This window comes from Pipistrellus hanaki (genome assembly GCF_964339955.1).
Source record: "Pipistrellus hanaki genome assembly, chromosome: 17".
Lineage (NCBI taxonomy): Eukaryota > Metazoa > Chordata > Mammalia > Chiroptera > Vespertilionidae > Pipistrellus > Pipistrellus hanaki.
In genome coordinates this window covers 2,790,521-3,078,234 of record NC_140519.1, presented here as the reverse complement: position 1 = coordinate 3,078,234, position 287,714 = coordinate 2,790,521, and the positions used below count along the sequence as shown (strand labels likewise).

Here is a 287,714-nt window from a genome sequence, read left to right as displayed (position 1 = left end):
AAGGTGTGACTTTTCAAATAGAGATTAAGGAAATGGACTTGAATTTGTGCTTAAAAACACAGTTCCTGCCCCTTTCCACAGGCCCTCTCACAGGATGAAAGGGCAAAAGGATCGTCTGGCATCAGGTCCAGGAGGGGGCACTCTGTGGCCCCAGGAAGCCGGAGTTTCTGAAGGCGCACCTGGCCCAGCCCTGGAAGCTCACAGAATCCGGTCCGAGGAAGGGGGGCCTCCTCCAGCAGCGATGGCACCGCAGATGCTGGACTTCCTCCCGCGCCCAGACAGGTGCCAGGATGGAGGGGAAGCCCCGCTCAGGAAGCTCTCCTCAGCCCAGGCCTGTGCCCCGGGGAAGCCGGGCGCCAGGAGCGAAGGTCTCCGTGGACAGTGCCTCCAGCAGAGCCAGTTCCCACCCCACGTCACAGGGACCCTGGGTGCCACCACGTCTGAAGCAGAGCCAGGCCTCTGGCTGTCCGGCTGGCTTACTGCGTCCTCCTCCTGAGAGCCTGTGCCCCAACAGGTGGCCTCGCCCCTCAGGAGCCCCGGCAGCAGCCCGGCCCACGCTGTGTCAGCCCCCAGCACCGGGGGACGGAGTGCCTTTACATAAGCCAGTGCGGTGGGACGGTTCCAGGTGCCGGGCGGGAGGTCATGGGGGAGGAATGGAGGCTGTGCCATGGCCACAGTCACCTGGACATTGTCCTCCCTGCACAAAGCCACGGCCACACCTACACGCCCTGCCCAGCACTCACAGTCCCTGGACAGGGGGATATTTATTCCCACGCAGACTGGTTCTTTAAAATGATAAGTTAGAGGACTTGGCAAAACTGTATTTTTATGGTTCAAACTCTTTATGGAGCCTGAGCCTTCATATAAATGTGTAATAGAAATGAAAAAACAGCGACTTCCGGACAAGTGTGGGAAGTCACATAAAACACAGGGCACTCCACCTTGATTTGCCTTTTACATTCTGCTGCAGGTCACAGTGCATCCTTACATAACCATCTGGTCTCCAAGACTAAAGACCAGTCTTCCTACTTCACCATGTGGGTGCCGTTAGCATGTAGGTCTAGGACATGGTGGCCCTTTATTTCTCTTAAGCCTCCACTCACTTTCTGGCTCCAATGTCATTAACTTCCTCCGGAGGACACCGGCAAAGCCAGGTCATTCCACTTTTGTCTCCTGCACTGGAGCAAACCCAGTCCCCGGTGCGTCTCACGCCCTCAACAGGTGCCTGTTGGACAACAGGCTCTCCGCACGCTGTTCTCTGCATGCTGCTCTCTGCACACTCGCCCCGGCTGGTCACTCTCTCCTTCTGCCTCACCCCACATTCCCAGCTCCTTCCTCGGTGTAGCCACAAGCATCCTGTGACACCTGGGCTGTCCAGGCCAGCAGGTCCCTCCTGCAAGAAGCACCCTGTCTTTTCTGTGTGTTGTCTGCTGAGGCTCCAGGCGCTCGGTGTCAGGTTCAGACACTGGCTTTCACCTCTTCGGTGGAGGCCCAACTCCCAAAGCCACACATTAGGGATTCAGATTCAACGCACAGGTCTGAAGGGACAGAGAGCTTCAGCTCAGGGCACGCACAGGCGGGCACACACAGGCACGCACACCCATACCGATCGGTGCTGTGAGGGTGCTCTGTGCTGGTGCTGACACTGCCTGTGGTTGTGTGAGACGTTGCCTCCGAGGCCAGCAGGAAAGGGAGAGGCCTCCTGTGCAGACGGCAGGTCCCAGGCGCCATAATCATTTCCAGGTGGAAGGTTAAAGCTGCACTTGAGGGAATCCAAGGGTTTCCAGGACAGACACTGTCTGCTGCCGAAATGCCAGACTGGGCCTGGGACGCGTGCTGGCACCTTCTCATGCCTCCTAGCATCATGTGCCTAACATGCTAAGGCCGTATCCACACTACTGTCCATTTCTAACTCGCACTTCGTGCGGTCAGTGCCACCCAAGCCACGGGTGAGGCGCCCTCCTTGGAGCCGCCGTGCACAGGGTGCAGGGTGCTCTGACGCGCAGAGCGGGTGCCAGGAGGGCGTTCTGTGAGGAGCACGGCCCCTCGGACCCCTGGCTCCAGGTCTCAGGCTCACATGTGATTGAGTTCTGTACCTTGTTAAGCTGAAACTCGCTGTCAGAGACCGTTTTTATTTTGGGAGGCCTTTCCTGGTAAGAAATTGGCTTCATTTAGCTCAGTCCTCCTGAGAGCAGCTTCCTCACCCTCTCCTTCACGCCTCACCCCGCGTTCCTGCTAACGGGCGAGCATCAGCTGGAAACTGGCGCCAGCCAGACGCGTGGACAGCTCTGGTTTTGGAGGGATCTTTGTTCCTTAAGCCCTAGCTCTTCACACTCATCTTACCATAAGTGACAGTGTGGCTACACTTTCTTAGGGGCCGCCGCAGATACAGAAGTGGCCCGAGCCCCACACATAAAACCCGGGTGCACGTGTGAGTGGCCTCTTCTCAGGCAGAAGCAGCTCAGCAGGCTGAGCGCCCAGGGTTCTGAGAAGCAACGGGAGGGGCGGCCCGCGCTCGGAAGCCGTGGGCGCCGTGCTGACTCCTCGGACTGAGAGGCTGCGGAGGCCCAGCTGCATCCCGGAAGCAGGTCGGAGAGAGTTGTAGGGACCTCGGAGTCTTATGCAGACATTTTACGTTTTGATGACAATTATTAGTCCATTAGCTAAGGCAGCAGAAGCTGGAAGTGCTTCCTTCTCTAAGGGAGGCAAAAAGTGTCATTTTCTGAATTTCAGATAAGAAAATACGGAGCGGCTCTTGGGAGGCAGTGAATGTCCCTGCGCAGGTGCATCTGAATTCCTCAGGGACAGGGAACATGCTGAATAGCAAGTAAAATACATTACAGATCTGCTGTGTGCTTATTATCAAATGTTGGAGCACCTACAAATGTGGAGAAATCACTTTCAAACCAAATATTGAATAAGGGACTTGTATCCAAACTGTATAAAGAACTATTGTATTACCACTCAACAATAAATAGACAAATAACCCAACTGAAAATCAGGCAAATAATATGAATAGACATCTCTCCAGAGAAGTGTGTACGTGGCGGACAAGCACATGAGATGCTTCACAGCGTGAACCACCAGAGAGATGGAAATTGAAGCCACAGTGGTCCCACTTCATGCGCCCAGAGTCGCTGCAGGTAAAAGGCAGCTGCAGAGGTGGTGGGAGGTGGTGCAGCCGCTCAGAGGCCAGCCTGGCCGCTGCTCAGGAGGCTCCCGTTCCTGAGCGCCTCCGCAGTGCAGCGGGCTGTGCCCCGGGAGACTTGCACCCATCTCCATGTGAGCACCCCTCATGGCCACCCAGGGCTGGTACATGGACTTCCTTACCATGGCCGTGAGAGAGGGAAATGCTGCCGAGTGCTGCAGCGTGGGTGAGCCTCAGACACACCGTGTGAGTGGGAGAATCTCGTCACAAAACCATATGTGTCATTCTACTTGTGGGAAGGGCCAGGATGCCGTCCGCAGGGTGGAGCAGGGGGCCCAGGAAACAGGCAGTGGCTGCTAACGAGCGGGGTTTCCTTCGGAGGTGATGTCCATCTCCAGTTACACCGGGACTGCACCACTTGGGCACACACTCACTCACAGTGTGGGCTCCAGCTTCCTAGCGCTGGTATGAAATAACTGCTCAGGGCAAAACCGGGCACTAAGACAAGCCACCGTTCCCCTCCACGTGGACAGGGGGGAAAGCATGCAAATAGTCAAGTTCTTGCTCCAAAACCTAAGGTCCGGCTGAGACACCTCACCAGGGCGGGATCAGCTAAGGCTTCACCTGGGTCAGGGATATGAGATCCTACTCCAAAATATGTTATAGTCCTTTCCGTTTTGTTTGTTTTTCCTTTGGTTCTTCTGTTTAATTCCGTGGCCTGTACTAAGAACGTTGTCAGAGGTTTGATCCTGTGATTAGCTCTGATTGCATGTCACCTCCTAACCGTTTGTACAGGCCAGTCACGGCCCCTGCCCTGCGCTGGCGGCCACTCGGGCAGTACTGGGCGGTTCTGGCAGGTGGCGTGGCGAGCATCTGGGTGCTCGCTCTTCACAGCTGCGGTTATGCTTCAGTCCTGGCGGCGAATAAGTGAAGGAAACGTCTGAGTGGGAGGAAGCGATAGATTTAAAAATTACAATAAACAGAGGAATTGCTCCAGGTGATTAGTTTTAGAATCAACAACACTTTGGTTGAGGCATTATCTTCTTACTCTTAAATCTTGTTTGACTTAATAAATGATGTATTATAAAAAGCAAGCAGCCATTTTCCTGAATATTCGTTGATAGTCAGAACCAAGAGAGAATGTCCTGGAGAGCGAGGAGAGGGATGCCGGCTCTCGGGGAGGGTAAAGGGTTATGTCATCTCTGCCAGCTTATCTCACTCAGCATGGCATCCTCAAGATCCAACCAATTGGCAATTTTTCATCTTTTAAAAATTTTTTTCCTTACCCAAGGATATTTTTCCCATTGATTTTTTAGAGAGTAAAAAGCCACACTGGCCAGGATCACTTTTTGTGACTGATATGTGGGATATAAAACAGAAAGCAGCAACAAATGGACAAATAAGAAAGCAGACTCATAGATACATACCACAGAATGGTGGTTACCAGGGGAGGGGCTGGGAGGGTGAAGGGGTAACACACACACAGTGAGAGGAGGAGGCCAGCCTGCAGGAAGTGTGCACACAGTGCCACTCAGAGCTGACGCATTATGGAACTGCACGGCTGAAACATGAATTGTTTATTAACTGATGTCACCCCAAAATACCTGATTACTTTAAGAGAGGGTAACACCCCTAAGTGTGGAGTCCATCAGAGATGTCTCCCTGAGCTCACTGTCCGGTTCCGCCACGGCCTTTCGAAAGGACGCCTCTCAGCTCAGACTGGCAGGAGCGAGAGGTGCTTGGCCTGCCCCTCGTGGACCTGCCCCTCCTGGGCCTGCCCCTCCTGGGCCTGCCCCTCCTGGACCTGCTCCTCCTGCATCTGCTCCTTGTGGGCCTGCCCTCCTGGGCCTGCCCCTCCTGGGCCTACCCCTCCTGGGCCTGCCTCTCCTGGACCTGCTCCTCCTGCATCTGCTCCTTGTGGGCCTGCCCCTCCTGGGCCTGTCCCTCCTGGGCCTGCCCCTCGTGGGCCTGCCCCTCCTAGGCCTGCCTAAGAAGTGGACCAGTGGGTGGAGGGGTGTGTGTGAGAGGCTTGGATGACGCTGTGGGGAGTGACAGGAAGTGAGCCCAAATCTCAGACCCATGTGGTTGCCCAGGTGTTACTCTCAGGGCTCCCTCAGACAATGAGCATTTGAGAGATCTGCCAGAGATCTCTATTTCTATTTTCATCTTAGGGATTAAGAGTGCCTCTACGTCTAATGTGTGTGGTGGACCAGGTGGGTGCTGAGTGGCGTGTGGACACAGTTTCCGCCATGACGGGCCAGAGACCCTCATGTCAGAGGTTTGATCCTGTGATTAGCTCTGATTGCATGTCACCTCCTAACCGTTTGTACAGGCCAGTCACGGCCCCTGCCCTGCACTGGCGGCCACTCGGGCAGTACTGGGTGGAGTCCATCAGAGATGTCTCCCTGAGCTCACTGTCCGGTTCCGCCATGCGACCCTCCCTTGGTGTTCACTCCATCCTCACCCAGCCTGATGCTCACACTAATCCCATCGCCTCTGACCACTTACTCTGCTGCCGTTGTGATTGGGTTTGTCCACAGCTGGTATAACACCCGCTGTGAACATTTCCACATTCAAGGCTTCCAAATGCTAATGGTCTCACTGGAAACCCCAGGACTGAGCTGGCACATTGGAGTGAGAATGTGATGGTTTGGGAAAGTACCTGTGTGCCCTCCTCCGCACTGCTGTGTTTGTGGGCTGTGTCTGCTGGACAGGGATTCACTGGTGTGCCCCTGCATTCTCCTTGTGGATCGCCATCGCTGACTGCTCTTCAGGCAGCTCCCTGAACTGGATGCAGAGAACTAGGAACACCGCGGCAGGAGGACAGAGGGGACCCTGACAGGAACGTGTTGCCAGGTGAGTGACTGTGGAGCCTCCCCTCCCAGCGGCTCTGGCGCCAGGAGGCAGAGGGGAGGGGCCGGTGGCGGCCTAGCTGGTCTCTGGCCCAAAGAGGAGCGTTTTCTTCTGGCTGCGCCCGCAGGCCTCTGCTTCAGCCTTTCCAGCGAGGGGATGGCGTTTACTTCATTCCTTCTAAGATGCATACTTACGTAAGTCTATAGAGTGAAAGCATTGGTAATACCCCTCATTGTACCTTAAGATTTTACCAGCTTAAGGCCATCATTTAACATGGCTGCTATTTTCTTAGCTGTGAGCAAAGCACCATTGGATAAACATGCCTCTTCCTGTGCCCAGCCTGCCCCCAGGGAGTCTGTGTGGCCAGCCCCTCTGGCACCAAGGCAAACCCAGCGCCACATACTCCTCACGTGATCAACTAAGCCCACACCTGCCCAGATAACAGCTCTTAGGAACCATCACCTGAGGAGAGAATACAACAGTATTCAAATCTATCGAATGATGTCAGGTAGCTATGGTGGCAGATCGGGCACTAAACCCAAGCAGGTTCGATAGTCCACTCCAGGCAGGCGCCCAAAAGCGGGAGCACCAGCCAGCAATGGGGAGCGCTCAGCCATCCCAGCAATCCCCTACACCAGCAGCCTGCCTGACTGGGAAGCAGCACTGATACCTGACTTCCGGGGAAAGACTGGGAGCCGGGGCCCGGGGAGGAGGCGCAGTCAGGAGGCCTGGCCCGGAGAAGTGGTGGCGCTCGGGGTGGGATCGGCGCCAGTCAGCAGGCAGGCTCGCCGTAATCTGACTGCGTGAAGCAGCAAACACGGAGCACAGTAGCTGCATGGAGTGTAAGCCCAGAAACCAAGCAGGAATGGAGTGTGCTTGTGTCCAGCTGTGCTGCCGAATGTGCTGGGCTGTGCTCACTCCTTTGTAAGAAATGACACTGAGTCCACGGCCTGGGCCAGCCTGTCCGGACCTGGGGTTTGGGCTAAACTTGATGGAAAAGGACTCAGACAGGTCATTGCACGGATTTGCTGGGCTGAGAGGTATCAGCTACATCTCTGGCCTTCGGAAGGGTTTGTTGACAGAGGAGCTTCTTCTGGTTGCCCCTGAGCTGACCAGCCCCCAGCCCAGCCGGGAACCGGTGCTATGTGCACTGGACAGAGGAGCCCGGAGCCCACGCCAGCTCCAACACGCTGTGTTCTGTGTCTACAGTAGTACCGGCCCAGCAGTCCCCCAAATGCCCCCTGATTACACTTCACATTTAAACCTCTCCGCTCTGCATTTAGTTCTGTGAGCTCCAAATACTGTTTTAAAATCTGAGTTTGCCAAGAAGTAGGTGGCAGACAGAATTCACGCCAGTGTCTGAGTCTCGGTTACCACTGAAGGCAGCCCGCTGCCAGTGCTCCTAACGCCGGAAGAACCCTGGATGGCACGCTTGGGCACAAACCTCGCAGGACGTGCAGAGACCTCGCAGCCCCTCCCCACCGGAACGTCGTGACTGAGTCCGGCTCCGGAGGCGAGGAATCTGACTGTAATCGCTGCCGGAGCCGCCAGCTCAGACAGCCCGCAGCCATCCCGGGCTGCTTTCTATCTCCCCTGAGCCCCAGGGAGCTGTGAGCTCTCAGTGAGCGGACAGACTCCCCAGGAATCAGCTGCTGCTCCCTGCAGGCCTGTTTCACCCAGGATGGAGGGCATGGACAACGACGCTGACAGTGATGCCTCTCACCCATTAAACACCGGGACAGAACAGATTCCTTATGAACTTGTTTTCTACAACGCTGTGCCTGAGGCAGTCCAATCACCGTAGTTTTAAAAAGAAGCTACTGAGCCGAAACCGGTTTGGCTCAGTGGATAGAGCTTCGGACTGCGGACTGGAAGGTCCTGGGTTCGATTCCGGTCAAGGGCATGTACCTTGGTTGCGGGCACATCCCCAGTGGTGTGCAAGAGGCAGCTGGTTGATATTTCTCTCTCATCGAGGTTTCTAACTCTCTATCCCTCTCAATTCCTCTCTGTGTAAAATCAATAAAAAAATATTAAAAAAAGAAGCTACTGAAGTTCAAGGTCAAGCAGGATATTTAAAGTGAAAGACTGGGAACCAGGTTCTGACCAGCATGTCCTTTGCATCACTGGCACGGTGTGGGGGCTGCGGGGACGGAGGGAGAAGGGGAGTAGCAGAGGGGGGAGGGGAGAAGGGTGTGTTTCTGTCAACATCAGATGCCACAGGGACCCCCAGAGCTAAGGGGGAGGGAGAGGAGTTTTCTGGCCGAATCCCTCCTCCCGACGCAGCACTCGCAACGTGGCTGAGTCTCCCTTCTGCACCAAAGGCCGCCCTCACCCCAGAGGCCGTCCCCTCCCCAGAGGCCACCTTCCCCAGAGGCCACCTCTCCCCAGAGGCCTTCCCCTCCCCGGAGGCTGTCCCCTCCCCGGAGGCCGTCCCCCCCTCCCCCCGGAGGCCTTCCCCCCCTCCCCCCGGAAGCCGTCCCCCCTCCCCCCGGAGGCCTTCCCCCCCTCCCCCCGGAGGCCGTCCCCCCTCCCCCCGGAGGCCGTCCCCCCTCCCCCCGGAGGCCTTCCCCCCCTCCCCCCGGAGGCCGTCCCCCGCCTCCCCGGAGGCCGTCACCCCTCTCCCCGGAGGCCGTCCCCCCCCCCGGAGGCCGTCACCCCTCTCCCCGAGGCCATTGTGGTTGGCAGACAGATGTGATGGCGAGTGGCCTCGTGCGGCCTCCCAGGAGCCTGAGCGTTCAGAGGAGGCATCACTGTCTTTCCGAGGAGGAGATGTGAGGAAGCACTTCTGGGCCTCCAGGAGCAAGCTCCCCACCCCTCACTGCACAGCCCTGTGCTCTGCCCTGGGCGGGCTCTTCACTAACCAGCCCCGCTCGCCCTCTCGCCGCTCGCTGCCCGCAGCCCGCCCCAGGACAGCCTCACCTCTCAGCTTCGCCCCTGCTCCCCCAGCTCAGTCCACGCCACCCACTCTGCCCGCAGCAGGTTTGGGTTTGGTGGACACTTACATTTGTGCCTACATATTTATCAAGAAGTATTTGTAAACTCGGGGGGGGGGGGGGGAGTGGCAAATATAGAGACTCATCAGAATGAGAAGAGCTCTAGTTTAAAAACGGGACAGCTGACACAGCGGGACAAAAGCACGACTAGATTTGCTTTCAGGAACCTCTTAGCCTGGGCCCCGCGGCATCGCTGAGAGCAAGCTTCAGGGTCCTTTAGACCACATGTGTCAAACACAAGGCCCGCGGGCCAAATCCAGCCCGCCAGGCCTTGCAATGTGGCCCGCACCGCGCTGTCATCACTGCACTCCGCTGTCAGTTTATGACATTGTCAGTTTATGACTGTTCAGTAAACCATTCGGCCCGCGATTTAGGCTGGATTTTAGATTTTGGCCCCTTCTCTGATTGAGTTCGACACCCCTACTTTAGACAGACAGGGCCACACAGACAGATGGGGACATCCGATCTGGTGGGGGAGCACCAATGAGTCCCAGCACACCCGACTGGGCTGTGACACCTGGTGAGCCGGCGTAAGCTCAGAGCTGGGGCCCCGGGCGGAGAGCGGTCTGGAGGCGCCCCGGAGGCGAGGCCTCTGAGCTGGGGAAGGTGCAGTCAGCTGAGGAGCCTCCGGGCAGGCCAGCAGCAGCTACACGGTGACCGGGGTGCAGTCCTGGTGCCGAGGGGTAACAGCCAGTGCGTGTGTGTGTGTGTGTGTGTGCGTGGACTCTGTGCTGACCGTGTCCGTTATGAGCTAGAGAAGAAGTGTGAGTGGGGCCCAGAGTCTAATGTACGCCTCAGACATTTACATTTTCCAACCAAACAATGCGATTCCAACAGAATACCTAATTCTAGGATCCAGAAACACGTGAGAAAAGCAGCCTGGGTGTCCCTGACTCTGAAGAGCCCCTCGCCCCCGTGGAGCATGGCAGGCCCTGCCTGCGGCCCTCAGGAGTCTGGACAATGCAAAGCGGTGCTGAGGCAGCGACCCCTGTGCTTCTACCCCCACCCCCCTCCCGCCCCCCAGAACTGAGAGGTGGGAAAGCCCAGCACCCATCTGGCCCACAGCCCTGCCCCGCACAGCTCCAGGCCTGCTCACACTCCAGCCTTGCCTTGTGCTGCTCAGAGGACAAGGAGAAATTTCCCATTAAACCTGACCCCAGCAGCTGCCTGCAAAGGTGCCTCCTGAGCTGGGGGCACCCCTCCCCACACCCCCACAAATGAGCAGCTGAGCAGCAGGGCCATCAGGGCTGAAGAGAGGGACGCCCCCCGAGGGGAGCAGGCGGAAGCTGGGATGGGCCTGCGGGGACCAGCACAGCCGCAGGAAAGGCGCTCTGCTCTCTGTGGACTCGCTGGGGAATTCTCCACATTTACCTGCTTCTGGAAAAGGTTACAGCCTTCTCCCTCCATCATTATTTCCTTTGTTAGTTTCATTTCTTTATTCAGTTTGTGGGATTCAGATCATATTTCAGCCACTTAAATTAATGATCACCATCATTAACCTAGTTGATTTACAAAAAGATTATAATATTAAAAAGCATTCAATATATTGTACACTAAACAAACTGAATGAGGCTATTTTCTGAGTCTTTCAGAAATAATCTGAAAACTGTTTTATTTAAAATATATTTTATATATCTATTTATCTAAATCTGAAATATCTAAAATGACATTAATTTATGAGAACATATATATTATTTCAAATAAATATACTCATAGTAGTAAATATAAAATTATAATCCCGGATTGTGCATGAAATTAATGTTTTTCAAAGATATTGCTTTACTGAAAATAAAACCTGTAATAATTTTCTCAGTTCCACTTTGAGGAAAAGAGAATTTATCTGAAAGGAAGCTGTCCCATTGCTCCATCGCCGACGTCTCAGGAGCTGTTAGTGTTGTTAAGTCACGTGGTTCCTCTATCCAGTTATTTCGGTGGCTGAAAGAATTTTGAAATGCATTCATTTATGATTTTGTCCCTTAACACTCAAGTAAATAAATCTCAACATTGGTCAGTTTCTGAACAATTAAGACTTTTATGTATGAGGGTTTTACATGTATGACATATTTATGTTCAGTGCCAGTTTTTTAAAAGATACATCATTAAGAATAGCACAATTTCCTTTAACAAGATGTCCTCATTTTACATCTAATACAGAAACTGTCATCTGAAAGATGAGAGGGTCTCAGGAATTATTAAAAATAAAGTTTTTGTAGTGAATGAAAAGATAATTTAACTGAAAAGGCTCAGTTGTGGAATTTTTCTCTTCTATTTTGAATATTGAAATCCTTTTTAAAAGGTTTAAGAAAAAGATAAATAAATCTTTTCAAAAACCCAGCCCTTACTGTGGAGGGGACACAGGTGCTATAAAGTGAGGCGGAGCATTTTCAGGTAATTCCGATTTTCAGACATAGTTATATTGGTTGAATGAAACAATCATACAGACTGTTTTGATTATAACTTCAATTTGGCATATTTATAATTAACTCTCAAATTAGAGAGAGCTTCCTTAATACTGCCCTTGGTTCAATTACTTGCCTTTTGTACAGTGAATGGGAGGGAGGGAGTGGAGAAGGGTGGGGAATGGAGGGTGGGAGGGTGGGAGTGGAGAAGGGCGGGGAATAGTGACTTGTGTTCAGTCCATAGTGTCTAACAAGCAAGGCAATGCTAAGAGCTTGTTGAGATGTGACATTTGCCAGAGCTGCAGTGACGTCATCGCCTGTCCACAGAGAGCACAGCCCGCTGGGAGCTGTGGATGCCCTGAAACGACATGAAATAGATCAAATGCTGGGAGGAGAAACTTTTCCAGTGAAGACAGAAGATGCACTCTGGTCTCTTCTTGCTGCTTAAAATAAAATAAAAGTGAAAGAAGAAAAATAAATAGAGGAAATAACTATGAAACAAACAAGCAAAAGAAAATAAGATTTGATTATCTTGAAAATTTTCAGCCTAAAAGACTCTACAATTAAGAGGTTTGCTGGCCAGAAGCATGCCTTTGGGAGATAGGCGAGAAGCCTCGGTCAGAGCCTCAGAAGGATCAGAACACCACAGTGTTCAGTAACACAGACTGCTCTTGGAAGATTCTGAGGGTGTGAATGCCATCTTCTCAATGAAATGAAGGAGGATCAGCGGCTTACAGGCATCGTCTCTCAGCAGTCTCAGGAAAAACCAAGCAGAGAGGGTTGTCTGGGAAAGATCTGCAGGCCAGCCTCTCGGCGAGCTGAGGGAATGCCTGTCCTGTGCACAGAGGCCCACAGCATCCTTGATGAACACTGGTTTTTACAGAGAGAGGGGCATCTGAACACTGGTTTTTACAGAGAGAGGGGCATCTGAACACTGGTTTTTACAGAGAGAGGGGCATCTGAACCAGAGTTCTACAAAGAGGAGACAAGATGATGGATAATTAACTCAAAATGCATGGCATCTTTCATGATAAGCGACGGTGTATCAGCAGGTGGAACTGTGAACCCAAAAGGCAGAGCCACAGACAAATAAAATCATCCCAGGCCTTGGTGCCAGTGAAAGTTGTATAATGTATTTTGGAATTGCTTGGGAGTGTAACTCCTCTTTTCTTTCCGTTTCTCCTGATTAGAACGAGGGTGCCTGTAAATGTTACCGTCTGCAGGCATCATTGCTGAGCTACATATAACATGTCTTTTTCGTTTCACAGGCCCACAGATGAAGAGTAATTGTGCCCTGATTATAACCAGAGCCTCATTTAGGACTCTGGAGCACATAAGATTAGGTGAGATTTGGGACCTTGAGTTGAGGATGCAATGGGTTGGGAGTTTAGGTGATGTGGGGGTGAGGTAAGTGTATTTGGGGTGGGTGGGCAGAATAATGGCACCCCCACATATGCCCTTGCCATAACCCTGGTTTCTGGGGATGTTTTCCACGTGGGAAAGGAGATCTTGTGAATCTGGTGAAGGTCAGGACCATGAGGATCAGGAGGTTTTCCTGGGTTGCAGTGTGGGCCAGCCTATCACATGGGTTCTTAAAGATGAAGAACTTTGCCAAAGTGAGAGTAAAGAGTGTGTATTTTCTGAGATTAGGGCTTTGGTCATGGAGTGGAGGGAGGTCTCTGTGAGCGATGGGCAGTCCTCAATACAGTCAACAGGACATAGAGCTTCCTCCCTGCCCCCAGCTGCTGGAAATGAGTCCTACCAGCACCCGACTGATCAAGAACACAGCCCCCCGGAGCCTCCACGAAGAAGGGCAGCCACAGTCCCTCAGGCTGAGCCCCCCTTCCTCCCCCAACAGCAGCCTCAGATCTCCTCTCTGGAGCTATTAGAGGACAGTTTGTGCTCCTCACGCACTGCCATGTGGTCATTTGATGCACAAATGAATACGGACCCATGAAACAGGCAGTTAGCATCGTCTCCCGAGCCGAGCCTGGCTCCCCAGGTGGAACTGGGGTGCCGAGAAATGGGGCAGAAACTGGGAGACGGCTGCTGCTGCTGCTGTGACATGCAGAGTGTAACACGCTCCTGCAGCGCGTCGTGCAGGGGTGTTGTCATGCAGAAGGTGGAAGAGTATAATATTTAAGAAATGTGGTAAACACTTCAAGTGCGTTGGTCTATCTGGCTCAGACACCTAAAGCATGTGTCTGTAGTGATGGCATGGTGTAGGTGAACTTCACCAAGACTCCGAGTCAGCAGAGCACTCCGGAGGAACCAGGGGCCAGTGTGGCCTGGGAGGAGGCGGTGGGGCAGAGCTGCAGGCAAGCTCTGAGGAGGCTCTGCTCCCTCTGACCAGGAAATGGAAGAGAGGGGTTTCAGGACACAATTCTCAATAATCAAATTCCCCGGAGATGCAAAGCGGACAGAAAGCAAACAGCAGCCAGTGGCTTTAGCAATCAGAAGGTCAGGTCAGCCTTAGCAAGAGCAGCTCCCTGGAGGGGGACCCCAGAGCCGCGCCTGGCCAGCTGAAAGCTGAGGCGCCGAGGCAGCGGTCCCCACGACGCGTGCGGCTGAGGCGGACACAGCGCCGGCGGTGTGGGCGGAGGGCAGCCTCCTTCTTACTGAACACGGGCTGGCAGGAAGGCACCTGCCCGGAAGGGAGAGTCTGACTATGCGAGAGAGGGAAACGGGAAAAACGAGATCACGAGGCAGGGCCGTGACCCAGGGGACACGCTGAGCAGAGGAGGGCTCCTTCCCACCAGATCAGAGAGAAACACGAGGAGGAGTCAGCTGCATTGCTGGGGCTAGGGGCGGAGGGCAGAGGGCGGAGGTCAAGGCCATCCCCACCTGAGAGCCTCTACACCTGCTGTGAGGGCGTGCTCGCCCGGAGGAGGGGGAGCAGGGGGTCAGGGCCACAGGAAGCTGGGCCCAGTGCGTGTGGCAGCAATGACAGCGGCTCCTGCCTGCAAGGAATGAAACACCCACGGTCATGTGGGTGCTGGGCATGTGAGTGAGCAGGGAGGTGGTTTCAGCCGTTCCACCTACAACATCGAGCTGGGAGCCAGCTGGGAGCTAATACAGACCAGCAGGGGGAGGGGCCAAGATGGCGGGTCCAGGAGTGTCCCCTTGTTATAAAACGAACGGCTCCAGAGTCCATGGGCTCTCGCAGGGTCGCACGGCAATCGCCCACCTCGTGTGGCTCCTGCTCGCACTGAGGAGTGCAGAGTGCGGGGTGCAGGGCCGAGAGCTTGCCGTCCTGGAGCCCAGACCTGTGTGTCACCGTTAAAGAGGTGACATATTTAACAGTAGCAACAGCATCATTATCCCGCTTCCATTCCCTCGTCTGTAAAACAGCTATGAAAAGTGTATGTAGTAATCCATACGTCACAATTAGTATTTTTGAGGATGAGCTGGTGAAATAGGATCCAGAGGTGCTCAGCACCCCTCAGAGCGGAATCAGTCTCACAGGTGAGGGATGCTGGCAGCCGTGCTGGGCTCTCAGCCCTGACAGGGGCTGGAAGGAGGAGAGGACGAGGACCTCACCACCAGAGGGCGCTGGCCTGGGGATGCTCTCTGTGAAGAATGGATGGCACTCCCCTCAGCTGGGGCCAGTGCCCTGGGCGGTGGTGCTGACCTGCGTGGTGTGAAGCATGAGTGGTCAGAGAAGAAGCAATGGGAGCAGACGGTCCTGGACAAGCCTCTCTTGGCTAACTGGACTCCTTCCTGCCCCTGGGTTTTGGTCAGTGTCCAAGTCACAATAGAAGTCACAGTGTTAGCATTAGCATTTTACGAGTCTTCTCTTAGCTCTCTAAATGGTTGTTACACTTTTATATTCATAATTTGTACATATTTGTAGAGAAAGGTAACTATTAATGATCATCCCACTATTGTCTCGCTTCTGTGATGTTACATGTCAAAGCTACTAATGTTGGTTATCCCCCTTTCCCACATAGAAAAAGGCTTAAGAAGGAAAGAAAACGGGTCTCCTCCAGAACATTTGTTTCTCCCTGATAAAAGTTTGGCCAACATGTTAATCTTAAGCAGCAGAGATAGTTTGCCAAATGTAAGGTTCAAGATGTACTGTTACATAAAGAGGCAAGGAACGGATTCAGATTTGGCCTGTCCATAATGCACTTAGTCCTCTTTTGCAGAACTCAGTTCTCTAAGCCTGCTCCTACACAAAAGCCCGCGCGGGGGATGACCAGCCGGCTCACGGAGCCCAGCACTGAGGCCCGCCACCGGCGGCGGCTCACAGTCCAGTGCTTTCTGCTAATGGACCGTCAGGACAGACCCGGAAACCTGAACGCTCACAGCTTAGTCATCACTGCTGTTTCCCAGAACCAGCTCCACCGAAGTCCACAGCAGTGGCTTCCGGTCTTTACTCTCCTCCTAACCCATCTCACTGCTGTACAGGAGATGCGGGGAGCCGACGGGATGGGCCAAGCTTACCTGCTACTCTAACACAGCATCAGCCTGTTCCCGACATCTGAATCTCAGAACTGAGTTTGTGAAAAAATATAGCTTCCAACAAAAAGTAGAAATTTCAGCTTTCACCTCTGGCTAGTTTCATGGCTTTCTGTGTGGAGAAATAGAACAAACAGCCTGTGTGCTATTTCAGTAACCAAATTTTAAAAATAATCATGCTTTCTCCCCAAATTACTACATCCTCATAAAACCACTTACTAGAAAGTACTCTGCTGACTCCCCACCTCTGTCATAGAGCTTTTCTTTAAAAAAAAAAAAAAAAAAAAAAAAAAAAAAATATATATATATATATATATATATATATATATATATATATATATATATATATTGTTGATTTTGTACAGAGAGGAAGAGAGAGAGATAGTGTAAGACTTAAGAAAATACTGCCTGCCTTGTTGTTTGCTTCCCGCCAGCTGAGTTTGAATTTCCCGCCAGCTGAGTTTGAGTTTCCCGCCCAGCTGAGTTTGAGTTTCCCGCCCAGCTGAGTTTGAGTTTCCCGCCCAGCTGAGTTTGAATTTCCCGCCAGCTGAGTTTGAATTTCCCGCCAGCTGAGTTTGAGTTTCCCGCCCAGCTGAGTTTGAGTTTCCCGCCCAGCTGAGTTTGAGTTTCCCGCCCAGCTGAGTTTGAATTTCCCGCCAGCTGAGTTTGAATTTCCCGCCAGCTGAGTTTGAATTTCCCGCCAGCTGAGTTTGAGTTTCCCGCCCAGCTGAGTTTGAGTTTCCCGCCCAGCTGAGTTTGAGTTTCCCACCCAGCTGAGTTTGAGTTTCCCGCCCAGCTGAGTTTCCCGCTTAGCTGAGTACTGCTGATAGAGCCACCCCCGCCCTGGGCTTGACCCTGAGGGCCACTGCTGTCCCAAGAGAGTTCCAGAGGTCCTAATCAGAGAAAAACATCTGTTTCCCTCCAAACCAACTGACCTTGACAAGCTGCTTGTGGTTTTTGCCTTTATAAGCCCACTGTAAACCCTCAACGGGGCCCTTCCATCAGCCTCTGGGCAGGAGGTTGGGTCCCGGCGCCGGTCAATAAACCTTTTGCGTGTTGCATCGAGACAAGTGTTTGTGTGGTCCCTGAGGTCGTCTCCGCCATGCAGGACATAAGGCCAGTTCGGGTCTTACAATAGAGAGTTAGAAATATTGATGAGAGAGAATCATCGATCAACTGCCTTCTGCACACTCCCTACTGGAGATGTGCCCGCAACCAAGGTACATGCCCTTGACCGGAATCGAACCTGGGACCTTCCAGTCTGCAGGCCGACACTCTATCCACTGAGCCAAACCAGTTTCGGCAAGAGCTTTGCTTTTCTAAACATCATGTCCGAAGCCACGTGACTGAGGAGGAACGTGAGGCCTCCATGGGTCTCACCTTCCCAGGAACGCGTGCTGAGCAGGCAGCTCGCACCGGGTCCGCACAGGGACTGGAGGAAACGGGAGAAAACCGGGGCATGCACTGACTTTGAATTGGAAATATCATATGTATCCCCTTGTTTTGAACTCAAGTCTTAAAACTGGAGAAATAACAACAGAAACCTTCTGTGTTCTCTGAGACTCTGCCAGACTGTGACGGGTTAATACTTTACAGGCAGCAGTTCCTCATCGCCCTGTTCTCCTCACGGGCTCCTGAGAGGTCAGCGAGGTCTCTGCCTCATGTAACTAATTCTTGTTTAAAAAATGACACTCCTGACATGGCTGGTTTGGCTCAGTGGATAGAGCATCATCCTGGGGATTGAAGGATCCCGGGTTTGATTGCAGCCAAGGGCACAGGCTCAGGTCGTGGGCACGATCCCCAGTGGGGAATGTACAGGAAGCAGCCGATCAATGATTCTCTCTCATCATTGATGTTTCTATCTCTCTCTCCCTCTCCCTTCCTCTCTGAAATCAATAAAAATATATTTAGAAAAATAAAAATAAAAATGACACTCCTCTTCTTATAGCACTTGCATTTTTGCAAAGCCACGATATTTTTCTATTATTATCATGAGTTATTGTGAGCTGACAAACTAATCATGGTAAAATGTCAGCTTTTGGATGAAAACCTATGCAAATCTCGGTGATAAGACCTCAGTGTCTTGCACTAATAGTGTGCCATATGGTACCATCTTGCCATTCAGAAACCATGGATCCAGTGTTATATCTCAAATCAGAACGGGTTCATTTTATCATAGACTGCGAAATAGCAATAAAGTTTAGAGATGCTAATGCAATTTCACTCACTTGTGATATATTTAAAAAATGAAAAGAGATAGATGCCTTAGAAAACTTCCGAGCTGAAGTGAGTTACTTCAGGACCTCCGCAGAGTGAGGAAGTAATCCAGACCCAGCTAGGACAGGAAGGTGGAGCTAAGTCTGCACCACGCCTATGACAACCTGAGCACAGAAGTCTCAGAAACAATCAAGGAAAGTAGAGCCTGAACAGTTGGGTGGCAAGTCCTTAAATATTCTTCAGGTCTGGGAATAGTGAATGAATAAACAGCAAAAAAAAAAAAAAAAATGTGTATAGCGGGTTTTATTCAGGCTCCTTCAAGTATCATGGACAGTAGAAAATAAGAAGTTTTATGTACACAAAAATGTATGTACAGAGAAGGTCCTCAAAATAAAAAGAGGAAAAAAAATCACACTATTACAACAACAAAAAAGAAACAACACAAATGTAAACAGCAAGGGAGAAAAATCTTAGCAAATGAACTAGAAAACAGACAGAAAACAGTGAAAAAATCACAACAGCACTTCCCTATAATAATTACTTTAAGTGTAAACGGGTTAAAACCCCAATAAGAACCACTGAGCAGAATGGTTACTGCAAGAGGGACCGCTATGTGCTGTGTCCACAGAGACTCCCTGTGGAGTCAGTGACACATGCAGGGGCCAGTGGCTTTACTCAGACCAAAGGACTGAGTAAAACTGTGACATAAAACTGGATAAAGACTAAAAGATCAATTCATAAGGAATAAATAACAATTATAAACATATAGACCCAACATCAGAGCACCTAGACATATACAGCAATTACTGACAGAACTGGAAGTAGGAAAAAAACAGCAATACAATAATGATAGGAAACTTCAATGACCCACTTTCAAACATGGATGGAACATATAGAGTGAAAATCAATAAGGAACCAGGACCTAAATAATACAATAGATAAAATGAATATAACAAACATATATAAATTATTTCACCCAACAACAAAATATATATTTTTCACAACCACACATAGAACATTCTTAAGAATAGATCAAAAGTTAGGTCACAAAACAAGTCTTAAGAAATTTAAGAGGATTGGGATCACACCAAGTACTTTTTTTTTTTTTTTTTTTTCACAATATATGTTGCACTTTATTTTTATTTTTTTTTAAATAAATTTTTATTGTTCATATTATTACAAGTGTTCCTTTCCCTCCCCTTCCCACCCCACCCTCTGCCCTTTCCCCACCCCCCATTGTCCTCATCCATAGGTGCACAGTTTATGTTCAGTCTCTTCCCACATCCCCCTCTCCCCTTTTCCCCAAGAATCATTAGTTCACTCCCCTTCCATACCTCTGATTCTATTATATTCAACAGTTACTATTGTTCATCAGATTTTTTTTTAATTCCCTTGGTTTTTAGATTCACTTGTTGATAGTTACGTATTTGTTGTTCATAATTTTTATCTTTATTTACTTTCTCTTCTAAAAGAACCCCCTTCAGCAATTCATATAATTCTGGTTTGGTGGTGATGAACTCCTTTAGCTTTTTTTTTATTAGTGAAGCTCTTTATCTGACCTTCGATTCTGAGTGATAGCTTTGCTGGGTAGAGTATTTTTGGCTGTAGGTTCTTGCTATTCATCACCTTGAATATTTCTTGCCATTCCCGTCTGGCCTGCATGGTTCTGTTGAGAAATCAGCTGACAATCGTATAGGTGCTCCTTTATAGGTAACCACCTGCTTAGCTCTTGCTGCTTTTAATATTCTCTCTTTGTCCTTTGCTCTTGGAATCTTAATTATGATTTGTCTTGGTGTGGTCCTCTTTGGATTCCTCTTATTTGGAGTTCTGTGTGCTTCCTGGACTTGTAAGTCCAATTCTTTCCCCAGGTGGGGGAAGTTTTCTGTCACTATTTCTTTCAGTATGTTTTCGATATCTTGCTCTCTCTCATCTTTTGGGACCCCCATGATTCTGATGTTGGATCGTTTGAAGTTGTCCCAGAGGTTTCTTACATTATCTTCAATTTTTTGGATTCTCTTGCCTTCTAGCTTCTGCAGAGGAGTGTCTTCTGGCTCTTTATGTTCCAAATATTTGACTTGATTCTTGCAATCCTCCATTCTGTTTTTAGGACTCTGTATAATATTTTTTATTTCAGACAATGTATTCTTTATTTCTTGTTGATCCCTTTTCATATCCTCATAGGTCTCATTTATTTTATCGGCCTTTTCTAGGAGACTCTTGAAAAACCTTATAAGTGTGGTTTTGAACTCTATATCCAGTCGCTTTTTGTCCTCCATTTCTTTCGTTTGTGATCTATTTGGTTTAGGCATTTTCGCAGGCAGCTTTCCTGATGGGGCGGGGTTTCAGGGTGCAGCCTACAGCCTCGGCTTCCGTCAGCCCCGCCCTATGCGACTCCTGAGACTCAGGGTCCTTCAGTACTTGTTGCAAGCGCCTCTGAGAGAAAGGTGCCCTCGATTTTCGCCTGCTGCCAAACTGTCTATGCTCTCCCCCAATGAGTCCGGTATTGGGGTTCAGTTCAGTTGGAAGTGGAGTTGGAGATGGCGTTCAGAGCAGTCTGGAGCCCCTGTCTCCTTCCCGTCAGGGCAATCCCGCGGCACAGCCGGCCGTCCCTTCTCTGGGCGCTGTGTGCGCCTCCGGGACCTCCTTTCTCCGCTACCCCGGGATTCCGCCTTACAGCCCGGCTCCCTATGGGCTATGGGTGAGCCTGGGTCCCCGGGGTCTGGCCTAGAACGGGGGTTCAGAGCAGTTGGGGGCCCAGCACAGTCGGAGTGTTTATCTCCTTCCCGGAGGGAACGCCAGCCAGGCACTCGGCCTCCCTCCTCTCCGGCTCCGTCCTCTCCGCGTGCCGCATGTCTTTGTACCTTGGGCTTTTCCAGCTCCTCCGCGCCTCCTTCTGGTTTTCTCCTTGCTTCTCGTTGTAGAATTTCCAGTCAGTCGACTTTCCTGTAGTTCTGGGTAATGTCCATTTTATATTTTCGTTGTATTTTATTGAAATTGTTGCGTGCGGCTGCAGCTAGGTGCCTACCCGAGCAGCCATCTTGGATTCTCATCCCAAGTACTTTTTTCTAACACAATGCTCTGAGACTAGAAATCTAGAACAGAGTGAAAATTAGAAAATACACAAAGATGTGAAAATTGAACTTCTAGACAAAAGATGGGTCAAATGAAAATGAATACACAACATACCAAAAATTATGGGATGCAGCAAAAACAGTACCAAGAGGGGAATTTATAGTAATAAATGTCAATATTAAAATAAAGAGAGATCCCAAATAAATAATATAATTTTACTAATACATATTAAAGAACTGAAAAAAGCACACCCACATATTCAAAATAAGTTGAAAGTTATCGGAAGAAAGGAATAATAAAAATTAGAGCAGGAATAAATGAAATGGTGGGGGGGAGGTAAGGGCAGAGGGTGGGACAGGAACTGGGTGGAAGGGAGCTATGGGGGAAAAAGGAGACACAATTGTAATAATCTGAGCAATAAAGATTTATTTTTTTAAAAAAAGGAATAAATGAAATAGAGACCAGGAAAAGATTAAGGAGAAAACCACCAATAAAACCAAGATTTGCTTGTTTTGAAAAGGTCAGTAAATTGACAAACATTTAGCTGGACTAAGAAAAAGAGGGAGACAACTAAATAATATCAGAAATAAAAGACCCGGCATTGCAGCTGTTGCCACGGGAGTAAGCAGCATTACACCAGGCCGTCAGGAAAAGTGCACACCGACAACGTGCGGCCAACACCCAACCCAGGACACACCCGCTTTCGGCTCACAGACGCCGTTCGGAGCTCATTCCTCCGCCTGGTGCAGGTCACCATGAGACAGAAGTTAGGCAGATGGAGTGGGACCAGGGCGGGAGTGAGACCAGGAACCCAGCTGGGCGGAGCTGGGACACCCCGACTGGGAGGGAAGGGGGTGCCAGAGGCCTGACCTTTGAAATATACGGTATTGCTAAGACAGCAGGGTGCAGATAACACCCTAAGGCTCCCGGAGCAATCGCGAGGAAGTTGCTAAGGCAGAATTCTTTGAAGAGACCAATCAGCAGCTGGTAAGGCTGCCTCCACTCCTAAATTAAAAGGTGTACACTTCCTTTCTCTCTCTCCTCCCCGGGATGCAATGGGCAGCCGGTCCCTGCACCGTGGCTTACGGCCGTGCGGCCCACACGGACTAACAGGCTCCGCTGAGCTGGACAGGAGCTGCTCGGCTGTCACAGGAAGGGGCTCTGGCCTGCTGCTCCCCCCAGCCGCCTTCCCCAGGACTGGCTTCTCCCGAAAACGCTGGTTCCTCAATCCTTTTTGTCCGGGACCTCATCCCGTCGTTTCACCAGGCAGGCACTCAGGCACCAACACCTCAGTTTGGTCCCAAGCTCCCTCGTCACCTCCCCTGGAGAAGGTCCCACAATATCCTACTTAGTGCCACATCTTCCCAGGCCACTGACCGAGGAGCCCACCCACCCCACTGCCCCACCCCTGCACCCCACCCCACTGCCCCACCCCTGCACCCCACCCCACTGCCCCACCCCTGCACCCCTCCCACCCCACCCCTGCACCCCACCCCACTGCCCCACCCCTCCACCCCACCCCACTGCCCCACCCCTCCACCCCACCCCACTGCCCCACCCCACCATCCCACCCCTGCACCCCACCCCACTGCCCCACCCCTGCACCCCACCCCACTGCCCCACCCCTGCACCCCACCCCACCCCACCCCTGCACCCCACCCCTGCACCCCACCCCACTGCCCCACCCCTCCACCCCTCCCACCCCACCCCTGCACCCCACCCCACTGCCCCACCCCTGCACCCCACCCCACTGCCCCACCCCTCCACCCCACCCCACTGCCCCACCCCTGCACCCCACCCCACTGCCCCACCCCTGCACCCCACCCCACTGCCCCACCCCTGCACCCCACCCCACTGCCCCACCCCCGCACCCCACCCCACTGCCCCACCCCTGCACCCCTCCCACCCCACCCCTGCACCCCACCCCACTGCCCCACCCCTGCACCCCACCCCACTGCCCCACCCCTGCACCCCACCCCACTGCCCCACCCCACCCCACTACTCCACCACCCCACCACCCCACTGCCCCACCCCACCATCCCACCCCTCCACACCACCCCACTGCCCCACCCCACCCCACCCCACCCCACTACTCCACCACCCCACCACCCCACTGCCCCACCCCACCATCCCACCCCTCCACACCACCCCACTGCCCCACCCCTGCACCTCACCCCACTGCCCCACCCCTGCACCCCACCCCACTGCCCCACCCCTGCACCCCACCCCACCCCACCACCCCACCCCACCCCACCCCACCCCACTACTCCACCACCCCACCACCCCACTGCCCCACCCCTGCACCCCACCCCACTGCCCCACCCCTGCACCCCACCCCACTGCCCCACCCATCCACCCCACCCCACTGCCCCACCCCACTACTCCACCACCCCACCACCCCACTGCCCCACCCCACCATCCCACCCCACCCCACCCCACTGCCCCACCCCTCCACCCCACCCCACCCCACCCCACTGCCCCACCCCTGCACCCCACCCCACTGCCCCACCCCTCCACCCCACCCCACTGCCCCACCCCACTACTCCACCACCCCACCACCCCACTGCCCCACCCCACCATCCCACCCCTCCACACCACCCCACTGCCCCACCCCACCCCACCCCACCCCACTACTCCACCACCCCACCACCCCACTGCCCCACCCCACCATCCCACCCCTCCACACCACCCCACTGCCCCACCCCACCCCACCCCACCCCACTACTCCACCACCCCACCACCCCACTGCCCCACCCCACCATCCCACCCCTCCACACCACCCCACTGCCCCACCCCTCCACCCCACCCCACTGCCCCACCCCTCCACCCCTCCCACCCCACCCCTGCACCCCACCCCACTGCCCCACCCCTCCACCCCACCCCACTGCCCCACCCCTGCACCCCACCCCACTGCCCCACCCCACCACCCCACCCCACTGCCCCACCCCACCACCCCACCCCACCCCACCCCACCCCACTGCCCCACCCCTCCACCACCCCACTGCCCCACCCCACCACCCCACCCCACCCCACCCCACCCCACTACTCCACCACCCCACCACCCCACTGCCCCACCCCACCATCCCACCCCTCCACACCACCCCACTGCCCCACCCCTCCACCCCACCCCACTGCCCCACCCCTCCACCCCTCCCACCCCACTGCCCCACCCCTCCACCCCACCCCACTGCCCCACCCCTGCACCCCACCCCACTGCCCCACCCCTCCACCCCACCCCACTGCCCCACCCCTCCACCCCTCCCACCCCACCCCTCCACACCACCCCACTGCCCCACCCCTCCACCCCTCCCACCCCACCCCTCCACACCACCCCACTGCCCCACCCCACCACCCCACCCCACTACTCCACCACCCCACCACCCCACTGCCCCACCCCACCATCCCACCCCTCCACACCACCCCACTACTCCACCACCCCACCACCCCACTGCCCCACCCCACCATCCCACCCCTCCACACCACCCCACTGCCCCACCCCTCCACACCACCCCTCCCACCCCACCCCTCCACACCACCCCACCGCCCCACCCCACCCCACCGCCCCACCCCACCCCACCACCCCACCCCACCCCACCACCCCACCCCACCACCCCACCACCCCACATCACCCCACCCCACTCCACCACTCCACCATCCCACCCCTCCACACCACCCCACTGCCCCACCCCTCCCACCCACCCCACCACCCCACCACGTGTGGTTTTCCTGCCCAGCACTGATTGTCATGGGACGTATTATACTTTCATTTTTGTCTTTATTCACAGAAATAGAAGTTCTATGGGGCAGGGATTATTACCTGCTGTTCAACATTTCATTCTAGCACCTAGAAAACGGACTAGACTGCACGTAGATGGTTTGATAATTAATTGTTGTGAATTAGGAAATAGGAGCATTGGAAACCTGTTGTCGGATCAAGATGCTGACCTTCACGGAACCGGGTTTTTCCCGCAGTTGGCGGGAAGTGACGAGCGGCTGCGGGATGGCTCGGTTATAACGAATGTGCTGGATTTGTAAGGTGCATAGCCCGGAAAGCGTGACTCAGTGAAAGCCAGAATCCCAGGAAAATCATCCTACGAGGGCTGAGTCACTCCTGCTGAATCAGAAATCAGTGACGGGAGGAGAGAGATGCGTCTGTGCTGGGAGCTGAGACCGGGCACAGCCTGGATGAGAGGTGGAGCCGTGCCAAGGGCGGGCGCGGCTGGTGAGCGGGACGCCAGGCCGTGCCTGTGGGCAGCCTGCAGGGCCCGCAGCCCGAGGCCAGGCAGGAGGCTGGAGCCCCGTGTGGCAGGGAGGAGACAGGCCAGTGCTCTGAGGTGCAGCGGGAGGTGACGGTCAGAAGCAGACACAAACCTCTCACCAGCGCCCAAGCCCGGGACGCGCCTGCTGCCCGCCCCCCCAGCCCCCGCGGCGGCCCCCGGGCGGGGCTCAGTGGAAGCTGCCCCTGTCGAGGCCTCGCCGCTCGCAGGGTCAGGACGCTGAGCCTCGGAGCCCAGGCCTCGCGGGCCAGGGCTGAGCTCGGGGCCGGACAGCCTCATCCCACCACTTAGCAGGCGGTCCCGCCTTGGGCTCCTGGCAGGGACGTGACCGTGGACCTGGTGCCCACGGGACAGGGACTGCTCCGGTGACTCCCGGGGCCTGTGCAGGAGGGAGGGTCCAGATCCCGCTTGGAGGCCGCAGGCCCTTGCCTTAGCTCCTTCAGGGCGCCCCTGGGGGCGGTGAGGGGCACAGAGCTGCTGTCGGCGGTTCTCAGTGGGGCCTCAGGAAGGACAGGCAGCTGGCGCTGTGTTCCCGAACACTGTTCACGTGATCATGCATCTCTCACACGCACAGGCACATGCGCACACACTGAAATGCACACGCACACCGAGTGCAGGCCCACACTTGAACATTAGAGCAAAGACAGTCTGCGGCTCACCTGTCAGAGCAGAGACGAAGGGCTGGATTGGAGGGCACACAGTCCGCATCACTGTGCCTGAGACAGCCAGCGGGGACAGAGGGGACCAGACCCCAGTTGGGGTTTCCTCCCGAAGGTGCAGGAACCAGAGGTTCAATGAACTTCCTGCAGAGCAGCGCCAATTCCATGTAGAGCAGCGCCGTGCTTCTGAAAGGCATTAAATCCTAATAATGCAATCAGGATAATTAACAGAAATTGTAAGTGACATAAAACCTCGTTGTGACAAATAGTGTCATCATGTCTCTTTCAAACGATAAGGTCTTTTTTAACTGAAAGCCAGAGCGCCTCAGCTCGTGCCAAGCGCTCTGTCCGAGAGGCTCGCGCGGCGGGTGACGGCGTGGCGGTGCCCGCTCCAGCTGCCCGTGGACCACACTGGTCGGAACCGCACAGCCGCCGTATTGGCACTTTCTCAACCAACTCTGTGAGCGGACTCCTCTTGCTCAAAGGTGATCCCCCGTGCTCCTCCAGTGCTCCGGAGACTGTGAGGGGCGATCTTATTTTACCCTCCTCCTCTGGGTGCTCGGACTGTCGGGCCCAGCGTCTCAGGAACCGGTGCTGGCCCGGCGGCGGCAGGTCCCAGGCGGGTCCGCAGTGGCCATAGTGGCCGGGCTGGTGCTGAGGCTGTGCCTGAGCCAGCGGAGGTTCGGGTCTTCCCAGGACAGTGCTCACCTGTGGCTTTGAGCATCGTTTATGACTAAGATTCCAGGTCCCTGCAGATTGGACCACTCAGCACCGTGGTCCCTTCCCGCGCTGCTTAGACCACCAGAGTCTGTGCCCAGGGTCTGCCACCAGGAACCCAACGATGCAAACACCAGTTGGCACACGTTGTGATTGTCCTCCGTTCTGCTCCAGGCGTGGAAAAGGCTGCTTTGTCCTTGGGCTGAGGAGTAGGAACAGAAAACACCAGAACGGCGGTCAGAGAGGAGGATGTGAGGGAGGTGGAGAGAGGGAGGGCCCAGCAGGAGTGGAGCAAGTTCCGAGGGAGCTGAGGTGTGCTGTTCCCTGAGATGAGGAACCCTGAGAGGCAGAGCTGAGGCAATGCTGATGGCATCAGGACCAAAAGGGAAGGGCAGGCCCTGGCCAGCAGCGCTAACACAGTGGCCAGGGAACCGGGAGGGTGCGGCGCCGGGCCCAGCAGGGGGGCCAGGAGCAGTGTCAGGCCTGGAGGGGTCAGTAGGAGGAGTCAGGAGCGGTGTCAGGCCTGGAGGAGCCAGTAGGGGGTCGGGAGCAGTGTCAGGCCTGGAAGGCCCCTGGAGGACGGGCCAGGAGCAGTGTCAGGCCTGGAGGGGCCAGTAGGAGGAGTCAGGAGCGGTGTCAGGCCTGGAGGGGCCAGTAGGGGGGCCGGGAGCGGTGTCAGGCCTGGAGGGGTCAGTAGGGGGGCCGGGAGCGGTGTCAGGCCTGGAGGGGTCAGTAGGGGGGCCGGGAGCGGTGTCAGGCCTGGAAGGCCCCAGGAGGACGGGCCAGGAGTGGTGTCAGGCCTGGAGGGGCCAGTAGGAGGAGTCAGGAGAGGTGTCAGGCCCAGAAGGGGCCTTTATTTTCTTCATTTATGCAACTTGGTAAGTGATAGTAGCATTGTTTCCCTGTAATGCTTTCTGTTTTTAAAATTTTTATTGTGTTATTTCATAGGCTTTGTCTACTCTGAGATCAAACATTGGTATTCTTGTTGTCTTAAGGTTTGATTTGTTACAAGTATTTCAAATTCTAGAAATGAAGCTGGTACATGACGTGAGGTCCTGTTTAAACTTATTTATGTGCTTATTTCATCGCTTCCAAGCACCTGCAGGACAGGCTCCGGGCCTCCCTGCGCTGAGAGGACGGGCCTGCGGCTGCTTCCACCGCCTGTCCTGTCCTCCCGCATCAGCGCCCAGTGCTTCCTTCGCTCGGCTCGATGTTAATTTGATATTTGGAGGAGCATGTTTAGGGCTTCGTTATTCTCATTTTTATTTTATTCTAGAAAAACATTTAAAAATCACTTTGCTAATTAAAATATAGTTTTGTTTTTATTGAAATTTCATTAGAAATTAAAACTAAATAGAAGATGAATTCTTAGAGTTATTAAATCTTCTCTTTGAGAAATGTAAATAAATGCAGAAATATGCCAAATCCCCACTAATTCCAGTCAACTCAAGTTTTAGATCTATGTAGACCCTCGACATTCTTTATTTGATATCACATGCAATCTTGCTTATCCGTCAGATCATCTGAATTGTTCTGGTAGCGTCAGGAGGAAGCTGTGGGTGTCCCTTTCCCAATACTTGTAGCAGTCCTCTTATTTTCCAGTGATTCTCTGCTTAAACACATCAAACTCACATAATTTTAATTTTTTTCTTTTCTTAATATATTTTATTGATTTTTTACAGAGAGGAAGGGAGAAGGATAGAGCATTAGAAACATCAATGAGAGAGAAACATTGGTCAGCTGCCTCCTGCACCCCCCCGGGCGCCCCCTCCCCCCACGGGGGATGTGCCCGCAAAATTCAGTCCGCTGGCCAACGCTCTATCCACTGAGCCAAACCGGTTTTGGCCATAATGTCAATTTTGTTGATAACCCCCCACCCCCTGTGTCTGTTACATCAGGTGACTCAGTGCCGTGCAGAAGGCTCCCCCGGACGGGCTTCCTCAGTGCACCCTCCTGGCGGAGGCCCAGCTGGTGGGAGAGAAACACTTTCTCCTCCGCCGCCTTAGGTCTCCCCCCGCCTGCGCGTCAGACAGCCAAGGAGATTAACCAGAGACACACTAACCCGAGCCCAGGGCATGGCCCCCGCACACGGGAGCTCCAGGATGAGGAATGCCGTGGTGAGAACTTGGGCTGCGAGAGCGTCTCAGGTAAAAGAAAAAGGGTTTGGGTGCCTCTGGGTGGGCGGGAGCTGTGGGGCGGGGACCTGAGACCTGGGAAGGTGGGGTGGAGGGGCTGGTCATAGGTTCGCAGTAAGCCTGGCCCCCCACTGGGAGCAGTGGCCCCTTCCTCGTCCCGGACAGAGAGACCCCTGTGCTGACCGAAAGGGTTAACAAGTTTCCTTCACAAAAGGGAACGGGGTCCTTTTCAGACCCTTTCCTCTGGTCCTCACTGCCTTTTGCTCAAAATACTCCACAAGCCAAAGAGGCATGTTTTGGGCTGTCATTTTCTAGTACCCCTCACTAGCTATTGTTTTGAAATAAATATTTCTAGTTGAATTGACTTTTCAATTTTACTAGAGCCTTTTTTTTATTTTGCTCGGGAGTTTTGCTTTAGTTTAGAGAAGTGTTGAGTTGGTCACCTGTCTTCTTGGCGTCCGGTGAGGCCTCTGGCGTTCTATCCCATCTCTGACATCGTCACCTTCTGCCTGCTCACACTCACAGCGCATGTAGGAACCACACGGCTAAATCAGCCCCTCTGGATGGCTTCCACGTATTTAGATCAAAACCTACACGAAGGCCTGTGTTCCCATTAGGATTTCCCTGGTCCCTGTCTAATTGTCACCAGGTAGCTCAAGGGTTCCTCCCAGCAATGTAGCCACCAGCTTGAATTCTGAAAGGCACACTCCAAGCTAGGAGTGTTCCCGCCCAGAGCTGCCTCAGACCAGAGAGGAGCTCAAGTGGCAGGAAGCAGTGGCTTTTGAAAGGGCGTGTTTTCTACCGTCAGACACCAGAGTACGTCTGCCAGCTGCGTGTATATCTCAATTCAGAACAATGCTGACATCCAGTTAAAAATGTTCTCTTTGTTCTGTATTGCAGGTAACAAAGCACAGCTAAGGAAAATGTATGTTACTCAAATGCTATAAAACACATTGATATTTCTTCTTAAAAAGTCCCTCTACATTTATCAGGGTGTGTTTTTTTTTTCTGAAATAATATTACTATGAAATATCATAGATCATTTATCCTTAAAATTCTAACCACACTGGTGTTCTCACTCTTCCTTTTTAATTGGAGACCCAAGCCTACTTTAAACATTATTCACTGCTGGTGACAGTTAAAATGGTAAAAGGATTCTGGGATGCACTGATAAAGCATACTACAAAAGCCATACAAATCCTGCATTCTTTTAAATCCCATAATTCCAGTCTAAGAAAACTATCTTAATATAATATTGTAAGATTATATAAAATAGATGTGTATCAAAGTAGTATTTATAATAGTAAAGCAATGGGAGCAATCTGAACTTCAAATGAGATTAAATAAATAAATAAAGATAGCCATACAATGGAAGTAAATGTCGTCAGTAAAAATTATGTACTAAATAAAAATTGATTAACACAGATATACTATAAGTATGCCTTAAAGAGACATGCTGACATTTTTATTTAGTGGTGATGGCATTTTTATTTTAAATAAACTATCTTCACTGCCCTGACATTGTCTTTGCAAAAGTCATGGCTGGAATTCTCCTTCCTCTGCTCTCTGAAGTCTGTGTCTACAGCACGGACCACTGCTGCGATTCTGCCCCTCACAGCCTGTTTCCAGCACAAAGTTTATGGTTTTCATAAAGACAGATCTCCTCTGACTCTGGTGCGCCAAGCTGATTAAGAAATAAAACTCCCAGAATGCCTCGGAATTGCCCAACCTGCCTCACACGTGGGACAAGCACCCTCTGGGCGCTCGGCAGGCCCTTCTCAGCCCTGCCCACCACCCCAACGCCCAAACTCTGCCCCCGGGAGCCTGGGAGGGCTTTCCTCACAACCAAACAGGTGACAGGACTGACTTGCCAAATACAGGCCCGATTACTGATTGTTTGGAAATGTCCACAAGCACTGACACCTGCCGGCGGCCAGCTGCCAGGGCCTGAGAATCTGGGTGACCCTGTGGTCTCGGCCTCACAGCGTCTGTGGCGCCAGAGCTGAGCAGAGCACTCAGAGCGGCTCTCACAGGACACAGCTCACTGCTGAGACAGGTGCTGCTGAAAACAAACGCATGTGTGTTCCTAAACCAATACCATCATCTATCAGACACTCAGTCCAATAATGTGAAATGTAAGTGTGCCGTGGGTGTAAGTGGAAGAATAAAGGCTGTTTACAGAGTATTTCTTTCTTTCCCATCCTCAGACTTCTGTTTGCTCAGCCGAGACGATGCTGCGTGCATGGGTCCCGGGGGCGGGGAGGGAGGGGGGGGAGACACTGGCTGAGGGTGCCGGTGGCGGGCGACGCCGTGGCCCCCCTCACTGCCATCCTGCACCAGGTCCTGCTCTGTGTTCACATAGGGCCCGTGGCTCCTTCACGTGGTCATTTCCCTGGTTTCTCCGTCCCCCAGCCCCTCAGCCCCCGCCCTGAGCCCTTCCTGGTAAGACAGGGAGGAGGCCCATTGCCACATGTAGCCCGGGTCCATGCACCCACGTCGGGGGTCTCACCGCGCTTCACCATTGAACTGCCTCCCTGGTCTCCTCCCGGTCCCAGGCCCTTCATCTCAGTGGCGATGAGAACACCCCTCCATTAGCTAGTGCCCCTCCCCCCCGGGATTCTTTCTCTGCTTTCTTTCCTCCCTCACGTCACCCTGGGAAATGCCACCTGCTATGCCAACCACAGACCAGTGAGTTCAAAGTCCATGTCTGTCCTCTCACCCCCAGAATCCTAAAGCTGACTGGATTTGCGCATGTTGTTAATGCTCACAGCAAAGACACAAAGGCGGCTTTTCAATATTAACTTTGACCATTAGGATATATTGTCTATGTTTGAGAAATTAGCAGTCAGAAGAAGTTAAAAGTAGACACGAAAAGAAGACGTGAAGCACCATGAGTTACCAGGTGACACCCACGAGGCTGCATCCAGTTCTTAGACTCTCCTAAGCTCCCTGCAGCTCTCGGAAGTTTCTGTAAGGACATGGCTATTTCAAAGGCTGGTTTAATATCAGTTTGTTTATTGAATAACATGCAACATTAGCATAAGAGCAGGACATTTATAAAGAAGGGGTTTAAGAATGATGAGTAAGCTTAAGAACCCCCCTGATAGCCAAGAAGAGAGATTCGTTGGGGGTCTGATATTCTCCATCCATTCTGACAGCCTGTTCTGTCTCGGATTTGTTTGTTTGTTTGTTAATCCTCACAAGAAGGCATTTTTTTCCATTGCTTTTTAGGAAGGAAGGGAGGGAAACAGAAACACATCCACTGGTTGCCTCCAGCACACGCCCAACTGGGGGTGGGAAGCAACCCAAGACTCTTCAGAGCATGGGACCACGCTCTAACCACTGAGGCACCGGCCAGGGCTCAGTTTCTTTTGTCAGCATATGTCAGCATTTTAAAGCATTTTTTTTTTTTTACAATATTTACATATTCTATCTCTCTACCACTTCCCAGAGATATGACCTTGATCTATCTCTCAGCCTTTTTCTGCCTGTTATCTCATTGGTAAAGTGAGGATAATAATGTCACCTGTGTCATATGGTTATGCTGAATAGCAAATGAATTATTTGCTACACAAATTATTTCCAGCCTAATTATTACCATTATTATATCTTAGCAGATGCACCAACTACACTTTGTAATCTGTTATTGGCCATAGAAACATGGGTTTATTTCATAGAGACATGGTGAACACAAAGGGCTGAAATAAATGAGTAACGATTAACATAAAATAACAGAACATTTTAATAAAAATTAATATTTTGTCTTGAATAGTAACTCACCAGACACTGAATAACTGCACAAATTAATAAGCATAACACAAATAAACCTATTTTTCTTGTTCTCCAAAAGCAAAATATTTCCCATTGTGCACATCAAACCATCAGCTGCTGACATATTTGCTGCTGGTGTTAGTGGAGAGAAATAGTGCACCTTTGTGTAAGGCGTGTAAGGGAGATGAATGCAACACAATTACAGTAATCAGTCATCAGCGAACGTTGTAGTTCCTTGTTACTAGAGGCCGGTGCACGGGTTAGTGCACGGGCTGGATCCATTGGCCTGGCCTGTGATCAAGGCCTATGTTGGGGGGGAGGGGGGCGGAGGCTGGCCAGCTAGGAGGTTGGCCAGGGGAGGGGCCTCGGGAGGTTGACTGTGGAGTGCACCTACCACCAGGGGGCAGCTTCTGCATTGTCTGCCCCTGGTGGTCAGTGCGCATCATAGTAACTGGTCAACCGGTTGTTCGGGTTGTTCAGTCTTAACAGTCACTTAGACTTTTATATATACAGATTATATATAATAGGATATTGTAAAAATTAAGTTACAAAAATGTTATTAAAACATTTCTTGCATACCGTTATATTAGCTGGGCTGCAAAGACAGTCATCGTGGGCTGCATGCGGCCTGTGGGCAGTGAGTGTGAATGCTTGATCTTCGCTGCCCCCTGCATCCCGCTGCTTCCAGGCTCAGTGATTAAGGATAAGGCTACTAAAAACATGCAGGTGCAGTTTTTGGACGTAAGCTGTCCACTCAGGTATGTAAATGCCTGAGCTCTGGGGTAAAACTTGCTGGAAAACAAATCAGTTTCACAAAAACAGAGATGTTGACAGAAGCTAGGAAGGCTGGTCAACAACCTTAATTGCTCTAACCACTCACCCTTTAGTTGAGACATTGTTAGCTGAAGTAGTCTCCACCTTGTTTGTCCCCTGTAAGTGTCTGTTATTTCCTGCCTAAGGGCTACATGTAAATTTCTGTTTATATTGCTTAAGATGTCTTCCCCAAAGCCTCAGTAAAAGGGATGGCAGGGCCAGAGCAGTGAGTAGTTCTCCCACTGGAGTTGGACTACCTACCGCCTGGCCCCCCGAATCGCCAAGTTGAATTTCTTCAAGACTCAAGTCTCTTCATTTGTGTGCAGCCCGTCTCCAGAACCCAAACCCTGAATTGGAACTCTTTACACGCAGGGTGTGAAAGAGATTCCTACAAAAAACTGTATCTTCTTTATGAGAAATGGCCAGGCTGCCTCCAGAGCGAGTCGGCCCGTGAGGTCCTGGCCGAGCCTCTGGGCCCGCCTGGGGCAGCTGAGCCTGAGTGCAGCGTCCAGACAGGTCAGCTCACACCTGTGACTGCCTGTGACGGAGACGCTGAGTTTGCGCCGTGCTCTTGGCCACCTGCACGGCCTGAGGGTAAGGTTTCTCCTCCATCTCTTGCCCATTTTTTAGTCAGGCTGTTTGCTCAGTTTGGGGGTGAGGAATAAATGAGGGTACAAAGGAAAAAACAGAAGGAAAGCTGCATTTAAATTGGGATTTGAATGCAACAAGAAGAACTAAAAATGAATTTTACTATTTGAGAAATTGTGCCTTTTGGCTTTATACTTGAATATGCATAATCCTGGGAGGGAAAGATGAAATGAGGCGTGGGAGATAAGGAAGCCAGACTCCAGGCGGAAGGTGACAACAATTAATTGTTCAGCATTAAGCCCATTAATTTTATCCCCCCGTAAATCAAATTAAATCTGGAGTTCAGGGAAATTTTTGGGGTGGGGTTCTTATTCCACCTCTATGTGATCTTGTGGCTTGAATAGAGTTTGTGATGGCTGGGAGTTCACAAATAATTCCGAGGCCTCTGCACACTGCGTTTGGGTCCAGCCAATGGAATTGCATAACTTTATGAACAGGATGTGATGAAACGTACTGGCTCATTATAATGAACAACAGTTTCTCTTAACATGCCAACAAGGAACGAAACACATGCTGTGAGAGGTAGTCCATTCCAGTCGCCCTAACTTGTGACTAGGAACTCTTTCACTGAGCACCACACTCCTAATTCCTCAGCCCAAAAAGGGAAAAAGTCTTCAGAGTGAGACCACATTTCAGCAGTTCAAAGGTAACCACGCAGCCCTGGGCAATGGTTAGAGCATCGACTCCCGGAACAAGGGGTCTCGGGTTCAAATCTCGGGCACGTACCTGGGTTGCAGGTTCAATCCCAGGCCCTGGTCTGGATGCATGTGGGAGGCAACCAATTGATGTGTCTCTCTCACATCAATGCTTCTCTCTCCTTCCCTTGCTTCATCTCCCTCTCCCTCCTTCCACTCTTTTAAAGAAGTGAAAAATTCCCCTCCTGTGAGGATACAACAGAAAAGTAACCACGCGGGCGGGCCGTGCACCGTGTGCACTCTGACTGGCCTGCAGACCAAATGCTGACATTCAGGTGCCTCCAGTCAGCGCGGGCAGGGCGGGCAGGCACGCCTGTGGGGCCACAGGAGCAAATCAAGGTAACCCCCCCCCCCCCTCCCTAGGGCTCCCTCAGAACTCTGCCCTGAAGGGAGGGCCTCCAAAGAGCTTCCCTGAGCAGGCACCAGCAGCCCACAGGCACTGGCCAGGCCAGAAATAAAGGGGACCGAGTGGGGGGGGAGGGGCATCAGAAAGGAAGACCAAAGGGAACGAACGTGCTATCGCCTGCTGCGGACAAACATTTTCGAAATGTGATTCCATAATGATGATTTTACTTTACAATAGCCAGCTCTCCGTTTTTCTACTGATAATTATGCTAATTTTATAAGTAAGACAGCCCCTAAGGTTTTCATAGCAAGAAACCTAAATTAAATATTTTATATAAGCATTGCCAAATCCAGTTGGAGAATTGTGGCAACATGCCAGGTCCCTGGCTAGTCAGGGCCGGTGGGAGCACGGAGAGCTTGTTGTCAGAACACCAAAAGGACCAAGGCCGCGCTGGGCATTCTGAGCCTGGAGTTCAAGGCCTGACGGGACGTTCTGAGCCTGGAGTCCTCATCAGGCCAAGGTACCAGGTGCAGGGCACACGGTTCACTGTGCCCTCTGGAGCCCGGGTGATGAGCGTGCCTGTGGCATGAGCCTTCTTCATCTACCTGGTGTGAACATAGGTACTGGCCAGCAATGGGCTGGGGTCGGCTGGAGTGAGGAGAAGCCTGCTGGAGAGAGCAGTGGGCATGAGAGAGGAGAAGGTACTGGGCGGCGGTCTGGGGCAGCAAAGGGCTGAACACCGCACTGGAACACCGCACTGGAACACCGCACTGGAACACTGCACTGGAAGAGAGAGCCAAAGACAGGAGGTATCGCCACAGAATTCATTCAACGTCTAGCAATGATCCCAACAGCAGCAATGATAACTTAGCCATGACGCGGCGCTCCGTGCATGCCAGCAGCTATTTATTCCAAGAGCCTCATAAATGCTTACTTCATCGCAGCAATGTCTGGCGGCAGCTGCTCTGTCTGCTGCGGATGGAGACCCTGGCCCAGGGGGTGAGGCAGGGTGCTCCCCAAGGCCACAGGGCTCACAGGAGGGTTGGCTGACTCTGCCGGCCAACCCTCCTGGGCCTATATCACCGACATTGCCCTCTCCTCTCAGCGCCCGCACTAGGCGGCCAGTGAGGGCACAGTGCCATCCACACACCACCTCAGCCCCCACACCAGGGAAGTAACCAAAAGTAAGAATGAGGACCAAACCACAAACCACGACTAGGGTCCTTCATGCTCCATGCACTTTGAGACAGACAGGACAATAGACACTACGGACGTGGACTTTCTAAGGAAAATCTAATGACAAAACTGGTAACATTTATATCATCCCTCCACCCTCTGTCCCTCCTACTTGTGACAAGCATGGCTTTGGATTCTGTGTTCATAGTTCTATCTATGTATTCCTGGAGAGTATGTAATGTAAACATTTTTAAACGTATTATTTTAATCACTTCTAAATTTAGAAATGTAAATGTGTACATCACTTTAGCAGTTTTCAGCGTTTAAAAGGGATATTTTTAGGTAACCTTTTGTTGTTATTTGGGGCCATGTTGTCAATTTCTCTTGAACAGATACCTCAGGTGGACTTATTGGGTCACAGAGTCTACATGTCTAACTGTATGAGAGATTGCCAGAGGGTGGCAATATTTAGAATGAGATTGTAAATTTTTACAAATAAGCCAACAAAGACTTTGACTGGGATTACGTTGAAATTAACAAAGTGAAGAGATTTGACATCTTAATACTATTGACTCATCTAATCGATGAATATGGTATAGCTTTCTATTTATAAGAGATCTTGAATACCTCCAATAATGTTTCATGTTTTCCAGGGTAAGGTTTTGCACAAGTCTTTAAAATTTATTTATAAATATTTGGTTTTAAATATTGATGTAAATAGTATTTTTTGAAACTTGTTTCCTAATTACTTGTTACTACTATAGAAAAATATACTTATTTTTGTATGCTGATCTGGTATACTAATATTACGATATTATTACTTATCAGTTGTAGTGATATTACTTATCAGTTATAGTGATTTTTGCAGGGTAGATTCATGGAGATTTTCTCTTTACACAACCATATAATGTGTAAGTAAAGTTTTAATTTTTTCTTTCCAAATTTCATGATGCCTCTGGCTTGCCTTTGTGCGGTAGCTAAACCCTCCAGAACAATGTAGAATAGAAATACAGATGTTTTTCACCTTGTTTCCAATCATAGAGGGAAAACATGCAATATTTCACCATTAATTATAAAATCACACTCAGATTTGGATATCATAGCTGTGCTGGCCATATAAAATGAATCGAGAAGTCTTTTTTCCATATTTTCTGAAAATGTAAGGTCAGTATAATTTCTTAAATGTTTAATAGAGTTTCTGTAAAGTTATGTAGGCTCAGGTATTTCTTTGTGAAAATATTTAAGTTGCATTCCATTTTTTTAAATCAGGGAGGTTTACTACTATTTTCACAAGTACCAATCCTACCTAATAAAAGAGTAATAAGCAAATTAACCAACACACTGCTACAAGCCACACCGATAAATAGCATGGGAAGACAGAAAGGCAACTCCAGGCTGGAGCAAAGGCAGAAAGGTAACTTGGGCCTGGAGCAAAGGCGTAAAGACGATTAAGGCCAGAGCAAAGGTGAAGCCAGCAGCAAGGAAAAGGAAGGCCTATTCTTACATGAATCTTCATGCATCGGGCATCTAGTTGTTTAATAGCATGCTATTTTTCCTCCAAGTATTTGATATTTTTTATCATTGTTTTTATTGTAGTTAAAATTTCTAATTTTATTCCATTGTGATCTGAGACTTCTATCTTCTTGAATTTGAAGAGACTTTGTCTGTGTCCTAATATGTGATCTATCTTTAAACATGCCTCATGTGCACTTGAGAAGAATGTATATTTTGTAGCTTTGGGGTGAAATGTTCTGAAGATGTCAATTAAGTCCATCTAATCTAGTGAGTCATTTAGGATTGCTGTTTCTTTGCTCATTTTTATTTTTTTGTCTAGAGGATTTCTCCAGTGGTTTCAATAGGGTATTAAGTCCTCTAAATTTCTCCCTTGATATCTTTCCAAAGTTTTTTGTGTATTTGGGTGCTCCTATATCATGTGCATTTTTTTTTTTCACCAGTTATATCCTCCTGTTGAATTGCTCTCTTTAGTATTATGAATTGTCCCTTTTTATCTCTTGTTATGGCATTCACTTTGAGGCCTATTTTTCAGATATAAGTATTGCTACCCCAGCTTTTTTCTCATTTCCTTTTCCCTAAAAAATATATATATTTTTTTCTAGTCCTTCACTATCAGTCTATGTGAGTTGATTGTTCTGAGGTGGGTCTCTTGTAGACAGCAAATATATGGGTCATATTTTTTATCCATTCAGCTACTCTAGGTCTTTTGATTGGAGTATTTAATCCATTTACATTTAAAGTTATTATTGACTAGAGGCCCGGTGCATGAAATTCGTGCATAGGGTGGGGGGTGTCCCTCAGCCTGCACCCTCTCCAATCTGGAACCACTCTCACAATCCAGGACTCCTGACTCCCAACTGCTTGCCCGCCTGCCTTCCTGATTGCCCCTAACTGCTTCTATATGCCAGCCTGACCACCCCCTAACCACTCCCCTGCCAGCCCGATTGATGTCTAACTGCTCCCCTGCCAGCCTGTTTGTCCCCAACTTCCCTCCTCTGCAGGGTTGATCACTTCCAACTGCCCTCCCTTGCAGACCTGGTCCCTCTCAACTGCCCTCCCTTGCAGACATGGTCCCTCTCAACTGCTCTCCCTTGCAGGCCAGGTGCCTCCCAACTGCCCTCCCCTGCTGGCCATCTTGTGGTGGTGCATGGGTGGGAACTGGCTGGTTTTCCCTGAAGGGTGTCCTGGATCAGGGTGGGGGTTCCTTTGGGGCATGGGGTGGCCTGGGCAAGGGGCCTGTGGTGGTTTTTCAGGCCAGCCATGCCTCCTACCTACCCACGCAGAAGTCCTGGTATCTGGAATTTATTTACCTTATGCAACTGAAACTTTGTAGCCTGGAGTGGAGCCAAACCTCCTGCTTTCTCCATGGATGCAGCCATTTCTGTTTGGATTTGTTTATTTTCTATAATTGAAACTTTGTATCATTGAGTGGAGGTCTAGGCCAGCATGGGCAGGTGGAAAGCTAGGCTTCCTCCATTGCTTGGAGCAATCCTAGCCTGTTCTCTCCAGCTCCGTGGCTGCTGCCATTTTTCTTGGGATTTATCTTCTATAATTGAAATTTTGTATCCTTGAGTAGAGGCCTAGGCTGGCCAGGGTGTGTGGAAAGCTTAGCTTCCTCTATTGCAGGGGTAACCCAAGCCTCTTAATTATTCTCTGTGGCTGCAGCCTTCTTGGATGGGATTAATTTTCATACTTGCTCTGATTGGCTGGCAGGCGTGGCTTATCGGTGTGGCTTGTAGCAGTGTGTTGGTTAATTTGCTTATTACTCTTTTATTAAGTAGGATTGGTACTTGTTTGTTGCCATTTTTATTCTTTTTGCATTCATTCCTTCTTCCCTTTCTATTTTTCTTTTTACAGCAGTCCCTTTAGCATTTCTTGCATTGCCGACTTGGTGTTAACCCTTAACCCATTTTTTGTCTTTGAAGATCCTGATTTCACCTTCAATTTTGAATGACAGCTTTCATGGTGTAGTATTCTTGTATTCAGCCCCTTGCTTTAATTTGTATATTTTTTCCATTCTCTTCTGGCCCAATGTGTTTCTGTTGAGAAATCAGTTGATATTCTAATGGGAGATCCCTTGTAGATCACTTTCTGTCTCTCTTTGGCATCCTTTGAGATTCCTTGTCATTAATGTTTGCCAATTTAATTATGATGTGTCTTGGTGTTGTTCTTTTTGGGTTTATCTTGTTGGGGACTCCATGTGCTTCTTAGACTTGTGTGGCTCTTTTCTTCCCAACATCAGGAAGTTTTTCTGTGATTCTTTCTTCAAACATGTTTTCTATTCCTTGCTCCACTTCCTTTCCTCTGGCATCCTTATTATGTGGATATTCATTTCATGTTGTCCCGAAGCTCCCTAGGCTCTCCTCCTGCTTTTTAAGTTTTCTTTCCAGTTGCTGCTATGCTTGGGTGGTTTTTTCTTCTAACTCACTGATGTGGTCCTCAGCTTCTTCTAATCTACTGTTGAAATTTCCCATTGTGTTCTTTATTGTGGCTATGTCATTCATCATTTCCTCTTGATTCTTCATTTCCCCTTGATTTTACATATGTTGTTGAATTTGCTTTCTATCCTTTTCAGTGTCCTTATACCCATTGTTCTGAATCTTTTCTCTGACAAATTGCTTGTCTCCATTTCATTTATTTTCTTTTCTGGTGATCCCTTAATTTCTTTCAAATAAGGGGTTGTTTCTTTGTCTCCCCATTTTTTGCTGTTCCTTTGTGATTATTTTTACATATTAGGTCAAACTGCTATGCCACCCAGGTTTTTTGAGATTGTCTTATGTAGTAGATGTTTTGTGGGACCTAGTGGTGCAATCTCTCTAGTCTTCTGGGCTAGGTAATCTAGGTATGCCCCATACTTGGGATATTTGGGTTCTTTTGGTGTAGTTGTATCTTGAGTGTTATTGTCCCTTTCATGGATGGAGTCTCCTCTCAGGGTGTCTGGTTATGTGGCTTGCTCTTTACCACATTGAACAAACAGGACAAAATATAATTTGATAAGACATGACACAAAGTGGAACAAAAAACAAATATATTCATGATACTGATAACCCCAGTATAAGTGATCACTAGAGAAATAAGAATTAGGGGAGAAAAAAGAGGTTAAAAATGATATTAAGAAAAAATGGTAAGAAAGAAAAGAAAAAGAACAGAAAGGAAGAAAAAGAGAATAAACAGATGAACCAAAAAATGCAAACAACAAACACCCAGAAAATAGGGTGGGGGCAGAATCTGTAAAGTCAGAGCTGTTGTACAGAAAATAATGTAGAACTTTAATGAATATGGGGAGGACCTCAGTTCAGTACAGGGGAGGTAGAAAGTGGATAAGTTGATAAGAAGAAAAGAAAAAGGGAAAAAATAAAAGATAAAATAAAATAAGATAAAAAACATTTAAAAATAGAAAGAGAAAATAATGCAAACAACAACAACAACAACAACAACAGAAACACACAAAAAATAAAGAGAAAAATTTTTAATAAAAAATAAAAATTATAATAAAGTGAAGTGTCATTGGTTTCAGCTGAGTTTTAATGCCATATAGGGGCTGGTTTAAGATACCACTCTTCTGTACTGTCTATAGCTTCTCAGTTTCCTGTTAGGTAGTCAGCGCTGTGCTGAAATTCCAAGCTGTCCACCACTCCTCTGTTTGTGTCTTTCTCCACCTCTTCGACTGCTAACAGGCAGGACCAATCTGCTCACTAAGCCTGTCTGCCTGCTGTCAGTCTTAATCTCTCAAGCTGCTGTTTCTGACAGAGCTATAGTTAGGGAGGTTGTTGTATCACTTTCCAGGACTGAAAGGCTCTCTTCAGCCCAGTCATTGAGGGCTCATAGGGGCTATTTAGATTTTTTGTGTCCTTTGTACCACTCAGGGTGTAGTCTGGGTGTGGTTGTTTTGGTTGTCTGGAAACTGTTGGGAGGGCCTAACTCTTTTGGAGAAAATAGCTGCTTAGGTCTGGAGTGTCAGGAATGTCCCAGTGCCAGACTCCTGGTCACATCTCCCTGACCTGTTCTTCTCCAGTCTCTCCCCAGACAGCCACAGGCAAGTGTTTTGTATTTGAAAAGTCCTATGAACTGGGTTTAGTGAATAAAATCAAATACCAAAAAGGGAAACAACTGTGCCACTGCTAGTTACTCTCTCCCTGCTACCCCTCTGGGCTCAACCTCTCATGTCTGTGGACTTAGATCTGGAATCCCCTGCCGCCAGCAGCCCTGTGGACTTCCTTTCAGTTGGGTGTCACACCTGTCCCCAGGGCACATGGACTTGGTGCTGTGTGGCTTCCTTCTGACCCTCTCAGTTCGGACGTCTCACATTCTCTCCAGCCCAGAACCCTGATCCTACCATTCTCCAGGAGTCCTTTGCCCTTCCCCCTGGCAAATGTCTCAGCAGCTGTTCTACTTCGACCATTCTGGATGGATCTTGTTAGACTTAGATGCTCCTTCTATCTGCTCTGAGATAAGGCTTGGGACATGTCTATTTGGCCACCATTTTGTGTCTTCTCTGTACTTTTTATTTTAAAGTTTATTTTGTTTGTACAAGATTTAATCTGTATTCTAAATCTGACAGCAACATCTTTATTAGAATCATATTTACCCCATTTCCCTATAGCTCTTTCCAGCAAGTGGAGAGCTCAAGTGTTAACATTTAGATCAGTAAATTAAAATAAATTAAAATGTAAGATTTTAATTAATTCCCTAAGTCACTCTTTACAACCTATTATTATGTGTGTGTGTGTGTGTGTGTGTGTGTGTGTGTGTTTGTTGTTTTCTGGGCTTTGTTGTTGGTGGTGGTGGTAGTTTTTTGGGTTTTGTTTGTTTGTTTTGCATCTACTACTTATATTATAAAATAGAGAACTGGTTTCATGAGACCAGAAAACATTGCCTATTTATCATTGTTTAAAAGACTTGGAGGTACTCTAATAAGTGTGTGTTGAACTTATTGATCTTACAATTTATTTCTGTTAAAAATGGTGGGAAATCACATGCCTTAAATTTACGTAAGTCAAGAGTTATTTTACTATTTAATCAGGACTGTTATATATGGTCATTGTTTAGGTTTAATGTTCAGAAAAAATAAATGCTTTCTTTTTAAATTAGATTTTTCTACTGTTTATTTGTGTGTGTGTTTGTCTAAATAGATAATCGCTGTGTATTTCTTTCTTTATAAAAATCCTCATTCTTTGCATACTGATTGTAGTCAATAAGGTAAAAAGCCCTAATTTTAGTCATTGTGTTTTTAATTTGTTAAAATCCATGATTTATTCTTAGCATAAGTATCACAGTATACTTCTAAACTAATGCTGACTCTGCTTATCCCACAACATATTACATGGGTTTCCCAAACTTTCTTAAAATTAGTCTAATAAAAATGATTAAGTTACAATGCTACAATCTATTGGAACACCTTGCTGAAACATAATTCTTACATTAATTTCACATTGTTACATTAACTTTGATTAGCTGATAGCTGAGGGACAGAGTATAGCACATAAGCCAGGAAAAACACATACACTGATTTTAATTTGTTGTTACAATTTGTTCTTAGAGTATAGTCTACTTCCTGGTTTTAGACAATACTTTTAAATGAACTTTAAATAACCCATGTCTTTATTTCTTAGTGTTTTGAATACTTTTCTTCCTTATATGTCATCAACCATACTATAGGATAATGGTAAAATTGTAGAGGATAGGATAATTAAACTGAGTGCCCATTGACACCCAGCTGTGTTTTAGAAACGCATTATTACTGATAGAGACAATTGTCTTCTCTGAAGGTGAGCCCCTCAGCACAGTCTCATCATCACACAGATGGTGAACTGTAGTGAAGTCAGACTTACAGATGCAGCAGCTGAAGGGGTGGGTCTCAGGCCATCCATGGTCCATGGTCTGGCCACAGGGCAGGAAGGAGGCAGAGTGATTACACCAAAGCTGGATAGCCGGAGGCCTTCCGGAGGAGCTGGCACCACTGCCTGGTCTGTTCTGAGAAGGGATGGGCATGCCTCCTTGTTACTAGGACCCCCCGCCCCCAGGGCAGGAGGCGCTGCCCAGTGATCTGACCTCCAGCCCTGCGGGGTGCAGAGACAGTGACCTGCAGGCCCATCTGGATGCCCAGGCCCTTCCTCGTGAAGTCTCTCACGTCTGCATTGCTTTGACAATGGCCCCACTTGTTTGCTGAGGTCAGGCTTGTTCCCAGACTTCGCTGAGGGTGCTGGGGGCCAGCTTTGCCCTGTGAGCAAATGTGCGATATAACCCCCTGCACACAGAGTGGCCCTGTGCATGCCTGACCACAAACTCATGAGGAAGGCGTGTAGGGCTGGCGGTGGGCACTGCGGACTAACCTGAGACGCCCAACCAGTGTCCCCATGTGGAGGAAGCCGTCCTGTGGGACTGGACACACTGCAGCCCTCACAGAGCCCTGCCTCCGGGTGGGCTCCGGCTGCGCCGCTGACCCCGCTGGACCAGGCGGCCGGGCACACTCACCGCCTGGGCCGCCGTCCCCGCTGGACCAGGGGGCCGGGCACACTCAGCGCCTGGGCCGCCGTCCCCGCTGGACCAGGGGGCCGGGCACACTCACCGCCTGGGCCGCTGCTCCCGCTGGACCAGGGGCTCAGACACACTCACCGCCTGGGCCGCCGTCCCAGCTGGACCAGGGGGCCGGGCACACTCACCGCCTGGGCCGCCGTCCCCGCTGGACCAGGGGCTCAGGGCACACTCACCGCCTGGGCCGCCGTCCCCGCTGGACCAGGGGGCCGGGCACACTCACCGCCTGGGCCGCTGCTCCCGCCCACGCCTGGGACTCACCAAGGAGGGGCCGGGACCCCCGCCCACGCGCCTAAGGAGTACCAGGCCATGTCCACTTCCCGGCCCACTCCCGCCCATCAGTCAGGCCTGTTTTCCCTTCGCTGTTTCCTAGTAGCGGTGGCCAAGTCCTCCCCCATACCAGTCCTTTCCATTCTAGCCCTTCCCCATATCAGCCCCTCCCCCACATCAGCGGTCCCCACACCAGCCCCTCCCCCATACCAGCCCCTCCCCCACACCAGCCCTTCCCCACACCAGCCCTCCCCCATACCAGTCCCTCCCCCACACAGCCCCTCCCCCATATGGCTGAGTGGGTGGCCCCGAGGGCAGCTCAGACAGCAGGGCAAGTGACTGGCTGCCCACATGCACTCACTGGAAGGCGGTACACAGGGGCGGCCCGCCCATCTCTGCTTCAGGGGTGGGGGCCGCCCATGTTCCCAGCAGCTTCCAGGAATGCCCGGACCATCGCTTAGTGTTTGTCAATGGTGTCAATATGTTTAAGGAGATGTTTTAAATTTTATGGTGTTGCTACTTTAAATTAGTTCTTATTGGAGTAGGGCTACAGTTACAAACTTGTACACATTATGAATGATCTACACAAGCCTATTCTTCCCTGAGCTCAGATATGTTTTAGTGCCTGTGTTTTCAAAAAGTAAGGATTTTTTCAAGAATGCATATATTTTATTATAGTATTACTATTTGTATCAGGAGAATGATGCATTAAAGTATGTTTAGAAAAAATCTGTCTTGTGAATGATGAGTAGGCATTTGGCAATGAGAGACCGTAATTTTATTTCTCGCTCTGTGAGAGGAAAGTGATTAATTCAGGGAATGTCGGCACCAGCTACAAGGATTCTAGCAGTGCCTTTCGCTTGCCATTCAAAAACAGAAAACAAAAACTGCAACCCAGCATGCTCTCATCAAACAGAAGTAGGGTTGTGATCACTTTGAAAAACAAGGAGACTGAACAATTTTAAGGATTTCCCCCTTATTTTTACCGTGTTTTATGTACAATGTATTTATAGTCATTGCACCATACAATCTTTGAAACTATGCTCTTAGAATCTGACATTGGCGGACAGTGTGAGGTTAGAAGACAGCAATTTCAGTTCCGTGTGTGCACGTCCTCACCTCTCTGACCTTGGCTTTGCGGACGGTGGCCTTCCACGGAAGCTGAGTCCCTGGCATGGGAGCGCACACTGCATTCCTGTCTCAGCTCGCTTTCCTTCTTAACTTGCTGTGCGGCCCTCTTTCCGTCTGCTCGGGCTGCCGTACTGAAATGCCACGGGCTGGGTGGCATAGAAACAACGACATTAACTTCTCAAAGCCCCGGGGCTGAACTCCACGGCCTGGGTGTCCACACAGTGGGGTGAGGGCCTCCCTCCAGGGGGGAGACATCTCATTGAGACCTCGCTGTGAAAGTGGAGAGGGAAATCCGGTGACTTTCTTAAAGGGCACTAATCCCACTCAGGAAGGCTCCACCCTCTAAATTATGGAATTCACCAAGAAGTTGTATTTTGTGAAATGAATAAAATAGTTCCTTTTGTCTTGTTATCTCACTAGCCTACATCAGGCATGGGCACGTTGATCATGCAGGATTTTGTTTTCTTGTTGTGAAGGTAGTTGTACTGGACAGTTACAAAGGGGCTAGATGAGATCTTCCTTTTATCCTACTAAGGGCGCAGTGCACAAATCCATGCACCTTGAAAGAAACTGTGGGCGAGAGGCTGCGGTGGACATAGGGGTGAGTCTGGCCCATCCTCCATGCCCCACCCAGCCCTTCCCACCATGGCCCCCTCTCTTCCTGCAGCCCCGCTCCTGCCACCCCCACCCCCACGGCTGATGGCACCTGCCCAGCTCGCACCCGCTGAGGGCGCTGAGTGATTGGGGCCAGGGCCAGCAGTGGGTGTGAGTGGGGCTGACACTGCCAGTGGGTTTGAGAGGCAGCTGCTGCCCTCAATACTCCTCAGGAGCAGGGGGGCATAGAGAAGCCCTCAGGGGTGATCCAGGCTGATGGCAGCTGCTCGCACCGCTGACCTGCGCCAGGCACTGGCAGCGGGTGTGAGTGCAGTCAGGACCACAGCACATCGGAGCAAAGAAATTTCAGTAACCACCAGAGACGCACTCTGATGACAGCAACCAGCACCCGCCTTGGTCTGGCACCCTGCTCACCTGCTCCACCATCCTGCCACTGCTAAGACCCACCACATTCCCCACACACCCCTGGTGGTCAGTGCACATCAGTGACTGGTCTTTGGGTGTTTCGCCATTCAATTTAATTGCATATTAGGGTTTTATATATATAGATTGTGATCTTATGTGTTTTTCTCTTGTGAGGATGAGCTAGAAAAGTATGAAATTTCTCTTTATGTAATATTAAATAACTTAGTTTTCTGAGAATTATTAGAATGAAAAATTTAGAGCTTATTTATGTGGTGCTCAGGAGGGTCAAATGCAGGATCATCCATACTAGTAAAAGGGTGATATGCTAATTAGAATGGGTCAACCAGACATCATCTGGAAGTCTTCTGAGGCAGAGGCAGTTAGGGGCAATCAGGCTGGCCGGGGGGCAAGCAGTTAGGGGCATGATCAGGCCAGTGTGGGGGAGCAAGCAGTTGGGGGGGGGGTTGTGATCAGGCCAGCAGAGGAGGGCAGTTGGGGGCAATCAGGATGACAGAGAAGGGCAGTGGGGGCGATCAGGCTATCAGGGAAGAGCAGTGGGGGTAATCAGGCTGGCAAGGGAATGGTTAGGCAGCGTCAGACTGGCAAGCAGAGGCAGTTAGGGGCAATCAGGCAGGCAGGCAGAGGCAGTTAGGGATGATCAGGCAGAAAGGCAGATGAGTGGTTAGGAGCCATCGGTCCAAGATTGTGAGAGGGATGGGCCTAAACCAGCAGTCAGACATCCCCCAAAGGATCCCAGATTGGAGAGGGTTCAGGCCAGGCTTAGGGACACCCTCCTCCATTGCATGAATTTTGTGCACTGGGCCTCTAGTTCTAAAATAATTAAAAATTTCAGAAACTTATTGCATAAGAATATAAATGTGACTCTTTGTGTGCACCAAATTAAAAGCTATCAATATATTTCTCAGTTTTCTTTGTTGGAGTTGCTGGACTTAGTTTTGTAATGCAGAGCAAGAATCATTTGCATGTACAACAAAAGGGAAAAATAACCCTCCAAACTTAAATGTCATTACTGTCGGCACGAAGAGATGAATCGGACAGTGTGCATCTGACAAAGCCCAAGCCTGGGACTTGTGAGCTGTATGTGTGCCACCATTCAGTCAGGTCCTAGCAATGCACCTGGGATCCACGTGCCCTCAGCCCACTGCTGTGCAGTCTCCTTGGGGCTGAAGGGGAAGTCATTGCAGAACCTGAGGCCAATCTTGAGTGTCAGATGAGATCAAAGGTACTTCAGAGTTAAGTGGAAGATGAACATACTCCGAGGGTCACATCCTCTTCAGTTACTTGGCTAGGTTTCCTTTATGAAGAAATTAGTAATGACGTCAGTTTATGGAAACAGAAAAATTAATTTGTGTTTGAACAAATTAGGGATTCTCTAAAATTGAGTATCTTCTTTCTGTGTCATAAGAAACCCAGGTGTCTTAGGACTGGGATCACAGTGAGAAGGTTTTCTGTCAATGTTCTAGATCGAGCATTATGTTTAAAATTGTGCCTTCTCTGAGCAGATGTCAGATATATTAGACCTTGGAATTTCACCTTATAGAGAAGTGATAAAGTTGTGCCATATTTTCCTTGTAACCTTGAAACAAAAACGAATCATAACTGTTTTCCATTTTTGACAGAGGTCACGTGGACTGAGACAAATTGCTTAGGATTGATGGTTTCATGTGACCCTAGAACACATTTGAGTGCTTGAAGATGATCAAAGTAATGTCAATCCTCACTGTACAAATTGATTTTCACATGTTGGGTCATAAACTAGTTACTCTATGATTACTCTGTTTTTATTTTACTACTAGAGGCTCAGTGCACAAATTTGTGCATGGGTGGGTCGACAATCGGAGTCAATCGGGGTTGTGAGGTGGCTGGCTAGGGGAAGGGACTTCAGGAGGTTGGCTGGTGGGGACCCCTCCCAATTTGGGGCTGATCAGAGGGGCCAGCCAGCTGGGGGGAGGGGCCACAGGAGGTTAGCCATCCCCTCTCCCCAATCGGGATCAGCTAGCCAGCAGAGGGGTGGGGGAGCTAGCCAGCCCATAAAGGATTGGTAGGCTGGAGGGAGGTACTGCAGGAGGTTGGCTAGCCAGCCCCTGATCATGGCCAATGTGGGGGCCAGTTGGGGAGAGGGACAAGAGGAGGTTGGTCAGCCGGCCATGAGAGGTTGACTATGGGAGCACACTGACCACCAGGGGCAGCTCCTACATTGAGTGCCTGCTCCCTGGTGGTGAGTGTGCATCATAGCAGCCGGTTGATTGGTCATTTTGTCATCCGGTTGTTTGGTCTCTTAGGATTTTATATATATAGATTGAGTATTAGTGTTGCTTACAAAAAGCTTTCGGAAGATGGCGTCAGCTGGATCTATACATGACAAATATCCATAGATTTCAATGATACTTCTGCGCCTCTTCTGGCCTCCTGGGTTTGCTGTTGCTTTTTCATTCATAATAGCTTTTTTTAAAACGTCTCACAGGAAGATCACCAAGGCTTAGTCTGTGGATCTTTGCTAATCTTTCTCCAATGCTCTCCTAAGGTCTGTGTAGATGATGTCGACACTTTTATATCAATGTCTCTTTGCTGGCATCCCATCCCACATCTAGTAAATTCCTTCTGTAACTTAGTATGTCGATACTTCCTCATTTTCTCACACTCAAAATGCTTGAGGTGAACCTGTTTGTGTTTCCTCACGACCTGCTGTCTCCTGTGTCTCTGCTTGTCCCAGCCCCTTGCACCTGGAACATCGCATACATTTTAGTATTCTAATCGCCCAGCTAAGCCTTTACTTACATTTTATTTAAAAGGTGCTTTGGGTTCTGCCAAACATGGGACTGCCTCTTTATCTGGGCCAGATTATGTGGCTGCTTCCTTAATGAGATGAAAAATTCAGTAGCCCACACAGCAAAGCACATGCCCTTTAATCCCAATCTTGTCCTCTCTATGAATGCCTAGCCTTACCCTGCCTCTCAGCCCTCAGCCTCTGCCTGAGAGGCAGTTCAGGCCACAGAGTTAGACAGCGTCTTCCGTGACAGAGCAGACCAGAGGAGGCCGAAGATGTCTTGCTGTGACTCTGCCTAGAGTGGAATATTACAGTGACATTCACTTCAACTTGTTTTGCATTGTAGAGATGAGAGATGCCCTCCCCCATCTATTCTGGGGACTCACACAGCCAGAGATAAAGGCAGGCCAGCTAAACAAAGGGTGAGGGGCTGTTGCTCATTCATTCTAGACAGTCGCAGGGAAAAGCCTCAGAGATGTCTGGTTCCTTTCTTAAGGAAAAGACAATCCTTATTATCTACAAACTAGAGGCCCAGTGCACAAAATTCATGCATGGTGTGTCCCTCAGCCTGGCCTGCACCCTCTCTAATCTGAGACGCCTCAAAGGATGTCCTACTGCCATTTTACAGGGATCCTGCCTAAACAGGCATCCCTCTCCCAATCCAGGACTGCTGGCTCCTAACTATTCACCTGCATGCCTGTCTGATTGCCCCTAACCACTCTGCCTGCCAACCTGCTTGCCCCCAAATGCACCCCCCACCAGCCTGATCACCCCAACTGCCCCCCATGCCAGTGTGCTTGCCTACAACTGCCCCCCCCTTGCTGGTCTTCTCACCCCCAACTGCCTCCCCTGCTGGCCTGCTTACCCACAACAGCCCACTCCCCACCAGCCTGATCACCCACAACTGCCCTTCCCTCTTGGCCTCTAATGGCCTCTACCTTGGCCCTGCCACCATGGCTTTGTCCAGAAGAATGTCTGAAAGGTCTCCCAATCTAATTAGCATATTACCCTTTTAATTGTATAGATAGAGGCCTGATGCATGGGTGGGGGCCAGCTGGTTTTCCCTGAAGGGTGTCTGGGATCAGGGTGGGCATTGCCTTGGGGCATGGGGTGGCCTGGGTGAGGGGTATGTAGTGGTTTTTAGGTCTACCACACCCCCATGAGTGGCTGATGGCTGTTTTCAGACTGGCCATGCCCCCCAGTGACTCAGGATCCTAGTCCTCTCTTTTTTCTGTTTTCAGTGCCTCTTTGAGCAGAAACCAGGGCCAGCTTGAAACAGGTATCTGTGATTTATTTATCTTCTATAATTGAAACTTTGAATCCTTGAGCGGAGGCCAGGGCTGGCTAGAAGCCTGGGTTCCTCCATTGCTGGGGGCAACCCAAGCCTCCTGCTCACTCCAGCTCTGTAGCCATCACCATCATGTTGGGTTAATTTGCATACTTGCTCCTGATTGGCTGGTGAGCATAGCAGAGGTATGGCCAATTTACATCTTTCTCTTTTATCAGTGTAGGTATCATTTATTCCCATGTTAAAAAAATTTTAACAATGGACACAAAACTGGGGAGGGAGGGCATGTATGGAAGTGGTGAGGGGCAATGGTAAGATTTGTACACATATAATAATTTAATAAAAAATTAAATTAAAAAATAAATTTAAAAAAATTTAACTGGCCAGTGTCTGAAGTTTCAGACCTCTTTAGAATATTTTCCAAAATGTCTTCGGTTCCATGTGTTTCCCCAGCTGCCCACTCTGATTGCTCCTGCATCTGGAATCTTGCCCCTCCAAACCTTCTCTCTGTTCCCTCTACATTTATGTTTTTCAGTTGTAATTTAATGGCATCACTTCTAGCATCAAAAGCCTTCATTACCTGCCATCTCCTTACGTCTTAGACGGCTAGGCTGAGCCCTCTCCATTGTTACCCCATCCTTGAAATCTTACTTGTACTTTCCTAAACTCTCAGCTAACTCTTACCGAAATAGCCAATCCTCTTTCCCTTCTAGAACTTTGCTCATGGTTTTGCTTCACGTGGGATTTTCTGCTGCCATCCTTCACAGTAACCAGAGTCTACCTTTCAGGACTCACCCTCCATGCTGCCGCCCCACAAGGACCACACACACCCTTCCTCCCGCGAATGTCATTGTCCTTACATCTCATTTCACCCCATGAAGTGAAGTGCTTCAATTATCCCTTAAGCTGTGGGACAATAGGAAAAGTTAAAAAGTGTTTTAAATTTTTTGACATGATGAACACAGCATATTTGTTTGAAGGCTAATACTCTTTTATTAGTTCATCAGAATTTTTAAAAATTACAAATGGCTCTCCTCAGGAATGGAAAATAACAGCACATTTTTCCTTCTGTGTTTACTGTATATAACTTTATAACTAACACAAAAACAGCAAGGGGAAAGAGAGTTGTTTATAATCTGTAATAAAGTATCTTTTAAAAAATTATTTTTACTGACTTCAGAGAGGAATAAAGATGGAGAGAGAGATAGAAACATCAATGATGAGAGAAAATCATTGATCAGCTGCCTCCTGTATGCCCCACACTGGGGATCGAACCAACAACCTGGGCATGTGCCCTCACCAAGAATCAAACCATGACCTCCTGTTTCATAGGTCAAAGTTCAACCCCTGAGCCATGCTGGCTGGGCATAAGATACCTTTTTAATGAACAGCTTATGAAGATATTTGCATTCTCCCCTTATCCCAGCTTGTTTTGATCTCTGAGTGGGTATTAATTCAAAGACAGTCACAAACAGTATGACGGCATTATTCTCTTCCTATGGGTCCCACCTTTGTCTCCCTCCCTCTGAAGCATATTTCACACCTTTGCTGTGAGTTGGCCAGTTGGTTTGTCCTGCTTTGACCATCACTGTGGGAAGGAGGCCACCTGTGTTTGACCAGTGTCCTAAATGGGCAATATTTAGAGTTCCCTTTACTGTCAACCATAAAAGATTTTGAACTTTTATTATGAACTCTTTTTTATTTTATGGAATAATCCTATATAATAAAAGACTAATATGCAAGGTGTCCAACTGTTCATTTGACCATTCGACCAGTTGCTATGACACGCACTGACCACCAGGAGGCAGGCACTCCGATCAGTAGGTTAGCTTGCTGCTGGGGTCCAGCCTATCGGGACCTGGCAAGATGGGCTGGACATGTCCTAGAGCCCTATTGCGGTCACTCCCCAGCCCTGATCATGCCCGGGCCGGGTCCCTCAGTCTGGCCTGTGCCCTCTCACAATCCAGGACCCCTCGGGAAATGCTGGAGAGCCAGTTTTGGCCTGATCCCTGCAGGCCAAGCGGAGGGACCCCACAAATCTGTGCACGGGGCCTCTAGTAAAAAACAAACATTGATAACTTTTTTAAAAGTAAACACCCAAAATAACAACTTAATCTAAATCATACCCACAATCACTGTATCTTTATTTTATAGATCAGCTATGAGGTATTCTAGTTGGTCAAATAAAGGCAATGACAGAAAATATGAATGTGATCAAATAAAGGGGCAATACCATTATCTAACTGTAAAGGGCACCAACACTTTCAAGATTAAGTGGGGAGACTAGCAGTATGCTAGTATTGAGGCTCACAGTCCACTTCTGAGCTGATGTGGTTCATAAGACTTTATGGCAACTGCTTATAAAGCAAGTGTGTGACTTTATGAGAGAAGTAATGGCTTGAAGGGTTGATGCTAGTGTTCCTGCTGCAGCTAATAGAATATCTTTGATGCCATATGTACCACGAGAATATTTACAAGAATGCTTGAATATTGTTTTTCATTTAAGTGACTTTATGTCAAAAGACTCCACGTTTCCAGGTCAGTTGTTTCCTATGTGGCAGATGTTATTAAATGCCGGCAATGTGTGATTCCCAGTGGGCAGTGGAAGTGATACTCTGTCTTCCGAGAGGGATCCCCTCCCCCCCCCCCCCGTGGAGCGCCATCTGGTGCCCGTGCACAGGGTGTGCCCTCACCACGGCTTCTGGAAGCAGATCTGAGATCTGTGTTGAGAATCAGGAATATGACTTTCGGGAAGAAATCCAGATGATTCCCGTGTGCCCTAAAGTTTGAGGACTATTGGGTTAGTGATTCACAGCAGGAGTCATTAGAAGCCCACCTGCTTGGTTGGAGTCCCATTTCATCGATGAGCATGCCACTGTTATTGAGTGAAGCGCCCACTCCATGCTGCACTTCCGTGGCCACTTCATCTCGATGAAGCAGAGAACTAAGCTCTGCTGTTTCTCTGAGGAGAAGGGACGCACCTGACGTCTGACAGCGTCCCCAGAGCTTTGTGAAGCAGGAGGCCCTGATGTGCGTTATTAGTGAGATTCTCGGCTGAGCTGAATGTCCAGCATTCTTCAACCTGGATTTTCAGATCTGGTGGCCTTCAATAAGTACAACCTCTCCTCTGAGGAGGATGGTGGCTGAGGCCTACACGGCGGGGGATGGAAGCTACAGGAGGGTCAGATGCTGCCGGAACAGTTTCCTAAAAGGAGAAGGCGGACAGGCGAGGAGGACACTATTCCTAGGCTCCATCTGGCTTCACTGCTTCCTGCTCCCGTGCCTCGGCAGCCTTTCTCCAGAGAATGTGCTTTCTCGTAGTAAGCGGCTGCTGGTCCCAGCACAGGGCCCAGCAATGACGTTCACCCTTCAAAGAAAGCACACACACATCCTGAGGATTTTAAGTTCACCATAATGACACAGCTACCATTTTTCTCAGAAATCATGCTCTATCTTTCTTAGTTTATTTTTCCTTTCACCATTTCCCCTCAGTTATCTTTCCGCCAAGGTTTGCAAAGAATCAGGAGCTGTCCACCGGGTCGGTGAGGGGTAAGTGAAGGGAGGGCTTTCTGTCCTGAGCAGCATGTTCAGAGGCTGGGGTGAGGGTGATGCCGGGTGAGGGTGAGGCCGGGTGAGGGTGAGGGTGATGCCGGGTGAGGGTGAGGCCGGGTGAGGGTGAGGGTGATGCCGGGTGAGAGTGAGGCTGGGTGAGGGTGAGGCTGGGTGAGGGTGATGCCAGATGAGAGTGAGGCCGGGTGAGGGTGAGGGTGATGCCGGGTGAGGATGAGGGTGATGCCAGGTGAGGGTGAGGCTGGGTGAGGGTGAAGCTGGGTGAGGGTGGGGCCGGGTGAGGGTGAAGGTGATGCCAGGTGAGGGTGACGCTGGGTGAGGGTGAGGCTGGGTGAGGGTGGGGCCGGGTGAGGGTGGGGCCGGGCTAGACTTCAGGAGATAAACGCTGACTGTGAAACTGTGGATAGCAATCCCCCAGTGCTATCAGGGCACACTCACTGCCCCCCACACCACTGGGCCCCACCACCTCTGTCCCCACCCGCACAGCGGCCAGCAGGGCACACCCACTGTCCCACCCCACAGTGGCCAGCAGGGTACACCCACTGCCCCCCACCCCCACAGCGGCCAGCAGGGCACACCCACTGTCCCACCCCCACAGCGGCCAGCAGGGCACACCCACTGTCCCACCCCCACAGCAGCCAGCAGGGCACACCCACTGCCCCCCACCCCCACAGCGGCCAGCAGGGCACACCCACTGCCCCCCACCCCCACAGAGGCCAGCAGGGCACACCCACTGTCCCACCCCCACAGCGGCCAGCAGGGCACACCCACTGCCCCCCACCCCCACAGCGGCCAGCAGGGCACACCCACTGCCCCCCACCCCCACAGAGGCCAGCAGGGCACACCCACTGCCCCACCCCCACAGCGGCCAGCAGGGCACACCCACTGCCCCCCACCCCCACAGAGGCCAGCAGGGCACACCCACTGCCCCCCACCCCCACAGCGGCCAGCAGGGCACACCCACTGCCCCCACCCCCACAGCGGCCAGCAGGGCACACACACTGCCCCCCACCCCCACAGCGGCCAGTAGGGCACACCACTGTCCCACCCCCACAGCGGCCAGCAGGGCACACCACTGTCCCCCCCACAGCCGTCAGCAGGGCACACCACTGTCCCACCCCCACAGCGGCCAGTAGGGCACACCCACTGCCCCACCCCCACAGCGGCCAGCAGGGCACACCCACTGCCCCCCACCCCCACAGCGGCCAGCAGGGCACACCCACTGCCCCCCACCCCCACAGCAGCCAGCAGGGCACACCTACTGCCCCCACCCCCACAGCGGCCAGCAGGGCACACCCACTGTCCCACACCCCCAGAGGCCAGTAGGGCACACCCACTGCCCCCCACCCCCACAGCGGCCAGTAGGGCACACCCACTGCCCCACCCCCACAGCGGCCAGCAGGGCACACCCACTGCCCCCCACCCCCACAGCGGCCAGCAGGGCACACCCACTGCCCCCACACCCACAGCGGCCAGCAGGGCACACCCACTGCCCCACCCCCACAGTGGCCAGCAGGTGCAGGCCTGGCCGTCAGCCTGAGCCGGCGCGGGCAGGCCCAGCAGCACAGCGTCCATGATGCCTGTGGCACGCGCTGGGAGCCTCCGTGCAAGTGCTCCCGCAGCAGTGGCCCTGCCAATGGCACCCGTGCCTCGGAACAGAAGCGGAAGTGGAGTCAGTCCAGGCTCCGTGGGCTGAGGGAGGGACTGGGGAGGCGCTGACTCCAGCATCTGTGGGAGACGTCCAGGGCGGAAACACTGCTGACCGGTCACCTGACTGGAAGGGTCTGTGATTACAATTTTAATCCACCCTAATATCTGTCCAATTAAGTCAGCTAGGCTTTGGGCTGAAAGCCAGCTTTTACATTAGGGAGCAGCGCTTTTCCAAGCGTTTGGCTGGAAATGGCAGCCCAGAGCTTCGTTTATTTGGGTGAAAGGAAGCAATACAGAAGGGAACGATGGAGAGGGTGCATGACTCCACAGGCCAGCCTTTCCTCAGGAGGCGATGCTGCAGGTCACTGGCCCTTGTCTGGATCCATGGGCCTCCTGAGGGCGAGGCCTGTCCGGTCCTTGGCCGTTGGTTCTTTCATGGAGCTCCCCGGGCACCTGCCAGTGCCGCCCAGGAGCACGCCGCAGGGGTTATGCTGTGGGAACGGGGCCGGGGCAGCAGGGACAGAGCCACGTGGCTGCAGGCGGGGTCAGAAGAGCCAGCAAAAGCGGCATCTCAGCGGCGCACCACCCCCCAGTGAGGCGGTCCATCTTGCTCCAGGTCGCTCTGGCTCCGGCAGTGCCTGCCGCTGCCGCATCACAATGTTGCCACCCAGCTTCCAGGAGGATAGACCCATTCCCACAGCGCCTCTCCCGGGCTCCTTCCCCTCACTAACAAGTAGACGTTCTTTCCCAGAAGGAGGGCTCCTGCACTGCTGCCTCTCTCTGGCGCTGCCTCTCTTTGGTTCTCTCTTCCTGCACCATTAACATCCACCCACCATCTACTATCCCTCCGCCTGGCTCCTTTATCCATTCATCTACCTGCCATCTGTCTCCGCCTCTCCTGGATGATCTCCATACTCATTCTAACAGGTGCCCTGTCGTGGCCACACATAAAGTTACAATAGTTTGAAGTCAGACTGAGAAAGCTAGTGACACTGGTCAGGTAGTCAGGCAAGTGGCCCCTGTCCCCGGCCACCTGGGACTCCCAAGGCAGAAGGTTCACAGTAAGATGAAATGTCTTCATTGTATAATCAAAGAAACAAGCAAATATACAAAACTCCCCTTACCCCGTGCGCCCGCCCATTCAGTTCCTTTCTGACCTTCATGTCTAAGATTCTGACGACAATTTTGCACAGCTGCTTTTTTGGCCACTTCCTGACCAGCATTCACCTTTAGAACACTCCGGCACCTGTGCTCTCGGGATCGCCATCGTCACAGATCGACAGGCCTCCTGCACCTCTGCTTCTCCCTGGACTCTCCTTCTTTGAACCATTTCCCCTTCACCCTCATGACTGCGTTCAGAATGACTGGCTCCCCCTCAGGTTCCTCATTTACCATTTCTCCATCTCTGCAGCCAGCTCCATCGCTGTCCCCACTTCTCCCCCCTCCGCCTCCTTTCTCCTCCGGCCATCTCGCCCAGCCATATCTATATATATAAAAGCCTAAGCCTAAGCCCCGATGTGACTGAATGACCCCAGTGACCTGAACAACAGGTTGACTGTCACTATGATCCTCACTGACCACCAGGGAGCAGACTCTCAATGCAGGAGCTTCCCCTGGCGGTCAGTGCGCTCCCACAGGGGGAGAACCGCTCAGCCATAAGCCAGGCTCACGGCTGGCGAGTGCAGCTGCAGTGGCAGGAGCCTCTCCCGACTCCGCGGCAGAGCTATGGAGCAGCAGCGGCAGCAAGCACAGTGGCCGGGATGAGTGTGAGAGGCACAGCACGCGGCCCCCACTCGGGCTCCTCCCTGGCCGCCTGCCATTGGCACTCTGCTACATCCCTTGGGGGATGTCCCACTGCCAGTTGAGGCCCGATCCCAGCAGTGGGAGAGCCTCCAAGGGGTCCCAGATTATGAGAGGGCACAGGTCAGACTGTGGGACGCCCCCCCCCCCGCCCCCAGGCACAAATCCATGCCAGGCCTTTAGTGTGCTAATAAAACAATTACATTCTCAGTGTGGCCTTCTTGTCTTGGCTTTTGCATGTGAATGATTTACTGGCATGTTCAAGTTAATGAATCCAAAGTTAAATTATTTCCCATTTCATAAAAATCTCACAAGCCAAAACCGGTTTGGCTCAGTGGATAGAGCATCGGCCTGTGGACTGAAGGGTCCCGGGTTTGATTCCAGTAAAGGGCATGTACCTTGGTTGTGGGCACATCCCCAGTAGGGGTATGCAGGAGGTAGCTGGTCAATGTTTCTCTCTCATTGATGTTTCTAACTCTCTATCCCTCTCCCTTCCTCTCTGTAAAAAATCAATAAAATATATATTTACAGCGGAACAACCAGAGGGACTGGTCAACCTGTAGCTATGATGTGCACTGACTACCAGGGGGCAGATGCTCAACACAGGAGCTGCCCCCTGGTGGTCAGTGCACTCCCACAGGGGAGCGCTGCTCAGCCAGAGGCTGGGCTCATGGCTGTTGAGTGCTGTGACAGCAGGAGCCGCCCCCAACCCTGCGGCAGCAGTCCGGAGTGGCGCAGGCGCAGCAGGCTGGGATGATCCCAGTTCTGGCTCCTCCCTGGCCTCCTGCTGCTTGGCGCACTGCAGGAGGAAGTCTGACTGCAGGCTTATGCCTAATCCCCACCGGCTGGCTTAAATTGGCAGTTGGACATCCCTCTCGAAATCTGGGACCCTTCGGGGCCTAAACCAGCATTTGGACATTCCCCAAGGGGTCCCAGATTGTGAGAGGGAGGAGGCTGAGCTGAGGGACTCCCCATCTAGTGCACAAATTTTGTGCACGAAGCCTCTAGTATTGCATATTAATCAGTCCTATTTGATTTTGAAATACGATTTTTTTTTTTTTGATTTGCATCAAGGTCCAAAAGCCACAGCTGGACCTGTGGTTTGGGCTCAGGAAACTCAGTACCTGTGGCTGGGAGTAGCGCGCTCCCTTCGCGCTGTACTGTGACAGCCCGGGGGCGGCTGAAGCAGTTACGGAAATGACTGTGTAGCCGCACCAGCTCCACACACAAGCAATGGCTACCTTCTAGTTTAGGTTGAGCTCATTAGAAGTAGTGTCATGTCTATAATTAAAAGTGGCTGCGGCAATTATTTTCATTCAAAAATTTGAGTTGGTTTTGGTCACATGCTCAAAAAAATCCAGGTGAAATTTTACCCCTGCTAGGCCATTATTAAACCTGTGAATTTGGGCAGGTCTGAATTCTATCTCTACTTTTATATCTAGCTTCCATTTCTGACACCAGGTGACATAACTGACAGCAGTTAGGTCCCTAAGAGCAAACATAGCTGGTGTTTACAAAGTCACAATCATAGAGATCAAAGGGGATCCACGAAGTCCCCGCCTGCATTACATTTCACAGGTTTTATAAGTTGTCCCATTTTTCCTTCTTTGCTGCGCACCCCTTATCGCCATCCTCAGATCCCACTTCCTGTTCCCTGGCCTCCTCTGAGAGGATTCTTGCCGTCCACAGAGACTTCACTCGGGTGACTGATCACTCAAACCTGGCTCTGCGTCCTCAAATAATCAGCATCCAGCATCCCGCATCACCCTGACTCCTCAGACCAATGGCTGTTGTTTTGTAAAGTAACTTTGCTCTTTCCCCAGTTCTCAGGTCTTTGAGCAATTGCTCTCACCCGGAGCCAGGAGCCTTGGCTGGGCTTATTATTCTTTCTTTTTTTTTTTTTTTTTTTTTGGGGGGGGGGGGCCTTTGTGTGGCCGCCACAAACACCATTTAGTTAATTCACCATCAGTAAGAGGGTTTTGTTGGCTGGTTGACAAATGAGCCACTCAGAACCTTACTTGATTCCAGCCTCTCTTTCCATTTTTCAAGAAGACACTCTGCCGTTATTAGACATCCTGCTAGTTTCTCTGCCACCTGCTTCTGAGCCGGGAAGTGCCAGGGTGCTGCTGTCGGCACAGCGTGGATGATATCCGCTGCGGAGCTCCAGCGGACAGAGTGCAGCCGCTGTCCCAGCCGGCCCTCCGCCTCGGAGCACTGATTCTCACCAGACAGGACCGGAGTGTCCCCAATAGATGGAACCGCCACAGTCTCAGACTGGAGTGGCGGGTCAGGTGGTCAGGGCGTCAGGGCCACTGGCAGCCACAAACACTCAAATACTTTGTAAAGTGTTAACTCTTTAAAGGTGGGATGCAGGGAAAAACTAATGAACTAATATTTGAGAAAAAATGTTTTTAAATGTAAAATTTCCTCATTCCCTCCCTCTCTCCCTCCCTCCCTCTCTTTCCTGCTTCCCCATCTCTCTCCTTCCTTCCCTCCTTCCCTCCCGCCCTCCCGCCCTCCCGCCCTCCCTCCCTCCCTCCCTGTGTAAACCTTTCTCAGGTAATCACTGTAGCTCAAAGGGTCTCACTGCTTTCCAACCTGATTCAATTATCATTTACAAAAGCAAAATAATAGTGAATTTTAGGACATGTCACACCATTAAAGCATTTTCACTGAACAATTACTGTTAAATTTATAAAATGTCTTGATCACTTTGTTTCAAGTGTCTTAACCAGTTTTTTTAAAAAATATATTTTTATTGATTTTTTACAGAGAGGAAGGGAGAGAGAGATAGAGAGCTAGAAACGTCGATGAGAGAGAAACACCGACCAGCTGCCTCCTGCACTCCCCCCACCGGGGATGTGCCCACAACCAACGTACATGCCCCTGACCGGAATCGAACCTGGGACCTTTCAGTCCGCAGACCGACGCTCTACCACTGAGCCAAACCAGTTTCGGCATTAACCAGTTTTTCTTGCTTCATACTTTATTCAGAGTCAGAGATGCAGGGTGATTGCTAACATTTGGGGGCCCAGAGGCCACCCAACGGGAATGTAATTCATTTTGCGATAATCCCTATCCCTCCCGCACACCTTGCGGGTGTGTGTGGGCTGCCTGTGCCGAGCTCAGCTCCTGCCCCAGTTCCCTGACTGCAGGCCTGGTCCCCTTAACCCTGACCACTCCTCCCAGTGGGCTCTCCCAGGGCCCCGCCTGCTTCCCCCGCTGACACTGCCCACACCTGGTGCCCAGCCAAGCGCTCTGAGCCTGCGTGCCAGGGCCGCGGGCCTGGCGGCTGTGGGGGAGCAGTGGCCGTGGGGGAGCTCCGGCCGTGGGGATAAAAAGGGAGGCAGTCTCTACATCAGCTCGTTCTGGTCCTCACTTCCCTTCTCCGGTGGCTTTGTTTCCTTTCTTCTTCTGTCACCGTCACCGTTGTTGTCACTAGCGGGACTCCCTCCAGCACTGCGCTCAGCGCTGCTGGGACAGGCGAGGCCGCGGCTGCTGGGACAGGGTGACATGTCAGCCGGTGGGTTTGATGCCTTGGACTTGGACAGGTTAGACGTTTTAAACCAAAGCCCAGGGTAATTTTTTAACTTCGTTATTAAAGTTGCAGATATAAACAATCAGAGGTCAGAGGTGATTTCTGAGCCGAGCTCACACAAAGCATATAAAATCTGCATGAAACATAAGCAGGTGGGAAGAGAGAACATTTTGCATAAATACAAACCAGCGGGCTGGCCTTGTGCCAAGACCAGGAAAGGGCGGGCTCCGCGGACAGCAGCCGGGGCAGGGCTGTCCCTCCACAGCAGGCAGAGGCGGGAGGCAGGGCGGTGACAGAGCAGCACCCTCCTCCAGGGAGCACGTGGGAGAAGGATAAATAACTCGCCTCAAACTGAAAAAACCCAGGTAGTGTTCATACCCATATTTAAATTACGTTTTCAATGTCGAAGCATATTTGAAAACTAGTTGAAGTGCTTGGATTGATTTTACTTGATAAATTGTGTTTAACTTGTTAAACTTTAAGTGCCATTATAAAAGTACCCCAAACTGCACGCTGTGCGATACACAGGGAGTGGCTGTGTGGTCTTGGTGATGCTTACGAATTGCAGCATTAGTTTGTGTGAAATGGTCAACAGTTCATCCTTTTGTGCATTTTGCATTCAATTCTTTCCAAATTGCTCAGAATCCCACAATTTCCTCACCATGTAAAGCTAAATTTCCTTCGTTTTTCTAAACTTTAGAGAGTGATTTGTTGTATTTCTTAAATAGCAATATTTCAATCGTGCATTCATCGTTGTCAGTATTGAGCTGTGATTGGCCATGAAGAAGTGCGCATCACCCGTCAGCGTTCATATCCGACACCACCCAGACGCCCCTCGAGTCTCCGTCCACCACTTACTCCTAGGAATGTCCTCACAGAACTATTTCTTCCCCTTTTAGGTCAGGAGAAGGGGCTCGCTCCCCTTCCCACGAGCGGTTCTACAGCGAAGGCTTCGGCTGGCTCTCCTGAGTGAGCACTGCCCCCGCCCTGCCTTCCCCATCTCTCCTCTCCCGGGCGCGCCTCGGAACCGTGAAGCCCGCCGTTTGACGTGATCCCGGAAGCGAGGCCGCATGGGCTTTGTTGTGAGGCTGGAGTGGACTCCTGGCCCCTGGACTTGCTGCGTGATGGTAGGAGAAGCCCACACCCTCTCTCGTACCATCGGAAGTCTCAGTCTATGGCAAGACAGGCTGGTATTTGGGTGGTTATGTGAACTGAAAACGGTTTGCCATCGCCTCCCTCCTTCCGCCCCTGGAGGGGCTGCAGGTGGCTCCATGGTGCCGGCTGAACGGGTGAGGATGCCAGGCTGGCTTCTGGAGCACAGAGGCCAGCCCAGCAGTTCCGCCTTCACAGGGCCCAGCGCGGGTTGAAGTCACTGATGCCCACGCCCATGGAGACGCCACCCGCCACGCCACCTGCGCTCTGTATGCCTCCTTGTCTCTCTCCACCAGCTCTGAGGCCCGGTGGCCCCGGTGCCTGTGTGTGCCTCCTTGTCTCTCTCCACCAGCTCTGAGGCCCGGTGGCCCCGGTGCCTGTGTGTGCCTCCTTGTCTCTCTCCATCAGCTCTGAGGCCGGTGGCCCCGTGGCGCCCGCTCCTCTCCGGCCGCACTCTCGGCTATGCGGCCGCCTGTGCAGGGTGAGGCACTCCTGTCCTTAGGCAGGAGTCAGGCAGGTCTGAGTGTTAAGCTCGATCCTCTCCTGACACGGTGCTTGCTTAATTCAGGGGCTGGGGTCACAGGTCACTTTTGCAGAGCCAGAGACATGTGTCTGTTCCTCTCCTGTCCCTCTCACTGTCCTCCCTCCCTCCAGCCTAGTCTTTCTTCCTCCCCACCAGCCTAGATAATAAAACCCTAATATGCAAATCGACCAAATGGTGCAATGCCTGGCCACTGTGATGGACACTGACCACCAGGGGACAGATGTTCAACGGAGGAGCTGCCCCTGGTGGTCAGTGTGCTCCCACAGGGGTGTGCTGCTCACCCAGAAGCTGGGCTCACACTGGCGAGCACAGCAGTGGTGGTGGGAGCCCCTCTCGCCTCCATAGCAGTGCTAAGGAACAGCGAGCTGAGCAGGAAGGAGCAGCGAGCAGGCAGGTGGTAAGGAGATAGGGGTCCTGGACTGCGAGAGGGATGTCCACCTGAGGGGAGCGCCTAAGCTGGCAGATGGACATCCCTCGTGGGGTGCAGGCTGGGCTGAGGGACCCCCCTGAGTGCACGAATTTCATGCACTGGGCCTCTAGTTCTCCTATAATTCTATTTGTCTCTCTTTCTTCTTCTTCGGTCAAGATGCCTAAAATTTGACTTCCAGGAAGTGAGAAGAAACTATTTCATATGTCATATATAATATACATAGCTTATTTATTTATGTATTTATTTATCTGCACCTGAAGGTATTTTTCCACTGATTTTAGGGAGAGTGGAAGAGAGAGTCAAAGACAGATAGAAACATTGATGTGAGAGAACACATTGATTGGTTGCCTCCTCCACATGCCCCAACCAGGGCCCAGCCAAGAGGAGCCTGTAACTGAGGTAGGTGCCCCCGGACCAGAATCAAACCCAGGATCCTTTGGTCTGCAGGCCGACACTCTATCCACTGAGCCAAAAGGGCTAGGGCCATATATACGGTAGTTTATATGTACATGTAGTTTGGAGTAGTTTTAAATGACTGTGTGTACATATTATACCCTACGAAGAAATGCCATATAAAATGCAAGATACCCAATTTGAATTTCAGATAAACAACAGATACTTCTTTAATGTATGTTCTAAATACTGGGATACACTTACACTAAAAATTATCTAAAATTCAAATTGAACTGTGAGTCCTGTGTTTTATTGACTGAATCTGCAATTTTAACTGAAGTAATTTTTACAGGCCTGTCTGATAAATGTGTGTTTTTTTTTCCAGTCAAAGAATGTTAAAAATCATTTTATGATTTTGAAAGTGAAAACTTTCAGTTGTCTAACAGGAGACATGAATAACATTTACATCAAGAAAATTAGAAATCGCGCCAAAACCGGTTTGGCTCAATGGATAGAGCGTCGACTTGGGGACTGAAAGGTCCCGGGTTCGATTCTGGTCAAGGGCATGTACCTTGGTTGCGGGCACATTTCCAGTAGGGGGTGTGCAAGAGGCAGCTGATCAATAACTCTCTCTCTCATTGATGTTTCTAACTCTCTATCTCTCTCCCTTCCTCTCTGTACAAAAATCAATAAAATATATTTTAAAAAAAAGAAAATTAGAAATCGCCAAATTTAACTTGACAAAATTCTTATTGATGTAATACATGTACTAGTCACCAGGAAACTACTTATTTTCACTTTTATAATAATTGAGTATTATAATAAATAGTCTAGTATTATTCATTATAACTTACCTCTTATATATTTTATTGGAATTAAAAACACAGATATTTACTAACAAATAGGTGAGTAGCCACCTTATATTAAATTAATATACTGAATTATTGTAAAACATTTAGAAATTCTGTTGATTTTTTGAAGCAACTGATAATACAAAAGAGAAACCAAATGCAAGAAGTTTGCGATGAGAAGCAGAGGCTGAATCTGAAGCGCAGGAGCAGGAGTGGGGAAAGCGTGCTTTTTCCCCTTTCCATAAAAGTGCGTCCTGTGGTAGGATTTCACCGGCACGCCAACACCAAAGCCGTCCTACACAGACGCCGTCGCTGAAGTGATGTGCGTCATAAAGAAAAGTGGTGTATGTGTCACTGTGCCTCTTCGACGCAAAAAAAAAAAAACAATAAAATACAAACCAAAAAGCATGCTCAGGCTCCAAGCCTCCTCTCCTCAGACTCCGCTACGGTGACCCCTAGTGGTGAAGCCAGGCAAGTGAACACGCGGCAGACACCCAGACAGGCAGGAGGGGCTGGGAACCCAGGGAGTGGCTCAGGCATACACAGACCCTCCCTGCACCACTCCGGCCTCTGCAGTCAGTCCCTGTGAGCTGAAAAATCTTCGACTTAGTACAGCCAGGACGCGAAACTTGCTAAACTAGCAAACAAGATAGGTTAAATTACACTTATGTCCAGTCCAATGCTTTAAACTCCGACTTCTTAGCCAGCCAGGTACTGATTATGGCTTTTGAGTTAACGTGAACTTAAGCATCCCCAGTCTGAGAATGCAGGGACTTCAGAAATGACCTGTTCCAAACTCTTCACTGCAGAAGCAGAATGTTTGGAGCAAAGAGGTTGCCTGGCGGGTTTCCTCACACACGGCTCTCAGCGCAGTTCCCCCACGCTGGGCCCCGCTGAGGACAGTGTGCTCCTAGGCCAGCTCTGTGGCTCTGAGGCCAGGACTCTTTCCTGAGGGCAGGTGTTGGTCTTGTTTTCTGCAGAATATATTCCTGACCTAAGAGGCAGGAGATAAGGCCCTGCATTCTTATTAATGTTAAGGTACAGCTAAATACATATATCAATGACAAATAAAGCTTGGATAATTTGAAAGAGTGAATTTAATAACCTAAGGCAGTATGTTATAATAACAGAGATCAAGAAATATCACTATATAATACTCTGAAAATATAGATTTCACTTGCACAGGGAACATTTTACACTAAATTTTAGTACGGAATTCTAGCGAAAGCTCATAAATATTTAAATAATTATGATATAATAGTAGAGATTTCTAAGTTTAAAAATAGGAAACTGAATTATTATCTGAAAGCCCCCAGAAACTTTGAGATTCATCATTTCATGGTGTTTATAACAATTTATGTATTATTTTGTTTAAAATAGCAGATTTCAGCCGAAGCCGGTTTGGCTCAGTGGTAGAGCGTCGGTCTGCGGACTGAAAGGTCCCGGGTTCAATTCCGGGCAAGGGCATGTATGTTGGTTGCGGGCACATCTCCGGTAGGGGGTGTGCAAGAGGCAGCTGGTCAATGTTTCTCTCTCATCGACGTTTCTAGCTCTCTATCTCTCTCCCTTCCTCCTCTCTGTAAAAAATCAATAAAATATATTAAAAAAAAAAAAAAAGAATAAAATAGCAGATTTCAAATATATCTTTCTGTTCCTGGTCAGTATCCCAAATCATGAACTTTTATGTTTTTAATTTCACTTTTAAAAGGAAATATTTGGATGACTCTGCTGATAAGGTTATATATATATATATATATATATATGTATATATATCCTACCTAATAAAAGAGTAATATGGAAATTAATCATCACTCCACTCCACAAACCCTGCCCACAAGCCAATCAGAGCAAGTATGCAAATAAACTCAACCAAGATGGCTACAGGAACAGAGAGCAGGAGGGAGACATTTCCTCGGCAACAGAGGAAGCCGAGCTTTCCACCTGCCCTTGCCGGCCTAGGCCTCCACTCCAGGCTACAGAGTTTCAGTTATAGAAGGTAAACAGATCCAAACAGAAACGGCTGCCGGCCACTGAGCGAGCAGGAGGCTTGGCTTTACTCCAGGCTGCGAAGTTTCAATTGTAGAAAGATATCCCCGATACCAGGGCCTCCGCTTGGGCGGCTGGGGGGCGTGGCCGGCCTGCAAACCACCACAGGCCCCTCGCTCAGGCTGCCCTATACCCCACGGGAACCCCCTCCCAGATCTGGGACACCCTTCAGGGCAAACCAGCTGGCCCCCACCCATGCACCAGGCCTCTATCCTATCTAATAAAAGAGTAATATGCAGATTGACCATCATTCCAACACACAATATGGCTGCCCCCATGTGGTCAAAGACTCTGCGCTCATGTGGACACAAGATGGCCAATACAAGATGGCCAGCATGGGAGGGCAGTTGGGAAGGACCAGACCTGCAAGGGAGGGCAGTTGAGAGGGACCAGGCCTGCAAGGGAGGGCAGTTGAAGGTAATCAACCCTGCAGGGGAGGGCAGTTAGGGGTGACCAGGCTGGCAGAGGAGGGAAGGTGGGGGCAAACAGGCTGGCAGGGGAGCAGTTAGACATCAATCAGGCTGGCAGGGGAGTGGTTAGGGGGTGATCAGGCTGCCAGGCAGAAGCAGTTAGGGGCAATCAGGAAGGCAGGCAAGTGAGCAGTTGGGAGCCAGCAGTCCTAGATTGTGAGAGGGATGTCCGACTGCCAGTTTAGGCCCGATCCCACTGGGCAGTCAGACATCCCACAAGGGGTCCCAGATTGGAGAGGGTTCAGGCTGGGCTAAAGGACAACTCCCTCCCTCTACCCCCATGTATGAATTTTGTGTGCCCTCTCTCTCTCTCTCTCTCTCTCTCTCCCTCTCTCTCTCTCACACACACACACACACACACACACACACACACACTAGAGGCCCGGTGCATGAAATTCATGCATGGGGCGGAGGGGTCCCCTCAGGCCAGCCTGCACCCTCTCCAATCCGGACCACTCAGGAGATGTCCGACTGCCAGTTTAGGCCCGATCCCTGACAGTTGGACATCCCTCTCACAATCCTGGACCACTGGCTCCTAATTGCTCACCTCTCTGCCTGCCTGGTTGCCCCCAACTGCCCGCCCCCCCTCCTGGCCTGGTCACCCCAACTGCCCCCTCTGCCAGCCTTATTGTCCCCCTGGCCCCTGCCAGCCTGGTCGCCCTTCATGGCCTCCCCACTGGCCTGGTCACCCCACACAGCATGCTGTTCAATTGTTTGGTCACCGCTCACTAACCCCCCTAATGCCTGGTTGCCCCATGCAGCCTCCTTATTCAGTCATTTAGTCGCCCCTCACTAAACCCCTTGCCGGCCTAGTTACCCTGTTTGTCAGTCTTTTGGTCATCCCTCACTAAACTCCATGCTGCCTGGTTGTAGGCAGCCATCTTGTGAGGGCATGACAGTCAATTTGCATATTACCTCTTATTATATAGGGTATACTAGAAGCCTAGTGCATGAAAATTCATGCACTGGTGGGGGTCCCTCAGCCCAGCCTGCCCCCTCTCACAGTCCAGGAGCTCTCAGGGGATGTCCTACTGATGGCTTAGGCTGGCTCCCCACTAAGCCGTATTCTGTCCTCCCTCTGCGGGAGGTGACCAGGCCCATGATGGGAAGGTGCCACCTCCATAACCCTGCTGCTGCTGCCACAGCTGGCCACCATGGCTGCCGGCCCTCCTTGTCCCCTGCAGCCGCTGTGGCGTTATCTGAAAGGACGTCTGGAAGACATCTGGTGTATCTGTCTAATTAGTATAGATATCAGCCCTGGCCAGGCCAGGTGGCTCAGTTGGTTAGAGGAACATCCAATATATCAAAAGGTTTGGGGTTCGATGCCCAGTCAGGGTACATACCTAGATTGCAGGTTTGATCCCCAATTGGAATATGTGTGGGAGGCAATTGATTGATCTCTCTCTCTCTCTGTCTCAATTAATTAAAACATATTCTCTGGTGAGGATTAAAAAACAATTAAAAATGATTTTACCCATGAAAACTATACAGTTGTACGTTATGAGCAAGTTGGTAAAACTCTCACAGGCCATATGCCCTTGGTTGCTCCACTGACTATTTCTCCGTAAGACTCCCCTGGATGTCTTGGGGAAGTCACTGATGGCTGCTCATTAGGAAAAGTTAGAAGGAGCTTTTTCATGGGGCGGGAGCGTGGGATGAGGCATCACTGCCTTTGCCACTCAGTGAGGTGTTTCTATAAATTTTGGATTAACATTTAAGAGTCCTCAGGGTTCTATGAAGTTTGCTGTCAATGTGATAAATGAAAATGAAGCAACATTCCATGTAAATAATATCCAGCTAACTTCATTATCTTATTTTCCAAACTAAAAGAGGAGTCTGAGTAACTCTTTAAAAGTAGAAAATAAATGTTATCTTTAAAATAACTGCACTAAGAATTTTTTAAAAGTAACCGAAGTGGGTGAACACAGATGTAGCTTTGATGGGGATAAAGTCAAGTTTCAGAAGCACAGTCACATGTGAGCTTCTGCCCGGGCCTTGCTGTGGCAGCAGCGGCCGCCCCCGGGGGACCTGCTGTCCATGGAAACGGCGAGCCCTCACGCCCAGGCCCTGCTGGGGCTGCGATGGCGGCCTCACTCGGAAGCACAGGAAGATGCCTGCTGGTGAGGAAAACTGTGGGAGATTTTTTCTAATTCATCTTTAAGACTCTAATTTGGATCAGTTTTAATCTTACGGAGAATAGCCGCATATTTTACTGAAAAGGTTAATGACGACAGGATCAAGTTATGATTTGCTGAATTGACTTACGCTCTGATCACACTGCTTACACTTGGTGATGCAGACAGAAATCCTGTAAACCTCAGCTCATTTAACATGACTAGGGTTACTTTTTCAGAAATAAATTCTATGTCTCCAGGTTTCCTGATGCTGATTGCTTTGTGCTTTACAGTGAGTGAGCCTTTAAGTCTGACCGTATGATGCCACACACACACAGCTGTCCCAGCAGGCAAAACCAGACAGCCCACTGACATTAAAACTAACATGTGTGATAGGAAAGGGCTTTCCTGGGGGTTTTATAAATGTTCATGAACATGAAGTTCCTTATAAGGAGCAGCACAGTAACGATTCTGCCTTCCTCCTTAGGGAGATGGGAGCCAGGGGGCTCACCCACTGCAGACGAGGGCGTCAGGACGCTGCCTTTGCTCACCCGCCATCGCTTCTCCCCGGAGATCACAGCCACACGGACCTGAACCCGCTGCCTGGTGGCTCTTATACGCAGGAAAAGGGTTTCCAACTAAGACGTTCAGTTTCTCATTAGTTCACATTCCAACTCAGTGCTTTTAATTTAATATAAAATATTCACTTCTCTATCATACACTTTATTGTGATTTCATGGCTTTTATAAATGTCGATCTAATTTCCTCCTGTTTTCACTTCATTTTCTTTGCCGCTGAACTGAAGAGAAGCACGTTGAACATATGATGGGATTGTTCAAAGGGACCGGTTGTATTTTGATCACAGTGTGAGCTGTGATCCTCCGGCTCTTTCTTCAGCTGAGGAACGAAACCTTCTCCTTGTGTCGATGCCGTGTAACTCCCGCGCTTGCGGCTCTCCAGCCCAGGCTGAGACATGTCCGCGCAGTGTCTCCACGCTGAGCACTTTAACACTGGCCTTTCTTCTTCCTAACGTCTTTGTTAACCAGCCTGGTGAGTCTGTCTGTACGGCAAGCTACAGTCACGCGGTCGTAATCCCTATGTATTTAAACATTTACCGAATGTGCCCAACATAATAGCTCCTTCAGTCTTCACAGCAACCTAGAGAGCATGACGTCCCATTTCCCAGAGGAAGGAATGACATTTAGGGATTAGCTGACCTTCCTGCTGCCGTGCGGGGCCTCAGGGACTCCCAACCCATCTCCCCCACCCGGCCACCTGTGTCCTTGCTTGTCCTAGGTCACCTGGCCCTGACACACTGACCCAGGACCAGGTGACCATCTGGACCGTCCACCCAGGGACTGGCATGACCTGGTCCCAGCGCAGTGAGCAGCCCCCAGTGGGCTGTTCCCGATGCCTCCTGGCGTGAATTCGCAGTCAGTTCATCATGCACTTCTCTCAGGAGGCAGCCACTGGCTGCCAATGCCTGCCTCCCCAGCCTCCTGAGCAGCCGTCCCTCCCCTGAACAGTTTGATTCAGAGGAGAGGGAGGCTCACGAAGAACTCAAAGCAGAGGACTTGAGAAAGTTCCTTTGGGCCTATCAATGCCGAGTCCACGGCGAGGCTGCTTGGAGACAGTGAGCGGGTGGCCGTGGAGTAGCTGCAGACGGGACCAAGTGCGTGCACCGCGCCGGGGGGCAGGGAGGGGGGGGGAAGCAGGGCTCCTCAGCCTTGGCCAGGCCCGTGAGGCGCTGTGCGGAGAGGATGCACCAGGGCTTGGTGGAAACGTGGACCCAGGTTGAAACACAGGTCCAGGTCAAAACGGAGGGCCACCCCTGCTAGGGAAAGGGGTCAAGCTTGTTGGGATACGTTGAGTTTAGGCGAGAGGGATGACATGAATTCTAGACCATGGGATTGAGTTTAAGACTGGAGATGTGGAAATTACCAAAGCAGAGCAACAGGTAGAACTTACCAGAGGGTGAGGGAGCCAGAGAAGAGCAGTGACCTCACCTCGCAGAGCCGGGAGGGGGGTGGGCGCGGGGGGGAGGGTAAGGGGGGCGGTGAGACCCTGGGAACAGGTCCTGAGCACGATGCAGAGCCCGTGGAGGGCACTGACAGGCCCCCCCCAACCTGACGGGTGAGGCTGCTGCCCCAGTCCTTCTCTCCACTCATGTGCGGGCCCGCAGCTCTGGCCGCCTCAGACCTCCGGCCCCCTGAGGCAGAGACTGAGGCGCTGGGGCCACTTCTGTTTACTCACTTTGAGAACCTTTCTCTGTGTTTTCCCCGCCAGCTCTGCGTTTATGTTGATGGTAACTTCAAGTTGATGGAAACAAGGTTAAAGCCCAAGACTTCATTCTCTGTCTTGGAGCCTAAGCAAGCGGATGTGGTGGGTGGTCCCATCTCCTGCTCAGTGCTTGGCCCACACAGTCGGTGGGTGTCCAGGGGGCAATGGTGGACAAGGAAATGAATAGAAAGTCAAATATGTGAGTGACACTTGGATCTGGAGGTGCAGAGAGTGTCAGTCCAGGCCGGACACCAGCGAAGGTACCGCTGTCAGGGGAGGCCGCCTCTCCCCCGTGTGTGGGCTGGGTCCCGGGGAGCCAGGGAGTCAGCATTCCTGACAGGACCCCGGAGTGCCCTTACTCGCAGGCTCCAGGTGACTGTCCACTGGGCTCAGCCCCTGCTCCGCCCAGGCCCGCGAGATGCCGCGGCTCCGGCTGTTCCCAGGTGACCCCACTTCCCAACGCCGCCAGCTCCAGTAGCGCCAGCCGGGGCCGAGGCCCCGGGGACGTGGTGGAGGAAGAACTTCCAAGCTGTGGCCTCATTCCCAAGGCTCTGTTATTACGCAGTCTGGTCCAGTGACAATTATAATGTTATCTCCCTCCAAAATTAAGTCGTCACAATCCCTCCACTCGCTGACCTGCCACTCACCCAGAACTCTGCGTCACCATTCGCTTTGCAAGTTGTGAGAAGAAAGGCGGGAGCACACAGGGCAGAGCCCAGAGCTGAGAGGAGGGAGTGCATTGGCCTCCGTAGGGAGTGTGATGTCTGCTGGGCCACCCACAGAAGCTCACCCCACTGAGACCAAGAATGGGACCTTCCTAATTCTGACTGACACCCCGGAGGTGGATGACAAAGGCAGGGGTTGCCTGTGCACAGGTACCAGCCGAGTCTGGGGGCAGGGGAGGGGGGGTTGCGTCAGGCTGACTGGATTAGCACAGATGGAAGGTCTGCAAAGACAGTAGATACAACAGGAAGTGAAACACCCGAGAGCTTTTAGAAGGCGCTCTTTCTGGAGTTGGCAAATACACAACAAAGGGGTCCTGAGTCCTTGGTCTTCTCCCTGGAACCCTAGGACAAGCAGTCACACTCACAGGCGAACCCGGGCCAAATGAACAAGGGGAAGTGTGTGTGGCCGCAAACAAACAAAAGCTCCATTTTCATAGAAATGTAAGTTTATTTCAATAGAGACGTGCTGAATGCAAAGGGCTGAAACAAATGAGTCATCGTTCACATTAAATAACAGAACATTTTAATAAAAATTAATATTTTTCTTGAACAGTAACTTACCAGACACTGAATAACTGCACAAATTAATAAGCATATGCAAATAAACCTATTTTTCTTGTTCTCTGAAAGTGAAATATTTCCTATTGCGCTCACCAAACAAGTCAGTCCAAGACTAATGATGTGGCCATTGGCTGCTAAAATATTTGCTGCTGGTATTAGTGGAGAGAAATGGTGTGTAAGGGTAATGAATGCAACACAATTATAGTCATCAGTCATTAACAAATGTTGTAGTTTGTTATTAATAATTATGTATAACAGGATATTGTAAAAATTAAGCTATGAAATTAAAAAAATAATTTTTTTTATTGATTACAGAGAAGAAGGGAGAAGGAGAGAGAGATAGAAACATCAATGATGAGAGAATCATTGATGGGCTGCCTCCTGCACATCCCCCACTGGGGATCAAGTCCGAAACCCAGGGATGTGCATTTGGCTGGAATCGAACCTGGGTCCCTTCAATCCACAGGCTGATGCTCTCTATCTATCCACTGAGCCAAGCCGGCTAGGACAAGCTATGAAATTTTTATTAAGACATTTCTTATATACCATTATATTGACTGGGACGCAAAAATATTCATTGTGGGCCGAGTGCAGCCTATGAGCCACAAGTTAGACATGCGTGCTGTAGGGGGAAGTTGCAGACCTGCGTGGCGCAGGGGACTCTGCACACAGTGCCCCTGTGCCCTCGTCCTGGCTGTCCACACCTTGGTCTCCAGTGCCCGGTCCCGGGGAGCCACGCAGCGCATCTGTGTGACCCAGGCACGGCTGGTGTGTCTGCCCCTCCATCGAGCACGCACCTGGAACTGCTGGGGGTTTCTGGCCCACCAGGGGGTCTCCACTCTCTTCAAGACACCCTCTGAGGATGCTGGGAGCCACCACTCCTTCCTCTGAATCCGCACACGTAATTACCCGAGTCCTTATCAAAGGGCATGCTCTCTCTCGGAATTTTATTTCTGTTAGTGTTTCTAGAACCTTGAACATTTATTGACACATTCATTGCTCACTAAATGCAGACAAATGAATTTAATAATGTTTGTAAAAAACTACCATTATTACTTTCCACTTATTTCTTGAATTTAGGATTCCCTACTTTCATTTCCTTCAGAGAGGCTCCTGCAAAGCACAGGTCCCCGGGCCCCTCGAGGTGCAGGCCCTTTCCCTGCTCTCTCTCCCGTTCCGGGACCAGGCTAGCATGATGTGGACACGGAGCCCTGCCTCAATCAACCCTTGTTTGCCTATTCCATCAATGATTCCTGGCAAGCCCCTCCCGGCATCCCTCCTCCACAGCACTGCTCCAGGCCTATTGCAGCCTCTGCTCTGGGATGGCTGAGGGGCTCTGACTGACAGGCGCTGCCCTGCTGAAGGCGGCCCGCACCCTGCACCCACTTCCCTTCAAGTCAAGTCTCCTGCCCTGGCTCTCTCAGCACTGGGCTGCTACTGTCTGCATCTCCTCTATCCGCTGCCTCCCTCCGTGCAGCTGGGTCAGGAGGAACTGAGCTTCCTCCACACGCTCCGGCTTCCGCACAAGGTGCACACTGCCCGGCTGCCCTCACTGGGCAGTGTGCAGGCGAATGTGTTTCTTTGTATCTCTTCCCCCTCATTTCACACTTGGTGGATTCCCCATTGGTGGACGAATGGTCCGCCCACACTTTACTCCAGGTACACAGGGCGGCATGTATGTGAGTCTCTGCAGAGGCCATGTGTCCCGGCTGCCTGTAACTGTGCTTTCCTGAAGCTGTCTCACCTGTGGCTGCACGCTCCGGGCAGAGCTGGCGGCTCCGGGACACCACGGAGCTGACTGCACTGCCCTCGGGACAGAAAGCGGCTGAGTCTGCCCTCTCATGAGAAAGCCACCCCGGAGACAAGGGAAGGAGCTGCGGCGGGTCAGGGCTTCTCCGTCCACAGGACCGCGGGCTGAGCGGACCGGAAAGGCGGCCCAGAGCGGGGTCAGACTGGGCGGCCCGCGGCCCCGCAGATGTTAAAGCCGTGGTTGCCAAGTCCAATCCTCAGCTTTTTCATATTTCTCTTTAGGACATAAATTATTGCCTTGCAATGCAATCTCTGGAGGCGTTTTCCTGCGTTTTCCATCTGCTGACCCAGCCTGCAGCTCTGAAGGGCTTCCCTGGGCTTGACAGCCCAGGCCTCTGTCTGCCTCACTGTCCCTGCAGCTCGGGAGCCACTGGATCCCCACCGCCTTCCCCCCAGCGCCACTCTGTGCCTGCCCGCTGCCTGCTGCGGGTCCAGGCCTAGGGGCCGCCCCTGAAGTTCCGCCCTGAAGGAGGACTTCCCCCCAGGACAGCGCTCTTCCCGCCCCCACCGCCCCTGGCAACCCTTCCCAGACCCTAAGGGAGCCCCACAGCACCAGTCCCCCCCACTCCCACTCCGCAGGCCCTCCCCGCACCCCTCCGCCGGCCTCGGCTCCGCCCCCTCCCAGCTCGCCCCGCCGCTTCCCAAGGGGAGCACCAGGACCTCCCCGGACCCCAGCGCGCAGGTGTGTGCACCGGCGGAGCCTCAGAGTGAGCGTTTGCTGCTCTCTGGGTCCCAGCCCTGGACCCGGGCCGGGTGTGGCGATGGTGGGGGGGATTCCGGGACAGCGGCCACAGGCTCCATCCTTAGACCCCACGAAAGTTTGGACCCTAGGACTTGCCTATCCTGCATCCCAAGCTCATCCCACCTTCCGGCCGCTGGATGGGACAGGGGCTCCAGGACCAGCAGGACCCCCCTGGCGCCTGAGGTCCCGGCAGGAGGGGCGCCGCTTCCGAGGGCCCTGCTTCTGGGGCGCGGACCGGCCTGTGGGCTGGAAGGGGGGGTGGAGGTCTGCTCAGAGCCCCTCCCGCCCGGAACTCCCCCCCCCCTGCCCTGCCGCCTCCAAGAAGCAGTGGAGGCTCCCTCAGCAGCTCCTAGACGCGCGTGCTCGGCCGTGGGCGTCCTTCTGTGCCAGTCAGTGCCTGAGCCTGTGTGTGTGCCTGTGTGTGAGCGCGCACGCGCGCACAGATGTGGAGATGTGGGAGTGTGCGCGCGCGCACAGATGTGTGTTTGTGTGTGTGTGTGTGTGTGTGTGTGTGTGAGGTGTGTGTCTGTGTGTGAGATGTGCGTGCTCGCGTGCGTGCAGCTGCATGTGCCGGCGCGAGGCTGTGTGCGCGCGCGCCCCCGCCCGCCGGCGCCGCGGACCGGCGGGAAGACAGGGGCGGGGCCATGCAGATGGGACGTTCCGGGGACGCGCCGCGGCCCTTCCGCAGGAGCCGGCGGAGGCGCGGGCGGGCGGGCGGCGCGGGGGACGGGCGCGGGCCGGGCCGGCGCTCGGCGGCGGGGGTGACCGCGGGCCGCCGCTGACCTGCCTGCGTGGCTCGGGCTGCCGAGCGCGGCCCAGCCCGGCGGCGGCGAGGACCTGCGGGCTCTGCCCACCGGGACCCGGGCAGGAAACGGGGAAGGGGCCGCGCCGGAGCCCGCCGTCCCCGGAGCCGGTCCACTATGCTCCTCGCCTCGGGCGCTGGCAGGCGGCTGGGCGTCCTGCGCCCCTCGGGGGCGGCCTTCCTGCAGACCTTGCTGTGGATTGTGTGTGCCGCCGTCTGCGGAGCCGAGCAGTATTTCAATGTGGAGGTAAGGACCGGGGCCGCCTGCCCGGCTGGGCCGCTCCTGACACGCTGGAGTCCCCGGGTCCGGCTGCCAGCGCCGCCGCCTGCACGCGTCCCTCCGCAGGCAGAGCTCGCCGCGCGTTTCCATCCCGGTGATGGATTCGCGCAGACAGAGTCCGTTATCCCGCTGCACAAAGGATGCTCTGAGCGGCGCGTCCCGCTGCCGCCAGGAGAGGCTGTCGCGGGCTCCGGAGGCTGCTCAGCTCCCGTTCAGGGTGAGCCAGCTGCCCAGGAGCCAGGACCCAGGACCGGGGACCGGCGTCTGCCATCCCCGCTGCCCGGGCATTGTTCCGGGAAGGAACCTTTCCGGTCCAGGCTAACAAAGGAGGCTAACAGCGGCTCCAGGGCAGGGGCACTTGCTCTGTGTGACTGCGCTGCTTGGTGACAAAACACTTGACCAGACAGAGGCGTTTTCCATTTAGAGTTAATGCCGGGCCGGGGCTGAGACACAGAGGACGTGGCATGGCTCTTTCAGTGTGTCCTCTCCCCTCCCCCGTCCTGAACATCAACGTGGCCCAATGGAATAGTTCTGAGGTGTGTTTTTAATTTGATTTCACACTCCTCTGGCAAAACAAGGAGGTTTTAGACTGTCCTGGGCTCTGCCTGGACAGCTCTGGAAACAGACAGACGCAAAGCCGAAGGGAAGTTAGGGGCAAGGACTTAGACGTCTGCCAAAGTGGCCTGCTGGCACGGCTGGCACCGCAGCGCTGGTAGCTGTGCCGCCTGGGCTCCAGAGGCTCTCCATGCACAGCACGGAGAGGCAGCACGAGGGAATCAGAAAAGCTCCGGGCCAGTGGTCTCTGTCTTTGACACCTCAGAAGACCCTTCCCAGCTCCCGGCCACTTTGCGGGGCGTGTGTCTGCACACCAGCAGGACCTGTTGCTCAGTGAGCAGCTTCTCTGAACAGACTGACGTGCAGAGTCCCCGAGTCCAGGTGCGAGGGCCGTGCTGCCGTGACTTCCTCCGAGTTTCTGGAAACCGTGCTCAGGGCTGTGCAGCGAGTGGGCGGTAGAGAAACAGTATTTGAAAAGTAGCAACTATTATTCAACGAGTGAGAGAAGTTTACAGATGTTAAGGTTGATGATGTTTTGCAAAAACCTCAACTTGAAAATCAAGGAGGTTTAACCCTTTGAAAAATACCACTTTGTTTTTCTGGGTGGGAAGAGAGATGGAAAGTGCCGAGTGTCAGACTGTTCGTGAGGGCAGATTGGGATTTATGGGATTACAGCCAGGGTGGAGGCTCCTGGCAGGATTTCAGTCAGGAGGTTGTGTAGTGAGAGGAGGATGGAGTGGTTCCTAGGCTGCGGGAGAAGGTGCAGGCTGTCAGGCACAGTCCTGTGCACAGCTGTGCTGGGGGAGGCGGGGCGGGGGGGGGGGGTGTCTGTGGCCAGGGAGGCCTGCGGGCTGGGTTCGCAGACATCCTTGGGGGTAGTAGCACCAGTGCTTTCACGGTGAATAATCCCCCTTTGAGGCTCACCATTCATTTGACTGTATCTCTTCATAGTTGGAATCCCTCAGTCAGTGCAGACATCATCATGCAAGAAAAAAGTTATGCTTTTACAAAAATATTTTTAAATTTCCATTTTATCTCCTCTTTTTTCAAGATATATGGGGAATGGTTTAATGGAAAAAATAGGTATTTTCCCATTTTTAGAGCTTTTAGGTTATTCCATCGGTATTTATTGTACCATGCAAAGACTGCAAAGACTGAATTATTGAGAGCTTAGAAGCGAGTGTCTTCTGAGACCTAAACGGCTCTTCCAGTGGTGATTGGTGGAGATCTGGAGATTGCCTCCCTGGTGTGTGTTCTGGCAGTTTCCTCACAGCGTGGGCCTGGCTTCCCGGTTAGGGCAGTGAAGGGAGCCGCTGCCTCTGCCGTCCTGCGTGTGGCCTGGTGAGGCCACCCCGAGAGACTGGCAGGCGGAGAGGCGCCAAGGGATGGTCCCTCTGCCTGGCGCTTCATTAGATGCTTCCTGCGGCAGGACAGCCGATGGAACAGGCCTGTCGTCTTCGGAGCAGCACCGCTGGCGCTCCTCCTGCTCCAGCCGAAGTGGGGCCCGGCGTCCTGTGGGTGCGGTTAAGGGGCCGCCTGCACAGGTGGTGTCCCCAGCGTGGACTCTGAGCATTGCGTCTGGGAGCACCCGCCTGGGAGGACCTGGTCCTGGGAGGACCTGCCCAGGAGCACCCAGGCTGCAGGTGGAGGAGCTCTGGGAGACGCCTCCCTGCTGCCCTCTGAGATTGCAGTGCTCTCTCCCTGGCCAGCACCCCAGGAGGAGCCGTCCTAAGATGGGGAGTAAGCCTCTATTGTTCTCCCGGAGGTGGGGGTGTGGAGGGTTTCTAAGAGCACAGGCGCTGGAGGTTGCAGTCTCAGAGCCGGAGATGTGTGTCACAGATGGGAGAAGCCTGGCGTGGAGAGGAACAGTGCACACTGTTGGGTCCTTTTGTTTTTAAGAAGCAGAAAGGGATGCATCCGCAAGGCCACTCAGCTTGCCCCTGGGCGTGGGGCCGGCACCCGGTGCCGCCTTCCCGGGGGCGCTCAGAGGCCGGCCGGTGTCGGGTCCACGTCGGGTGGCCGCAGCGCGGAGGACTTCTCGGGGCACCGGAGGTGTCGCTGGGTGACCAGGCTGGGTGTGGGCCACGGGTTGGCAGCTGTGGGCTCCGGAAGGTCATTTTGTCACCGGCATCCCTTCCTTGTCCTCGTGGACTCCGCCATCCGGAGCTTTGTTCTGGTCTGTACACGGCGAGAGTTCTTGCGGTGAGATTGGAAGAATTTATGATGCTACTAACTTTCATCAGCTTGACAGTTTATCAAATGTCAATAAGTGAGCAACATTCTTATTGTTTTTAAAACAATAGCACACATTTCGAATGAGGAGATTATTTGAAGCCAATTTAATGTAAAATCAAAACATAATTGCCTGGTGCACTTATCAAGGTATAGGAAGATGAGTATTTTATTGTGACAAAAACCTTAATAGAGGAAAAAGGATTTTGTTGTTTTTAACTAAAGACAAAAGAGAGATTCTGAATTTCAAAAGGGTATTTGGTGACAAACGCTGTGAATCAGGTGCAGCTCTCTTGCACTCCCCCGCAGCCGCTCCTGGGCCCGACTCAGTGCCACTCACTCCGCCGCCGGGCCGGCCTCTGCTGGCAGCTCTGCCGGTGGAGACAGCAGTGAAGCAGGGAGAGCTCTGTGCGCAGATTTACAGGTCGTGTGTTGGCCACTTGTTTCGTATCCGCTGCCTCCTCCTCACGTCAGGGGTCAGCGTTACTTGGGCTGGAAGGATGGTGTCCCGTGGCTGGGTGGCCTCCTGGAGCAGGGACACTCTCACTGCACCCACCGTGCCCGGGCCAGGCCGGGCAGCACGACGGGGCCATGCAGGCTGCTGCCCGCTCCGGCTGCCCCTGCACCCATGGCCCTCTGCATGTCAGAGCCAGACATGGCCAGGCCGGGGTCCTCTGCTCCCCGCTGCTCCGCGGGACCCCCTCTGCCTGCCGGACGTTCAGAGCTGCCTGCCGGGACACCTGGTGAGGGACATGCAGGAGGCCCTGCAGGTCTGCCCATGCCAGCAGGCAGGCTGCCTCCTGCCTTACCCGTGAGGGGCCACAGCCAAGAACCAGCCCCGCCCTCCTGGCTGCGCCCGCTGGGGGCCCCCTCAGCTTCTCCTGGTCACAGCGATTAGGACCAGGCTAATAATGGCTTTTCTCTTTCTCCTTAATCTCTGGAGTCAGGTTGAAAACAACAAATCTAAAGTTTCTCCTTTCTCTTGCTCATCCCCTCTCAGGTAATTACGTAATAAGGAAATTGTAATGCACTTGCGTATTGGTATAGTTCTTCGCTCAAATTGGATTGATCAGTTATTTTATATACATTTTTTTCACAGCCTACTCCAAGTGTTACCTTTCTACAATATTTGATAAATGACCCATAGCAATGATTTCAGAACAAAAAAGGAACCATTAAACATTTGAATAATTAGTTAAATTTATCCAGTGTCAGATGAGTAAAATTTCTTTTTTATGTTCCTTCAGGAATTTCTGATCCTTCAGTATGTAAATTTCAAATTGAGAAGGTAATTTTTCATGTTACTTCCCACCACAGTATGTTTACGTGTCTGTGAATGAGTCAGTCATTGCATTCCTTACCGTGGGAGAGTGTGGGGAGTAAGAGCACAATTCTGGCACCACATTGCTGAGTTCTACTCTTAGCCCTTCAGCTGACAAGTACATTATTAAGTCAACAACGGACAACCCAACCTCTGTGGGCCTCAGTCTGCACATCTATGAAATGGATCCTCACAGTATCTACCTCCTAAGGTTGCTTTTATTAAATATCAATAGATGGGTGTATGGACAGAGAGATACATAGATGCATAAAAAATAGATGATAGATAGGTAACATGCCTTCCACATGATTAAACACAATACTTTTTCATTATCATTATCATTAATAAAAAATAAATGTTGATTCAAAGGTAACTGGCATGAGATTATTTAATTACACAAAAGTCTATCAGGTTAGGACATGCCACCTGGTTTAGGAAGATTTTCTTTTCATGCTTTTTTTATTTTTGAAAAGTGTGATCTACTGGAAGTCAACCAAGCCGGCACCAGTACATTTTCTTCCCATGGGTTTTTCTTAGACAGTTTGGATCAGCAACGTGGTTTTCACATTTTGTCTTGTCATCTGCTACTATCATAGAATGTTAAGTTCAGCTCACACCTTCTTTTGCAAGATTGAGTTTGCTGAAATCTGTTCATGTTCCCTAAAACCGTGCAAGATAAATAGGCCTTTATGAGGTGAAGGCCTGTTTATTTTAACTGGCCCGAGGCCCACATGCCTCCCATCCACAGAGTAGGGTCCATGTGTTACTTAGAGCTCTGGATTAGACCCCAAATTCAGAACATAAGGGTTTTTATTTTCAATTGGTGGAGGAAGGAGGGGGCTGAGCAAACAGGTATTAACGTTTTTTCTTACTGTGGAGAAATGATAGGTTCAGAGCACAATTTGACAATGAAAGTGTTTGAAACACAATACACTTGACCATGACCCCTTGGAATAGACGGTACTGGGCAGTGTGGCATCTGGGTCGGACCAGGACAGAGTGTAGGCCTAACCTTGGTTCTGGACTCATGTGGCTTTGATCTTGGACTGTCATTTCGTCACTGCTTCTGTCTGTAAACATAAGGACTCAGCTAAGCCGTCCCGTGCCATTCCGAATTTGAAATTCTGTTCTATTTAGCCTCTGGCTGTAATTTACATAGTGAGGGGGGAAATACACCCATTTGCTCTGTAAGTTTTGGGGCAACTGGATCACAGAGGTGGGTGTTGGGATGTATTTCTGAAATGCACATAGTGATGTGCAGACCGTTTGGCTTCCAGCTAAGGTTTGTCATCGTCCGTGGTGACACGGGGATCCCCGTTCATGTTGGAAATAATCCTGGCCTTCTGAGAAGTCAAAACACCAACAGCAAATTATATGTAATTGTAAAATCAATTTTTGGCTGAGGTAGGCAACTTAAAAAATTTAATGTTAAAAACATGATTTGATATTAGTTTGAAAAATATACACCATTTCCTAGTGGAACTTCAATCATAAAAAGGCAAATTGGAAAAAGAGCAAAATCTGATTTTGGCAGGGGTGGGGAGGTGGGATACGTAGGGTCTTGAAATTCAAATCCGTCTGCCTGCCTGTCTCCATCCGCCAGCGAAACGTGGTATTTCCCGGCGATGCAGCTTGTCCCGATGTCCCTGCTGCCCTTGTGGAGAGGGATTCTGGCACATGCTCTTCGAGGGTTATTTCTGTTCTTTACAACACTTTTGATTTTGAATGTGAAAAATCAGATTGCATTTGTTTTATAAAATGTGCAGCTGATGTGAACAGCAGAAATACTTCATGCTACAAGGATAAAATGCTAAGTAACAATATGTGGGAAGCCTACTTTTCTTTTGCCTTTTTCCTGGGACAGTTATTTATAGATTTTCCTGAAACCATATGTGACAACACCCCCCCCCCCCGCCCCCCCCCGGCAGTTAGCTCTGAATGGGCGCTCTCTGCTGCGTGTTTCACCGCGACCGTTTGGCACGCGCATCCTTGGGTTTGGATCCGAGGACTGTCTCCACGAGCCACATACCGGGAGCCTGGCCAAGAGTCTCAGAGCCGCGCCACCTTCCCTGAAGTCAGCGGTGTTCAGTAGTGTGCGTGGCACTTGGTGTGCAGCAGGAAATTAAAAAAAAAAATAATTTATTGATTTGAGAGAGAAACATCTATCTGTTGCGAATCTTGTATGTGTGCTGACCGAGGATTGAACCCGCACTTGGCATATGGACCACAGTGCTCTAACCACCTGTGCGACCTAACCTGGGCAAGACTTTTTCAAGCCGTACAGCTCCTGACTATTTAGTCAGGGGCACTGACCTCTTTCCCCTGAGATTGTCAGATAGAAAATGACAACAGCCAACACAACAATGGCCATAAGAGTGAATGTATCAAAATTACACCTACTTTTTTTTGTCTGATTGGCAAAAAATATATTTTTTGGTGTGCTGCAATATTTTAGTAATTACCTTGTGCCCTTTTGATGAAAAAGGTTGAAAAATCCTGCAGTAAGTGACTGAGGTGAGGAATATGGAGGAAGGCTAGGGGGCACTGGTGAGCTGTGCACAAAGTGGAAGGACCTAGTTTAAAGTCAAGGACATGGGGGCAATCAGAGTCTTGAAGTGAGTCCTAGCCAATCACAGAGCTTAAGAAAATCAGGGACCGCTGGCTCATGATTGAAGATGTGAGCTGGGTTTCCTGAGAGCCACTCAACAGCTCTGATTGCGTATTTGATGAACTGGGAGGAAATGAGTACTTCTTGGGCATGACCCTGTGAGGAGAACGTGGGCCGCCCGCCATGCCCCCGCCTTGGTGTGGTCAGCACCACACACCGTAGTGACGAGTCTCCTGAATTCTTATTGCAGCCACCAGGACGATGCGGTCCCGGGGCTCACAGTTAGTGCAGGTGGGAGACATTTCATTGATCTCCTTCTAGATTGTGGACAGCAAACATCCCATTTCCACAGCGTTTCAGACTGAAGTTATATCCTTCATATAAGTTATTTGCATAGTGCCATTTTACTGTTCTAGTGAATATTTCTTAACAAAAGCAGATTTTAAAACATTGGCTTTACATATTTCTCTTTTTAAAAATATGTAAGAAATGAACCACAAAAATGAAGAGCAGTGATTTTTCTTCTTTAATGGAAACTTGGCTGATTGTTATGATTCAATGGAGGTCAGGGCCTGAGAAGAGGCCGTGACATTGCAGTGGGGGCCGTGACATTGCAGTGGGGGCCGTGACAGTGGGGGTTGTGACATTGCAGTGGGGGCCGTGACAGTAGGGGTTGTGACAGTGCAGTGGAGGCCGTGACATTGCAGTAGAGGCCATGAAAGTTCAGTGGAGGCCATGGCAGTGCAGTGGGGGCCGTGACAGTGGGGGCAGTGACATTGCAGTGGGGGCCGTGACAGTGGGGGTTGTGACAGTGCAGTGGAGGCCGTGACATTGCAGTGGGGGCAGTGACATTGCAGTGGGGGCCCTGACAGTGGGGGTTATGACAGTGCAGTGGAGGCCGTGACAGTGGAGGCCGTGAAAGTTCAGTGGAGGCCATGGCAGTGCAGTGGGGGCTGTGGCAGTGCAGTGGAGGCTGTGACAGTGCAGTGGAGGCCGTGGCAGTGCAGTGGGGGCTGTGACAGTGCAATGGAGGCTGTGAAAGTTCAGTGGAGGCCATGGCAGTGCAGTGGGGGCCGTGGCAGTGCAGTGGAGGCTGTGACAGTGCAATGGAGGCCATGGCAGTGCAGTGGAGGCCGTGGCAGTGCAGTGGGGGCCGTGGCAGTGCAGTGGAGGCTGTGACAGTGCAATGGAGGCCGTGGCAGTGCAGTGGGGGCCGTGGCAGTGCAGTGGGGGCTGTGGCAGTGCAGTGGGTGGAGGCTGTGACAGTGCAGTGGGTGGAGGCCGTGGCAGTGCAGTGGGGGCTGTGGCAGTGCAGTGGGTGGAGGCTGTGACAGTGCAGTGGGTGGAGGCCGTGGCAGTGCAGTGGGGGCTGTGGCAGTGCAGTGGGTGGAGGCTGTGACAGTGCAGTGGATGGAGGCTGTGACAGTGCAGTGGGTGGAGGCCGTGGCAGTGCAGTGGGGGCTGTGGCAGTGCAGTGGGGACTGTGACAGTGTAATGAGAATCTGACCGCCTTATGATGCTGTCACCCCCAGCCCCACCCTGTCCTGTTAGTGCTTTTAAACCAGGTGGTTCCGGGGAGCAGGGTGAGTGAGTGAGCCACATCCCTGCGGACACACACACTTAGGAGAGATGGTCTCGGAGTGAGGTTCGCTGACAAACACCCCTCACCCTCCACAGGGAGCGGGGTGGCAGGGCAGGTCCTTTGTCCTTAGTTAAGCCGAATTGCCCCTGCTAGGGAAGCTGGTGTGGGCTGGAATGTGGTCTCCTGCCCCCAACTGCATGCTCCTGGGGGGATGCCAGGGGCATGCTGCCCACACTCAGAGCCCGTGAGGTGTCCGTGGGCCGTTTCCCTCGGGAACGTTCCGCACTGGATCTCCAGCATGTGTTAACTAACAGATTCCATATGTTAACAGATCCCATGTGTTAACAGATCCCGTTGCTTGAGGGATTATCCTCGGGCTTGTGTGAGGCTCTGATGTCCCTGCCTCGTTCGTCTTCACACCATCGCCCGCAGCTCCTGCTCCCGGTCCCGCTGCCTCTCCGCTGGGCTCAGTTCCACTGCAGACAAGGCTTAGAAAGCGGGGAGCTGCAGGTGACACTGGGAATAAAGTAGACTCTTCACACCCAGAACCCAATGTGTGCGCAATGGTTTCGATGAGATTGAGGTCAAAACCACGGAAACCCCCTCCGAGGTACAGAAAACACTCGTGTGGAGGACGGGGCTGTGAATATGGCAACAGCTCGGTCCTGGAGCCCGGGATAGCCCTGCCCAGGTTCATTGGCATCTGCGTTTGCTCCGTGGACATCCAAACAGCTTCCTCCGCAGCCACCGCTGGTTCTGACCTTTCACACATGGATTGTGACCCCTGTGGCTTGTGAGTGGCACGGGCTGAAGGGCTCAGAGGGACGGTGACAGCACCTCCTGGAGGTAGACGGGGGTCTGCTCCAGGGATGACGGCTGGACAGAAACGTTACGTGCCGGCACCGTTGTTTATTAGGGTCCAAAGGACCTCGAAATGGGAGCACCTGGAATTGGCCTCGACCGCCAGCCAGCTCAGTGCCGGTAGAGACCACGGTAATCAGCAGCCATGTGCTGCGGGCTCAGAGATGACCGTTACACTCGTGCTGTCGGCGCCTTTCTGAATCTGAGCGGAGGGGTGAGGAGTGGAGACCTCTGGGAGCAGCTCCCCATCACCGCTCAGCCTAGGCTCCCCCGGAGCCCAGGTGAGAGTCGAAGTCCGGGTTCCGGAAGCAGAGCGCTGGGCTCCGCCACTGTCTTCCTGTTGCTCGTGGCACACGTGGGGAAGGGCGGGCACTGCACGGGGACCTTGCTGCCTGCACGGCTTGCCTGGGCACACCTGAGAAGGTGCTGTGGGGTCAGCTGTTGATTCTGAATCAACTGTTGGCTGATCAATTAGATTAGTGATGTTTCACTCACTAGAAAAATTGGTAATACAGGTGAAATTACATAGGATATTAAATCTTGAATTACATAGATTGCTTACATATACTACTATGTCATCTTGAATTACACATTATCCACTCACAAGTATCACTCCTTTATTCAAAAACTGAGCCATGGAAGATATTTAAAAAGACTCAGATTGAATTTTTAAGACATCAAAGCTACAGTAAGTGAGATTTAAGTTGCACTGGAAATTTAAGCAGATTTCACATGACTAAAGAAAAAAGAGTGAACTTGAAGTCAGCAATGGAAGTTATTCAGAGTGAAACAGGAAAAAGGACATTTAAAAAGTGAACAAATCATCGGTGATGCCTGGGACGGCTTCATGTGGCCGATGATGTGTAGCTGGAGTCCCTGCCAGGAGGTGCAGGGAGAGTATTTGAAGGTAAAATGAACAAAGCTTTTCCTAATTTGGTGGAAAATACATAAACTCAGGTATCCAAGAAACTCAATGGTTCTCAAGCACAAGATTCATGAATAAAATGACACCATAATCAGTTTGGTCAGCTGAAGGACAAGGAGAAAATAGAGAGAGAGAGAGAGAGAGAGAGAGAGAGAGAGAGAGAGAGAGAGAGAGAGGGAGGGAGGGGGGAGGAAGGAGAGAGAGAGACTTTACATATAGAGGAATAAAAAAATCAGACAGACTTCTTGTCAGAAATAATGCAAACAAGAAGATACCAGAGGAACATCTTGAAAATGCCAAAAGAAAAAATAACTGTCAACTTGGTATTTTATACTCAGTTAAAGTATCTTTCAAAAAGGAAGGAAAAGGAAAGACTTTTTCAGGCTCACAGAAGCTGAAAGCTTTCGTGCCCAGTCAGGCAGGACATGAAATGTTAAAGACAGCCGGGGCCCACCACCAGCACACAGCTCCCCAGCAGCATCAGCTTTGTCAGGATTCATGGTACAGCATGAACAAATCTCAGAATCACTGCAGGTGGGTGAAGCCAGGCCATAGGGGCATGTCCTTGAGATTCCATATCTATGAAGCAAGAGGCCCAGTGCACGGATTCCTGTACCAGTGGGGTGCCTCAGCCTGGCCTGTGGGATTGGGCCACAGCCGGCTCTTCAACATCCCCCCAGGGGTTCCAGCGTTCGAGAGGGTGCAGGCCAGGCTGAGGGACTCCACCAGTGCATGATTGAGGCCAGGGAGGGATGCAGGATGTTGGCCAGCTGGGGAGAGATAGAGGGAGGACTCCGGGGCTTGTCCTGCTAATCTCACTCAGTCCCGATCGGCCAAACCCCAGCAGCGTGCTAACCCACTGGTTGGAGCATCTGCCCCCAGTGGTCAGTGCATGTCATAGCCACTGGTTGACCAATTGACTGTCTGCCCCCTGATTGTCAGAGCATGTTATAGCAGCAAGCAGTTGAGTGACCTTAGCATATCATTAGCATGTTACACTTTCATTTGTTGAACAGACAACCAGAGGACTGGACACTTAGCATATTAGGCTTTTATTATATAGGACTAGAGGCCCAGTGCATGAAAATTCATGCACTGTAGGGGGTTCCCTGAGCCTGGCCTGCCTCCTCTCACAGTCTGGGAGCCCTCAGGGGTGGGAGGCGACCTGGTGATCAGGGGAAGGTGACACCCCCATCATACCTCTGCTGCTGCCACTGCCGGCAGTGCAAGCCTCGGCTGGCCCTGGTTACTTGAGCCTTGGGCAGCCCTGGGCAACTGGGGGTCTGAGGGCAGGTCCAACCATGTGCCTGCCACCTCCTCTCCCCTCCCCTGGCTGGGCTGAAAGGACTGGGGGACTCCAATGAGGCTGAGGGGACTGGGTGCTGCCATCTTGTGGCTATGGGCGCCACCATCTTTGTGATGGTGTGATGGTCAATTTGCATATTGCCTCTTTATTAGATAGGATGATAGTAAACAAACGCTAATCTATAGCAAGAAGAGCAGGTCAGGCTGGCCTGGGGTGGAACTGGCAGGAGAGAATGGTGGCAGTGGCTGGAGACTGCTGTGAGTGGGGATGGTCTCAGTGTGCCTGCCGAAGCTTATCGATAGCGCGTTGAGAATGCCTTCCCGCTCTCAGCCCAGAGTACCGAACCTGAGGAACCCCTGTGGACAAGGACTGGAGGGGGAGCTGGTGGAGATGGGAGAGAAGTCACAACCTGCCTACTCAGTGTTGGGTGGACAGGGCGTGGCGCTGCACGTCTTCCTCTGGAATTCTCCTCTGGGCTGTGCTGTGGCCTGGCACTTACCTCGCCTGTGGAGACCCCTGCAGCATGTCTCTTCTCTCCAGCTCCCCTCCCTTCGCGCAGCTCCCTGCATTCCCGCCCTCCCTGACATGTCCTGTGTGTCCAGGACCAAGCATTTCCTCCCATCTCCCAATGTCTGGCACTGCCCACCACTGAGTGTTCGTGTTGGGAGAGTGGGCACCATGCTGCGCTTCCAGTCTCCCTTCCTGGAAGGTGCATCCACAGCGTGTCCATGCGTGTGTCCTGCGCTGCACCTCTCCGAGCCTGGGCCTCGGCCTCCCTGTCACAGGCCTCTGGTGCGCAGACTCCTCCCCTTCCCAGCCTCTGCTCCCTGGCTTTCCTCCTACTAAGGCCCTGCCCAGGCCTGAAGTGACTGTAGTACAGAGTGTGCTTTGTGGTTCACACCCATGTCTGTGTGTAGTACTACATTTAAATCTCGGGAGCTTTCTAAATACTTATTTAGAAATTCATTTAAAGATAATAATAATTACCTTAATGTAGATAACATTTCTATGAAAAATAAATATTATTAAAAATATTAAAAAGAAGACATTGGCCTCACCAGTTTTTCTCAGTGGTAAGAGCATTGGCCCTGGGGTAAGGGTCTTGGGTTCGACTCCCGGTCAAGGGAACATGTCTCAGTTGCAGGTTTGATCCACAGCCCTCGCATGCGGAAGGCAGCTAGTCCATGTGTCTCTCTCACATCAACTTTCTCTCTTTTTCTCTCCCCTTCATCCCTCCCTTCTATTCTTTCTCAAGATCAATGGAAAAAATATTCTTGGGTGAGGATTAAATAAAAGACATTGTTTTACATTTTTCAAATATTTTAAATGTCAGGCTTAAAAAAGATAGCTCAATTCTCATATTTGTTTCTGCATTTGCACTTGAATATTATAAACCATAGAGTCTCTGTCAGTTGCAAGCAAATGAGAGAGAGAATTCAACCTTGGTATATTGTAACAGCTTTAACCTAGGCGATGCTCAGAGGGCTCTGGAGCCCCGGAAGTTCCTGCACCAAACTGAGAAGCAGGGTTCTAGCAGCCACTGTTTTGCCATTTCCCCCTGAATATACCAAGGCTCCTCCCCCGAGAGTCCTCCTCCAGCTCCAGCCTTCCTTTCTGCCCCTTTGCCTCCCGTGGGCCCAGCAGACAGCTGGCCTCGGTGCCCTCACCCAGCGGGGAGCCTGGAGGCCTCTGCTCTTCCTCAGGGCTCCTGCACATCCTGGTCACGGCGCTCGCTCTCCTCCCAGCAGATGCTGGCGCTGCTCGGGACAAGCAGCTCGCTCTTGGCGTTCCTGCGGGACATCCACTAACGCTGTTCGCGGCCAAGACTCCACGCAGGACGCTCAGCCAGACATCAGCTTCTCCTGGGTCTCCATGCCTCTCAGTTTTTTGTTTGTTTTTGTATATTTTCATTGATTTTAGAGAAGAAGGATCAGTGATGAGAGAGAATCATGGATCGGCTGTGTCCTGCCTGCCCCACACTGAGGATGGAGCCCACAACACAGCGTGGGAATCTATCCGTGGCCTCCTGGTGCATAGGCTGATACTGACCACTGAGCCACGCCAGCCGGGCGGTTTTACAAAAAGGTTTTTATTGATTTTTAGAGAGAGAGGATGGGAGAGAGAGCTAGAAGCACCACCCATCAGCTGCTGCCTGCACCCCCTACTGGGGATCGAGCCGAAACACTGGTGTGTGCCCTGACTGGATCAAGCCGGTGCCTCCTGTTCCCGGGTCTGGCTCCAAGGCTCGCACAAAGGCCGGCGCGCCTCTCCCTCTTGGTCTTCTGGAGCCACGGAGTCCAGCCCATCAGCCGGGAGAGATGAGGGATGGATTAGTGCTCCTCTCTGCCCGGGGCGTACGGTTACATCTGGTATCTGTGTTAGAGGACGTTGACTGTGTGCGCAGACGATCTGCTGTAGAGGGTTGTCTCCCCGTGGACAACGGCTTCCTGCGGGGCCGGTGACCAGGCTGCCCAGCCCTGGAACGGAGCTGCCGGGCACAGAGAGGGCGTTCCTGTCGCCGGGCACTGCGGGAGTTTCTGGTTTGCTCTTTGCTTCAGTTACTCTGTTAACTTCTCATCACCAAAAGCTGCATCATCTTTAGGATGAACAGTTAGCTAGTGAGCAGCGTGGACTTTGGGGTTTGCTAGGGCCCCCGCTCCCGCCCCATGCTCCGTCAGTGCTGCTGTATTATAAACACCGTTTGCCGTTTCCCTCACGGAGGCGGATCCCTATGGACCCCTGGCGGGGAAGGAGGACTGTACATTGGTCACTTCCTCAGAGGCGTGCCTCAGAACGCCTCGGTGAAATAGCCTTCGCCCAGCTCAATAGGTTCATCTGCAGCTCTTACTGTTCATAAGCGGCAAGGCCCCGGTTTGCAGGAGGAAGCAGGACCCTTTCCGGGTTTCACTGGGTCTCCCCACCCCTCCACGCCCCGGGGCACGTGGGCGATGGAAACGTTGAGATGCTGTCCACCTCGCACCACGAGCGCATAAAGCCCTGCGAGCGAGGGTCACTGAGCGCTTCCCTTTCTCCTCAGTCATTCCTGTTTAAATCCGGGGTGGCCACGGCAAGCACAGCAGGGGGCCTGGGAGGGCTGGGAGGGGAGGTGGCTGTGCGGCTGGTGCTGTCTCTGGCCCCTGCTCTGGGCACCAGCAGGCAGGGGCAGGGAGCACACGGGCTTTCCTGTCTGTGGCTGAAAAGTGCAGGCGGCCAGCGAGGCCCTGAGAGCAGACAGCCCCCCCCCCCCCCCCGCCCCCGTTTCAGGGAAAGTGAGTCAGTAGGGATGGCAGAAGGCGCCCTCTGGTGAGGACCATCATCTGCCCGAGCCTGTAGGTTTCATTCTTTTTAAATGTTTTCTTCTTGTTACCTGAGTTACTCCCAGAAATTTTCTAGACAGACACACCCACATTCCCCCCTCTATCTCTCCTCTCTCTCTCTCTCTCTCTCTACCTCTCTCTCTCTCTCTCTCTCTCTATCTCTATCTCTATCTCTATCTCTATCTCTACCTCTTTCTCACTCAACATTCAGTTTTTCCTTCTGTGGAAACACATTACTTAAAACGTTCTATACATTTCTTACACTATATTCTGGAGAACTTTTCATGCAGAAAATAGGACATATACGACAGCCTTACACTGCCATGGCAACTTATGACTTATGTGGGGATTTATTTAACTGCAGTCTAATTGCTGACACGCAGGTTGTTCCCAAGGCTGTTTCTATGACAAACAGTGATGCCGTTTGCTTGCTCCAGCGTGTGTGCGCATGGCTGACGATGTTTCTGGAAGTGGGAGTGCTGGACTCAGGGCTGTTTTTAGTTATAATTCCGGGGGAGTCTGCCAAATCACTGCCCCCCAAACATGTCATTTATATTTGCCCTTGGTGCCTGAGTGCGGTGGACTCAGCTCCCTCCTGGTACGTTAATGTTTTCTAACATGACGAGTGAAACACTGATTTTATAAAAGTCCAAGTAATGTCAATAAATGGCATTCTCACAGTATTTTAATGCATTCATGTCGCTTTATTTCAAGAACTTCCCTTTCCTGTCTTTATTTTGTTTTCTCTTTCTTACTGACTTGTAATAGTTTTATTATGTGTTAACTAAATCGACCCATTTTTTGTCATGCATAATAAAAGGACTTATTGATTTGGCTAATTCTTTTTACTCAGATTAGTCATTTACGGTTTCAATTTTTCTATTATGCTTTCAGAAATTCCCCAGCATTTCAAAACTGTTTCTAAAATCATTTGTTTATTTCTCTCTTCCTATTATAACTTGAATCTTTGATTTATATAAAATGCTTCCAGGACAACCACTGGCCTTGGAATCCACTTATTTTCCCCGAACTGACTACCAGGGGCCTCCGCGGCCATGCCCAGCACCCCTACCTCCGCCCTGAGGCCTTGTTAGAACCGTCAGTGTGAAACTGCTCAGACCACTGGTTTCCTCTGATGGACCGAGCGGGGAAGGGCACCTGGGGACAGAGGTAGCTCAGCTCAGCCTCTCATGTGCGGCTGGACTCTCCTTGGCCTTGGCAATAGCACCCAGAGGGAAGCTTGATGAACATGCTCCTCTGAGGGGGCGGGACAGGGGTGTGCACAGAGGAGGAGGGATGGGTGTGCACAGAGGAGGAGGGACAGGGGTGTGCACAGAGGAGGAGGGACAGGGGTGTGCACAGAGGAGGGATGGGTGTGCACAGAGGAGGGGGGATGGGTGTGTACAGGGGAGGAGGGATGGGAGTGTGCATAGAGGAGGAGGGATGGGTATGCACAGAGGAGGGGGGACGGGGGTGTGCACAGATGAGGGGGAACAGGGGTGTGCACAGAGGAGGAAGGTGATGAGTGTGCACAGAGGAGGAGGGATGGGTGTGCACAGAGGAGGAGGGATGGGTGTGCACAGAGGAGGAGGGACAGGGGTGTGCATAGAGGAGGAGGGATGGGTGTGTACAGAGGAGGGGGGATGGGTGTGTACAGGGGAGGAGGGATGGGAGTGTGCACAGAGGAGGAGGGATGGGTATGCACAGAGGAGGGGGGACGGGGGTGTGCACAGATGAGGGGGGACAGGGGTGTGCACAGAGGAGGGGGGATGAGGGTGCACGGAGGAGGGGGGATAAGTGTGCACAGAGGAGGGGGGATGGGTGTGCACAGAGGAGGGGGGATGAGTGTGCACAGAGGAGGGGGGATGGGTGTGCACAGAGGAGGGGGGATGGGTGTGCACAGAGGAGGGGGGATGGGTGTGCACAGAGGAGGGGGGATGGGTGTGCACAGAGGAAGGGGGATGGGTGTGCACAGAGGAGGGGGGATGAGTGTGCACGGAGGAGGGGGGATGAGTGTGCACAGAGGAGGAGGGATGGGTGTGCACAGAGGAGGGGGGATGAGTGTGCACAGAGGAGGAGGGATGGGGGTGTGCACAGAGGAGGGGTGATGGGTGTGCATAGAGGAGGGGGGATGAGTGTGCACAGAGGAGGGGTGATGGGTGTGCATAGAGGAGGGGGGATGAGTGTGCACAGAGGAGGGGTGATGGGTGTGCATAGAGGAGGGGGGATGAGTGTGCACAGAGGAGGAGGGACGGGGATGTGCACAGAGGAGGGGGGATGGGTGTGCACAGAGGAGGAGGGATGGGTGTGCACAGAGGAGGGGGGATGAGTGTGCACAGAGGAGGGGGGATGGGTGTGCACAGAGGAGGGGGGATGAGTGTGCACAGAGGAGGAGGGATGGGGGTGTGCACAGAGGAGGGGTGATGGGTGTGCATAGAGGAGGGGGGATGAGTGTGCACAGAGGAGGGGTGATGGGTGTGCATAGAGGAGGGGGGATGAGTGTGCACAGAGGAGGAGGGACGGGGATGTGCACAGAGGAGGGGGGATGGGTGTGCACAGAGGAGGAGGGATGGGTGTGCACAGAGGAGGGGGGATGAGTGTGCACAGAGGAGGGGGGATGGGTGTGCACAGAGGAGGAGGGACGGGGGTGTGCACAGAGGAGGGGGGATGGGTGTGCACAGAGGAGGAGGAATGGGTGTGCACAGAGGAGGGGGGATGGGTGTGCACAGAGGAGGGGGGATGAGTGTGCACAGAGGAGGGGGGATGGGTGTGCACAGAGGAGGAGGAATGGGTGTGCACAGAGGAGGGGGGATGGGTGTGCACAGAGGAGGGGGGATGAGTGTGCACAGAGGAGGGGGGATGGGTGTGCACAGAGGAGGGGGGATGAGTGTGCACAGAGGAGGGGGGATGGGTGTGCACAGAGGAGGAGGGACGGGGGTGTGCACAGAGGAGGGGGGATGGGTGTGCACAGAGGAGGAGGAATGGGTGTGCACAGAGGAGGGGGGATGGGTGTGCCCAGAGGAGGGGGGATGAGTGTGCACAGAGGAGGGGGGATGGGTGTGCACAGAGGGGGGTCTGGGACAGTAAGACCAGGTGTTTTCTGAGGGGGTTGTCTCCTGGTTGGGGACTGTGTGGTGAGTGGAGTCTCATGGAAAAGGGCTGAGCCTGGTCACCAGCACAGACTCCGGGCAGCGGAGGGCGGGATGGGAGTAGGTGGGGTGGATCAGAGCCTGCGCTAAGACACAGCCTGGAGGCTGAGGGGGTCCACGCAGACCCTGGGCTGACACTCAAGTTTGTCCTCAGGTGGCCAATGAGCAACATTCCCCCCGGAAATTTCTTCGCCTGATTCTATTCGAGATGCTCCTGTCCCTACTTCTCTCTCCCCTCCTCCAGCTCAGTGCTTTGAGGGGAGGCTCCGGGCCTGGCGGGGACTGCCTTCGCATTGGGGGTCACAGAGGCTCCGGGGCTCCGTGGTGAGCGGAGGCGGCGTGGGAATCGGGGTCCTGGGTGCCCGCTCACAGGGAGCTGCCCGAGCTCCTGGCTGGCCTCCTGCCCGCCGCTGCCCAGACGCCTGGAGAAACGGTGCCGTGTGTCAGCCCTCTGATCCCAGATGTCGGATTCATTATTTGTGTTTCCTCAGAGCCCATGGAATGGGGCAAGAGGACAGGAAAATTAGGACGTTGCCAAACGCCTTCTCACCGTGGACGCTGACAAATTGACTTTGTCTCGGCTGTTTCCTCGGGGACGCAGTGTGGGCAGCGGAGAGGCCTGTCCGCTGGGGCTGACTCTGCAGTGTCACCAGCGGCCTCGGTGACAGGCTGCCGTGCGGACAGACCATGTGCCGCGGCCGGCAGCCAGCATGTGACCATGGCCTGAAAGAGCATGCCGAGTGATTTGGGAAATAAATCCGATTTTCTTCAACATCTTCAGATTTTCATCTTATTTTTAAACTTGGTGGCAAATGAGCGTCTTCCTGCTTCCAGGAGCGTGAACGGCAGTGCCAGGCCGGCTCCCGCTCTGCGGCTGGTCCTGAGCGGTGACTGCAGTCCTAAAGCAGGGAGGGGGCTGGGTGCAGGGCCACTGCCAGGAGGCGGGCCAGGCCTCCCTCAGCCCGCACGCACCCCGCACCCGCACCCCCAGGGAGGAGCTTTGCTCTGAAGTTCTTGGCTGGAGCTGGTGAGAGGTAACCCTCGCCCTGGATCAGCTGGTTTAAGAGGAAGGGTGGTGGTGTTTTTAGGGTGAGGCAGAGCGAAGGATTTGTTAAAATTAATGCCTAATGCCAGGCAGAGGGAAGCTGCCAGGGCCTCCTTCCCCAGACTCCTCCCACTGCCCTCTCTCCTGCAGGCCAACAGCCCCGGAACAGCTTCTGTGTCTGATTCCGTCAGCCCTGCTGGGCGCTGTGTTCCTGATGGAGGCATGCCGCTGGATTTCAGGCTCGGCGAGAACAAGCTCTGCCGTGGCCGGCCGCTCAGTGGTTAGAGGCTCGCCCAGGTGCAGAAGGGTCTCAGGTTCACTTCCCAGTGCGGCACCTGCCCAGGTCACTGGTTCAAGCCCAGGTGGGTCGAGGCACGTGCATGAGGCAACGGACTGGTGTTCCTCTCTGTCTTCCTCCTCTCTCCGGAGCCAATGGGCAGCACATCCCCGCTCCCCCTCCCCCCGCCTCTCTGCTCTCCGGTGAGAGCGGGGCTGAAGCTGATGGAGGCCCGATGACTGGGCGCTGTTTTCCGGAGGCCATGACTGGGCGCTGTTTTCCGGAGGCCATGACTGGGCGCTGTTTTCCGGAGGCCATGACTGGGCGCTGTTTTCCGGAGGCCCGATGACTGGGCGCTGTTTTCCGGAGGCCATGACTGGGCGCTGTTTTCCGGAGGCCATGACTGGGCGCTGTTTTCCGGAGGCCCGATGACTGGGCGCTGTTTTCCGGAGGCCATGACTGGGCGCTGTTTTCCGGAGGCCATGACTGGGCGCTGTTTTCCGGAGGCCATGACTGGGCGCTGTTTTCCGGAGGCCATGACTGGGTGCTGTTTTCCGGAGGCCATGACTGGGCGCTGTTTTCCGGAGGCCATGACTGGGCGCTGTTTTCCGGAGGCCATGACTGGGCGCTGTTTTCCGGAGGCCATGACTGGGCGCTATTTTCCGGAGGCCCGATGACTGGGCGCTGTTTTCCGGAGGCCATGACTGGGCGCTGTTTTCCGGAGGCCCGATGACTGGGCGCTGTTTTCCGGAGGCCATGACTGGGCGCTGTTTTCCGGAGGCCATGACTGGGCGCTGCTTTCCGGAGGCCATGACTGGGCGCTGTTTTCCGGAGGCCATGACTGGGCGCTGTTTTCCGGAGGCCATGACTGGGCGCTGCTTTCCGGAGGCCATGACTGGGCGCTGCTTTCCGGAGGCCATGACTGGGCGCTGTTTTCCGGAGGCCCGATGACTGGGCGCTGCTTTCCGGAGGCCATGACTGGGCGCTGCTTTCCGGAGGCCATGACTGGGCGCTGCTTTCCGGAGGCCATGACTGGGCGCTGCTTTCCGGAGGCCATGACTGGGCGCTGCTTTCCGGAGGCCATGACTGGGCGCTGCTTTCCGGAGGCCATGACTGGGCGCTGCTTTCCGGAGGCCATGACTGGGCGCTGTTTTCCGGAGGCCATGACTGGGCGCTGTTTTCCGGAGGCCATGACTGGGCGCTGTTTTCCAGGAGGACGCTGATGGTAGGCTCGCAGGGGGAGCGCTGAGCGGGTGACTCCCACCCGCGGTCGCGATGGGCTGGCCTCTTTCTTGTCTGTGCGGTGAGCGGGGCTGCTCTGGAGGGCAGGGGGCCTCCTCTCCGGGAGCAGGGGCACATGCTGGGCACCCATCCGGCTTCCCCGCGGCCTCCTGGAGAGGCGATGCCGGGGTGGCCCTGCAGTGCGGCCGTGTCCGTGGAGGACACGCAGGACGCGGAGCCTGCGCTGGGCGCCGGGGGCAGACAGGAGGCAGCACAGGGTGGCCCTGCCGCTCCGGGGTTCACAGCCTCCCCGGCGGACTCAGAGTCTGAGGAGGCTCCTGCCCGCTCCGAGCGCTCTGACTGACATCTCTGTCCCATTGGAGGACACCTGGCCGGCCGGCCGTCCGTGTTGTCATAATGGCCTCCGACCGACTCACTGGCACAGCAGTGAGCGCTCAGGCCCCAGGCCCCAGGCCCCTGGGAGGTCTCGGGCCCCGCGGTGTGTGCGACAGGGACACGGGGAGAGGGGTCCGTCAGGGCGCCTCGGCAGCAGAGGGGTGGTGGTCAGTCCGCTCCCAGCCCCCCTCCCGCTGCTCCCCAGGGGCTCCGGCCGGAGGGCCCGGCAGGGTTTGCTTTAACCGGGGGTTTGGCGTTGGTGGACTTTCCCTGTCGCTCGCGGGGACACAGGACACACACGGGAGAGGAGCTTCCTGAGCAGAGAGGCCAGGACGGGGACGACCCGGGCAGCAGGCTGGCTGCAGACGGCCAGTGCGGACCCGGGCAGTGAGCTCCCGGGACCCCTTTCCTCCATGGACCCATGGACACTGTCCCTGCTCTACCGCCCCCGGACTGGGTGACTTTAAAGTTTAAGCTTAAAAAGAAAAAACATTGGGTTTGTGTTGAGCAAATTTCAACCTGGACACTGTTAGAAATGAGCAAAGACGATTCTACTAAAGCTGTCCGGTCCACAAAGCCCCGAGGCCTGGGTGGGCTCAGCGGTTAGAGCGCCGGCCCGAGCCTGAAGGGCCAGGGGTTCGATTCCGGTCAGGGGCACGGATCTCCGTTGCAGGCTCCGTCCTGGCCCAGCTGGGGTGAGTGTGGGAGGCCACCAGTCCTTGTGCCTCTCTCACATGGATGTCTCTCTGTGTGTCTCTCCCCGCCTTCCACTCTTCCTAAAACAAATCAATGGGGAAATATCCTTGGGGGAGAATTAACAAAAATAAATAAATAAAACAAATCCTGCAGACCCCTTTAAAGTGAGTTATAACCAGGCATTGATGGGAGGTGAGCCGGCCGGGTCCTCCCTCCCCCTCCGCCTCCCTCCCCCTCCTCCTCCCTCCCTCTCCTCCTCCCTGCTCTCAGGCCTCTGCTCCCTGGCGGAGCTGCTGAGGTCATCTGCTTGCCCCGGGCATGTGTGCGGCTGAGTGTTTTCCCCAGCACACGGCACCCAGCAGGGAAGGCTGCACGCCCGCCTTTGGGTCCCTTTTCTTGCCGTCACTGCTGTGCCTGGAGCTGTGGGTCTTGGGGTGCCGACCCGCCGAGGGCTGCACACAGTCCGAGTCCTGGACTCCTTGATCAGGGGTAGCACTGGGAGTTCAAAGTGGGGTCCAGGCACCCAATACCTCAGTGCTGCCATCGGGCTTGGGGACTTTAGGCGCAGTCTCCTGGCAGGGGAGGGACTGGGACCTGGGCAGGGAGAGGGGAGGGACTGGGACCTGGGCAGGGAGAGGGGAGGGACTGGGACCTGGGCAGGGAGAGGGGAGGGACTGGGACCTGGGCAGGGAGAGGGGAGGGACTGGGACCTGGGCAGGGAGAGGGGAGGGACAGGGACCTGGGCAGGGAGAGGGGAGGGGGTGGGACCTGGACAGGGAGAGGGGAGGGGGTGGGACCTGGGCAGGGAGAGGGGAGGGGGTGGGACCTGGGCAGGGAGAGTGGTGGGACTGGGACCTGGGCAGGGACAGGGCAGGGACTGGGACCTGGGCAAGGACAGGGCAGGGACTGGGCCTGGCCAGTGTGCACTTCTATTTCTCCCCTAAACGGAAGTCTGGATGATGGGCCTGAGTCTCTGCTTCACCTCTGGCAATCCCAGGGGCCATGTGCTCTGCCTCCCAGGCTGCAGGCTGCACCTAGCAGGGTGAGCCCTCCCTGCTGTTGCCCTGTGTGGGGTGGGGACAGAAATGTGCGGCCCCAGAGCCCCCCGGATGCGTAGTGTGTCCGCCTCTCCTATGTCTGACCTCAGGCAGCCTCCCACCTCTGCCTGGCCCCAGCACGGATGAGGGGAACTCGGCCCCTGTCGCCTCTGTGTGCCATCCCCCCTCCCCCTCCCACTCCTCCTCTTCCTTTCCCTCCTCCTCCCTTCTTCTCCTCTTCCTCCCCCTTCCCTTACCCCCTCTTCTTTCTCACCTCCTCCTTTCTTCCCCTCCTCCTCCTACCATTTCCCCTCCTTTCCCCTCTCCGTCCTCCCTCTCTTTCCCCTCCTCCTCCCACTCCTCCTCCTCCCCCTCTTCTCTTTCCTCCTCCTCCTCCTCCCCTTACCCCCCTCTTCTTCCTTCCTCTCCTCCCCCTTCTCCTCCTCCTCCTCCCCCTTCCCCTCCTTTCCCTTCCTCCCCCTCCTCCCCCTCTTCCCCCTTCTCTTCCCACTCCCTCTCCTCTCCCTCTTCCCTCTCCTCCTCCTCCCCCTCTTCCCTCTTCTCCTCCTCCTCCCCCTCTTCCCTTTTCCTCTTCCCCTTCTTCCCCCTCCTCCCCCTCCTCTCCCTTCTCCCCCTCCTCCCCTTCCTCCCCCTCCTCTCCTTCCTCCCCCTCCTCTCCTTCCTCCCCCTCCTGTCCCCGCAGAGGCCTTTGCTGGCACAAGGCTTTGCATGCTGAGTGGCTTGCGTGCGGTGGCCAGTGTGTGGTGGGTATTTCCCAGGGGCCTGCAGGACTGGCTTCTCCGTGTGGGACACAGTGGTGTTCACTGAGCAGGTCGCTGGTCGCCAGGGGAGGAGGAGGAGAGGGAGGAAGAGGAGGAGAGAGGGGGGAGGGGAGGGGGGATGGTGCACAGAGGCGACAGGGGCCTAGTTCCCCTCATCCGTGCTGAGGCAGCGGAGGTGGGAGGTTGCGTCTGGGCAATTCCGTGTTCTCTGTGAGGCCCGTGGCGCCGGGGGATCGTTCCGCAGCCTTAGACGACGCGCCCGCCAGCACCTGTGCGAGCGAGGACTCCGACCGCCTCCCTGCAGACTCGGCCCTTCGGAGGCCCGAGGCCCCGCAGCATCCAGGGCCTCAGGTGTGCGGTCTCCCTCCGGGGAGCCTCTGAGCAGAGCCTGGCTCTGAGGCTGCAGGTGCGCCCCCTGCCCACCCGCCCCGCCGCCGTGGCCTCGGTGGGGTGCGGCTGCACAGCCCTGTCCGCGGTATTGCTCCTGCGTTTCCCCCAGCCTCGGAGCCCTGCTCTCTGGGTTCAGGCACAACACCCTGCTGGGTTAGGGATGGACCAGGGGACGGTGGGGAGCCGCCGCCAGCTCCGAGGAGACACGTGAGCCAGAGCGCGGGGGCAGCGTGTGCCCTCTGGGGCGAGTCACGCAGGAGCGGGCAGGGTGCTCCCATGTCCTTCAGCCACGTCCCCATGCGTGCCTGGCGCCTTGTGAGGTGGGTGGGGACTGCACACCGAGCCTTTGAAAGGAGGAATAGAGCCTAAATGGACTTGCCTCCCCATCATGGCTGACAGTAAGAATATTAAATCCAGCCCAAACACATACACACAGACACATGCACAGGCATGCACACACATGCACACACAGGGCTTATCACCAGCTCTGGGGCCTTGCGGTATAGATCCTGCTCCACATGGTGACTGCGCGAGTGTCATGGGAGCCGGCGCACGGTGTGTGGGAGCACACGTGCGCACACGGCTGTGACTGAGATTTCCGCCATCCATGCAGCCCGGGGAGTTACAGAGGCTCCGGCTCGAAGTCGGTCAGGAAAGCAGCTGCTCCTGGGTCAGGGCTGCGCTGCGCGCTGACTCCTGGCCGGGGCGGCCCCCCGGCTGTTTCTGACGTTCTGGCAGGACCTTCAGGTTCTGTGGCTCTTCCTGTCCGCCCGCTCATTAGACAGCGTGCCTAGGAGAGGGCCTGGCACAGCTGCTCGCCAAACGCGGCGGGTGGTGTTTGCAGGCAGGCAGGTGCTTCCCGGGAGGAGCGGGGAGCTGGGCAGGGCCGGCCTGGCCTGCGTTTAAGACCCACCTTCACTTCCACGTGCAGGCTCAGGCCAATGCAGAGATCGGCTTTCCTAGAAGAGGGTGGCCTCTGTGGCAGGCATGGGGATCATAGTGCCCATCCCATAGGTTCTGAGGGTTACATGAAATTTAAAAAGATACAGCAAACACTCGGACGTATTTCTGGTCTGCCTCTGCGATTAGTTCTTCACGTTCAGAGGAAGTGGGTGATGGTCGCTTTCAGAAAGTAACGTATCAGAACCACACTGCTCTTCTTGTGGAGGTGACGGTGCTGCTAGCGAAGGGCAGTGACTGGGGGGGGTTGCTGCAGTCTCTTCGCTGGTAACGGTCTCCCCGCACGCCCCCCCCCCCCCCCCACACACACACACAGCTCCTTCACCGCCGGGAGCGACAGCTGCTGTCCCTGCTGTTAAACCAATAGTCACATGTAGATCAAACCAACGGAGGCTTATAGGCCCTTGTTAATTGTTAATTTACAAATGCCATTTCTCTGTAACCAAAAAGTGTCCCTGGCCCTGACCCTGACCCTGACCCTGACCCTGACCCTGACTGTGCACTCCTGATGGTGGTGAAGAACTAGACGGCGTTCCGGGCTTCCAGGCAGCTCCCGGGGGGCCAGGGAAGGAGTGAGGCCTGTTTTGTTAGACTGAGGCATCGCGTATGTCATGTAGACTGACTTTTCCCGTCAGGTGCTTTCTGTTAAGTATTTAACTTTTGCTTTTTCAACTACTGTTTTCCTAACCGACAACTGGGGACATAACCAGCGTTATTTCAGCCCGATCTGAGGAGGGTGGTGTTGCCCCCGGGAGGGTGCCCCCGAGGTCCTGGGTGGGGAGCAGGGCCAGCGGCCTGGGGGCTGGGGCTTCCTGGGTGAGCTCTTCTAGGTCTTCTGTCCAGAGCCCCGGAGGCTCCATCCCCCGCTGCTAAGAGAGCTGTTCGCGCGGGGAACTGACATGAAACGTGAGGAGCAGGCAAACTGAAACAGGGGAAGGATTTTAGCCGACTTCTAATTTGCAAATGTAACTTCTTGCTAAATGTTAGTTTTTTACAAAGCAGATAATGCTTCTTCCTTAATGACTTGATGTTGCTCTCAAGGTTCTATTTTCAGGAGGCCGTGTACAGGGTGCAACTATTCTCTATTTTCTTGTTGTTTTTTTTATAAAAATTATTGGTTGGTTTTAGAGAGGGAGAGAAGGGGAGAGAGAAACATAGACTTTTCCCACTTAGTCATGCACCATTGGTTGCTTCTTGTATGTGTCCTGACCAGGGATTGAACCCACAACCTTGGTGTATCTGGATGGCGCTCTGAGCACCTGAGAGCTTGGAAGATGGAGATTGCCAGGAAGTAACAAAGGTCTGTGTTCTGGGGCCTTGGCTGCTATCCTGTGTCCTCCCTCTCCGATCGCCCGCTCCCTGCCCGGCTGCAGGGCTCTGCCCATTGCCCCACCCCCGTCTGCAGGCCCTTCCTCTGCTCACCTGCACTCAGTAGTCTGCTTTCCTGTCAGACTCTCCTGGACCGGAGAGGGCGGCATTTCCCCCGAAGACGGTGCCGGTAACCTTGGTGAATGAGAGGAGAAGGTGTGTGACTGAAGGTCAGAGAATAGTGAGTGAGAACTGCCTCTCCACGCTCCGCTCAGGAATTCCCTGGACTGAAGTCCGGGCTGAACTCCTGGAACCAGCAGCGAGTCGGAGGGCATTTCCCGTCAGCGTGGAGCAAGCATTGCCCGGGATTTGCTGACTTCCATGGAGGGAGACACAGGCCTGGGGGACCCGTCTCTGCACTGCAGGGCCGCTGCCGGGGACCTGAATGGAGGGGAACGTGCTTGTGCGCGGACTCCCCGAGCCCCGCAGAGGGGGCGGAAGCAGCGGACCGGGCCGCCGGGGCTGAGCAGCGTGGCCGGGCCAGGCCGGGCCAGGCCAGCCGCAGAGCGAGGCCACGGCACGCAGTGTGCCCCCGGCGGAGGGGGAAGTACACTCGGGAGGCGGCGTCTGCAGAGAAAATAAAACACGAAACAGGAGACAGCTCAGCTGCCCTCAGGAGGAGGGGTCATGGCGTCCGTGGCTGGCTGGCAGAGTGGCTTTACGAGCGTGGACACGAGTTGCTGGCGGGAGAGTGGCCGGGCCAGGGAGCCCTGCCCTCCCCACACCCGCCTCGCATGGGCGCCCTCAGATGCACCTGCGTCCGCCCACTCCCTCCTCCCGCTCCCTCCTCCGCTCCCTCCTCCCGCTCCCTCCTCCCGCTCCCTCCTCCCGCTCCGTCCTCCCGCTCCCTCCTCCCGCTCCTCCTCCCGCTCCCTCCTCCCGCTCCCTCCTCCCGCTCCCTCCTCCCGCTCCGTCCTCCCGCTCCCTCCTCCCGCTCCCTCCTCCCGCTCCGTCCTCCCGCTCCCTCCTCCCGCTCCGTCCTCCCGCTCCCTCCTCCCGCTCCCTCCTCCCGCTCCCTCCTCCCGCTCCCTCCTCCCGCTCCGTCCTCCCGCTCCGTCCTCCCGCTCCCTCCTCCCGCTCCGTCCTCCCGCTCCCTCCTCCCGCTCCCTCCTCCCGCTCCGTCCTCCCGCTCCCTCCGCCCGCTCCCTCCTCCCGCTCCGTCCTCCCACTACCTCCTCCCGCTCCCTCCTCCCGCTCCCTCCTCCCGCTCCTCCTCCCGCTCCCTCCTCCCACTACCTCCTCCCGCTCCCTCCTCCCTCTCCCTCCTCCCGCTCCCTCCGCCCGCTCCCTCCTCCCGCTCCCTCCTCCCGCTCCGTCCTCCCTCTCCCTCCTCCCGCTCCCTCCTCCCGCTCCGTCCACCCGCTCCCTCCTCCCGCTCCGTCCTCCCGCTCCCTCCTCCCGCTCCCTCCACCCGCTCCCTCCTCCCGCTCCCTCCGCCCGCTCCCTCCTCCCGCTCCCTCCTCCCGCTCCCTCCTCCCGCTCCCTCCTCCCGCTCCCTCCTCCCGCTCCGTCCTCCCGCTCCCTCCGCCCGCTCCCTCCTCCCGCTCCCTCCTCCCGCTCCGTCCTCCCTCTCCCTCCTCCCGCTCCCTCCTCCCGCTCCCTCCTCCCGCTCCGTCCTCCCTCTCCCTCCTCCCGCTCCCTCCTCCCGCTCCGTCCACCCGCTCCCTCCTCCCGCTCCCTCCTCCCGCTCCCTCCTCCCGCTCCCTCCTCCCGCTCCGTCCTCCCGCTCCCTCCTCCCGCTCCGTCCTCCCGCTCCCTCCTCCCGCTCCTCCTCCCGCTCCCTCCTCCCGCTCCGTCCTCCCGCTCCCTCCTCCCGCTCCGTCCTCCCGCTCCGTCCTCCCGCTCCCTCCTCCCGCTCCCTCCTCCCGCTCCCTCCTCCCGCTCCTCCTCCCGCTCCCTCCTCCCGCTCCGTCCTCCCGCTCCCTCCTCCCGCTCCCTCCTCCCGCTCCGTCCTCCCGCTCCCTCCTCCCGCTCCGTCCTCCCGCTCCTCCTCCCGCTCCCTCCTCCCGCTCCGTCCTCCCGCTCCGTCCTCCCGCTCCGTCCTCCCGCTCCCTCCTCCCGCTCCGTCCTCCCGCTCCCTCCTCCCTCTCCCTCCTCCCTCTCCCTCCTCCCGCTCCCTCCTCCCGCTCCCTCCACCCGCTCCCTCCTCCCGCTCCCTCCTCCCGCTCCCTCCTCCCGCTCCGTCCTCCCGCTCCCTCCTCCCGCTCCGTCCTCCCTCTCCCTCCTCCCGCTCCGTCCTCCCGCTCCCTCCTCCCGCTCCCTCCTCCCGCTCCCTCCACCCGCTCCCTCCTCCCGCTCCCTCCTCCCGCTCCCTCCTCCCGCTCCGTCCTCCCGCTCCCTCCTCCCGCTCCGTCCTCCCTCTCCCTCCTCCCGCTCCGTCCTCCCGCTCCCTCCTCCCGCTCCCTCCTCCCGCTCCCTCCACCCGCTCCCTCCTCCCGCTCCCTCCTCCCGCTCCCTCCTCCCGCTCCGTCCTCCCGCTCCCTCCTCCCGCTCCCTCCTCCCGCTCCCTCCTCCCGCTCCCTCCTCCCGCTCCGTCCTCCCGCTCCCTCCTCCCGCTCCCTCCTCCCGCTCCCTCCTCCCGCTCCCTCCTCCCGCTCCCTCCTCCCGCTCCGTCCTCCCGCTCCCTCCTCCCGCTCCCTCCTCCCGCTCCCTCCTCCCGCTCCTCCTCCCGCTCCCTCCTCCCGCTCCCTCCTCCCGCTCCCTCCTCCCGCTCCCTCCTCCCGCTCCCTCCTCCCGCTCCCTCCTCCCGCTCCCTCCTCCCGCTCCTCCTCCCGCTCCCTCCTCCCGCTCCCTCCTCCCGCTCCCTCCTCCCGCTCCCTCCTCCCGCTCCCTCCTCCCGCTCCCTCCTCCCGCTCCCTCCTCCCGCTCCCTCCTCCCGCTCCCTCCTCCCGCTCCCTCCTCCCGCTCCCTCCTCCCGCTCCCTCCTCCCGCTCCCTCCTCCCGCTCCCTCCTCCCGCTCCCTCCTCCCGCTCCCTCCTCCCGCTCCCTCCTCCCGCTCCCTCCTCCCGCTCCCTCCTCCCGCTCCCTCCTCCCGCTCCCTCCTCCCGCTCCCTCCTCCCGCTCCCTCCTCCCGCTCCCTCCTCCCGCTCCCTCCTCCCGCTCCTCCTCCCGCTCCCTCCACCCGCTCCCTCCTCCCGCTCCCTCCTCCCGCTCCCTCCTCCCGCTCCCTCCTCCCGCTCCCTCCTCCCGCTCCCTCCTCCCGCTCCGTCCTCCCGCTCCCTCCTCCCGCTCCCTCCACCCGCTCCCTCCTCCCGCTCCCTCCTCCCGCTCCCTCCTCCCGCTCCCTCCTCCCGCTCCCTCCTCCCGCTCCTCCTCCCGCTCCCTCCTCCCGCTCCCTCCTCCCGCTCCCTCCTCCCGCTCCCTCCTCCCGCTCCGTCCTCCCGCTCCCTCCTCCCGCTCCCTCCTCCCGCTCCTCCTCCCGCTCCCTCCACCCGCTCCCTCCTCCCGCTCCCTCCTCCCGCTCCCTCCTCCCGCTCCCTCCTCCCGCTCCCTCCTCCCGCTCCTCCTCCCGCTCCCTCCTCCCGCTCCCTCCTCCCGCTCCCTCCTCCCGCTCCGTCCTCCCGCTCCCTCCTCCCGCTCCCTCCTCCCGCTCCCTCCTCCCGCTCCTCCTCCCGCTCCCTCCTCCCGCTCCCTCCTCCCGCTCCCTCCTCCCGCTCCGTCCTCCCGCTCCCTCCTCCCGCTCCCTCCTCCCGCTCCGTCCTCCCGCTCCTCCTCCCGCTCCCTCCTCCCGCTCCCTCCTCCCGCTCCCTCCTCCCGCTCCTCCTCCCGCTCCGTCCGCCCGCTCCCTCCGCCCGCTCCGTCCTCCCGCTCCCTCCTCCCGCTCCCTCCACCCGCTCCCTCCTCCCGCTCCTCCTCCCGCTCCGTCCTCCCGCTCCCTCCTCCCGCTCCCTCCTCCCGCTCCGTCCGCCCGCTCCCTCCGCCCGCTCCGTCCTCCCGCTCCCTCCTCCCGCTCCCTCCACCCGCTCCCTCCTCCCGCTCCCTCCTCCCGCTCCTCCTCCCGCTCCCTCCTCCCGCTCCCTCCTCCCGCTCCCTCCACCCGCGCTCTAACAGTGCTCTGTCCACCTGCGCTGCCTTCTCCTGGGAGTGGAGGCCATGGTGGCCCGTGTTGGAAGGAGCACAGGATGGGTCAGCACTCCCTCTGGGGGCTCCCAGGCCCGGACCTAACTTCACTCTGACGCTGGGTGTCCTCACTGCAGAGGGACCGGTCCCTGCCTTCGCCCTCCCCGCCCTCCAGGGCTCGCTGTCTCCGTCTGCTGTCTCTGTCTGCTGTCCCGTCTGCTGTCCCGTCTGCTGTCCCGTCTGCTGTCCCGTCTGCTGCCCCGTCTGCTGTCCCGTCTGCTGTCCCGTCTGCTGTCCCGTCTGCTGCCCCGTCTGCTGTCCCGTCTGCTGTCCCGTCTGCTGTCCCGTCTGCTGCCCCGTCTGCTGTCCCGTCTGCTGTCCCGTCTGCTGCCCCGTCTGCTGCCCCGTCTGCTGCCCCGTCTGCTGCCCCGTCTGCTGTCCCGTCTGCTGTCCCGTCTGCTGTCCCGTCTGCTGTCCCGTCTGCTGCCCCGTCTGCTGCCCCGTCTGCTGCCCCGTCTGCTGTCCCGTCTGCTGCCCCGTCTGCTGCCCCGTCTGCTGTCCCGTCTGCTGCCCCGTCTGCTGTCCCGTCTGCTGTCCCGTCTGCTGTCCCGTCTGCTGTCCCGTCTGCTGTCCTGTCTGCGTCCCAGGAGGCCTGCTGTCTCCGCCGCAGCGTGTGGCCTTAGTACAAGGAGCAGCAGCCAAGTCCCAGGACTGACCCAGCGTGTGCGGGAGCAGTTTGGGGTGGGCGCTGTCAGGAGAATGGCCATTTCCACAGGTGAGCAGTTCTGTTCCAGGAACACAGGGTTTCCTCGGAGAGGGCTGGGCACACAGGGGCTGGGGACGCCGGCTGCCTCCCCGTGACGGGCAGCCTGGCCTGGCCTCTAACAGGTGCAGGCAGGGCTCCGTGTGCGTGCGTGCGTGTATGCGCGCTTGCATGTGTGTGCCTGTGTGTGCGCGTGTGCGCGCACATGTGCCTGTGTATATGTGTGCGCATGTGTGTGTGCACGCCTGCGTGTGTATGTGTATGTGTATGTGTGTTCGTGTGTGCGTGTATGTGCATCTGCGCATCTGCATGTGTGCGTGTGCATGTATGTGTGCATGCGTAGTACCAGGTCTTGGGACCTGGGCTGGGTCAGGCACTGACGTCCGGCCCTGGGGTGATGGCCATGGCCCCAGGTGAGGCTGTGACCTGTGGCTCAGGCCCGGGTCCTGCTTCGGTTCTGACAGCGGCCTTGGCGTCTGGGTGCGGGTCCCAGGCCGCCCGGTCCTGGGCTCTATCACACGCCTCTGTTACAGGCCACCTCCCTCTGGCCGCCCAGGGCCATGGGCGCAGCAGCCCCGGCTCCGCTCCCACCTGTGACGTGCGCGCTGGAACCGCACGGGCGGCGTTTCCAAAGCAGTGCCAGCGGCTCCTCACATCGTTCCAGCGTCCGCGGGAGCAGGCAGGTCCAGGGGCCGTCCCAGCACTGACGTGAGGGCACGGCTCCCCGGACCTGACACAGCCCTGGCTATGGTGTGCCCCGGCATCCTTCACGGTGCCAGCTCCCATTCCAGGTCCTGGTCCTGGGGCCGGGGCCGGGACAGCGGGCCGTGGGCAGCGGGCCCTCGTCTGCTCGGGGACGGCGGACACTGAAAGGCCGGAGGAGGAGCAGACCGCAGGGTCAGGGATGACGGCCCTTTCCGGACCTGGCTCCCACGTGTGCTTACACGTGGCGGCTCCTGCAGGTTTGGGCGCAGGTAACCGAGTGTGGCTTCAGTGTGGCTGTGGGGCGGAAGGACAGTTAGCTGTGCAGTCGTCGGTGGGGCTGGGGAAGGTCTCCTTCAGGTAGCGCTGGCACGGGCCAGCACAGTACTGCCTGCGCAGGGGATGTGCCCGCTTTGTGGGTTCTCCGCGGACGGAGGCCCATTCTGAGGGGGCGGGGCTGCCACCAGCCGGGCCTGTGGGTGCTGGGAGGGTGCAGAGCTGCCTGCCCATCGCGGCCTCAGCCAGTGACCATTCCGTCCGTCTCCCTCCGAGGGACCCGGCTGCGGAGCGTGCTCCTGGGCCGCAGCACAGCGCTGCTGGCCTGGGGTGCTCGGGGCCGAAGGCTCCACGGGAGGCGGTGAGCTTGACTCAGGGTAAGCACAGCCCTGCCCGCCCACAGCGTCAGCGAGGATCCTGGAGAGACAAGAGCTGCTGTGCCGCCCTCCCTCTGGCAGACACTGGGAACCTAGATTAGCATCTTCCTGACATTCAATGAATGTCAGCCCCAGCAGGGCGGGTGGGGCGGCAGCTCGAGGCCCAGGCTCCTCTGCCTGCTGAGCGACCGAAGGATGAGGAGGGACTCTGAGCACAGGGACAGGTTAACGAGGGGCCATCCCCAGAGCGAAGGGTGCTGAGCGGCGGGCTTGTGCTCATGTCAGAAACCAGCTGTTTTGAAATGGGAGTGAGAAGTTCAAGTGTAGGAGTTGAATATCTTTCGTTTCACTCTGGTGGCTTAAGACCAGCTGGTTGTGTGCACTTCATCTGCTCGTGGCCTGAAGCAGGGCCAGTTCCCTCCTCTCGGTGTGGTCCTTCGATGCTCTCACCTTTCTGATACTGAACACGCACACAAAAATATTTTATGGTGAAAAATCTTACCAAGTGCAAAAATGTTTAGCTAACAGTAGAGATAACTCACCCAGCTTAGTGTGTCAGGATTGGGTGTGTGAGATCTCTACACTGAGCGGAATTGTTATATGATGCTCTTCACACCCGAGGCAGAACAAACGAAACTTGACCTGACCCTGAGTTACTTGAACGATGTGGGGTGATCCGCGGCCTCCAGCTTCCCATTTGTCACGGAGAGACGAAGGGCTTGTCCCTCAGGGACCGCGGACACCCGCCCTGGCAGCCGGGCTCTGGGGCCACCGGGGGAGCCACAAGCCTTCAGCTGGGGCCGGGAAGACACACCGAGTGGCTGCCCTCCACATTCCTCCTCACAGACCGCCCGCAGGCGCCCACCGCTGCCCGCCCTGCTGCCCGCCCTGCTGCTGTCCGCGGGGTCTGTTCCCCATGCTCCGCCATCCACTCTGCGGCCTTTTCCTAGAAGTTGACAGTCTTTGAGGTCAACCCACCGGAGTCTGTATGCGCCCTGAGTCAGAGGGCACCTCACACAGAGGGCACGTAGGTGTCGGCAGTGTTGGTGATGCGATGATGAGGCGTCAGATGGCGACGGGAACTGTGATGATGGTGATGCTTCATGCCGGGCTGTCTTGTTCTCATTCAGATGTGCCCATTGACTTGCAGACCAGCATTCCCTGTATTCTCTCTGTCCCCACCATTCCCTCCCCTCCTCTCTCACACTCACCCCTGCCTGGGGTCCACCCACCCCGTCGCACAGCCGCTCCAGGCAGAGTCCGGCACTCCCCTCTCCCAGCCTCTCTGCATCCAAGAAGCTCCTCTGTCTGGGTCTCTGGCTCAGCCATCCTGGCTCCTCCCTCCTCCGTGAGGCTCCTTCTCTCTCCGCCTTGTGAGGAGCAAGAACCTTGGATAACAACCCTCCTCTTCACTGTGGAGTTTCTTCCTGGGAGAAAACAGCACTCTCTTAGTGCATCGTGGAGTTTTATTTGCTATTAAATTATTAACGGGAGGCATCTGAGTTGAAGGTGCCAATGACAGTTCCAGTATTTGTAAGCACTCAGCAATAGGTTTATAGGGAATCTTCTATAATAAAATGCTAATGTGCAAATTGTCCCCTCAGGAATTTGACAGACAGGGTGTTTGACCACTCGCTATGACTTATGCTGACCACTAGGGGGTGGCACGGAATGAAGGAAGACCCCAATGGGCGCTGATCGCCAGCCAGGCCGAGAGACCCTACCTGTGCATGAATTTTGTGCACTGGACCTCTAGTTTTAAATATCTGAATCAGAAAAATGTATTTCACAGGGAAAACCTCTTAGAATTCATAAAGTGTTCACAATCACTTAGAGTTGATTCACCCATTCTATTGTAATTGGGAATGCCATGTTCGTAGAGACCATTTGTGTAGTTTACTCGGTACACGTGTGGAGTGTGCTGTCCCGCAGAATGTGAGCATCTCTCTGTGCCAGACGAGGCCGAGAATGAGGATGAGATGCTGCTAGTGAGAATGAGGACAAGATGCTGGTGAGAATGAGGACGAGATGCTGGTGAGAATGAGGATGAGATGCTGGTGAGAATGAGGATGAGATGCTGGTGAGAATGAGGATGAGATGATGCTGGTGAGAATGAGGACGAGATGCTGGTGAGAATGAGGACGAGATGCTGGTGAGAATGAGGACGAGATGCTGGTGAGAATGAGGATGAGATGCTGGTGAGAATGAGGATGAGATGCTGGTGAGAATGAGGATGAGATGCTGGTGAGAATGATGCTGCTGCTCAAATATGACAACCTTGATGATGACAGTGACAATGCAACTACTCTTATGGCACCAGCAGTGTACACATACACGTGCGCACGCGCGCGCGCGCGCGCGCACACACACACACACACTCACACACACGTGCACTTTGAGTTCAGAGTTTACTGTATGCCATTCAATTTCCATGGGAGCTCTGTGAAGTAGGTATTGCTTCTATTCCATCGATGGACAAATGAGAACTTAGTGGCCCATGGATTACAGACCAAATGCTCCAATCCAGACCATAATGCAACACGGAGACACAAAGTCTACGTCTTTATACTTACTTTTCTGTTATCTGGCTGTCCCTCTTACCACTTCACCTTTTTAAAACCCTCACCCAAGGATATGTTCATTGATTTTAGAGAGAGGAAGATAGATAGATCAATAGATAGATAGATAGATAGATAGATAGGTAGAGATGGAGAGATAAACCTCAATATGAGACAGAAAGAAACCTGGACCCTGCCTGGGAATCAAACCTGTAACCTTTCAGGATTCCAGACACTGTGCCAACCAACAGCCACCTGGCCAGACAGGACTTCACCTTTAAGTAACTTTGTGTGTGTGTGTGTGTGTGTGTGTGTGTGTGTGTGAATTCTGAGTTCTTTTCCGATTCAGCCATTGTATCTGCGGACACTGTATCTACAGGATCGTACTAACACTTTCATTAGGAATGGTGAGCATCGCTCTTCCAGAACTCTGCCCCTCACTGACGATGCCTAGTGTGTGCTCGTGCAGAAATAATGTTCTTCTGGATTTCTCTTGTAAGCGCTTCACCCACACATTTTTATTTTAGTCACAGTCAGATCTAGAGAAGTTGCTGTGTTTTCTTCCATCATCCAGTTTATGGAAGGACAGTATGAAGTGCATCAAGGGTCAGGCATCATCAGTGTTCTTCCTTGGAAAACTGGCATTCTAATGGGCCGTGAGTAGCCCAGGTTTCTCGTATTTTCTCTTTTCTGTCCGTTTTAAATCCACAACTTACTGCTTGCTTCTTCTCTCTGGTCTGATCGTCTTGGCACACTCCCCATGGGAGAGTGTGTCTTCCTCATTTGTTTTACCTTTCACTCTCTGGGGATTTACTGTCCTAAGTGCAAGTCCAGGCCGCCCTGTTTCCTTGTGTGCACACAGATACTGACGCCAGGGGCTGCGCCAGGCCCTGGGTGGACAGAGGAGAGCAAGGACCATGTGCCCTGGTCATTTCTCCAGCTGCTTGGTGTCTGGACTTGTTTGGGTTCTGATTCCAGTAAGCCAGCTCTCTGTGGACGCTCTGGGGGGTGGCCATCAATTTTGCAGAAAGAACCGTGTTTGGTGGGTGTTAAAGGAGAGACGGGCAATGCCAGAGGCACAGAACAGAGCGTCACTTGCCCAGGGTTTAGGAAACGTTTGGGAGGAGAGGACAGTTAAACGATAGGAGGTGCCTTTGATGTTGTTTGTGCCAAAGACTTTTAGCAGCTTCGGCCAGACAGCTGCTGACTCTGCTCACCAAGGCGCTTCTCCATCGCTCCATCGCTGACACACAAACACATGTAGTAGTGACTCCGAGCATCCGGGAGATGGCTGTTTTTGTGAACTGCACATGAACTCTCAATCAATGCTCTTATTTTGCTCCCAGTTTCCGTAACTCGCTCTGGTTTGCAGGGGAACCCAATGCCTAGACCCATCCCCGGATCCCGCCGGGCCTCCCGCCTCCTGGCGTTCACAGAGTGGGCTGCCGTGCTTAGGAGGAAGTCACCACAGGAGATGTTCTACATCCATCAACAGTGTTGAGTTCTTGACCACATGACTTGGGCTGCTCCTCACTTTCCCTGGGAGAGCACGGCCCGTTGGCGGCTGTGCGGTGCCTGTGCCCAGCAGCACTGACGCCTCGTGTGGGAACACAAGCCCGTCCATTCGATCCTGTAAGCTCAGGGGAGAGGTGCCTGTGCTGGATTCCAACTAGAAAAAGGTGACAGGATGTAAAGACATAGGAGGCCTGCACCTAAGACAGTTATCCTACTATTGGTGAACGCGTGAAACAGACACGCATTTTAAAAGAATGCCATGACATGAGCCTCTCCCATGGTGTGGTTTTTCTTTGAATTCCACGTAAACAGGGTTCTGTTTCAGTGGGACTGATATGGCGTTCACTGGATGGTGGGACGGGGGAGTCGGGGGGGCAGGGGGGGGTCGCTCCAGGAGCTGGGTCAGTGGTCAGGGGCCCAGTAGCTGGGACACTGACTATTCGCAGGGATGGTTGAGACAGTGGGGAGATGTGAAGTGGATTCAGGACGCTGAGTGCTGTGACAGCTAGCTGCATGGCCCTTAAGTTACTTATATTCTCACAGGCTTGCCTTGGGGGGTAAATATCATCATGTGTGAACCATTCGTCTTCCATCTGTAGATGGTTGCATGTCCCATCTATCTAAATTCATATGGTATATACAGTATACACATGGTGTACATTGGTATATATTTTGTGCCTATGAATGTGTCTCTATTTCTATATATGATAATTAGAGACCATATCAGGTATATACACTGAGTGGCCAGATTATTATGATCTCTGAACGCATAGTAATCTGGCCACTGTGTGTATATCCTATATAATAAAAGGCTAATATGCAAATTGTCTCCTCGACCAGGAGTTACACCAGCAGGCAGGCTGGCCACCCACCATGTCCCCTCCCCTGGCCAGGCTGGCTGGACCCCTCCCATGCACAAATTCATGCACCTGGCCTCCATACACTGAGTGGCCAGATTATTATGTATTCAGAGATCATAATAATCTGGCCACTCAGTGTAAATATGTTGTATATGGTACTTATATGAGTGAGTATACATTTCTACGTATGATAGCTATAGTTCATACATGGTATTAGATGCACGTGGATGTGTCTATATCTGCATGAAACCTCACTGAAGGAAGGGCTTTGCATGCTTCTCTAGCCTTAGAGATGGCTGATGCTAGCAAGTCCCTTTGCCTGATGGCTTTCTACCCAGTGGCCTGGAGAGTCTGAATTGAGAAGCAAGGCGAATGGCAGGGTGGCCACACCCTGACGGCCAGCTGGGGTGTGTGGCTGGACCAGGTGGGCAGTGTGCCCGGGATGGCCAGGTGGTGCGGGGTGGCCAGGCGGGGCACTGTGCCCCGGGGTGGCCAGGTGGGGCATGTGGTGGGCCAGGTGTCATCTCGGGAAACTTGGGTGAGCGAGGCAGGGCCTACCTGGGAGCTGGTCCGGGCCAGCCTGCCCGCCAGCCTGTTCTCTCCCCAAATTATCTCATCATAATCAGTGTCTCACGTGCTCAGCAATAGTTCATGTTGTTAATGTAGCTGAATCCGAGTGCTCGGGACCCTCCTTTTTCCGAGATAAACCCATAAGGTGGATGGTCTCTGTGCAGCTCACTCTCCACAGTCTGGCCCTCTGTCGGGATCGGAGGGCCTGTTCTGGACGAAGGTGGCACCCTAGATCATGGCTTTGCAACTTCAGTAAGTGAAACGGAACTCAGTCAGTATTTTTATTTTTATTTACTTTCTTCCGTGTTGGTTCTCTCTTTTTCTGCAGTATCTGTTTGTATACCAGGCTTCTTCTCTATAAAAAGAAATGACTACATTTTTAGTTGTTGAACAAGGAGAAGCGTCAGGGAGGAAAATATTTTCAGTTATAAGCATTTTTCCCTCTTGTTTGTAAGGTACCCAGGAGTGTGGGTCTCCAAGGATGACATTTTGCTCAAAAGGTGCCCTTTTCCCACACAGGGTCAGAGAGTCCTCTCTCTCAGTGACCCCTGTGTGTTAGGACAGAAGACTGCGGAGGCTGGTGCTGAGGAAGGACGGGGGCTCAGGTGAGGGGCAGGCAGGCCCTGGTGTGGGTTAGAAGGAATGGGTACACCTCGCAGCCACTATCCGGAAACTCACTATGCTAAGCTCTTCATCGTTTTGAAATTGAAAAGCTGTTTTAGCTTCTGATTCAGTGTAGGTCTCTGCCTGCAGTAGGAGGTGCATTTTCGTCGTCTTTCATCTGGAGGGCAGGTGGGGAGGGAGCTCGGTTCACCCGCGGAGTGTTAGCCTGCAGCCAGGCCCGAGCTGACAGGACTCCTCCGCTCTGGGCACCAGCAGAGAGCTCAGGTGCTAGTGGAGTTCCTGGCAGCGAATTCAAAATAAAATCAGAGCGGGCTTCACTGTTCCGGAGATAAGCCCAGAGTTGGCAGACCCCGAGAGGGTGATCCCGGGTGTGGTGGGTGCAGGAAACACAGGGTGGGCAAACACATGTGTGCGGCTGTGTTTTTGGAAAGCGAAAAGGTAATCTCTGTATAAAATCCAAGTGACCGGAATGACCAGAATTGATGCCCACTGCTGCTGGCCAACTGGCCCGATTGGGGTGGGGCAGGCCAGCTGGACCCCACCTGTGCATAAATCAGTGCACCTGCACCCGGCCTCTAGTTAATTAAATAATATGCAAGAATAAACTCTGTATTTTGCATACACACAACTTTTGCCTCCTTCTCTCTATGCCTACGCCAGTCAAGAGTAGTGACCGCGGACACCCGGCTTTTCCCTCGTGTGGTTTGTCTCCTGTTAACTGTGGGTTTGCACACACCTCCCGTCTCTGCTGCTGCGGGGCAGCCGCCCGGGTGGTACAGACACCCAGTGGTGCCCAAGGAGCCATGAGAAGCTGGCACTCTGCACAGTGACCGCCTTCCAGATCAAACCAGAGCGCTCAGGCGGTTTGTGATGGGCATGTTCACACCATTTGAATTCATCAGCATCCTGTCCCCATGCCACGCTGCACTGGCCACAGGAGAAAGCTCCTCAGCTGGCGGACGGCAGTCACTTCCTCTGTGGCTGGATGGTCACTTTCTCTGGGCTGGACGGCCACTTCCTCTGGTTGGACTTGTGATCCGACGTGGCTGCATCAGGCCTGCTCGGTGCCTGGTCTCCAGCATCCCCCTGGCCTAGAAAGGCAGCTGTGGGGGAGCACATTCCACAAAGGGGATCCTCTGGGCTTTCCTCGGATCCACCTCTGGATTCTCAGAAAAGATGCCCCTGGTCCTCAGGGTGCACTTTAGACACAAGGCTGACCTCACCCCGCACAGGCACCTTCACACTCTGCCCCTCGCCCACCGCTGCCTCCCACTCCTGTCCCCACCCCTACCCCATGCCCACCGCTGCCCCCACCCCTGCCCCGATCCCAGCTCCTACCCCTGCCCTGTGCCCACCTCTGTCACGACCCCACCCCTGCCCCTACCCTGCCCCCACCCCTATCCCAACCCCAGCTCCCACCCCTGCTCTGTGCCCCTCGCCCACCTCTGCCCCCACCCTGCCCTGCGCCTGTCGCCTACCCCTACTCTGCCCCCACCCCTGCCCAGCTCCCACCCCTTCCCATCTCCCACCCCTGCCCGGCGCCCACCTCTGCCATGTGTCCCTTGTGGTTGGGAGGACAAGTCACGTGTTGGGTCTCTCCTTCCTCTTCCTCTCGTGTCCTCCATGGAGACGCCGCTGACAGCCGCTTTGGGCCTGTGGCTCCGGTGCGGTCAGCGAGGCGGCGGTCCTTCCTCGGCTCCGGGCACAGGCCGTGGGCAAGGCGTGCAGCTCTGGTGCGAGCCCGCTCCCCACTGAGATGTGAGATACTGGAGCTTAAAAGCGGACGGGGAGGCCCTTCCGCTGTGAAGCGCTGCTCTGGCGGACATCAGCTCTGCCGGGATGTCTAGAACACCCACATCTCTGGCGCCGTCGGTGCAGGTGTAGAGGTTTTCCCATCACAAACCAGGGTGTGGCCACGGGGAGGAAACGGCCTGGAACTTGGGCCAGCTCAGGCCTGATTCTCTCTGCCAGTGCCATGTGCTCCGAGTTACTGCGGGGGATTGAGGAGCTGGGCACCAGCAGCAGTGCCGGGGCCGGGGTGTAGGGGCTGGGCACCAGCAGCCGGGTGGGGGCCGGGGAGTGAGGGGCCGGGCCTGGGTGTGAAAAGTTGGGGACCAGCAGGGCCGGCCACTCAGGTTGTGGCCTGGGCACATGGGCTGGTGTTTGCAGGTGACCGAGGGCTCAGGAAGGTGGGCTGAGGCTCGGGAGCCAGTGCATTGGGGCCTAAGTGACTTTCTGGGGCGGGAAAGAGGCCAGGACCCTCCTCATTGAAGAGAGAAAACAAAGCCGGAGGTCACGTGACCACATATTTTGACCATTTGATGTTGGAGGTTGTTATGGAAATACATTGGACCACTTGTTTTAATTCGGAAAGAAAGAACATTAGCCCACTTACTGTTTAGCTGGAAAGATCGACTCTTATCTGGCTGACTGTAAATTAATAAAATTGTTTACAAATACAAACATACTGTGTCTTCGTTGAAGAAAATGATGCAATCATTTCCCCCTTATTTTTTTTAACTATTTGGACCGTTATTGGGCCTGGAGACTGCCCGAGAGCCTGAGGCAGATCCGGGGACAGCACTTCCAGGAGGTGTGCCAGCTCTACCAGGGCCGGTGCAGGTGCCTGGGGCAGGAGCAGCGGGACCACGGGCCCAGCCAGGCGGGGGCGAGTGCCTGTGGGCGAGGGAGAGGGAGAGGCTGGGCAGGAGGGAGGGAAGCCACGAGGGCCCTGCGCCCGCGGGTGGCCCAGCAGTGTGAGCGGTGTGGTCCGCAGGAAGGCCGCGGCGGCCCCAGGAACAGCAGCCTCCCCCACCGGCGGGGAGGGCCCGGCTCCATGTTCGCGCCTGGCACAGACCCCACAGCGGACCCTCCTGGTGCTCAGGACCCGCTCACACTGCCCGCGGGAAAGGAGCCCTGGCAGTGAGGCCAGGCTCTGCCCGGAAGATGCCAGCGAGGCTTTGTGACGCTCGCTGTGCCATGGGCGGAGCTGCCTGTGCACAGGGCGTGGAGCCGTGCGGAGCTGTTTAATAACGTTATTAGGGGGACCACAGTAACCAGACCGGGATGCGAGCTGGTGTGCATGCAGCCAGCCCCACCGGAGTGGCTGCTGTGGTGTTACAAAGTGCAGGGCGCAGATGCCAGAGACAAGAGACTTAATTAGCGAAGCAGCGCCTCCTGAGGCCGCCCTGTGGGAGTGCCCGCTCTGCTCTGTGCGGTGTCTGAGCGGGTCCAGCCGCTCAGCGGTTGGTCAGATCCGGGCTCAGCCAATGCTTGCCTGCAAGTGTCAGCTCTGGTCAGAGGAATTCAGGGACCTAATTTGCATTATCCTTTTATAGCCAAGCTTTTCCAGACACCCCTTTACAATCAGTTAACTTTCCAGTGGGAGCCCGGTGGGGGAAGATGGAGAGAAGGCAGCCTGCTGGGTTTTTACGTGCCCTTGGAAAGGAACAAAAGGAAGCGGAAGGAGAGGCAGCTCTTGGGCAGGGAGACGTGGGCCTGGCACGTGGCCGCCCGCCGTGCCCTGGAAAATGCCCTGGTGTGGACACGCTCAGACTCACGCAGCAGAAACCACACCAAACCGTGAGGAAAAGCCAAGCTGGTGATTCAGTGTTATCTGAGAAAAGAGGGGAAATAGAATTGCCCGAACAGTACTGGTTCCTGATACCCTTTGGGGGGAAATGTGGCGACTGGGAAATGCCAATGACAGTCAGAATGGCAGGCTGGCTATGCCCAGAAGGGGTGGGCCGAAGCAGCCCTCGTAGGGACAGATACTGTGTGACTGCGAAGAGCAAAGCCCGTGTCTGAGCTCGGGGCACACAGAGCGATGGGAGGGAAATGTAGCCAGAGGCCCCGAGGCCACTAAGCGCGCCTCCGGCACAGTGACGTCCTGGGAAGAGCGGGACGGGTGTGCAGACAGGTGTGTGTGACTTTCTCCGTGCCTGTGGGCGTGCTTGTAATGTGACCTGGACAGGTGGTGCTCAGTAAGGACAATTGATCACTGGCATTTGTGTGATTCTGACCTCTGGTTTAAAGAAGTTTAAAATGCTTGGCTCCTATTTTGAGAAAATGAAGCTAAGAATGCTGGGTTTCCCAGGCCGGAGCATACAGCACGGGAAGTCCTGGCTGGAGTCGCATCATCAGTTTGTTGCTTTGATTGGGCTCACTGTTCAGACGGGAGAGTCTGAGCAGAATTGTAAGTTCATTTACTTGTCATTAGGCCCTTAAGAGGTTTTGGGAGCGCAAATTAAAAACGAAAACATCTATAACACTTTCAACAATAAGGAGAGGTTAAAGATAAAGATAAATTAAAAAAAAGAATAGTGGAAGTCAGAAAAACAATTCTGACTGATAATGGAAGTGTGGTTTACGTCCCTTAAAAAAAAGTTTACATTTTGTAAACTTTTATCCTTTTCTCCATTGAGAAGCAGAAAAAGCCCTAGCCGGTTTGGCTCAGTAGACAGAGCATCGGCCTGCTGACTGAAGGTCCCAAGGTCCATTCCAATTAAGGGAACAGGCCTGAGTTGCGAGCTCCATCCCCAGTGCGGGGTGTGCAGGAGGCAGCCAGTCAATGATTCTGTCTCATTGTTCACTTTCTGTCTCTCCCTCTTGCCCTCTCCCTTCCTCTCTGAAATCAGTAAAAATAGATATTTTTTAAAAAGAAGCAGAAAAACACTTGTTTCTAAAAAATCCTTAGTAAAAATGATATTAAAATTCTTTTTTACCTAAATCTTCAAGTTATATTTTGGAATTTTATTGATTCTTTTTGTTGAACACATAGAACACCTGTTTCTTTGTTGTTGTTTTTGGAGGAGCTGGAAAACAGTTCAAAGGGGAAGCAAGTGAAATGCATTTGTGTTTGAAGCTGAGTGTAGACATGAAAATCTCTCCATTAATTGTCCTGAGGGGAAAGGAACATCCTGCCAGAAATACAGAAATAGCATGGGGGGTGGGGAGCACGGGCAATGCACCCTGGGAGAGTCACAGCTGTCAGCATGGGAGCAGTGCACCCTGTGAGTGTTACAGGTGTCAGGGCCCAGGCCGGGAGGCAGGTAGAGTGATCTAGAAGCCACAGCCAGGTGATTTTGCAGGCTTCTTGGGAAAAATCAGGGGCCTCTGATTGGCACTCTAACATGCTTTGTATGGATTTAAGAGTGACATATTTCTCCATGTACCTCCCACCCGTCGGGCCTCAGGGGTGGCTGGGGATTGCCGAGGCTCTGACTATGCCCGCCACAGCCCGGTCACCAGCCGGACCCTGGGAGGCCTTCCCCAGGGACAGTAGGCTGATCCCAAGGAAAAATCTGGTGTTTGTAATTGATAAAGTGGTTTAAAATGACATTAGCAGTATCACGTTTAAACGTGTATTGCTTTTAATTAAGGAAAGAGGAGAACTTCGTATATTCCTGATCGTAGCGCTTTACAGAATTGTTTCCTATGCCTTCCTGTGCTGGCATTGTGCCGGTGCTGGGAGTTCAAGCTGGGAGAGACATGCGCAGCCTGTCTTTTAAAATATATATTGTTATTGATTTCAGAGAGGAAGGGAGAGGGGGAGAAACATCAAGGATGAGAGAGAATCACTGATCAGCTGTCTCCTGCATGCCCCCTACTGGGGATCGAGCCACAACCAGGCCTGTGTCCTGACGGAATCGAAGAACCATTGCCTCCTGGTTCATAGGTCGATGCTCAGCCACACCAGCCAGAATGTTTTTTATTTTTTATTTATGAGAGAGAGAGAGAGAGAGAGAGAGAGAGAGAGAGAGAGAGAGAGAGAGAGAGAGAGAAAGGAAGAGAGAGGGAGAGGGAGAAAGAGAGGGAGAGGAAGAGAGAGAGAGGGAGAGAGAGAAAGGGAGAGAGAAGGAGCGAGGGAGGGAGAGAGAAAGGGAGGGAGAGGAGCACTTGCTGTTCCAGGTGTTCACTGATGGATCTTGTTGTGTCCTGACCAGGGATTGAGCTCCTAACCTTGGTGTGTTGGGATGACACTACCCACTATGCTGCCTGGCCAGGGCGCTGAGTCCGTTTCTTCCTTGGCCTCCACCCACGCTGTCCCCTTCTGATGACGCCGCTCCCTGCGTCCTCTGGGACATTCTACCATCTTCCAGATGGCAGTTCCACGCCGCCTCCCCTGGGAGGACCCCTCGCATGCCGGTCAGCCTTTGTGTTGTCCGTGCTTTCCTGCCAGTCCTGTCCCGTGCAGGGGACTCTCACCACTTTTATTATGCAGTCCATGTACACACGCGTGTCATCATGGAGGGAGCCTGTCATTGACGTGTCTGCTGTTGTGGGGCTGTGGGACGGAGGCCAGGGCGGAGGAGGCGCTGCGCGGGCAGTAGTCCTCGGAGCAGACGCGGAGGGGGCTCTGTGATTGGAGGAGCCTCTGCAGTGCTCCCAGGAAAGCACCTCCTCCCTGCCCGGGCGTCTCACCCGGGAGTCCCCGCCACGCCACGCCTTGTGCTTCCGTGTCCGAGTCCTGCCGGCTCTGACGGGGGGAGCCTGGGGTGGTCCCCCAAATCCCACACACCGGCCTTGCCCCTCGGCGCTGGCCAACCAGTCCTCCGGGACATTCTACCGCCTTCCAGATCTCAGCTCCACGCCGCCTCCCCAGGGAGGTCCCGGGGGCGCTGGGCGGTTTGTTTCCCACCGCCCGGCTGGTATGAAGTGGCCGCATTGGGCATGACCGGCCCGCAGGACCTGCCTGAGCATGCAGTTTGGTCGTTGGTGCATGCATTCAGAGTCATGAATGAGTGCTGTGTGTCTCTCCCCGCGCCCCCCCCCACCCCCTCTCCCCTCCAACACCCTCCCAAAGCAGCTAGACCTGCTTCCTGCCCGATCGGTGCCATGTTACTGATTTCCAATAAGCAGGTGGCTCTGCAGGCGCGGTCTGGGTCTGGCTTTTGCAGGCAGCACACCGTTCTGGATTTGTCCGTGTGGCACGGTCAGCTCCTCCTTCCTTTTCATGGCTGAGCAGGGTCCCCACAGAGGGGCAGCAGAAGGTGCTCCCTGGCGGTGGGTTTACACAGGGCTTTGAGCTTTTGTCACTTACCCTCTGCAGAAATGTTCATCAGAATAGTCTGCACACATCGGGGAAGGAATCCCCAAATTAGGAGGTTGCACACAGAAAGGGGGGTATGTGTTCTCAATGTTCGCGTATTGTGATGGGGTCTGGAAATCGGGGTCAGCATTGGCACACCTTTTCCATGGTGTGAGGTCTGGGTGTGATCATGGACCCAGAAGGTTAAAGGGTCCTGATTCAGGAACAGCAGCAGCCATTTCATGGTAGAATCTTGACTGTTTTCTTAGATTTTAGATGCAGCAATGACTCCAAGTATAGCATTTTCAAGGTTAAAATCTAAAAACATACATCACATTATATCATTTGAGGGAAAAATTTCTAAGTGGATATCTCCTAATACAGGACGTGTTTCACTTAAAACTACCTACCTACCTATCTATCTATCTATCTATCTATCTGCCTAAGGGACAGGAATGACTGAACAACTGGAACAACTGGTTGCTATGACATGCACTGACCACCAGGAGGCAGATGCTCAATGCAGAAGCTTCCCTCTGGTGGTCAGTGCACTCACACAGCCAACCTCCTCCTACCAGCCAACCTCCCCCTACTGGCCAACCTCCTGTGGTCCCTCCTCCTGGCCAGCAGGCCCTGATCACCTGATCCGGGTTGGGACAGGGAACTGGGGGGTGTGGGGTGGTGCTGGACACTGTGGCGAGGGAAGGAGGAGGAGATGAGGCGGGGAACCATGTGGTGGTGGGGCACTGATGGTGGCAGCATCTGGCATCCATTCCTTCCATGCCCAGCCTGGTGACCGTTGCCTCCTCTCCTAACTCCATCGGGGCCTTCAGGCCCTGGGCTGGGATGGAAACAGGAGATGGGTGGTTACAAATATTTCTCTCTTTTCTACTACCAACACAGCTAGAGAGCAGACAGTAGTCCTGAGTAGGGGTAATGGAGGACAGGGAAAACGAAAGAGACAGACACAAAGACAGTAGGGAAAGCCGGGAGCAGATGGGACAGCTGTCCTCTGATGGAGAGACAGGGACCCAGAGCCAATACAGCACATTTATTTTATACAGTAAGATACCAGGAAGTTTTACTAAAGTTTAAGATAAAGAAAATATGTGCATTTTTATGGCTACTTTGTAATGGTGACTTCTGGGTAGGCCTGGATAATTGTGTTTGTTCCTGGTGCCTGGCTGGATTTAGATAACGAAATCCACCCCCTCTCACCTGAGTGAAAGGTCAGACTGACAACCTACCTGCCTCTGGCAAGGTATGTTTCCAGGGCGTGGCTCTGCCAGGCACCACTGGATTCAGATTACAATAATCAGCTCAGGGCCTTTCCAAGGTGCTCTCTACAGGTTGTGGCAGATGCAGCCCCTTTTCTAGGGAGGCTGAGGGCTGGCTCCCTCCTGGGGCTGGGTGTCCATGGCCAACCTCCCTTGGCTCCTCCCCCCAACCCCTCCTCCCTGCTGGCAGGCTCCAATCATCCCGGCCCCAATTGACCTGGCCTGGATTGGCCCTGATCACTGGCCAGGCCTAGGGACCCCACCCATGCACAAATTTTGTGCACCAGGCATCTAGTTTTTAAATAAAGATGTTTGAATCACTTTGGTGACTGGGATGTGTTTAGGGATGGCGTACAGGGAACCTGCTGGTTGTTTGCACAGGTGATATTTCAGCTGCGTGAGACTGGGGGTCCTGCTGGTCCCCGGTGGCCACAGGCCTTCATGGCTCTCCTGCGTGTTTGCTGGGAGAGAGCTGTGAGACTTAGATGTGACCTGGATTATGGAGATTTTGCTTTCTGCATCACTGGACATTCATTTTTTAATACCATGGGACGTGTGCTCTTTAGATCTTTCTGGGTGGACCTCAAGCTTCTGCCTGCAGATGCCAGGGAAGGAGAGCAGAGATAAGCTTGGGCTCTGCCTTCCGCCGGTCCAGGATGACATTTATAACCCTGGTCCGGGGCAGCGGCTCTGGGACTCACCCACTGACGACAAAGGTGACAATTGATGCCTGGCTGGGCGAGCCCTGGCTCAGCATGCAGGAGGGCAGACCCGTTCTTCAGTGCTTCTGCTCAGCCTTTCTGCTCCATCGATTCCATTTTCTCTTCTCAAATCCATGATAGGTACAAAGAGGACCGAAAGGGGCATTTTATCCCTGGTTTCAAGATGACATAGTAGATGTTTCAAACAAAATATCTAAATGTTTATTGAGCCTTTGACAAATATATTGCCCGCCTCAATTCAGCAATATTTCGCAGGTAGAGATGTTTTTTAAAAGTTATTTTTAATGATTTTAGAGAGAGAGGAAGGTGGAGAGAGAGATAAACATCTATGTGAGACCAAACCATCCATCAGCTGCCTCCTATACATGCCCTACATATTTTTTCTTGATAACATTTAACATAGCATTTTATTATGTCACTAGCTTTTATAAAAGATCATTTTAATGGCTGTGTAATATTTCATTGACAAGCTATCAGTGTTTAATCAATGTAATTGATTATATTTAGTTATTTTGGTATGTCTATTAAGATAATTTTTCACTATCTCTTTAACCAGCATACTGTAGTTTTCTGAGTAAAGACTTTCACCTCCTTGGTTAACTTTATTCCTAACTATCTTAATTTTTTTGTTGCAATGATAAATTGGATTTTATGTTTATTTCTCTTTCTGAAAACTCACAGGTGTATAAAATGCCATCGATTTCTGGCTGTTAACTTTGTATCCTGCTACACTGCCAAATTCATTTATTAAATCTTTCAGTTTCAGGTGGAGTCTTCAGGGTTTTCTATATACAATACCATGTCACCTGCAATTAATGACCGTTTTACGTCCCTCTTTTTTATGTTTTCTTCCTGTCTGATCATTGTGGCTAGGACTTCCAGTACTATGATGAATAAGAGTGGTGAAAGCGGACATTCCTTTTTCTTCCTGTTCTTAGGGGAAATGAGTTCAGTTTTGCCCATTGAGTATAATGTTGGCTGTAGGTTTGTCATATATGGCCTTTATCATGTTGAGGTATGACCCCTCTTATTCCTACTTTGTTGAGAGTTTTTATAAAAAATGGGTGTTGGATTTTGTCGAATGCTTTTTCTGTGTCTATTGATATGATCATGTGATATTTGTTTTTCAATCTGTTTTTGTGATGTATCATGTTTATTGATTTGCCAATATTGTACCAGACTTGCATCCATGGAATAAATCCCACTTGGCCATGATGTATGATTTTTTAAATATATTGCTGGATCCGATGTGCTAATATTTTGTTGAGGATTTTAGCAGGAGTCTTAGACTGTAATTTTCTTTCTTTGTAGTGTCTTTATCTGGTTTTGGAATTAGAATAATGCTGGCCTCATAGAAAGAGCTTGGAGCTTGGAAGATTTTCTTTCCTCTTGGGTTTTTTGGGAATACTTTGAGGAGGATAGATGTTAATTCTTTGAATGTTTGGTAAAACTCCCCTATGAAGGCATCTGGACCTGGGCTTTTGCTTACTGGGAGTTTTATATTTTTTTATTTTTTATTACTGCTTCTATTTCATCAGTTGTTATTGGCCTATTCAGATTTTCTGATTCTTCCTGATTCAGTTTTAGGAGATTGTATTTTTCTAGGCATTTGTCCAATTCATCCACATTGTCCAGCTTGTTGGCATATATTTGCTCATTGTAGTATTTTCTTACAATCTTTTGTATTTCTGAGGTGTCAGTTGTTACTTCACTGCTTTCGTTATTAATTTTATTTATTTGGGTCCTCTCTCTTTGTTTCTTGATGAGTCTGGCTTAAAATATCTATACTACCCCAAGCAATCCTTAGGTTTAATGCAAAATGCAAATGGCCTATTGCACAGATCTATAATAAATACTCAAAAAATGTATATGGAAGCAAAAAATACCCCGAATAGCTACAGCAATCTTGAGAAAAAAAAAAGAAAGTAGGAGGGATCTCAATACCAGATATTAAGCTATATTACAAAGCCACTGTACTCAAAACAGCCTGGTACTGGCACAAGAACAGTATGTAGGCCAATGGAACAGAACAGAGAACCCAGAAATTGAGCCAAGCCATTATGCTCAATTAATATTTGACAAAGGAGGCAAGAGCATACAATGGAGTCCAAATAGTCTCTTCAATAAATGGTGTTGGGAAAATTACACAGATACATGCAAAAAGAAATGCAACTAAACCACCAACTTACAGCATACACACGAATAAACTCAAAATGGATGAAAGTCTTAAATGTAAATCAGGAAACCATAAAGATCCTGCAAGAAAGGATAGGCGGTTAAATCGCAGACATCTTTCATAGTGACATCTTCCAATACATCTCCTAGGCCAAAGGAAACTAAGGAGAAAATAAAAAATGGGATTACATCAAAATAAAAAGCATCTATACAGCAAAAGAGACCATCAACAAAACGAAAAGGGAGCCCACTGTATGGGAGAACATATTTGGCAATGATACATCTGATAAAGGGCTAATATCCAAAATGTATAAGGAACCCATACAACTTAACAAAAGGAAGACAAACAATCCAATTAAGAAATGTGTAAAGAACCTAAATAGACACTTCTCCAAAGAGGATATACAGATGGCTAAGAGACATAGGAAAAATGCTCAAAGTCACTGATCATCAGAGAGATGCAAATTAAAACAACAATGAGGTATCACCTCTCACCTCTCAGAATGGCTATCTCAACAAATCAGCAAATGACCAGTGTTGGCGAGATGTGGAGAAAGGGAATCCTAGTGCACTGCTGGTGGGAATGCAGACTGGTGCAGCCATTATGGAAAACATAATTCTTTTCTCAAAAAATTAAATATGGAACTGCCATTTGACCCAGTGATCCTTCTTCTAGAAACCCAAAACACCTATCAGAAAGAATATATGTACCTTTATAGCAGCACAATTTACAATAGCTAAGATCTGGAAACAGCCCAAGTGCCCATCAGCAGATGATTGGGTAAAAGGTCTGTGTACATTTATCCCATGGAATCCTGTGTATCTGTGAAAAAGAAAGATCTCTTACTCTTTGAGACAGCATGGAAGGAACTGGGGAGTATCATGCTAAGTGACATAAGCCATTCAGAATAAGATAAGCATGACATAATGTCACTCATATTTGGACTCTAATGAACAAAATAAATCCAGAAACAAAGAAGCATGAAACAGTGTGGAATCTCAGAGGGAAGGAGGCAGGGGAGGAAGAGTAAGCAACCAAAGGACTTGTATGCATATGTATGTGCATGACCCATGGGCGCAGACAATAGGGTGGGGAGGCCTGGGGCGGGGTTGGGGTGGGCTAGAAGAGGCCAGTGGGGAAAAGAGGCAATAATAATACAATAGTAATGCTCACCCCAGTCCTCACCCTCCAGTTCTCTTAAAGAGGCAAATAGTAATACTTTCAACAACAAAGATTTTTAAAAAGGTAATTTTTCAGAAAAATGTTTGCACAACTGTATCTTTCTGGTTTCTCATTATTTTCTCATAACCCAGGTCTTGACCTTGGTGTCTCCTGCAGTTCCCGAGGGTGTGGCTGCTCAGCCCTCTGCAGTGAGGAGGGGTCTGGCTAGTTGTTGCTGGTTAGCCCTGAGGAAGCTAAGATCATTGCTAAGTTTATAATGGAAAACAGTATTTGGTTTTAATTGTATTTATTTGATGAATCCTGTTTGAGTATTTCCATGTTCATTAGTCATTGGTATTGCTTCTAGGAATTTTCTGTGTGTAGTCTTTGCCAGCTTCAGAAGTGTGGCTTAAAAAATTGGGTTTCATTTGCCGTTAAAGATTATAAGCCCTGGTCTGTGAAAGTCACATTAAGAAACAATATGACAATGATTTTTGAAGTTCTCACATGTTTTAGAGAGTTTGCACTTCAAAGTGTTAACAAAAAAAAAACCATTGAAATCTGTAAATAGTTTTTTTAATGAGTTTATTTGAGCCAAAACTGTCGACAATTGCCGGGAAGCAAAACCTCAATGGATTGAGATAATGCTCCGAAGAATGTCGGGTTACATTTCTCTATTTATACACCGAAATCAAAGGAGGGACATAGGTGGGTTACATGAAATTCATTGGTGATGGAGTAAGGAGGCGGGAGAAAGCAAAGTGGTGGGAACCTCCTGGGATTGGATAAAAAGTAAAATGATGGACGTGTACTCAGGTGAGTGCAGGAACAATTAACATGATAAAGAAGGAATTTGAGGCATCTGTCCTGGCGCCCACCACATTTGGTTGTTCCCCAGGGCTCCGGAAAAAAAGGGAAGTTACAAGTTACCCAGACATCTCACAGATATGTTATCTTAGAGGCAAAAAGGCAAATGGGCTCAGTAAAAAGATCAAAGTTGATCTTTGTCTGGGAAAATATCTGGGACATGACTACCTACTATAACCTGTTAGATATTTAATTTTCAAACCATCTTTTGTGGTTATCTTAGGTTTCTGGGTTTGCAAGACTGCCACGCAGGCCTTCCCTGAGCTTGTCAGGTTAGCATGTGGCTTTTTTCTTTCACAAAAGTAAATAAAATGGATGATGGAACTTCAGGTGTGAAGGTCTCTTTGTGAAGCAGTTGCCAGCTATGGAGCAGTCAGTATTAGTCAGTGGATTTTCACACCTGTGAGCCAGGGTAGGAGATACAACCAGCTTTCAACTCCAGAAAGAGCAGAGCATGGAGAAGCCTCCTGGGGGCCAGGCTGAGGACAGGGTGTGCAGGGAGCCTCCAGGGCTGAGCGGCAGGCCCCTGAGCTGCCAGGTGTCTGCCAGGTGTGGTTACAGGGTTATCTTGGTTAGGTAAAATTTCTTTATATTTAGCTTTGTAATTTTCTATACCTCTTTCTGGTTTGACAGATTTAATTTTGATGTTGTAAAAATATATCACTACTAGAGGCCCAGTACATGAAATTTATGCATTGGCTGGGGGAGGGGAGTGTTCCCTCAGCCCAGCCTGCACCCTCTCCAATCTGGGACTCCCACGGGAATTTCTGACTGCCAGTTTAAGCCCAGTCCCCAGGACAGCCTTCTCACTATCTGGGACCGTTGGCTCCTAACTACTTACCTGCCTGTCTGTCTGCCTGATTGCCCCTAACTACCCCCCCTGCCAGCCTGATCAACCCCAACTGCCCCCCTCCCATGCCAGCCTGGTCACTTCTAACTGCTCCCCACCTCCCCCCGCTGGCCTGGTTGCCCCCAACTGCACCCTATCCCCCGCTTCTGGTCGTTCCTAACCATCCCCCATTAGCCTGGTTGCCCCCAACTGCACCCCCACTGGCCTGGTTGCTCTTCGGTCATTTGGTCATCCCTCACTAACCCTCCTGCCGGCCTGGTGGCCCCACCAGCCTGCTGTTTGATTGTTACTATGAGGGCGTCCTGACCAATTTGTATATTACCCTTTTATTAGTATAGATTTCTGTGGTCATTTTCTATTCCTTTTAAGCATGAAAATTCCAGTTCCATCCCTGGTAAGATAGTAAATAACTGAAGTAACCATTACTTCACAAAAATGTGGTTTGATGTTTCATATATGACCTTTTTCTTTCTTTCTTTCTTTCTTTCTTTCTTTCTTTCTTTCTTTCTTTCTTTTTTTTTTTTTTTTTAATACATTTTATTGATTTTTCACAGAGAGGAAGGGAGAGAGATAGAGAGCTAGAAACATTGATGAGAGAGATACATCGACAGCTGCCTCCTGTACACCCACACCGGGGATGTGCCCGCAACCAATGTACATGCCCTGACCGGAATCGAACCTGGGACCTTTCGGTCCGCAGGCCGACGCTCTATCCACTGAGCCAAACCGGTTTTGGCATCGTATATGACCTTATGATATACGTGCATTGTAAGGATTTAAGATATTTCCCCTAAGAGTTAAACAATTGTCTAAAAGCAGAGATACTTAACTGCCTTTGAGAGAAAAACTGACCTGGCAGATCAAACTAACAACCATTCATTATCCACCCATTTGGTGGGATGTTTCCCTGACGAAAGGAAGTTGGCTGATTTGTTTATGCTCTGGATTAGCTCTGTGCACTTGCAGGTAGGAGCGAGGAACAGGTAAACTGGATATTGGCCCCTGGTTGTTTCAGTGTTCTTAAATGTTTTCACCGTTTTCTAGCAATGAGCTAGAAATCACAGCAGGCTGAGGAGCTAGTTTCCGGAAGCGGCTTCTCTGAGGTCCCACGGGGCCTGGGTGGACACAGTGCCCCCAGGACCAAGCCTGCACCTGGTCGTACTGGGAGCCCAGCAGGAGGGTCTCGGGTGGGGGAGAGGGAGCCCAGGGGCTGGGAAAAGGGAGCTCCTGTGGAAGAGGTTGGGAGCGAGCGACTTCACCTGCCTGAGAACGGCAGGGAGCACCATGGGCTAAGACATGTGTCAGGAAGGCGAGCAGCAGCGCCCCTCGATGGCCAGGGGCTGAGCTCAGAGACCGGGAGGGGGGTGCCTGGGGAGCGGGCTGAGCTCAGAGACCCGGAGGGGGGTGCCTGGGGAGCGGGCTGAGCTCAGAGGCCCGGGGGCAGGGGGGTGCCTGGGGAGCGGGCTGAGCTCGGAGGCCCCGGGGCGGGGGGGGGTGGGGGGGGGGTGCCTGGGGAGCGGGCTGAGCTCGGAGGCCCCGGGGCGGGGGGGGGGGGGAAGGGGTGCCTGGGGAGTGGGCTGAGCTCGGAGGCCCCGGGGCGGGGGGGTGCCTGGGGAGCGGGCTTGGGGGCACAGGGGCCAGAGCACAGTGCCCGGGGCGCTCCGTGGACTGGCTCTCAGATACACGCCGCGAGGCAGCTGAGCACAGACATGCGGGAACTGGTTCTAAACTACGTGAAAGAGCATTACACTTTAATGTGTAAGAAAGTAGGAAAATAAACAGGAAGTGGTCCAATCTTTCTAACATCCCAGTGATAAAATTGGAAAAATAAGACGGTGTTTTTCTAAGTGTTGGCAGAGACAGCGTGGCTCAGTGTCAGTGGGGGAAGCAGCTGGGCCCACACAGGTCACGGGAGGTGTGAGCGCGGCTGCGTGGCGGGTGGCACCCGCCTGACCTGCCCAAGCGCGTGGGCCCACCTGAGCATTTCCAGAACTTTCCACAGGAGAAAGCTCAGAAGGCTTCCTGCCTCTCCCTGTTGTCTACAGTGCCTCGTCTGAACCCACCAGCGTCCCCAGCAGCGTGGCGGTGTCCCTGATGGCAGATCCGCCTGCAGTCCAGCCCACCACTGCCCTCAGCTCTGGAGGATTGGTGGTATAGGACAGTGGTCCGCAGGCTGCGGCTGGCGAGCCACACGGGCTCTTTGGCCCCTTGAGTGTGGCTCTCCCACAAAATACCACGGCCTGGGCGAGTCTATTTTGAAGAAGTTTAAGTTTAAAAAATGTGGCTCTCAAAAGCAATTTCAGTCGTTGTACTGTTGATATTTGGCTCTGTTGACTAAGGAGTTTGCTGATCACTGGTTTAGGAAGATGTTCATGATATAACACTAAAGGGCAGGACAATTTATATGCAGCATGAGCCCCATGCACAACCGTGTGTACGTGTGTGTGTGTGTGTGTGTGGGGGGTGACGTGTGTGTTTGTATCTGCAGCGTGGCATGGCTGGCGGAGGGTGTGAGGGTGGTAGGGATGATAAAAGGTGTGTTTGTGGGTTTGGGTAATTGTGTGATACTGAGAGTTCTGTGTGCTTGAGGTGTGCATGGGTCTGTGGACATGTGTCTGTGTTTATGGGTGTTTGCATGTGCCAGCAAATGCCCATGGATGTCACCATGGGAGTCAGCACGTGGAGCTGACCCTCATGGCCACAGCTGGACAGGGGGGTTAATTTCCTCATTTACATTTTTTCTCCAATACACACATTTTCATGTATTTGTGTGTATACAAGTATTTCATCACACTTAGAGAAAGATGGTAACAATTTTTGAAAAGTATTTTCAGTAATTAAAAGAAGTATCTCTAAGGATTATACATAACCTCCATTTCCAAAAAGTTAAAATTAATTTGGGTGAAATGATAAACTGGATGATTTTAAGAGCAGAAAATGGACAAGCAGCCATTTGTATAGATTTTTCCTGTATGAGGGGACATGTCATGGGAAGTGTTGACTTGAACTAAATAACGGTAGTGTAGCTATTCTGTTTTCCCTCTCGGTGCATTTTTATACACTGTAAACAGACAAAACATGTGATGGATGTTTCCACATAAAAGCTTGCTAAGTCATAAATTCTATGGGTGCAGCATGCAGTTTGGTGTGAAAGAAATCCTTTGTGCCTCCGCGTGAAATGAATGAAAGTGTTTCAGATATTCAAACAGGCTCTGCTTGTTGGTAAGTGATTTGAAGTGTTGATCGGTTTTTTTAACACCTCGCTCAGGAAATGGCAGAAAATGTCAGAGGTTCATTTAATCCTTTAGGCCAGGGACCAGCTCAGAGGCATTCGTGGGAATTGCGGGAAAACACGTAAATTAAAGGTTGTGTGGTCACGTCAGGATGGGAAACGCTCTCTCGTTGATTTCCAGTTCCGGTTGGATCTCTGAGGTCCTTCAGAGAGAAGCCGGATTCGCTGCTTACTTCAGCGTTTGCCACATAAACTATGGAATTACCTTTGCTTTTCATGGATGGTCTGTGAGCATGCCTTGAACATAGAGTTCTATAATTTGGGCAAGTATGTGCTTAATACTCTAGTTCAAGCACAGGGCTTATTTCCAGATTGAAATAGTTGTTTTGCATGGTTAATTCATTCAGACCATCCTCAAAATAAGGACAAAATCAGCTGCGCGGGGGAGCAGCTTGGGGCCATCCAGGGGGGCGGGGGCGGGGGAGGGCCAGCCTGTGTGTGGTCCCTCTGTCCTGGGAACGAAATGTTACTCAGATTGTATAATACATTTACCAACTCTTTTAGCAAAACAATATATTTTATTTTTAAAATATATTTTTATTGACTTCAGAGAAGAAAGGAGAGGGAGAGAGATGGAAACATCAGTTATGAGACAGAATCATGGATGGCTGCCTCCTGCACACCCCCTAGTGGGGATTGGGCCCGAAACCTAGGCATGTGCCTTTGACTGGAATTGAACTCAGGACCCTTCAATCCTCAGGCCAATGCTCTATCTACTGAGCCAAACTGCGAGGGCAAAGCAAGCTATATTTAAAATGAAGTAAGAGCATGCTGTTTTTTCTAAAATAAATACAAATAAACGAGTCTTTAAAAATGGATGTTTGTAATATGACAAGCCACAACCCCCTCCAGCCTTGGCGGGAGAAATATGTAATCTGATTTGTGCTTGTTTAAAATCCTGGGAGGCAGGGCGCAGTGGGCGGCGTGTGGGACGCAGTGAAGCCTCCCTCGCTCTTCGCGGGCTTTGTAACCATAACCCTGTCAGGGCGGAACTCCCTCCCGCCGTAACGCCGTCTGCCGCTCCGCACTGTCCTTCGGGGCGCATTCTTTCCCCTGCTGCACTGATTACATTTTAGTGTACTCGACAGTAAGTTTTATTTTATTTTCCAAGGAATTTTACTTTTCTTGAGTGTGTACATGTGAATTCTCTTCTCTTAAGGAAGTTAATTATATGGGTTCTGTTTTTAACGTTTTCCTCGTGTCTGCTTTTCTGTGGTTTTTAATGTTGAGTGGTTTCCTCTGTGACTCCGGCCTGGGGTGCGGGTGGCCTTCCCCACGGGCACCTGTGTGCACGGCTGCTCGGAGCCGCTGGCTGTCCTGTCCGGCCCCGCGGGACCTTGTAGGACTGTCCTGGAGCCTGGGCCCCTGTTCCGCTTCCCGGAGGCTCGGTCTCTCTGAGATGCCAGAGGCTAACCCGGTGCTGGAGGCTCAGGTGAGCGCCTGGGAGTGGACGGCACTGCTTTCCCGGAAAGCGGTTTCCAGCCGTGAAATGGAGTCCTGTGGCTCTGTCCCAGGCGGCGGTGGGAGGCGGATGCCCTGGAGTCACCAGGGTCCTGCCTGCTACTCACCCTGCAAAGCGTGCCATGCCTGGGATTCCCCCCCCTCGTGGCCGGGGCTCCTGGCGTGGGGGGGGAAGGGGAGAAGGAAGGGAGGGTATGTGTGGGGGGGAGGGGGGAGAGGAGGAGAGGAGGGTGCTTGTGTGTGAGTGGGTGGGGCAGGGGGTAAGCAGGGCTTGCTGGTGTGGTCCCACCTGGCCGGCTGTGCTTTCCCCATGTCCCCACTCACCACCTGGGCATCCCATCGTCAGCTTCAGAAGAGGCGCCCACAGGGCGTGGGGTTGTGTTTCCTGCCGAAGGAGGCGGAAAGGCCAAACACGTGGACGAATGAAGCGCCGTGGAGTGAGGCAAGAGCTGCAGACGGGGCTTCTCAGAAGAGTGATTTAGATGTGAAGGATGAGGAGGAAGGAGTGTTTGTAATTCCCACCGAGGAGACGCCAATGCAGTGTCCCGAGCAGGAAAGTCTCGCCTGTTCTGCCAGAAAAGACCAGGTGCCTGGGATGCCAGGAGAGGGCACTGGGAACAGAAGTTCAGGATTCGCCAGCGACTTGCGTGGAGTGGAGGCCGCAGTGCGGAGCCTGCGTTCTGTGTGAGTCAGGACGCAGGTCTGGTGAACTACGCGCTGGTGAACTGCTGAAGGCATACAGCCACATGTGATATTCCTCCATCTACATGTTTAAAAGACGCCTCAGTCCACTTCCTCCCATTTGAATTTCTCTTCTCAGAAGCAGAGAGTAAGTGCTGGTGAGAACACGGGGAACTGGACCTGTGCTCCCGGGGAGATGTCACATGGAGCCGCCTCTTGGAATGGTGCGTCAGTTCCTGAACAATCGCACACGGAACGACCACGGAGGCAAACAGTTCCCCTTCTAGACCGGAGCCGTGGAGAACGGACACGCAGGGGTCACAGAGACAATGTTACGATGGACTCCTCACAAGCCTGAAAGATGGGACAGCCCAGGTGTCCAAGGACAGATGCACAGTAAACACGTGGTCAGTACATGAGAGGAACATTGTTCAGCATAACTACCTTACATGCTACATGCTGTAACATGGATGAACTTGAAAATGCCCTAATGGGATGGCCAGATGCTCGCTGTATGATTCCATTGCATGGGGACCTGGAGTAGCCACATTCCTAGACAGAAGGTAGAGTGGAGCTTGCCACGGGCTGGGGGAGAGGTCAGGGGATGGAATCGCAGTTTGGGAAGATGAAGAAGTTGGGGAAGTGAGTAGGGGTGTCAGATGCACAGTGTGAACATAAAGACCATGAAGTAAACACCAACCACTTAAAGATGGTTAGGAGTCTAGGTTTCATATACAGCAGGTCCTCGGGTTACGTCGGAGATCTGTTCCTATAGCGACGTAACGCGATTTCCGCCGTCAGTTGGAACCCACCTACATAAGCACCTGCGTCACTCGATGGAGCAGACACAGCAGTGATGAAGTGACACAGTAACAAAGATTTAAAAGGAAGATAACAACTCCTGACCTTTACTTGTGGCAAATAAATAACAGAAAACATAAAGCACATCTGTGCATACGTTGAAATGACAGAACTTTTTTTTTTTTTTAATAAAAAATGGGAGATAGTGACGTGACCACGAAAACGACATGCGACCAGTCTGACATAACTGAGGGCTGTCTGTACAGTCAAACTTTAGCGCTTGAACATCTCAAACAATTCGATTCTTGCCCAAGTTGTTCACAAAAATTGTCTCCATTGTCAGGCAGAACTTCAGTTCTCGATCCGACTGCCCTTCGATGCTGATACCTGAGGTCAGTCACGGAGGAGGGAGAGGAGATGAGGACCGACTCGGAGGTTTTCGGGTGAACAGCAGTTAGCAGGCGTGGGGGCAGGTCGCAGTACCAGGTAGGTTGGCCTGTTCTTAGCAAGTCGATGGCATTTCAGGGATTAACTGGGCGAGAGGAGCAGGGGCTGCAGGCCCAGGTGACGGGCAGCAGCAGAGAGTTTGCACCTGCTGGACACGCTGACCTGTGCGGAGGAGGAGGCGGGTCTCTGGCGAGGCTGCGGCCGGTGCTGACCCAGATGGCTGTGCCCACGCGGGAAGTCTCCTGGCCTAGAAATAAGGATGTTATAGGAGCCCAGGCTGGCGAGCTGGGGTGGTTAAAGTGTGGCCCCAATGCCCTTTGTGAAGCAGAGCGGGACATGTTCTCGAGCAGACTTGCTAAGGATTAAAGGGGACCCTGAGTCCTGGTGTCGGGCAGCCAGGATGGGCGTCGGTGGCCCTGAGACCAGGAGCAGACGCCAGGCAGAGGGACAGGGATGCCCGCGGAGTCGGGGGCACTCGGGGCATTTTCCCGAGGACCTGAGACGCTGCCGTAGTCCCCGCGGAGAGAAGAGCGTGGTCCAGTCAGGGGGACAGAACACGGGAGGGGCCGTGCGTGGAGCCGCGTGTGGGTCCCGGAGAGTGATGGTTTCGGGCAGCGGCTTTCTTTTTAAAAGTACAGCAGTTGCCTTCCATGAGATCAGCTACCACCACACCTTTGATATCACACCTCCAAAAGTTATTTTTAACCTTCACCCTCTTTTCCTCGTAATTACAGTATATTCGAAACAAATGAAATACTATATGTTCTAAAACATGGTCACACATGTTTTAAAAATATATATATATATATATATATATATATATATCCATAGATAAAATTATAATTTATGTAAGATGAGCTAGAAAGGACATAAAATTAAAAATGATTTCAGTATTTATTAATCATATTTGTGTTTTTCTCTCATTAGAACGTATCAGGAATCCTGCCTTTTCTTGGAGAGTTCTATAACTAAATATGCCTCTTTATTTTGAAAATGCTGACTCAACAGCTTGAAATTCAGCAATTTCAAAATCCATTTATTTCTAATCTTCTTAAAAATTGCCACTGCACCGGATACGTGCCACAAGCAGGCAAATCCTGTCGCCTGCTGGCTGCACGTGTGCCCCTCGGCAAGGCAGGATGTTAGTAAAATTCCGATGGTAAATTTCCATCTTCCCTCATGTCTGTCAATTGGTCCCAAAGATAAATCAGAAGATGCAGCATTTTCCTATTTAAAATAAAAGTTTTTATTGATGTTTAGAGAAAGAGGAAGGAAGAGGGAGGGACAGATAGAAACATCCGTGAGAAAGAAACATTGATCTGCTGCCTCCTGCACACCTCCTACTGGGGATAACAAACAGTGACCTCCTGGTTCATGGGTCAACACTCAACTACTGAGCACACCGCTGGGTACATTTTGTCTATTTTTAACCAATAGGCTTCAAACCCACTGTAGTAATTTTTTGGCCGGGTAATTTTGTAGGTGAAAAATTCTGTTGCTGGGAATTTAAAAAAAAAATTATAGGAGTTTTCTTTCTTTTTTAAAATATATTTTTATTGATTTTTTACAGAGAGGAAGAGAGAGGGATAGAGAGCTAGAAACGTCGATGAGAGAGAATCATCGACCAGCTGCCTCCTGCACGACCCCCACTGGGGATGTGCCCGCAACCAAGGTACATGCCCTTGACCAGGATCGAACCTGGGACCTTTCAGTCCTCAGACCGACGCTCTATCCACTGAGCCAAGCCGGTTTCAGCTGGGAGTTTTCATAGACGATGCATTTATATCTCTTTGAGTAGAAAGTCATATGATAAGGGAAACATTTCCAAACACGGGCTTTACTGTCTCGGCCTTTCTCTCCAAGCAGCGTCTCTGTCCCCTGTCAGACACCCCCTTCCCCCGGGGACTCTGTGTCCTCGGAGCCTGCACCCAGCCGCCGCCCGGGAGCGCAGCTCTGCAGCAGCTGCCCACGGCCACGGCCAGCACTGCTTTCCTGTAATGGAAACGCAGGATTTTACTTTGACAACTTTTAACGCACCTTGTCATGAGAGACTCAGAAGTATCTATATGGTACCAGTATGTTCTTGTCATTCTCCATCACATCACGAAGGATTGTAGCGCTTCTCCTGTTTCAGATCATATAACCGAGTCCAGCCAGTGCGGCTCAGTGACTGAGTGGCTGTGCACCAAGCAGTCACGGTTCCCTTCCCAGTGGGGCGCAGGCCCAGGTTGTGGTCTCAATCCCCAGGCGGGGGTGAAAGGGGGAGTGCGGGGGGCGGCGTTCAGGAGGCAGTCTATGGATGTTTGTTTCTCATTGCTGTTTCTAGCTCCCTCTCCTTTCCTCTCTTTCTCAAAAATCAATTAAAAACATTTTTTAAAAAGATGATATAATTTTATCAGTTCATTTAATCTGTCCCGGGAACTAGCCTTACGTTGTGATGTGCTGGGGTTGGTTCCTCCTGCAGGGCCTCCACCCTGGGGACCGGCCTCCTCCCTCAGGCTCCGGTGGGACATGCAGTCTCTCCCAGCCAGGGCCCGGAACCCTGAGCCTGGATAAAGGAGCCTTACTCCCCACTCTGTGGGCGGTGCTAGTGCGGGGGGGTGGCTGCCGAGGACAGGAACCCCGAATCCTGTGCCCACATTGCTGGATACAGTGAGCCTCAGTGAGGTCCCTCCTCCGAGTGGCCGTGGGTGAGGCACTCTGCCCCGCCCAGTGCGAGTCACAGGATCCCCTCCTGACTGGCTCTGACTTGTGCCTTTTAGAAAATCGCAGGCTGCCACAGGCCCGGCTGTGAGGCTGCTCCTGCTTCCACGTTGAGGCGACGGGGAAACATGGGGTTGTGCGGGGAGCCCTGTCAGAAGCCACCTTTTTGGTAACCATTTCTGCCCACCTAAGGCCTTGCTGACAGTGGGGTGCTGTGCACGTTTCACTGCTGTTTGTTGTTGATTGAATTTTCTCTTTCTGGAGTTTTGGGTCTTGTTTTAAAGTGTGTGTGTGGCCGAAGCCGGTTTGGCTCAGTGGTAGAGCGTTGGTCTGCAGACTGAAAGGTCCCGGGTTCGAGTCCGGTCGGGGGCATGTACCTTGGTTGCCGGCACATCCCCGATAGGGGGTGTGCGGGAGGCAGCTGGTCGATGTTTCTCTCTCATCGACGTTTCTAGCTCTCTATCTCTCTCCCTTCCTCTCTGTAAAATATCAATAAAATATATTTTTTTTTAAAAAGTGTGTGTGTGTGTGTGTGTGTGTGCGTGTGCATGTGCTTCTGTGTGTGTGTGTGTGCATGGTTGCACATGTGTTTGTGTGCTGTGTGTACATGTGTGATTGTGCATGCACATGTGTGTGTGCACCTGTGTTCACACTACATATCCATTCTGAAAGGTCTAACTCGCACTTAGGACAGACAGTGCAGACAGATCCGGAGACGTGTGCCGTCATCTCTGCCCGTTTCCCCCACAATGGCTTACAGATGATGGCCCACGGGGGCTGCTGGAGTTCGTCTGTCTGTCGCTACAGCTCGGTCTTTACAGTCGGAGGGTTTTGCTTCCTCGGCTGCTCAGTTCAGGGTGCAGCTCACTCGTAGGCGGATGGAGGACCTGTGGCTAGCTGTCATCCCCTGGCCTCTGACTTCCTGTCCACACACAACGCCATGTGAGGGTGAGAACAGGGTCATCTCTTCGTGCCAGCTCTTCCTCTGCTCCCCATCCTGTGCGCGTGGCAGGGGCCCGCTCAGGCCATGTTCTGGGAGCTCCTTTTTGTTTCCCGCTGTTACATGTCATTTAAGAAGCCATTTGAATACACATTAGAATTCTAATGGAATTGATCTCTACTGCAGTCATGCTCTGATTCATTTGTGGTGGGAGGGGGTGAGCTAGAGCCATTTACTTTTTTGAATGAACAGAAAGGCTGGTTTCTGCCTCATCAGTGTAGCCTGTGAATGTTCTATTTCACCCATTCTGACTGACTGCGCCCACATCAGTTTAATGTCTTGGTTAATGGGTAGTTATAATTTACATTTATAGCCACTTTTAAACTGGAAAGTTCAGGCCCCAAATCCTGCCATTCTTTATAACCAATGTCTATATTGTACTTCAGGGAGAAACGTCCTTAAGCTTTTGCTAACTTTGCTGGTGATACAACAAAATAGAGGGAGATTTCTTTTTAGTTGTTAATCTAAGAACAGAATTTAAGAAATACATTTAAAAGTTTTATACCAAAAATGGAAAATAACTTTATGACATTGAGAACTTAGCTATTGAAATGCATTCTTTCAGTTGCATTTCATCAAGAAAGTTAGTTAATTATATCAGAATATTAATTATTATAGATTTAAACATTTTTTAGTAAACATGTTAAAATTTCACATGAAGTCAATAATTTTAAAAACTCTGGTTCCCAAAGGATAGAAAACACATACCGTATTTTTCGGACCATAAGACGCACCGGACCATAAGACGCATCAGTTTTTAGAGAAGGGAAATGAAGAAAAAAAGATTCTGAAACAAATAGTGTCCTAAAATATTTTATGTGCATTAAAACCCAACATCACAGTCATAAACACATGTAATCAACCCTGTAAAGTAAACAGCAGCATTTAGAACCATTTTAGAGCCGGGCAAGCACACAGAGACCACACAGAGCCGGGCAAGTAAAAAAACTTTTTTTTTACAGTATATGTGTAGGCTATATTTGGACCATAAGACGCAGGGACTTTTTCCCCCCACTTATGGGGGGAAAAAGTGCGTCTTATGGTCCGAAAAATACGGTAACTACGTAAATGAAAGTAGTTGTCACTGACTCGGTGCCATATGGAGGGATTTGCCCTTTTCCCTCACCCCGAGCCCTCTCATTGGGTCACGTGGTCGCTGGGTACGTGAGCTGTGCATTGGCCACACCATGCATTCCTGACATGAATGCGACCCGAGACACTGGCTCAGTCACAAAGAGGCACCATGGTTTGCAATGTGCTTCCCCAGATGAAATGAAATTGCAAGCCCTTCCTCCCATTTCTTTTCCTCCAATAATTTCATCATCTCAATGGGCAAAAGCTACCACCATGTCCCTTAAGACTGGGAACAAGACAGGGATGCCCACTTCCCACTTTCTGCACTCTTACTCACCACAGCACTAGAAGCAATGGCCACAGCAAGAAGTAATAAAAGGCAAACGCATTGGGGAGAAGTAAAACTGCCATTATTTGCAGATGACATGATACTGTATATAGTCAAACCCTAAAGATTCCACCAAAAAACTTCAATCACTTCTAAAATGCATTCATTTCTGCCCTAATAAGTTCATTACTGTAATCTATAATCTTTTCTTTTGGAAAGACGTCTACATCCTAAAACATCATTTTAGGATGTTTTCTCTGTACCGTGGGTCCTGCGTTGGGACTCATCTAGTAAGAATGATGTAGTTTTATCTTAAGGCATTGATAAATTTACTAGGTTCAACCATAGGAGGAAAATTTACCTCTCTGGCCCTTAATGCTGGCCTGAGAGACTACAAAAGAATATATTCTAAACATTCTTTGCTGGCATTTGCCATTAGTCATGGGGATTCCTTGTTTTTGTTATAACCATCTTCCAGGACATTAACCCAATATGTGAGTGTGGATTGCTGAGTGAATTAATATAGACTTTCACAGTATGGCTACATGAAATATTAGTGATAAAGACATTCTTTCTGAATGGAGTCACTGAAGCCCTGGGTGCCTACTAGTCTGCATTTGCTGGTATACTACTACTGAAACCCAGGTCAGATGCCTGTCACAGTGAAAGCCAAACTTGTGCTGGTGAGAAGGAAAGTGGTTTATTCAATGGCCAGCCACCTGAGGAGATGGTATGCCATCCTCCCAAACCAATCTCAACATCTCAGTGCAGGCAGGTATTTTTTTTTTTTTAAGAGAGGAAGGGAGAGGGATAGAGAGTTAGAAACATTGATGAGAGAGAAACATCTATCAGCTGCCTCCTGCACACACCCCCCCCCCTTCCCCGGGGATGTGCCCGAAACCAAGGTACATGCCCTTGACCAAAATCAAACCTGGGACCCTTGAGTCCACAGACGGACACTTTATCCACTGAGCCAAGCTGGTTAGGGCAAGGCAAGATTTTCAAAGGAGGGAGAGGGACAGCAGTAATTGAGGGAAGGGGTTGAAAGCTCTCTGTTTGCAGACCAGCATGGTCTATTTGAAAGGGATCTTGAAACTGGTCAGTGATGGTCTGGTGTGCATCATCCTGGTCTTTGTCATCCTGCTTTTATGTCATCTTGGTTCTTCAGTTGAAGGATAGCAAATCTTCCAGAGCTGGGATGACTAAGGTTGCAGTCTGTATTTTTTGAAGTTTGCGCATAGGATTCTTTTATATATATCTTATTGATCTTTTACAAAGAGGGAGAGAGATAGAGAGCTGGATACATTGATGAAAGAAACATCAATCAGCTGCCTCCTGTACACCCCCTACTGGGGATGTGCCCACAACCAATGTACATGCCCTTGACCGGAATCGAACCTGGGACCTTTCAGTCCACAGACTGACGCTCTGTCCCTGAGCAAAACCGGTTTCGGCAGTGTGTAGGATTCTTATACAAATATCTTCAACTTATATATTAGACAGAGTCAGCATTTACAAAAACAGTATCAAAAGAATGGGTTATAATTCCCACTGTTGCAACACTGTGATCTAATGAAAAGGAAATACCTGTCAGTCCAGAATTTCATATTTGTGGTCTTTGTTACGTGGTGTGTCTTCTTGCCCTACAGAGCACAGCTCTTTCCCATTGGTTCCTGTATTTGGGTGATAACTGAGTGCAGGAAATGTGTTTTGTCTGTGAGGTGTCTGAATGTGTTAATGTAGGGATGGAATTCAAGGTTAGATTTTGCTGCTGCAGTTGAGGTTCTGTAGGTGGTTGTTCCAGTGAAGATGAGATGAGCTAAGTCTGGACAGTTAAAAGGAGTCAAGTTGTGCCTCAAGGAAACTTGTTTTCCTCTTAATTTGTTTTCAGCGCTCTCAAATGCACATGTTCATCCGGTGAGCAAAATGCAGCAAAGCGAAGAAACCAACCAAAACAAGTTTGCCAGGTTTGTCACGCTTCCCCTTTTTCTTTTGGGCCTTGGGGAATTTCCGAGAAGTAGGTGACTCTTTACCCTCCATGTTTTGTCTTTCCTCACAACTCTGGCCACTGAGATCTCACCTGCATTTCCAGTCTTGCCTCATTCTAAGGACAGATCTTAACTCAATCAGAAGCAACTTCAAGAACTCAGAGCAGTTATGAACCCAACATATGACATACTGAGCAAGAATTATGATCATACATTTATATATTCTCACTCCTCCCATGATCCCTACAAATTTGATGTCATTTTTCCCAAATTTAAATGAAAGGAAATTATTTCTCAACTATCCACTATGTTTATTTTGAGAACTTTGAAAAAATACCAAAGGGACAATCTCAGGAGGCAAATTTGGTATCTCCAATTGTCCCAGAGAAGCAGTATTTTAAAACAATGCTGAAAACTGGGATATATTTCAAACAACCATGTGTGTGGATGGATGTCCATGGTAGAGTCTTTAAGGGGTTGGGGGAAGGTTACCTTCAAATACTAGTTTGTAGATTTAATTTTTTATTAATAAGGTATTATAAAGTTTGCAATTTAGTAGTACAGGATGCTGGGTAGAGGGAAGAAAGTTGAGGGGATGATGGGGGACATCTAGAATACTATCAACAATAAAAACTAAATTTAAAAGAGAGAGAGAAGGAAGCATCTTCCTCTTTATAATTTCCCAAACTGCCTCTGGCTCTCCGCTGCAGAATGATGAACTGTGGCAGCTACCTACTGTGCTTGTTATGCACCCGGAGGGTTTTATTCCACAGAAACAGGATGGGTCCTGACCCCAGAGTCTCCTGTTCTTCTGTGGTGACTGCAGACCAGTGTGAGCACATGACCTTCATTCACTGGTAACCGGGAGTCAGTATTCGCGAAGCGCGGTGCAGGCAGTCGCAGTGGTTTCCTGCAGTGACAATGAGCACATTCAGCTGTGTCTGGCTGGTTTTAGGTCACCTTGCTGACCCACTTCCTGTTCTCAGGAGCATGAACACCTCATTATTTAGGGGTAGTTGGTCCTGATCTTTTCTCTGTAAGACCAGAGATGATCAGCCAGGTTCAATAATGGAGTGTAAGACACGAGCGGACCCAAGAGAAGGTCCTCCTTGGTGAGTAAAAGATCACGGAAGCGCGTGTCTGTTTCCGTCTGCAGTCATATTGCATTGTTATGTGTGAGAAGAAGCACTGTGGGTGCAGGTCACTCTGCACATCGCTGCAGGTGGGGTGCTTGGTTTTTGCATTGGCCTAGAGGAGGGTTGTCTATGGAAGTCTCAGCATCAGTAAGAAAGGTCATGGAGGGCTAGCTGGTTTCATTCTCACCTGATGCCCAGGAGTGCCACTGTCTTGTGGGAAGAGGTATTACGTTTCCTTACTGCCCATCTTTTCAGTCCTCTCCTACCATCTATGTATTTACTTCACTTACAGTTTGCTTACAGTCTATTTTACATGAGTTTCTGGTAGTGGTAAGGCAATCACATACTTTGCAGTCTTCCCCCGGTCTTCCCAGTGCCCACCTGACATACATAGTATATGACTAGAGGCCGGTGCATGAAATTCATGCATGGGGATGGGGGGGGGGTTTGTCCCTCAGCCCAGTCTGCACCCTCTCCAATCTAGGGCCTCTCGAGGAATGTCTGACTGCTCTCTCACAATCCAGGACTGCTGGCTCCCAACTGCTCACCTACCTGCCTTCCTGATTGCCGCTAATCGCTTTTGCCTGCCAGCCTGATCACCTTCTAACCACTCCCCTGACAGCCTGATTGATGTCTAACTGCTCCCCTGCCAGCCTGTTTGCCCCCAACTTCCCTCCTCTGACTGCCTTCCCCTAACTGCCTTCCTTAACTGGGGACTGGCCCTACTGCCTTCCCCTGCAGGGTTGATCGTCCCCAACTTCCCTTTTCTGCTGGCCTGGTCACCCCTAACTGCCCTCCCCTGCAGGCCTGATCACACACAACTGCCCTCCCTTGCAGGCCTGGTCCCTCCCAACTGCCCTCCCTGCTGGCCATCTTGTGGGGGCCATCTTGTCTCCACATGGGGGCAGGATCTTTGACCACATGGGGGCAGCCATATTGTGTGTTGGAGTGATGCTCAATCTGCATATTACTCTTATTAGATAGGATAGAGGCCTGGTGCATGGGTGGGGGCTGGCTGGTTTGCCCTGAAGGGTGTCCCTGATCAGGTTGGGAGTTCCCTTGGAGAGTGGGATGGCCTGGGCGAGGGGCCTGTGGTGATTTGCAGGCCAGCCATGCCCCTCCCCCCACCCTCAGCCACCCAAGCAGAGGCCCTGGTATCTGGAATTTATTTACCTTTTACAATTGAAACTTTGTAGCCGGGAGTGGAGCCAAGCCTCCTGCTAGCTCTGTGGCTGCTGCCATTTCTGTTTGGATTTGTTTACCTTCTATAATAGGAACTTTGTATCCTTGAGTAGAGGCTTATGCGGGCAAGGGCAGGCAGAAAGCTTGGCTTCTTCCCTTGCCTGGGAATTCCAAGCCTCCCTCCTGCTCTCTGTGGCTGTAGCCATCTTAGTTGGTGTTTATTTGCATACTTGCTCTGATTGGCTGGTGGGTGTGGCTGGTGGGCGTGGCTTGTTGTAGCAAAGGCATGGTCAATTTGCATATTACTCTTTTATTGGGTAGGATTATATTCCCCATGCTGCACTTGAGCTGTAACTATCATCTTGTCCTTAATCCCTTCGCCTTCTTTTATGCACCCGCCAAGCCCTCCTCTCTGACAGCCTGGAGTCTGTTGTGTAATTTCTTGATGATGTTAGAGAAGGTGTCTTGATTAACAAATGACATTAAGAATGGTCAACTCAAGGTGACCTATAATCATAATGACAATGACCTGTTTGTTGGCCATGAAACAAACTGTCACCATAAATGGTGGGTCTCATACTTTAACCGATATTTTACAATTAAAAAGAATTGCTCACTTCTCACTCATATGGAAAAATAGCCTTTCATGCTAAATGACATAAAAAGAGAACTTTGAGAAAATCAAAATTCTTTTTAAAAATTATTTATTTTTGAAAGTATTACATATATCTTCTTAATCTCCCATTGTCCTCTCCCAGGCCCCCCCCCCCCAAACCCAGGCCTTCAACCCCCTATTGTCTGTGTCCATTGGTTATGCTTATATGCACACAAGTTCTTTAGTTGATCTCTTACCTGCACCTCCTTCCCCTGCTCCCCATCCTCCCCTGCTTTCCCTCTGAGGCTTGACAATTTATTTGATGCTTCTATGTCTCCAGATCTATTTTTGTTTATGCTATTCATTATATTCCATGAATTCATTTTTTATTATTCTAATTCATTTGTTTTAAAGGCTAAGGTATAAATCTAATATTTTTTTAGAACATGCTATTTTCTGATTATGTACTTAAAACTTACATATTTTATGGTCTTTCCAGTGGTATATAAATCACGGGATTTATTATTAATGGTTTTCCCTTGACTCATAAATGTTGCCAGTAGCTTGGCACCCACGAGTAACCTAGCAACAAGTCAGCTCTCCAGCAAACAACGTGTTGCAAATAAGAGAGTTCAAATTCAGGATATTGGTGCATGTGTACTCCTCAATCAAGTGGGGGGGGGGCGGTCTTCTGATGGGGGGGCTGCGTGGCAGTGGGAGTTGAGTGAGTTTCCTTGTAAATAACACTCTGGCGGCATTCAGACAGCACCTGTCTCAGAGCACACCTCTGCCAGGTAACTGAGAGAGCAGGTGAGACGTGAGCCAGGCTCGCTGCCCAGCGCGGGGGTTTGCCGGGTACCGTTTCCACTGTAGCCTTCTGCTTTCGGAGTAAACGCTACTCTATTTTCAAGGCGTTGTGCTTACAGTTTTGCACCTCCGGGGATCGACTTATTGAAATATCACAAAATATTCCTCCTCATAGTTGTTTCCCATGTGAAGACGTTGGCATGTTTAATGTCTGTTTCCTTTAGTGGAATCAGCTTCTGGACGGCTGTGTATGTTCTCTGAGAGGCCACTCCCTGCCCGGGCTGCAAGGCCACATGGAAGGGGTCAGGCGTGGGGAAGCGGTGGCTTCCGGGCCATCACTGGCAGGACCAGTGCCCCTGGGTAGGGCGTGCTGCTGCAACACATGCTGGCTGCGCCCTGGGCCCAGGACCCCTCTCAGGCCCACAGGCAGCTGCTGCACTTCCAGAACTCTGAGTCCCAGGAGCCTGAGACAGGGACCGCATGGGGGAGGGCTGTGCACTGGAAACAAGTCATAGGACGTCAACCAGGAAGCACCGCTCTCTGCTGACCATTCCCCTCCCCCAGAAACGCTGGTTTTAAAAGCTAACCTAAATGACTCTGACTGGCTGCTGTAGGCCCCACCGGGATGGCAGCGCAAGTGCCTTCTCCCCTCGGGGACTGCCAGGCGGCTCTCACCTGGCAAAGCAGAGCATAAACCCCGGAGACCCAGGGGGAGCGCCAGTCCCCAAGGTCACCTGACGGTCTGTATGGGAAAGCCACCTGCCCGCCCACCCATGGTATTGGATTGAAGCGACTTGCTTAACCGTGAAAGACATGCCCTGCATGAGCAACAGCGACGCCTGGCTCATGTCCCCGAAGGCAGCTCGCAGCTGTGGGCACACCTTTTGTCCCCAGAATGTGGGGATGGCATTTCATCCAGGTGCTCAAGACGCAGACAGCTTTGGTGGCAGCTGCCCATTCACTTCTCCTGCCAGCCGGTGTGCCTGGTGAGAGGGGGGGGGGGGGGCTGCATAGTGTAGCAACGTGCGGTCTTTATTGGGAGGTTAGTTCCCAGGGGGCAGGAATGATCTGATTTGTGATTTTAGCTGTATTTACTACCGGGCCTTATAAACAGTCCGAGAGCAGCACATGAGCCGTCTTCTCTCATTAACGTTTGTAGGCATGTCAGACATTCCTGGAACTACCACCGAGACTGCATGTCAGTGCCAGACCACAGAACGTAGTTAAAAAGGCATAAACGCCCCAAATCTTGAAAAGCGGTAAAACCCTGAATGACAGGTGCCTTTGGAAAGGAAGTGGCGCTTAGAGGTCCAGGCGAACGCGCCCGGGTCCGGAAACCCGTGCTGGTGGTGACCTGATCCAGGGGCTGTTGTCTTGCAGGTGTGGCTGCAGAAGTACGGCTACCTGCCCCCGACGGAGCCGCGGCTGGCGGTGCTGCGCTCGGCCGAGGCCATGCAGTCGGCGCTGGCGGCCATGCAGCAGTTCTATGGCATCAACATGACGGGCAAGGTGGACCGGAGCACCATCGAGTAAGTCCCGCGCACGCCCTCGGGCCCGAGCCAGACCGCCCCTGCGGAGAACCGGAGGGACCCCGCGGCCTCCAACGGGCTCGCTGGTTCGGGAGCTGAACCCCTTTAAACTCAGTCCTGTGAGATGTCACAGTTGCTCAGCTGATGTTAGCGACTCATTTTCAAAAAGGGAAAGAGACTGACAGGTGGGAGAGTCGGGTGGGCCCAGCGGCAGCCAGGACAAGAGGGGCGTCAGCCACCTGTGGGCGGGTGGGCGGCTGGGGGCAGAGGGGCACATCTCCCTGCGGAGCCGTGGCCAGCGGCCACTTGAAATGGACCAAACTAGAACACTGACCCCACGGGAGAGGGGCAGCTGTCAAATGAGGGCCCCTGGGGGAGAGGGCGGCAGAGAGCCAGTGTTCAGCCCACTCACCTCCCACAAGGGACAGTCACCCAATGTGCTAAGTCAAGGAGGGGTTTCCCTGAACAGTCTCTGTCTTCAGTGCTTCTTCGCTCTGGAACACTGTCTGTCATCTTTCCGGCTGAGGCAGCACTCACTCGTCCACACGCAGTTCCTCATCTGCCGCCGCCTCTGGGCTGTCCTCCGAGAAGGAGGCAGGCGGCTTGTGGGCCTCAGCGCCCCCCTCAGGCCGAGGGCCCGGGCCCGGATGTTCCTGGCATTGTAAAGGCAGGTGCTCCGGAGAGCAGAGGGGAGAGCCTCACTCCTCCTGGAGTCCCTGTGGTTCGAGTTCTTGGCACAAAGCAAAGCTCGCTCGTCAGGCACCATGCTCATCACCGTCAGCGCCCTCCGGGAGAGACGGGCACGCTGTTCTCTCTGCTTTGTCCGATACAGAAACCATCCGCCCACAGCGGCTCCGGGTTACCTGGACGGAGCACATCGCTGTGGACCGCAGTTACAGCCTGCAGTCACTCCTGTGCGAGAGGCTATAACTTCCATCTAATCTTAGACTCTTGGCAAGATCTGCTGCTTTTAAATTAAATGATCACGCCCTCCTTCGGCAGGCAGACATTAGTACGCTCAGTCTGTAATCCCTGGGCACTTAGAAGCGGTGATTTCCATTGTGGCCACCTCTGTATCAGAGGAAGGTGTTACCTTTAATGGCATACTATATCATTTTTATGTTAATCAGCATTGGTGTTTGAAAGATGGTAATAAATATATATATATGGAATGAGCCCATTGTCATATATGCCAACGGCTCTTTCAGATGATGAGCTTCTTAGCTAATTTGGGGAGAAAGCTCACTTAAGTTTCTTAATAAGTGGGACCATTTATGTTATGGAGACAAAGGATATAGTTGGCAAGGAGAGAAAGACACGGCACGGCAATAATGAACATGAATGTATTATGTTTTTACAATGTTAATAGGAGTTATTTCTGAATTTTAGCTTACCTTTTATGTGTCAGTGTTACGCATTGAAGTTTGGAGGGATATCATGTTCAAGATGGCTTCCCGCCCCCTCCCACACGTCTGCGCCCGGTTCTGTTCTTTCCTGGGATGGTTGTTCACCTGGGGTGGGGGAGGGGTGGGGGGTGGGGGCTGACCGGCACACAGGCATTCACAGGATTTATCAAAGTGGTATTGGGTGCAGCTAGCATTTTGTTGCACAGTGATTGCCTGGTGACCTGGAAATGGCTGCGGCAGCCAGATCCCCCAGGTGACCCGTGACACACTCACAGGAGAGGCGCTGACCGAGTTCAGCGACGGGGCCTCCTCACCACTGGCTGCTCCACCACCTGCAAGAGCTTCAAAACGCACGAGGACCTGCCCGCCACGGCATGAGGTGTTTGCAGTGTTGCCGTCCTGAAGCCGGAAGCCAGTGTACCTCAGTCTCCCCGCTGGCAGATGCCCTCCGGTCATGTTGTTGGATTGACACCTTTCAGTGATCAGTGCCCACTGACATCTCCGTGCACAGCGGGTGGCGTCACTATTGCCGGCGTGCAGGTGGAACATTTTCCACCTGACCAGCCCTCACAGGCTTCTTTGCTGGAAGTTTCCTGCTGGTGGTAGATCAGGCCTGTCCCATCCGCCTGCTGAGCTGGTGTGCATGAGCCAAGTCCGAGGGACCTGCTGGACAGTGGGCAGCCGGCACGTCAGAGGCTCCGACTGGACCTGAGCCCCCGCCTACAGCTGCCACGCACAGCGGCCCTGCACGGTGGCCCTGGGCCAGGCCTGCTGCTCCCAGGCCCAATGCCCAGGCCAGACAGACACTCAGGTTGGAACCCACAGAACAGCCTGCTGTGCCAGGGGGCAGCTCTGCCTGAGGAGCTGCCTTGTGAAGGTGTGGGTTTCTCGGCGGGAACAGGGAGGAGCCGGTGATCCCGACACGGGCCTGCACCACACAGGGCGGCCGGGCTGTGGGCCTGCGTGACCTGGGGAAGAGGGGGGCAAGGGGCCCAGGTAGGGAGGGCTGTGTCCATGTCCTTCCATAGGGTGTTTCATGGCGGGACAGGAGGAGCCTGTCTGTGCCTGGGGGAGTGCTCCTCAGGTGGAGGAGGCCGGAGCAGGGGAGAGGAGAGGCCCCTGGGGTGGGAAGGGCTAAGGGGGTGGGGAGAGGGGAGCGGAGGGTGACAGCAGAGGCCGCGCTGTGGTTCCTGGATGTGGGACAGCAGGGCAGTGGGACCTGCAAGTCCGTCCAGCCCAGGCCTTGGGGGTGCTCTGATTTGGGGCTGAGATTAGGCATCAGAGCAGTTGGTGCAGGTTTGGGGCAGAAGAAACACCGTGTGTTTTACTACAAATGAAATACACAGGGAGGCAGGTGTCTGGATGGAGACGGAGTCCGCCTGCTGGGAGCCGCTGTCGGCGTGCCTGGCCCACGGTGGGTGAGCGCAGGAGGGCCGCGGCTCGCTTCTCTTCCGCCCTCACAGGTACTGCCCCAGCGTGTTACATGCTCAGAGGTGCTGTGGGATGAGGGATCAGGATGAGTAAATAAGGGAACAAGCACTTGGAACATAAATTATACGTGAAAGCCGGATCACTCCCTGCGGAGGCCAGCGAGATGCCCTCGGCCGTGCCCGCCGGCCCAGAGGGGCGGCTGGAGGAACGCCTCGGCAGGCGCCCGGAAGGAAGCCAGGGCAACGCAGTGACACCGCCCAGTCTCTGACGCCTTCAGCTCTGTGGATGACTGATGCGATTCCAGGGAATGTATTGTCATGGGACATACATTTGTTTCTGATGACAGCTAATTCCATCTTGTCAAATTGTATCCCACCACTCATTTCAAAGTTATTTCTCCTCTTAGAGCATTCCTTAAGTACATTCCTTAGCTAAATATGTGACCCCTTTAAGTACATCTGTGCATCTTTAATAACTTGATATTATTTATTATTTCAGTACTTTCCATGCAGTAGGTAAGGGTAAGCACTTGCCTGCGGAGTGTTATAGTTTGTTGATGTGATTATGAAGCACACAGAGATAAAAGCCAGTTTCCTCACCCTCGCCACCAGCGGTGCCTGGTGTGGCGTTGGGGTCCAGGTCGTGGTCTTGCTCGGTTAACGCAGAGACATAGCTCTCCAGGCCCCTCCGCACTGGACGTGGCTTTTCCAGGGCTCCCCGCAGGTCTGCGTGCCCGCCTGGGGCCTCGCAGGCCTGGGCCCCTCCGAGTCCGGGAGGCCGGTGACTGCAGGGAGGGCCCCGCCTCCGCTCAGTTCAGTCCAGCCAGTTCCGAGCCCACAGCCTGCGAGGAACCAGTACTTTCGGACATCTCCGTGGCTTTGGAGACTTGGATAGACACACATTGGTTCTCCGAGCAGCTTCCCTCTCGGGGAGGGGGAAGTGCGAGGTCAGACAGGCCTCAGCCAGTTCCTGCCGGGCCCTGGGAGGGGGCCGTCCGTTGCCTGGAAGAGCAAGTCCGGCTCGCTGCTGCAGCTGTGAGGTGTTTGTAAAAGAGATTTGTTCACGTCACACGTGAGCTGTGTCATTTATCTCACAGACGGCATCGCTGGCTGTCCCCTCCGCAGGCAGCCCGTCCCACTCACCAGTAAGACATTGCTCAGTATTTGGTGAAATACAGTGAACGTTGATTCTTTTTGTTTTATTTCTCCCATCACCACGGATCCCCTCTGTGCCCTCTGGCACCTCCACACACCCGCCCGCAGCCGCACACTGCTGTCCATGCCCGGGCTTTCTCTGATTCTTTCCCGATTCCACGTTCGGAAGCCTGTTGGACCAGAAAGAGTCTGCTCCAGCTTTGTAATCATTGAATTTAAACGGGGTCATGAGCAGTGGAGCCATTTTATGAGTCACTAAAGAAAACGTTCTAAAAATCCTGAGAACCTTGCTGGTCGGAGAAGAAGCAGGAGCACCCAGGAAACAGCAGTCGCCGGGAAAGGAGACGCCTGTCCCTGTGCAATGCTCCAAGTTTGCACACCAAACGCAGCACCTCATTGTGGCAGTATAAGCACAGTGAGCTCACTTGTGTGGTGCTGACCTCAGATCCGAGAAGCACTATGACTTAAGCACTGACTGGTTGTCGTATGGCTCTTACTGGGGAATCAGGATAACGAAGTGAAAAGAAAAGACGGTGATGGCACATGTGCCTAAACAAGTTGTCTGTGTGAGGGGACAAGAGTGTGCACACCCTCTTAGTTCCCGGAGCTTAAGGTCACGTCATGGATGTTAAACACTGTTGAAGGTTAGCTGGAGGAGATCTTACTGAGACTATCTTTCCGAAGTCTCATTTTAAGACTCAGTCTACCACTGGCTCAGAGTAAGTTAGAGACAAGTGTCTGAGCGCTCTGAGCTGTGGGCTGGTGACTCTAGATCACTCAGGGAAAACAATGTGCTTTCTGCTTAAATTCAAACCGCAGGAAGTGGGCGGGTTCCTGCTTGGTTTCCCAGGCTCCCATCCCGCCACAGAGGGCTCCCCGGGTCCCTCGGGGGCTAGGGAGGCTGGGTCAGTAACGGAGGCCTGTTCTTGCAGCTGGATGAAGAGGCCCCGCTGCGGGGTGCCTGACCAGACCAGAGGCAGCTCCCGGTTCAGCGTCCGCCGGAAGCGATACGCGCTCACGGGCCAGAAGTGGCAGCACAAGCACATCACCTACAGGTACGCGCCGCCGTCCGTCCCGCATCGCAGCGCTCCCTTAGGTGTCAGTGGCACACGCTGGCCACGGGACCGGTTGTGAACAGTGATCAGGAAGCCTCACGGAGAGGCAGGGCTTGCCCGAGGGGCCCGCGGCTCCGCAGTGACTGCACGCGCGTGTGCACACACGCGCACACACACACACACACACACACACACACTCCCCGCTCCCCGGAGGCACAGCCGTGTTCTGAGGGCTGTGGCTGCCTCCTGGACACATGGCTTCTTCCCCTGGAGCTCATGGTCCTAAAGCCTAAGGCACCCACAGGTGTTGCCATGTGGACAACATGTCTGAACAGCTGATTGGCTTCCAGTGTCCGGTGAGGGCAAAGCTGTGGCACAGAGCAGCCCCTCTGTAGGAAGCCGCCTGCCGTCTAGGTGGCTGCATGGTCGCCTCCTCCCCGCCGGGAGGGGAGTCCGGGCTCACCCCCCGGAGGGCGCTGTGGGTGCTCCTGTGACACTCCAGCAGGCGTGCAGTGGGTCGCGTTGTTTCAGCGTGCAGCTCCTACTGACATCCTCTTCCTGTGCTGGCTGGCCAGCTGAACGCCTTCTCTGGCGAGGGGTCTGTGAGGTCTCCCAACAGGAGGGGAAGTGTCAGTGAGGCTGACCCCGAGGAGGCTTAGCTGACTGCTGGGGTCACGTCCCCTGCGCCCTCCTCCCCTCTCCTTCCGCAGGGCTACCAGCTAGCGAGGCAGGCCACCCAGTCTCCAGCTGAGACAGGGCCTTGTCTAGTTCTTTTCTTGCAGTTCTATCAGCTTCAGCCTCTTGTGCTTGGCTGTTGTGGCTGAGCACATAAAAATTAAGCTTTGCTATGTCTTCTTGAAAATCCAATGTCTTTATCATCCAGCGCACTCTGTCCCTGGTAATGTTCCTTGCTCTGCAGTCAGCTTTGTCTGCAATTAAGGTCGTTGTTACAGGTTTATTTTGGTTAGCTTGGTGTGGTGTATGCTCATCCCTGTACTTTTACTCTTGAAATATCGTTATATTTAAGGTTGGTTTCTTATTGGCAGCATACCATTGCTGTTAGCTTCTTAATCCTCTCTCTCTTCCTCGGTATATAGTGACCATTCCCATTTCACTTGCTCATCGATATAGTTGAATTGGGATCTGCTGTATTTATAACTCTCTGCTGCCTACTGCTGGTGTTCTTTGTGTTCTTTTGTCTTCCCTTTTTCTGCCTTCTGTGCTTTTAATGAACATTTTATACATTTCCGTTTTCTATTACATGTCAACCATGCTCTTGAAACTTATGTCAGTGCGGTCCTGCATGTGGGTCCGTTGGTTGGAGCTTCGTCCTGTACACCAAAGGCTGCTGCTGTCCCCTCCTTCCCCGGAGCTCAGTGCTCGGCACACGTGGCTCCTTTTGCCATTGGAATCCCCCTCATCACGTACTCACCTGCCTCTTTGGCCCTCACCACCGTGTCTGTGATTGTCTGACTTTGTTGTTCTGTTTATTGTTTCTCATCACGACAATATAGACGTGCTGAAGAGCCTCTTCCAGCTCCGTCTCTTGTCCAGAGCAGTGATCCTGGACACAGGTTAGGTAAACAGCTGGGTCATCGCGGGGAGTCGCATATTCACGGGCAGTGAGGCAGGAGGCAGGACGCCCCGGGCGTGCATCCTCTCAGATGTGTTGCAAGCACTGGCCTGAGCATGGGGCTCTGCGATCCCGTGGTGTGGGAGGACATGAAAGACGACTAGGAAGGCGAACCTGAGAAAAGCCGCAGTTCCCGCATGAACCGTGTGCCTCTTCAGCCATCACGCAGGAGATCCGGGGTGGCAAGCTGACGAAGGTCAGTGGTGCCCGGCGTCCGCGCCCCCTTCCCAATGGAGTTTAGAACATCACACAGAATGGGCTAAAGCAATAATAATAATAACAACAACAACAACAATAATAATAATAATAATAATGTAAACAGTATCAAATCAGCCCACAGGAAATGCTGCACCCTCTCTCCCTGAGGGAACGAGTTCTCTCGAGCCACCATCCTTTGGCTCAGGTGGACAACACAGCGACTCCCTGGGCACTCACTTCTCTACGCCCGTGTCTGACCGTTAGTGCATCTTGGCAGCGGTGTCCCACAGTGTGTCCCAAATCCAAGCATTTCTCAGTGTCCCCACTGGGCCCCGGCCCCAAGCTGACCCCATGGTGTCTGCTTCCACTCTCACTGCCTGAGAATATGTTACTTTCCAATGATGACCATGCTGTTTATTTAGCCTGTAGTCCAGTGTCCCTTCTCTGCTCACAAGCTCCACCTCTAGGTGTTCCCCTCTCCTCTGGAGCAAAAGTCAGTCCCTTCTGGCCCCTGGCCCAACACCGCCCCCTGCTGGCCAGGCTGCATGTCACTGTTCTGCTTGCTGTTCCTTGAACTCCCCAGGCCCAGCTGTCCCCACCTTGGTCTTCACTTGTCATCTCTCCTCCCAGGAACTCCCTGCCTACTCTTTTCCATGTGTTTCCTTCCTCGTTTTGTTAATATAAAAGAATATATACCATCTGGGCATAGTGACAATAAGGTTAAAAATATAGTTTGTATATAATTTTTCTACTGGGAAATGTATCTGAACTATTTTTCCATATTGCCAAATGCCTTAAAAAGACAAAACTATTTTTAAGTTCTGTATATATTCTGATATGCAATGGAGACACAATCATTTAACTATTGCTCCATTATCACAAATCATTTAGATCCCACTTCTTTTATTATTGCATTGCAATATATGTTAACTTGATTATTATATCTTCCTTTGTATATTAGGATAGTTCCTTGGTGAGATTTCATGGGTTCGTGGCTGTAAGATTGTTGGTTGAAGGGGTCTGAGATTTAGTTATGCTTCTTTTGGAAATTACTCATTGCTTTCCACAAAAATGATATAAACTTATACTACAACAATATAAAATATGTGTAGGTATATTTATTTCATTCGTGTTCTATTTAGAAAAATATAAAAAGAACTGAGAAAAGAGAAATATCTGATTAGTGCAAAGTAAATTGAGAAAATATTTATAATTTTTATCTTTGTTATTAGCATCAAGACAAATAAACAAATTAAATAATGCCCAAGTTACTTCTTTAAATGTATATAATTGTTAAATATTTGTAGTTAAAAGCTGTTCACTCACATTGCCTATTTTAGCTAGAACAGATTATGTATGTACAATAATAAGAAAACAATAGAACACCAGAAACAGTAGTTAATTGACCTTCTCTTTTAAAGCTGAGAAATGACTGTCTGAGAACTGGTGGCCACGGGGTGCAGAGGCTGCCGAGGATGGCGGGGCCCCCAGCCCTGCGTCCGGGCGTCATCACCCGGGAAGAAGCTGGGCTTTGCTTTCAGCTCAGAGGGCAGCACCTCCCACCCTCGGCAGCGCCTCCCCAGCGGGGCCTGGAGGCCCAGCACCTGCTGGTCCAGGGGCCCTGCCGCCCCACACTCTGCAGGGACCCCCACTCCCGCCAGGTGGAGGATGGGGGCCCAGGAGAACCAGGCGGCCTGTGTAGTGAGCTCCAGCTACGGACGCGTAGATTTTGGTTCATCTCTCCTCTTTGCTATTTTACTCACTGAATAGATCAAACTCTCTAAGTCGGACCATTTGGAACAAAGCCATGGGCATTCTTCTTTTCTCTCCATTTCAGTATAAAGAATGTAACTCCGAAAGTGGGGGACCCGGAGACACGCAGAGCTATCCGCCGTGCCTTCGACGTGTGGCAGAACGTGACTCCCCTGACATTCGAGGAAGTGCCCTACAGCGAGTTAGAAAATGGCAAGCGCGACGTGGATATAACCATCATTTTCGCATCTGGTTTCCATGGAGACAGCTCTCCCTTTGATGGAGAGGGAGGGTTTTTGGCACATGCCTACTTCCCTGGACCAGGAATTGGGGGAGACACTCATTTTGACTCTGATGAGCCATGGACACTAGGAAATCCGAATCACGATGGTAAGCACATCATTATTTTCATAGCAACCACCTCTCTCATTTTTAGTTTTGGAATGCCCAAGTAATTGACAGACTTGAGGTATTGATTCTAAATTAGTTTTTAAAGTTATAAAACAATGTATGAGGCTTTTCATAACGTTTAGAATAAGAGTTTTTATGGCCGCTGGGTAATGGTGGTTTCCACTTGGCCTCCACTGGAAGTGAGCGGCCTGGTTTGTCAGTGTCTCTTAGGAGACTTCCCAGCGCTGAGGTCCTGGTGCCACGCAGCCTCGCTTTCTACACTCCATCCCAGTGTTTGTACTGGACACCGAGCCCTGACTGACATTTTCTTTTTTTTAATTTTCTTTTTTTATTTATTTTCTTTTCTGTCTTCACCTTTCTACTCTGTAAATTTTGCCACTTTCTTCTCTGACCCATTTCCTATGGTTTCCCAATGTAATACAACTACAAAAGTTGTTATTTTGTATTATATCCTTCTTCATTTTTATGAAAAACCACTTTCTTGCCAATTTATTTTGACACATCTATCAGTTTTCTAATCTTATGATTAGTCAATATGCAAAAATACTGTAAAAATAAAAACCTCAGTGTTATGTAAAAGAATAGTTACTTCAGATATGGAAGCATGGGTTTCCTCCCAGACAACAATCCTCCTTCTATTTTATGTTTAAAAAACATCATGGAATTTGAAGGTACCAGGGTTTAGCCATCTCTCCAGTCCCTGCAAACAAGAATGACCTATCTTCTTTCCCCCACGTGGCAGAACACTGGGAAAATACAAGCGTGGGTTGTTTTCATAACAACTAAGCAGCTAGTAACACTCTTAACTTTCTCTTTGATGAGGTAAGCCCAGCCATCACACCAGGGGTTGTTAGTTCATTAGGAGGTTTGGTTAGCTGGATAATACCAAAGCTGGATAATACCGTGAGCTTTTAGAACATACAGTATTCAAACACTGTATAGGACTATAGGATGCATTAAGTAGCGTTAAACTTAAAATAGCGTCCAATTCCAAAGAGAGAACATGTATTAAGTATTCATGTTTTACCCCAAAAATATCTAGTCTTACTCAAAATCATGTTTTGAATTATTATCAATTGGAGTATTGGCTATAATATGAAATTATGGTTTCGTTGTTAAGAACCAGTTGGAGACGAATGATGAAGATGGTGGGAAACATGCAGTAGAATAGAAAGCAGGGCTTCGGGCTCAGACTGCCCGACATTTGCTCCCGGCTCCCTCGTTGGCCCAGGAGCCTGCCCGGCGCCGCTCCCTGCTTCTGTGTCCGGCGAGCTCTGCGGGCCTGAGCGACCTCTTTGAGCCGCTGGCGATGCAGCCCGAAATGTGGGAGCTGGCCTGGGTTTACTTTATTTTTATCAAAACCCTACAAGCATTCTAATGGACTGGTTCAGATGTCTTCAGTTATTAAAATTAGTTTACAGAATGGAAGAAACGTTTGTATCCTAACTCTCTGAGAAAAACAGCAGTTACATTAGAGTTTTGCTGAAACGTCAAAACTGCATGTGCCGCCAAGGGAGAGACTTTCTTCAAAAATTCTGAACAGAGAAAACTGTGTTTCATTCCAGTGAAGAAGCTGTTGGGTGGAAGTGGTGCTCTGGAGGTGCTACTGGAGTAAACATCCCCAGAGGCCCCCCCGGGAAGGAGTGTGGGTGAAAGCTTTGTGTTTGTGGAATCATATCCCTGGCTTCCAGAGTCCACTTCTCTCCAGCCAGTTTCGGAAGAAGCGGAGCAGGGGCTGCGGTCCAGCCAGGGTCCAGCTTCCTTTCCAGGCTGAGCCGATCCAGGCAGCGTACAGCTAGTCACCAGTCCACTGTGCGACCACAGGGCCCTGGCCACATGAGAGAATGAGCAACTAGAATCCCCGGGTCTCAAAAGCGCAGGAGATGGAATTCCTTTGCTCAGGGGTTCAGTGTCCCAGATTTCCCAGCACTTGTGGTGGCCACGCCTGTCTGGCCACCCACCTCTGTCCCTGGGTGCAGTTGACAGCAAGTACCTCCCGCAGCCCCCAGCATTCCTGGGCAGAGCCCGCTCCCTCTGTGGTCCCGGGGAGTGTGAGGTGCAGCTCTCTGCTGCAGCTCCCAGATGGCCCCTGTGCTTCTCTCCGGCCAGCAATGGCTCCTCAGTCACACGGGGCCAGGCCTCACACAGCTGCTTACATCTGTATCTCTGGAGTTTTGTTAACTTGGCTTTGTGGCCTCATACATTTAAAATTATTTTTAAAATCTTCTCTGAAAGAGATGGTGCCTGCCAAAGACCCCTAGGTTCTTTTAAAACACTGGAATAAGAAAGCTGCAGAAATCCTCTATATGTAACCTTTCTCAGCAGTTTTCTCAGGTATCAGACGATATTTTTTTAAAAAGGAAGTTTTAAGAAAAAACTATGAGGACATTTGAGATGCCGTAGGAAACGGGACTGTTGGCAGGAGCTGGGTGGGATCGGTGCTCCCACCCTCACGTGCTCCGTGTGGCGGGGTTTCCTGGGTGCACGTGTGGGGAGTCTGAAGCTGAGCTGAGGTGCCCGGCGGGCCAGTGGTGCCAACTCAGTCCTTGTTGACACATCCCGTTGCCTCTGAGCTTATACTGCCCATGTATAGCAATGTTCGTAAGTAGGCCTGTTATTGAAGTCCGAAACAAAACAATGACTTAATATTTAGCGTTATAATTTGGAGAAAAATATTGTTTTATTGGTCAAATAGGAATACTTTTTTCTTGTGAGTTTAAAGGAAATGCCTCTGCAAAATAATAGTGTTTTGCATTGCAGGATTAGGAGGCAGTTAAGTGACTGTTCAAGAGGTAATCCATCGAGATAGATGCTAATTGGGTTCTGCCTTCACCTGACACCAGCGGCAGGAGCGGGGTCTGGGATACTGGTTGTGTATCAGAGGGAGGGCCGCAGCTGGCTCAGTGTGGGTCCTGGTGAGTGTGGAGAGCTCAGGGTCTGTCTGCGTGGATCCCAGCTCTAAGACTGTCTTTGGATCACAAAAACAGGAGGCAGGATTCTGATGTCTTCACTGATAAACATTTCTTCCCGTAGTCCCCGTGCTCCTGGCTTACTTCCCTGGAACGTAGATTTCTCTCCTGTCACTGCGTCTAAGCACTTGTCTTAGAAAGCAGACAGCCAGCAATTTAGCGGAAATGCAAATGGGAGAGCCTCTGGGTAAGTGCAGGCTTGTTTCCACGGTGTATTGTTCAGCTAATGACAGCAATTTGAGTTCCATCAACCTCAAAGGAGATAAACAGTGTTGTAAGCTAACTCTTCATTCATTGTTTTCCACTTTACCATCAATTTGCTCATAGTCATGATACCTCTTGAAAACCCAACCTAAAACCCACTAAGTAAATTATGTAATTGTTACGTTAAAAATCCTATATAATAAAGAGGTAATATGCAAACTGACCATAACACTCTCACAAGATGGCTGCCTAAGATCAGGCCAGCAGGGGGATTAGTGAGGAACGACTAAACAACTAAATAAACAGGTTGCGTGGGGTGACCATGCTGGCGGCGGTGTGTGTGTGTGTGTGTGTGGGGGGGGGGGGTGGTGATGGTGGGGGGGGTACAGTAAGGGGTGACCAGGCCAGCAGGGGCAGGGGCAGAGGCAATTAGGAGCAATCAGACTAGCAGGTTGGAGGGGGGCAGTTAGGGGCAACCAGGCATGTAGGCAGTTGAGCTATTAGGAGTCAGTAGTCCAGAATTGTGAGAGAGGTGTCCCTGGAAGGGTCCCGGATTAAAGAGGGTGCAGGCTGGGTCCCCCCTCCCCACACACACACACGAATTTCATGCACCAGGCCTTTAGTAAATAAATAAACACACACACAGTCCTACTAAAAATGCCTTTTCTAAAAGAGATTTGGGTGTTATTGTTTTTTTTAACCTTTTATGGTGTGGATAAGCAAAGTAGGCACAGTAATTCCCAGTAGAAAATGTTACTGTGATTTGATTTTTTAAAAGTATCCATTGCCTGAATGTGAGATGGAAATTTTACCTCTGGCGAAATGTTAAGATTCCTTCTGCGAGTCATTATCATATTGTTTCCTTGGTGACAGTATGAAGTTTAAAGGGTACTATCCATGTAAACAGGCTTGTCACAAAGCCCCTTCCTAATCAGACAGGCATCTCCTCATCCTAGGACCTCACATGGGTAATTCTCAGCAGAAGGCTCCCCATGGAGATGACGTAGAATTGTGGCAGAAAGCGTCTAGAGGAAGATCTGATTGTACTGTGTTGCAGTTCTAGTGACAAGAAGAATGCATGCCTTCGGCTGTGCTTCTTGTCAGAAAAGTCCCTGCCAAAGACGTGTTCTGATGGTGTCTGTTTAAACCCAGGAAAAGAGAAATGATGATCTGGATTTCCTCTGAGCTGTCAAAGCACGTGAATCTACTACCTTGTGTGATGTTTGTAACTGGGCTGGACTAAGGGGTGCCCTGGTACCTGGTAAATACCTCTGGGTGTGTCTGTGTGGGTCTCTGGGAGAGATTCCCATTTGAATCAGGAGACCAGGAGACAGAATAAAGAAGATTGACCCTGGCCAATGAGGGCCATCAGCCTGCCAGCAGGGAGGGGGAGGGGGGGCATTGAAAATCAAGAGAGGACAAGAGTGTCACCTCTCTTCTTTTTTTTTTTAAATTGATTGAGAGATGGGGGTATCTATTTATCATTCCACTTATTTATGCATTCATTGATTGATTGCATAAATAACCAGGGAATAGAAATGGCAACCTTTTGGTGAACAGGACAATGTTCTAACTGGCTGAGCCACCTGGCCAGGGCTGAAACTTTATTTTCAAAGTTGCCAGAGCATCCCTCCTCCCCAGTGGGTGAGAGCTGTCAGCAGGAGCAGCCCTGTGCAGCCCCCATGGACTGCAGCTGCCAGCAATGGACACCCCGGAGAACAGGAGCCTCGGCCTCCAGGCGGCCCCACCTGTGAGCCCTGTGCTTTCAGAAGCGTGTCCTGGCCGGAAGCAGGCCTGAGAATGTGGCCCCTCAGCCTGCTTTCCAACTTTTTCATTGAAAGGTCGTTTGACCAGATGCAAGAGAAAAGGAGGAAAGTCCAAAGACCATGAACAAGCATCCTCTGCTGGTTGTCATCACCTCATTCGAAGCTGTGAAAGGAGAAAACAGTAAAATGCAAATAACATGAGGGCCCAGATGTAACGGGGCATTTAGTATGTCCCGGTGCTATGTGAGTTCATTTTATGTATTTAACTCATGTGTCACAACAGACTTATAAAGTAGAAAGGACAATTACTTTCATTTCGCAAGGAAATTGGGCCCCAAAAGGGTGGTGACTTGCCCGAGTTTACCCAGTTAGCACAACAGCAGCAAATGAAGCCATTACAGATCCTAAGAGTCAGGGAAATGGAATATTACTTTCATTTTCAGGAGAAAAGTGTATCGTTGAAAATGAACCAAGAAAACACTATTGGAAACAACTCAGAATGCCCGTAAAGACTCGCTGGGAGCAGAGAAAGAAAGGACATTATACTCTAAAACCAGGCCCTGTCGTGTGGAAGGAAAGCTGGGTAAGCGTTTTCAGAAGAGCATGAGAAGGTAAAATGATGTGAAGTTCAAGACTATGTACAGAAGGCACAGGGATCAACCCAGCTTGTGAATTATGGGTTCTCCTGAAGGTGGGGAGAGTGGAAAAACTAGAGACAGAGATAAGCCCCCATAGAAGAGCAAAAATGCCTTGTTCTAAATTCAGACCAGTAGTATGCAGTTCAAAAGAGTCATTGCATTCATTGTAAAATTAATATAGTCAAGGTCGTCTTATACGCTGTATTTTCCAGCTTATAAGACGACCCCCTAATTTTACAGTTAAAACATCGGTTTAGGTCTATATTCACTGTATAAGACTACCCCCCACTTCAAAGAAAAGACTTACTTTGCTGTCAAGATCTGCAGGTAATTTTTGTGCAATTTTGGTCTTTTGCCTCCGATTTTCGGTTGACTTTTTTTCGTTTCAAAAGCTGTCTTATATGCTGGAAAATACGGTAAATATTGACACATGCTGGTTGTCATGTGCCCTGAATTGACTCTGACTCCTGGGGAGCCTGGGAGTGGTGATGGGTGAGCTGGCAGATGAGACAGGTTAGGAAAGATAAAGATCAAGGAATACTCTTCACCTACAGCCACACAGGAAACTACCAAAGAACACAGATGCCAGGAGACAGCGCAATATTTTGAAATGCTAAGAGAAAATAACTAGAATTACCAGACAAAACTGTAATTCAAGGATTAGGATAAAAAGAATAAAAAATGAGAAAACTGCCCATTCGTTTAACATGTATAAAAGGCTTTCTAAGATAAGTAGTACAGAATGAGAAGGATCCTGTAAGAAGCATCTATGATGAAAGGAAGAATTTTTATCAAAGAAATTAATAAATATTCTCTCTACTAGTAGCCCTGCGCATGAATCCATGCGCCAGTAGCTCTCTGTGGGGCCTGGCCACTCCACGCCCGCTGTCCAGAGGTTCTCCATGGTCCAGAGGTCCACCGCAACCAGGTGTGGAACGCTTGCCGCGTTACCAGGGAGAGGATGCAAGCGTTCCACGTCCCGGCCTGGCCAGAGGTCTGTCTGTGGCCAGGCGTGAAATGGTTGCTTCATCACTGCAGTAACGAAGCAAGCACTTTGCCAGGCTGCTCACACTAGGACTGGGGGACTCCTGTGGGGCTGAGAAGACTGGGTGTCGCCATCTTGTGGCTATGGGAACTGCCACCTTTGTGATGGAGTGACAGTTAATTTGCATATTACTCTTTTATTAGATAGGATGAGATAATAATGTGTAATCTGTGCAGTGAAAATGAGACAGAACTCATCATACAGTGATAGCAGGTAAATCAGGGAAGGAACAGACAGCATTACGTTATCCTTAAAGTCTTATATTGTCCAACAGTAAGGTTAAGGAATAAATCTCACATGTTTTTAAGTGGACGTACTCAATCTTTAGGGATAATCAATAAAAAATGTGTTTTAAGGAGAGTATAAATTTAAAATGTCAAGAAAAGAAAAATAATGGTATAAAACAAGTTAAAAAATCAGGATAAAATAATTCTAAAATTCCAAAAAGCTCATTAACTTCCATGAATGTAAATAGACTGAACAGGCCAGTTCCAAACCCAAGTTCCTAAATCAATAAAAACGAAATCCCACTGTACACATCCCCCTGTCACAGGGAGGGTCAGTGAGGCTCGAGGTCAGAGAAGCAGGCTCATGTGCACGGCCTGGGGGACGAGGAGGCACAGCCCAGGTTCGCGGTTTCCATTGCTAACACGGTAGTCTGACCAGAGTCTTGCCCTTGTTCACCAGCAGCCTTTTCACACCAGCACTATTTCCAACAGCAAAGGAAGCAGAACCACCCGCAGGTCCCTGGTAGGAGGTTAACATAAACCAATTGTTTATAAGAACACACGGAGCGCCGAATGGCAGGAAAACGTGTCACAACTGCTACCAGCAACAACATAGACCCGTGCTCGGCAAACTGAGCTTCGCAAGCCACATGTGGCTCTTTGGCCTCTTGAGTGTGGCTCTTCCACAAAATACCACAACCTGGGCGAGTCTATTTTGAAAAAGTGGCATTAGAAGAAGTTTAAGTTTAAAAATTTTGGCTCTTCAAAGAAATTTCAATCGTTGTACTGTTGATATTTGGCTCTGTTGAATAATGAGTTAGTGCTGACCACTGACATAGACCATTCTGAGAGAAAGATGGTGAATAAGAAAAAGACACCATGATTCCATTTGTTTGAGGTTCAGAAACAAGGGCAATAAAAGATGCAGGCACAGAAATGCTCTCTCACAGCAAGGGGAGGGTCCCAGCTGCAGGGGAATGACCAGCCCGCTGGAGGTGGGGGCATGGGCTCGGGGCCAGCGGACCAGGAGATGGGGAAGGGGACGACAGGGTTTCCAAAGTGAGATGATTCTTAAGACTGTATTAGTATTATGCTTCATAATTTGCATAGATGCCAGGAATGTCGTCTTCCATGTACCAAATAGCACATAACTAGGGTCCCTCCTCAGAAATGGGTCTTGCAAAGAGTACAGAAGCCCAAAATATTATTTATTCTTAATCATATCTTACCCATCAGGAAGTTTCCATGCAAAAACCAAAAAGGCATGTGAATTAAGAACTGAAGGAAAAGTATAATTTTGGCCAAGTGACATAGGAGGAGGGGAATGTTAAAGCGACCATGGCGATGTCAGCCTGTGAACACATGAGGACACACTCCATTGGGGACAGGCCTCGGGACCTCAGCACTAGCCGCCTGGCCTGTAGGCCCTGCGGGGGTGGTCCCTGGCTCTGAAACCTCTATTCAGGCTATGAGGTATTTAACTTTGATGACTTTTCAAATGGTATATCCATCCTTTTGTCTTTTCAGAGTTTAAAATTTTCCCTATTAAAGTATGCAAATGTCTTCTTTAATTTATTCAAACACTGAATGTGGTTTAGCAGGCAGCATTTTATCCCTTTTCTTCTTCAAAGTTTTTGATGTGAAATAATTGGTTTTCTGAGTTCTCTCAGGCAGCAATGCCTTCTTATCAAAATTTTAGGAAATGCACTCAGTAAGGTCATTAAGCCTTTTGAAGAATATGTAAAATTAGAGGCCCAGTGCACGAATTTGTGCACAGATAGGGTCTAGCAGGCCTGCCCTGATGGGGGCTGATTGGGCTGGGCCAGTGCCGGGGAGGGGCTGCAGAAGGTTGGGAGGGGGCAATCGGGGTCCCGATGGGGCCAGTTGTCCACCACAGTACACGTCATAGCAACTGATTGTTCCAGTAGTTCCACTCATTCCCCTCGTTCCATTGCTCCAGTCACTTGGCTTTTACAAATATAGACTAGAGGCCCAGTGCACGAAATTTGTGCATGAGGGGGTCCCGTCAGCCCAGCCTGCACCCTCTCCAATCTGGGACCCCTCAGGGATGTCTGACTGCCAGTTTAGGCCAAATCCCAGGATCAGGCCTAAATCAATAGTCAGACATCCCTCTCACAATCCTGGACTACTGAATCCTAATGCTCACCTGCCTGCCTGCCTGGTTGCCCCTAACTGCCCCCCACTGCCAGCCAGGTTGCCCTCAAATGCCCCCCTTGCTGGCCTGGTTGCCCCCAACTGCCCCCATCCTGCTGGCCTGGTCACTCCAAATAGCCAGCTGTTCAGTTGTTTGGTCATCCCTCACTAACACCTCTGCAGGCCTAGTTGTAGGCAGCCATCTTGTGAGGGTATGAGTGTTAATTTGCATATTACCTCTTTATTATATAGGCTTCTATAAAGAACTTATCATATTTCAGTATCTTAACACAAAAATCAAGTCAGTGAAATTATATTCACAGAAACAGTGGCAACCATATTAATTTTACCTTCCTGGTTCCTGTAATTGAATAAATTACAGTTTGAGTCCAGCTAAGGCACGTGTTGGCATCAGTGCTTTTAATGAGTGTCCACACACTCAGACACTGTCCCTTTGTAGCCCTGTGATTCCTTCATAGTGGCTGTGGGACTGAATTAATCACTCCAATGAGCAGAATGTGGTGGTTGATGTTGGGACATACACAGAACTCAATCAATCTCTCTCTCTCTCTCTCTCTCTCTCTCTCTCTCTCTTTCTCTCTCTCCCCCTTTCTCACTTTCCCCCTCAATACATTTACCTTAGAGCCCTGTCACTCTGTTCTGTAGAAGCCCAGGCCATATGGAGAGCCAGGAGCAGGGACTTCTCCAGTAACCAGCATGCTGGAAGGGCACTCTGGCCTCGGCCTGCTGGAGGCACACCTAGCCTCCCAAGAGACACCTCACTCAGACCTGGTAGCAGTGAATAACTAGAATGTCACTCTTGAGGTTTTTTACAAAAAGCAACTATTAAAAACGTATTTTAGGGCTTTCAAGTATTGATGCTCACTCTTACGGACATAGAAAATCTTTCGTTTTCTACCTTTTGAAAATGAAGGATGTGTGGCTGCCTTCGGGGATGTGCCGATGTCCCCTGCACGGCTGGAGGCAGCTGTGTAAGAGCAGCCGCCTGCTAGGAATCAGGAAGCCGAGCAGCGTGCCAGGGGGAGGTTGTGGGAGGTCTGGTGCTTCTGGGAAGCGGACCCCAGAGAAGTGCCTGCACAGGAAGTGATGGGCTGGGACGAAGGGTCACTCCTGTCAGTCACTGAGTGGGGCTGCGGGGCCATGACGGGCACTGCCTTGTGCGGCCGGAGGGGAAGCAGAGGGCATGCCTGCAGCTGCGTGTCAGGGGTTCGCAGGAGCGTGGCCGAGGGCAGGCCGTGAGCGGGTGGGAAGGGAAAGGAGAGCTGCAGGGAAGGTGGCCGGGGCCAGGGGAGGGAGGCTGGGTATGGAGGGCAGTTTGTAGCAGGCGACCCACACTGTCCTTAGTAGGAACCCCTTTGGGATGTCGCCGTGGTGAGGTTTCACACGCTCCAATGAGCCAAAGGCAGTGTCCTCAGCGGACATGGCTGGGCTCCTGGGAGATTTGGTCATGTGACGGCTTTGCTCCCGGTGACGTGTGGTGGACGGTAACCTCTTCCTGTCGCCGTGACAGCAATGGCAGTAACACTCCTGCGCAGGGCCGAGGTTGTGGTGGCCTGGGAGGCAGCACTGGTCTCTGCCTCACTGAGCCCGCGTCCACGTGGTGGCTTACCCGGTGCGGGCAATGACGCTTACTCCAGACAGGTGTTTTTGGGGGGAGGGCAGTGGGGGGAGTAATTCATGGAGGGTCATGTTCGGCACAGAAACGGGACTTCGGGGTCAAACAGACCTCAATCCGAGGTGCTGTGCCACTTCCCGGCTCCTCCAGTTTTCTCCAAACCTTTGTTCGGTTGCTATTTGGGGGTGACCATGTCACCTCAAGGGGTCACTGTGAGAACCCCCTCCTGGACCAAGTGCTCGTTTCCAGTCCCTCTGAAGAGCCTTCACCGGCAGCACAGCGGCCGGGCTGTCCTGGACCCACAGGCCCAGTTATGGCTTCCATCCCAGTCAGGATGCAGCCAGAGGCACGACCGCTGTCTTTCTCTCCCTTCCTCTCTCTCAGCACCAATGGAAACACAATCCTCCGGTGAGGATTAAGAATGACGGTTCGTTACCGAAATCTGTTCCTCCACCTCACCCTGTGGGCTTCACCGTCCTAGCGGCAGACTGAGGAGACGTGGAGGCTTAGTGATGCCCAGCCTTTGGCAGGACCCACCACGCGTGTGATCCCAATAGCAGCCCCCGGCACCCCCTCCCCAACACCCTCCGGCACCCCCCCGGCACCCTCCCCCCACCCCCGCACCCTTCGGCTGGCTGTGGGTGCATCTTGCCTGTGCTGGAAGCCCCTCCGACTGCACGAAGACAGGGGTTTGCTGGAATGTTCTGAGAGCCCTCCCCTTGGCAGACGCACAGTTCTCACCAGGGCTGTGATCCCACGTGTCTGATCCCTTCACCTTCCCCTCACTCTGGCAGTCGTCCCTCTGTTCTCTGCCTGTGAGTGCTCTAGTTTGTTGTAAGTTCCTCCAGCTCTTTAGATGAGAATCAGCACCTTCATGAAGAAAGGAAGTGGCAGTGGCTGAGGCCTGGACACCTGGTTGTTGCCGGCACCTCAGCATCATGGGGGAGAGCGGACTTGGTCCACGGGTGCAGGAGGGGCGATGCAGGCCACGTGTCTTCGTTACTTTGTGTCAGGCAGTGCACGGTGTCTGTCCCAGCTGCGGAGGGAGGGGCTCCACCCCTGGAGCATGGGAGCACAGCACTGACCCCCGCGACGGGGCCAGGGCCAGCGTGTCCCAGCCGGGCTCAGCGGAGGCGGCACCCTGAGAGCCGGCACAGTGCAGGGAGCCACAGCCACGCGAGGTTTGCTTCGCAAGACTTTGCTGCTTGTAGTGAAGACATGAGACGTGCCTGACTCGCTGAAAAGCGGACTTCCTGTCACACCAGCGCCTGAGGGAAGCATTCGGCTCTCTGGGGTTGATCTGGAGCTTTCCTGGTGCCCCTCCTGGCATGCAGGCCTGAGCTGAGCACTGAGCTTATGAATTAGAACCGGAAATGTCCCGTGGGGCCATACCTTGGAAAAACGTAATGGTTTTGGAAGACCTATTAGATGGGTATTTGATTTCCTTATATTTTAAATGCCAGAAAATGTCACGATATTAGTGAGGAAATGAGAAACTCAAGGCTCAGGTTGGCAGTGAGCTAAGGGGCTAGGGTGCCAGAGGAAGGAGGTGAGAGAAAGCAGACGGAGTCAGTGGGGCCGCCGAGAGGCCAGTGTTTGATAGGCTCATGAGACAACACCTGTTAGGATTCCTCATAACAGTGCTTAATCCTCACCAAGGACACACCTGAGAGAGGAAGGGAGAGAGAGCAAAACATTGACTGGGTGCCTTCTCTGCGCTCCCACCCAGGATCAACCCACAGCCCAGGTCCATGCCCTGACCCGGACTGAACGGGCGCCCCTCAGATTATGTTCCTATGGTAAGGTGACCAGACGTCCCGCGTTTGCTGGGACAGTCCCGATTTTTAACAATTTGTCCCACGTCCTGCAGCGTTTTTTCCAAAAATCTGGACTTTTTTAAAACGCCGTGGGACATTGTTAAAAATCGGGACTGTCCCGCCAAAAGCGGGCCATCTGGTCACCTTATCCTCTGGGACAGCGTTCCAACCCACGGAGCCGCTCGGCCGGGCTGCATCATCATGTCTCAGTGCCTGGGGAAGTGTCCTCCCGGGCACAGCGTGGGAACTCGCCTGGATGGCGAAGGGACACTGGGTGAGCGTAGAGGTAGTTATGGCAGGAGAGTGGTGGTGAGTGTGTGATCGTTGGTTTGACGCTGGGGGTTCTGAGACGAGCACACCCAGACGGGAGACCAGAGGCACCGTGGGGCCGGCCCAGCGGGGCCTCCTGAGAGAGCCAAGTCAGGGTGTGCGCAGTTTAGGCCGGAGCAGTGCTCAGCCGGGAGCCCTTGGGATCCCGCGCTCTTTAGCTCTCTAAAGCGCATGTGCGACAGCAGCTGTTTCCAGTGGAATCCAGTCACAGGCGGTACCTCGTCTACAACGATCCCGTTAGACGCCGTGCGGGTGGTTAGGGGATTGCCGTCGTCCGGAGAAGGAGAGTGCCCGGAGCTCTCCGCGGCCAGTGCTTCCGTGGATAGTGCGGGGGACGCTCTGCGGGCTCTGTCCGATCGGTCAGTGTCCATGGGCTCACCTTCCTCAGACGGGCACAGGCTGCGCAGGACCTGAGGGCGCAGGTCCCCGAACGAAGGACCGGTGCGGTCACTGGTTTCCCGTGTTGGTCTCGGTGGTTCTCTTATTGGTCTCAATGTGCCAACCGCGTGTGATAAGACTGTCTTCCGGGGAGAACGGAGCTCTCACAGCCCCCAGGCCCACACTCACCCCCCGGGGCAGCACAGCCAGAGGCGGCCCAGAGCCAGACTCCCCGCCCTGTTCGCTGGGGCAGGAGCGGGTGCACAGGCTGGAAGTTGTGCAGGTGAAGAGAAATGTCACCCTGTACAGGCCCCTGGGACTCCGGACAAAAGCAGGCAGGAGGGCCCACAGGGGTCTGGGACCCAGCACTGAGCTCAGGTGTCGCCGGGCTCTTGCTGGGCCCGGGAGCCACGGCTGTGCTTGGGGCCCCGGTGGGTCCTCGGCTGCTTGAGATCCGTGCCCGGTGCGGGGAGGGCCCGGTCGGGGAGTGTCCGGTGAGGGGAGGGCCGAGTCTGGGGAGTGTCCGGTGAGGGGAGGGCCGAGTCTGGGGAGGGCCCGGTCTGGGGAGTGTCCGGTGGGGGGAGGGCCTGGTCCATGGAGTGCCCAGTGCAGGGAAGGCCTGGTGCGGGGAGGGCCCGGTGCTGGAAAGGCCCGGTGCGGGGAGGGCCCGGTGCTGGGAGGGCCAGGTGTGGGGAGGGCATGGTGCTGGGAGGGCCCAGTGCGGGGAGGGCCTGGTGTGGGGAGGGTCCGGTGTGGGGAGGGCCCGGTGTGGGGAGGGCCCGGTGTGGGGAGGGCCCGGTGTGGGGAGGGCCCGGTGCGGGGAGGGCCCTGTGTGGGGAGGGCCCGGTGCGGGGAGGGCCTGGTGTGGGGAGGGCCTGGTGTGGGGAGGCCATGGTGCTGGGAGGGCCCTGTGTGGGGAGGGCATGGTGCGGGGAGAGCCTGGTCCTGGTCAGGGGAGCGCCTGGCAGAGGAAGGTCCTGGTCTTGAGGCCACGGGAGCACCTGCCAGCCTCACTCCCTGACTGCCCAGTGGGCGCTCTGTCCCCAATGTCCTGTGATGTCAGATGAGGGCCTTAGCAGAGGCATCTGGTCTGAAACCAGAGGAGCTCATGCTGGAGTCTGTGTTCTGTGTCCGACATCTGGACACCCAGGCGCTCCTTTCCTCCAGCCGCCTTCTCAGCTGCGCAGGCCTGTGGGCAGCGGGAGGTCTGCTCCCCGTGCTGCACACACGCCTCGTGCCCCTCCTCCTGAGCGCCCCTCCCTCCTTGTGTGTATCTCTGCCCGTGACTGTGTGACCCAGGAGCCACATTGCATTGGTTTCTTATCCAGAGTAGCATCTTGAGAAAAAATTTCCTGGCAATTGTCAGCTGATTAGATGGTCATTCATATCTGTAACAGGAAGAAAGCAAAAGGGCTGGGGCATGAGGCGAAGTCGGGTGAGGTGGGAAGGCGCTCCTGTCCCTCTAACTTGGAAGGGGGACGGGCTGGAGAGGTACAAGCCAGGCTCAGGGAAGCCCGGGCATGGCGCCGAGGGGAAGCCTCTTCACTCTGCTCCCCGCACTCTGCTCCGTGGCCTGCACTCCCTGCGCCTCCACAGCCCTGTGGTCTGGCAGCCACACAGCTCACGGCCCAGACCTGCACATGATGCCTGCAGCAGGGAGCACAGCTGAGCCAGTGTGTGGGCAGGGCGGCTCCACATGGACAGAGGCCATGTCCTGGCCGTGGCCTCATCCCGGCCCTGCCCAGGACGGCTGGACTCTTCATGCGAGAAGGAGGATGGGGCGTTGGACAGTAGGGGCCAAGTCCATGGGAGTGAAGAGACTCGGGAAGTGCCTTTTCTTGCCGGTCGCCAGAATTCTACTTGCACGGCGTCTCCAACTGAGCACCCCTGGAATGAGCTCTGGTGATGATGCCCACGCTCACCTCCCCCAAACGAGCCAACACTCACGCACGCACGCACACACACATGCACGCACACACACACACATGCACACACATACACACATGCACATGGGAGCAGCTCGCCTGAGCTGTTTCTGCTTTCTCTCCTCGCCGCTGCACTCTTCGCTAAATACACCCCGGATGTCACTGCTTCCCTCGGTCTCTGAGGCGCCTGCTTCAGGCCAGGTCGCCCGCACCTTGGCGATGACGTCCCAGGCTGGCACAGCTGCTCCTGGTTCCCCAGGGCACCCCAGAGTCTGCCTGGTCCAGCGGGTCCCTGCTTTGCTCAGAGCATGTAGGGCCCACCACTCAGACTGAAAGCCTCCTGTCACCATGGTCCAAAGTTCTGCAGGAACTGGCTACAGGTGCCCTCCAGCTTCCCGGCCTCTGCCTATCTCCCCTTACCAAGTCACCATGTAATACCTGTACCTCTCCCCTCATCATGTCACCGTGTAACGCCTGTACGTCTCCCCTTACCATGTCACCGTGTAACACCTCTATGTCTCCTTACTATGTCACAGTGTAACACCTGTACATCTCTGCTTATCATGTCACTGTGTAACGCCTGTACGTCTCCCCTCAGCATGTCACTGTGTAACACCTGTACGTCTCCTCTCAGCATGTCACTAACACCTGTACGTCTCCCCTCAGCATGTCACTGTGTAACACCTGTACGTCTCCCCTCAGCATGTCACTGTGTAACACCTGTACGTCTCCCCTCAGCATGTCACTGTGTAACACCTGTACGTCTCCCCTCAGCATGTCACTGTGTAACACCTGTATGTCTCCCCTCAGCATGTCACTGTGTAACACCTGTACGTCTCCCCTCATCACGTCACCATGTAACACCTCTCTGTCTCCTTACTATGTCACAGTGTAACACCTGTATGTCTCCCCTCATCATGTCACCATGTAACACCTATAAGTCTCCCCTCAGCATGTCACTGTGTAACACCTGTACGTGTCCCCTTATCATGTCACCGTGTAACACCTGTATGTCTCCTTATCATGTAACACTTGTATGTCTTTTCTATCCTGTTTCTTTCCAGTCTCCCTCGTTAGAATGTTACTTTTGTTAGGGTGGGGATTGTTGTATGACATGTTCTCATCTGTGCCATCTGAGTCTAGAGCTGTGCCTGCAGAGTGTAGGCATGCAGTGAACAGTGAGGGGGCCATGGACGAGGGATGGGTGACCCCGCTGGCTGCTCCATGGAGTCTGTGTGCCCTCAGCACTGCAGCGCTGGGCTGAGATTTGCTCTGAATTAAAAGGATGGAATCAGCTTGTCTATGAATTGATTAGAATTTGTAGTTATAGAGCAAATGTAGTTACCATGACTGTGAGGCTACACAACTGAGTCCCACATTCTAGGTCAGTAAGGAAAAGAAGAGTTCATAAAACAGCCGAGTTCTCATAGGAATATACTCAGTAATATTGTGCTAATGCTGTATGGTGCCACATGGGTACTAAACTTAGTGGCTTGTCATTTAGTAAATTATATGTCAGTTTATTGTGCTGTGCACCTGAAACTAATGTAATATTATATGTCAACTGGAACAGAATTTTTTTTAACTTTAAAAAATAATGTAAGCAGGAAAAATCTGTATATCTAATAGAAAAATATGTTAATTAACCAGGATGCCATAACAGGTCTTCTGGACAGGAAGAGGTTGTGTGTGCAGCATGGGGGGCGGAGCTGAAGGGGCCTCCACGCCAAGGCTGCTTCAAGGGCCAGAGAGGGAGGCAAGGCTGGACCAGCGACTCGAGGGTGGGTGGTGCCGTGTGATTTTGAATCGAGTGCTGGGCTCCTGGTGTATAAATAATGACCGAGTTTTAGTTGCAGCTCCATAAACACAGGGTGGCTGGGCACACGGCAGCCTGTCTCCGGGGCCTTCCTCACTCCTCTGCTGCCCGCTCTCACGTGTAACAGTGAGAGCCGCCTCCCGGGCTCACAGAGGGCTCCTGCACTGCAGGCTGTACAAGCAGACCCAGTAGACGGACCTCTCTACGCAGAAGCAGCCATTTCTGATGCTGCTGCTCTTTCTTCAGCTCTCCTTCCTTGGCCATCCCTTCACATGTCTACATGCATGTGGCGTCCTACATGCCTCCCCACCCCACTCCCTTGTGAAGTAGCACAGGCAGGACATCCAGGGAGAAGGCAGGTTGAAGCCAGGATGCCCCATTCTCTCGGGTACAGCGAGGAGGACTCCGAGCTCGGGTGCTCCTCAGTCAGCCCTGTCTTTTCCCGCACAGGAAATGACCTGTTCCTGGTGGCCGTGCACGAGCTGGGCCATGCGCTGGGCCTGGAGCACTCCAACGACCCCACGGCCATCATGGCCCCGTTCTACCAGTACATGGAGACCGACAGCTTCCAGCTGCCCAGCGACGACCTGCAGGGCATCCAGAAGATCTACGGTGGGTACCTGCCTCTGCGTGGTTGTTTCCGATGTGTAGACTTTAGAGAGAGGGAGGGAGGGACAGAGAGCGAGAGAGACCAGCTCTTCGCTCCACTTATTGACACATCCTTTGATGGCTTCTGCCTGGAGATCGAACCTCCTACCAAGGACTATCAGGGTGATGTTCTAACCAACCCAGCTACCTGGCAGGACTTTTATACTTTTTAAGAAATTAATTTATTTGAGTTATTTTCTGAAGTATAAAAATTGGTTGCTTCCGTTTGCTTAACCCTGCAGAGGAGTCCAGAAATTCCTGCTGTGCCTGCTTCTTTGAAATAGGTGCTATCAGTACATTGAGAGGAAATGCTAGGGAAGCAGTCTTACCTATTGGCCAAAGCCTTCACTCCATCAAGTTTTGTTGGCAGTAAGCCAAGATGCCTGAATAGACAGATTATGAGAAATTCTTAAACACGGATAAGAGTTTCTCACTGAGTTTCATTGAGAGATGTAGTTACAGTAAAGCGCTGATAACATTCAGTGTTTAAGTTCAGGTAAAAATAGGTAATAAATGACTGTAACCAATAAAAACGGTGAGAAACATAAGCTTTTCCTCTAACATCTGAGGCTCTGGTGCAGACTCACAGGCTGTCTCTCTCTCGGGTTATGATGCTGCTGTTAGATATTTCACAGACAAATCACCTTTGAAGTTGCAGAAAATGCCCTTGCTGGTTGGATATAATGAAACGGCCTCAAAGGCCTGTCGTTACTAAGAATGAAAGTTAACGAACGAGGGCGTCAACGTTAACACATGGCCACGCTGACTCACATGTATCCTCAGTGCGTGTCCAGTGCAGTGAGGGCGCTGTTATTTGTGGGGCCCGGTCTAGAATGCAGGTCCGATGAAGGGAAAAGGACTATCACACATTCCACCATCACCCGCTCCCTCACCGGACCTCGGCCTGGGAGGGCATTCTGCCACAGGCTGTGAAGTCCTTGGCGCTCATCGCCTGCAGACGGAGGTCCTGCTGTGCCAACCTGGCGCCTGTGCCTCCGGCTTCCTCTGCTCGCTGGGGCTGTGCGGGCGGAACGCCCAGTGCCCAGGAGATGCTGCTGGCAGTTTAAGTGGCGGCATTTCAGTTCATTAATCCTGTGTGCATTCCTTAGTTCGTCCACTGCGATAGCTCAGTGGTAAGCATTCTCACCGGGTTAGAACAGATTTAAAAAACACAGGTCCACTGTGTGTGGCTCTTGATTTTTGGGAGATTCACAAGGTGACGTTTCTGGGACACTGAGCACACTGAGTGTCCGAGGGAACTATCAGGTCCTTCCTGGGGCCGAGTCAGGGGTCTTGGCAGAAGGTCTGCAGATTAAGCAAGCAGGTTATTGCTTCTTTCTCCTCTTTTGTAAATCTTGGCATACTCTTCATTTATTTATTAATTTTTAAAATTTTCATTGTTGAACGTATTACATATGTGTTCCCCCTCCCCCATTCACAACCTCCAGCCCACGCCTGCACCCTGTCCCAGGCTCTCACCACCTAGCTGTCCATGTCCATGGATGATGCATATATACTATAAGGTCTTTGGCTAATTCCACCCACCCACCCTCCCCCGTCTTCCCTCTGAGCATCCACAGTCTTTTCCAGGCTTCCATGTCTCTGGATTCTCTGTTCATAAGTTTATTTATGGACCACAACTTTTCCATCCACTCATCTACTGATGGGCACTTTCCAGATCTTAAATTGTGCTGCTACGAACATAGGGGTGCATACATTCTTTCTGATTGGTGTTTCAGGTTTCTTAGGATATATTCCTAGAAGTGGGAATACTGGGTCAAATGGGAGTTCCATATTTAATTTTTTTGAGAAAACTCCATACTGTTCTCCACAGTGGCTGCACCAGTCTGCATTCCCACCAGCAGTGCACAAGGGTTCCCTTCTCTCCACATCCTCACCAGCACTTGTCATTTGTTGATTTATTGATAGTGGTCATTCTGACAGATGTGAGGTGATACCTCATTGTCATTTTAATTTGCATCTCTCAGATGATTAATAACTTTGAGCATTTTTTCTTATGTCCTTTGGCCATCTATATATCTGCTTTGGAGAAGTGTCTATTTAGGTCCTTTGCCCATTTTTTAATTGAATTGTTTGTCTTTTTTTTTTTTTTTTTTTTTGTGTGTGTGTGTGTGTGTGTGTGTATGTTAAGATGTATGAGTTCCTTATCTATTTTGGATATTAACCCTTTATCAGATGTATCATTGCCAAATTTGTTTTCCCATGCAGTGGGCTCCCTTTTCACTTTGCTGATGGTTTCTTTTGCTGTGCAGAACCTTTTTATTTTGATGTAGACCCATTTGTTTATTTCCTCCTTAGTTTCCTTTGCCCTAAGAGATGTAACCATAAACATATTGTTACGGGTGATGTCCTAGATTTGCTGCCTATGGATCCTTCTAAGATTTTTATGGTTTCTCAACTTACATTTAAGTCCTTTAGCCATTTTGAGTTTATTCTTGTGTATGGTGTAAGTTGGTGGTCTAGTTTGCATGTACTTGTCCAATTTTCCCAACACCATTTATTAAAGAGACTGTCTTTATAGTCTTGTCTCCTTTCTTAAATGTTAATTGAGTATAATGGCTTGGGTGGATTTCTGGGTCTATGTTCTGTTCCATTGATCTATATGCTTAATCTTGAGCCATTACCAGGCTGTTTTGATTAAAGTGGCTTTGTAATATAATTGAAATCAGGTACTGTATTGTAATTTCTCCAACTTTGTCTTTCTTTCTCAGCATTGCTGCAGCTATACAGGGTCTTTTATGATTCCATATACATTTTCAGAGTATTTGTTCTAAATCTGTGAAATATGCTGTTGGTACTTTGATAGGGATTGCAGTGAATCTGTAGATTGCCTTGGGTAGTATGGATATTTTTATGATGCTGTTTCTACCAATCGTGAACACGGTATATTCTTCCACTTGTTTATATCATCTTCTATCTCTCTTTTCAATGTCCTGTAGTTTTCTAAGTACAGGTCTTTTGCCTCCTTGGTTAAGTTTATTCCTCAGTATCTTATTATTTTTGTTCCAATGGTAAGTGGGATGTTTACTTAGTTTCTCTTTCTGAGAATTCATTATTGGTGTATAAAAAAAGCCATTGATTTTTGGGTGTTGATTTTGTATCCTGCTACATTGCCAAATTAATTTATTAAATCTAGTTGTATTTTGGTGGAGTCTTTAGGTTTTGCTCTGTACAATATCATGCCATCTGGGAATACTGAAAGATTTGCTTATTCCTTTCCAATTGGCATGCCTTTTATTTCTTCTTCTTGACTGATGGGTGTGGCTAGGATTTCTAGTACTGTGTTGATAAGAGTGATGAAAGCGGACATCCCTGTCTTATTCCTTTTCTTAGGGGAAATGGTTGTAGTTTTTGTCCATTGAGTCTAATGTTGGCTTTATGTTTGTCACATTTGGCCTTTATTTTGTTGAGTATGCTTCCTCTATTCCCTCTTCACTAAGGGTTTTTAATAAAAAATGGATATTGGATTTTGTTGAATGCTTTTTCCACATCTATTGATATGATCATGTGGTTTTTGTCTTTCAGTTTGTTTATGTGATGTATCACATTTATTGATTTACAAATATTGTACCAGCCTTGCATTCCTAGAATAAATCCCACTTGGTCATGGTGTATGATCTTTTTTATGTATTGCTGGATCTGATTTGCTAATATTTTGTTGAGTATTTTAGCACCTATGTTCATCAGGGATGTTGGTCTGTAATTCTCTTTCTTTGTACTGTCTTTATCTCATTTTGAAATTAGGATAATGTTGGTCTCATAAAAGAGCTTTGAAGTATTCCCTCCTCTTAGACTTTTTGGAATAGTTTGAGTAGTATAGGTGTTAATTCTTCTTTGAATGTTTGGTAAAACTCCCCTGTGAAGCCATCTAATTCAGGGCTTTTGTTTGCTGGGAATTTTTATTTTTTATTATTATTACTGTTTCAATTTCATCAATAGTTATTGGCCTAATCAGGTTTTCTGATTCTTCCTGATTCAGTTTGGAATATTATATTTTTCTAGGAAAGTTTTCCATTTCATCTATGTTGCCCAGCTTGTTGGCAAATGGTTGTTCATAGTATTTTCTTACAATCCTTTGTATTTCTGTGGTGTGACATTCATTATTGATGTTATTTATTTGGGTCCTCTCTCTTTGTTTTTTGATGAGTCTGGTTAATAGATCATCAATCTTGTTTATCCTTTCAAAGAACCAGCTCTTGGTTTCACTGATTTTTGTTTTGTTTTGTTTTGCCTCTATGTCATTTATTTCTGTTCTAATCTTTATTATTTCCTTCTTTCTACTTGCTCTGGACTTTTCTTGTTGTTCTCTTTCTAGTTCTTTAAGTTGTAGGGTTAAATAGTTTATTATTAATTTTCTTGTTTTTTAAGGTAGGCCTCTAGTGCTATGAATTTCCCTCTTGGGACTGCTTTTGCTATGTCCCATAGATTTTGGGTTTGTTGTGTGTTCATTTTCATTTATTTGTAGGAAGTTTTTTTTTATTTCTTTCTTGATATCATTGGTAATCCATTCATTGTTTAATAACATGCTATTTAGCTTCCAGGTGTTTGAATGTTTTGGGTGTTTTTACTGTAGTTGATTTCTAATTTCATTCCACTGTGATCTCTGTAGATGCTTGAGAAGATTTCAAACTTCTTGAACTTGTAGAGACTTATTTTATGTCCTAACATGTGGTCTATCTTTGTGAATGACCCATGTGCACTTGAGAAGGATGTATATTCTGCAGCTTTGGGGTGAAATGTTCTATAAATTTCAATTAAACCCTGGTGTGTCCTTTAGGATCACTGTTTCCTTGTTAATTTTCTCGTCAGGAAGATCTATCCAATTAAGTCAGAATGGTGTTAAAATTCCTTATTATGACATGATTGTTGTTGATGTCTTTCTTAAAGTCCCCTAGAAGTATTTTTTTTTTATATATATATATATTGAGGTGCTCCTATATTGGGTGCATATATGTTTACCAAGGTTACATTCTCTTGTTGGATTGATTCATTTAGTATGTTGTTTCATGTGATGGCCTTCCTTTTGAAGTCTATTTTGTCAGATAAAAGTATTGCTACACCAGCCTTTTTTTTTTTTTTCCTTTCCCTTTGCATGGAAAAAAAAAATTTCCCATCCCTTCACTCTCATTCTGTGTGAGTGTTTTGTTATAAGGTGGGTCTCTTGTAGATAGCATATAGTTGGTTCATGTTTTCGTATCCATTGATCTACCCTATGTCTTTTGATTGGAGTATTTAATTCATTTACATTTAATGTTATTATTGATAGGTACTTATTTATTGCTATTTTAATTCTTTTTTATATTTTCTTCTTTCTTGCCTTCTTAATTCTGTATGCCTGATCTCTCTTTCCTCCTCCCCCCCTCTCCTCATAACAGCATTCTCTTTACCATTTCTTGTAATGCTAGCTTTGCTAGCTTGGTTGTGATTTGCGATAAACTACTTTAGCCTTTTTTTTTTTTTTTTTTTTTTTTTTGTCTGGGAAGCTCTTTATTTGACTATTTATTTTGAATTATAGCCTTGCTGGATATAGTAATATCCTTGCTTTCCATTTCCCAGAGTACTTCATGCCATTTGCTTCAGAGTTTCTTATGAGAAATCAGGTGACAGCCTTATGGGAGCTCCTTTTAGGTAACAGTTTGCTTTTCTCTTACTGCCCTTTAGATTCTCTTTGACTTTAATTTTTTGGCATTTTACTTATGATGTGTCTGGGCATGGGCCTGTTTGGATTCTTCTTGTTTGGGACTCTCTGTGCCTCCTGAACTTATGTGTCTTTTTCCTTCACCAGGTTAAGGAAGCTTTCTGCCATTATTTATTCAAACACATTATTCTTTTATGCATCACCTGGCACACCTGCTATGCAGATATTGTTATGTTTCACATTGCCCCACAACTCCCTGAAGCTGTCCACCTGTTTTTTTAAATTGTTGTTTATTTTCTTTTTGGTTCTCTGATTGAGTGATTTTTTGCTACCCTGTCTTCAAATTCACTGATCCAATCTTCAGCTTCCCCTAATCTGCTATTTATTCCTTCCAATATGTTCTTTATTTTGCCATCTTATTCTTTATTTCTGTTTTCATAGCTATTATAGCTTTTCTCATACTGTTGAACATATTACCATTATTATTCTAAACTCTACATCAGATAAATTTCCTATCTCACTTCATTTATGTCTTCTGGAAAGTTCTCTTGCTCTTGCATTTGGAGGTTATTTCTTTGTCTCCTCGTTTTGGATGCCTGTTTGTGTTTCTGACTATTAGGTAGATGTGCTACACCTTTCAAGCTCTCATTAGGACAATGTCATTCGCTGTTTCTTTTTTTTTTTTAAATATATTTTTATTTATTTCAGAGAGGAAGGGGGAGGGGGGAGAGAGAGAGAGAGAGAGAGAGAGAGAGAGAGAGAGAGAGAGAGAGGGGAAGACATCAATGATGTGAGAGAATCATTGATCAGGTGCTGTTCTCACATGTCCCCTACTGGGAATTGAGCATGCAACCTGGTCATGTACCCTTGACTAGAATCAAACCTGGGACCTTCTAGTCCACAGGACAACACTTTATCCACTGAGCCAAAACTGCTAGGGCTCAATTTGTTTCTTACAAAGACTCAAAGCCTTCAGAGACCACCTCCTCTTGCAGATTGAATTTAGTTTGGAATAGCCCTCAGGCAATTGCCCGCAGATGTGAGAGTTTTTCCCATCAGGGTGGGGCACTTGCTTCTGTCTGGAGGAAAGTTGTTATTCTCAGTCTCTTATGGGCCTCAGCAACTCCACACCATGGGACAAGGTGTTTTCCAAGGTGGGTAACCTCTCTTCCCCCAGGCAAAACTGCCTACATAACAATTGTCTGCATGAGAAAAATGACCTTCAAAGTGAGAAGGAATGACTTAGCCTCTGAAACCAGGATGTCTGCCTTCTGAGGTTTAATCCCAGAGCCTCCAACACTGGCTTCTGCTCGCACAGCTCCAGTGTACTCTGCCTTCCCTCTGCAAAGCACAAGGTGAGTGGCTCCACAGGGAATTTTGTACATTGGCCCTTTAAGAGGGTGCCTGCATTAATAGCCATCTCTTCTTGGAAGAACACAATCCTGCTGTTATCCACGGCCAGATATTATGTGCATAACCTTCTCAGTTCTGGTGCTCTCAGAAGAGGGGCACAGCTTGGGGATTAGTCTGCAGAGTTCTCAGTGGCAATACCCCACATTTGAGATATCCCTCTGCAATTTCAGTTGCTGTCTGTGGGCCTGTGGCCAGCCCTTTTGTGCCTCTGCCCCTCCTACCAGTCTCTATGTGGTCTCCACTTCCCAACCTTGAGTATCAGGCCTCTCTCCAGGGAGTCTTCAGTTGATTATTCAGGGTGTTTTCTTACATTTAGTTGTAATTCCAGTTTGGTCCTGCAGCATCCACTTACTCCACTGCCATTTTAAAAATATATCATTTTATTGACTTCAGAGAGGAAAGGAGAGGGCAAGAGAGAAATGGAAACATTAATGATGATGAGATAGGACAACGGTGGCTAGCAGAATGACAATGTCGAAGAGAGTGTGAAGGAAGAGCAAAAGAGGAGTGTGAGGTAGGTGTGTGTGTGTGTGTGTGTGTGTGTGTGTAAGTGATGGACAGTTAGACCCTGCAGGACATTCAGAGGCTGGAAGACCAGGTTATCCTAGAGGAAGGGCCTCTGCGACTACTGAAATTACTCCCAGGGTGGCTGTCCTGACAGAAACCATGAGATCTTGAAGGGGAGAGCTGCTGTGACTAGGAGCCCAGTCTCACCACCACCCAGACTAGACTCAGACTCCATCCTGGGCCCTACAGGCACTCCAGCCAAATACCTGCTACCTGAGCTGTAGACCCACAGACACCAGAATTCCAGCCTCTCTGGATGAGGGCTCCTGTGGGTCCTGGAGTATACTCGTCTCCTGCCAGTCCATCGCATAGTTCCCAAGCATCCTGTTGGTGACTCTTGAATTGTGTCCCTGCCAGCCAAGCCTGCAGCATCACCCTGGCCCCCACAGTCCCTCAGGTGAGTTTCTGGCTGAGTTCCTTCTCCAAGACTGAGTAGTCAGCTCCTGCCCTGTGAGTCTCATAATCAAGCCTCTGTCTGCATCCCCTGCCCACCAAGACCAAGGTGCCAGCCCAGCTTTGCACATCCAGCAAGCAAACTTTGGATCAGTGTTAGCAAGAATGGGAAGACAAAAAACAATCCCCAACAAGGAAAAGGGGGAATTACCAGAAAAGAAACTAAATGAAACATAGGCATGCAATATATCAGAAAAAGAATTCAAAGTAATGGTCCTACTGTTCATAAACCAGATGGGTGAGAAAATCAACAACTTATGTAAGAGTCAGGAGGAAATAAAAAAGTGATATAGTTACAATAAGAAACATGATGGAAGTTTTAAACAGTAGACTAGAAGAAGCTGAGGATCCAATTAGTGAATTAGAAGATAGGGCAGCAAAACACCCAATCTGAACAGCTAAACAAATTAGAAAGCAGGAGAGCCTAATGGAGCTTTGGGACAAAATGAAACAAAGTAACATACATATAATAGGGGTGCCAGAATGACAAGAATAGGAGCAATGATTAAAAAACCCATTTGAAGTACTGTATTTTCTGGCGTATAAGACGACCCCCTAATTTTACAATTAAAACATAGGTTTAGGCCTATATTTGCTGTATAAGACTACCCCCCACTTCAAAGAAAAGACTTACTTTACCTTCAAGATCTGCAAGTAATTTTTGTGCAATTTTGGTCTTTTGCCCCTGATCTTCGGTTGACTTTTTTTTGTTTCAAAAGTCGTCTTTTACGCTGGAAAATACGGTAATAATGACAGAAAATGTCCCACTAGGAGGTGTGCAGGAGGCAACTCATTGATGTTTCTAACTCTCTATCTCTCTCCCTGCCTCTCTGTAAACAATCAATAAAATACATATTTTTTAAAAAAAATTCAAGCAAACAAAAGCCCTGGGCCAGATGGCTTCATTGGGGGAGTTTTACCTAACATTCAAAGAAGAACTATAACCCTTCCTTCTCAGACTATTCTAAAAAATTAAGTGGAAGGAACACTTCCAAGCTCTTTCTATGAAGCCAGCATTACCCTAATCCCAAAACCAGATAAAGATACTACAAAGAATTATAGGCCAATATCTCTAATGAACATAGATGCTAAAGTCCTCAAAAAGTCCTATCAAATCAGATCCAGCAATACATTAGAAAGATTATACATCATGACCAAGTGGGACTTATTCTGGGGATGCAAGTATCCTAAAATGAATAAACGTGATACATCACATAAATAAACTTAGAAATAAAAATCACATAGTCATATCAATCGATGCAGAAAAAGAATTTGACAAAATCCAACATCCTTTCTTGATAAAAACTCTAAGTATGAGGGGTCATACTTCAACATAATAAAAACCTTATATGACAAACCTACAGACAATATCATACTCAACGGGTAAAAACTAAAACCATTTCACCTAAGAGCAAGATAAGGTTGCCCACTCTCACCACTTCTGTTGGACATAGTACTGGAAGTGCTAGCCATAGAATTAGACAAGAAGAATAAATAAAAGTCATCCAAATTGGAAAAGAAGAAGTAAAACTATAATTATTTGCAGATGACATGATATTGTACATAGAAAATCCTAAAGACTACATCAAAAAATTATTAGACTTAATAAATTAATTCAGCATTGTAGCATGATACAAAATTAACACCCAGAAATCTATGGCTTTTTAAATACATCAATAATAAACTTACAGAAAGAGAAATTTTAAAAAGCAATCCCATTTACTATTGCAATAAAAAAAAATAAGATTCCTAGGAATAAACTTAACCAAGGAGGTAAAAGACATGTAACTAAAAAAACTACAGGAAGTTTTATAAAGAGAGAAAAGAGGACATAAACAAATGGAATAATATACCATGTCCATGTATTGGAAGAATCAACATTAAAATATCCATACTACCCAAGGTAATCTATAGGTGCAATTCAAGCTGCATTAAAATACCAGCAGCATATTTCAGAGACCTATAACAAACTCCAAAAATTCATCTGGAATAAAAAAAGACCCTGAATCCTGAAAAAGAAGAACAAAGTTGGAAGTATCACAATACCAAATATCAAGCTGTATTACCAAGCCATGGTTTTCAAACTGCCTGGTACTGGCACAAGAACAGACATATATAGACCACTGGAACAGAACAGAGAACCCAGAAATCGACCCAGGCCATTACGCTTAATTAATATTTGACCAGGCAAGAGCATATAATGGAGGTGTCAAGACAGTCTCTTCAATAAATGGTGTTGGGAAAACTGGACAGATATATGCAAAAAATTGACCACCAACTTACACCACACACAAAAATAAACTCAAAATGTATAAAGGACTTAAACGTAAGATAGGAAACCATAAAAACCTTAGAGCAAACCACAGGCAGCAAAATCTCAGACATTTGTCTTATCAATATCTTTACCCATACAGCTCCTAGGATAATGGAAATTAAGGAGAAAATAAATAAATGGGAATGCATTAAAATAAAAGCTGCACAGCAAAAGAAACCATCAACAAAACAAGAAAACCCACTGCATGGGAGAACATGTTTGCCAATGTTGCGTCTGATAAGGGTTTAATCTCCAAAATTTACAGGGAACTCAAAGAACTTAACCAAAGGAAGATAAACAACTCCATAAAAAAATAGGCAAAGGACCTAAAATGATACTTTCTGAAAGTGGACATAAGGAAGGCCGAGAGACATATGAAAACATGTTTAAAGTCACTAATCATCGGAGAAATGCAAATCAAAATGACAATAGGTACCATCTCACATCTGCCAGAATGGCTATCATAAGCAAATCAACAAAGGACAAGTGCTGGCGAGGATACAGAGAAAAAGGAACCCTCATGAACTGCTGGCGGGAATGCAGACTGGTGCAGCCACTGTGGAGAACAGTATGGAGTTTCCTCAAAAACTTAAGTATGGAACTCCCACTAGACCCAGTGATCCCACTTCTAGGGAAATATCCTAAGAAACGAGAAATATCCATCAGAAAGGATATATGCACCCCTATGTTCATAGCAGCACAATTTATAATAGCTAGGTTTGGAAACAGCCTAAGAGCCCATCTGCAGACGAATGGATTAAAAAGCTGTTGTACATCTACACAATAGAATACTATGCTGCTGTCAAAAGAAGGAATTCTTACCATTTGCAACATCATGGATGGGTCTGGAGAGCATTATGCTGAGTGAAATAAGCCAATTAGAGAAAGATAAATATCACATGATCTCACTCATTTGTGAAGTATCATGAACAACTTAAACTGATTAACAAAAATAGAGGCAGAGACAGAGAAGCATGGAACAGACTGTCCAACCTCAGAGGGAAGGCAGGGAGTGGGGGTAAGAGATCCACCAAAGGACTTATATGCATACACATGAGCATTACACAGTCACCAGAGTCACCAGGGGGTGAGGGCATTTTTTGGGGGTGGGAGTGGCAGGAGAGAGGTCAATGGAGGAAAACATAATATCGTAATAGTTATGTATGGGCCAGGGGGGTACCATCTCACTGAGATATTAGGGGCACCACTCTGTAAAGTGTGTGAATGTCGAACCACTCTGTTGTGCACCTGAAATGTGAACTATAATGGGGGGGGGGGGAAGATGGAAAATTGTATGTTATGTTTTTAATAATAATAATAATAAGAAGAAACATCAATGATGAGAGAGAATCATTGATCAACTGCCTCCTGCACACCCTCTACTGGTAGTTGGGCCTGCAACCAAGGTACATACCCTTGAGTCTGCAGGCCGATGCTCTATCCACTGAGCCAAACCAGCTAGGGCTCCATTTTTAATCTCTCCAACACTGTTTCTTTGTAGAAACCCAAATCCTTTGAGGAATGATGATCTGCATCTGCACCGAATTACCTGTGTAAACTTTGGCTTGACTCAGAGTGCCTTAATCAGAGGGAGTTCCGATTCTGTGCTCACATGAAGCTGTTCTAGCAGTTGATCCAAGCATTTCCTGACAAGAGAATGATGAGTCAGGAAGAGGTTGTAAACTGTAACAGGAGACATGGGACTAACTCGTTTATGTTAACTTTTAAAGATATTTGTGTAGAGACTGTCCCTCGAAATCCAGGACAAATGTTGGTGGCACTCACATGTGAGGCTCCAGTATTGATTGCCATTTATTTATTATTTATGCACCACCTATTCCAAAAGGGATTTGAAAGCAGCTTTTCCACAGAGATCTGTGCGAAGCTCTAAAAACTGTCATTAAAAATTAACTAGGAAAGCCTGGCCACCTGGGCCCGGAGGGAGCATGTGTAGCGGCCTCTGAGCAATGCGGCCCAGGGGCCCTGGGTCAGGCGGTTTGCTGCTCAGAAGTGCACGATGGAGAGGCCTCCTACATGTGCCTCTGTGGATGGCGGGCTCTGGGGCACTTTAAATGAGCCGGCGCTGTCCTCCTGTTCCCGCAGGTCCGCCGGACAAGGCCCCTCCGCCGACCAGACCCCTGCCCACGGCGCCCCCGCACCGCTCCGTGCCCCCGGCCGACCCCCGCAGGAACGACAGGCCCAGGCCGCCCCGGCCGCCCACGGGCAGGCCCGCCTACCCCGGCGCCAAGCCCAGCATCTGCGAAGGCAACTTCAACACGCTGGCCGTCCTCCGCCGCGAGATGTTTGTGTTCAAGGTAGGAGTTGGGTTCTCATTAAAGGGCAGCTCAGGGGTCCACAGAGTGGCTTTGGAAATCAGTTCTCACGCGTTCTAAGGCCCCTTCCCAGGCCGCTCACACCTGAAGGGTCAGAAAAGCGTCTTAAAAACTAAAGGCCCCGAGCGTCTGCATGCAGCAGAGACACGGCACCAGTCCCGTTGCCGGGCGCACTTACGGTGGCGCCGAGGTGCTGGGCTGAGGGTTAGGAGGTGCCGCCTGGGAACAGATGGCAGCCCAGAGCACACCAGCCAGGAGTGCCTGTGAGGTCCTGGGAGGGCCCCCTGCTGCCCGTCTGGAGGAGCTTCCTGTCCTCACGTCCAGGAGAGTGCTCACTGGGTCCTGGGCCATGGAGCTGATGGCTGTCCGTGAGACCGCCCTTGCCCTTCACACAGGCCTGCTGGTCTCCTGTCAGGCTTCTGTGCTTACCCAATTCACGTTATTTTTTATTTATTTATTTGTTTGTTCGCTTTTATTTTTTATTTTATGCCACATTATTTTTTTAAAGGTTGGAAGCTAAAACAGATTTTACGTTGTGATAAATGTGCTTTTTGAGGCCATCGGTTCTCAGGTAATCACACTAATTCACACTATATTAAGGGAAGTCACATAATATTGAAAAGTGAATCTAGAATAATACTGAAAAGTCATTTTCTCCCTCAATAGCTGTAAACTGTTCTTAAAGATTAATGAAAAATATGTTTTACATTAGCATTAGAGTATTAAAATGGCCACATCTTTACCAATAGCATCCATTCAAAAATCAAGTGACGTGCCCTCAACTTTGGTGCTCACAGATCCATAAATGATGGAATACGTTCCTGCTTACACAGGGCTTCCTGTTTGCCAGGGGCAGTGCGTGAAAACAGATTCCACGTCATGTTACAGACAAAGCACTCTGCCGGCTTCCCGGTGCCAGGACCTGATGCCATAGACAGCACCAGGCGCCCCCAGGGCAGAGCCCCGAGTTCTGAGGCCTGCCGCGCTCAGGCAGCGTCCCCTCCCTGTGGCCAGATTGCTGGTCACGAGGCAGGGAGCCTGATAAACAGCTTATGAGACATTTCTGTTCACTACAAGCCGCCAGGCGACAAGCGAAGGCTGTGCTCCCAGCGCTCTGGCTGCCTTTTCACTTGTCTTTTCCCCGTGGCGTCGTGGTGTTGCCTCCAGAATGTCTCCCTCACCGCGACGGGAAGCCGTGTGGCCCTGATCCCTGTGGGCCTGTCAGACCCACAGGGATCAGGTGCTCAGGGACACACGGGCCTTCAGGGCTGGGGTCATTCCGCCGGCTCCCTGCTCTGTACACTGCGAGCCCAGGGAGCCCTGACTGACGGACATGGTGCCAGTCCAGGGTCCGGTGAATGGAAGGTCAGGGCCACTTCTCGGGGAGCACACAGGAGCCGCTATTTCCATTAGCAAGACAGGTGTGTGCGAATCACCCATGTTTTAAAGCGTCTCAAACCCCCTCCCCCCCATTACCTTCATCAAACTGAGCAGCAGCCGTTCGGACCTCAGGGACATCTGTGGCGCGGGCCACTGGCTATGGACCACTGCTCTGCAGGAAGGAGTTTCCAGACTCTCAGAAGTTAGGTTCTGGTTTTCACAGTCTCTGCTTTTTTCTAAGTATTACTTCCGTTGAAGATAACTTCTTGGCAGGCATTCCTTTTTCTTATGCTCCCCCTGTCCGATGGTTCTCACGTCATTTCATCATTTCTGAGCTCATCTCCAGGCTCACTCGGGCAGCCACCTGTGCCGGCGTGGCCCAGTGCCGTGGCTGTGCTGGCGTGGCCCGTCGGGAGCCCGTGCTGCAGGAAGGGGGCAGCATACCTTCAGCTCCTGTAGCAGCAGCAGAGCTGGTCACACTGGCCCGAGAAGCTGCGGAGAAAAGGCTACGGGGAGTCTAGTGCCTGGGCGCCTTATTTGGTGCACTGAGAGGCCCATGTACTGAGGGAGGAAATAGAAATATGTGGATGGCAGCGCAAAGCAATAAGTGATATAACTCAAAAATATGGAAGATTTGATCGAAGTGAAGAGAGCGGGACTGGGTGAGCCCAGCTCACGGCACCATTGGCCTGGGGTCACTCACACGTGCCTGGGGATACGCTCCTCCGAGCCCACGTCTGTTACAGAGTGGATGGTCCTGTCCACTGAGGACGGGAACGCCTGCCCGGGTCTGAGACCTGGGTTCGGTTTGCCTTTGTCACTGACTGGTCTTACTGCTCCTGGTACCCACACAGGCCCGACGACCTTGACCTCGAATGGGTGTCATTCCCCCTAAAACCTGGTCTTCCTGCTGGACCGCTGCCACCCTGCTCCCTGGCCTCCCGCAGACACAGCCTGACTGCTCACCGTCTGACTCAGGGCCCTTTGGTATTTTAGGATCACCACTACTGGATGTCACTCTTTCTCAGGCAGCTTGATTTTTCACCTTTTTTACTCTAAATGCTCAGCACAGATCAGAAGCCTGTTATCTCTTCAGCCTCGTCCCGAGCTGGCTGCCATGTCTTGTGTGAAAGGTTGGCTCTTCCTCAGCTCCCGCCTCCCACCGCCCCGTCCCAGCCTCTCCCACCAAAACCCCTCATGGTTTTCCTGCCACTGCCTGCACCCAGCCAGCCTGTCCTCTCCTCTCACTTCCATCAGGAGGTCCTTGACCGCTTTATTTATTTTTAATTCTTCTGGATGTGCTTCCTATGCCACTTGAAAGCTTCAGAGCATTTTGTATATTTTGTTTATCTGAAGAAGCTATGAACAGTATCCATAGCAAATGAAGACCAGAACTATTCCAGGTATGAACAACCACATGAGTCTGTCCTGCAGTAGGTGGCTCCACAGTGACAATCGGTGCACATCCTTCCCTCTGAAGAGGAGGAGGTGGCTCTCAGGTGAACAGTGCTCATTGCTGCTTCCCTGCCAGGAGGGAAAGTTCTGTAAGCAACCAAACTGCCCAGTGACCTCAGTGAGATGGCCGTGAGTAGCGGACAGCAGTCCACCCACTCAGTGGAGAGTAATGCAAGCACCTGGGGGTTAAAGTTGGAGATTGTATGAAAGACAGTGAGAATGATTATGATGGATACTCAAATAAAACATAGCAAAATATCAAAATGTATGCATCATGAATTGCATTGTTTGAAATGTGTGTTGACAAGGCATGGAAATTATAGCAAAATAAGGTTAGGCAAACTGAAGATTGAGGGAATGCGAGTGGATTGTTGTGGAGTGATGATGAATAGACAAGTATAGCTCAAAATATAGTGGAATTAGAGCCCAGCTGGTGTGGATCAGTGGTCGGACCAGGAAATCAGGGCACATGCCTGCGTTGTGGGCTTGATCCCTAGTGTGGGGTGTGCAGGAGGCAGGTGATTGATGATTCTCAGCATTGGTGTTTCCATCTCTCTCTCCCTCTCCCTTCCTCTCTGAAATCAATAAAAATATGTATTTTTTTAAAAAAGATAACTGACAGAATATAAATGATGGCGGAGCCGAATCATTTTCAAAAATTATAGGTGGGAAAAGACTCCTAAAGTTCCCATTGGAATCGTGCCTCGACCGTGACAAGGAATGTCCTGTTCAACTGGCAGGGACAGTGTGATAAGCAGGTTAGCCTGGCCAGGGGCATGTCCGCAAAGGGCCTGCCGTCTCCATAGCAAAGGCCTCTAGGGAGGCAGGCTGGTGTTTGTTTTTCTAGTTGAGTTGTTTTGTAAGCACCAAGGTGAGAATTACTCAGTTTACTATAGAAAAGCTTTTAAAATTATGCAAAGTATCAAGATACTTGGCAGTTAACCCAGAGTGCTTTACTAATTTACTATAATAGATTCAGCACAAAGTAGTGCCAGAAGGGGCAGGCATCGGGGGAGGAGCCAAGCTGGGGCCAGACTCATCCTGGCCCTGCTGTGCCTCCACCTCTGCTCAGGGGCGCAGGGGGAGTGTCCACGGGAGAGGCCTGCGCCCCTGCAGCTGCGCTCGCCAGCCCTGAGCCTGGCATCTGGCGTCCATCTGTCAGCTGAGTGGCTACTGCTGTGGGAGCGCATTGACCATTGGGGGCAGCTGCTGCACTGAGTGTCCACCCACTGGTGGTCAGTGCGTGTCATAGTGACCAGCCAGTCAGCCGGTTGTCCAGTTACTAAGGCTTTTATATATAGAGATGCCGTTGCAGCTGTCATTTGGAGAAGTGTGCCAGCTCAGCAAGCACAGTAGGCAGTAGGCTGAGGCACACACAGTGTGTGGGTGGGAATGAGGGCAGCAGCTAGGCGTGGGTGGCTGCAAGGACCACCGTGAAGTATGGAGCTGCGTTCCTTAGCACCCTTGCTCCTAAGGCTTTGTTTTTTAATTCTGTAATTCGACCAAGTGTCGGCTGGACACCAAATAAGAGTGAGGCCTTGAGCGTGACGTGATGGCAGGGCCAGGAGACACGGCCTCGGGGTGGGGTGCCAGGCACTGACCACATTGCACAGTGACTGCAGCCACAGGCATGGCACTGGCATGGGGCGGGCATGCAGGGCACAGGCGTGGAGTAGGCACACAGGGCCACACTGGGAGGGAGCAGTGAGGGCCTCCCCGGGCGCCTGTGAGAACCTCGCAGAGTTGCCAAGCTTGGGGGTGAGGAGATGGTGCTCTGCAAACTGAATGAAGTCACTTTGGACCTCGAGTCAAGAAACTGAGCAACGAGCTTAGAGACACAGTTGGGGCCCTGTCACCGGGTCCTGCCTACCCTGGGGGAGCCCGAGGCTGGTTCTGCAGGCCGACCCCCCGGGGTGACCAGGCCGGAAAGAGGACCGAGCTCAGGAGAGCGTGGAGCAGACATTGGCTGTGGAGACGTGCGAGCCAGCAGAGCAGGGACAGGCAGGGCCGAGGTTTGAGGTTCAGGAGAGCAAGGCTCTAAGAACTACCGCTCTGGAGCCAGAACTGGACCCTGAACCAAAAGGCAGGCCTTGAGGTTTTTTTAAAACGAGGTCTTCTCTGTAAACATCACAGGAGCTGAAGTTGTGAGGGGCGCCAAAGGCCTGGGCAAGAGGGCATCCCTCCAGTGTTGGATGAGAAAACCCAAACATGGGACTTCATGAAGAGAAGCTCCAACCTCGCTCTCCTCCCTGTGTATAGTATTTACTGCATCTCTCGGATAATTAGTGACTTTGAGCATGTTTTCATGTGCCTCTTGGCTTTCCTTCTGTCTTCTTTTGAAAAGATTTTATTTAGATCCATTGCCCATTTTTTAATTGGATCATTTATCTTCCTTTTATTAAGTTGTATAAGCTGTCTGTAGATGTTGGAGATTAAACCTTTATCAGTGATAACATTTGCAAATATGTTCTCCCATACAGTGGGCTTTCTTGTTTGTTTTGTTGATGTTTTTTTGTTTTGTTTTGTTTTGTTTATTTGTTTTGTTTTTTGTGTGTGTTTGTTTTTATTGTGTTTGTTTGTTTTTGTTTTTTGCTGTAAAAAAGCTTTTTATTTTGATGTAGTCCCATTTGTTTATTTTCTCTTTAGTTTCCATTGCCCTAGGGGCAGTATCAGTGAAGAAGTTCTTTTGGCATGTGTCTGAGATTTTGCTTCCTGTGGATGCCTCTAGTATTTTTATGGTTTCCCATCTTATGTTTAAGTCCTGTATCCATTTTGACTTTATTTTTGTGTATGATGTAAGTTGGTGATCCAGTTTCATTCTTTTGCATGTATCTATCCAATTTTTCCAACACCATTTATTGAAGAGACTGTCTTGATTTCATTGTATGTTCATGCCTCCTTTGTCAAATATTAATTGAGCATAGTGGTTTGGTTCAATATCCGGATTCTCTATTCTATTCCATTGATCTATATGTCTGTTCTTGTGCCAGTACCAGGCTGTTTTGAGAACAGTGGCTTTGTAATACAGCTTGAAATCTGGTATTGAGATACCTCCTACTTTATTCTTCTTTCTCAGGATTTCTGTGGCTATTCGGGGTCTTTTTTTGTTCCAGATGAATTTTTGGAGAGTTCTTTCTAGGTCTGTGAAATATGCCCTTGGTATTTTAATGGGTGCATTGAATCTATAAATTGCTTTGGGAAGTATGGACATTTTAATGATGTTGATTCTACCAATCCATGAACATGGTATGTTCTTCCATCTCCTTACATCTTCCTCTTTCTCTTTTTTCAGTGTTGTGTAGTTTTCTGAGTATAGGTCTTTTACCTCCTTAGTTTAAGTTTATTCCTAGGTATCTTAATTTTTTTGGTGCAATGGTAAATGGAATTGCTTTTTTAGTCTCTGTTTCTGTAAGTTCACTATTGGTGTATAGAAATGCCATAGATTTCTTGGTATTAATTTTGTATCCTTCTACATTGCCAAATTCATTTATTAAATCTATTAGTTTTTTGATGGAGTCTTTTGGGTTTTTTTTATCTACAATATTATGTCATCTGCAAAAAGGAAAATTTAATTCTTCTTTTCCAATTTGGATGCCTTTTATTTCTTCTTTCTGTCTACTTGCAATGGCTAGTACTTCTAGTACTATGTCAAACAGGAGTGGTGAGAGTGGGCATCCCTGTCTTGTTCCTGTTCTTAGAGGGAATGGTTTTAGTTTTTGCCCATTGAGTATAATGTTTGCTGTGGGTTTATCATATATAGCTTTTATTATGTTGAGGTATGAACCTTCTATTCCCACCTTGTTGAGACTTTTTATTAGGAAAGGGTGTTGGATTTTATCAAATGCTTTTCTGTATCAATTGATATGACTATATGATTTTTATCTCTCAATTTGTTTATGTGATGTATCACATTTACTGATTTGCGGATATTGTACCATCCTTGCATTCCTGGAATAAATCCTACTTGGTCATAGTGTATGATCTTTGTGATGCTCTGCTGGAGCCGATTTGCTAGAATTTTGTTGAGGATTTTGGCATCTATGTTCATGAGGGATATTGGATTGTAATTCTCTTTATTGAGTTGTCTTTATCTGGTTTTGGTATTAGGGTGATGCTGGCTTCATAGAAGAAATTTGGAAGTGTTCCTTCCTCTTGAATTTTTTGGAATAGTCTGAGGAGGATAAGTTTTAGTTCTTCCTTGAATGTTTGGTAAAACTCTCCTGTGAAGCCATCTGGCTCCAGGCTTTTGTTTGCTGGAAGCTTTTTGATGACTGTTTCAATTTCTTCCAAAGTCACTGGTCTATTGAGATTTTTAGATTCTTCCTGATTGAGTTTTGGAAGGTTATATTTTTATAGGAATATGTCCATTTCCTCCAGGTTGTCCAGTTTGCTGGAACAGAGTTGTTCGTAGTATTTTGTAACAATCCTTGTATTTTGGCGGGGTCTGTTGTTTCTGATTTTGTTTATTTGGGTCCTCTCTCTTTGTTTCATGGTAACAAATTATCTAACTCTACAACTCAAAGAGTTAGAAAAAGAGCAACAAGAAAATCAGTGAGGACAGGGGGTGTTGCAGCCTCACCTGGGACAGCCCAGGTGGCCATGAGAGCTGCCCGCGTCCCGCAGGTGGTAGCTTGCCAGCCCTGGAAATGGTCAAGGGGGCTGAGAAGCTGATGGTTTACATGAAACAGCGGCTGGGCTCATGGCTGCCATGCTGACTGTGGGTCCAGGGACTAATGGTAATCACACATGCAGACAGCAGCCTCCTTGGCCTCCTTAGGCTCCCAGCCATACCTTTGGGTGCGGCTTAGGGGGAAGGCGGATTGTGCAGACGTGGCTGTGGGCCAGGCTCCTCACAGGATCTCAGACAAGAGGTCTGGAGCGAGCTGCTGGGCTGCGACTCCTCTGTCCCCTGCATTCACATTGTGTTCACAGGAACAATTCCCACCATGTGTGATAGAGAGAAGTCTCAGTGACAGAATAGAAAATCTAGGTATTATGGTGTTGTATTAGAGAGAGAGAGAGAGAGAGAGAGAGAGAGAGAGAGAGAGAGAGAGAGAGAGAGAGATGATTTAATGAGCAGAATGATAGCAAGAAAATACTGCAGAGCAAGAGCAACCTATTTGCTGGTGTCTGTGTGTGGACTCTTTCCTGTAGCCCTCATGGTGCCTGCTGGGGCACAGCAGAGCTTCCCCAGAGGTTCCTGGACTCCTCCTCCTTGGAGGCCCCTCAGCCTGAGAAACCAGCACCAGGCCCCTCGGCCCCTCCCCCAGGAGCACCAGGCCCCTCGGCCCCTCCCCCAGGAGCACCAGGCCTGTGGGCCCTTCTGTTTGGTCATCGCTGGATGCCTTGGAGTGAGAAAATCCCAAGGCTGTTCAGACACACCAGGCGCTGTTCGGGCCCTTGTTTGGCTGCACTGTTAGGAAACTTTCTTGCTCACATTCATTCTCCTTTTGCTCATCAACAGTAAACTCTGTGTATGGGCATGTCCCTGGGTAGAAATGAAGCAGTAACACGTGCTTTCCAGTTGTTACTGGTTGTGGCCCCCAGCACGTGCGTGCGCATGCATGCACACACACACACACACACACACACGCACACACACACGCACACACACACACGCACACACACACACACACACACCCCTGGTGGGAGCTGTCACTGTCTATGGTAATGGCGTTGCTTGTTGAGGACATTCTTTGAGTCTGCCGAGCTCCCCTTTGAGTGCATACATACAGCACAGCTGAGGAGGCAGGAGGCCCTGGCAACCCCTGCTGTGGCAGCAGCCTCCTGACCCCGAGCCCCTCCCTCAGGAACCCCAGCTCCTGCTGAGGAATTGCTGGAGCTTCTGGGCCAGCCCACCTGCTGTCAGGAGCGAACCTCTGGTCCCGCAGGCCCTGGCCTCCTGTTGCCCAGTCCCCATGTGTCCCTGCGCCCAGCCCCGTGGCCCACCTCTGCTCAGCCTTGGTGCTGCAGGCGCACAGGGTGCTGGCTCGGCTTCTCTGTGCCTCTCTGTGCTCACTGCTCACTGCCCAGGGTCTCACCCCCATTTCCTCAGCCCCGCGGGCAGGTCTGGGGGGAAAGAATATACCAGAGGAAGCTGAAAGCAGTGCTCCATTGCACCATTGAACTTCTGCCTCTGCCTGTGTCACGTGAGACTCCACTGTCCACCGGCCACAGCATGACCCCTCATGGCGTGTTGGCTTGGGACACCACTGGACGCTGTGGGGACCAACGGCAGGTCACCCAGAGGGCAGGCTTCTGGCAATGTCCTGGCCGCGGTGACGCCTGTGCTGAGTGTTTAAGGAAATGGAGGAAGAGAGAATGATGAATGGGCTTCCGGGAGGGGAGGATGAGCAGAGGGGGGCACTGAGGGGTCGTGTCCTGCAGGGCTCGGGGCACATGGCCTAGAAGGTTCCTGTGGGAACAGCCCTGCACCCGGCCACAGAGGCCTGTCCCGGTCCCTCACCAGCTCTTCCTCTCTGTCTGGGGGTCGGCGCTGGCCCGGGCTGCCAGGGGTATGTCCCAATGGCACAGGGGGCTCCAGGCCCTGCGAGGCAGGGAGTATAAGCAAATATTCAACGAACAACAGGTCAATAAAGAAAACAAACATGATGGATTTATAGGAAAAGGTGGGGGAGACTACTTGGATTCAATGTTTACAAAGTTAAGTGGGATACACTGCCCTGGGTACATCGAGTCAAAGAGCCTGCACTTTATCCAGCAGGGACTTAGTTTTTATTGTAAACTAGAGGCCTGGTGCATAACATTCGTGCAGGGAGGGTGGTGTCTCTCAGACCAGCCTGCACCCTCTCCAAACGGACCCCTCAAGGAATGTCTAACTGCCTGTTTAGGCCTGATCCCACTGGCTGCCTGCCTGTCTTCCTGATTGCCCCTAACCACTTCTGCCTGCCAGCCTGACCATCTCCTAACCACTCACCTGCCAGCCTGATTGATGTCTAATTGCTCCCCTGCCAGCCTGTTTGCCTCCAGTAACCCTCCTCTGCTGGTCTGATCACCCCTAATTGCCCTCCCCTGCAGGGTTGATCACCCCCAACTGCCTACCCTTGCAGGCCTGATCCCTCCCAACTGTCCTTTCCTGTTGACCATCTTGTGGTGGCCATCTTGTGTCCACATGGGGGCAGGATCTTTGACCACATTGGGCAGCCATCTTGTGTGTTGGAGTGATGGTCAATCTGCATATTACTCTTTTAGATAGGATGACGCATTTTTCTTTGGGTCAAAAACAAAGGGATGGGACCTGACTGGTGTTGCTCAGTGGATATGGTGTTGCCTTGAGGACTGAAGGGTCCCGAATTCCCTTCCTCTCTGAAATCAATAAATATGTACACAAAAACACAAAGGGATGGGAATTTTTGGTAGTGATCTAAGGGCTCCTTGGTCTCCCACTCAGAACCATCACTGACCGGGGATCTACTTTATTGTTTTAACATCCGTCACCACACAGTTGCAGAATCGGTCTTTTTCTTTCTTGTTGAATTTCCTGGGGTGTCATTGGTTAATAGAATTATGTAGTTTCCAAGTGTACAATTCGATATACATCCTCTGCATATTGTATTGTGTGTTCACCACCCCCTTTACCGACTCTCCCTCCCCCCCCCTTTCCATCTGGCCGGTAATGACCCCCTGTCTGCATCTATGACCTTTTGCTCCTCTTTCCTGTTTAATCCCCTCACCCTTCACCCAGACTCCCAGCCTCCCTCCCCTCTGCCAGCTGTGAGTCTGTTCTCGGGATCTATGAGTCTGTTTCTATTTTGTTTGTTAGTTTATTGTTCATTAGAGACATAAATGTTAGACTCAAAACCATAATACTCTCAGACATTGCTCATAACCATATTTTTTTCTGATATGTCTCCTTGGGCAAGAGAAGCAACAGGAAAAGTAAGCAGATGGGTGCACATCTCACTGACGTGTTTGCACGGCCCGGAAGCAATCAGCAAACGGCCCTCTGTGGGGCGCTGTGGGAGCAAGTGGACGGGCGGGCAGTGGCCACGCCTGGGGGCCGCTCTCATGATTCTCAAGATCACTTTGTTCATTCTCCGCGACCTGTAGCTCACTGCCCCCAGCAGGACACGTTGGAGGGTGACAGAGGACTCCATGACACCTCAGGCAGGATGGGTGCAGGCGGGCAGGCCGCATTCCTGCCCCAGTGGTTCTCCAGCTCCGAAGCTGGCTTCTTCCACCTGGCAGGGCCTGGGCTGCACCCCCTCCCCTGGTGGGGGGGCGGGGGCGCGCGAAGGTTGGGTGTAACCTTGGTGCCAGGATGAGTGCTTTTACTTTATCTTGAAGCCCCTGTGGGTCAGCGCTGGGATGTGACAGGGGCCCCTGTGGGTCAGCCCTGGGAGGTGACCTGGGCCCCTGTGGGTCAGCGCTGGGAGGTGACAGGGGCCCCTGTGGGTCAGCGCTGGGAGGTGACCTGGGCCCCTGTGGGTCAGCGCTGGGAGGTGACCTGGGCCCCTGTGGGTCAGCGCTGGGAGGTGACCTGGGCCCCTGTGGGTCAGCGCTGGGAAGTGACCTGGGCCCCTGTGGGTCAGCGCTGGGAGGTGACAGGGAGCCCCGGGTTGGTGGGGGCAGGAGTCTTGCTGTCCGGGGTGTGCGAAGTGGCAGCCTCAGTGCTGGCCCAGCGGGCCCTGGCGACACTGACGCCTCCTGTGCTTGGTTGCAGGACCAGTGGTTCTGGCGAGTGAGGAACAACAGGGTCATGGACGGGTACCCCATGCAGATCACTTACTTCTGGCGCGGCCTGCCTCCAGGGATCGACGCGGTGTACGAAAACAACGAGGGCAACTTCGTCTTCTTCAAAGGTGAGGCGGCCCCGGCCTGCTCCGCTGTACGCGGGCCACGTCCAGGGCCCTGACGCCCTCAGAGAGGTGACCGGCAATCCTGCTGGGTGGGAGGAACCACTTATGATGCCTAGAAACACAAGTGAAGTGAAATTTTAATTCTTTCAGTTACGTTTTTCCATGTGGTATCCCATTTAGAAGTCAAATTTGTAGACTTCTTATATTTTGCTTAAAAGCACCAAAAAAAGTAAAATGGATGGATGAATGAACCAATGATTTAAAAGCCATTTTTTTGCCCTGATCAGTGGTTCAGTGGTTAGAGCATAAGCCAGCACACAGAAGGGCCCAAGGTTCAGTTCTGGTCAAGGGCATGTATCTGGGTTGCAGGTTCAATCCCACATGTGGGAGGCAACCAACTGATGTGTCTCTGTAACATCCATGCTTCTCTCTCTTCCCCTCTTCCTCTCCCTCCCTCCTATTTGCTCTAAAACAAATGAATGCCCAGCCAATGTGGCTCAGTGATTGAGCATCAACCCATGCACCAAGAGGTCCTAAATTTGATTCCCAGTCAGGGCATGTGCTGAGTTTTGGGGCTCAATCCCCAGGATTACAGGGGAGGGGAGAGGGTGTGCAGGAGGTAGCCAATTGATGTCTCTCTCATCAATGTTTCTTTCTCTCTCTTCCTCTCTCTCTAAAATAAATAAAAACATTTAAAAGGAAAAAAAAATCCTACTTTAAAAATCAATGGAAGAAACACCTTCCAGTGAGGATTAACAACAAGAAACCAACCAACAAAAAGACGCTACACAAGCAACACCCACCACTCAGGTCAACAGCAAATACTACATCCCACAGGAAGGAATGACTCCTTTATGAGCAATCTCCTAGTTTATTGAAAACTATTCTATATAATATAGAGGCTGATATACAAATTGACCATCACACCCTCACACAAGATGGCCTCCCCCTTGTGGTCACAAGATGGCAAGCAGGGAAGAGTAGTTGGGGGTGGGGGGGGTCAGGCCTGCAGGGGAGGGCAGTTATGGGTGACCAGGCTAGCAAGGGAGGGAAGTTGGGGGTGACCAGGCTGGCAGGGAGGGAGGGCAGTTGGGGGGGGGGGGGACCAGGCCTGCAGGGGAGGGCAATTAGGGGCAACCAGGCAGGCAGTGGAGGGCAGTTAGGGGTGACCGGGTTTCTTTATGAAATACGGGGTTTGGGTTTCTTTTTAGAAGATTTTTTGGGTCACTTGCTATTTTATACAATGAAATCTATTTTATTTCTCAGACTTTGCATTATTTAGTCAGTATGTTAAACTAGAGGCCAGTGCATGAAATTTGTGCACTGGGGTAAAAGGGTGTCCCTCAGCCCAGACTGTACCCTCTCCAATCTGGGACCCCTCAAGGGATGTCTGACTGCCCGTCCAGGCCTGATTCCACCAGGCAGTCAGACATCCCTCTCACAATCCAGGACTGCTGGCTCCTAACGGCTCGCCTGCCTGCCAACCTGACCTCTCCCTAACCACTCCCCTGCCAGCCTGATCAATGCTTAAATGCTCCCCTGCTGGCCTGGTCTCCCCCAACTGCCCCCCCCTGCTGGCCTGGTCACCCCTAACTGCCCTCCCCTGCAGGCCTGGGCCCTTCCAACTGCCCTGCCTCCCCTACAGGCCTGGTCCTCCCCCCTGCAACTGCCCTCCCCTGCCAGCCATCTTGTGATGGCTTTCTTGCGACCACATGGGGTAGGCCATCTTGTGTGAGGGTATGATGGTCAATTTGCACATTACCTCTTTATTATACAGGATAGTTTATAGTAAACTAGGAAATCACTCATAAAGGATTTACTCCATCTTGTGGGATGTATTCTTTGCTGTTGACCTGAGTGGTGGGTGTTGCTTGTGTAGCTGCTCAAGGCCTGCATGCAGGGGTGAGCTCAGAGGACTGGCCTGCCATCCCCAGCACTTGGTCTGCTCAGAACAATAACGCTCAGGTCTATGGGGCTGGGCAGAGCCTGGCTGAGTCAACCCCAGGAGCCAAGTCCAAACTGATGGGACTGCTATGTCGCCAGGACCCAGAGGACAGAAATGAGATTAAACAGGCCACGAAAAGGGTTCTGAACAGCAGCAGCAGCAGCAGCTAGCCAGTATCCTCAGGGCCAGCTTGTGTAGTGAAGGCGGGGAATGAAATGTGGCCTTTGGGACACTGGGTTAAGTGAGGCTGAACTTTCAGGCAAAGGCAAGAGTCCTTACAATTTATTCTGTCTTCGCGGACTCTCCCTTAAGGAATGGGGGATGGTCTGGCCTCAGCCAAGAGGACATGGGGATTGGCCTCAGCTTTGAGGACACACAGGGTCCAGCCTGGGCTATAAGGACACAGAGCTGCAGTCAGACACAGTTTCACACGCTGACTGGCCCTGTGAAGTGGTTGAGTTACTTGCTCCCTGTGCCTCAGTTTCTCCATTGGGAATATAGTTGGCATTCTTCTCCGGGATCAGCTGGAGCATCAGCTGGGATGTGTGCCTGCGTGGTGCCTGTTCGGCTCATGAGTGCCCAGAAGCTCTGCCCTCCTGTGAGAGAGGATGCTGTGTCTGTGATGGGGAAGCCCTCCCCCACTCTTCTTTGTCTCCTGAGCAGCAGGAGGAGGGGTACTCAGCCTGCTTCCTTGCTGGCGGCCCGGCAATGTCCCTGACCCTGTGCTGGCTCTCACTGCCTGCCCCCTTGATAAACATTTTTTAAACTCCATTTGACCCTTTTCCATGTAGGAATAAGCATTTAATTTAAAAATTCTTCATGGGATTCTTTGCTTAGTGTCTGGCCCCTCTGCCGGTCCTTCAACTGCACTGGAGCAAGCACTTTGAGTATTTCTGTCATTTAGTCCACAGCTCCCACAGTGATGGACTGTACTAGGCTCTTGGTGGACAGATATCGGATGGATGGATAGATGGATGGATGGATAGATAGATGATGGGTAGATGGATAATGGATGAATGGATGGATGGATGGTGGATGGATAGATGATGGGTAGATGGATGGATGGTGGGTGGATGATGGATGGATGGATGGATGGATGGATGGATGGATGGATGGATGGATAAATGGGTAGCTGGATGGATGAATGGATGGGTGGGTGAATGGATAATGGATGGATGTATTATGGATGAATGGATGGATGGTGGATGGATAGATGATGGGTAGATGGATGGATGGATGGATGGATAGATGGTGGATAGATGGGTGGGTGGATGAATGGATGATGGATGTATGATGGGTGAATGGATGGATAGATGGTGGATATATGGGTGGGTGGATGAATGGATAATGGATAGATGTATGATGGATGAATGGATAGATGGATGGCGAATGGGTAGATGATGGGTAGATGGATGGATGATGAATGGGTACATGGATAGATGAGTGGGTGCGTGGGTGGATGGATGGATGGGTGGTGGATAAATCAGTGGATAATGGATAGATGGAAGATGGATGAATGGATGGATGGATGGTGGATGGATAGATGATGGATAGATGGATAGATGGATGGATGATGGATGAATGGATGGTTGGATGGTGGATGGATAGATGATGTGTAGATGGATGGATGATGGATGGGTGCCTGGATAGATGAATGGGTGGGTAGGTGGATAGATGGTGGATGGATAGGTGGGTGGATGGATCTCACTAAAGAATTACTGGAGTACATAATCTGTAATGTCCTCTCCAGCCCCAAACATTACAAGTAAGGCTGTTTGTATTATTTAGAACGTCTCTGTCTTTAATCAGGCCTGGCCTTTTCCTCTACTTTCTTCCCAGTACAGTGTCAGTGGGAGCAGCTTGTTACACTTGCTCCTGACTATGGCAGCTCCTATGAATTCAGGAAATGCCTCCCCTTGCCAAGGAGGCGATATTTTCCTAGAGAACCAGACGGCAAGGTGGTACAATTCACATCTCCTATGTTTAAAAAAGGAAAATAGTTGAGTATGAATCTCGAATACTCAAAACCTAAATAATAGAAATGAAGTCCCTGTTACTTTGTAGTGTGAAAACCTTTCCTCATCAAGATGCAGAAGGAGCTGTCTAACTGTATGTCCTTAGTAAAGACTGGAGAGTTAAATCTGTAACTCGAAATCATCGTTGAGTTGTTTTCTGAGTTCTGTGCCACAAATATGCAGACAAGGTGTTAATTTTCCTAATTTTGTGTATAATTAGCTCCTGGGATCTCATCTTGCCATCTGACAAATGCTGGCTGGAGATTTTCTGCCTGCTTTGTTTTTCAAAGAGAATATAAGTGCATTTTTAAAATCCTCCGGGTTTGCTCCTAGCAGGAAAAAAAGGGGGGATTGATATCTTCTCTAGTGGAAGTCTGATTGTTTCCCCCAGCACAGATGGAAAACACCCACAGTCCAAGGAAATATTTGCAAAACACATTAAGAAAAAAAAGGGGGGGTTTTATACTATAACTAGAGGCCTGATGCATGAAATGTGTGTGTGTGTGTGTGTGTGTGTGTGTGTGCATGCACCTGTACCGTCTCCAATTTGGGACATCCCTGTCACAATCCAGGACTGCTGGCTCCCAAATACTCGCCTGTCTGCCTGCCTGATTGTGCCTAACTGCTTCTTCCTGCCAGCCTGATCACCCCCTAACCACTCCCCTACCAGCCTGATCAATATCTAACGGCTCCTCTGCTGGCCCAATTGCCCCAAACTGCCCTCCCCTGCTGGCCTGATCACCCCTAACTGCCCTACCCTGCTGGCCTGGTCACCCCTAATTGCCCTACCTTGCCAACCTGGTTGTCCCCAACTTCCCTCCACTGCTGGCCTGATCACCCACAACTGCCCTCCCCTGTAGGCCTGGTCCCCCCAAACTCCCCTTCCCTGCTGTCCTGGTTGCCTCTAACTACCCTTCCCTGCAGGCCTCATTGCCTTCAAATGCCCTCCCTTGCAGGCCTGGTCCCCCATAACTGCCCTTGCCTGCTGGCCTGATCACCCACAACTGCCCTCCCCTTCAGGCTTGGTCGTTCTTAACTGCCTCCCCTGCAGGCCTGGTTGCCCCTAACTACCCTTCCCTGCAGGCCTCATTGCCTTCAAATGCCCTCCCCTGCAGGCCTGGTCACCCACAACTGCCCTCCCCTACCACCCATCTTGTGGCAGCCAAATTTGACCATATGGGGGTGGCCATATTGTGTGTTGGAGTGGTGGTTAATTTGCACATTACCTCTTTATTAGATAGGATTGTATAGGATAAGAATTTCCTGGCAGAACTGTCACCATCTCCTTTCTCATACCCTGGCATCTCTTGCAATGCCTGGACAGCAGGCCAATGGAGCTTCTGTGTGCTTTTTCTCATGCTCTCACCCCAGGGGACCTCATGCTCCCTGATGGCAGCCTTGACAGGAAACATGTGGAGGTTCCTTACCCCCCGCTGTTCACTTCTGGGTATTTATCCAAAGTCTGAAACACTAATGTGAAAAGACATATGCACCAATGTTCATTGCGGCATTATTTACAACTAGAGGCCCCATGCACAAGATTCATGCCCAGGCTTTGGCCCTAGCCCCTGCCCACTGCCATGGCCGAAGGCCTCTGCCACCTCTGCCGCAGCCCCTGCCTGCAGTGACTTTGTCCAGAGGAAGGACGTCCAGTCTAATTAGCATTTACACTTTTATTATAGGTCGCCATGGTATACATACAAGCCAACTAAGTGTCCAATGATTGATAAATGGATATATAAATGCTACTCAATCATAAAAACAGGATGAAATCTTACCATTTGCAGCAACACTGATGGTCCTAGAGTGCATTATGCTCAGTGAAATAAGTCAGAGAGAGAAAAACAAACACTGCATTATTCCACAGGCATGTGCAATCTACAATGCAAAACAGAGCAAAAGTCGTAGACACAGAGCACAGGCTGGTGGCTGCCAGAGTGGAGGAGGGTTGGGAGTTGGCTGCTTGGTGCCAAAGGTCAAGGAGTCCAAACCACCAGGGACAAGCCAGTGCGTCCTGGTGCCGGCAGCACGTGGCTGCATTCCCGGGTGTGCACACATGGAAGGTCTCCGACAGCACATCGAAGAGTGCCCACTCATCAGAAGAAAGAGAAAGCTGTAATGTAACTAGACTCATTGTGGGGCCATTTCCCAGCTTATACAGATGTGCAAGCATTACACTGTACACACACTAATATCAATTCCATGTCAAATAGACCTCAGTACAAAACCAGGTGCGGTGGAGAATGGCTTCTCTGGGAGGCGCTGGCGATCAGATCAGGCAGCGGGTGTTAGCAGGTGCAGGGAAGGCAAGGGTGGGTCGCGGGAGCGGAGCTGCGGCGGGAGTATGGGCAGCCCCGGGAAGGGCCTGCAGGCTGTGTTGTCTGGAGGTCATTCCAAAGCAGCAATAGACGTCCTGCCGTGTGCCTTCTCTCTAGCACTGTGCATGCTCCGCAGTTCTGTTCTCCTCCCCTCAGGAACTCTCACACGGAGGGAGGGAGACCACTAGACACGCGGAAGAGGTTTAAGACTGCGGGGTTATGGATGCTGATTGTGAAGGGAAGGGGTGGCCTCAAGGCACTGTTATCTCAGAGAAGCACATGTAGTGGGCTCAGTGTCTGAGGGGGCGGGATGGGGGAAACCAGCAGCCTTGGGTCCCTGGACAGAGCATCCGAGATCCTGGGTTCAGAGCGGTGGCACGGTGGCAAGCTGTAGGTCTTCCTTTGTCTCTTAGATTAGTCCCCCATGCTGATTGGGTTCTTAAATAGTCATCACTGCATCCACCTTCAGAAATAACAGGGATGTTTCAGAAATAGTGCCCGGGTTCCAGACGTGAGCGAGGCGAAGCTGCCTGTGGGCTTCACATCCGGAGGCATTGCCGGCGGCGGCTCTGATTTCTGACCCGAATCAGCGTGTTGTGCACATGTGCTTCCTTCCACAGGCAGCAAGTACTGGGTGTTCAAGGACACCACGCTGCAGCCCGGCTACCCGCACGACCTGGTCACTCTGGGGAGCGGCATACCCCCGAACGGCATCGACTCGGCCATTTGGTGGGAGGACGTTGGGAAAACCTATTTCTTCAAGGGGAACAGGTCAGTGCACACTCGCCGAGAGGGGCTCAGTGGTTAGCGGGGGGGCGTTCTCTAGCCTACTGCAGGCATGCCCTGTAGTGTGAAGAGATCAATTATTGAAATCTGGAACCGAAATGTTTTTAACATATTTTACAATAACAGGCAGCATCAGTCTCCCTCTCCCAAAGGAGACATATTTGTGAGCCTCAGTGTGTGGCCTGTGCCTGTGTCTCCTCTGTGGCCTCTCCAGCCGGGAGCTGAGGCGGCCGAGCGGCCTCGCCGCCCCAGGCAGTGCATTTTCTTATCATTGTACTTCCCTTGGTTCAAAAGTTATTTTTAGCAAAAGCTTTCTTCCTTAGGGTGTATATTTACAATACTTACCACTTTTAACATTTTTCATATTTTGTATATTTTTGAGGGAAAAATATTGAGAAATTGAGAATGTATTTGTCTTCACTTATCTCTACCTCCTATTGGCATCTTTCTGCGAAAAACTGGGAAGAGGAGCTGACCCTCATAATTCAGCCGAGGGTGCTGTGTCCCCCTCACCGCTCAGCATCTCCTCACCACTCTGTGCAAGGCGCAATGGCCATGCTTCATGCTAAGCTTAACCTTGGAGAAACTCAAGATGTTTTCTATTATTTTGTTTCTATTATTGTGGATTACACTAGCGTCACACAGAAAAGCACACTCACTTGTTCTTGTGGTGAGAACCTGGGACACGCGGCCTGCCTGTCCTGGCCCTTCCCGGGGCCACCTCTCCTCCGGCCCTCAGAGGGCCCAGGAGCCCCTCAGCGGGCGGCTGGTAGGAACCACAGCAGAACCTCCCCAGAGCCCCAGCCCGTGGACAAAGGACCCCACCACCATCCTGGCCCAGAAAATAACCAGAACATAATTTTTTCATGGGTCTAGCCAAAACAGTTCCAAGTTCACGCACGAAGTGTGTGATTTCCCAACCTGTTTGTCACTCTAGTCTCAGCCGATTGGTCAGGGTGTTTGGAAATGGTTGTCAGTGAATTTGGGGAACAGTCACTGCATGTGGGAAACGGTGGACGTTACAACCAGACGGGACTGGCTGCCACGTGCCTGTTGGTCATCCTCCTCCCAGCGCCCTCCTCCATCCAGGAACAGTGGACCCATGTGAAGGGTGTGCTATGTCACCACATCATGCCTAGAACATTCCATCTGCCCTGAAATAGGCGAGTTTATTGTTGATCCTTAGAACACCCCAGACATCAGCTTGTGAGGCTGAGAACATAGGGGTCGGGGCTCAGTCCGCCCCTCCAATGCCGCAGTTCTGAGGCCGTCCCGACATTGCCTCTGTCTTTCTGTCCATCCGCCCTGAGGACTCGCTGAGCTGCTCTGGGGTGTGTACCAGGCCCTGAACTCAGACACCCAGGGCCAGACTCAGGGCTGAGCCCCTCCCCCAGAGCCCGCCCGATGGCACTGTAGGGCCCTGCTCTCTCCCCATGGCCAGGCCCCAAATCCCAGAGCTGCCTTCACCTTCCCTCACTCGCACATCCCATCCACCAGTCAGTCCGGGGCTGCAAGAAACCATACTCCTTCCCTTCAGTTACCAACAGCCCCGCCCCTCCTCTCCCTGGGCCGTGCAGCTGGCCTCACCTGTGTGCTGTGCCCTGCAGCGGCTCCTCCAGCTGTGAGCCCACAGCAGCCAGTCCCTGTGAAAAGGGAGCTGGCTCCTCTGCTGTTCTGTAGCTCCGCCTCCCTGCAGGGCACCCACTTGGCTGGGGCGGGAGGATCTGTCTGATCTCTGATGCTGGCCCACAGGCCAACCTCAGCCCCTTGTGCTACCTGCATCCTGGCCGCTGGGCATAGGGCGCCAGGCTTGTTCCTGCCAAGGAACTCCCCGCAGCTTTGATGCCACCTGGAATGCCCTCCCCCAAAGCATCCCCTGCCGCTGCTCACTTCCCCCCTGTCTGTCAGGCACTGGGAGGGGCTGACCCCTTCCTGTTCCTGGGTAATGGCCTCTGCCTTAGCGCCTCGCTGGCTCCTTGCACCTGGGGCACCGCACACGGAGGCGGAGAACAGTGTCCCTCCCTCCACCTGCGCCCCCAGCACCCACAGCACCACCCGGCCCGCAGCAGGCGCTCAGCTTTGCTGAAGGAATCAGTGGATCAGGATTCTGCTTGAGATCATTTCCCAAAAAACTGTTCTGCTGCCTCAGGAAGATTTTTAAAAAATGCATAGGTTGATGCTCCCCTTTTGAGTTGTAAATGTAATTTTTATTGACTGCATCAGGCTGACTGAATACACAAGAACATACCCAGTTTTCACAGACCCGGGGAGGAACAGAATCTGTGCTTTGGTCCCGCTGGCCTCCCAGGGGCAATGTCAGCTCTGGAATGGCCACAGGGCCCGGGGGCAGGCAGCGAGGGGGCTGTCCCTGCCGCCGCACCCACGGCCCTCTCCCACGCGTGCTGTTGTTTCTGCCCTTGGCAGGTACTGGAGGTACAGCGAAGAAATGAAGACCATGGACCCCGGCTACCCCAAGCCCATCACCATCTGGAAGGGCATCCCCGACTCGCCGCAGGGAGCCTTCGTGCACAAGGAGAACGGTAGGCGCAGGCCGCCGCCCCTCGTGGGCGCGCTCGGCTATCGCGGGCCGGTCATAGGACGCGCCCGTGGGCTGCATTCATCCCCGTGTGTGCGAACGGCCCTTCATTCGAGCTACATTTTGCATTCTGCTCCAGATGTTTTCTTAACCTTATTTTAGTTACACAAGAAAAAGGAAAGTTCTTTTTTAAAAGGGGGTTGTCATCGATTTTTGTATTAAAGTCCATGTGACAATAATAACACACTGTTGGCAGGAGCTGGTTGCGGAGAAGGTAGGTGTAAGGGGCTGAAGCACAGGCACGTTGAAGGTGTTATTTTCACGCGTGTTGTCAGCTGAGATCCTCAGCAGACCAGGGGCCGCTCAGACGCCAGGCCTGATCAATTACCAATGCACAGCAGCAAGAGTGGCCCTACCCCCGGAGCCCCCTCAGGGTCTGAGATCAGCGGGTCCCAAGGGAAGCCAGCCAGGCGATGGGCGGTCCACGCCCCGATGCACATGCCACGCTGAGCACTTCTCACCTTGGACACTAACTAGGACTAAAGGGCAACAATAATAATTCAAAGTGCAGTCACACACAGTGTCCTAGAACAAGGGGAGGAGAAGAAATAGCACCTGAAGTAGCATAAAGAAGCTCCCATCGCGTGGTTTACCACCGGACATAGGAGGGGGGGGGGGGTCCCCTGTGGGTCCAGAATCCAGGAAAGTCTGGCTTTCCCACAAGAACCAACGCCCATTGCCTGCAAGAACAGCGCTGTCTTCCCCCCAAGATAAACTTCCTGCGGAGAACACCTCCCGTATACTGAGGAATTAATGTTTTCACTCAGCAAAGAATAACAAGTACTGACAGAGACACAGGCATATTGGGAAAATCTCTGCCTACAAGTGAGCGAACAGGTGCACCCTCAGCACATCTGTGTCTCCTGGACCGGCCCCGCCCCGCCCCACGGCATCACTCAACAGTTCGCTTTTCATCTCCAGGGAACCCTCCTGGAGCACCTCTTCCGAAGCCTGATCCTTGCACTCCCTGCCCGTACCACCTCTGCAAGGCGGTCCCCTGGTGCCGCATAGATGTGAGCTGCTGAAATCACTGTCAGCCTGCCCTCACCCCAGAGCCGCACTCCGGTCTGCACCCTGGTGCTGTCAGCGCCAACATCCGAATGGGAGCTCTCAGGCTCATCTCCCACAGCCACCTCTGTTTTCATCCTCTGCTCAGTGTCATCCTGTGGCTTCTTACCCTAAACGCTGCTTCTGTTGTGTTCGTCTGAAAGAGCAGCTCGGATGATGCAGTAACCTGTTTGCATTTACACTCGGACCCCAGGTGCCTCTCTCTGGTCAGCCCGTGCGGGTGGATACCGTTCCGAACTTTTGTCTCCCTGCCTCCCTCCCTCCTATGTAGCCTTTCTTCCTCGGATTCTCTCCTAATGGTAATTATGTTTAACGTCCTTAAAACCCAGCCACATGTTTTTGAAGGCTGCGTTAAAGTGGACTATGCCATCCGGTCACACCTCTTGGTATTAAGTCTGCACCTCAGCCGATGAAGTAGGACCGCTTACACCACTTGCTGAGCGCCTGCCTCCATGCAGCCATGGTGCTTATGGGTTCATTGTCTCCTGACCGTCCAACACAAGCACCTCTTCCCCTCATTGTGGCGCCCGTAGTGAGGAAAGCATCGCAGCTGGCTGAGGTGACCTGTCACCATCATAAGAGCGGTGAGACGAAGCCGGAACATCCAGCCTCAAGAAGGTGCTCGGGTCACGGTCTCCATCACAGCCTCAGCGACGCGGCCGTGTGGGACCCGTGCTCGCTGTGTCACCTGAACACGCCAGGCTGTTGGGATGTGGCCTGAGCCATGGCCTCCTGTTTCACCTGTACATCTGATGTAGCAGTCTGCTTATCTTCCTCCTCACTCTCAGCCCAGAAATAACCACACCAATCCAATGGCACTGGCTAACTGGAGCGGAGTGGGAGGACTGGGCCCTCGCCGTTCCACAGGTGTAAGCAACAGCGTGTTTTCTCCACTGTCCATTGTTTTCATCACAGCTGACATTCAGGGACGGGCCTTACGGAGTGACCCTGGACAGGCCTGCGCCCGGCACCCTGCACAGTCCGTGCAGCAGTGCTGACTGACCCTGAACTGCACTCCCCATCCTGGGAGACTTCGCTCACAGAGACTGGAGTAACGACTCTGTTTACCCGCTTCAAGGTGTTCCCTGTTAACTGCTCAAAGCCCTGCTTCCTGGCCATTCCACGTTCTCTCCTTAGACAGAGCAGTGTTTTTTTTATTTGTTTGTTTGTTTTTTTGTGTGTGTGTTTTTGTTTTTAATTCCTCGCCTGAGAACATGTTTTTATTGATTTTAGAGAGAACGGAAGGGAAAGAGAGAGAAACTTCAGTGTGAGAAGCACCGATGGCTGCCTCTGTGCAGGCCTGGCCGGGGTGGAGCCTGCTGCCTGGCTGTGCTCCCTGGCAGGGAGGGGAGCCCACAGGCTTTTGGGGTGCAGGATGGCACTCCCATACACTGCACCACCCTGGCCAGACTCTTGGAAATGGGCTGCTAAGGTTACTGCAGATGCTGCTTTTAATAGTGCTGCATGCATGTGGCCATCACAGCCACGTTTGCCTGTGAATTTCCCAAACAGGATGATTTAGGTTAAATTCTTCTGAAGCAGCTACTCTTGGTAAGCAAGCAGATTACCTCAAATCTACCTCTAAAGGGAAAATGAGTACAAAAACATCTTCTCAGCCAACTGACATTTCACAAACCGAAGAACTCCTGCGTTATTGAATGAGGTGAATTGGAGGGGTGGCAGGTTTCTATTATGAAGACTTTGGGCTGCTTCTCAAGTACATTTCCCTCTAACTGCTCCCGGCTGGACTGCTTGTCTCTAACACTGTCTTCAGTAAACACAGTTCGGCTTCTGCTGTTGGAGTGTGTTACATAAAATTGGCCTGCAGATCGGATAAACATGAAAATGGAAACTTCTGAATTTCCGTAGGATACCCAGTAGCTCCTTGTAATTGGAAGCTGTTGGCTTCCAGGTTATCAGAAGCCCGTGTGGCGGGTCCGTGGAATTCTAGACCAAGGCCGTCATTCCAGCACCCTGGTCCTGGGTCTGGTCCTCGCAGGCCCGCCCCGAGCTGCATCCGCTTGCTGAGTGGCTGCATCGGAGTCACAGCGCCATCGAAGAGCAGCTCTGCAGGCACCTCTGCATGGACACGCGTGCTTTCCTGCGGTGGTCCTGACCCAGTGGTCCTGCACAGAGGCAGAGCACGTGCTGGCATTGGCCTTGAACACAGCGGCTTCCCCAGCGGAGGGCCCCCGCCGCGGCCGCCGGGCCTGAATCTCCTGAGCGATGTCCAGCATGTTCTGTCCGTATGTCTGTCTCAGGGCGCTGTCTGTCACCGCCTGTGCGGTTAGCCGCGGCGTATTTGTTCAGAGACAGGCACTCTGCCAAGGGCCCGGTCTTAGAAAAAGCATTCGTGTTCAGGACTTGGGAGGCCTGAACTCTGTCTCTGAGCCTCATCTCTTTGCCTGGGAAGTACAGGAATTAGTTCCACTTGACAGAGTAGCTGTAAGGGTTGAAGGTGCCATTTCCAGTTTTTTAGCAGACTTCTCCCATAGTAAGTGCTCAGTAACAGAGGGAGAGGAAACCCCATTAATGAGCATTAAGTCTAAAGTAGGCATACTGTTCTGAACACGCAGCTCCCCAAGTACCGTTGTTAAGTAATTATGACATTAAAGCATTCCTGTTGACCTCCTGAATTTTCTCTCAGAGTAATAATTAAATGCAGCCCTGGCAGAGTGGCTCAGTCAGTTGGGCATCATCCCATACACGGAGAAGTTGCCTGTTGGATTCCCTATCCAGGCTCACGCCCAGGTTTCAGGCTCATCCCCAGTAGGGGACCGTGCAGGAGGCAGCTGATGGATGTTATTCTCCCACATTGATGTTTCTCTGTCCTTCCTTCCTCACTCTTAAAAAAAATAAATAAATAAAAAATCTATAAACTATTCTTAAAAATAAAAACACGAATTAAATCCAAGAAAGATAGTCACAAAGAAACTTGAGTTGAAGGTGTTATGGACAGGAAGAAAAAAACGGCCGTGTGCCAACAAAACCAACAGAAACTTAGAGGCCAGTCCTCTGAGAGACACACGTGTCTGAATTGCCGTCCGCTGGGAAAGGCTGCCTTTGCACCCAACGGTCTGGAGCACAGCCACAGGCACTGCCAGACCCAGGGCTCCCCGTACCTCCTCCTCCCCGTGAAATATATGTTAGTTATTAGAGATAGAACTGTAGATCTACCCATACTCCACATCTCTTTTCTCTCAAAGGATTAGTAATGGCTTTGAAGTTCTGTAAAATACAGCTAAGTGACATGAATCTAACAGGTGAAGTGGCTGAGGAAGCTATGAAGTGAGGGCAGAAACAGGAGGCGCAGTGGGGGCCTAGAGCTAAACACAAAGTCCGTCACCAAGCACTAGTGGTGCCCGTGGTTTGCTAACATTTCTGGTTCCCATGAGGGAAGGCAGCCCATGTCTGGGAGGCTCAGGTGGTGAGGAGTCCCTGAGGGGTTTCCTGGAGAAGCCGCTCATCAGGGGTCCTGCCCAGCCATGGCCTGAAGCGGACAGAGCTTCAGGCTGTCAGGGATAGGCGCCTTTTCCATGACGATGGGTGTGGTCACGTGGGTGCCCTCCAGGGCAGACGTGTGGACGGGGTAGAGGTGCTGGGCCTGGTCTCTCTACACCTTTGGCAGGGAGCCCTGCTCCGGGGTTGGGCCTCCCTCTCCAAGCACACAGTCCTAGGCACAGGGTCCTGGGCACACGGCTCGCTGCTCTGTTCATGCGTTCATTGGCTGGTTCTTGTATGTCCCCTGACTGAGGATCAAACCACAACCTTGGTGTATGGGGACGACGCTCTAATGACTGAGCCACCGGCCAGGGCTTAGTCTGTCTGTCTACACTCACCCACTTCCACAAGTAAGCGTTTCCTCTGTGTGTTGTTTCCTCCCCACCAGGCTTCACGTATTTCTACAAAGGAAAGGAGTATTGGAAATTCAACAACCAGATACTCAAGGTGGAGCCCGGATACCCCAGGTCCATCCTGAAGGACTTCATGGGCTGTGACGGACCCACAGACAGACACACAGAAGGACACAGCCCGCCCGACGACGTGGATATCGTCATCAAGCTGGACAACACGGCGGGCACGGTGCGGGCGGTGGCCATCGTGATCCCCTGCATCCTGGCGCTGTGCCTGCTGGCGCTGGCCTACACCGTGCTGCAGTTCAAGCGCAAAGGCACGCCGCGCCACATACTGTACTGCAAGCGCTCCATGCAGGAGTGGGTGTGACGGCGGCCGGCACGCGATCCGGACACGCTGGATGGCTCCTCGCTCAGCGGCGGTGTGGCCTGGCCGGCTGACCTGCACCGCAGGCCGCTGGTCCCGCGCGGGCGGAATTCGGTCTCGGGGACGGTCCCTGATGCAGGTCCCTGCGCCCGCGTCTTTGTCTTTCTTTGTTCTTCCTTCTAGGCCTTTCTGCACGCTGGTGCGGCACATCTTCAGGACGGAAACCCAGGAGATTCTTCCTTACACGTGCGGACAGGGTGCCCTTCCGAAGTCTGAGCCCATTCCTGGGGGAGAAAAGCAAATCCGAAAACTCACGCATTTTCGCTTTGCACCAAGAAGTTTGTGAGAGGTTGGACTGAACTTGCAGGAGAGCACGAGACCCGGAACAGCTTTGTCTCCAAAGAAGAGTGCTCCGACCCTCGGCGCCCGCGCCAGCCTGTCGGGCAGCGGGCAGGAGGGCCGGACGGCCATTTCCAGCCAGAATCTCTGCAATATAGTAACAGCCTTAATGACACCCCCCTCCCACCCCGTCTCACAGGCCCTCTCATCCCCTCGTGCTCAGAGTCCCACTCAGTCAGGGCTCGGATCGTGGGGCGTGTCCCAGACCCTCCAGCCACCTCACCTTCATCCTTGTGGGGCCTCCCAAGCTGTTTTAGGCCATTGCCCCGCGCCCCCTCCCCGGGTCTGTCAGGAAGATCACTCCAGCACAGTGAGAAGCAGCGTGTCCCTGAGGCAGCAGGGAAGCTGTGCATTAGCGGGTCAGCGGGGGGCGAGCTTGCAGAGCGGCTGGTCAGCTCCCCTGCGGGGCTGCTTTCCTGCTCATTGATGAATCTGAGCCACTAGGCTCTGCTGACGGCAGCTCTGGAAGGTCAGCTGTTCAGAGCAGATGTTCTAAACCCCATGTAATTTTTAAGTGACTTACAGTACCACGGACATGCATTCATGGCAGACGCAGACCATGTGACTGGCCAAAAGGTTTCCTGGCAAATAAAAAGGTATTTTATTATGTATCTTGTAAGAGTGAACCTTTATTTGAACAGCTGACGCTAACAGCCCAAGCCTGTTCTCCCTTTGGTCAGACGTCGGAGCTTCTGTTTTGAGATCCGCTGCCTGGCGTTTGCAGGGGACGCACAGTGTGTGGGCCCGGGAGGGCGTTGCCATGCCGACTCGGGGAGGAGGATGTCCTGCATGGCCCCGCAGTGCTCCAAGGGCTCCTGCGGCCTCTGGCATCCTTCACCAAGCATTAGCAATCGTCACCAACAGCCACGACCGCCAGCCCCTCCCTGCTGAGTGTCCTGTGTCCTAAGCGCGGTAGCGCCGTTCCCTCGAGCGGAGCAGATTCGTGTCCGCACGCTTTTGCCTGCAGAGTGGGCCCCTGGTGGGCCGCTTACCACCCTCAGAGCCCGCTGCTCAGGGGCTACACTGGAGAAGGTCAGAGGGGCCCCCTGGCTCTGACTCGGGGTTCGGGAAAGCCAGCCTCCGGGGTGAGCTTGGTGATTTTGGACAGTGTGCCTTGAACTTGATTTCTGACCTGTTGACTGTCGTTCACAATAACGTAAATGTTGTCTGATGTAAAAAGCCCTGGTCTGTGTCTTTGCCCTTTGCCCTTTAACTTGCAAACTGGCCTGAAAAGAAGGAAGAGGGGTGTTTTCCCGGGGAGGGTCAGTTCTCTCTCAGCCCAGGGAGCGGAGCCCCTGCACGGAGAGGCGGGCGGAGTCCAGTGTGCTGACGGACACTGGCTCTTACACTCGGGAAGTGCCCTGGAGGCAGAAGTGACTTTTCCTTTCCCTTTAATATATTTCCAAGTCTAAATTCATCATTTTAGTACAAATATAAAATAAGAGGTGGAAAAACAAACTTCAAAATACTTTAATGGCCAGTGTTGCTTTTACATAAAGCAGGAGTTTTATACTAGTAAGGACTCCTCATTCATTTGCTAGTAACACCACGTCCAGGTGGTTTTTAATGAGTGTGGGCACACAGTCTTATTTGGAAGTGGGTGGTTTGGCTGCCTGACTTCACATGTGTCCTCCGTGTGACAGGAGGCATGGAATGCCTTTCGGGTGCGCGTTTCCGATGGGCTGGGACGCGGCGGCGTGCTGTGGGGCCGCGCTGCTACTTCTGATAGCTGGACGCACCACGTCAGGCTGAGGAAGAGATCGGTTCAAACAGAGTGGCCTCACCCAGAGGACAGGCCCTGCAGAGGACTGAGGTGTGGGAGGCGCTGTGTGCGGCCAGCGCCCCCTGCAGGCACTTTTCTTCGGTGTAGCCGATGCTGGTGCTCCCAGTTCACTCTGCTCAGCTGGGAGGCTGTCTGTCTGCACACCAGCTCAGTCAGTGCTGAGACAGCAGGAGGTTCACTCCAGTCAGGATTGTGGTGTCCAGGGAGAAGTATGATGGGGCATTACACATGTTGCTAAAGACTGAAATGAGGAACTATGTCATTTGAGGACATATGTGAATCATGGAGGAATTCACTAACCTACATGGAAAATTATTATTATTACTATTAACAAGAAAGAAACCGAAGAAGCAATCTTCTGCCTCTTTATGCATAGGTCACCATATCCTGGTTCCCCCTACGACTAAGTGCATGAGGCTAGACAATAATGATGCCTCGGCGGGCGGGTAGGGGGGTGCATGTCTGCATTCTGGGGGGTCACAGACAAGTGTGGGTTCGTCTTCACTTCAGCATGAGCGGCGGAGGTGGGAGACAAGGCGCGCAGCTTCTCTTCCCGGGACCGTCACCTCTCCAGCGGCGAGCTGACGGGGCTGAGAGGACGTGGAGCACCACGCCGGCGCGAGCACGGACCCTGGTGCTCACTGCACGCCGCTGCGTGGCGGCGGACGCCGCTCCCCCGGGGCGTGGGGGAGAAGCTCCCTCCTGGGACTGAGTGCCGGCACAGAGGAGCGGGTTCCATGGTCAGCCATTGGTGCCCAGTTCAGTGCCAACAGACACACAATCTGTCACACATTTTCCTGATCCCATCATGCGTGTATGAAAAGGTCATCCTAGGGTTCCCCAAGTTGAAACGAAGCCAAGCTCACAAGCACAACAAATACTTCTCTACTGGTTCATGGTTTTTTTTATTACTTGTTATAAGCAAGGTAATGTTCTTTCCATAAATAACTACATAGTTTATAATGTTAGTCAAACGCTGTTGTTCTGTATCATCTTAACAGGACTTAATGAAGAATTAAAGTAGCCAATCGGTCTTTATCCTCCATAAGCGATACGTCCACGTCGGACCGGAATGCCACTGGCGAGCTGAGCCGTGACCCTGTCAGTGCAGTGTCTGCTGGCGGTCAGAGGTCAGAGCGCAGTGTCTGCTGGCGGTCAGAGGTCAGAGCGCAGTGTCTGCTGGCGGTCAGAGGTCAGAGCGCAGTGTCTGCTGGCGGTCAGAGGTCAGAGCGCAGTGTCTGCTGGCAGTCAGAGGTCAGAGCGCAGTGTCTGCTGGAAGTCAGAGCAGGGCGCGGCGCAGTGGGGAGCCACATGGCCGGATCAGGTAGAGGAGTCTGTGAGGACATTTCTGTCACCGACCAGAGAGTGCAGCTTCTGAATCGAATGTAATAAAGTTGTAAGTAATAACTTGAAAACATAATTACTAATAAAGGAAAGAGACCAACTTATTGAATTAAGCAAACAGAACTTTCTCTAGTCAGACGGCTTGTGAGCTTCTCCTGAAGTGCAGTTTGTTTCATGGCTCATCTGCTTGTCTTCTCCCCTTCCTGTGTGTGATCTGAAAGTGCGAGGACACTGCCCAACCTCCCGGGAGTCCACACGTGGCTGGTGTGTGGACTGGGTCCTAGCAGCAACATTCCAAAATATGACAGACGTCAGAGACTTGTGTCTGACCAGTGACATCAGGCAAGCGATCATAAATGGCTACATGTGCCGCTCAGCCACGGTGATCTCAGAGAGGCGGCACGAGGGCAGGATCTCACATCTCCTTGCCCTCACAAGACAGACCTGCATGGCCGCAGCGCACGCGGCAGAGCGGCGCTCCATGGCATCGGTTCCACGCTGCCTGGGAGGGAACCACAGCTACATCAGAAAAGTTTCATTAGATCCTTCTAAAAACTAGAACTTTATATAATAATCTCATTTCACAGAACAACCTGCCGGAGAAAGTACATTCCACTCTGTTCGCACCAGAGATGGTGACCTGCCACGGTGCAGAGTGAGCACCTGGGTGAGCACCCTACACTCAGGCCGCCCCCGGCTGCCCCGTCAGCACCCATCATCACCTCACCTGGAGGGACGGGCACAGCCTGCCTCCCAGCCGTGGCCGTAGCCGTGGCCGTGGCCTTCCCTATGCTGCTCAGACCACCGCTCCTCTGTCTCCACGGCGTCATTTTGAAATCATGTTGAGTAGTTCAGGTCAGATTAATAACATCATTTGCAAATGTCTCCCAACATTGTACACAGATGTCTACTTTGAAATTTACACCAACAACATAGAAAGCGCATAAACGAAGACTGGGTTGGAAAATTCATAGAAATCGAAGGAAAATCCTGATATTGTAAAATTTCATTCCATTTTCTGGTGGAGTCCCGAGAGGGCAGCCTACGGTTTGGAAACACAGTTGTGAGCTTGTCAGGGAACACGAGCGGCTTACACCTGTGCACATGACGGGACCTCCTTACACCGTGAGGTGTGGGCGTCCAGCCTGTGCTCTGCGGCCCGGCGCCAGCCCTCGAGGAAGGTGAGGACCGAGGTGGCTGTGGTCGGAGCATCATCTGCACAAGGCAATCCTCGGGGAGGAAGTCGCCCTTTAAGATAGCGGAGGTTCCATGCCGCTTGGGTTCATAGGCAGCGTGTGCGCCCCTGTACTAACTGCCCGGGAAGGGCGCCTTGGCCTTCGTTGTGGCCTCAGTGCAAGGTGCACAGGCCGTGGAGGACCAGATGTGCCAGCTGGGATGGCATGCTGACTACGCACCTGCCCCACGTCTGCTGCAGAGCTGAGTTCTCCGCCTTAAGGAGGGGAAGAAAAGCAATAAAATAAAGAGGCAGATGAGACCTTTGTATCCTGTTCAGCGGCCACTCAGCACCAGAGCAAGAGGTCATTAACCCTGACTTCACTTATGGAACCAGAGAGAGCAGGTAACACGAATAAAATGATGGCCTTTTTGACCTATGAAGACGCTTCTTGAGTATCTTGTTTTTCTCCACGAAAAAATACCATTCGGAATAGAACATTTTGGTAGTGCTTGGTCTGCGTGACGGGCAGGCGGGATGCTGCGTGGAGGGGTCCTGGATTGCAAGAGGGCACAGACCAGGCTGAAGGACCCCAGGGTGCATGATCAGGACAGAGAGGGACCGCAGGAGGGCTCTAGGGCGTGTTCATCTCGTCTCGCCCAGTCCCAATTAGCCAGACACCAGCAGCAAGCTAACCTACTAGTACAGGTCAGAGCATCTGCCCCCTGGTGATCAGTGCATTTCATAGCAACTGGTTGAACAGTTAAATGGTTGGACATTTAGCATATTAGGCTTTTATTATATAGGATTGCATTTATATTAAAAAGAGAGGAAATAAGAGGATGGGGTTGGGACAGCTTTGTGCTGTATAGCTGAAATGCTGTTATCAGCGTTTTTTGAAAAACCTCTCTTTTCAGAGGTTCAACCAACTCATCCATAAAAATTTGCTTCAGGCTTAAAAGTCTTGAAAGATTTTTTTAGTTATGTATTTTTAAACAAATATATCTTGTTTTTATATTATAGGAGGGAAATAAATGGAGTTTACTAGTTCAATTTGGCAGTAATATGTCTTTTTAACAACCTAAAATCTACTTATTGCATAGTCTGTTGATGGTTTTTAAAAGATTCAATTATTGAAATTGAGAAAATTGCCTGCCTCATGGGAGTAGCAATCTATCTTCAAGAAATTTTAACACTTGTATATCTGTATCACATTCTCTGGATTCCAATAGAGGGCCAAACGGTAATGATTGTGATTATCACCATCCTATAAGTTATCAGGTGATATAGGTTTGGAATATATATAATATATTACTAGGTAGATTAAAGGGGAAAACTCCCATAAATTTAGTATGTCAAATAAATACTATATATATACTTAAGTATTGCACAGGCATTTCTCTTTCAGAATGAGAATAAGCAAGCAGTTAAAAAGGAATTTGTCTCCTGAATAAACAATAACGTTTTATAGCATCTTAAGAAACTCATTTTTCCATTTTTTATTGTGTTATGGGAAGTTAAAAGAATTTAATGCTTAAAATGAATGCTGACTTCATTTAAATAGCATGAAGCAGAGGGAATACTGGGACATTTACTATGTAGGCCATTACCTGCAGCTGTTCGTCAACACTCGCCTTTGTTTGAATCCCATGCTGTTTCAGTTTTGGAGAGATGATCAAATCCAACTTGAAGCTTCTGCATTGTTCCCATCTCACTCAGTGTGACCCATGGCGTTGTTGATAATAAGTAGGTTCCCCTGTGAGGGAAAATAAAGAAGGAACACGTTTATTAACTGAGTGGGTTTTCAGGATTTGAGTTGCCAGTGGTTCTTGCTCACACAAGGTTCTATATATTTATACCATCTTAAATCTGGCATGTATGTCTGTTTTCTCATATTGCCTTTGCTGACAAACCCAAAACTCATTTGTGTGCAAATATATAGCTAAATAAATGGTGCTAACATGTATTATGACTGTCAAATACAACCTGGCAATCTTGTGGTGCTTACATAATTTTTTCCATTGGTTTTATTGATCAATGCATTGAACAGTGTTTATTATTCACATATCTTTATTAGTCAATCAAGAGGGCATAGCACATTGTTAAATAAAATGTTGGCCAATCTGTGTAACAGCTCTCCAGCCTATCTCTCTAACTCCTTTCGTGTTGCCTCCTTAAAGGTCGAGGACCCATGCTGTTACTCTCATCACCATAGACCATTAACATGACTGGCCTTCTCCACACACTCCTATGTTACAATGCTGTGACCCTCTGACTGCTGTGTGACCCTGACCACATGCAGGTCAGGAGCTGAAATCATCAATGGGGTTCCCGCCACAGCAATCGAAGTGTGAAGGGCTGTGCAGTGATGGGTTTTTGTATTTATTAATTTCTATTTATTTTGTGTCTATTCGAGGAGGGGTCTGGGTGGGGCATTTTGTCTGCTGTGCTTTACCCTCGGGAAGGGTTACATGGCTTTGCATACTGTGGCCTCTTCTGTAGTTACCACCCATTCATGTGTTGTAATTAAACCACTGTTAATAAACAGAGGACGGAGAATGGCTCCCCGATGCTGTGTTCTCACTGGGTGAATGCTGTGCATACATTTGTAATGCACGTTTAGGCTGTGATCTATAGAGGCAGCCTTTCCTATCTGTGTCTTCTTAATAAATAGAAAACAGAAAAGGAAAACTTGAGAAATTCAGGCCAAAATCTCCTGTGTGTTTGCCTGAATCGGGCAATGGAAGAATCCTTTAACTACTAACTGGATGGTATGCGTGACCAGGGATGGGGGCGGGAAGCAGGTTCCTGTGAGCCTACGATATGTTGGGAGTGCATCTCCACTTGAAAAGGACAAAGATAACTTTGAGATAAGTGAGGATAACTGATGTTTAAAGCCATTCATCATGGCCATCTAGGTAAATTTAATTGAAGGGCCTAATGTTTATATCAAGCCTTTGTCCGCATCTCCTGTAAGGACTCTTTCCCTCGCATTCTCTGTAGGATAGGCCGGTAGAAGAGGGTGGCCGTGGCCATGGAACCACCTCAGAGAACAGAGAGGAAAACACTCCAACTTAACATTTTCATGTTCATCTCCTTAGAATACCAGGTAGTGGCAGGCAGCCAGGTGCCCAACCACGATTTCCTGATGATCAAAGGATGGCTCAGGAGTCCCCCAGGTGCATCTACATTTCGGGAAGACTCCTGAATGGTATCGGGAAAGAAACAAAGTGAGCCTTACTTTCCCGGGCAAAGTCAAGGTACATCTGGGAACCAAGAAATGAATCTCATAAATGGGAACCCACAGAGGAAAAACTGGGCAAAGGGCGATGGTCCTGGGGACTGTCCGGAGCTGTGGGTCAGAGGCCCTGGGAACTGTAGTGTGGAGTCTGCATCCAGGGGGAGGCCCCAGGGGCTTGGAGATTCTCTCAGAGAGTTGAGAGGAAGACTCACAGATCAGCATATGAGAACCTACATGCTTAGCCAGCTAACTTAACATGATCCCAGAGGCTTTCAAACAAAAGATAACCTTCATTTTTATAAGGCTATTATTACACATGTGAAACTGTCAATATCAGTCTGAATCCAAGAAATGAAAATACTTTATTGCTGTGTGTGTGTTTGTGTGTGTGTGTGAGTGTGTGTGTGTGTGTGTGTGTTTATCAAAGAAGAAAAAATAAGTTAAAATTATCCATCTGAGCATCTTTTGTTCTTAGGTACCTGAGTTATTTATTTGATCTAAAAATATATGATGATTAGATCCTCCTCACATGACTTTTGCCACAGTCAGGGACCAAATTAGAATCACCTTCTGTGTAGAAAAAAGAAAGCCCAGGTAGAGCCACTGAGACTCTAACACCCTGCGCACATGATGGACGATAGATGTGATGCTTTGAGGGGAGTGATAAGCTTGCCTATTGGAAGCCTCTCACAGGGAGTATTGGAATGGTGTGTAGCTCCAAACCAGTTCCATGTCCTCAGCCACCCTCCAGGGTGGCCTGGGCTGACCCCGTCCTTCCTGTTTCCTGCACTCCTTGCCGCTCCTCTTGCCTTGTTTTCTCGAATAGTATGTTTATTTCTAAGTCCGGCCTTTAACTTCCTGTCTTACTTGGCACAGAATTTGATGCCCACGGGGCCTCAGCCCTTCATACTTTTTGGGACAGCCCACAGAGGGGTCCTTCTCCCCTCCCCATCCGCATGGAGCCCATTCTGAACCCGCCACCCTGCAGCCCACAGTGAAACACTGGCTCCTGGACGTGACAGTTCAGCTCTTTCCCCTTCCACTCGAACTTCCTAAATGTTGTGAATTTACGGAAGTTCCCTATATGTACTTACCCTCCATCCTGGGATCACTGGTGCGAACCATGTCTACGTCTACAAACCAAGATCCCGCCTGACCTACCTGCGGTCTCAGCCCTTCCTCCAGTGCACCTCGCCCCAGTCCCTGGAGTTTCCTGGTCAGCACAGTGCGGGAGCCCTTCTGTCCCCTTCAGGCGGTGACTCTGAACCAACCCAGGCTCTCCCCCGTCTGCCGAGAAAGCCTTCTCAGCACAAAGATTATGCTCCACTGAGCGACAAACACACAAGAGAACCCTGAATTCAGAGACACAGAAGTTCCATCCAAAGAAAGAGAGAAGCAAAGGGGTCCACAAAAGGCTGGCGAGAGGTGCTTCCAAGTTTGAGACACGCACCTGCCCCAGAGACACCCGGACAGACTGAGGCTGCGACACGCACCAACCACAAAGACAGCAGGTGGGCAACATGCCCAAGGTGGCACCATCAGGACTGCCCTTCCCTGACTCAGGCTGTTGGGTGTTCTTCTCTAACCTAGGAAGCTACTGTGGGACATACTCTTGAAAACTGCACAATAAATGAACAATAATAGCACATGAGGTCTGAGGAACAGAGCATCCATTTCTTAGGAAATCTAAAGAAATTTCCTGTTATGCTAGCAAGATAAATCCTAGGGTAAGAGCTCCGGAGTTCAACTAGTTCAAATAGAAGTAGAGTGGGTGACTCCTGTACAGGTGTGTGTGTGTGTGTGTGTGTGTGTGTGCATGTACATGAATATGAGCACGTCTCATGTATGTGTGAGTGTGCAAGTGTTTGCACATGACATTCCTACATGCACACAGAGTGAAACTGATAAATTACATAATGTGAATAACGTAGTGGGAATTCTCCTGGAGGCTTTGGAAGGTGTAGGGGGACTTGATAATAAGTAAAATAAAAAGAAAGTGAGTCTAAAGGCAAGACAATTGTTCATTTAAGAAACTGTTTTGAAAATTTGTAAGGAAGGTCCAACTCAGTGCTCAGTCCTGAACACTGTTGAAGGCTTGACAGTGAATCTGCAAGGGTGTGGAGGATAGAGAGGAACCCAAGTTGGAAATCAAGAGATGAGTCCTCAAATGGATTGATTTAAAGATAAAAGTAGATGTATAGTTACAATTTCTGAGATGCTCAATTCAGGAGGGGTGGGGGGAAGATTAGACAAAAATATCAATAGAAGTTTGGGAGCAGAGGACTGTGGGAAGGGAGAGGGTGGGCATGTTGATATTTTTTCATAGCATCATCCTATATAATAAAAGGCTAGGACTATAAACGTAAAGACCAGAACAACCACTCGACCAGTAGCCATGAGGTGCATTGACCACCTCTCGATCCCTGCCCGCCCCTCCCTACCCCACAGGCTCTGATCCCCACATGGAGAATAGGGAACCACTGCTAATGGGGGGTGTGGGGGTGGTGGGATGGGACTGGGGACTGTTGAGTGGTGATGGGCTTCAGTGAGTGTTTGGCAGTGAGCAACGGTGAGCATCAGGGGGCGGTGGCAGTGAGAGTTGTGGGGCATCGCAGGACAGGGAGAGTCGGGAGTATCACAGGGCAGTGTGGGATATTGTGGGGTGTGAGACATGGCCCTAATTCTAGGGACTAGGGACCCTACTAGCCCACAATTTTGTGCGCTGGGCCTCCAGTTTTAGAATAATGTGTTCTAAATGATGTAACTGCATTAATATGACCCTAGAAGTCTACATTAAAGCACAAAAACAAGTGTCAGCATGCCCACATTTTCATAGACACAGGTGCTGACTGTCATTGTTTTGTCTCTGCCCCTGGGCAGTCCCCATACTCAGTGGGCCACTGTTTTTCTTTCGCCCACTTCCTGCATGTTCCCCTGGGTCTCTGACCCCACCCCTTACAGCGCCTGTGGCCCATCCTTCAGCAGAGAGAAAGGGGCCGTGCAGCTACTGGCCACTGCTTCCCCAGGACACTGACCCGTCCCTTCTGGCTGAAAGCAGCCTGGGAAAGAGAGGCCTTTGAATCTCACCCACTGTGAGCAATAGTCTTAAAGGAAGGTCACAGTAAGCAATAGCAGAGTTACAAAGGCACCTCCAGGTCATGCTCCCTCCCAGAAAGAGGGCATACAGAACAGGGAGGGCTGAGAGCTGGTAGAGTATTTGTGAGCAATAAGAAAATACTTATAATATTGACATGTCACATGTCAGATTAATGGAGTTACAGTGAAATTATATTCTTTCCAAAAAAACATATGAAGCTGCTTCATTTGCCTAATCATTTGCTATTAATTGAATATCTGTTACATTTCAAATATTAGTAACAACAAGGGATAGGATATAGAACCATAACCTATAATGGAGTATGAGGAATGTTATAGGATTACAGGTGCAAGCAGATCATGAGAGAATTCAGAAAGTAATGCCCCGGGTTATCAGGGAAGACGTTAGAAAGTAAAAAACAAAAGTAAAGGTTGGCAATTGAACATGAGGAAGGATTGTTTTAGGCAAAAGCACAGCTTATAGAGAGGCATGCAAGTGAGAGTGAAACAGCACATTTGGGAAAACAAGTTATTCCAGAACAGGAGCCCATGCACATGGAGGAGACTTTGTTGTGGGGTCAAACCCTGGAGTCAAAAATAAGACCACCAGAGGCTGCTAATTGATTTTGAAAAAAGCAGGCAAGGACTTATTAACCTGGCCATGATGGCCGCAAGAGCACCACACGCAGATGGAGTCCATCCTCACAGCGCTGTTCCAGGTGTAGGCAGTCCTTTTAAAGGTCTAACCACAAAAATTTTTCTTTGTTCTAAATTCTAAATTCTAAATTCTAAATTCTAAATTCTAAATTCTAAATTCTAAATTCTAAAAATTCTAAATTCTAAATTCTAAATTCTAAATTCTAAATTCTAAATTCTAAATTCTAAATAAATTCTAAATTCTAAATTCTAAATTCTAAATTCTAAATTCCAGCCACATCCTGCAGGACATTGGAATGTGGCCCTATCTTGCAATAGCCAATAACACAGAAGCAGAACTGAGCAAAATTAATCTCTAAAGCTTATCTGCAGTTTCAACTCCTGGAGCTACTGAGTCAGTGGGAATCAATCTCCTGTGGTCCTGGTCCACAGGCACAGGAAAATTACCTTTGTGAGTTTCCAGGTCTCAATCTGGAAGCTGACGTAACTACCTTATTGTTTAAGCAAGTAAGTGAGTGCAGAAGCCAGAATAGCAGGGTTAAAATTCCAACAGCAGTTTTTACTTAAGTATGGTTGCTACCATACTTCAACTTGTGCAAGGCAAGTTCAAAGACATAGGCAAAGTCGAGGTCGTGAAGGGACTTGATGTCTCTGCCTTTGCCACCAGCCCACCTGTGATTCTGTCAGGCAGGGTCACTATCTTGGGCAGGCACCTGAGGCCTTGACCAAGTTGGAGGGAAGACCAAGAATGCTCTGTCTGTCCTGGTGAGAAGAGAATGGTGAAAACTCACCTATTTCACATGGGGACATACTCCTTAGCGCTCATCTCCTACACCCCCTGGAAGAGGAGTGCTGGAGGCCTGGTTTTAGGGGTCTGGGGGCTGCTTGCACATGGTGAGGGGAAGACACAGGACCCAAGGCTCTGGGGTGAAGGCAACACTCACAGCACCGGAAAGCTGAAGGAAAGAAAACCGTAAGTTAAATTCCTATTTGCTTGGCTTGGGTGTTTGCTGAAAACCAAGGCCTATGAATTTTTTTTTATTTATTTATTTTATTTATTTATTTTTTTTTGCAGCCACAGTTCTGAATGAGCCAGGAACTGGCCCTCCTCTGACCCAGCACTGCTGGGTTTCATTGTTCCACCATTCACAGCCTCCTTCGATCTCGTGAGTCAAGATCTTCGGGCTGAGCAAGAGAAGAATGCAGTCGTTGAAGTGAGAAGTGAAATATAGTGGCAACCATACTTTGGTAAAAACTGCTGTTTTAATTTTAACCCAGCTAAGTCTGGCTCTTGTATCTGATTAAAACACTGGATACTTACCTCAGCTTCCAGGTGGATACCTGGAGGCTAAGGCAATTTTCCCTTGCCTGGGACCAGACCACAGGGGATTAATTCCCACTGACTCAGTAGCTTCAGGGATAGAAACTGTAGATAACCTTTAGAGTCTAACCGCTGAGCTCTGCTTCTGTGTTATCGCTATCGCAAGATAGGGTCACATTCCAATGTCCAGCAGGATGTGACTGGGAACCAACCCTGGGGGCTGTCCCCAGTCTTTAGAATTTAGTCTTTTTAGGATTTAGGAACAAAAGGAAAATTCTTGTGGTTTAAACCTTTAAAAGGAATTGCCTAACCCTGAAACGGTGCAGTCTTATGAGACCACCTGCGTGTGGTGCTCTCGCGGCTGTCCAGGCTAGTTATTTCAATAAATCCTTGCCTGCTTTTTTTAATTAATCATCAGCCTCCGGTGGTCTTATTTTGAACCCAGGTTTCGACCCCACAACAAGAAGGTTATAGGCTCCGAATCCTGGAGCGTCGGTGTACCTCCCCCCAATCCGATGTGGCTCTTCTGCCTTGTGTGCAGATCCTGTGACCCCTTCCTCAGTGGAGTTGCCTCGAAAAAGAGAAGATAGTAAAATTTTTGCCTCATTCTTAACACATTTAATTGTCTCCAGGTCTAAAAACTATAGTCATATTCCAACATACCCGCAAAGGCAATAATTACAATGTCAAACGCTGGAGGAAACAGCTTTCACACCCAAGTAACAAAGTCTCCTCAGTTTCCATCACCCAGGCTCTGAGGATGGGGAGCAGGGACCCCAAGCTGCTGCACCACAGGGAAGAGCATGGTTTTAATGGGCTGGTGTGCAGCCTGGGCTCAATGACCAGACTCTGCAGCAAATGAGAGAGGTCACGCATGAGCCTGCAGGAAAACAAATCACCTTGGGCTGGGGAAATTGGAAATGAGATACAAACATTCCTGGTAGAATGAGAAGAACCCAAACTTGCAGGGAGACAGAATGCAAGTGTGGAGGAAAAGAGCCACATGCTGACCTGACAGGCTCAGGGGAGGCCTGTGTGGCAGTCTAGCAAACTCAGAGACTAAAATAACCACAAAGGATGGTTTGAAAGTTAAATATTTAAACTACAAATTGATTATAGTGGGCAGTCATGTCCTAGATATTTTCCCCCACAAAGATCAACTTAGATCTTTACTGAGCCCATTTGCCTTTTTGCCTCTAAGATAACATATCTATGAGATGTCTGGGTAACTTGTAACTTTTTTTATTTTTCTGGAGCCCCTGGGGCACAACCAAATGTGGTGGGCACCTGGACAGATGCCTCAAATTCCTTCTTTATCATGTTAATTGTTCCTACACTCACCTAAGTACTCATCCATCATTTTACTTTTTATCCAATCCCACGAGTTTCTCACCGCTCTGCTTTCTTCCATCTCCTTAATCTGTCACCAATGGATTTCATGTAACCCACCTATGTCCCTCCTTTGATTGCAATGTATAAATACAGATGTAACCCGCCATTCTTCAGAACATTATCTCAATCCATTGAGGTTCTGCTTCCCAGCATATGTCAACAGTTTGGCTCAAATAAACTCACAAAGTTCTTTACAGGTTTCAATATGTGTGTGTGTGTTTTTGTTTTGTCTTTTTGTTTTTTTATTAACACAGGGCTCACTGCACCTGCTCCCAAGCCCAATGAGGCCAGGTCAGGCTCCTGCTGGTAGGTGGGGGTCCCCCACCAGAAAGAACCCTTTACTGCTTGTCTTTAAAAAGCAGGGGTGCTGGGGGCGGGGGACAAGCAGGTGAAACATCTTTGCAAAGCCCGACAAGGACTCTAACACCATTCACCATTTCCATGACCAACTCCAAGAACAGGAAAGTTCAAGTCACTATAAGTAAGCTACAGAGGCAAGGCGGGGTGGGGGTGCCGGAAACCGAACATTGTCACTAATAGAGAAACGTGAAAAGGGAATCAGGAAGGTTGGCCAACCTTGATGGCTCTGAATAGTTTAGTTGAGACATTGGTAGTTAAAGCAACCTCCACCTCTTAATCATATGTAAATTCTTGCTGATTGTCTTATTGGAATTTCCTGCCTAAAGGATATGGGTGTTTCCCATAGCCTCAATGAAAGGGATAGCAAGGCCAGAGCAGGGTAGTCCTCCCCCTAGAGGTGGACTCCCACCTGGCCCCCCATTTTCCCAAATTAATACTTTTCTAGCCTCTCTTCATTTTGTGTGCGGCCTTCTCCAGAAACAGAACCCTGAACAGGAACCCTGAACCCCGTGGAATGTGGAAGAGGCTCCCACATGGAGCAGGGGTTGGGGGGTGGTAGTGACCATGACACCCTGGTGTTTGGAGGCAGGGAGTTCATCATTAATGAGATCAAAGCAGAGCATCCGATCCAGGCCCACCTGCACAGTTCACCTGCCACACGTCCACCCTCGCAGCCGATGGAGGGCCTGGGCTGACCTGAGCCTGACTCAGACCTAAGGTGTGGAGCCTGGGCATCTATGGATGGAAAAGGTGTCTCCAGTGGTGCTGAGGAAAAGCCTCTGGCGTTACTGCAGCGGGGACTCTGCCTCCCCCCCACCTTCCCAAGCACCTGTGGCCTTGCTCAGCGGGATCTTGTTTGAGGGCGAGGTGGGAACAGATTTGCAGGGCAATGTCAGCATCCACGTTGTTCTCATTAACTCTGAGGGGCCTAAGCAGCACTCTGGTCTTGTATGGGTGTCTTATGGGGCAGGTGACCTTAGGGGCCCACAACCCCCTGGTGCTTCCCCACGGAACTCACCTGGCGGGGCCACTGTGCTATGGGCGCAGAGTGACATGATGAGTAGACCCCAGGGAGCTCCCAGGGCACAGGAATGACTTGGGAAAATGAGGCCATTGTCAGAGACTCAAACGTCAAAGCTTGTCGAGCTGCCCAGGCACGAACGCCAGGCTGTCAGCCAGGCAGAGTGGCGGGCTGGGAGTGGTGGTGGGTGTCGTGCTGGCTCACCAGTTGGGACTCGAGGCTTGAAAGCGTGGCTTCTGCCCGAAATGCACGGCACAGCCCTGTCACCTGACCTGCTGCACGGAGCCTGGAGTGATTTGTAAAACTATATCCGATCTAGTGGAGAACGGCACAGGCAGTGGCCGCCCAGGGCGTCCAGGCCCACCTTGCTATGTGGCCTCCTGAGAGGCGGATCCTCCTTATGGTTTAGTTTGAGGGGAAACGAACCATTGTTACCCCCACAAAGAGTCTTCCTCCCAGCACAGGGAACACAGCCTGGTGACAGAATAGGCCCGCAGAGCAGGGCGCGGCGGGGCCAGCGGCTGGGTGCCGATGCATGTCGCAGGACTCTGCCCTGTCCCAGAAAGCTCTTTTTCCCCAGGACCGGCAGAGCATCCTCCGTTAGCTGACACTGCAGAGGACTAGTGGGCTGCACTTTGCAGACGCCACCACCAAGGAGGAGGCACAGGACTCACCTCAGGACATGCCCGTACCCGGCTTCCTGGACAGTCAAGGTTGCTGCTCAGCAGGGTCCCCCGGAAGAGGCGCTCATCGCTGGCGCAGGAGTTTGCTCTCGGTCATGGTGCTCAGAGCATCTGCTTACGTCCTCACTGTCTTTGGCAGAGTGGACTGTTAGGCCCAGACTTCACGATCCCCAAGGACCACCAGGGAACTGAGTCCAATGCAATAAACAAAAGAGCCTTTTCCATGCTAGCATGGGCTCTGTCCCAATCACGCTGGCAGCATGGCGGAAGAGAGAGCGAATTTCGCCCAGTCCAGGGGTTTTACTCTGGTCGGTGGTGATGTCACTGCCTCGGCTAACCCTGATTGGGCTGGGTCCAGTTACAAAATGGAGGATAACTCCACCCTGCCCCACAGTGGAGTCAGGAGCTCATCCTCGCCCGCCCTGCCCTCTCATTCCCCCCTTATCTTATATGCATGAGTCAAATCATTGACTCAGCCTACTTCCTTTCAGCATAAACAACAAATACAGTTACCAAGACCCTTAGTACCACAGTTCCCATCAGTATTGTCCTCACTGAAGTCAAGTTCCCTTCCTGCAGGCATCAGTTCTCCTCCTGGCCTGTGTGGAGCCCAGGCTGGGGATCTCACAGGTGAGGCCGCTAGTTGCCAGGATCCAGGCCATGCAGGAGCTGGGAGTAATGTAGTCAGGTCTGGGTGCCATCTACTTCAACAGCAGTGGGCGTGCTCAGGATAACAGTGTAGCGTCCCTTTGAGTCCTTGGGCAGTGAATTTCTTTACCCACATTGAGTTCCTGGGCTACAGGGTCTGCGGTGGGCACTGGCAGTGCATCTGGAACAAGCAAACTGCAGAGCCTGTAAGGACTTGAGCAAGGGAATGGTTACCATACATGATACCCCCCCCCCCCCCAAAAAAAGGGAAAACTTGTCTCAGTAAGGGGTACACCTGGCCCTTAAGAGGGCAAAGGACAGAGGGTTGGTCCAATTTTCACCGATTCTAGGACACATTTAGTTAAACCCCTTTTCCAGAGTCTCACTTTACCTGTCCTAAGGCTAGAGCTATACTCTGAGATACCTTAACTACAAAGGTGGGGCTGTTATCTGATACTGGCAGCCCGAATCTAGGTATAATCTCCTGGAGTAATCTCTTGACTATTATAGAGGCAGTTTCTGTCTTAGTGGGATACACTTCAACCTAATCTGAAGTGTCTACAAAAACTAGACCTTAATGCTGGTGGTTTAATCTCTGAAATCCACTTATCAATGCTCTTCAGGGGAAGTTCCCTGGGACCTGAATTCCCAGAGGGACCCCTTTACCTTGCTTAGCATTTACTTGTGCACAGACAGTACTTCTAGCAACTCTGCCTCACAGAAGTTCAGAAGTCTTGGTGACACTTAAGTGGGTAACCTGGTGTCACTGGGCAAGTCTGACCTAGAGCCTCTGGGACCAACAGTCTTGTCATTTGGAGGGTCTACCAATCATCTGGTCCTTCAGTGGCTTGCTTCTGTTCTGCTGATTCCTTTTGGCTGCAGTTGGTAACCCTCTTTTCTCTGTGGATGGCACAGAGTCTCCATCAAAAGGCCTGGATTAAGGCCCAAAGTTCTGGAATTGTGCCCAAATGGTGTGGTCCAGGGAGACTACCACTGCCCCTGCATATCCGGTCCCATCCTGAATGTAACTGCTCCCATCCGTGAACAGTACCTTGTCATCTGTTACCTCTGCAATCATGAATGGCTTCCTCCATCATCATCTGGAAGCAGGCTGGCAGGGTTGATGGCCAGAGTCTTATGAATCCGGACACAGGGCTGGTCCAGGAGAAAAGCTTAGCTCCTGGCCCAGAGTCTGCTTATCTGCCTCCTTCACCAGCAATGCTGTGGTGGCCACTGCCTGGAAGCATGCTGGCCACCCTGCTGCCACAGGGTCCAGTCTCTTAGACAGATAGGCAACAGGTCTCTTCCAGGGACCTAGAGTCTGAATGAGAACCCCTTTGGCAATGCCTCTTACCTCACTCACGTAGAGGTGGAAGGGCTTTGCGACCTCTGGCAAGGCTAGGGCAGTTGCTGAGATGAGAGTCTTCTTTAGCTCCTCAAAGGCCCAGTTCAACAGCTGCATTCCCCCAGTACGTGCTCCTTCCGAGGACCACAGTCCTTCTTGATGTCCAAGGAAAACAGGCAGTTTGTCCGGTGGCTTCCTGGGCTGATGTACAGGTCCTATCAGCTCTCTCAAGACTAAATAGGGTGCCCCAATGCCCATCAGAAAACTAACAGGCTTGCCTCTCCTAGCTAACCTTTCAGGACATTCTCTTTATAACTTTTATAAAAATCTTATCTTCCAAAAATACATAACCATGCCTCAAATTTTAAAGAAAAGGCAAGGGAGGAGGGAGCAGGTCCAGTACCTGTTCCCAGGCCTCTAACAGCTTGAAATTTAAAATGCCACATTTTCCCTACAGATACAGATTTATCTGCATTTCTAAGCCCCCTCTACTCCCCCCTGCAGAACATCGGTGAAAATTGTCCAAGCAGTCGCGGGGGCGTTAAATCATACAAATAATTGTTTTCACATTGTTTTAACACAATTCTAAATAAATTATAAACCTTTGTGATGAAGTCTACTTAAATCTATAAAGTAGACACACATGACTGAACCAAAAATGACTCCCAAAGTTTGCAAAATACAAGATGCAGGTACAAGCCCAAATTCAAGCTTACAATGCAATTACAAATGATAACAATGTTATATAAAGTAAAACAAAACAGATCAAATATAAAAGTTTCATATGTTACATTAAACATTACTTCAGAAAAACTGACTTCAAAAAATACTGCATCACTGACTTAAAATAATTTTTTAAGTGTAAGCATCACATACTTTCTCATCTGACAAATGAGAATAAATCAATCATTGAGATCTTTGATCATTACTGCTTATTCTTAACATATGTAATACAGTTTAGCCTGCCATATTCTAGGCATTTAGTTACTGCAATTAATTTTTCTTAATTCAATTTATACTTTGAACTTTTAAAGCTGGCAAGTCAAATATAAACAAAGCACTGAATAATCTCTTTTCAGGAGAGCATATAGTCTTGCCCTTTCCATCCTCCCCTAGATCTCTCCGTACCAGAGGCAGTTTACTAAGATTTAAGACAATGTCAGGAAAAAAAATGAATTTTGTTCATAAGTCAATCACGATTCATAAGCATGAATCTGGGCAGCTTCACTACTGAATCACCTGCCACTCCCTGCAGATCACTGGAGTAGAAATTTCTGGCTATAAAATATCAGGAGGCTTTCGATGTGAGAACTTTTTTTTTTCTGAAAGTATAAGCTATGTGACATTGTCAGCTGGCTCGTCAGCAGATAGTCAAGTATTTAAACTAGAAGCAAAGCTGCTTAAATGTTGTCTAAGAAGCCTCTTCACAGTGGCAGGCACCCCGCACACCACTCAGTAAGCCGGCCCGGTCCTTTGTCCAAACCCCCTGAAAGAACTGCACCCCTGGCTGCTCTGTCCCAGAATCCCACAGATGCCGCGGAGGGAACAGTGTGATGGCCGGGTTCCCAAGCTTACTCAGCGGTTCCATTAGAGATCCACGTGAAGACATGGACGCGGTGTTAGGAGGACAGCTCGTGAATGAACAGGACTCTTTGGGGTAAATACTGTCATCTCTTAGCTCGCGCTTTTTGGACATTGGTTGTAGAGCGTTTGCCGCTTCTCCGGGAGCTGACTGCTGGAACGTGTACGGACTGGGCCACCTGGATGCCCTCCGCCTGCTGGATTCCTGCACAAATGCTTCAGCTATGCTTGGTGTCTGGCCAAGGTTTGAAAGCCCGGCCATTGCTGGGTAATTCTTTCCTGAGAACACTCTTTGCTTAGCCAACAGAAGTTAGCTGTCATTTTCCGTGAGGCCAAGCCAACACCGGGACAGGACAGTGGTGAGGATGTGTCCCTGGTCAGGTACTTTTAACCCAATGGACAGGATGTCAGAATGAAGAGGTGACACCGAGTGTCTTCTCTCTTAAGAAAAAGGCTTTTTGTAGATTTGGCACTAGAAATTCTCCCATCTGAACTTGCTTGTGGTTGTGAATTAGTCAGTCTCCTGATAGTGCTGTTCGCCTTGAACCTCAGCCATGCCTTGGCTGCTCAGGAGGCAGCCCCCTCAGGAGCATGCTCAGCTGCCAGGTGAGTGTGTGCAGTCAGTGCCATCAGCCATGGCATCGCCTGATCGCCTCCTGGTGGTTCCTACTGAAACAGCACCTGAGTGACGGGCGGGCATGCTCATCTGCCATGACTTTCTATTTGTGACCTAATTGAGGGATGAGAAGTTCATTGTGCGCTATTAAACATCCACTGATGCTGTTGGAAAGGTCGCTCTGTTTGTCATCTCCTGTTGGCCACAAAGCACGGCCCTTGCTACAGCTCCAGCAGCTGGCCACTCTCTCCAGCGGGCGTGTCCTGCATCTGGGCCAATGGGCAAGGCTCTGGCTGGCCCAGCTCAGCTGGCAGCCTCACATGCCTGTACCAACCTCCTCCTTCTAAGCTCTAGGCTTCTGGACCGGCTCACTTTCCAAGATCTCAGCTGTCAACCAGCTGAGCTTAAAAGGCACAGCCGTGTCTCTGAGACGAGGTGCATCTCTGTGTGGGCCCGCATCCTGACAATCATTTCTCATCCACCCTCCACCCTGAACACCTCCATAGTAAAAAGACTTACAGAGCCTGTTTGAAGGCTCCAGCACTTCCTAAGAGCTCCCTTCCTTTTAGGCCACGTGACTGACTTTTGTCCTGATGTAGGAGAGGCTATGGGTCATGTCTCCTCCCAGCCAGATGCTCTGCCCTTGCTTTCCTGCTGGAGTTTTGCAATTTAAAAACTCCGAGGCCACTTCAGTGATTACATTTATAAATTAAACGCTGCTGTGGTGTCACTGTTAATGAAATTAGATTATCATCTCCTCTGATCTTACCGTCTGCCCGGAACACACATATTCCTTCCCAAGAAAAAATAATGAGTGCATTCTTTGGAGGAACAGGATATTTTGAGCACCTAATTAAGGAAAAACTGAGCCTGATCTCTAACTCTCACCCCCAGTCAGAACTAGCTCTTATTTTAAAAATTAAGTTCCTTAAAATAACTTAAAAATATCATTCAAAATGAAAAAAAGGAAACAAATTAGTATTTGAAAAGGTTGACATTTTGTAAAATCTTAATTACACTAATAGAAACTAATATATTTTGGCTTACATTTTCACAGTGTCATTATCATACAGTATTATAATTAATGTGAATAATAAAAGCTATTCATATTCCAATCACATGGACTGTCTCATAGTAAGGAAGCTCCATACTTTAGTGTCTGATACAGCAGATGTCAGGTCATTCTCTCCTTGTTCCTTATTAATATACAGGAGTTCCTTAAATTCTTCTTGATTTTGCTCTGTAAGTCTGAAATTACATTAAAACATAAAGGGAAGAAAGGAGAAGAGATGGAGGAAAGGAAGGAAGAATGAAAGGGCGAAGGAAAGGAGCAAGGAAGGGAGGGAGAGAGGGGTGGAGGAGGAAGGGAGGTTGGCCATGACCTTAAGGTAGAGGGTCTCTCTTAGTTGGTGGTTTTCCGTATCTAGAATGTCTGCAAAAAGGATGGATGTGCAGGACCCATATCACAACACCCATGCTTATTCCCATGGGGCTAGTTTCCAGGTTTGGGGTCTTTGCTTATGGGCTACTCCTCATGTGGAATACAAATAGCATGCAGGTGACCTCTTCAGTCTCCATGCAATGCCAGTTGGACCCAGTGGTCTCTACTTACTATTTGCTACTCTCTTTACTGAATTTGAATGTCTCCTTGTTCCAATATAATGTCTCTTCATGTCTCAAGCAAAAAAGAGTAGATTTCAGAGCTGGAATGGTTATGAAATATCTCTACCCATCACTCACTTAGCAACTGCTCATTTTGTGACCAGCTCTGTGTTGTGACTTGTTTGTTGAAACAGTAACTATTAATTTAAGAAAAAAAAATGCTTTTTACTGTTGAGAAAATTAAGTGATGACTTTAAACATGGTAACACGATGGGGTTGTAATAGAACAAAACCCCCAATGGCCTCTGAAAATCTAAATTGGAAAATGTATTCTCAGAGCAATTTTAATTAAAGCAATTGAATTTAAGCAGTTGAGATAAAGAAGGAATTGGGAGCCCTAAGCCTTAATTTATCACTGTGATAAGGCAGATTATGGAATCTTTTTTACATACAGGTCTCTGTTGGTTTGAGCTACAGAAGCTCCATTAGATGCATTGCTGTGAGGCACATTCCTGTCTTTCTTTCAGTTAATTGTCCTCTTGCCTACTTGATTAAGTAAAGATTAATGTTTATCACCTTCACAGCATTTTACAAGCCTTAAAAGCTGAGGTTAAATGGTCCCTCTGAGGTGGACAGGCCATTGCTTTCCCCTCATTTACAGCCAGGTGGAGAGACACCAAGATGCAAGGTCTCACATCCTACCAGCAGGAGGAGTAGGTCAGGCATCTTACCTCCGCCCTGACCCAAGCCACTGCCAGGATGTTCCATTCCATCTATTGCTCATGGAGCATTTGAGGCTGTTCGCTAGTTGGGCTGGTAGGAAGCTTTGGAGAGAGGAACGAAGCTGAGAGCATTGTCTTTCTTCCAACAGCTCCAGGAAGAGGCTGCTTTGTGGGGGTGACTGATGTGGGCTCCTGCTGCCACTGCAGTGCCTTCACACAGCACAAAAGTGTTCTCCTGCTGTCCCTTCCGGAGGCCAGATTCCTCACATCAAGGTGGTGGCAGGCAGTTCCTCCTGGAGGCTGAGGCAGGATTGGCCTCTTGGCTTTGGGTGCCACTGGCCTTCCTCGGCTCCTGGCCCTTCCCCACCTGTAGCGCCAGGCTCTTCAGGGACTTGACCCTACTGCCCCTCTTATGAGCATCTTGCCCGTTGGATTGTGTGGGATAATCTCCCTAACCTCAAAACCCTTGCCTGATCACATCAGCAAAGATGCTTTTGCATATAAGGTAACATATTCCCATGTACAGGGATAGGTGTGGGTGTCTTTGAGTGGCCACCTCTCAAAACGTGTATGGAGCAAGATAACTGATGTCACTCTCTCTTCCCTTTATGCTCTTTGGAAAGTTTCTGAGGTCCAGGGGCACTGGAATGAAGTGCTGGGAACAACCCAGTGCACCCACTGTGGGGCTTACAGGCAGAAGGACATGGCTCCAGCCCCATGTGGTTCTGGTTGAGCCCTGTGGGAAGAGCTCATGTCTCTGCTGATGAGTGAGCAGCTGTGAACCCAAAGCAGCAGCCAGAAGGCGCCATGATTATAGAAGCCAGAGGCGCCTTGATGACATCAGCCAGAGGCACCATCATGACATCAGCCAGAGGCACCATCATGACATCAGCCAGAGGCACCATGATGACATCATTCAGAAGGCACCATGATGACATCAGCCAGAGGCACTGTAATGACATCAGGCAGAGGCATCGTGATGACATCAGCCAGAGGCTTCGTGATGACACCATTCAGAAGGCATCATGACGACATCAGCCAGAGGCACCGTGATGACATCAGCCAGAGGCACTGTGATGACATCATTCAGAAAGCACCATGATGACATCATTTAGAAGGCATCATGATGACATCAGGCAGAGGCATCGTGATGACATTAGCCAGACATCATGATGACATCATTCAGAAGGCATCATGATGACATCAGCCAGAGGCATTGTGATGACATCATCCAGAGGCACCATGATGACATCATTCAGAAGGCACCGTGATGACATCAGCCAGAGGCAGTGTGATGACATCAGTCAGAGACAACATGATGACATCATTCAGAAGGCACCATGGTGACATCAGCCAGAGGCACCATGATAACATCATTCAGAAGGCACCATGGTGACGTCAGCCAGAGGCACCATGATGGTGTCAGCTGTTTAAATCTCCTGCACCCGGTTCATCAAGAGCATTTCATTCTCAGGCCTTGGGCACTTCCTCCAGACCTGCTACCACAGCCTATCGAAGTCAGTGGATGGGCGGGTGTATCCAGAGGAGGAAAATGCAGCCTCATCTCTCCTGCTTCCAGGACTAGTCCTGACTTGACCATGGCTAGTAGAAAAGCTGTTGGCCAGGCACACAGGCTCCCCCTGAGCCTCGATTTCCATGTCCTTGTAATGGACACATCATCGCTGATGCCCAGCATTCTGTGGAATTTTAGGAGATGGTGCCTGGAGACCATCTGGCACTTATTAATTGGCCAATAAGAAAACAAACCTGGAAACCTTGGGGTCATTCCTCTCATGGAACTCAATCCTCAAATCCCACTCTACCGAGCACAAGCCAATTGAGGCTGTACAACAGATTCTCCCAGCAACCTTGCATGAATGCCAATGAATTAAAACATATCAGCTAATTCTATGAAAGAAAAAATGTGATCATTCTAATTTATATTGCGGATATTGATCTTTTATTGAAAACACCTTCTAAATTCCAATCTCCACATTGGAAGGATGGCTGGGAACCTTGCACACTTGGGGTCTGAGGGAAGTGCTGCCAGTCCTCTTCTGTGGAAAGGTGCCGGGAGCTGCTTGCTGGCTTGGCCTGCCCATCATTCACGTGTCCTGCAATGGTGACGAGAGTACCCTGAGCTCCAGGCCTCTGCATTGAGCAATGCAGGCTCCCTGCTCTCACATAGCTTCATTCTTAGGGGAATAAAACAAATAATAATAATAATAAAAGCTAAAATCCCAGTAGGCAAAGCACTGGGGAACAGTAAGCTTGCCCAGTACATAGACCACATTAGAGCAGAGGTGGTGATTGTTTTTGTTGCCTGCACAGCGCATGTCTCAGGGACTGTGAGCGTTCCTAGACCTGGGAGGCTCTATGCCTGTGTGATGAGAGCAGACACATGGTCCCATGAGAACTGGCGAGGAGGACGAGAGGACGGGGCCTTAGGAGGAGGGACATGGGACCATGAAGGTTGCAGGTATTTGGTCTGAGTGGCAGGGTTAATTTGCATTTTAGGAGAGATCACTCCTTGTTCTGCATTCTGGAGCTGTGACAGGGCCAGAGGACCACCTGAGGGGACAGTCACATGATTCTGCTGTGGGAAGGGTGGCTGGGATGGAGTGGACTGTGGGCACGGTGAGGAAGCCCTGACTGCAGTCTGAGGACAGAGCTGACGGAACCGGCGGGCGCAGGCCAGGCAGAGGGAGCCCCCGTCCTGGTGGGCCCTGACTGTGGCCGAGCACCAGGGCGACAGCGGTCCTCCACTGGGGGGAAGCATGAGGGAACGGGTTCCTTTAAACGGGGACTAGGCCTGGCTGTCTCCGAGGCTTACATTAGTTTGAACAACTTTGCATATAAATAGGCAGTATTTCATATTTTTGAAAATGTTTAAAACGAACCACCTACAATTCTTACAGTAGGACTGAAGGTGAGGAAGGTGTTTGTAAACATGCTGTTTCATTAGAACTCAGAGCAGCAGTGCATGGAGCCCTCGGACTCAGGTGGGCTGTGGGCGCGGCAGGCTCTGTGGTGGTAGCAGATGCGTGGTCTGGGCATGGTGATGGCCTCGGGCGGTGTGGCCCGCTGCCCGGTGCCATCAGCACGCAGGCACACTGGGCTGTCTGCTGGCAGCACCTGGCAGGAGGGTGTCCCATGTGCCCGGGAAGACACGGAGTTATTGCTGCGAGTCTGACTTTGTCTTTTATCCGCATGCGAGTAAGTGCTTGAAAATACGAGTCTCCGCGTTGTTTTTCAGGCTGTAAATGGACATGTGAGTAATTTTAATTCTTACTATAAATTGGCCGTCCACTGAAAGTGGTTGTATGACTATCTTTAGGTCTTGGAATAATTTCACTTTGAAAGTTACTGGTAAATTTAATGCTTAACAAACAATGTTGCAAGAATTCTGCAAAACCACCTCCCACGCTGCCCTGCGGCAGTGGAGATGGGTGCTTACAGAGGAACCCACGGCCTGAACTGTGAGGCGCCTGCGTGTGGTTGCAGATTTTTCTCTGGGTTTCTTGATCCATCTTCATCTCTCCACTAAAAGCAACTGCACCGGAAGTCACAGAGATGAGACTGGAAGTGATTGTAGGGCAACATTTTGAGGCCACATGGTGGACGCAAAGAACTCCAGCAGGAGGGGAGGGTCAAGTTCAGTTAGAAAAATAATTTGTCTGAGATTGGTAGCTGATATATTCACCTCCCCCCCCCCCCCCCAGGATTACTTATAGTAAGTGACTAAACCACTGGCTCATTCTCATAAACAACGTGTTTCATTTTGAGAAAACTCACCCCAAATTAATTCAAAGGCTCCTGCAGTCACACCATCATGTGGCTCAGGCTCGAGCTTTTTCCCCTCTGAACCTTCTCAGTTAATGGGGCCTCACATAGGTGCCCTGGTGGGTCCCCAGCTCCCTTTCGTGGCTTCATGTGTGCACCAGCCGCTGGCTCCCTGGAGCCCACACCCCACTGGTTACCGAGCCAGAGCTTCAGTGGGCCATCCATCCAGGCCACCTGCCCCCCAGCTGGGGCTGCCGGTTCCACCTCTCTGTGCCCTGGCACTAAGAGGATAGAAACATCAATGATGAGAGGGAATCATTGATTGGCTGCCTCCTGCCTGCCCCCTACTGGGGATGGAAACCACAACCCAGGTTTGTGCCCTTGACCAGAATCGAATTTGGGACCCTTCAGTCCACAGGCCAAGCTCTATCCACTGAGCCCAACCAGCTAGGGCATGCTTCTGGGATTTCTAAGGGAAAACTGAGGCAGGAGGCCAGGGTGGGGCTGAGGACCAGGATCCAGAGTGAGAGACACTGGATAAGCACTCAGAGGGCCCCATTCTTTCTGAAACATTCCTGTGGACACGCCAGTGAACCCCTCGGTGCTGCCTCAGGCTCTCAGCGCCTGCTGAGACATCTCTGTGAAACAGAGATGGAGGATGCGACTTCACAACTTCCTGGCCAGACATTCATAGGTCACTCCATGTACCCGCCACCCACTTCTTCCCTGAGGGCACGGAGCTGTCGTGTTGGTTAGCACGAGCCAAGACTCAGCCAGACACATCAGCGTCCCCGCGCTCACGCTGACGGGCAGGGCTGCACACAGCCCGCAGCAAGCCGAGGGGCCAGGAGCAGGGGGCACCTGGCCTGGCCATCAGTCCCTGCTCCTTATCCTGTAAGGGGGGTCCAGGCAGCCCTGGTGGGCCCCGCAGGCCTGAGGTCCCAGACCTCCACAGTCACCGTAACAAGACTAGGCTGCCCTCCTCCCAGCTGCACTGATGACCATCTCAGGGGGCAAAGCGGCGTAGACAAGTCAGGGCCAGGGACTTCTGCTCACATTTCGTTCAAGAAATTCTAAGTCCCTTGGACTTACAGTGTGTTGGACTTACAGAAGCAGGCTGCCTCCTCCCTTTCTATTATACATTTCAAATGATTGCCTTTTCCACATAGAGTGGTGTGAAATGGGTTTTGTGGGCCCTAGGAAATGGGAAAAGGTGGAAGAGATGTAAAGCAATCTGCAATCCACAGACAAAACTTGTTATTGTATTTGTTAAAAATTTTATTTATTGTTTTTAGAGAGGGAGGGAGAAAGAGAGAGAGAGAGAGAGAGAGAGAGAGAGAAAGAGAGAGAGAGAGAGAGAGGGAGAGAGAAACATTGTTGTGTTGTTCCACTTAGTTCTGTGGCTGACTCTTGTATGTGCCCTGACTGGGGATAGAGCATGCAACCTTGGTGCATCAGGACAGATCTCTAACCATCTGAGCTACCCAGCACAGCTCATTATTTTCATGTAGCAATTAGCTTGGAATGAACATGATGCCACGTGATGCACTGGGACTTAACAAGAGCACATACCATTTGCATATTGATAAGCAGGGGTTGTTATCACTGGAGTTTGGAGGACTGATTCCATATGCTTCCACAAATGTATTTATTTGATTGTCACAGCTTTTATTTACTTTTACACAGCATTACAGTTGGGGAAACTGAGGCTCAGCTCATTTAAGAAAAACAGTACCAGACAGAGTAGCCATGACAGCACGGTCTTCAGGGTCAAACAAATATGAGTTTCACACAAGAGCTTCTTCCCACATCAGCAGTTCTTCAACCTCGCCAAGCCTCGTTCCTCCTCTACAAATTGGGAATACCGCTGCCGTGCAGCTGTGAGAATGAAAGAAGAGCAGGCATGCCAGGTGTTTTGCACAGTGCTTAACATGTGACAAGTACTCAGTAAAAGTGAACTACATGCTATTAGCAATATTAATAATTTATCCAGGGACGTGACCAAGAAGTGGCATTGCTGGCTCGTGGGATGTCTGTGTGGGCCCAAATCCTCCATGACCAGCCCACAGACGATTGCCTTTCAGCCTGTGAGCTGAGCGTGCAAATGGGCCACGTGCTCTCTGGCTCTGAGATTCTGCTTCTGGGGCATGAGGAAGCTGCTGATTCCTTGTTTGAGTCCAGGGCACATGCAGCTGGCAGGTCAGCATTGTTCTTGTTTTCCTTTTGAAGGAATTGGGTGTAGCAGCGGTTGGCACTGCAGCCAGTCTTGCTTTGGGGCTTCGCCGTGCATCCCCATCCAGCCTGCTGCTCCGTGCTCAGGGAGTGAGCTCCCAGCACCGAGTGAAGGCTGTGCTGGTAAGGCCCCAGCCCGGGACAGCTTCGGGTCGGGGCTCCATTCAGAACATATGGTTTATGGACAAGGGGCTTGAAACGTTGCTCCTGGAGGGGAAGTGTGCTTCCTCCCTGCACTGAGTACCGTCCACCCTCACGGCACACTCCATGTCCTCCCGGGCAATTCACCAGACATGTCCACGATCACGGGCAGACCTCCACGTTCAGCAGCATTTTCATTGAGAATGAGTGTCCCTTGTGTACAAACATGTGCGCCTAATTTACTAATTATTTGACCTATTGAATGTATCGATAGGCCTTTATAGAAGAATATCAATCCTTTACTGAAAGAAGGCATGCTAAAGCTAAGTAAATACCTGTTGCACGTGAAAATATGAGACACAGTTAGCTGCTAACATGCACTGGCCTCGGCCATGAGTGACTCACACAGCGGCTCATTGCTTGCGTGTGGACATCGGGAGGGACAGGACTCCTCAGGTCTGCATCCCTGCACGCACTTAGCTTCACATCAGCTGGCCTTTCCTGCACGGCTCTCTGTTATTCTTTAAAAAATGGAGGAAAACTATTTCCTTTGCAGGTGGACTCACCAGGATGGGAACCATCTGCAGTTGCTTTGAGATTCGTTTATAGACTCATTCCTGCCTGTGAGGCCAGTGCCCCGTGCCAGACCCAAGTCCCCGGAACATGGAGCAAGCGGCCTGCTCTGGGCCCACGTGGATCTGTCTGTCTGTTTCCAAAATGAGCAATGGATCTAAACAGATACTTTTTGAAGAAGGACAGAAGGAAAGCCAAGAGACATATGAAAACCTGCTCAAAGCCACTAATTACCTGAGAGATGCAAATCAAAACTATAATATGGTAGCATCTCACACCTGTCAGAATGGCTATCATCAACAAATCAACAAATGACAAGTGCTGGCGAGGATGCTGGTGGGAATGCAGACTGGTGCAGCCACTGTGGAGAACAGTATGGAGTTTCCTCAAAAAACTGAAAATGGAACTCCCATTTGACCCAGTGATCCCACTCCTAGGAATATATCCTAAGAAACCAGAAACACCAATCAGAAAGGATATATGCACCCCTATGTTCATTGCAGCACAAGGTACAGTAGCTAGGATTTGGAAACAGCCTAGGTGCCCATCAACAGATGAGAGGATTAAAAACCTGTGGTGCATCCACACAATGGAATACTACACTGCTGTAAAAAAGAAGGGATTCTTACCATTTGCAACAGCATGGATGGAATTGGAGAGCATTATGCTAAGCGAAATAAACCAGGCAGAGAAAGATAAATACCACACGATCTCACTTATTTATGGAATATAATGAACAACATAAACAGATGAACAGGGACAGATCCAGAGACAGAGAAGCATCAGTCAGACCATCAAACCTCAGAGGGAAAATGGGAATGGGGTGGGGGTAGGACAGAAGGAAAGCCAAGAGACATATGAAAACCTGCTCAAAGCCACTAATCACCCGAGAGATGCAAATCAAAACTATAATGCAGTAGCATCTCACACCTGTCAGAATGGCTATCATCAACAAATCAACAAATGACAAGTGCTGGCGAGGATTCTTGTATGCATACATATAAGCCCAACCAATGGACATAGACACCAGGGGGGTGAGGGCAAAAGTGGGGGAGTGGGGGAGGCAATGGAGGATTAAGGACACATATGTAATACCTTAATCAATAAAGAAAAAAAAAAAAAAGCTCCAGATAGGGGATCAACTATTTGTGAAACCAATATTATTTAATAAATCTTATTTAACAAATTATTTAATAAATCTTGCATAATAAAGAGTTAATATGCAAATTGAACATCACTCCAAAACACAAGACGGCCACCCCTATGTGTTCAAATTTGGCCGCCACAAGATGGGCGGCAGGGGAGGGCAGTTGTGGGCGATCAGACCAGCAGGAGAGGGCAGTTGGGAGGAACCAGACCTGCAGGAAAGGGCAGTTGGGAGAACCAGGCAAGCAGGGGAAAGCAGTTAGGGCAACCAGGCTGGCAAGGAAGGGTAGTTAGGGGTGACTAGGCCAGCAGGAAAGGGCAGTTGGGGGCAACCAGGCCAGCAGGGGAGGGCAGTTGGGGGCAACCAGGCCTGCAGGGGAGGACAGTTAAGGATGAACAGGCCAGCAGGGAAGGGCAGTTAGGGGCAATCAGGCTGGCAGGAGAGCAGTTAGGTGTCGATCCGGCTGGCAGAGGAGTGATTAGGGGGTGATTAGGCTGACAGCAGAAGTGGTTAGGCAATGGTTCTTAACCTTTCTAATACTGCAACCCCTTAATACAGTTCCTCATGTTGTGGTGACCCCAACCATAAAATTATTTTCATTGCTACTTCATAACTATAATTTTGCTACTGTTAATGAATCATAATGTAAATATCTGTGTTTTCAGAATGACTTAGGCTCTACAGCAGTGGTTCTCAACCTGTGGGTCGTGGAAACCATTGGAAAACACAGATATTTACATTGTGATTCATTAACAGTAGAAAAATTACAGCCAGCAGGGTTGCTTAAGACCATCGGAAAACACAGATATTTACATTACGATTCATTAACAGTAGAAAAATTACAGTTATGAAGTAGCAACAAAAATTATTTTATGGTTGGGGTCACCACAATATGAGGCACTGTATTAAAGGGTTGCAGCATTAGAAAGGTTGAGAACCACTGGGTTAGGGCAATCAGAGGCATTTAGGCAAGCGAGCAGTTAGGGGCAATCAGGCAGGCAGGTGAGTGGTTGGGAACCAGCAGTTCTGGATTGTGAGAAGGATCCCAGATTGGAGAGGGTGCAGGCTGGGCTGAGGGACACACCCCATCCCGTGCACAAATTTTGTGCACTGGGCTCTAGTATATTGACTTAAAAAAAAAAGAAAGAAAAAAAGTTGGATGATTCTAAATGATGTGCATTTTATGTTAATTCAGATTACACTAGTTTAAAATAGCACTTGTAAAATGTTAATGAAATCGCATTTTATGAACCAAATTTTAAAAATGCTGTAAGTGCTTATATATGCATTTATAGCCATGGGAAACTTCGTCTTGGATCAGGTGCAATTTGAATCATGCAAAGCCTTCAGGATGCAGGCTTTCACGGAGTTCCTGCTGCCTCACGTGGTTTCTTGTGCTGGGAAGTCCAGCCTCTCATTCTGATGACAGACTGAGGGGTTCTGATCTGTAGTCTCACGTGTCTGCAGGAAGTATCCAAATTTCTTTTCATTAAAGTATAACATAGGCATAAAATAGGTCACAAGACCACAGCACAATGCATTTTTACAAACTAGCACGATTTCCAGAAAGTTCCAAAACCTCCCTCTGCTCCCTATAGCCACCCCTGGCACTGAGGCCTCCATGTTCACTGTGACACTGCCGATTTATTGGCTTGCTTGTTTCTGAACGACACAGAGAGAGTTGCCTGGTGTTATTCTTCTGTGTCTAGCTCATCGCATGAGTGTTTGGCTTGGACAGCTTTTCTCCACAAGGTCTATCTGGGGCGGCCGGGTCCCAGCTGAGAGCTGCGTGTTCCTCACCTTGAGGCGGGGCAGTGCCTTGTGCATAAGCTCAGGCGCGCAGACAGCGCTGGCCCTGCACCGGGACTGTCTGGCCAGGAGGGCCCGGGGTGCGGACTGGAGGCAGCGTCACCCTGCCCTTAGGGAAGAAAGACAATCCGCCTCAGGTAGAGCTTCTGTTCGGAGTTTGTTGTAAACAAGAACGGCATCCCCTGGCCACAAACCCAGCCCGGGAAAGCGATGTTTTCTCATCACACATGCTCAGGTCCCTGCCTTCCGGGCCTGAGCCTGGAGCCGGCCCCAGGCACAGACATTCCTGGCTGGAAAGCCGTGAGGCTGCACCAGGGCTGTTGGTAAAACTGCTCAGCGTGCCCTGGCAGCCAGCCCATGCCGACCAGCACCTTGGCTCCGGGCAACGTGGTGAGGCCTGGGCACCAGTGGGCAGGGCATGGTGACAGTTATGAAGTAGCAACAAAAATAATTTTATGGTTGGGGTCACCACAATATGAGGCACTGTATTAAAGGGTTGCAGCATTAGAAAGGTTGAGAACCACTGGGTTAGGGCAATCAGAGGCATTTAGGCAAGTGAGCAGTTAGGGGCAATCAGGCAGGCAGGTGAGTGGTTGGGACCGGAGGCCTGGGCACCAGTGGGCAGGGTGTGGTGACGCCGCTGACCGGAGGAAGCTGCGCTCAGCCCTGCGCCCAGCAGAGGGAGGCCACCCCCCCCCCCTTCCCTGCTGCACCCGCTCCACGCTGGCTGAGTGGCTGTAACTAAGAGCCTGGAAAGTCAAAACAAAATACAGAAATGGCTTTTGTATGAAATTAAACCTCGATGTTTCTGCCGTCTGGCTGTGAGCGGTGCCTCGGGTAGTCCCACCCCCTTCCAATGTCAGTGTCTTAGCCGGAGACGGGAGCGTGCTGGTGGCAGAATCATATTAAGGGGTTGTCTTTGTCACCTAAACCCATTATCTTGATCCCATTAGGCCTCTACTGAGTTAGGAAAGAGGAGTGAGCAGAGAGAGTAGTAAATAGACAAAATAAGGCTTCAGGCTCCAAAACAGAAACACAGGAGGCCTTGGTGGAGGGGCCGCACGCAGAGGGCTTTCTGGAGGCAAATGTGCCAGGAACCCGTTGTTTCCAGGGGCTGCGTTCCCAGCCACATCAAGTGGGTGCAGGGCCGGGAGGCCGCCCTCCATGCTGTGCCCTCCAATGGGCAGCAGGGTCCGCTGGCCACCAGCGGGGGACTCTCCTACATCCCTCGGGTGGTCGTGATGGTGATGGGCAGGAAGAACTTTCCGGGAAATGCAGAGGCCCGCGGTCTGAGCCGGTCCATGGCCCAGCCCGGTGAGCCCGCCACAGGGGACCCGGGATGCCTGACCGTCTCCCTCTTTCTGATCATGTTTTCCAGTGACTCCCTCCTGCTCAGACTCCAGGACTGTGTACAGGTCAATTCCTGGTCAGGGAAGCGGGTGACCTGTTTTCGTCCAGGCCCTGAGACCAGCCTGGCTCTGGGGTCTCAGGCGTGTGTGCCACCAGGAGCCTGCACTGAGCACAGGAGCTGGCTGGCCCACCTGCACCGCTGGGGAGGAGCGGCCTACAGGAGCAGCCGTGTGCGGGCAATGCGAGGCGATCACAGGGCACACCATGGGCCACTGCCCGCCTCCCACTACCCAAGGACCTTCCATAGCGCCATGTTTATAGAAGTCAAAGGATCTCCTCAGAGACGGCCCTCCCCGGCTCCCTGCTCCTTTCCTAAGTGCAGTGATGGAGACACCTCATGATGTGGGACTCCCCCATCCCCATCCAGCCTCCTGAGTCCGCAGGGGAGGCGGGCCAGCGGGCCGCGTGGACAGGAGCCGATGCTGGGGACAGAGTGGAGCCAGAGCGGCAAAGTGACCGCTGCCACCACTGCCCAGTCTTAGGGAAACGAGCTGCTTTCTGGTTTAATTTGTTTGAATCAGGGCTGCACCACCCACATGGGGTGCCATGTGCAGGCTTCACATGTGCCCAATACTGACCTCCTGGCCCCGGATGCGCGCAGAGCCGGGCTGCAGGAACCCATAGGCTAGACCCCACCTTCTCCAAGAGCTGTTTGCTCCCCCTTTCCTGCTGACACACCGGAAATTCCGCCCTCATCCATATGAGAGCACGCTGGGTTCAGGGTTGGAGCCAGCAGCACTGAAACCTCCACAAAGCCCAACGGAGCAGCAAAAGGGAGCAGCCGGGCCAGGCTGTGCAGACAGTGGAAGCACAGGTGCCTCTCACAATAACGACCCCCCCACAGTGTGAGGGCAGTGGCAGCGGCAGGGCTGGAGTGGGAAGCAGGAGGTGAGGCCAGGATCAGCGCACACTGGCTCCCCAGAAAGCGCTTTGCTGGGTTCTCGGCCCAACTTCCCAGCAAAGCAACAAAGCCCCATGGGAGAGCCCCCCTGCCAAGTCCACACTGACCTGAAACACAGACGTTGCAGGGGGTCAGGCCCAGAATCCCGATTACTCTGTGGAATAAGCCCAGACCAGCTCAAGGTAGAAAATGCACCCATGCCCTTACCAAGAAGAGCGGGAGCTGGAGAGGCCATTGCAAAAAGTACCTATGTAACTCCTGGACCAGGAACACGCGGAAGTTTCCAGAGGCCTTCGACTGTGTCCAGGGTCAGAGGCTGAGCAATGACTCCTGTTGGGAGCACGAACCATCACACATTAAGGAATGTGGTCAGAGATGTTTGGCCCACGGGACGAAGAGCTCCCAGGACCTCACCCACCAAGGTGTCTCCCAGGGAAATAACTGGGGCAGGTGCTTGGTCTGGAAGGTCTGTACACATCTATAATAACGCTTCTTGGCTGTCCTGAAATTAAGTGTGAAACAATTTGAATGGGACCACATCTTCCCTCAGGCGCCTATTAACATTGAGAAAGAAAGTCCGTCCAGCGGGGTGGTGAGGGTGAGTGCAGAAGGAAGTCACTGTGTGACACATGAAGTAATAGTGGGACACAGAGCCAAAGGCCCACTTTCTGTGGCTGCTGTGTCTGACCAGCACGGTGTCTGTTCCCACCTCAATGACATCCTGACTGGGCTCTGCTGTTGACACGTGATGTAAGAGAGACCCCCCACTGCCAGTGGCCAGGGCCTGCGGCCTAGACTGGGAAAGACAGATGGGTCAGTGAGGTCTCTGCTCCAAGAACAGGAAGAAATAGAAGGCAAAGGAGCCAATAGGAGTCGAAGAAGCAAAGTGACTACAGAGAGACTCTGTATTTGCTAATGAACTCTTGTTATATACAAGTTTCAGCACAATGCAGACTTTCTCCAGAGGGTCTTCTTTTGCCTTTACCTGCATGAAGTCCCTGCCGGTAATGAACTTGCCCTTCTTGTGTTGTGGGCAATGGGAACAGCCCCAGGTGTCTGGCCAGTGGGTCAGACCAGATTGGGTTCAACAACCTCAGTATTTGGATTCTGGCTGGGAAAGAATTCAGAGCAAGACCCAGACTATAAGAAAAAAATCTCTCTATATAAAAAGACAGAGATTGTAATGCCATTAGGACCATAACCACCTAACAACCAGTTGCTATGACACCCACTGTGGCCAGTGAACTGGCCTGATCTGGGCCAGATTGCCCCCAACACCCTGATCAGGGTGGGGCCAGCCAACCAACCACTTTGGCGGAAATTTGTGGTTTGGGGACCTTGGAGTTGCTGGGTCTCAGTCTCAGGCACTGCATGAGCAAAGCTCTCCTTTAGCAAAAGTGGACCCGGGATCAGGGCGCTGAAGTCAGGGAGGGGTTGGGGAGGCTTTCCTGGTGGCCACAGCCGTCCCCACGGGCCACGCACAGCACCTGGGCGTCTGGCCCCGGTTGGAACAGCAGCAGGAATAGAGTCAGGCCCCACATGGGCTCTTACCCTGCCCACTGGGCCCAGCAGCACCAGCAGGTGGGCCATGAGGTGCAGGGAGGTGCTGGGCCACAGACGGGAAGAGAATTGAGACAGGAGGGCAAGGCCCCTCACCAGTCAGAGCCCTGAGTGGCGTGGGTGGGGCCAGAGCTGGAAACCCTGGTGGGACGGGCAGAGCTACAGCCCCTTGCCTTTTTGGCCTTGGCCTTGGAATTCAGAGGTCAGCCCCCTTTAAGAGAGGATGTGGTGGAAAGGGGCAAGGCCACAGGAGGGATGGGAAATGTTGTGGCCATCTTTGGGAAACACGGCTGCCAGGGTCTTCAGTAACTATGAAGAGATAATCTTTGGTCTCGGTTCCACAGAAGAGGAAGCTGAGACTCAAAGAAGGGAGCCTTCACAGCACCTCACTCCCTTCTCAGCCCTGACCTGTGCAGCATTGTTTTCATTGAAAGTAGAGGATCCAAATGTTTTTAGATCTTTGATCTGTTAGGCAGGAAAGGATTTAGCACAGGGAATCGGTGCTTGGGAAATCATCGGAAAGCTGGAGGAGTGGGTAATAGGCTGGGCCCCCAGAAAAGACTCCCTGTCCAGCGAAAGGAGCTGCCCCCTCAGCCACAGCTGAACTCCGGGACACTCTGGCACAGCTGTGACCTGGCGAGCAGGAAACTGCTGTCCCCACAAGTGCCCTCCAGTTCCCACAAAACAGGTCACTGGCACTGCCTCTGCCACAGCTGCCAGTGCATAGCCTGGATTCTGCTGCAGGAAACCACATCTCTGCAAACATGATCACCAGCAGCAAAGAGCCCAAACTGCGGGAAGATGCCTCTGCCCCACTTCAGCCTTCAAAATATTGTACAAGCGCATCCAATCAATGGAAAGGAATTCATATCCAGAAACGAGCTGCAAAGGAGTTTGGGCAATTTCAGACTTTTGTCTGGGAGTGAGATCTTGCCAATGTACCTCATGTGCCTGGTATTGATAAAAATGGGGCCCAGCTGGTGGGGCTTGGTGGTTGAGCATTGATCTATAAACCAGGAGATTACAATATAATTCCTGGTCAAGTTTCAGGTTTGATCCTCAGTAGGGGGTGTGCAGGAAGCAGTTGATCAATGATTGTCATTATTGATGTTTCTATCTATCTCTTCTTCTCCCCTTCTTTGAAATCAATTAATATTTTTAAATGGGGTCATGCTGTATATATGTGTTATAATGAGTTTTTCACTTCATAGGTCACTAATGTCTTTCTGATTGATTGGCCGGTACCTGGGCAGGGGTCACTGTCCATGGCGGCTGCTCCTGTCGTTAGCTGTGGCTGCTGCTGCTGCTTCTCTGGGCCTGGAGCTGACATACAGCTGAGGCCTGGATGTTATCTCTAGGGAGGGAGTGTCAGGGCACCGAACCACAGGACCTGCCATATGCTAGGGAGGAAAGGTCACCCTGGGGGCGAGGTCCCCCCAACAATTTTCCTTTGCTAGGAACTTGGGACCTTCCACCCTGGTGATTCTTGCTCTGCTCATGTCTAACTGCCCACCACATGTGCACTTTTCATACATCATGTTTGAAGTGTTTGTCTTCTCCATATGTAAGTACCTATGATTGCTCAAGTGAAAAACTCTCCCCTTCCACCCGCTAGCCCTCCAAGTCCAGAGATAGATAAATGATAGATAGATAAATAGATAGATAATAGCTAGATAACAGATAGATGATAGATAGATAAGGAATAGATGATAGGTAGGTAGATAGATAGATAGTTAGATAGTTAGAATGGATCGTGAGCACTCCAACAGGGACAAAAAGTTGATTCTTAGAATTTCATTGATTTGCAAGAGTTCCATTTTTGTCCAACTTGTATCTTTTCAGAAGGATGAAAACAAAAGCAACCTCTTAAAAGAAACAACATATGCTCTTAAATAAAATAAACAAACAAACAAAAAAACTAGCTATACTAAATATTTTCATGATGAAGTGGATCTATTTAACAGTACTCAAAAAGGAAAGAGGTACATGTTGAAAATACAGTGACCCTCGATGAAACGGCCTAATTTGGGTGAGGAGCTGTCCTTTAAATTCGAAGTCCATTCTATAATGCAATAGGTTTTCCGAATGCATGTACTAACATTTGACAAAATTAGTTTACCTGTTTCTACTTATGTAGACACACTTGTGTAATAAAAGTTATGTATGAAGTTCAATGTCACAGGAAGTTTCTATGTGATCACAGTGCTTTATAAATTTGTAAGAATAGGCCCAGTCGATGCGCCCACTCCCCAACATACGTGTGAGCAAGCGCACAGCTGAGCCGGGGCTTAGCGCATGGAATCCCAGCAGAACCAAGCACCGCAAGAAGGGCAGTGATCACGTGCTGATCATTTGCCAAACACCGTTTATGAGCAGTGACTCTTGGAATTAAATGCCTAGACTATAGTTGTAGATATCGATATTTATTTATGTCAGCACAATTACTACAGGGTTTTTCCAACATTTGTTAAAATAACAGTGAATTGGTAAGCAAATCTTGGTTAAAAGCATTTTATAATTACTAGAAAGTTAATTTTCACATGTGACATACAGACCAGAAATTTTGTTCATTAAACCCAAAGTCCCTCAATTGAGGCCTGCAAAGTGGAGGTGCTCTGTGTAAGCGTTTGGTTTCTGAAGGAGGAGGGGACTCCGCTGTCCTCAGGGATGGCTGTCAGATCAGTGTGCTCAGGGCCGCTGGTTCGCTGGGAACTACCCGTGGTCCCCAGTTCGGTGTCAGCTCCTGACACGGCATCCACGCTGCTCTCTGCTGTCTGTCTGGCGCCCGGACATGGTGGCTTTACAGAGTGGACACGGGTCACGGGTCTCAGTCACTGTCGGAGAGCTCGGAGGATGGCCTGTGCGGAGAGACCCAATGACACTCAGGAGCACCCTGGGAAGTCGGAAGGTGCTCCTCTTGGGCTCCTCTGGCTCCTGATGCGGGCGGTACAGCCAGTGACTGAGGCCCGGCCGCACCGTGAGGGAAGCCTGCGGAGTCCGCAGCGGGGAGAGGCGCCAGCACCTCCTCCCAGACGCACCCTGAGGAGCACCGCCACGGAAGCCTTGTGTTGTGAGAGGAATGATGCCATCGAGGGTATCTTTCCATTCATCTCCAGAGAGAGTGGGAGGGAAGTGGAGAGGCAGAGTGGAAACATCGTTGTGAGAGAGACACATGGATTGCACTTGCTCTGATTGGAGCTGGGGCCGCTAGACCCTGCGACAGAGGTACACGCCCTTGGCCAGAACCAAACCTGGAACCCAGCGCTCCAACCACTGCGCAAACTGGCCAGGGCTCAGGGAGGTTTTTGCCGGAAAGCAGGCTACCAGGGCGAGCTGGTACCCCCGGACATAGAACGTACACTCATCCTGGTTCTGACTTGCACACAGAAGGCATGTCTCCTGGAAGGCTGCGGGATCCGGTTTCTAACTCAGAGGGTCTAACCAGTGGCTGCCAGCTCTGCAGACAGGATGCTGTCATCTGCATGCGGCCATTTAAGGAAGACTCCACACAGGGTTTCCAAAAACACAGCTCCCCCAGGTCTTTTCCCTCCCCTCCTCCCCTCCTCCCCTCCTCCCCTCCTCCCCTCCTCCCCTCCTCCCCTCCTCCCTTCCTCTCCTCCTCCCCTCCTCCCCTCCTCCCCTCCTCCCCTCCTCTCTTCCTCTCCTCCTCCCCTCCTCCCCTCCTCCCCTCCTCCCCTCCTCCCCGCCTCCCCTCCCCTTCTTTCCCCTCCCCTCCACAAGGCTGTTCCTTTGCACAGACCTGGCACCAGTGCGAGGGAGAGTGTGCTCCATGGGCAGCTACCAACTGAAGCAGTGAATGCCTGGACTTGCTCTGCTTCTCAGCGCCTCCTGCCCCCTCCGCCCCCAGACTGAGCAGCTTTGCAATGGTCTGTACCTCAGTGCACAGAGGAGGGCTTCTTCCGGTTACACTTGAATTTCTGGGCCAGGCGTCCCAGTGTGGACATTTAACTGCTCCCCGCGAGTAGTGGGGCCGCGGGAGGAGTTCCCGCAGGCTGTTACAAAGCAGTTCTATCTTCACGCCTCTGAGCTGAGCCAGTGCTCCCCGCCACGAACGGCCTCATGCACGTCTCTTCCCAACTTCTTCATTCCAGGCCACGCTGCGGGGAGCTGGCCTTTCCGGCCTCTTCCATCAGCTCTGTGTCTGTGGGTGGTGAGTGCCCTTTCCACAGAGGACCTGCCAGGAGATGGTTGTCCGGTCCCCACCGAGCGGGACCTCAGAGGCGTCCCTGGGCTCCTCAGAGGGAACGGGAATCCCTCATCCAGCCGCACAGGTCACTTCATCCTGCACAGCGTTTCACCTGCGTCCCCAGGGACAGCAGCCTCAGGAAGGGCATGCCTTCCGACTAAAAGCAGTCTGCCCCAGCCTGTACTCAGTGGGTTGGAGCGCTGTCCCATGCACGAAAGGTCACAGGTTCAATTCCCAGTCATGGTACAGTCAGGGCACATAACTAGGTTTTGGGTTCACACCTGTTCAGTATGCAAGAGGCAACCAATCTATCTTCTCTCTCTCTCTCTCTCTCTTCTCTCTCTCTCTCTCTCTCTCTCTCTCTCTCTCTCTCTCTCTCACACACACACACACACACACACACACACACACACACTCTAAAATCAATAAACATGCTCAGGTGAGGATAAAACATTTTAAAAAGCAAGCCTGCCAAATTAAGACTCTAGGGCTCACAGGGTGACAGAGCTGGGGCTGGGAAATGGTAGAGCAGTGCTTCCTCCCTCAGACCGGGCGAGTGCTGGTCTTTTTAAGGTAATTCGTCAGGTGCAACTTCCAGCTGAAGTGTGGCATAGGACAGAAACGTCTCCTGCCATGTGAGTGGGTTGTGTGGGGGAAAAGACCAGACAGAGATGGCCGGTGAGCCCTGCCCTGAGCGGCTGGGCCTGGGCCCGCGCCCCTGGGCCCCAGGAGCTCTGGGGGAGCTGAGCGCAATGCACTGCTCATGCTCCATTCACCCAATACGTACCCCTCACCCCCGGCATAGCTCACCCCCGGCACAGCTCACCCCCTGCACAGCTCACCCCCGGCACAGCTCACCCCCGGCATAGCTCACCCCCAGCACAGCTCACCCCTGACACAGCTCACCCCCGGCACAGCTCACCCCCTGCACAGCTCACCCCCGGCACAGCTCACCCCCGGCACAGCTCACCATGGCACAGCTCACCATGGCACAGCTCACCCCCAGCACAGCTCACCATGGCACAGCTCACCATGGCACAGCTCCCCCCCGGCACAGCTCCCCCCCGGCACAGCTCACCATGGCACAGCTCACCATGGCACAGCTCACCCCCGGCACAGCTCACCCCTGGCATAGATCAGCCCTGGCACAGCTCACCATGGCACAGCTCACCATGGCACAGCTCACCCCTGGCACAGCTCACCCCCGGCACAGCTCACCCCCAGCACAGCTCACCCCCGGCACAGCTCACCCCCAGCACAGCTCACCCCTGGCACAGCTCACCCCCGGCATAGATCACCCCTGGCATAGATCACCCCCAGCACAGCTCACCCCCGGCACAGCTCACCATGGCACAGCTCACCATGGCACAGCTCACCCCCGGCACAGCTCACCCCTGGCATAGATCAGCCCTGGCACAGCTCACCAGGGCACAGCTCACCCCCAGCACAGCTCACCCCCGGCACAGCTCACCCCCAGCACAGCTCACCCCTGGCACAGCTCACCCCCGGCATAGATCACCCCCGGCATAGATCACCCCTGGCACAGCTCACCAGGGAACAGCTCACCATGGCACAGCTCACCCCCTGCACAGCTCACCCCCGGCACAGCTCACCATGGCACAGCTCACCCCCGGCACAGCTCACCCCCGGCACAGCTCACCATGGCACAGCTCATCCCCGGAACAGCAGCAGAAGGCTGCTCCCCGTCCCAGGCCAACGCGCCGAGCCCTCTGAATGGAGTGAGCGAAACATTGCTGACCATACTCACGATGTCAGGATTCTCACTGGATCTTTACCAGTTCATGATTCATTTCTTATAATTGAGCATCGTATCCAAGATGTTTAGTTCTTTTTTTCTAGCAAAAACCCTGGGTGATCAATCAGCACAGGCCTGGATCAGAGTCAATGAGGGAACAGCTAGAGAGCCTGAGAGGCCTGGGCCCGGGGCAAATGGAACCTGAGGGGAGTATGGAACTGAAAGGTGAAACAGAGGGGCCGGAGACCGGGACCAGGACACAGGCTTTATTGAAGAGAAGAGTACCGCTGCCGGCTGCCTTCCAGAGGGGAAAGAGGAAGAGGGTCTGGGTGCAGGCACCTTTTAAGGGGAGGAAAGAGAGGGGACGGGGCTTAGGGCACTCAGCACATGCTGACTGGTGGTTTCATGTAAGGCCTATGATTAGGGACCTAGAGACTTAGGAATGGGGGGGGCTTAGGGTGTTTGTCAGGTGCTGATGGGTGGTTCAGTGCTCAGGAGTGTCCAGGCTGCAGGTGGAGTTAAGTCATTCTCCGTCCATCAGTTGGGGGAAGGGAGGATTTATCAGGAACCAGATGGAACTGTGCTGCAGCAGCAGTGCCTTGAGAATCAGGGCTCCTGGGTGAGTACACATCACTCTGCAAAGAGCATGGGCCTCAGGTGGCTTAGCCCTGCCCATCTTCCCTGCAGCTCAGGGGGAGTCAGCACATACAATACAGCCAGCACTCAGAGGTAAAAAGCTGCCTGCTTTTAAGGCTCCTGCTGCTGCTGCTGCTGCTGCTGCTACTGATGTTAATGAGGAGAAGGAGGAGGAGGGGGAGAGAAGGGGGAGTGGGAGGGGAGGAGGAGGATGAAGGGAGGTGGAGGGGCAGGGGAGGGGAAAGAAGACAGTGATATACTCTGAGAAGCAGGAAGCACTCAGGGTTGACCTGGGGCAGGAAGTCCTAAAAGGTGAAGCCTTGGCCTGCTCTCACAAGGACTGCCCTCTGGCTGTGATATGCTTTCCCTCTTTGTCTCTGAAATGGCATCTATTGAAACTATTGTCCATACTTCTTTCTTTCCACTGACTGCCAGGCCTCAGGTCCTCCCTGTGGGGGGGCTGGCTGCGGGGATGGCATCAGTCCAGGGTGTCCCCGCTGCTCTACAGGGAGCAGCTGGCTGTTACTCTTCCCCCTCTGAGCCGCTCCCTTTCTGCTCTTGTGAAGCCCGATCCTCCGACACCCTGTGCTCCTCACAGGCTCCGCCCTGGCACGGGGCTGTGTGAGCGGACCCTCCTGGTGGGAGTCCAGGGGTCACGCTGACGCTACCTGTGGTTCCCTTCACCCAGGACCTGTGAGGACTGTAGAGCACCCACAGGCTGTCCGGCAGAGCTCTGAGGGGCCTGGAGTGGGGGGGAAGATAGTTTTGTTATCAGCAACCAGGAAATAGTTCTCTCAAGGGCATGGGGCACTGAAACAGAATAGCAGAAAGGGGCGATGGGACAACCCAAGGTACTCAGACACATCAGCAAAAGCCAGAGGGCTTTAACAGTGAGAGGGCAGGGCGGGGTGAGGGGGCAGGGCAGGGTAAGAGGGCAGGCGGGGCGAGAGGGCAGGTGGGGTGAGAGGGCAGGATGGGGCGGGTCCAGCTACAGGTAACTGGACCCTAGGCCTAACCCAACCAATCAGGTCAGCCAAGATAGCGGCACCACCCTCCCTATAAAACCCATTGATATGTTAAGTTCTTCCTCTTTCTCGCCCATGCCCTCCTTGGTGTAGGTGAGACTGGGCTCGGACTAGTCCGAAATAAATACAGACTTTCTGCAATTGCATCGGATTTGGCTCCCTGGTAGTCTTTGGGGTTTATGACACTTGGGCATTACAACAGGAGCTGGAGGTGAGCAAAGGGTGGGCAGGATGCGCAGGCTGCTCCCACCCACAGAGCAGGGCCTGCACCCCGGTGCGGCCTGGGGGGTGGGAGAGGCTTCAGGGGTGGGTGCACACGAGCTGCCATTGAAGGGCTGCACCTGGGCCTGAGGGCATCTGAGGGGAGCTGTGCTGAGCTGTGATGTCAATGCAGTGTGGGCGAGTACTTGGGTGAACTGTTTTGGTTTTAGGAGTTTAAGCCCCCTGTTTCTATTACTTATACTAGAGGCTCGATGCATAAAGATTCATGCGAGAATGGGCCTTTCTTTCCCTGGCTGCCAACAGCGCCTTCGCTCTGGCTGGAGTTACCTTTTTGCTCCAGCCGAGGGCCGCCTTTCTACCTTCCCATGCTGCCCAAGGCCCTGAGTGGCAGGAGTGGTGCTGAACATCTATGTCATAGCCATAGCATCTCATCCCGCCCCCAGCCACTAGGCACCTGTGTATGCAAATTAACCCACCAACTTTGTTGGGTTAATTTGCATACTCACTCCTGATTGGCTGGTGGTATTGCAAAGGTATAGTCAATTAGCATGTTATTATTTTATATGTATATAAACATTTTCTCTTTGTAGCAATGAAAGTCCTTCCTTAAAGTAATAAGAAACACCAAAAAATCAAAATATATTACCCACTGAGGAAAAGTATTTGAGCATCATAATGTGAATGTAAAAACCTCAAAATATAGACCTCTGCTTTATTTAAATAATTGAACATCGGTTCTGTTTCTGAGGCCGTAATAAACGTTACAGCTAATAAATGGAGATGCTCTGTGACTGCTGGAGTGAAGACAAATCAGCAATTAAGGTGAGGCTACACAGCCCACTCAAGGCTGCGGATTAATATTAACTTTCAAATGCACAGGGATTGCCCATTGCAAGGAACACTGTAAGACGTAGCATCTGAGGAAAGCAGAAAGTAATTGGGCTGTTTCTTCTGCAAAACATTTTCTAAGTACAGTTTTGAGAAGTAATTTTACAGAAAGGATTAGAACTATTCAAATATTTTAAAATGGTTTATCAGAATTGGCATAGAATTAAATTTGTACATATACATGCATTCAAGAGTAATACAATTGAATGTTTTAAATATAAATGTAATTACAATGAAATGTTTTACATATAAATATAATATTTGGGACAACCAAAATTGCAACAGCTATCAGTTGATAAATGTATACACACTTTAATAGCTGACTGCTCAATTTTGAAAATGAAATGTGTTTAATAAACACTGCCTTTATTAATAATAATAAATAATGAATAATAATAATGAATAGAGTTATTCAGAGTGTGTGCACATATCTGGGGGACAGCCTGCATCGATGGTTCGTTTGGCTTTGTTTTCAGAGTTCCAGTCATGTGAGCCGCACTCCGTTCAGGTCACCATGAGTCATCAGGGCCAAACTCCACTTTCTGGGCCTCAGCTGTGGTGAGCGACAGCTCTCCTGAGCCTCCATCTGCCCCACTGTGCGGGGACTGGTCCCGAAGCTGCTGTGCTGCCTGCTGAGAGGCTGCCTCACACCCACAGCAGAGGCAGGAAGCTGCAGCCCCACTGCCTGGAGTTCCATTTCCAGCAAAGGGCAGGCTGCATGAACGCTGCAGAGCCTGCTCCGATGGCTGCATTTTATAGCACGTGCAGCCTCCCAGGGGTATGCACAGGAGGTTTTTATGGAATTTTAGAGAGAGGGAGGGAGAGAAAGAGAGAAGCATCGACTGGCTGCCTCCTATACTTGCCAGAGCAGGGATCAAACCCAAAACCTAGGTTCCAGCCAGAAATCTTGGGTGCAGAGGACGGTGCTCCAACCAACAGGCACCAGCCAGGCCCCCGTCCTTTCTTCCAAATGGAACAGAGCTGTCCCCTGGGATAAGGTCTGCCAGGCCTCAGGCAGGAGGCCCTGCGGGCTGATTAGACTCCAAAGCCCGTGGTGACCGCCACAGCACGGACTTCATGCTGATGATGCGTCTGTGGAGGGCGGTCCCTGTGAGGTCGCTCACTTGGATTCTCCCACAGGACTTTGGCTGGAAGGCGCGGAGGCCTGGCTGCGTGCAGTGGAAGTGCCGCTGTCACAGCAGGAGTGGCGGCAGCATCGCATGCACATGGTGCAGGGCGGGGCCTGAGGGCATGAGGGCTGGAAGGGCTTGGCCATGGGGAGAGAGCTGACATAAGAATTCAAAATGTGAAGAAGGCAGGAAAAAGTACTGCAATCAAATTGGGTGGGAAGATGATGCTCAGGTCAGGACTCTGGCACGGCCTGGAAGTGATCCCGTTTCCGCTAGGGCTGCTATGGCCGAGCTGCAGGTGCTAGTGCAGCCACAGGGCCGGCTCTTCCCCTTCGGCCCTTCGTCTCCGGGCTCAGCTGGTGCCCATGGTGCTTTGGGGCCACATTACTCCGCCTGTGTCTGGTGAGCACTGCTTCTCTCTGCAGATGGAGTGCAATAACACTTCCCTGGAGCCAGACAGGGCTGTGTGCTGCACAGAGAAGCTCAGGCAGACAGGATGGCCCACAGCAAAGACAGTGAGGGTTTTGCTTTAGGGAGTGGCCCACCCCTGGGGCAGAGTGAGCTCGTGTTCACACCCAGCTTCCCCGTGGCTGCCAGGGGACACGTTATTCAGGGAAAAGTAGTCATGGTGACAGAGGGACTCAGGGCCATGGTCTCTACTGATTGGTCAGTGCTAAGGTAGGGGTCAATAGTCATCACATTGATGCCAGCCATGGCACTGCCGTCCCTGCGTCGCCACTTCCCAGGCCTGGAGCTGAAACACACTGAGAAGATGCCTCTAGTGGGATGAAAGCGCTCCGTGGCCACAGAACCGAGCAGCTGCTGCTCTCCTGTCCATCGCAGGAGGAGACTCTAAGGCAGTCACCTCCCGGGTGCCTCTCCTCTCCGTGTCAGCCTCGGACCCAGCAGCCATGCCGGTTAGGAGGCTGCGGTAGGATAGAGCTAAACAAATATCCACAAGTCATATAATCTGTGAGTCCCTAACCAAAATCTCATCTCTTTAAGTCATCCTGCATCTTCTGATTAATTTTGTACCGATTATAAACATGTGGACAACAGGGGCACGTGCTGACCTGACAGCTCAGGGGAGGCCTGCATGACGGTCTTGCAAACTCAGACCTAAAGTCACCACAAGGACAGCCTGAAATTAAACTGTAACTGAACGCAGTGATGGTGGGCAGTCACCTCCTAGGCCATTATCTTCACTGACATGGTCAACCTTTACCTTAACTGAGCCTGTCTTTCTTCTTGCATTTATGATGACACACCCTTGAAATGTCTGGGTAACTTGCAACCTCCCTTTTTCTGGACCCCTTGGGGCACAAGTTAATGTGCTGGGCTCCAGGAGAGATACCACAAATGCCTTCATTATGTTAATTGTTCACGTAACGCACCTACATCCTTCCTTTGATGGCAATGTATAAACACAGATGTAACCCGCCATTCTCCGGGGCATCATCTCAATCCATTGAGGTTCTGCTTCCCGGCAACTATCGACAGTTTGGCTCAAATAAACTCACAAAAATTCTTTACAGGTTTCCATGTTTTTCATGTTAACAAACATACTAAGGAAAAATAGTTGGACAGACAGACCCACTAACTGGAGCCTAACCCTCCGGCCCCAGGAGCCCAGGCCTCAGACCACTCCCCGGAACCTGCTCAGACACGCGGCCTCCCTGTAGTGCTGACCCATTCCCACTGGACACAGTGTTTGCACAGCCCACAAGGACGCAGTGTTCACTCAGGCTGCCACACTGGGCCCTTCATCCACAGCGGGCGGTGGCCCCAGCCGGAGTCCCCGCCCTTCTCATGGCTGGCCGGCCCTGCCACACGTCCTGTCGGTGCCTCCCTGCTCCCTGGAGCCGAGCCTGAGCCCAGCCGTCCAGGGAGAGCACAGGGCAGTGAGGCGTTTAGCGCAGCTGCTGCCTGGCTATTCAGCCCCATGAATGGAGCCCTTGATGTGATCCTGGGTGAGAAGTCTCAAAACAAAATATGGCGGGACATTTGCAATGAGTCCTTTGGGGTGGGGGTTCATGGGAAAGAATTCATACATTGAGCTTTTCACCACTGTTTACTCATTGCTCCTTCGCTCATGTGCTCAGCTTTGGGGAGGGGGAGATGGCAGACAGGGAGCTGCTCTCAAAGGTGTGAGTTGAGGGTGCTTATGTGTGTGGTTCTGTTGTTCCTGGTACATTTGCACATACATACATACCACATCACATTAACTGCACATCGTGAAGGGTGTCTCAACTCAAACCGCCTCACCTGCCGTTGCTTATGCTGCTGACACTGAGACACGGAGTTCAGAGATGAGATTTCTCAAACGCTCAGAACCCTCCGGAAACCCCAAGAGAAGTGATTGACTGCTTTCTGGAAAGAGCGCTTTTAATGACAATAAAACATGGACAAATAGCTTGGCCGCCTCTCATTGTTCTAAGCCTCCAGCAGGTTTTGCTTAGGACACACCGCGTTAGTTAGCACTCAGCTCAGTCTGGGTCTAGAGTCTGGCCGGAGGCGAGGATCCATTGCTGGGTCACGTCTGGCCTCGCTTTGTGTCACCCAGAGAGACTGTCCCCATTTGCAGACCCCTCTCCTCATGGGAAGGATCTCCTCGTGCAAGCACAAACCAGTACGGAACCGGAAGTGGTGTTCTCCAAGGGGCACACTGAAATAGAGAATGCTCTTGCTCTGAATCATAACTGTATCCTTTCTTCGCATGCTCAGAATTGGGTCAGGAGATTTCAGTGATAACGGTGCAACAGTTAAATAAATAATGAATCTTATCAGGATGTCTATGAGCTCTTGTTTTGTTGATTGTGCATTCATATTTTACATTTTTCTTTTAAAGATGAAATTATAAGGTAGTATATGGCAAATTTCAGCAACTACATAACAAACATTTAAGATTTTAAAAATAATTTACTTTTATTTCCTTTCAAACAATTCCTGAAATAAATCACAGTAATCGGTGAATGAGGAACATCTAAAATAGTGTCTACTGTGGATATGCACACAGCACTTCATTCTGAATGCTGTAGCATCTTACCTGTCCTTGGCACTGAGGCTGCCAGGCAGCACGTGCACCTGCGTCCAGTGACAGCCCCCCCCCGCCCCCCCCCCCCATGGGTCTGGCACAGTCCAGGAACGTCTGGTTGCTCAGCATTGAAAAGCTTTCTTCTGATCAAATGTGCTTTTGCCTTTTTGTGCCCTCGATAACCTAATGAAATCCATCCTTGAGAGCAGAAAAAGCTACTTCCCTTTTCTGACAAGGGCCTCAGAGAGCAGATTACACATGGAAAAAAAACTCAAACAATGAATCTAAGCCTAATCTGTGAGTTGAATGAGAATCCAAGATAGGATTTCTGTCTAGTTTCTCAAATGTCTGAATTCGATGCTCAGATTACAGGTAAATGGCTTTCTGGGGAGAAAAACAAAAACAGCCATCACAACCAAACTCAAGCGCTTATTTGTATTGCCAAGGTGTGAATATGCCCGCTGTGGCAGACTTGGTGGTCACAGCACTTCTGAGGTTCCCCACATAATCCCTGGCTCTTAACAATTGGCTCTGTGTGTCAGCCAGAGCCACACCAGAGCCACTCAGCCTGGTGGAAACTGCTCACCATCTTCCGACAATGCCTCCTGTCCAGCTGGCTCAGGACACAACCTGTGCCCCTCAACCTGTCATCTCAGGCACCACTTTTTATCACCTGAGAGCCTGCTGTGGAGGCAACGTGTGCATGGGTCACACAATTCCCAATTCTCCCTCCTTTCCATATTCTTCCAATGATATATATCCTATCTAATAAAAGAGTAATATGCAAATTGACTGTTACTCTAACACACAAGATGTTTGCCTCCATGTGGTCAAAGATGGCCACCACCATATGGACACAAGATGGCAGCCACAAGATGGCCAGCAGGGGAGGGCAACGAGGGGGAGGGGGGGACCAGGCTGGCAAGGGAGGGCAATTGGTGGGGACCAGGCCTGCAGGGGAGGAAAGTTAGGGGCAATTGGGCCAGCAGGGGAGCAGTTAGGTATCGATCAGGCTGGCAGGAGAGTGGTTAGGGGGTGATCAGGATGGCAGGCAGAAACAATTAGGGGTAATCAGGCAGGCAGGCAAGCAAGTGGTTGGGAGCCAGCAGTCCTGAATTCTGAGAGGAATGTCCGACTGGTCATTTAGGTCATTTAGGTGGGATCGGGCCTAAATTGGCAGTCAGACATCCTTCAAGAGGTCCCAGATTGAAGAGGGTGCAGGCTGCACTGAGGGACACCTCCCACCATCCACGAATTTTGTGCACTGGGCCTCCAGTACGTATATATATTACTTTCAAAGTAGGAGAGAGAAATAGAAACATCAGTGATGAGAATCATTGATTGCCTGCCTTCTGAACACCCCACACTGGGTATTGAGCCCACAACCCAGGCACATGCCCTTCGCTGGAATTGAACCCAAGACCCTTTGGTCCACAGACCAATGCTCTATCCATTGAGCCAAGCCACTAGGGCTCCTAATAAATTGTTATTGCTCATTGTGGAATGTGGGGGCTGGCATGCTTGGGAGTTGAATTTGAAGATTATTAAAAACAACAACAACAAAAAAAAAATATGCTGCAAAATCAAGGCACCACTTGACCTATAGAATTGGTCCTTCAGCTCACCTTTTTTGAACTTGTACTAAAACATGACGTATAGGCCCATAAATCATCTTACTATTCTGTAATTCAAACCAACCACTTTATTATGTCAAGGCCATGCTATAATATTATGGAAGGTTCAATTTTTTAAAATCCACCAGACAAGACAATATTGGCCCTGGCTGAGTGGCTTGGTTGGTTGCAATATCATCCCATGCACCAAATGATTGCATGTTAGAGTCCAGATCAGGGCACATACCCAAGTGCAGTGCAGGTTCAATCTCAGGTCAGGGTGTGTACAAGAGGCAATTGATCAACAGTTCTCTCTCACATCAATGCCTCTCTCTCTCTCTCTCTCTCTCTCTCTCTCTCTCTCTCTCTCTCTCTCCCCCCTCCCCCCTACACTCTCTCTTTCTGTCCTCCCCCTCTCCCTAAAATCAATAACTATATCCTTGGGTGAGGATTAAAAAAACAAAACAAAGAACTACACAATATTGTGAGCAGTGAGCTTTCAGCATAGTTTACAAGGACTTTCTTCTGCACACCCTAATCCCTGTTTATTTTATTTTGTGAGGAGTTAGCTCTTGGCTGTCCAATTACTGATTGGGGCCTTGCCATCACTATCATTATTATTACTGATCAAATGAATGTATTAGTTACAGAAATTCAGCAGTTTACACCAGCAATGTTCAACCAGTGTGCCAAAGAGCTTTTAACACCTGCAGTGCCTGGCTGTGTAGTCAGGGGCGCTGATCTCTTTTCCCTTAGATTGTCAGATAAAAAAATGACAACAGCCAACACAATGACAGCTGTCTGCCTGGTGTAAATGAATCAAAATTACACCTGGTGTGCTGCAGAATTTTAGTGATTAGTTTATATATGCAATGAGATGAGAAATGTTGAACATTGCTGGCTTAATGATAGCCATCTATTAGCTCCATGGTTCCTGTGGGGCTCACACTTGGGAGAGGCTTAGCAGGGTGTCTCTAAGGTGGGCTCTGCCTGGCCATTGCCGTGGAGATGTCCCCTGGGGCTGCGACCACCGGCCAGGGTGCTGGCAGTTTGTGAAATCATGGTCCCTGCCACCACCGCTCACAGCGAGAGGAGTGGGCTGTCATGACCTGTGCCTGGGGCTGCAGGCCAGCCGTGAGAGGGCTGGGGTCCCTCGGGCTCCTTGGTGGCAACGACAGGAGTCTCTCCACTCAGGGGGACAGGTGTTCAGAGGCACGACCTGGAAGCTGGTTTCCCACCAGCTGAGCCAGTGGCAGGGGAGGCACATCCAATCTGCATACTGCCTGAAAGACAGCATTGTCACCCAGTCCCCTGCTTTGCCTGGATGCTCCTTCCTTCCTCAGTGAGCAAGGAAAGATGGAAGATTGACTCTGAGGAAGTGGGGTCTGCCCCTCGATGCAATAAGGCAGCACACAGGTGACCCAGGCACACAGCCAAGCCTGCCTCCCCCCTTCTACCCCTCACCCCCTGACTTCAGAGCCCCGCGCCTCCATGTGCCAGCTGGGGCATCCTGCAATGAAGTAGCTCCCTGCCTCAGTTTCCCCATCTGCAAAATCATGATCATCAAACCTACATTATAAGATGTTTTGTAGGATTGAGCTAGTTAGCATGTGGAGTTTCCAAAAGAGTGAGCACCAGGCAGTTACTGAGTGCTCTGTGGATTTTGACTCTTTTTCTCCTTGCTTTGCTGTTGTTAGACTGTAACACTGTTGGGGGAGAGGGACACGTGGTATCAGGAATTGTATGATGTGGACTCCTCTCTAAAAAAGTGCAGTGGTTAGCATAGGGCATAACTGAGGAGTTGAGAAGCTCGCTTTCCAGCAGCTGTAAGCATCCTCTTGGTATCCACCTCTGTCTCTATCACCTCTATCACTTCTGTCTCCCATCACCTGTCTCCTATCACCTCTGTCTCCCATCACCTCTGTCTCCCGTCACTTCTGTCTCCCGTCACCTCTGTCTCCCGTCACCTCAGTCTCCATCACCTCAGTCTCCATCACCTCAGTCTCCATCACCGCTATCTCCCATCACCTCTGTCTCCCATCACCTCAGTCTCCCATCACCTCAGTCTCCCGTCACCTCTGTCTCCCGTCACCTCTGTCTCCATCACCTCAGTCTCCATCACCTCAGTCTCCATCACCGCTATCTCCCATCACCTCTGTCTCCCATCACCTCAGTCTCCCGTCACCTCTGTCTCCCATCACCTCAGTCTCCCGTCACCTCTGTCTCCATCACCTCTGTCTCCTATCACCTCAGTCTCCATCACCTCTGTCTCCCGTCACCTCTGTCTCCCGTCACCTCAGTCTCCCATCACCTCTGTCTCCCGTCACCTCTGTCTCCATCACCTCTGTCTCCTGTCACCTCTGTCTCCCGTCACCTCAGTCTCCATCACCTCTGTCTCCCGTCACCTCTGTCTCCTATCACCTCAGTCTCCCGTCACCTCTGTCTCCCGTCACCTCTGTCTCCATCACCTCTGTCTCCTGTCACCTCTGTCTCCCGTCACCTCTGTCTCCCGTCACCTCTGTCTCCATCACCTCTGTCTCCTGTCACCTCTGTCTCCCGTCACCTCAGTCTCCATCACCTCTGTCTCCCGTCACCTCTGTCTCCTATCACCTCAGTCTCCCGTCACCTCTGTCTCCCGTCACCTCTGTCTCCATCACCTCTGTCTCCTGTCACCTCTGTCTCCCGTCACCTCTGTCTCCCGTCACCTCTGTCTCCATCACCTCTGTCTCCCGTCACTTCTGTCTCCCGTCACCTCTGTCTCCCGTCACCTCAGTCTCCATCACCTCTGTCTCCCGTCACCTCTGTCTCCTATCACCTCAGTCTCCTGTCACCTCTGTCTCCCGTCACCTCTGTCTCCATCACCTCTGTCTCCCGTCACCTCTGTCTCCCATCACCTCTGTCTCCCGTCACCTCTGTCTCCTATCACCTCAGTCTCCCGTCACCTCTGTCTCCATCACCTCTGTCTCCTGTCACCTCTGTCTCCCATCACCTCTGTCTCCCGTCACCTCTGTCTCCATCACCTCTGTCTCCCGTCACTTCTGTCTCCCGTCACCTCTGTCTCCCGTCACCTCAGTCTCCATCACCTCTGTCTCCATCACCTCTGTCTCCATCACCTCTGTCTCCATCACCTCTGTCTCCCGTCACTTCTGTCTCCCGTCACCTCTGTCTCCATCACCTCAGTCTCCCATCACCTCTGTCTCCATCACCTCAGTCTCCCGTCACCTCTGTCTCCCGTCACCTCTGTCTCCCGTCACCTCTGTCTCCATCACCTCAGTCTCCCGTCACCTCAGTCTCCCGTCACCTCTGTCTCCCGTCACCTCTGTCTCCATCACCTCTGTCTCCTATCACCTCAGTCTCCATCACCTCTGTCTCCCGTCACCTCTGTCTCCCGTCACCTCAGTCTCCCATCACCTCTGTCTCCCGTCACCTCTGTCTCCATCACCTCTGTCTCCCGTCACCTCTGTCTCCCGTCACCTCAGTCTCCATCACCTCTGTCTCCCGTCACCTCTGTCTCCTATCACCTCAGTCTCCCGTCACCTCTGTCTCCCGTCACCTCTGTCTCCATCACCTCTGTCTCCTGTCACCTCTGTCTCCCGTCACCTCTGTCTCCCGTCACCTCTGTCTCCATCACCTCTGTCTCCCGTCACTTCTGTCTCCCGTCACCTCTGTCTCCCGTCACCTCAGTCTCCATCACCTCTGTCTCCATCACCTCTGTCTCCATCACCTCAGTCTCCAGTCACCTCTGTCTCCCATCACCTCTGTCTCCCGTCACCTCTGTCTCCATCACCTCTGTCTCCTGTCACTTCTGTCTCCATCACCTCTGTCTCCCGTCACCTCTGTCTCCCGTCACCTCTGTCTCCTATCACCTCAGTCTCCATCACCTCTGTCTCCCATTACCTCTGTCTCCCGTCACCTCTGTCTCCATCACTTCTGTCTCCCGTCACCTCTGTCTCCCGTCACCTCTGTCTCCCGTCACCTCTGTCTCCCGTCACCTCAGTCTCCATCACCTCGGTCTCCATCACCTCAGTCTCCATCACCTCTGTCTCCATCACCTCTATCTCCCATCACCTCAGTCTCCAGTCACCTCTGTCTCCCATCACCTCTGTCTCCCGTCACCTCTGTCTCCCGTCACCTCTGTCTCCTGTCACTTCTGTCTCCATCACCTCTGTCTCCCATCACCTCTGTCTCCCGTCACCTCAGTCTCCATCACCTTGGTCTCCATCATCTCAGTCTCCATCACCTCTGTCTCCATCACCTCTATCTCCCATCACCTCAGTCTCCAGTCACCTCTGTCTCGATCACCTCTGTCTCCCGTCACCTCTGTCTCCCGTCACCTCTGTCTCCTGTCACTTCTGTCTCCATCACCTCTGTCTCCCGTCACCTCTGTCTCCATCACCTCTGTCTCCCGTCACCTCTGTCTCCCGTCACCTCTGTCTCCCGTCACCTCTGTCTCCCGTCACCTCTGTCTCCATCACCTCGGTCTCCATCACCTCAGTCTCCATCACCTCTGTCTCCATCACCTCAGTCTCCAGTCACCTCTGTCTCCCATCACCTCTGTCTCCCGTCACCTCTGTCTCCCATCACCTCTGTCTCCTGTCACTTCTGTCTCCATCACCTCTGTCTCCCATCACCTCTGTCTCCCGTCACCTCTGTCTCCTATCACCTCAGTCTCCATCACCTCTGTCTCCCATCACCTCTGTCTCCCGTCACCTCTGTCTCCATCACTTCTGTCTCCCGTCACCTCTGTCTCCCGTCACCTCTGTCTCCCGTCACCTCTGTCTCCCGTCACCTCAGTCTCCATCACCTCGGTCTCCATCACCTCAGTCTCCATCACCTCTGTCTCCCATCACCTCTGTCTCCTGTCACCTCTGTCTCCCGTCACCTCTGTCTCCTGTCACTTCTGTCTCCATCACCTCTGTCTCCCGTCACCTCTATCTCCCGTCACCTCAGTCTCCATCACCTTGGTCTCCATCACCTCAGTCTCCATCACCTCTGTCTCCATCACCTCTATCTCCCATCACCTCAGTCTCCAGTCACCTCTGTCTCGATCACCTCTGTCTCCCGTCACCTCTGTCTCCCGTCACCTCTGTCTCCTGTCACTTCTGTCTCCATCACCTCTGTCTCCTGTCACCTCGGTCTCACATCACCTCGGTCTTGCTATAGGGCACTGGTGCTTGCCTCTGCTGCCTGTGTCGCTGCTGGCCCTGCCTGTGAATGGACCCTGCAGTGTCCTACCATTGAGAAAGGGTGGGCACAATGGACAAACCAACCTGAATCCATCAGAAAGCAAGTTCTCTCTGAACTGAACTTGGACACAGTTGCCCTATGTCCCTCAAGTTTGAGGGTTGAACAAGTTTGAGGGATGGAGACAAAAGGACCAAATTATAACCTCAGGACCAGCTCCCAGGGCCCTGTCCTGACAAATCTGCATGTCATACAGCCGGGTCTGTGTAGAGGGGAGCCCTCGACCTCTAGAGGCACTGGCACCCCAATCTCGCCCCTCCCCACACACCCCAAGGAAAGGATAGGACTGGGACTTGAACTTCAGAACCTTTCAGCACCAAGGATCTGCTATCCAGGAAAATATGTGCTGACATCCCTTTACCATAAATGAATGGCCAAGCTCCAAGGTCCCCCAATTAGAACTAGCTGCCAGCACCTCCCCATCCCCATCCCTCCAGCCCCTTAAAACCCTCAACTAGTCCAGCAAGGGAGAGAGACCTGAAGCTTATTGAGTCTTCACCTTCTCAGGTGGTGACTTCTCAATCGAGAATCCTTTTCTTACAACCAGAGTGGGGAGGACAGTGGTGATGGAGAAGCATCTACTAGTAGCTGCCACCGAGATGGCGGTTAAAGCTTGTGCGCTCTGCAGCATCAGACCAGGCAGTGGGTGGGGCTGCGTGTGGGCAGCAGAAGAATGTCAGGGAAAAATAAAGAGCATGGAGTCATGTGGTCCAAGTCAGGAATCAGCAGGGATGAGTGCCAGGGAGCATCTACAGGACAGTGATCTAGAGAGGAGTCCCAGCCTGGGGAGGAGGAGCAGGAATTTGAATACAATCCTGGAGGGAGTACCAGTGGGTGTGGGTTGCAGGGAAATAGAAAAATAAATAAGAAGGAAGAAGAAAAGCCACTTATTAGGACGAGGATAACAACAACAACAACAACAGGAAAGTAGAAACATGGCCTAGAAAAGGCCCAGAAACAAAGGAGGGAGCTGAGACAGTGAAGAAGCATTGTGTGCAGCGGAGGCACATGCTGGGCTTGCAGCAATCGGTCTGCAGAGAATAGCAGCTAATATTACCAAATACCTTTTTGTTTTTTGTTTTTTTTTCAGGGCTGAGCTAGATCTTGAGCCTGCATGCTTATTTATTTTTAGTCTTTTAAATTTTGATTGTTAAGAGTATTACAGCCGAAATCGGTTTGGCTCAGTGGATAGAGTGTTGGTCTGTGGACTGAAGGGTCCCAGGTTCGATTCTGGTCAAGGACATGTACATTGATTGCGGGCACATCCCCAGTGGGGGGCATGCAAGAGGCAGCTGGTCGATGTTTCTAGCTCTCTATCCCTCTCCCTTCCTCTCTGTAAAAAAATCAATAAAATATATTTTTTAAAAAAGAGTATTACAGATGTCCCTTTCCCTCTTCAGCATGCCCCCTGCCCAGGCCTTTAACACCTTGTTGTTGTGTCCACAGGTCATGCATATGTTCTTTGGTTAATCTCCTCCCACTCCCGCAGTCTTCCCTCTGAGATTCCTCAGTCTGTTACCAGTCTGTTACATGTTTCCATACCTCTGGTTCTATTTTATTCGTAAGTTTACTTTGCTCATTAGTTTTCTTTTTATTTATTTTGATTTTTATATTCTATTATTGATAAATAGGTATTTATTGTCATTTGATTGTTTATATTTTTTTATCTTTTCTTCTTCTTCTTTTTAAAGAATATTTCATTAGTATGGCCTTGATCATGATGAATTCCTTTAGCTTTTTCTTACCTGTGAAGCTCTTTATCTAACCTTCAATCTAAATGTCAGCTTTGCTGGGTAATCTTGGTTGTCAGTCTTTGCTATACATCACTTTGAATATTTCTTGCCACTCCCTTTTGACCTGCATAGTTTTGTTGAGAAATCAGCTGATAGTCATATGGGCACTCCGTTGTAGGTAACTAACTGCTTTTCTCTTGCTGCTTTTAAGATTCTCTCTTTGTTTTTCACCTTTGACACTTTAATTATAATGTGTCTTGTGGTGGGCTTCTTTAGGTTCATCTTGTTTGGCACTCTGTACTTCCTGGACTTGTAAGAATATTTCTTTCACTGGGTATGGGAAGTTATTATTTCTTCAAAAAGGTTTTCAATACCTTGCTCTCTATCTTCTCCATTTTGTATTCCCATGATTCATATGCCAGTACACTTAAAGTTGTTCTACTAAATATCTTTTAAAGCTGCCACTGTCTATACCTCAGCATCAAATAATGTAGTTTGGCCCCTTCTTGATGCAGGAAGACAATTACAGCATGTCAGCAGGGCTGAATAATCTGGAAATGGCTGAGGGCATTTCCCCAAACCTAAAAAGGATGCATTAATGATTGCTTACTGCCAGACAGCTAAGGGCATTTTCATCTGAGTGTTATTGCCTCCTCCTGACCAAACTCCTGAACAGCCAGAGGTAATTCTTCTAATCTGACAATGGATTCTGTGTATTAAACCGTGGCCTTTGAAGTGCATATCTATCTTGCCTTAGGACAATTTGTGTTAATAAAAAGCAAAAGGTCCTGAGACAAAAGAGAACTTAGTTCCTTTAGCTAAGTCTTCTCTGGTTCCCCATAATGCATTCCAAAATTATGTTTCATCTCTGGACTCCTGATGAGTTTACACACAGCACTTCTCCAGATTCCTGAACCCTTCTAGATACTGGATCAAGACCACTGGCAGGTTCTCATACTAAATATCTTTTAAAGCTTCCACTGTCTATCCCTCGACAGCTTATAAAGTATTTTGTCCCCTTCTTCAGCCCTGTAAGTCTCATCCCAGGGACAGCCTCCAGCTCATTCTCATAGTATTGGGCTTCCTCATCTGGTCCAGGTGTAGATGAAACTGTATAGATGTGGTTCCATCAGTTCCTTTCAGTCTGAAGGACCTAGAGGCAAGTTATTTACCACTCCACACTCCAAAATGCACAATAGCAGGAGAGTCCTAGAATGTTGGCATGATGTGTAGGTTACAATGCAAAATTAAAATGTAAAGCCCCTTATTCAAATATGGAGAATTTTGATCCTGGCTGGTGTTTCTCAGTGGTTGAGGAGGTCATGGTTTGATTCCTCATCAGGGCACATGCCAGGGTTATAGGCTTGATCCCCAATAGGTGGTATGCAGGAGTCAGCCTTTCAATGATTCTCTCTTATCATTGATGTTTCTTTCTCTCTACCTCTTTCTTCCTCTCTGAAATCAATAAAAAATACTTTTAAAAGGAAAGAAAAGAAAGTATCCAAGATGGTGACAGCAGAGAATTAAACAAGGCCTAGGACCCTTCTAACCACACAGGCTGCAGCACATGCCCAATTCACACCCCCATAAGTGCATCCCTCCTTCCATGTGGGAAGTGGGAGAGAGAATGTTACTAAACCAAACACTGTATTCAATGCTTCAAAGGGCCAAACCTCAAAATGTCAGAGTTTGGGGTAAGAAAAGATTAGTTGAGAAGTTGTCAACCAAGAAAATAAGAGACCTACTGGTGCTGCAAATCCATCTCACCGCCTGGACCAGTGAAGGGTTTTAAGGGGCTGAAGGGACAGGAATGTGTGCTGTTGGAATAAGTTCTAATGAGGGACCTTGGAGCTCGGCCATTTAAACTAGAGGAGCGGCAACGTGCGACCTTCCTGAGCAGCCAGCCCTTGGAGTCTGCAAGTTTCTGGAGCTCATGTTCACATCACAGCCTAGTCCTTTGGTGCCGGTGCAGAGGCACGTGCCCGGCTGTGTGACTGCGGATTTGGTCTGTGGTCTCTGAAAAGCAAGTTAGTATCTCCTTACAGGACAGGGCCCTGGAGCTGATCTACAGTCACAAGAAGAGAAAAGACACTGGTTTACAGAGATTCCAGCTCCAAGCAGGGTCCATGGTATGCATCCTCATGTGAAACCTGCATTCTGCCCTGTGATCTCCGCTGTCTAGACTGAGCCATTCTTCCTGTGTCATGCATGCAGCCCTGCGGGAGCAGGTTACAACATCTCCGTTCCTGAGATGAGTCTAACCAGTTTACTCCTATCTAGGGAAATTTGGGGTTCTAAAATTCGCACCTTGTTTTGGCTGCCTCTGAACCTTTCAGTCCAAGATAATAGAATTCCTTTAAACTTTATTCTTTTTAATGTTACACTCCATTAGGCAAAAGCCACACTTGCAGGGGTTCTTGGAATCAGCCTTTCTCTTCTCAGACAGGCTGCAGGGGGGAGCACCCCTCAGAGCATGGGAGCCGGGGGACTCAGTGAAGACCTGCTCATCCCAAGACCCTCGTCTTCTCTCTCACAGGGGCTGTGAGCTGCGAGTTTAAATCTCCCTGAAGTCCTAACAAAGAGCCTCCAGTGCACCTTGACCTCTTCTCTGACCTGCCCCTGGACCCCCTTCCTGGCTACTCTAGCATTGCCCTTTGCCTCTTCAGTGGAGAACATTTTGCTTGGGAGAGGCAGGCAGGATAGGTAATAGTTTTATTATCAACTTCAGCAAGTCTCAGATCCTTAGATATTTCCCAATTTCTGCTTAGGCTCTGTCCTTCCTTAGCCCATCTTTCTCTCTGTGTGGCTCACGAGATGCAACAAAAATGAAAAGCTAGTTGACACAACCTTCTGCAGGGTAGGGCCTTCTCAGCCTCATGTTCCCTTGAGGGTGTTCTCTCTGCTCTACATTGCAGCAGGCAGCACTCGCACTAACACTTCTCCCAACATGTGACAGAGGCCTTTCCTCCAAGGTCAAACCGCTGTTGCCCTCCTCGCCTGTAAGCCTCACCACAATGTCCTGGCCGCCGGGTTCTGCCAAGTGACCTGTGCCCTCCCGCACCCTCCGCGGCCTCAGCCTGGAGTGAAGCTGTGAATCTCAGGGCCTGGTTAGAGACACCCCGTTGCTGGTAACAGCTTCTGTATCTGCCTGCTCTGGACAGGAAAAGCAGAGTCACTGAGTGACGCTGACTGAGAGATCCAGTTAAAATTAAACCACAGGAATTTGGTTGTGGGCAGAAAAGTCTTTGCAAGAGTTTGCCTCTGTGGTTAGTGTTGGTCAGCGTGGCTATACCAAGGCTGTGATTCGGGAAAGAAAGAGACGTAGTTGAGGAGGCAAGGGCAGCTGGACCCACAGAGCAAGACAGACTTATGGGAGCAAACCGCACCCTGGGGGGAGGGATGGAACCATGGCCACCCTCCGGGACGCAGGAGGTGCGCCGGGAGCTGGCACCTCTGTCACGGAGAGGCTCACGCCAGGCTTGAGGCGCTGGGGGAGGACAGCGGTGAGAGCTGCTGGCCCTGCTCTGACCTTCAGAGGCCTCCACACCGACCTTCGGAGCCTAAACACAGCTGCTGCTTCACCGGCCATCCAGACCCCACCCACCCCGTGCTCACAGCATTGGAACCATACAGGGAGCGAAATCTGAAGCCACAGTCCAGCATGGTTCATGGGCACAGAGCAGCGCCACCAGCAAAGCCCGGAAAACACGTGTTCCAGTTGGATCTTTAAACAGGTGAAGGACTTGAGGGCAAAACCTTTACCAAAGTCGAAGCCCAATTTACTTGGAAACACAACTAAATTGGGGGATGGTCACCCGAAATTACCACCTGAGGTCCAGCTGAGGCGGAGACTTATGTCAGGGAAGGTCAGAAACAAGGAGCCCGTTGGAAGGGCAAGGTCGCAAGAAGGACTGGCCCCGCTCCCAGGGCGCCAGGCGGAGAGTGAGGAGGAAGCTCTTGGGGTCCGGGGTCTGTTCCCTAAGAAGATTGAGGCCCAGGACCCAGGCTGGGCTCACGGCCACACCCCAGAGCCCAGACCAGGGCCCAGCAACATCCATTGTGAAAGGAGGCAGGGCTGCTGGCCGCTGGGGTCAGACTTACAGCTGTGGGGGTTTATTTTGTTCTTTTTTGTTTGTGTGTTTGTTTTGTTTTAAAAACCCAGAGCACAGGGTTTTCATTTGCAATGCCTCTCCCAAGGCTTCAGAGGAGGGAGGGTGGAGCAGACTGAAGGTGCCTGGGGAGGGGGCATGTAAACTAGAGGCATCTAGTATAACATTTACATGCCAGGAACAAAAGTAACAATAATAAACCAGTTACATTGATTAGGAATAGAAAATGTCTATTATTAGGTAAGGAACAATCTGAGGGGAACAAATTTCTGCTATTAACCAGAAGTTCCAATTTTTCTTCTGGGCAGTTAATTTCATCCATTCCTAAATTTAGACAACATTCATCTAAAATATTCTAGATTAAATCTATATGTTATTTTACCAGGGCAAGTATTAGGGATGTGTTCCTGGAGAGGTTTGTCCAAGGTAGGTCCTTTATAATAGATATAACTTAAAAATGTACCAAAGCTTATGTTGATAGTGGCAAAAAAAACAACCCAAAAAGCACCAAACAAACAAACAAACAAAAAACACACACACGAAAACCCCAAAACATTAACTTCATTATCATAGGTGATAATCAGGAGGTGGGACATTTTTCATGTCTAATAGGGAAAGGGGTGTAGGGAGACAGATGTTTCCACTAGGAAACCATAAGGAGGATAATGGCAGTATAAGATCACTTTACATCACTCAGTAACAATTAGGCGATATAAGAAGGAAGTCTGAGCAGCAGCAATTTGTGAGCACACAGGCCATGTTGACGTCTTGGAATGGCTGTCTACCTTCTCCGTAGTCTGCGGCTTCTCATCCTTGAGATGAAGGCAAGAGTCAGAGACAGGAGCAGATGTCCATTCGTGGTTAGGTACCTGGTAAGGTGAGGTCCCTTTAACACTGTTGGAGAGAGTCTTTCATTAATGTATTTCCTGAAGGACAAAAATCTCCGGATGTCAGAGTCTGAATCTTTGTCTCCTGTGAAATGAATGTTACTAATTTGTTAGTCCCTACAATACAGACTGTCTGCTTTTTAGTTTTTCTTATATTTGGGAAACAAAATATTTAAAAGTCAACAATATTTTTATTATTCTTAATTAATTTAGTCCCATAGTTATTTTTCTTTACCCTGATTATTTGTCAGTAGTTTTCTAAATTCAGTTATTCCTTGAAATCCTATAAATCTTCATCCAGTTCAAAGAAATGACCTGCTTAAAAGCCTGAAATTTAAAGCCAGAGTCATTTTCATGGATTTTTCTAAAGATACAATATACCTACAAATGTATCATAGTAAAGCAGCAGCTGTCCAAGAATGACAAAATTTAAAAGTGGCATGGTTATAGATTTGATAAAAACTTTGCTTCTCTATAAAATATAACATTCCAAGACAACAATTTATTGGTAAATAATAATTTCTGTAAAATGACATAGATAATAATATAAAATGAGGCACATAGCTTATTGTGAGTGGTGTATTGAACATTGGAAATAATCCTTAAATTCCCAACCTGTGAAATGCAAATGCCCAGAGTATCACTGGCAGACGCTTCCCCCTCCCCGCGCTGAGGGGATCATCGCTCTTGGCTTGCCTGGTGTCCCCAACTGGACACATGCTACTCTCCTGAAAGTTTTCCGTTTGAACTAGGCCCTGAATCTTTCATGTTCCTTTCTGAAGGAAATGCCTATAACATTTATTTTAACAACAAAAATTATATATATATATGTGTGTGTATATATATATATATATATATATATATATATATATATATATATATATATATATATTAGAGGCCTAGTGCACAAAATTCGTGTACGAGGGCGGAGGGGGGTTGTCCCTCAGTGCAGCCTGCACCCTCTCCAATCTGGGACATCTCTCTCACAATCCAGGACTGCTGGCTGGCAACTGCTTGCCTGACTGCCTTCCTGTTTGCCCCTAACCGCTTCTGCCTGCCAGCCTGACCACTCCCTAACCACTCCCACGCCAGCTTGATTGATGTCTAACTGCTCCCCTGCCAGCCTGTTTGCCCCAACTTCCCTCCTCTGCAGACCTGGTCACCCCTAACTGCCCTCTCCTGCAGGGTTGATCACCCCCAACTGCCCTCTCTTGCAGGCCTAGTCCCTCCCAACTGCCCTCCCCTGCTGGCCATCTTTTGGTGGCCATCTTGTGTCCACATGAGGACAGGATCTTTGATCACATGGGGGCAGCATATTGTGTGTTGGAGTGATGATTAATCTACATATTACTCTTTTATTAGGTAGGATAGAGGCCTGGTGCATGGGTGGGGGCCGGTTGGTTTGCCCTGAAGGGTGTCCTGGATCAGGGTGGGGGTTCCCTTGAGGCGTGGGGTGGCTTGGGCGAGGGGCCTTGGTGGTTTGCAGGCTGGCCACACCCCCCAGCCACCCAAGCAGAGGCCCTGGTATCTGGGATATATTTACCTTCTACAAGTGGAACTTTGTAGCCTGGAGCAGAGCCAAGCCCCCTTCTTGCTCCATGGCTGCAGCCATTTCTGTTTGGGACTTATGTATGTTCTATAATTGAAACTTTGTAGCCTGGAGTGGAGGCTTAGGCCTGCTAGGACAGGCGGAAAGCTTGGCTTCTTCAGTTGCCAGAGAAACCCAAGCCTCTGTGGCTGCAGCCATGTTGGTTGGGGTTGATTCGCATATGCACTTTGATTGGCTGGTGGGTATGCCTTGTGGGCATGGCTTGCGGAGAGGAGTGATGGTTAATTTGCATATTACTCTTTTATTATGTAGGATAGAACATAGTTATTAATTTCTATTTGACAAAGCTTCCCATGTAATATCAAGTATATTAAATTAGCCTAATTTTGTTCAAAAATATTCCTTTTAAAAGAGAGAATAAATTCTTCAGTCATTCCAGGGCCCTTGCAATGTCCCAAAGCTATCTTTTCATTAAAGTAGTGAAATTTAACTTGGAAAGACTTTCAAATAAACACAACCAAAAGATTATATCACACACTCTTTGTAATTATTCTAAAGACATAAATTAAGCTTAAACCACTTTTAATATTAAAAATTTGGTTTGTACTATAGAATTAATCCCTCCTTTGTTTCCTCAGGCCAATAAAATATTATATCCTATGCTGAAATTTTACCACACATAGTACACAAACACACATAAACATAAAGACTATAATATATTTTGAACTACCAAAATAATTCCAAGAATTATTTTCCTCAAAAATGAATTTCCAAACTTTATGCATTCTATTATCACAACCAAATAATTTCTCCCAAATTAGTTTGCACTTTTAACTCTAAGAAGCCTCAAATTTTTAGGTGGCAAGTTAAATAGTTAGCATTTCTCAGATTAGTAATACTTTCACATCTTTAAGGATATATTTCAAATAAAATACAAGACTTATTTAATTATTCAAATTATTCAAATCTATCCTCTAGATTTTTCATACAACACAAACTCATTTACATTTAAGTATTCTTTTATTAAAAATACCTAGATATTTAATAAATTTTATTGTCTAATTCAGCAACTTCAAAGTTTAAGTTACCAAAGACTTTGGAAAACTATGTTTAGGCATATATAATTTAGGCACTGTAAAAAAAAAAAAAAAATATATATATATATATATATATATATATATATATATATATATATTTACCATATACTCTTCATTTTAGTTATATATATTTTGCCTTAACAATTTTGAGATTTTTAAAGCCAATTATTACCTAAGGCATTTTCTTGACCAATTTTCTAACAGGGATTATTGTATCATAAATCAGCAAGCTAGATACAAGAAGCCTTAACAAGCCAATTAATTAGAAGTCATCTTTATGACATGCAGGCTCAGAGCAGAACATCTCTGTCAAATTCTGAGCAAACAGAGGAAGGAACATTCCCTTTTTATATTATTCAAGCTCTTTGTGTAAATTTTTTGCAGACAGCTTATAACCTTGAGTATATATCGTATCTAACATCTATCAAGGTTACAGACAACTTTTAACCTTGAGTACACATCATATCTATACAGACACCTGTAACCTTGAGTATCCTAAATATACAGGCACCTAGCATCAATATCAGTGTATCAATCCCTTATGTTAGATGGCTAGCTTGCAATGTCAGACAGTTAAGTTTATCTTTTCTGTTATTCAAGCTAAAAAACAAAGTTATATTTTTACATAATAAGAGACTGTCTAAAAATAACATAGTTGACTTATAAAGCAAAGGACTATCTAAAAATAGCAAAGAATTTAAAACAGCAGTTTCAAACAGCAGTTTTTCCAAAGGAAAATTTAGCAGCCTTCAGTGGCTTCAATGTGAAAGTACTATTTTTATTTTTCTCTATAAAATAGGAGTGTTCCCTCACTCCCCCCCCCCCCCCCCCCCCGCCCTTCACTGCAACAGGGTACTTCTACAGACCCGTTCCTCTCAATGTTATGGGGGGAAAACAGAACACTGGGGACTAGTTATGGTTATGGAAAATATTAATAATACTGTCAACCATGATTGCCCTTGTTGTTCAAAGAAAATGCATTCTAACTTAGCTGGGAGTCATATGCCCCAGGGACCTGGGAGTCAACCTTGGAATGTGGTCCATTCTTATTCAAGAACCATACATTATCATGGAAGCATTAACCTTGTTGCCCCACCCAGCCTGTATAACTCCCTTCCCCATGCCTGTAATCCCTACTCCCCCCTGTAATCTTTGTGCCCATGTTCATAAACAAGGGAAGAGCAAACCATAATCCCTAAAAGGTAGAAAGCCAAAATTATATTGCAGGCGAACAAATAGAAATCTCACTAGCTGTCTGGTGGCTGAACCCTGAGAGGAAGAGCAAGAAGAGCCCCCAAGAATTATAATTCTTGGCAGCTGCTGGCATGTTCTTACAATCTCTCTCACACTTTCAACCCCACCACACACAGCTAAGTTTCCCCAGAGCGGGACTTGCCTCTTCTTTCAACAAATTAAACAACAACAAAGAGACATAAAACATAAACAGTCTTATACAGACTCACAGAATAAACTAAAAGTTTACACCAGAGAATGTCCAGCATTAAAATTTACCAAACCAATGTCTTTTGTCCCTGGTTCAGGAACTGCCCCCCTCTAGAACCTCAACATTTTCCCAAATGGACTATTCTAAAAAAAAATGGGCTGGGGCCTTTTCTAATTGCCTCTACCTCCCTTTGTCTGGGGGAATCTTTCTGGAACATGTGCCATTGGTCACGTGTCTCCCCACCCCACATCCTGTTTACTCTGGGGAAATTCAGTAATGGCCTAGCCACCTACTATTTCTTTTCTATGGAGATAAATTATAGGCATGTTTCCTACAGGGAGGAAAATGGGGTGTAGGCATTTATTAACTTCAGAGTAGTTTTGAGACAGTCTCTAAAATTTCTTATTAATTTCCTATTTTTGGAAGAATTTTTTTTCTATGATTTTCCTTAGAAGCTTCTAATTTCCAAATCAAGATATGCTTCCCATATACTCATTCAGTTTAATTTCAGAGCTGGCATTTTCTAATTTCTGCATGCAAAATGTTAATGTAGGTACCCAAAATAAATTGCATTTTGGCCATTTCTAAGTTGATAATTTCTAGTTAAATCTTCCCATTTCTGTAAAGTACTTGCAAGTAAAGGCTTCCTATCAGGAGTATGAAATGAGGGCTGGGCTTTTAGAGTTTCTGGCCTTGGAAAACATGCACTCACACTCCCCAGCCCGCCTCCGCTCCTCCCACCTCGGCTCCAGTCTCCCATGCTGACCTGACCGGCTGTTTCCTCCCTCCCAGGACCTCTAGCCCCTACCCGAGACCTCCACCTGCAGCCTCCTCTTCTTAACCCTCACCCAGGAGAGAGGATATTCCCCATTGAGTTTTAGAGAGGGAAGAGCGGGGAGAGAGAGAGAGATCAACTGGGAGCGGGAATAGGACCTGCAACCCAGGGACAGGTCCTGGACCAGGAATGGAGTCCTTGAGCCCTGGCGCACAGGCTGATGCTCTGCCCACTGAGCTGCACCGGCCAGGGTGTTCCTCTTACTTCCTCAGGTTTGGATCCATGGAGTAGCCACAGTCCTTGATGATTGTCACTAATTCTCTCATTTCTTCCTCTGTTGAGGCGAGGTTCAAATGTCACTGCTAATTTCAAGCTTTTATGACAAAACAATTCAGTGTTTATTTTCAGGTTGATTCGTCTACACCAGTGTTTCCCAAACTTCTAAGACAGAGCACTAAGTTAAGTATACAATTTTACCTATAAGTTCCCAAAAATTTTAGTTTAGCACTTCTTAGTTGGGATTCAGGACTCTGTAGTTTAACAACTCCACCAGGTGATTCTCGTCATGAGAGAAGTTTGGGAAACACTGTTCTACACTCTCGGTATTCCCAGAACATTCCTGTCTCTGCAGACCCTTCCTCTGGCTTTCCTCAGGGAATGGGCTTCCAGGGTCCCCGGCAGTGGTTGGCCATCTCTCCTGCATTTTAATGGTGTCAAGTGTTGATGACAAACCCCAGTGTCTGCATAAGCCTGGCAGGTGAGTGATGGGGGAGGGCTGTCCCTTAGACCTCCAGGTGGCCTGGCAGGTGAGTGATGGGGGAGGGAGGGTCACTTAGACCTCCGACTGCCACACAGCCTCCTTGACCCACAGACAACTCTGAACTAGTGATTCCATACAGGATGCTGTGTTTCCCTGTGTTTCCACCTTTTCCATAAAGGAAGGTAGAACCCTGCGCTTTGATGGGAAATGTGAATTTTAGGTGAAAGTGTGCTAGAAAGAGTTGGCTGTGTTGGGAGCTGTCAGGGGGGAAGAGGTGACCCAACCTCAGAAAGAAACACGGTGGCACCCACCCGTGGGGAGCTCTGCTCCGGGCGGCAGGGTGTCCAGGGCCCAGACTCCCGTGTCCCTGTGTGGAGGGCTATCCTGGGACCCAGCTCAGCATGAGACATGCCAGCTCAGGCTCCTGCTGCTGCTGTGAGGGAGGAACCCAGGCGGCTGGCGGCTGGCGGTCTGTACCGGGCTTCCCTGCTGGAAGCCGGGGGCCAGCAGGGCTGCTTCCAGGGAGGCTCTAGGCGCATCCAGAGGCCGCCTCCGGCTCCGAGGACTTAGCTCCTTGGATCACAGCCCTTCCGGACATCATTCCCAGCTCTTGCTGTATCATCCCTGCTGCTTCTGCCTTAGGCCTGATATGAGGGTCCTTGTGGTTATAGGGAGGGTCCACCTGGATAACACAGGACAACTTGCCATCTCCTTCTCATCTGCAGCGCGGGGGCTAAGGGGCCTGTGGGCTCCTGGGGAGGCCCGGCCCAGTGAGGTCTGAGGCAGCCAGGGAGCAGATGCTGGCTGGGGAATGAAGTCATCCCAGACAGGATCGATCGAGTCCTGGAGATGTGTAACCCATCCCTACCTTCCTACCCTGAGGGCTCTCGGTGCCGCCCCCCGAGTCCCCCCCTCCCGGTCTTTGGTAATTGTTCTCAGACACCCAGCCTGTCTTCACTGAGGAGCGTGAGTTTCCCATCACCAGGAGAGGACATGCTGTTCGGGGACACGTCCAGGCCTAGTCACTCTATGGAGAAGTCCTGTGCTTCTGTCATCCTGTCCACAACCTGGTGCCGCATGCGCCCTGGTGTCCTGGCGCCGGGGGCAGATGAACGCACAGAGTCAGCCTGGCCACCCACCCTCCACTTAGACCACTGGTGTTGCCGGTCAGCGGCCATGTTTTCAACAAGATTCGGTTTGGATTTCTGATGCTTACAGTTTCAAATATCTAAAAACGTTTCCCCAAGTCCACTTTGTGATGCTGCCTAAGAACAAATATATCGGGGCCATTTCTTTCTCTAATATGTCCTTCTTTTCTTTTTTTTTCTTTTTTAATAAATCTTTATTGTTCAGATTATTACAGTTGTTCCTCTCCTCCCCCCCATAGCTCCCCTCCACCTGATTCCCACCCCCACCCCATGCTCCTACCCCCGCCACTGTCTTCATCCATAGGTGTAAGATTTTTGTCCAATCTCTTCCCGCACCCCTCAGACCCCTTACCCCGTGTGAATTGTTAGTCCAATTCCTTTCTATGTCCCTGATTCTTTTATATTCACCAGTCCATTCTGTTCTTCAGATTTTTTATTCACTTGATTTTTAGATTCACTTGTTGGTAGGTATGTATTTGATGTTTTTTTGTTGTTCATAATTTTTTACCTTTACCTTTTTCTTCTTCTTCCTCTTCTTAAAGAATACCCTTCAACATTTCATGTAATCCTGGTTTGGTGTTGATGAACTCCTTTAACATTTTCTTGTCTGGGAAGCTCTTTATCTGACCTTCAATTCTGAATGATGGCTTTGCTGGGTAGAGTAATCTTGGTTGTAGGTTTTTGTTGTTCATCATTTTGAATAGTTCTTGCCACTCCCTCTGGCCTGCATAGTTTCTGTTGAGAAATCAGCTGACAGTCATATGGGTACTCCCTTGTAGGTAACTAGTTGTTTTTCTCTTGCTGTTTGTAAGATTTTCTCTTTGTCTTTTGCTCTTAGCATTTTAATTATGATGTGTCTTGGTGTGTTCCTCTTTGCATTCCTCCTTTTTGGAATCCTGTGCGCTTCCTGAACTTGTAGGTCTATTTCTTTCATCAGGTAGGAAAAGTTTTCTGTCATTATTTCTTCCATTAAGCCTTCGATATTCTGCTCGCTCTCTTCTTCTGGCATCCCAAAAATCCGGATGTTGGTGTGTTTTAAGCCGTCCCGGAGGCTCTTTACACTATCCTCACACTTTTGGATTCTTCTTTCTTTTTGCCTCTCTGGTTGGGTGATTTTTGCTTTCTTATATTCCAGTTCTTTGGTTTTATTCTTGGGGTATGTTGATCTATAGTTGAGTTTCCGTATATTCTTTATTTCAGACATTGTATGCTTAGTTTCTGACTGGTCCTTTTCCATTTTTTTGGTATTCTCATTAAGGTCCTTGAAAGTCTCACCAAGCTTCTTGGAAGTCTCATCAAGTTTCTCAAAGGTTTTTAGAAGATTCTTGAGTAATCTTATAAATGTGATTCTGAACTGTGTGTCGTCCAGTAGTTTACTCTCCTCCATCTCTCCCATTCGTGTCATGCTTCTATGAATCCTCATTTTGGCTGCCTCCCTGTATTGATGCAGCAGCTTTTGTGGTAGGTGACTTATAGCTGCCAGTAGCTCAGCTTCCTCAATCACCTGAGGTGGTCGCTTTTGTTATATCCCTTTGTGAGCTTAGTGCAAAGTCTTGATGTGATTAAGCCTTGATTGCTGTTGGAACACTGGGAGGAATTGACCTCCAGGCCAATTGTTTGTGAGGACCTGCTGTGTCCTTAAAGGAAGAACAGCTGCCTGGAGACATGCCTTGTTTCAGTGGAGCTTTGGTACCCCCTGAGACCTTCTCCAGAATGTGTCAATTATGGGTGTGAGGGATTGAAACTGAACACTAGAACTCTGGTTTCTGGGTCTCAGTGAGATGCAGTGCAGCTACTGTCAGGCCAGTACTGTGGCAGAAGCTACAGCAAGAACCACAGTCCTGTCCTCCTTGGATCTGTTTGCCCCAGGTTTCAATTTTGCTAAACTGCAACAGAGAGGGTCATTCATATGCAAAGTCCGCTGCTTGGAGCTTGGGTGTGTTTGTAGGTTTTGGGGGCGGAGTCTCAGGGCAGAGTCTCAGGGCTTCACTAGGCTGGGGCATGGCCAACAGCGATGGCAGCCCATCTGCCATGGTGTCCTGGCGTCCTGGTGTCCTGGCGTCTCTGTGTCCCCACATCACCGAGTCTTCCCGCATCTCGTCCACAATCTCAGCTCTGCAAGCAAGCAAGCCTCACTTTCCGACCAGATGGCAGGCAGTCTAGCCTCTCCCCAGAAACTGGATTTCAGAGAGATCAGGAGCTTGTCTCTCTTCCGGTTGAAGAAAGCACTGCCCTCCACCAGCCCGGATTTGCGCCCCCCCCCCCCCCCCCCCCAGCCAGTGTTCCCTTGGTTTTGGGGAGATAGACATTTGTTATATATATATATATATATATATATATATATATATATATATATATATATATATATATTAATTGTTGTGCACGGCAGTCACTTAGGAGTGTTTACCTACGCCGCCATCTTTGTTCCTCTCCTGTCCTAGTTTTCTTTAAACTTTTATCCAGGCCATCTGTCTGCATTGTGACCACAGCAGTCACACTGTGGAGTTTTCCTTATTCATGTAATTTTTAGATGATTTTTCAATTCATCTTGACAAGAGATAAAGAATTCTCCAACAGAACTGTTTTACTGGAAAGACACATGGCCTAAGTGAGATTAAATAATTAAAAAACCAAAGACTGCCTTGTCTTTTTGTTTAGCATTATGAATGCTAGTCATTGTTAAATGTTTAATAGACATATTGTTCATAAACAACCCCATACATATTAAAATTATACTAACACCTCATTTCTATTTTTCTGTTCAAATTATTATTTAACATTTATAAACATGTTGGCTCAACAATATTCTTCATACATTATTGAATTAATAGACTCTTATGAAAATTATATTAACTGTGAGTGTTTTTCCCTGTTTGTTTTGAAGCTTACTCACAAGAGTTTTCATACATAAAGTTAGAATTTTTCACAATCTTGCAATAATAAATATAATATATATTTTATACAGTGGGTAGCATTTCACCATATAAACACACAAAGATGATTTCACTCTGGGCTATTTCTAGAAGGCTAACCATTGTTTGAAAGTGAGTATTCAGCTATTAAAAATGAATGTAAATGGTCCATAGGCCCCTGGTCAATTTCCATCGATCTAATTCCGATTTGTTGTCGGCCTGTGCACTCACATGAGCAGTTACATGCAGTTCAGTTTCCAGGAAAACAGCTCTGAGTAGGCATTTGGTTGTTTGACATTCCAAATAGTGAACTTGCCGCAGAAAAGCAGGTTTTTGCCAAAAATAGATGGCAGATTTGTAGCCGAATCCAACACTTGATTCATCCTAATTTATTCTGATTACTCAATAGGATAGGGCAGTTAAAATTGGAGTTCTAATGTGTCCACTATTGACAAAACCTTTAACTATCTTTAGTGATAAACCCCAGAAACCCCCTCCGCTTGCTGACAATCACATACACCTGGCCACAGCTCTGCCCGCTTCGTCTTCCATCTCGCTGTACTTTAGGAAGGCCAGGTCTATCGTGCTACAAGGCCCGACGCAGACTTTGGAGATGCAATGGGCCTCAGATGCTTCTTGCTGGCTGCACTAGGTTAGGGGTTTGTGGAGTTTAGGGGAACAGTTGTGTGAGGCCTGGCAGCTAGTTCTGATTGGGGGACCTTGGAGCTTGGCCCTTTATGCTAAAGGGATGTCAGCACAGATCTGCCTGGACAGCAGACCCTGAGCTGTGAAAGGTCCCTGAATTCCAGTTCATCCCTGCATTCCTTTTTGTCCTGTCCTTTTCTTTGGTTCATGGAGGGAGTGAGGAAGGCAAGGGGGTGAGGGGCGGGGGCGGGGGGAGGGCCTTGGTTCCAGTGCAACTGGAGGTCCAAGCGCTCCACTCTGCG

At 50.9% G+C, this 287,714-nt stretch overlaps 1 protein-coding gene across 1 annotated transcript; it reads left to right on the top strand.

Annotated features, from left to right (window-relative positions):
• Window positions 1–76,295: 76,295 nt before the first annotated feature.
• On the top strand, window positions 76,296–215,067 carry MMP16 (matrix metallopeptidase 16). Its single transcript, XM_084864786.1, has 10 exons — window positions 76,296–76,650; window positions 147,974–148,122; window positions 153,046–153,168; window positions 156,837–157,141; window positions 174,518–174,679; window positions 187,225–187,436; window positions 198,973–199,111; window positions 206,007–206,157; window positions 208,597–208,712; window positions 213,726–215,067. The coding sequence occupies exons 1-10, from the start codon at window positions 76,522–76,524 to the stop codon at window positions 214,058–214,060; spliced, it is 1,821 nt and encodes a 606-aa protein (XP_084720912.1). The 5' UTR covers window positions 76,296–76,521; the 3' UTR covers window positions 214,061–215,067.
• The last annotated feature ends 72,647 nt before the right edge of the window (window positions 215,068–287,714 follow it).

Bases quoted from the DNA above. Each gene is read 5' to 3' on its own strand.
- MMP16 (XM_084864786.1), top strand. From the start codon at position 76,522: ATGCTCCTCGCCTCGGGCGCTGGCAGGCGGCTGGGCGTCCTGCGCCCC. The intron at 153,169-156,836 runs GTACGCGCCGCC...TCTCCATTTCAG, and splicing joins CACAAGCACATCACCTACAG to TATAAAGAATGTAACTCCGA. The intron at 187,437-198,972 runs GTAGGAGTTGGG...GCTTGGTTGCAG, and splicing joins GCGAGATGTTTGTGTTCAAG to GACCAGTGGTTCTGGCGAGT.